Source organism: Carettochelys insculpta, chromosome 3, assembly GCF_033958435.1.
Source record: "Carettochelys insculpta isolate YL-2023 chromosome 3, ASM3395843v1, whole genome shotgun sequence".
Lineage (NCBI taxonomy): Eukaryota > Metazoa > Chordata > Testudines > Carettochelyidae > Carettochelys > Carettochelys insculpta.
In genome coordinates this window covers 186,310,008-186,598,365 of record NC_134139.1, presented here as the reverse complement: position 1 = coordinate 186,598,365, position 288,358 = coordinate 186,310,008, and the positions used below count along the sequence as shown (strand labels likewise).

General features: G+C 43.2%; 4 protein-coding genes across 13 annotated transcripts in view; 2 read left to right on the top strand and 2 right to left on the bottom strand.

Moving 5' to 3' along the window:
- GEN1 (GEN1 Holliday junction 5' flap endonuclease) overlaps positions 1-6,462 on the bottom strand; it is a 35,483-nt gene extending 29,021 nt beyond the window's left edge. Inside the window, exon 1 of the mRNA XM_074988976.1 lies at positions 6,414-6,462. The gene's annotated coding sequence lies outside the window, so the exon portion shown is untranslated. The remainder of the gene's footprint in view (positions 1-6,413) is intronic.
- Positions 6,463-6,588: 126 nt separating this feature from the next.
- Positions 6,589-89,768, top strand: SMC6 (structural maintenance of chromosomes 6). 9 transcript variants are annotated; one of them, XM_074991292.1, is made up of 27 exons: positions 6,589-6,695; positions 10,312-10,460; positions 13,392-13,509; positions 14,923-15,028; positions 15,221-15,357; positions 17,729-17,790; positions 19,958-20,038; positions 20,546-20,647; positions 20,750-20,869; positions 20,978-21,076; positions 25,813-25,959; positions 26,956-27,044; positions 33,019-33,183; positions 36,432-36,610; positions 40,750-40,951; positions 41,119-41,233; positions 43,672-43,832; positions 44,788-44,923; positions 46,684-46,764; positions 49,226-49,396; positions 60,894-61,031; positions 66,972-67,117; positions 72,268-72,393; positions 75,547-75,652; positions 78,529-78,681; positions 81,143-81,240; positions 87,879-89,768. In XM_074991292.1, the coding sequence occupies exons 2-27, from the start codon at positions 10,317-10,319 to the stop codon at positions 87,985-87,987; spliced, it is 3,291 nt and encodes a 1,096-aa protein (XP_074847393.1). In that variant the 5' UTR covers positions 6,589-6,695; positions 10,312-10,316; the 3' UTR covers positions 87,988-89,768. The 9 variants fall into 9 exon arrangements, 7 of the variants coding, with proteins under 7 accessions (XP_074847393.1, XP_074847394.1, XP_074847396.1 ...); XM_074991293.1 differs by having other exon boundaries at positions 6,597-6,702; positions 10,315-10,460; XM_074991295.1 differs by having other exon boundaries at positions 6,609-6,702; positions 20,750-20,812.
- Positions 89,769-93,620: 3,852 nt separating this feature from the next.
- On the bottom strand, positions 93,621-238,717 carry VSNL1 (visinin like 1). 2 transcript variants are annotated; one of them, XM_074991298.1, is made up of 4 exons: positions 238,521-238,717; positions 173,132-173,298; positions 101,284-101,499; positions 93,621-98,406 (listed from the first exon to the last, which is right to left on the bottom strand). In XM_074991298.1, the coding sequence occupies exons 2-4, from the start codon at positions 173,291-173,293 to the stop codon at positions 98,209-98,211; spliced, it is 576 nt and encodes a 191-aa protein (XP_074847399.1). In that variant the 5' UTR covers positions 173,294-173,298; positions 238,521-238,717; the 3' UTR covers positions 93,621-98,208. The 2 variants fall into 2 exon arrangements, with proteins under 2 accessions (XP_074847399.1, XP_074847400.1); XM_074991299.1 differs by having other exon boundaries at positions 173,132-173,294.
- Positions 238,718-283,900: 45,183 nt separating this feature from the next.
- RAD51AP2 (RAD51 associated protein 2) overlaps positions 283,901-288,358 on the top strand; it is a 9,667-nt gene continuing 5,209 nt past the window's right edge. The window contains exons 1-2 of the mRNA XM_074989145.1: positions 283,901-285,944; positions 286,617-287,921. Of these exons, the coding sequence (XP_074845246.1) occupies positions 283,901-285,944; positions 286,617-287,921 (3,349 nt within the window). The remainder of the gene's footprint in view (positions 285,945-286,616; positions 287,922-288,358) is intronic.

Sequence of the window (288,358 nt, the reverse complement as noted above, 5' to 3'; positions counted from 1 at the left end):
TAATACTGAGGCGCTGAATTGAATATTCAGTGTCTCATTAGCATTTGCATGCTTCCGGCTGCGGCGCTTCAAAAGTGCCGCTTTCAAACACGCGCAGCTCGGCGCAGCTACATGGGGGTCCTTTTCAAAAGGACCCTGCACATTTTGAAATCCCCTTATTCCCCTCAGGTGTTCTCACCTATATTTCTTGTTACTTCTAAAATATCAACCTTTTATTCAGAACTTGCTTCCTTACTAGTGTCAATTTTTTTCACCTCAATACCAACCTATTCTTCTTGAGAGGAGAAGGAACACATTTTCCTTATGTTTATTTCTCTACATTTCAGTAGGAAGTAGACTTTAACAGAAATAGAATAGTTAATATTTTACAAATGTGTCTATTTTACTTCTGCAATAAAGAAAATCTCTCATAGAAATGACACAGTAATCAGTATATTGTCACATTACAAAAAGCATTGTTTGTGCTTACAGTTTTGCGCTACTTTTGAGAACAAATCTGATCCTAATCAAAATCGTATCAAACAGGAAGAAAATGTGGAGAAATGTGGATATAGATGCTGTCATCTAGTGGCCTACTCAGTGTGTGGCTTTCACAGAAAAAGCTAATGCAACTTTAACATCAGAATATAAAGCCCTGCACTGGTATGGTTCAGCTAACTGGTCAGTCATTTTTCTTGCTTTCATTGCATGAATTACAAGTTGCTCTAACTTAAGGACTCACTATTGGTTTCCAGGGGTTACACTCTTCAAGTAGAGGCCATGCCTCTGGGATTTGTAGTATCTAAATCTGTATTAATTCACTCAAGTTAGTGGCTGGATTTTCAGAAATGCAGAGCACCCGCATTCCTTTAAATGGAAGCTGACACCTTATTTTCATGTGACTTAATTAGGCTCCTACCTTTAAGTATCCAAGCTTTGAAATGCTACTGTGTTTGAACTTTGAAAGATTTATGCTTTAGTTTATTACTGAAATATAGACACTTTTGCTGTTACAGAAAGGTTTTCTCTCTTGGCTTTTTAAGTGAAAAGGCTGCCTTTTTTTTTTTTTGAGATAAATCATAAGGTGCCATCTTATTTGCTGGGACAGCCAATATAATTTTTCAGATAGGTAAATTTAAAAAGGAAAAAGCACAAGTCTGATAAACAGTATTATTGAATCTGGCAAGAAAACTATCCCCTCCTCCCAGCAATGATTTCAACAAAAGGGACTTTAAAACTTCAGGGGACAAGTTCCTAAATGCTGGCAAATTCCAGAAGTAAGTTAATTGGTTTGTAAAGAGATGATGACTAATATTGACCATTTTTGTGACTATGGATATTAGGAGAGTATCTAGAAATAGAAGTCAACTACAATGATACAGTTATGTTTCTGAAGTTTTGTAAACCAGAATGGGCACTGCAAGAAGGTAAATGGTGCCATTTGAGTGCAAAGCTGGAAAATGTGTTGTGTTGGACTACGTTTTGTACTGTAAGAAAACTGATATTATGAACAGCAGAGGGCAGGCAATGGAAATGGGAAGCTGAGATATTCTGCCAGTCATGGTAAACAAAGTAACTAGACATTCAGGGCTGGCTTGTGCCAGGCAACTGGGGCTCTGAATTGCTGTTTTATTGCCATGTTGACTCCAAGGCTTGGGCAGGGACACAAGATCTGGCACCCTCCCAACTTGTAAGGTCCGGGCACCAGATTCCAGACCCAGCCCAGAAGCCTACACAACAATGAAACAATCATGCAGCCCAAAACCAAAGGGATGGTCCAGGGCAGTTGTGGGTGTCGAGTTGCGTTGTAGACATGACCTCAGAGACAAACATTTGTTAAGGAGTACAGGTTTAACCTCTCTCGTCCAGCACCCTCGGGATGTATCATGGGAGGTCAATATTTTCTAGTACATTATCAACTCTTGCACTGTTTACTGGGCTCTTAGAACACACTTAGTGGTAAACTACAGCCAAGTAACAGCACAGAACACTAAAATCTAGGACTGGTGGCTGGAAACAAATTTTACAGGACCACATGAAACTTGGCCACACCCATGACAAGTGGACATCTGGCTAACTAAAATCATGTCGGATTATGGAGTTTGCCAGACAAGAGAGTTCTGGATTAGAGAAGTTCAACCTGTCATTTCAAGAGTATATACTTACTCAGACTGAAGATTCTCTAAAACTATACAAACATCAATATTATGGTGGCAAAAAGAATATTTCCAATGGCTACTTTTAAAGATAGAAAGTCGTGAATACAACATTTTGTAGGAGGAAAATGAACCTTCTTACCACCTAACTGGGATTTCCAGGTTTTGGGAGGTGAACGAGACAACACTTAGCAAAAAGGCCTTTTGATGTTACCATTTGGTACCTATAAATCAGTCTACCTTTCTTATATAGCTTCCTATAAACTGTGTGTTAATTGGTTTATTAGTACCATGATGACATAGCACATCAGTATTAACACCACACAGGGATGTAAATTCATCCAAAATATTTCTAATTCCACACACATGCAAAAGTAGCTGAATCAACAAAAATGTGGCCAAAGGCAATTTACAAAATGAAAAATAAAATAAGTCAGTGCTTTTCAGGGCCATAGTAAAATCTTAATGTATAACTAAGAAATTGATTTTTCCATGGTTCAAACAAAGTATATTTGTTGCTAAAGTTGGTAAACATGCCATAATGAATGTTTGAGGTTATTTTATTTCTGTCATTTAAATGATTTAAGGGCTGATCTAGCTGGCAGAAAACTATCTGTTTTGACTGCAGCTCTTTGCAAAGACACACTGGAACAAGTTTTGTTTTGGGGTTGAACTTATCCCAAATCTCCCATCCCACCCTCTGTAATATCTTAGCTAAGGTAAAAATATTCATAGCTAGACTGTATTTCTTTCTATTTTTGTAATTCACCCCAAACCACTGTTGGTGTTATAACAAAAACAACACAGAATTTAAGGAGTTGATCTGGCTTCTACAGAAGTTAATTGCAATTCAATCACCGACACCAAATCCAGGATCTATACTTGTAAACCAGCTTTAAAGTTTAGAGCCAGTAAGTATACAAACAACGGACACATTACATAATTAGAATTAACTCAAAGTAATACAAATGAAGTGTTTGGAGTTTGTGGATTAATGCAGCAAATTAAAGTTGATGAGAGTTAATGGTTTTCTTCAGATGGGTCATCTAACTATGCAAATTTATCCAAAAAGCATTGGTAAATGTGCCTCAGTCCTGCCTGACAATTCCACAGCTCTTTCCATACTGAGATCTCCCCACGCAGCAGAGTTTTGCAATAATCCATTTTGAACTACACCTCTCATTGGCATTCCAAGTCCTGAGATCACATCGCACAATTTGGACAATCCACCCAAGTTCCCAAAGTACATCACTCAGGTCATGTCCACACTAGCCAAAAACTTCGAAATGGCCATGCAAATGGCCATTTCAAAGTTTACTAATAAAGCGCTGAAATACATATTCAGCACCTCATTAGCATGTGGGAGGCCCTGGCACTTCGAAATTAATGCGGCTCGTCCAGACGGGGTTCCTTTTCGAAACGATCTTGGCTACTTTGAAGTCCCGTTATTCCTATGAGCAGATAGGAATAAGGGGACGTCGAAGTAGCTGGGGTCCTTTCGAAAAGGAGCCTGGTTTGGATGAGCCGCGCGGCGGCGAGCTGCTTCAATTTTCAAGTGCCGCAGCTGCCTGCATGCTAATGAGGCGCTATATATGTATTTCAGCGCTTCATTAGTAAATTTAGAAATGGCCATTTGCATGGCAATTTCGAAGTTTTTGGCTAGTGTAGACGTTGTCTCACTGTTTTTCCATTTGATAGATACCTCCTTGTTTTCACTGGGAAAAAAAGGAGTGAAAAAGTTTTATGAAATTAAACAGGAAACACATCTTGTGCAATTTATTCTTACTCTACAACCATAAAACAGACATGTTGCATGACACTATTTATTTACACAAAGAAAGAATTGTAAGTAGAACAAGAATGAAACTATGAGATCCCCATGCTACTACCTCGGTAGCCCCCTTGCTGTGCTGCATCTGCCCTTGAGTTTTACCAATCTATATATTTTCTCAGCACTAGTGGTTTTGTGGAGGTGAGAGGGGGAAGAGAGAACCACTAAAACCCCACACCCATTGTGGGCACTGGGAGAGCCCAAAGTCCATCCACTCAGGAAACAAGAAGCAACTGAAGTCTTGGGAAACAAACAAATAATAATGGAGAAAGGGTCAAAGGCTAAAAAGCAGGGAACCTGAACAAGAAGTAGAACAGAAAACCCTCCACAGTGCACAATGCCCCTCTAAGGTGTCTAGGGAGCCAGTGAACAATGCTCAGAGGGACTTTGCTCAGAAATAAGCCCCACTGTTACAGAGCAATTGCTTATAGCTCTGTAGATGATAGTTGGTCCTCCTGGTACAACAGGTCCTCCTATTTCAAGAGGAGGGTGGTGAAACACTGGAATGCAGTTACCTAGAGAGGTGGTGGAATCTCTACCACTAGAGGTTTTTAAATCCTGGCTTGACAAAGTCCTGGCTGGGATGATTTAGTTAGAGTTAGTCCTGCTTTGGATAGTGGGCTGGACATGATGACCCCCTGAGGTCTCTTTGAGCCCTAGGGATTCTGATTCTATGACAGGCATCTTGACCAACACCAGAAGGTTACCAACAAAGTCCTATGCTTTGTGGGAACAGGGATGGGGTGCATGCTGGGGCAATGCAGCCTTTCCAAAATAGGGAGGATAGGGGCCCTATCCCCTCTGTTGCCCCCCCCATCCTTCCCCTGAAGCGGTGATGCACCACCTGTGGCCAAGTCAGACAGCCAGGAGCTACAAACTCTTTAGTTGCCTGGGAAAGGGATGGGAGACATTGACAAATATGTGCCAGTTGGGTCTCAAAGAGCAAGGCTGCCTGCTCCTTGCTGTAGCAAGCAGGGAATGAGCATGTTGGAGCTGGGACACGGCTCCAATAGGCTGGCAGTGAAGGGCAATGTTTATGAGCAACTGATTCAGCTGAAAAGTGGGCATGTGATTATTCCTCTTTATTTAGCATTAGTGAGGCCACATCTGGGCTATGTCAACATGAGAAGCATCTGCTGACAGAAATGACTGTCGGATTTCCCAGCAAAACTTGTCTACAGGTTTCGTCTGCACATAAAAAGCAGATCAAAAGAGCAAGCCGCTTTGTCGACAGAGAGCAGCCAGACTGCCCAGCCCTCTCTCAGAAGAACAGCTGCCAGATGCTCTGCAAACTGGGCTGCCCAGTGAACCAGAAGTCCTGTGTGTTGACAAAAGGCTCAGAGCGTCTACATGGTTGATTTGTCAACAGGAAACTGTCAAGAAAGGTGTTATACCCAAACATGAAGCAGTATAATGCTGCGGATGTGCCAAGTTTTGTTGACACACTTGTCCACAAAGCACATTCTGCATGGAGACACTCCGTAGGTTTTTCCAACAAAAGCCCAGTTTTGCCAAAAAAAAAAGAAAAGAAAAGAAAAGAAAATCTCTCATATAAATGTAGCCCTGGAGTATTGCGTCCAATTCTGGGCCCCACACTACACAAAAAATGTGAACACATAAAGAGGATCCAGTGGAGGGCAATGTAAATGATTAGGGGGATGAAGCCCATGACTTATGAGAAGACACAGAAGGATTTGGGCTTGTTTAGTCTGCAGAGAGAATAAGGGGATGGAATTTGATAGCAGCCTTCACCTACCTGAAGGGGAATTACAAAGAGGATGGAGAGAGGCTTTTCTCAGTGGTGACAGATGACAAACTGAGCAATGGTCTCAAGTTGTACTGGGGGAGGTCTAGGTTGGATATTAGGAAAAAAAACCTACTTCGCCAGGAGGGTGGTGAAGCACTGGGATGCATTACCTAGAGAGCTGGTGGAATCTCCATCCCAAGAGGTTTATAAGTCCTGGGTTGACAACCCTGACTGGGATGATTTAGGCGGGACTGGTTCTGCTTTGGACAGGGGGCTGCACTCCGTGGTCTCCTGAGGTCCTTTCCAACTCTATGATTTTGTGAGTGTGGGAAGGCAGCTGGGGTCACGGAAAGGGGGCAGTGGGCATAGGGGCCTCATAGAGGTGGGACGGGGAAGACAGGAGCAGCCCAGGCACGGAGAGGCCTGGCTGCCGCATCGGACGGCAGAGGGTTGGAAAGAACAGCCAGGCGGGGAGGGGGCTGGGATCCGAAACTGGGTCGCCAGGAGGAGGGGAGGGGAGGGGAGGGGAGGGGAGGAGGGAAGAGCCCAGAAGGGGAGTGGGCTGGGATCCGACTCCAGGTCTCCGCGGGGGGAGGGAGAAGAGAGGAGGAAACAGCCTAGAAGGGGGTGGGCTGGGATCCGAATCTGGCCCCGGGACAGAAGGCGGGGAATCCGAAGCAGTCTTAGGTATACTACCTACCCGGCCCGCGGCGCACGACGTCCAGCTGCGCAGCGCCTATCACTCAGCGCCCGCCTCGGGTTCGTATTTGGCGCGGGAGCCGCCCCCTCGCCTTTCCTCCCGGAAGAGGCTCCGCACGATGGCGGGCCGCGCATGCGTACGCGGGGAGGGGGGCTCGTGCCGTTTTCCTCTTCCGGTCGCGGCGTGTTGGTGCTTTGGAGTTCGGCAGTTGGGGGTCTCCTGCTCTCAGCGGTTCCTAACGGTAGCGGCTGTTCCGTCTTCGCCACCCCACCCTCCTGCCAAGTAAGGGGTAAGGGGGCAGCTGGGAGCTTGTGTGGCGCTTCCCAGGGACTGGGGCTGTATCAACACCCGGTGCGTTTTCCCCCCGGTTTTCCTGTGTTTTCGGGGTCAGGCACCTCATTGCACTCGGGGCTGTCCAACCAAAAGAGCCCGCTCCGGAGCACTGCCTAGGCACATGGTGGAGGGCTGCAGGCTCCCAAGGGCAGACGCGACCACCACGCAAGCCTGCCATAGGACCTCCGAGACTACAGCGTATTGCCATGGCAATCCCCCGCTGTAGGAAAAACCTGCGCTCTTATTTCAGAAATGTCATTGACAGCGAGCTCTGATGCACCGCGACCCCAGCCAGATTGTGCCAATGGTTAATTTCCGTGTGAGAGCAATGTTTATACTGAATATCCAGCTTAATTTGTTTGATTTCGGTTTCCGTTTGATTTTGTTCTCTTTTTCTGTGCTAGACTGAAGAGTCCATTCTTGTGTATTTCTTCAATGCTGGGAGCTTAGCAGTTCCTAAACACACAACCTCTTAAAATTCTGTTTTGCTGAGCTAAACACAAGTATACATAAACAATGAGCTGGTATGGACCAGCATGATAAACTGGGAGTGCAGAATCTGGAAACCCAAATTCTGTAATTGGACAAAACATGGTAGCTTGCAACAGCGAATTTCTTAGTGTAAGAGCATAAGAATGGCCATACTGGGTCAGAACAAAGGTCCATTTAGTCCAGTATCCTGTCTTTCAACAATGATCAATGCAAGGTGACCTAGAGGGAATGAAGAGAACAGGTAGTCATCAAGTGATCTATCCCCTGTTGCCTATTCCCATCTTCTGACAAACTAATAGTGATACTATTCCTGCCCGTTCTGGCTAATAGCCATTGATGGACCTAGCTTCATTAATATATCTAGTTCTATTTTGAACCCTGTTATAGCGTCAGACTTGATGCTCTTTGGCAAGGAGTTCCACAGGTTGAGTGTATGTTGTGTGAAGTGTGTGTTTGTTTTAAACCTGCTATCTATTAATTTTGGTGACTCTTAGTTTTTGTGTTATGGGAGGGTGTAAAAAACACTTACTCATCCACTTTTTCCATGTCAGTCATGATTTTATAGATTCCTATCCTATTCCCCCCACTTAGTTGTGTCTTTTCCAAGCTTAAAAGTCCCAGTCTTATTAATATGGCAGTTATTACATACCCTTAATCGAATTGGGAGTAAGGGAATTTCAAAGTTGGGCGTGTAATTTGAAGTGCCTGCAGCTAGCCTGCCAGTCACCACTTTGAAGTTAGCAGCTTTGAAATTTGGGTGGCTGCCATTATGCTAATGAGGCATCTCATCTGCATGGCAGTGCTTCATTTGCATTTTTGAACAGCTGTAATTTACATGCCCCCTTCTGAAAGGGGAGTGTATTGTGGCCACAGCCGGATTGTTAGGTCACCTGTGGGTAATCTGGTGTGTGGGCAGCATGAGGCCCTCCTTCATTTCAGTGAGCCACAAGATTGCTTTAACCAAGATTATCTCCTGGGATAGGATAGTTTAACTGCGCTTGCATACGTAGAATTTGTGGTGTGTGTCATCTGAATTTTAGTAGTGCTTTGATAAGATGCAGAGGGAGCACACAGTTCTTACAGTAAATCTGAGATCACAATTAACTCACTTCACGTGCCCTTGCTTTATGAACAGTCCCTTTTATTAATGTAGGTAGGGAAAAAAAAAACTATGCAGAAGGAAACCAGTGGAATCTGTCAATCCTGTGTGTGGGCAACAGTGTTCCCTCTGATTTTTTTCCACCTCCTGAGTAGAATGAATTTTCTTATGTGTACCAGTGTGTGACACATCACCATCATATTGGTATAGATAACAAAATTCAGGCAGCAGGAATGAGGCCAAGGGATTCTGACTTTGGGAGGGGGCTTACGCCTGGGACGGAGGTTTGGAGTGCAAGAGTGGGAGGATTGCAGCTGGGGGTGCAGGCTCTTGGGTAGGACTAGAAATGACGGATTTGGAGTGTGGTGGGGCTCTGGACTAGGCTCTGGGGTGCAGGAGAGGGTACAGACTCTGGGCTGGGTATATGGGCTTTGGGGTGCAGGAGGGTTTTCAGGGCTAGGGGCCTTGGGTAGGACAGGGAGTAGGGTTTGGGCTGATGAGGAGGGCCTCCTCTCCGTTGGTTGCAGCAGCTCCAAGCTAGGGCTGGTGGGGAGGGGAGCCCCTCTGCCAGCCATGACAGCTCTGTGCTAGACTGGCGATTAGGAGCCCTTCCCTGGTGCCCCTGCAACTTCAGGAGACACATCTCTCTTCACTGCAGCCCTGTGTCCCTGTGCAGGGCTTAATGGGAAACTGCACAGTTTGGGGGGAAATTAGGTGAACAAGGGTAAACAAAATGTCCTGTAGGCCAGAGCGGTCCATTGAATTCTGGTTTCCCACCAGTGTGTTGGGTGGTTTCCAGAAAGACAATATACAACAGTTTTAAGCTTGATAATTACAAAAGGTTAGGAGGAATGGAAGGTTCTTCCAAGTGCAGGTAGGGTGAGGTTGCACAAGTGATGTGGGGTTTTTATGGCATTTTGACAAAGGATAGTTATTTCTTTTTGCTGCTTAATTTATAACTTTCCTTCAGGTGAATTACTTGTAAAATCACTAGAAAAGGGTGGCATAAGGGTGAAACCACTCAAATCTGGGAGTTGCCAATAAGTGTGAATAGTGTATTATTTATACGTGGTATAAGAAATATATGGGAAGGAAAAGATAAGAGAGCTTTGTAAGACAGCTATTGAATGTCCTGAACCACAGAACAGATGATTCTGAAAATAAAAGGGTGTGTTAGGAGAATTTTCTCTTTTTCCTCATCAGTGTCTCCCTACCCCTACCAACCACCCAGGAAAACCCATTCTAAATTGCTAGTCATCAATTATAGTGGCAGAAATGAACTGTGCTCTTGCTGTATGCTTATGGAAGGTATTTTTCAGTTAATCCTGTGTCATACAAAGTTGTGATCTTGAGTAGTAGAATTTAACCGTTTAGAGAAATTTTAAGCATTGAATTATTATTTTGAAACTGTTGATGTTTTTGGCCCTATTAAAACCTGGATTGTGCAGGGACTTCTGTAGAGAGTTATTTTTACTTACTGGGTAGACCAACTGAAGTTAGTGGAAATGCTTAAAGCCATACATTTAAATGTGTGCAAGAGTGTTTGCATGATAAATAATTATTGCTTCTTGATCCTGAGTGTTCTTCCCCCCACATACTTTGTGTAGTGCTAATCATACTGTGGTATTCTAGAAATAAAAGTCCAGTACATTGTGTGCTTTGTTAGTGTCATATCCAAATCTCTTTGTTGAATAGGAGCTTTCAGCTATAGTACCGTTTTCGTCATTACCACAATTGTGGCAGCTTCCAAGGCACTCTTTTTGGTTTGCTCCGTTTTAGGTTTTCTATAATTTTTCTTTTTCTCTAATTTCACTTTTTTGTTTACTGAGACTTGTTTCAAGTGTGGGATGGTTCTTTCAGATTTCACTATTGTGATCATCAGCATTTTACAATAGATATAAACCTGTTTGTTACTATCTGTTTATAGTTTTCGTTGATCTAACTCAAACTTACAATTTGTCTTATCTTTTTCAGTAGTTATGGGTAAGAGAAAAGTGGAAAGTTTTTCAATACCTGGCTACCACAAAAGGCCAAGACAAGAATATACAGATGAATCTGACGATGAGCTTGATGAAGAAGAATGTTCACAGTTTCATTCTGACAGTAATTCCAGTTCTCAGTCGGTAAGATGTGTGTCTTGTTAGAAATGACAGTTTTTAAAAAGAGGAAAGAGGAGAACTGGTATAAATATAGTACTGTTCATGACAAGCTGATATTTAAGCAAGAGTCTTGCATATGTAACCTCCGGATGCACTAAGACCACTTGCCAGGGAGAATGAAGTCTCTGCTCTTCAACCTTACCTGAGAGGTGGTTGGTTTTTAGATCATGCAGTAGAGCACATGGCTTTATCCCCTAAGTTATCATTTACTTCTGCTGACAGTCTGAATTTGTTGTCCTTACACATGTTAGCTGCAGAAGGAACAATATGGAAGTAAAGTTACCAGTGATGCTTCTGCCATGCCGCCTTCTGTTGAACTCTGCAACATTTGAGGGGAATTTTTTTTTCTTCTGGAATGATTTTTTTCGTGCGCTGTAAACCTCAATGATCTGTTCCTTGGATTCATACACACGTGTTAAGCACTTTCTTTGAGCATTTGGTTTTGAGCCTTTTATAAGTTCCACAGCCTGTTTCTCCAATTGTCTTTCAGAATACAGTAAAGATTGCTATTTTTAAATGTAACTATAATAATTTGTCTAATACATACTCGTGCCAACTAAGCACAATTTAAAATTAAAATCATAATTTTTACTGGCAACCACAATCAGTTGAATTATATAGAATGACTACTTCTGAGAGTAAAATCCACAGGCATTATATAGAATGACTACTTCTGAGAGTAAGACCCACAGGCCATCAGTTAAAGAAAATAAATCCCAGCTAAACCAACTATGTTGTGAAAGCTGTGATTTTTAAGTTGCACAAAAGTGGTGGTGGTGGAAAGATGGCTGACCTGGAAGGAACAGTTGGAGCCACTGTAGCTTGTTAAACATATCCCAAATTATTTGTGATACAGTGAAAATAGAATCAGATTTTTGAAATATATTTTTCTGTGTAAGTGGTGATGTGAAATAATATAATGAAAAGCAGAAATGTTATCTGTATTGCTCTCTAGAATAGTTGACTCATAATAAGATACATATATTTTTTCATAAAGCAACAGAAGTGCCCTTCAAATGCAAATGTTGTGTTGTCTGATGTGAGAACTCAAGTTACGGGTTGTTTTCATACATGCTTAAAACCATTACTTGTTTCTAAGAAACAAAGTGCAGCGTAATGAATATCGTACTCACAAAGCTTTAGCTTTGCCCTAAGCTTTCTAACAAAATATGTTTCAAAGTTTTGCCACTGATTTATCCCTTCTTTGAAATTCAGCTCCTTCTTCACAACTTTATGTAGGAAGTTGTTTAAGAAGAGCAAAGATTCTATGGTTCTTCTAGCCCTAGGAATCCATAATTCTATGATTATTCTAAAACAAAATTCTATATGGTATTTACATTATGCCACATAGAAACTACATAAAAAAAGCATGCTGTATAAGATGTTTGACTGGCTAACTTAAAGGGGAAAAACTAAGGCTATCTGTACTACATTCCTCTAGTGTACCTACAAGCCACAGTGAAAAACAGTCTGTGTCCACACGGCTGTGTGTAGCTACATGTGTCCCTGGTAGTGGGAAGCTGCTGAAGTCTTTCTCCACTGCTGCCCTGCTCTGAGAACTTTTCCCTACTGTGGAAAAAGACTCCCAACAGCAGGACCCTGCAACTACTAAATCTGGTGGTGTACTTGAGGAGGCTCTGCTTGGACAAATGGGCTGTGTCTACATGTGCCCCAAACTTCGAAATGGCCATGCAAATGGCCATTTCGAAGTTTACTAATGAAGCGCTGAAATGCATATTCAGCGCTTCATTAGCATGCGGGCGGCAGCCGCGCTTCGAAATTGATGCTCCTTGCTGCCGCGCGGCGCGTCCAGACGGGGCTCCTTTTCGAAAGGACGCTGCCTACTTTGAAGTCCGGAATAAGGGGACTTCGAAGTAGGCGGCGTCCTTTCGAAAAGGAGCCCCGTCTGGACGCGCCGCGCGGCGGCAAGGAGCGTCAATTTCGAAGCGCGGCTGCCGCCCGCATGCTAATGAAGCGCTGAATATGCATTTCAGCGCTTCATTAGTAAACTTCGAAATGGCCATTTGCATGGCCATTTCGAAGTTTGGGGCACATGTAGACACAGCCATGGAGAGCTGTTTAGGGTGCATACTCACAGGCCATGTGTATACTACAAGTTCTTTTGGAAAATCAGGCACTTTTTCAAAAGAACCCATGGAATGTCCACACACAAATGTCCTCTTCTCATCTGAAATCAAAAGAATGTGGCTCTTCTGGAAGTTGTCTTCTGCCCAAGGATCAGGAAGAGTGCATCCTTTTGAAAGAAAGTGGATGTAGATGCTCTGTGGGCCCTTTTTTTCAGAAGCGCAGTCCTCATGGTGCTGGATTTTTCTGTCCCTGACGCATTCTTTCAAAACAGAGAGAGCTGTATGATGGATCAATCTTTTGATCTGCTTTTTCAAAAGAAGTTTTTTTTCAGAAGAGTTCTTCTAAAAGAACTTATTTTGAGAGATTGCTGTAAACATAGCCACAGAGTTTAGGATTATTTTTGTTCACCTGCAGAGGCACTCACTGTCAACACGTCTCTTTATACCCTTGCTGTTGGGGTTTCTGTGCAGTATGTATTCTACCTGCCATGGAAAGGAACGTGCAGGGTATATGTGCGCTAAACTTATCTGTGATAAATGATGCACTTTGGCAACTATTTGCATTTAATGCTGCATTATGACTGAATTATGCTGCCAACTATAAATTTCCATATTGTTACGTAATTCGTTCGCAACATAACCCCCAACCTTTCTACCAGTTTGTCCCACTTTGACTACGAAAGTAACATACTTCTGCTACCATTGCCATTTTGTCACTGTGCTCTCATTTTAATTTCTCGTTCTACATGACTCGCTTGTTTTTAATTAATTTTTGTGTGTTTGATTTAATTTTCATAATATTTCTTAGACTTCCGGGGAAGTTGGGATAATTGAAAGCATCCAGTTGAAGAACTTTATGTGCCACTCAATGTTGGGACCCTTTCAGTTTGGATCCAATGTAAACTTTGTGGTTGGAAACAATGGAAGTAAGTATTAATTCACTCATTTTTCTTTACACTTTTGGGGACTTATTCAAAAACTAAACCAAATTTGTTTCTTAATATTTAGAGAGAAAGTTTAAGTCTTTTCCACTGCAGAAAAAGAAAATCATTAGTTATACAAGCTTCTGCTTTTTCATTATCCTGTTTAGCAGTAAGACAAATGTTAGAGAGAGGTGTCTGTGAATTTAGTGATACAGTACAGCATGATTAATGGTGACCTGTTAATGTAGTGGTCTCGAAACAACTCAAATTTCATTTTGGTTAACATTCTTTGTTGAACATGTGCTTCTTAAAACCGGCAGCCAAATTTCACTACAGTATTGTAGTATTCCACTTGTTTATAAAGAAATAACATTATCTTTACAGCGGAAGGACTAAGCAATAACAAAACGGTAGTGAGTAGCGTTCCCTCTAATTTTTTCCATCCAGGGGCAGAATAAATTTTACATGCGTCGAGTAATGTGCACTACTAGTAGAAACATAGGCTGCCTACTATGGTGGCTGCGGGCCTTCTGCTAATCAGTTGGCAGCATCTCATACTCTCCTGGGTGGCCATCCAAGTGCTCAGCTTACAGGGAACACTGGTAGTGGCATACCTCCTGTTTGTATTTGTTCAGTAATACTTGTGTAGTACCCAGAGGCACTGAGACCTCATCTGGGGTGAGTGAAGTCTCTGCTCTACAGCCTTGGCTCAGACCCAGCTGGCCTTTAGCTCACATGGTAGAGTGCAGGGCTTTAGCCTCTATGCTCGCAGGCTCTATCCCTGGTGCTGGCAACCCAGGTCTGTTGGTGTTACACTTGCATTATTTACCAGTTCAATATGTTGTCAATGTGCAAGAAAGAGATGGAATCCTTCTGTGTTAGAGATTAGTGTGTTCTGGTGTAGATCAGGACTCATAGCCTGTTTTGGAGGTTTGTCATGCGTTCTGGATGTCCTGCAAAGTTTTGTCTAGTGACAGAGATAGCTGTGTTAGTCTGTATTCTATCGAAACAAAAAACCAGTCAAGTTTAAAGACTTTAAAGACTAACAAAATAATTTATTAGGTGATGAGCTTTCGTGGGACAGACCCTCTTCTTGTTCTGACTGCTTTTTTGTTTTTGATAAAGTTTTCTCTAGTGTGATTATCTCTGCACTTCTTTCACCCACGGTTAGTTTGCTGCTTATTCTCCATCACCTTTTCATACAAAGCCTTATCTTTTCTGGTAATTTGTGGAAATATCTTATTTTCTGTTGCAGTGTCCCTTCCCTGTGGGTTTGAGCTGTCATTTATCTCCCAGTTATTGAATTCTAATGTATGGTCACTGATTCTTCTATGTTACTTAAATATCTTTCCTAACTTTGCACTCTGTACAGTTGTGGGATAGCTTGTTAGTGTGATAAATGTTTGCTTTTTTCAGGTGGGAAGAGTGCTGTACTAACTGCTCTTATAGTTGGTCTTGGTGGAAAAGCAACCACAACTAACAGAGGATCCTCTTTGAAAGTATTTGTGAAAGATGGTCAGACGTAAGTAAAACTGTGTATTTCTCAGTTTGGTCCACCAACCATGGTGGTTCTGTGTTGGCTTAAATTTGGAATGAAACAAATGCAACTGATTTTTTTGCTTGTGGTCTAAATAGGAGTTTACTTTACACCCATAGATTCTTATATTCTTTATCTTGAATGCTTCAAACTCAAATATTTTAATGTTTATTTTAGTTCTGCAGATGTTTCAGTAACGTTGAGAAACAGAGGAAAAGATGCTTATAAACCAGACATATATGGGAGTTCTATTATTGTGAATCAACACATTAGCATGGATGGAAGCCGTAGTTATAAATTGAAAAGCAAAACAGGTTTGGCAATGCTTTTTTTATTTTCTGTTTTAAAGCAGTTCTTTACTGTCTTCTGTATGTTTCACAGATTAACAAGCAGTCACGTGACACCTTAGAGCCTAACAAATTTATTAGTTCATATGCTTTGGTGGATTACACCTATCTGAAGGAAATGGGTTTTACCCACGAAAGATCATGACTCCATAAATCTGTTAATCTCTAAGGTGCCACAGAACTGCTTGTTCATAAAGCTACCAACTACCATTGCTAGTGCTCTAACATGTCTTGTATATTTGTGAAAGATCAGGTACTTCCTGTGAGCCAGTGAAAATTCAAAAGATAACGACAGCTAGTTTTTCTTTTCTGGTTCTGGGGGAGAGCTGATTAAACAATAAAATTTAATACATTTAACTTCCACTATTTTAAAGAGTAAAATGTATCTTTCTTGTAGCATATTTACTGTTCTGTATTCTGACTATAACAGTACTGTAAGGTTATTAGCCACTTTGTTACATTAACCACGTGCTACATACTAGGTAGTATGCCTCCCATTCTGACTAGTGATGGGATGTGTAACCACCTGCCTTGAAATCTTGTACCTCACAATGCTTTGCTGCTCTCCCAACATGAGCCCCTTCACAGACAGATAGCATGTGGGTCACATCCCGATTGTCTGTACAGCTGTAGCCTAATGGCAGGACTCCAATCACATTCTAGCTTTCTCTAGCTTTGGTTACCATTAGTGGTGACCCTAGCACGTTCCCAGTCCTGAATTTTCACACAAAAAAGCATTCTGCATTGTCTGTCCCTCTCCTTGACAGTTCAGATGTTAAGTTTGTTGCTCTTGCTTTTAAACTGTTACCCAAACAGTTCACTTTAAACATACTAGGTTGGTTCTGATTAAAGAATGAAACATGTTTGTTTAATTGTAAAGTTATTTGGAGACAGTACAAATGTAAAATGTTAGAAATAATTACAAGCCATAGAAAGATAAAACACTTTTCTAGCAACTAAAAAAAAAAAGAGAATTGTTCTACGTAAAATCCTTACTATAGGCTCTCAGCAGAATAGATGATTTAAATTCTCAGCTCTGAACCATTCTCAAAAACTGGGTCCTTTTGTCATCTTAAGTGAAAGAGTGGGAGAGAAGGGGGAAAAGACAAAATCCCTGGGAGGGCAGCAGTGAGGGTTTGAACTTCATTTTTATAATCTATTCACCTTACGAAATACATTTTTCTGAGCATTGCCCTAGGTAAAGTGTCTTCCCACTGTGAAAATAGAGATGTGGAGGCTCATGGTAAAAGAGGTTCCATATGATTGTTTGTTGAAATGTATGTTGATCTATTCCTGCTCTCCTGCATTGCGAAAAAATGGCCTCTTGACAGGTTATTGCTGATCAACTTTGACACCTGGCCAAAGGTGTCAGCTTGCCCTTTGTCTTTGACAAACTGTTTTTAGCTACTCCTCTGACCTGTTTGGAAAATACATTTCAGTCATAATTTCAGTTTAATAACTTTACATACAGTAAACCTTAAAAATGTGCGAGTTTGAGTTGCGCTTAACTCACGTTAATGTGAGTTAAGCGCAGCTCAAATCTTGCTCCTCTGGCCTGCATGCCCCTAGTTCAAACCTGCCCCGCTCACCGCCCGTGCATGCCTCTGGCTCTGGCTCAACCCCACCCTGTGCTTTGCTCTGGCTCTGGCTCCAGCTCACCACCCCTCAAGTGTGGCTCCAGCTCAACCCCTCCCGCACCCCTGGTCCTAGTTCAAACCTTCCAGGGCCTGGCTCATCACCGAAGCGTGGCTCTGTTTCAACACCCCCATGTGAGGCTCAGTCTCCGCCCCCTTGCCCTGGTTCAACTGTTCCCCCTATGCATAACTCTGGCTCAACTCCATCCCCACTCCCCACAGCCCTAACCTACCCCAGGCTTAACTCCCCTGTCCTCCTACCGTGGCTCCAACCCGCTGCCAGGCTTAACCTTCCCCAACTCTCCCGCCCCACTCCCCTGCCAACCTTGGACGTACCTTTCAAAGGAACTCCAGGTGCTTCTGCTGCTTCTCCAGCTGCAGAATGTACGTTCTGCTGGGGGAGAAAAAGCCACTCCTCCACTTAGGAAAAATTCAAATTATGCAAGGGTGCATGGGAATGTAACCCTCATGTAAATGGAGGCACTATTGTATACATTTCATTGTAATGTTATTGAGCAGTGAGCTATTAGTTTTCGAGTGATACCTCACAAGGCACATTGTGTACAGAGATGATTAGAGTAATGTGTAGGTTGTGACTACCATGATTCATTTGGTCACTGTTTAGCAGGCGAGAAATTTTTTGTACTTATCTATAATTCTTGGATATAAGCTGTGATACAAGTTTTTCTTTTTTGTATCTCCAGGCTCATTAATTTCTTCTAAGAAAGAAGAACTTATAGCAATATTGGATCACTTTAATATACAGGTAATTGCTGAATGAGTTCAATGTTATTTAAGACTGTTTTACTTGCAGAGGCAAACTGGACATTATTGATAAAATGTGTTCTGTTTTGATGAATGAGCTCATTAATTCTTTCATAGTAATACAGTGCTGCATCAGTTCACTTTCACAAGGTTATCTTCACAAATAGTAGGTTGAAACTTGCATTTGAAAAAAAGAGAAACAGAACACTTGCATTCTGCAGAGTATGAATTTGCAATGGAGCTTAGATATACAATATAAACAAAAGATACAGTATTTTTCAATTCACCTCATACGTACTGTAATGCAATCTCTTTATCATGAAAATTCAACTTAAAAATTTTAAGTTGTGTGGAAGAGTATTCAAAAATAAAACAATGCCAAACTCGAGAGCCAACAAGTCCACAAGTTCTACTTCTTGTTCAGCAAGTTACTTAGACAAACAAGTTCGTTATATATTTGCAGGAGAATTCTATCCACTTCTTGTTTAGTGTCACCTGAAAATGTGAACAGGCATTCATATGGGACTGGTGATGCTGGCATTGCAAGGTATTTACGTGCTAGATGTACTAATGTTTCATATATCTCTTCATACTTCAACCACTATTCCAGAGGACATTGTCCATGCTGAGTTCTGCTCAGTGACAAATCAAAGCAGTGCAGATTGATGCATGTCCATTTTTATTATTTCAGTCAGATGCCACCAAGAGAGAGTTGATTTTTTTTGTTGTGGTGGTGGTGGTGGTGGTGGTGGTTTAGGTTCTGTAGTTTCCACATCAGTGTGTTGCTCTTCTAAGACTTCTAAAAGTATGCTCCATACCTTGTCCTGCTCAGATTTTGGAAGGCGCTTGAGATTCTTGAATTTTGGGGTTGAGTGCTGGATCTATTTTTAGCAATCTCATATTGGTATCTTTTTTGCATTTTTGAATTCTGTGGAGAAAGTTTTCTTAATATGACCAGTATGTATTGGGTCATTATCTGTGATTGCGCTAACAGGGAAATTTTGGCACAATGTGGGTAAAATAGAGCAGTAGAGATACAAATCTTCTCCAAAGGAATTACATCAAAATTTAGTTAACACTTTTTTTTTTGAAATGAGCTCCATCATCATGAAAGTATGTCATTTGGAACGATAGCCAAATTACAAAGGGGCGTATGGGTGTTTAGCATATCTGGCATGTAAATACCTTGCAATACTGGCTGCAAAAGTCCCATGTTGACTATCTGTTCTCAGTTTCAGGTGACATTGTAAATAAGAAGCTAACAGCATTATCTCTTGTAAATGTACACTTCGTTGTCTTAGGGATTGGTTGAATTAAAAAATAGGGCTGAATGGAATTGTAGGCTTTAATGTTTGTTGTTTGGATACTGAGTACAGTTATGTAACAAAAATCTACGTTTGTAAGATGTACTTTCACAATAGAGACAGTATTATGGTACTTGTACGAGGCAAGTTAAACGCTATATTTTTACAGTGCAAATATTAGTAATAAAAACCATATAAAGTGAGAACTGTACACCTCACATGCTATGTTGTAATTGAAATCAGTATTCTGGAAACTGTAGAAAAAGCATCCAAAATATTTATTAAATTGAGTTGGTATTGTGTTGTGTAACAGTGCAGTTAAAACTGCAACTAATTTTTGAGTTAATTGTGTGAGTTACCTGTGGTTAACAACATCCTAAATTTAATGTAGTAACTATTGTACTGGTTTTGTTGGAATTTTTGTGCAAAGTATAATTTTTTTGGGATATGCTGTGTGGAAGATGGGGTTTTGTCATATCGGTTTGGTTCCAGAGAGAGAGAGTGGAAAAAAAATCATGAAAATCTATTGCTGTTTAGTGTTGTATTTAATCATACCAAACCATATCTCCTCCATACCACACCCCACATATTTTTGTTTGTTTTATTTTCTAATAGCCAAACATCATGTCGCAAATGCTACTACCTTAGAATACTTCTTTTGCCTTAATGTTTGCCTTCTTGAAAGATTCAGCAATCAGCAATGTCCCTCATTTAGACCTTTGTTCTCTAGGTTATGATCTAGTCAATTTGACAGAAATGAAGGAAAAATGGAGGCTTCATTTCATTTCCCATTTCTGTTGACGTGCTTCATTAATATTAATTCAGTGTAAAATACTTTTGTTTCTGAGTTATTTATTGTTACAGGTAGATAATCCTGTGTCTGTTTTAACCCAAGAGATGAGCAAGCACTTCTTACAGTCTAAAAATGAAGGTGACAAATACAAGGTAAGCTAAACAGGATCTGTGGCACTTAAATAAAACATTGTAAAATACCATTCCTGTCCAGTCATTTTAATTTTTAAAATGTGTGAGGTTCAATTCATGCAATTGAATGAAAGCAGAGTTTTATTCAGAAAAAAAATTAAGTGGGAATATATTGGTTTCAAACTTGTATAAAGGATGTAAAAATTGTACTTGAAAAATAATTTGGAGAAGAAAGTTTTGTCTGAATTTGCTAGCCTTCAAAAGATATTGCAAAGGTTAATTTTTTTTTCTGTGCCTGTGGTACTTCTGGAACTATGTTTATTATGTTACTGCTGGATTATAGACTTGATGTAATCTTTCACATCTAATGCATTGGTTTAATGGTTTTTTTAGACTGCTTAGGGTACTCAGAATATTGGATAAGTGCACACTTTATTAAAGTTTATAAAAATCCAAATAAAGAGCGCTTAGTCTACAAAAAAGTCTTATCAAAGCTGATATTGGGATCACTCTCTTCTTTGGTTTTAGTTCTTTATGAAAGCAACTCAGCTGGAGCAGATGAAAGCTGATTATTCGTACATTATGGAAACTAAGTCAAGAACTCATGACCAGATAGAACAAGGAGAAGGGGTATCTGAGTCAATTTAAACCTTAAAAAAAAATTCTTCTAAAATTCCAAATTAGACCACTAGCCTTTTATTTAACATTTGAATCTTTTTTTCCACCCCTTAGCTTCTTCAAGAGCTTAAGCAGCATTACCTTGAGAAAGAGGAACGTTACAAAAGTATTGCGTTCGTGAGTGAAATGCAAAACATTCTAGAGAAGTTGAAACACAAAATGGCGTGGGCAGTGGTAACTTTCTTGTTAAAATATGTGTTTCTTGAACTAAAGTTCACTTAATTTATTTTCAAGTTATCTTGAATGGTGTCATATATACTTTAATTTTTTTAAACATTTTAGGTGAATGAAACTGAAAAAGAAATGAAACCAATCAAAGATAGTATTGATATTGAGGAAGGACGTACAGATAAGTATGACCAAAAGCTGAAGGAATGGCAGGTAGAGTTGTCATGATGTTAATTCTGAATTACGTCTGAGAGTATATTACAGTAAAATGTCATAATAAATTTAACAATGAAAACCACTTAACTGCTTCTTTTTTGCTGCTGATAGAAAATCAGCTTGAAGCATTCCTTCTATTTATAATAATTTGTAACATTCAAAGAGTTAATGATGTATCATTCTTAGCATTAACTGATGACAGTACAGTCACTCAAGGGCCACAATTTAACTTTGTGAGGGCAGCATATCTGACTTTGATGTGTTACTTAGAATTTTCTTGAATATATATCAGTACAGTTTGTTCTGCATTTATTGTGTTTGGTACCATTCTGTTTAGGGGGTAAAGGGCTTTTCAGTGCCACTGCTGTCAGTCAATTTCTTGATGATTTTTTTTTCTCAAAATTTTCAGCAACATGACACCAAAAGTTGAGAGGTGGGTGCGTGGACAGTAAGTCTCCCCTGTCATGTCATGGAAGGTGACATAATTGAAATTCTGATTGTGTATGTTTTTACTGGTCAGAAGATTCTTTCCTTTGCTGTCATTAGCTTGCCCTCGAAATTAGTCCTAGGCTATTTAGCTTCTTTGTTCTAATGGGGCAATGTAGTTAATGGAAATTTATAATTTTCCATTATTAAATAAATTATCGGAGCCATCAACTCAATTTCTTCAAGTTATAGCTTATAGTTTTATGTAGCAGTCTTTATTTATATATTATTGATTAGCAGTCTGAACCTTAATAGTCAAATGAATGCTCATTCATCCTTGGATAGTGCCTCAGACAAGTGCAACAATGCCAGGATGAGAAGGTGTTTTTTTTTCTCTGCTTGAGTCGCTAGTTTTTCTTTTATTGGTTCACTCAAAATCCCTCTGTGATTGTTATATGGAATCATTGACTTAGAACCCGATCACTGAGAGAACCAATTTTGTGTAGGCCAGTGACTAGTGTTTGAATGTTACCTATAATTCTGTTCTGTATAGGTACTTATTATGGCTGTCAAGCAATTAAAAAATAATCACAATTTAATTGAAAGATTTAAAAATTAATCAGTATTAATCACACTGTTAAAACAATGTGGACTAAAGTAGTGGTCAGAGAGAAATAGTATTGGCAATAAAAAAACTACTCGGGGCTCCGTATGTAACTAGCTGTACAACTACAGCAGTTCAACAGCACAATATTTTAGTGTTTAAAAACTAGATTGTTTTTGAGTAGTGTTCCAGCAAGTATGGATATGAAAAGGAGATGTTAGATCAGTTTTTTTTAATGGTAATATATTTAGCCCCCCCAAAAAAATATCTGCTCAGAAAAAAATAATGAACATTGTCTACCCTTCAAGCAGTTTTCTGAGCCAGCATGCACTGGTTCAGAATTGCCCTGGTGCCTTGTGAAGAAGTATCTACCCCCAGGCTGAGCACCTCCCTGGGCCCCAGTCCAGGCCCCACACTATGCAAATGCCTGAAGCTTTCGGCAGGAATCTGCCTATCTTAAAGAGGTGGGTGATTGCTGGGATGCAGATTCAGTTCTCCTATTGAAATATTATAAAGGGAGTCTGTGGAATATGAAATTCAGTGCCCCTGTTCCCCACCAATAAGGGAGTATAGGCCTTTTTTCCCATAACTCCTTCCCTGCCCCAGGGATTGAGTCAGCCTCCAGCAGTGGTGCAACCCCTTCCTGGCACAGCCTTGAGGTGGCCCTCTTGCATGTTTCCCAGCATTTCCATAGTGACACATCCCCATTCGCCAGTGGGGAGCAGGATTTTTGTGACTCTGCCATGAGCCTGAGGAGCTAATCGTGGCATCCAGCTGGGGTGATAGGCATGCTGAATCACCCAATAGGGGAGCTTTAGGCAGCATCCCAGAAGAAGACCTGGAAGCTCAGTGGCAGGTCCTGCTGCTACTGCTGCTTGTTGTGCCCCAGCCCCCTACCCCAGCCCCTTTTGCCCTGGCCCTGGGCTGTCCATGGCATCATCATCATCAGCTTTTCATATGCTTCAGTGAGCGAATCGATTTGTGGAAGATGCCTGTGCTCTGCTCAGATAGCTTGACTGATTCATCCCTCTCGTACAACGCCTGCTTGCTACTGCTTCGATGCCAAGGGGACTATCCTGCTTGCATGTCCAACCCCTGGCCGACTTTCCTATTGCTTTACCTTTTGGAAAGCTGCCAGAAATGTTAGTATGGCTGAAATTTGACACAGCAATTGCAGCCCGGAGTGCTTTTTCCACCCCATCCCTTTCACCTCTCAGACTGATGTCTTAAGTTAACTTTAAGCTACTTTGTTTGTTTTTCCATTTAAAAAGAAAGGGAAAGTGCAGGTCATTGCAGCTTGCTGGCAATAGGTGCGTTTTCTAATTGGAAAAGACAGCTGTTGGGGCTGGAAAAGCTTTTGTTGCACCATGCACTAGGCTGCTTTCCCACCGCTAATCATTATTTCTCTGAGCTGTATACTTGTTTATGTACACTTTAAAGTTGGGCTGTCAACTAAAGTGTGTTAACACCTGTGATTGTGTTAATTGTTTTAACAGGTTAATTCTGCCCTGCCTTAATTGCAGGTGTTAATATGCATTCTTATACAACATTGATTAAGTTATGCAGCCCTAATTCTTATACACTGTTTATTGGAATAGTATCTGAGTGCCTTCCAATAGTTTGTTAAACAATGTAATTACCATTTATCATATGTCATGCAAATCATCATTAGCCACTTGAGAGTGGGAGACCACTGGTTAAAAGCATGTTTATTTCATAGATAGATAATTCCCTGAACCATATAGAGACTAAGGGCTTGTCTCTGCTACATGGTGGATCAATGTTGCAGTTATCTGTCCACCAGCAGTTCATTAATTGCCTGTGTAAATGCAATAAATTGACCTCTAAGTGCTTGCATGTTGACTCCGGTATTCCAACAAGATGAGAATAGTTGGTGGAGATAATAGGAGAGCATCAGTCATTGATCTTACTTCATAGAAGACATTGGGATAAGTAGATCTAAGTACGTTGATTTCAGCTATGCTATTCATGTACTTGGAGTTGCATATGTTAGATCAGTGGAGAGTGGGGCCTAGCGTGGACCAGGCCTTATTGATGATTCCTGGCACTGGAACTTTTAGATATGTTGAGAGGGATCTAATGTATCAGATATTCAGGTGATATTCACAGGAAATCTGTTGCACACTCGCGACAGAAAATATCGCTGTTGTGTGTGTGGTGCTTTGGTTCTATTAAAATCCCTTGGTGTTTGTGGTGTTTTTTATTTTTTCTCCTCCTCTCCAAACATAGCCAGGCACTTGTCCATCACTGAAGATTACATATGAGCCAAATACACATTTTTAGATGATCAAAACAAAAAGCAGTCAAGTGACACTTCAAAGACTAGCAAAATAGTTTATTAGGTGAGCTTTCGTGGGAATAAACTATTTTGCTAGTCTTTGAAGTGCTACTTGACTGCTTTTTGTTTTGATAGTGTATAGACTAGCACGGCTTCCTCTTTGTTACTATTTTTAGATGATGGTTTTAGTTACTTTTTTCAGTTGGAGGCCTTTAGCTTAATTTCACTTCTGTCTGAAATATTTTGACTGCTTGGCATGGTAACTGGTAGTTTACTTTTTGCCTTTGCCAGTGTTTCTTGTGTGGTCAGTTTCACGGACTTTTCCATTGATAGGGTCTTCTGTTCCACAAAGATGAGAACATATTCCAAAAAAAAAAATAAAACCACAAGAATGAAGGAGAGAGAAATAAATGTACTTGAAAACTACTTTTAATAAGACAGCCCTCACCTGTGGCTCCTCATACTGTAGGCTGCAGCACAGGCAGTGTACTTGTATCAGTTTCCCTTCTGTCTAGCCATATAAAGAGAGTGACCAGTCTTATGATTCTTCTGTCTAAAATACAGTCCCAACACCGGATCTCCAGCTTAGGAAGGTCAGCAGGCTAGTTTTTTTTCTGACTCAGGGAGCTGTCATCAGTACCTCTCCTAGCATTTTCAATTTGTGTTCACAAGCAGCTCTCCTCTTCGTTTTCTCGCTTTTTCCAGGATGTTATCACATGCTCCTTTCTATCTTTCCTTTATTTGGCCCTTGTGCCTTCTTTTGCCTCCAGTTGGGAGGCAGCTAATCAGCCACAGGTGGTCTAAAGCCTGCTCTTTCATAAAGGAATTAAAAGTGGTGTGGCACCTTAAAGGCTAACAGATTTGTTTGGGGAGAAGCTTTTGTGGGTAAAAAACACATGCATCTGACCAAGTAATTTTTATCTACAGAAGCTTATGCCCGAATAAATCCATTAGTCTTTAAGGTGCCACAGCCCTCCTCAAGGTTTTTGCAAGCACAGATCAACCCTTTGAAACTAAAAGCACTTACTCGCCTTGTGACACTTTTTTTCAAAGTTTCTGATTTATGATGTTAAAATGTGCAGACCCAAATATCTCTTCATCTTAACCATAAACCAAATAGATGAAATTGACAGACTTAATCAAATATAAATGTTTTGCATTAATATTTTTCAGCTCAAAGAATTCCTTTTATATGTTCCTTAAATCATTGAGTGATTTACTCCTATCTTCTAATGTCACTATAGGTTTTTTTTTTTTTTTTTTTTTTTGGGTGGGTGTGGGTAATCGTCTCAAATACCTGACTTTCAAGTTTGTCTCAAAGATTTTCGTAGTTCAAAGAGTTGTGTAAGTAAACTGTTCTGTTTCACTATGTCAGTCCATATGTTCTCTCTGTTTTGTTGAAAGGCCAAACTAAATGAAGCAGAAGAAAAGTACAAGGCCATCCAAGATAAGTTAGAGAAGATAAGCGAAGAAGCACAAGCATTGCAGCCCCAGTGTGTGCATTTGAAAGCCGACGTACAAACAAAAAGGATAGCATACAATGAAGCTGAGGTTAGTGGAAAAATGCATTTTATAGCAATAGTGTTCTAAAAACAGGTATGCCGTAGTTCAGATTACTTTGCGGATGTCCCATAGCCTGTGTATGTGGGAGGTCAGGTTTGATGACCACATCAATCCCTGTTATGAAGAAGGCCCCAGTTGTGCGCTTTGCTCTGCCCATGTGGACTCCATGTATTTAGAGGCCCAGTGAAATCCTAGGGATGCAAAGCAAGTGCAGTGTGAGGGAGCTAGCTGCCTGTAAGAGACTTCAACCCTGGAACAGGCTTGCTTAACGAACTGTCTAGATAAACCAGGCACAGAGAGGGAACTGCAAGCAGCTGGTTTGTAATAAGAGAGATGAAGCAGTTGTTTGAGGGAGCAGATTCTAAGCTGTTAGCTTTGAGCTGCACAGCAACAAGCCAAGCTACAGGTTGGTGATCAATAAGAAGTCATTAATAAAATCAACAACAAAAACCCTTAAGGGAAAGAACCTTTATTCTCAGTAGCCTCTGAGGTAAGAGCCTTGCTTTGGGACAGATTTTTGGGATTCTGCATTTTACTTTCCAGTTTTTTCCTGAATAAACCTATATCCCTATAGCAGTGATGAATGGATAAGGAAATGTGTAGAATCACTGTAAAAAGCCTAAAAGTGGCAGAACAAAGGGCAGAGTAGAGATACCACTGCTAAAAGGAGGAGTTCAGGGGTGAGTCACTCATCCACCAACAGCTTCCACCTGAAATGAGTCAGTTGTGGAATCAGGACTATAGTGTGCATATCCCTTTATAACAGTACTAAAGATTGAATAGCTATTGGGGCACCATAAACATAGTTAGAAAAGAAACTCGTAAAATGATTAGTGTGAAATGCAAGCTCTCCTTTCTGTGGTATTTCAAAATGGTAAATTGGGTGACAATGTTTCCCTTCAGAAAAATAGATATTAATTTATTCTTTTGTGAAGACCAAGCACACCAATAGAAATAAGAGTGAATATGTAATTTTCTTGATAGGCACATCATAATCGTTCTAGAACAGAATTAAAACAACTAGAAAAAGATGATGAACAGCTACGGAAGCGAATTGAAGAACTGAAGAATAGGTAAGTGCCCCAAGAGTATTTGTGATGCGAATTTGTGATGTTCAGAGAATGAGCTGTTCAGAATTGGATAAGCCAATATCTCTATTTATTAAATAATCTATCATCAAAGAGAACTTGGTTTTTCACTACAGTATAATTTTTCTTAAAATACAAAAAAGTTAAAGTCTCTCTTATGACTTACATATGCACTCAGGCTACAATTACGCTATAGGGATCTGTTGACAGAATTCTCTGTCTGAAAAGATTTCCTAATAAAACTTCTGTCAGAGTGCGGCCACACACAAAAGCCAACGGGAGAAGCACACTTCTCTGTCGACATAGTAGCTAGATTGCCCAGCCGCACTCTTGAGAAAACAGGCACCAAGAAGCACAGCAGACAGGGCTTCCCGGGGAATGTCCACACAGCTTTTTTGTCAACAGATTCTGTTGAGAAAGGTGTTCTGCCTTGTGGGGGAGAGGCAGAAATCTATTGATGAATGTGCCACTTTCTGTGGAGTTCATGTCAACAGAATATATTTTGTGTGTGGATGCTCTGGGGGTTTTGTCAACAAAATGCCAATTTAGTTGACAAAAGCTTATAGTGTAGACATAGCCTTAGTGAACTGAAGCTGAGTTAAAATTGTTACTCTCTAGATGTTATACTTCTGAGTTACTTGTCTCAAAAACTGATGCGCCTACATTTTGAGTGTTCATTTAAATATATAAAACTAGGTAACATCTTGTCTTTTGTTTTCAATTGTAATCTTCTGTGAGTCACCCTCTATCCTCCTGTGGCTCTGAACTCTGGCTATGTCCATTGACTATTTTCATCTTCTTGTAGGAGTTAGCTGCTCTTTTCTTACTACTTGCCTTTCATCTTCATTTTGTCATTTGCTAGTCATTTTTTTCCTGCCTTTTGCTCGTAGTTAACATGCTTTCATTGACTGCCTTTCTCATCTAGTAAGATACCTTCAAAGTTCTGTGGTCCAACTTTGCATCTCCAAATTTTTGAGTTTTTCCTTCAGCCTCCATCCTGTGCTGAAATTGCCTTTGAAACTCAACTGTGGTGTCTAGCTTCCTCTCTAGACCTTGGGTCTTCTCTTCCATTAGACCTGTCAGACAGTACTTGATATGAATGAAGCAAAGTTCAGGTATCCTCTGCAGAATAATGGTAATTTTGAAGCTTTATTGTTCATTCCTCATGCTGCTACAAGTGCTGCTTCTGTAGCTGTAATAGCCTTCCCTTCCTAAGGTCCTGTTCCAAAAAGTTGTTTAAACCCAGAACATCACAGTCAAAGTCCCCTGTTTTCAGCTCTGGTGTTTCCTGTGCTGCTTGCTGACATCTTTGCTACTTTGAGAGGCGTGCTGATTGAGAAGCTGTCTACGCTGCTGCGTTTGGTGACAGTGTGGTGATAGCAACTGTGCTGGGAGAATCTTTTTCCAGTGCTCTAGGTAGACCACCTCCATTGGCAGGGTAGCTAAGAGTGCTAGGAGCCTGTTTATATTAGCACTTTACAAATCTGCAACTTGTTGCACTTGGGGGATGTTTTTTCACACCCCTGAGTGAGAAAGCTAAGAGCACAGTAAAGTGGCAGTATAGACAAGCCCTATGGAACACTGAGCCCTAAAGAAGGCACAGCTGTGACCACAGGCTGGTTCTTTCACAACAGACCTCCCATCTACCAGTCTAAAGCATTTTCATCACATTCATTTTTTTTTTCTGTAGCTTGCTTATTTTTAGTAAAATTATTAAGATCCAGATTTTCTGGATCCTCTCACACTTCATTGGGCTCTCCTCAGTAAATGGATGACAGAAGTTCTTGTTTTTATGATTCTGTGTTTCAGATTAAAGTTCTCTAAAGCTCATTGTTTTGATTGCAGACACCAGATAACTGTGTGACATTGACCTCCGGTACTGACTAGTTCTCTCTCCTCGTCATTCAATACTCTATTTTTGACTCTAGCTGCCTGTAGCTGGTTCAGGCTCTTGGAGGGGTCATTGGGTGGCCACTCCGCCCCATTGCCACGGGTACCACACTAACCTCCAAGTCAATAGTTCTTGATTCCCACTTTGCCTCTGGTGGGTGAGAGGTGACAGTTTGTGGGGCTGGCCTTCAGGCAGGCCCTGTGGAAGTCAACCCAAGTCAGGGCCTGGCCAGGGCAGCTGCCATGTGCTCTTGATGTGGCCAGGCCCTAGCTCAGGGCAGGGCAACACAACACCAAGTCTCGGGAGGGCCCCAAGCCCTTGTTCAGGGCAGGACAGTGCACAGACAGTCTCAATTTGGGGAAATTAGCTCAAGTCTGACTGAAGAAGCCCAAGCCTTAACTCAGGGCAGGGCAACAAACAAGCAGTTTCAGGTGGCTCAGGCCCTAGTTCAGGTTGGGATCACCAACACACAGTTTACACAGTACAAGGAGAGCCCAAGACCTACTGCAGGGCACGGCAGTAAACACAGTTCCAGAAGTGCCCAAGCCCTGTTGCAGGGCTGGGCAGCACACAACCAGTTCACTGAAGGCCCAGGTTCTAGTTCAGAGTTGGGCAGCCATCAGCCAAAGGGAGCCCAAGCCCTGGTGTGAGGCAGGGCAGCAAGCAGTTTGCAGAAGGCCCAGGCCCTAACTCAGGGTAGGGTAGCAAAACAACGCAGAGAGCCCCAGCCCTGGTGCAAGGTGGGGTGGCAAAACAACCAGTCTTAGAAAGCCCAGGCCCTGGTGAAGGATGGGGCAACAAACACACAGTTCACAAAAGGCCAGGCCCTAGTTCAGGGTGGGGTGACAAACAAACCCCGTCTTAAAAAGGTCAAGCCTGAGCTCAGGGCAGGGCAGCAAACATGCAATTCAGAGTTCAAGAAGGGCACAGTCACCTAGCCTGTGCTGGCAGCCAGTGGGGAGACTGCCACCCAGGTGGCGGGAGCGGGGGACCCGGGGAACACACACAGGCCCACTCACTCCACTGTGTCCCAGCCCAGGGGACCTGGTTGTAGCAGCACAGTCTGCTGTGCAGGTCATCGGCGAATCCACACTGCAACATACTGACCCATGGACGTTTAATGGTCCTCTTACCCCCTGGGCCACTCTGTCTCCCCTCCCCCTTTCTGTCCCCCAGCGCATACCTGCTGTCCAGTCATTCTCTCAGGGCTCACGGAGTTCCAGGTCCAGCTGGCATAATCCAGGCCTGCACGGCCTGTTGGTTCCGCTGCTTCAGGCTGGTTCCAGGTGCAGGCTGAGGCCGGTACTCGGGTTGGTCCTCAGGGTCCATCTGGTGTTCTGCGGCAGGCAGGTTCTGCTGGGGTCCATAGGGTGTCGGGACCAACAAGGGCCCAGGCGGCCCAATCCAGGCCTCCGCCTCACTCAGGCTGGGAGCACAGAGTTGTCCTCTGGAGGGTCAGCCCAGACTGAGTCCTCAAGCTAGACTTTGAGTCCTGACCCTGTCTCCTGATTTCTGGTTAGGTGACTGGGAGGGGCCAGACTCAGTACAAAATAGCTCCTGGAATGCTTCCTCCCCTTCCAAGTAGTGGGGTGGCCGCTTTGCCCCACTACACTGCCTTTTGAAAGCAGAGAGGTAAGTGTAAAAACTGTTATCCCTGCTTTGTTAATTTTTAGTACAGATATCTAATTTGTTTTGTGATATTCCCATCCCCTCTCAAGGCTTCTGATGACCAGTATGTCATAAGCTTTTGACACGGTATACAACTTCTTTTTTTTTTTATAGATCAATTCTGAGATAGCAACATTAGGTATAGTGCATTTGTCAGACTTGAAAGGAATTGCTGTTACAGGGCTGGAAACAATTACTGGCTGCCATCAAGAGGTTCTTTAGGGTCATAGGCAAAGTGTTGATTTCATGATCAGTCTGTGGCAGAGCTTCCTACAAGTACAGCAGGGCATTAAGAATGCAAAAGGGGAACACTATATTTATTTGGTGCAACCCCACCTTGCAGTGAGGCACAACCTTGCTTTAGCAAATGATTGTGTCATGAGCAAATTGATAACATTTTGTTTTTGTATCATAAGGAACTGGTTATTTGAACAATGCTGGGGAGAATAGGTAGTCCATAATTAGCATTCATTCTTAGACATAAATTCTACAGTGACAAGATGGAACCCTTTGGGATGTCATCTAATCTGCTAAGGATACATTGTCAGCCTTTTTCTCCCACCCTGGATCCCCTTTACTGGGTCTTGCGGGACTAGGCTAACAAACCTCCTACAGCCAAGTTTACGGGCAAGACCACATCCAGCTGCATAACAAAACAGACATTGAGATCAGCTCTGGGATGGCTCAACTTGTGGGACTTGTCACGGCACCAGATGTTTGCCTTCCTTAGAGTAGAAACCCAAAATTATATGAAAATGGCTTCCTCAGTGTGGTGAGAGGTAGGTAGAACTTCCTGTCTCCCCAGTTAGAAATTACATAAACTGGATTATATTACAAATGAGGTAAGTTTATTAACTATAAAAAGTAGATTGTAAGTGGTTAAAATCAGTTACAAATCAATTTTATTGGAGTACAGGCTAACATGGCTACCTCTCTGCTACCAGTTACAAATAATAATTTCTCACCCTAGATATTATTTCAGATATTTTTTTTTCCTCATGCCAGAGGTATCTTGCTAGCCTGGATCCAGCAGTTCTCTCCCTGTTCCCGCTCAGTTTGAGATCTTTGTTTATAGGTGTTGTCAAATATCATCTGTCTGGATGGGGAGGAGAAGCAAACTGAAGACCTTGATTGTTCTTTTCACTCCACCTCATAATTCCATAAAGCAGGAATCCTTTGTTTGATTCCCCCACTGCCTCCTGGAAAAGTTCCGAAGTCCAAGATCAGTTTGCCAGATCATCTGACATCTGTGTCCATAAGTCAGTAACAGTATGGTACATTCACAGGAAGGCCAAGTCTTTTCTCATGTTTTAGTCCTCAAAGATGGGCCATCAGCCCTGTCTGGCTTTTTAATTTTTACTGGAAGCATTAGCAGTGGGGAGCTCCCGAAGTAACGTATTTGAAATACAAAAATGATGCATGTATACAAATAGGATAAGCATATTCAGTAAATCTTCCCAATACCTTACTTTATGTAATTTATCTTGCCTAAAGTACATCTTTTGTCATTCATCTTATATAAGCATATTTTCATAAAGAATATGAAGTGTAATGTCACATCTTTCAAGTTATTACACCTCCATATAGAACTGCCTTTTTTTAGTTTATTTTTTTAGTTTATTTTGGAAATATTTAATTTTTGTCTTAGCTAAGGGAAATTCATTATCAGACAGATTGTATGTAGTCATAATCCCAAATGTATCTTGCATTTAATTAGAAAGTATCACATGCAGGCAAAAAGACAGGCTTTTCTGCTGTTTGAATAACGTTGGATGTGCTTACTTAATAAATACTGTTAAATGCTAAAATGTGGGACACCTCCACATTAGTCGCTGATAGTGGGCCACATCCTCCTTGACTTAACTGACCACCTCATCTCTGGCCTTCCTCTTCATTGGGACTCCCTCGTTTTTATGAGCCTGTGTAATTAGATGGTCTGGAATCTCCACTACATTGCATCTGATGAAGCAGGTCTTTGTGCCTGGAAGCTTATACTCCAAAATTCTTGGCTTCTCCCCCTGCCCTGACCTTTGCACCTCTACTCTCTGATTTGCTCACCTTGATGACTTTTTTTTCTGATTTGTCCACCTTGATTGCTGTTTTTGGTTCTCTGTGCCTTAAATATTGAGTCTGTTCTGTTATGGCTATGGCCTGAAGAAGTGGGTCTGTCCCACGAAAGCTCACCTAATAAATTATTTTGCTAGTCTTTAAAGTGCTACTGGACTGGTTTTTTGTTCCAAAATATCCATTTGTCCATAAGGTGCCCCAGGACTTCTCGTTTTTTCGGATACAGACTAGCATGGCTACCTCTCTGATATAGTTTTAGTAATTTTGTTCTTTTCAAGCCCTATATTTTTTGTAACTTCTAAACATTGAATTGGGGTCTCTGTACTGTTACAGTGCTGATCAAGTTTCAGAGTCTGAAAAGTTGGAACGACAGAAAAAAATTGCCCATTTGAAAGAGCAGTTGAAAATGGTCCGTGATCAAGAGGATATGATGGTTCAAGAAATGGAACAGTTTCAACAGGCTATCTACAAATGCAAGGAAGAACATGCTAGACTAAAGTAAGTTTAACTTTGTATTTAATTGTCTAAGTGGCAATAGGTTTGGCTTCATCACTTCTGTTTCAGAGTATTCCATGCAACCCTAGACTTAATTTAGTTTTTAGTCCTAATTCTCCCAAAGCACCTTTATGATTTGGTACTTTTGTCCATCATCCATAGTTAGACTCAATTTGAAAATTCTGAGAACAAAATACATGGTATGCTGACATTAAAGGTAAAATGTAGTACTAAAATTAAAATCTGATTTACTCCAAGACAGGGTATGTGAAAACCAGTGTATTTGAAAAAAAATCATTTTTTTTAAAACCTAATTTTAAATCATGACATTGTTTAAGGCTTGCACTTACCATAATTTACTAAAATCCTGTAGTTTCATTCAAAAAAGGGAAACTACAATGTTGCTGCTTATGTTTTAGCGAAAGGCAAACCATTGAATGGGGGGAAGTTTACTGGCATGCTTAAACCACCGTGTGTGTGTGTGTGTGTGTGTGTGTGTGTGTGCGCGCGCTTTAGTTTATACTTAAATTCAGTTCAGTGACCAGTTCTTTCAGAGAAATCAAGTTAGAGTGGAAAATGCAAGAAAACTCATTTTCCTCTTCCTGCTTATGAAAAAAGGATGTAACAGGATATGGTCAACTAGTTCTAAAATCTTGGTGGACAATGGTGATGGGAGACAATCAGTTCTGTTCTTTGTATGTAATATTTTTGTTTTACACATCAGTTTTAAAAGTAAAACAGATTTTAATAAACATTTTAAAACTCTTTTAGGACACCTGGCATACTTGTATTTAAAAAGTTTTAAAAATTCTAATTTTGTATGTTTTAATGTAATTTTAAGTTTCCGTCTAGATCAATGGTTCCCAAACTCTTCAGCATCAGGCCCCTCTTTTGATTTTCGAGTAACCCTCACCCCCCCACTTCTTTACCATCATCCAATCCCTCTTTTAACAAAACATTCAATTCAGAATTTAAAATAACACAAAAACTTGATATAAAAATGTTATTAAAGATAAGCACAAATTATTTTTCTTGGCCCCTTCTGGGTGCCTGGTGTAGCCCCAGCTGACCAGCTGCCTGAGCCGCATGCCAGCCGCCAGAGCTGACCATGTCAGTCACCTGCATCCCTGAGATCTGCACTGCCAGAGCTGCCCACCTGAGCCTCATGCTGCCAAGGGCCGGCCAGCCTCCCACCCCCCGGCCAGCCGCCTGACCACTTGCTAGTGGCCTGAGCCCTGCACTGCTGGGACCAGGTGCTTGTCTACAGCTGTCTGTCCCAGCCACAGCCCAGCTGCCTGAGCTGCCCACCCAAGCCCCATGCTACCAGGGCCAGCCTCCCTCCTGCTATCCCAAGCTGCCTAAGCCCCACATTGCTGGGGCTTGCCAGCCTGAGATACCTGAGCACCGTACTGCTGGGGCCAGCTGCCAGCCCAAGCCTCCTGAACCCTGTGGTGCTAGTGCCAGCTGCCTAAGTACTGCGAGTCCCACAAGCTGGCCGCCTGAGCCCCGTAAGCCTCATGAGCTGCCCACCTGAGCCCCTCCCATCCCACAAAGGCACGCACCACCAGTCCCCCACTCTTACCCTGCCCCCATCCCTCTTGCCTGAGCCAGGTATCCCCAGACTCCAATGTAATCCCATCCTCCTCCTCCTCCTCCTCCTCTCACCACCGCTGCCCCCCATCCGCCCACCCACACTCACTTTTGCAGGAGGCAGCTAGCTCCACATAGGCCTTCAGCTGCCTGCTTTTTACAGCAGCTGTACCAGCTTACCCATGTAAAATGGCAGGGGCTGAGAGCCAGAAGCAAAGTCTGGCTTTTTCTTCAGGTGGGTGGAATGACTAGGGAGGAGCTGGATCACCTCATGCCCCCTCCCCCCACATCCCTGAATTTCTTCATGTCCCGCAGTTTGACACAAATAAGAGAATAGAATAGTAAGAAATAACTGCACCATTCACTATTTTTAATATAAAATATAAAACTGACTCTCAACAAAATCATGTTAAGCGATATCATTTCTTAAATAAATGCATATAGACAGACTTACCTTCCAGGTTAGCAAAAAGAAACACCAAATTTATTGTTTAGTATAAGTTGTTAATTAAGTGTTTTAATTGTTACCAGCAAATTAAATTCAAGCTTTCTTAAGGAAAGTAAGAAAAGTACAGTTGTAAAACAAGATTAAAACATGTTTAAAATACTTCCGGATTTAAATTATCATAACATCAATCTTATTTTAAATCAGCCTACTCTGATCTGAGACCTGTATGTTTGCCTCACAAAAGAGACTAAGACATTTTAAATAATGAGCATGCTTGACTGAATTTTCAGAAGTAATTTTTTTTGTATTCTGTGCAAACCATTGGTTTGGTAATAGTTTTGTAAAATATCGCATTCTGCTAATGGAGATTTTATCCCAGGTTAATTTGATGAACTCAGTTTTAAGTTGTTTTTGTGTTTTGCATTTGTCAATGGAGATAACAGACTTCAAAGAATTAATGATAAATATTGTTTCTCTGAACAGTAGAAATGTACAGTAATTTGTAAAATACAAATATCTAACTTTTTCACTGAGTGCTGTAAAATTGAGTGTTTGTATGTGTTTAGCTAATTTTAATGAATAATATCAACTTACATATCATACATGTTAATGTTTTTTCTGAAGGTCTACAAATTACTATAAAGGATATGAAAAGAGAGCCTTCCACCCCCACCTGCCATTTAGTCTGCTGTGTACCCTTGCACTTGTGTGTAATCACCTTTCCTGTTCACCTGTCTTTCGCACAGCAATAGGAAGAGGAATATTTTTTTAAAATAATCTGGTTTGGCAGGAGGGCTTCAAGGCAGATAATGGTGGTTGTGCCTCTGTAATATAATAGGGAATTTGGTGTATGTTGTTTGTTCTTGTTATAGTAATCCTGTTAATCATGCTTAATTTCTGCTATCTTATTTGAAAGTTCAATTAAAACTGTTTCTTATTGTTGTGTGTATCTAGATGAACATTTCTGGAAGCTATGGGAGTTCGAATTAACTTCTTAAAATTATTTTGAGTTGAATTATACAGTAAATCCTAGAGATACTCACAACCAAGTTGCATGTGTCTCAGGTTAATGTGACTGCTACCCCAGCAGGAAACTGCTGTTATGGCAACAAGAAAATTTGACCCTACTAAATTTGACAACAGATGAGTTGTTCTGTTAAGTAAAGTCTGTAAATTTATTACAGAATGTTTCAGTAGTCTTTCATTTTCTCAGGAGAGAAGAACTTGATGTGAAACAAGCATTGGATTACAATCAAAGACAGCTGAGGGAACTGACAGACAGTAAAACAAATAGATTGAAACGATTTGGACAACATGTGCCAGTCCTTCTGGAAGCGATTGAAGATGCGTGCAGAAAAAGACAGTTTAAGCATAAGCCTGTTGGACCTCTAGGTAAGAGAGCCCTTGGATAAGGAAACACAGAAAGATTGTCTCTGTAGAGTCCCACTGTAAATAGTCACAGAAACACACTGAACCTTTTTGAAAAGGACGTGTCTCTTAGTGAGCATGATGTCCAGTTTTCTTAAGGTGTGCAAGTTCTAGATCGAATGTATAAACACCGTGACTCACTAACGTTTCTTGTAGTTTTGCTGTTGTATTGGATTCTTGCTGTCTTAGGGTCACCCCAGTCCTTGCTGAAGATAGCAATTATTTTTAAAAAATTATGTTGTTCCCCTCTATTCTGCATATAGGTCTTCATACCATACATATCACCCTAATATCATCTGAGAATCTTGTAGTACTGCATTTAACAACATATAACGTGTCGTTTCTTTGTTCTAATTCCCTTTCTGGAGGGAGATGCATATACAATGTTTTTGGTTTTTTGTAATGTCATTTTAAAATTTTTAATATAACTATAGCTGTTACTATGTGCTTTAGGAAAGACGGGGTCAAAGAAATGTGGTTTGCATTTGAAGTAGACCATTGGGAGGTTTCTGATTAGTCCTTTGGTTTTGGAGGATTTCATGCCATATTCCCAAGGTGGCACATAGAGAAAGTTCTGTCTCTTTCACAGACAAGCCTTTTCTTTTGTTATGAGTTACCTTATGCTGAGGAGCAAGGTTTGTAGACCATCCTGGAGCTTTAGACTATCTCTTAGGTGTCTTGGCTATGTGTCATGAGTGCTCTGAAGAGAGAGATTGAGACCTTGATGTTGTTCTGTGGTATGGCTTTGTAAAGAGCAGAGGACAGGTTCTTTGCCAAAGGATAAACGGACACAGAGCAGACATCAAGAAACTCAATACACATAATCCAGTCAATGAACAATTCAATGGAGTGGGCCATTCTGTTAAAGACTTGAGAATTTGTGTCCTGGAGAAAAAATAATTTAGAAACAGTTTAGAGCGAGAAACCTGACAAAGCGGGTCTTTGCCCACGAAACCTTATGTTCCAAAATATGTTAGTCTGTAAGGTGCCACAGGACTTCTAGTTGTTTTTGAAGGTACAGACTAACTTGGCTACCTCTCTGAAATTTGTGAGTTGGAATTCATATTCAAATTTGACACTAACACATGGTATGAACAGAGACACCAATAACCTCACACATTACAAGGACTGCTTCCCTTCCCTTGATGCTCCTAATTAGCTCAGGCAGAATGATTTAAAAAACCCCCCTTCCCCCCCTCCCCGCAGCTCTCATCTCCCTCCTATGTATTTGATTTGTCAGTTTTTATTGCAATTTTTTTGGTCCTCTGTACTTATAAATGTCAGTCTGTATTGGAAATGAGATTTGATCTGAAGAAGTGGGTCTGTCCCACAAAAGCTCAAAATCGAATGTCATTTTGTTAGTCTTTAAAGTGCTACATTTTCTCTGTTTTGCTTTATCTGAATCGAGTTGTCTTTGCCCCTCTGGGTTCTAGGACTCCAGGAAGCAGTCATTAATGGTGTATAGATATTTTCTTTCTGCATCCCTTCCTGAGGTTATGTGCAATGCTGTCTATGAATACTTGAAATCCATTGTTATTGAGTTTTCTGTTCTGTATCTTATTTAATCTCCCTTTGTATGTCACAGTCCCAGTGGCCCTCCTGGTTAGGTGGCCAATAGTATACTCCTACTGCAGTATTCTTATTTAAGTTTGGAATTTCTGGCCCTGGTGATTTTAAAGTACAGTTGGATTCATTTAAGATCTTTATTCTCTTTGACTCTGCTTTCCTCCCACTCCCCACACAATGGCCGCACCCTCACCAGCACAAGTTACTCTGTCATTCCTTTATTTTGTTCCCTAGTACTGCTGTGTCTCCTAGATTTTCACCAGGTTTGGTGGTGCCTTTTTAATATCAATGTCCTCATTGATTACTAGGTACTGTAGTTCATCTAAGTATTTAGACTTCAAGCATGTGTGTAGAAGCACTTAGAAAAAAATTGTCAATATTTAGTTGCCTGTCTGTGATGTCATTTAATCATAGAATCATAGAACAACAGAGTTGGAAGAGACCTAAAAAAGCCATTGAGTCCAGCCCCCTGCTCTAAGCAGGGCCAAACCCATCAGATCAGCCCAGCCAGGGCTTTGTCAAGGCAAGGCATTAACACCTCCAGGGATGGAGACTCCACCTCTTCCCTTGGTAGACCAGTCCAATGCTTCACCACCCTCCTAGTGAAGAAGTTTTTCCTAATGTTCAACCTGGACCTTTCCAACCGCAACCTGAGACCATTGTTCCGTGTTCTGCCATCTGTGACCACTGTGAACAGCGTCTCTCCAGCCTCTTTGCAGCCTCCCTTCAGTAAGCTGAAGGCTATCGTTTTCCCTCAGTCTTCTCTGTTGCAGACTAACCAGTCCCAATTCCCTTAACCTTTCTTCATAAGTCATATGCTCCAGCCCCCTAATTATTTTGTTCGCCCTCCGCTGGACCCTCTCCAGTGTATCCACATCCTTCCTATAATTGGGGGCCCAGAACTGGACACAGTACTCCAGATCCGGCCTCACCAAAGCCGAATAAAGAGGAATAATCACTTCTCTGGATCTACTGGCAGCGCTCCTCTTGATGCAACTTAATATGCCATTAGCTTTCTTGGCTACAACAGCACACTGTTGACTCATGTCTAGCTTCTCATCCACTACAACTCCCAGGTCCTTTTCTGCAAAACTACTACCAAGCCAGTCGGACCCCAGCCTGTTACAATGCTTGGGATTCTTCCATCCCAAGTCCAGGACTCTGCACTTGTCCTTATTGAACCTCATCAGGCACTTTATTTGATTGTTTCTCTTCAGTTTTTACTTGTGTTTTATATCATATTAAAAGATGTCTAGCGTTGTGTGGGGCCTTCAGGGCAGGGCTCTGGTGTGTATGGAGATTGCAAGGAGTCATGGCAGGGGCTTGGGATGGTTCGGGGGAGGGATTAGGATATGGGGTTGGAGGTGTGTGTGGGGGTGCTGGAGTCTGAGTTGTGGCAAGAGGGGAGCCAGGAGCAGGGCATACAGGAGTCTGGGCAGGGGGTGGGGGGTGTTGGGCATCTCAGGGCAGGGCTGGGGGTGCAGGAATTATGGCAGAGGGTTGGGAGGCATTGGGGGGGTTCAGGGTAGAGTTGAGGATGCAGGAGTCAGGGTTCCCCAACCTATCCAGGGTTTGGGAGGTATGACGGGGGTCTCCCCAGGGTGGGGAGTGATACTTGGCTGGTGGCTGCTGCCAGGGCTGGAGCACTTGCTGCCCTCCTGTGATCATTCTGAAGTATAACTGTCCCTGATATCAGAGCCCTCTTTCCATTTGATGAGAAACAATCTGATTCCAGATATGTCCTATTATCCTAGAACAACCAAACCCTTGTCTTGCTTTGTTAGAAGAGGTAACTGCATACCAAATTTGCTGGTGCTAGCTCTTACTGTTTAGGAGGAGTTCTGAAATCCATAGCCTCGTGGACAGATACACAACTGCTTAATAAATATATAGTAGATTAATTAAGAAGGAGGGGCTAGACACTGAGAGTATCCCTTTTAATAAACCTTCCTCTAAGGATGCATCTGTTCAAACTGTGTGCTTCTCTGCACCTGTTAGTATTCTCCAGCTTTTAACTTAAAAATTTTTCTAAGATTTGTTTAACTTTACATTACAGCAGTCTGATTCTCTTTCTGTATAGCCTCTTCCTTTCCTAGTAGGTTTCCTGCTTCCTAATAAATCTAAATCCCTCCTCTAAACACTATAATTTTCCACAAATTTATCTCTTGTAGTTCTAGCTTTCTGATTGGTGCTGCTCATGGAAATGGAACATTTAAGAGAATACTACTGTGGAGCACTCATGGAGTTAGCCATGAAGTGTGTCCAGAGATTTCAGAGGAAAGGATCCAACCTCTATGAAAATCTCCTTCTCAAAAATTTGTGAGAAGATAAACTTGCATAAAGAGAGAGAATCCATTTATATTTACATTATTACTTAGAAAAAGCTAACTTGCGCTGTAAAAATTATGTATGTTCTCAAATGTTAGATTTTTTTAAAAACTAAAATAAAGAATAAGGTAGTTACATTTTAATTGCATTTTCATATCAAAATACATTTGACACTGTACCTTGATGTCTTTCCTTTTGTCTATATTTAGGTGCTTTCATTTGTCTCAAAGATGCTGAACTAACCTTGGCTGTTGAAACTTGTTTAAAAAGCCTTCTGCAGGCATTTTGCTGTGATAATCATCAAGATGAGAGAACACTTCAGACACTTATGTCAAAGTTCTATCCATCTGGACATCGGCCCCAAATAATTGTCAGCAGGTTTCGAAATGATATTTATGATGTTAGACACAGGTGAGCTCCAAGTTTTGAATAAAATTGCTGCTTCATGATCTTGACCCAAATAGCTTAATAGTAACTCCAATATAGAAAGAATTTTCTAAGGTATGGTTAGGTGAATTTGTAAAGCAGGTTGCACTATTTAAATATGTACATTTTCAGTTTTGTTTCTTTTCTCATAGGGCAGTTAACCATCCAAAATTCCCATCAGTCCTTACAGCTTTAGAAATAGATAATGCGGTGGTTGCTAATTGTTTGATTGACATGAGGAGTATAGAAACAATACTGCTAATCAAGGTAGGACATGACTGCCATATTTATTTTTGTTATAACTTTTAATAGGGATTCTTATGCAAATGAGGATTTTGTAATTAAAAAAGGCAACCTAATTGCTTCTTGCTACCCAAGATGCATTAAGGCTAGAACTATATTTACACCATTAGCGTAGTTAGAGTTTATATATCAGAATCTACTTTCTTACCTAGTGTAGTCCAGGGCTCTCCAGGCTCACCCTAATGTCTCTTACTCCATGTGATAACGTAGAGTACAGGCGTTGATGGCCGAGCCCAGAGAGGTCAATTTTTGTTGTATGACAAAATTGAACTCTCGAAGGTTGACCACAGCATGGTCGATATTCCAGTAAGTGTAGATTTACCTATAGAAACCCGGCATTCTTTGGTTGGTTGGAGATGTGTATTCCACTCAGTACAGTCACAAGCGTGCACACAAGTGGGTGCATGACAGCCAGAGAATTTTGCTTAGCAGTACTCGTGGGGTGGACTTCCTGCCTTTTGGTCTGCAGCCCCGTCCATGGCTACATAAAGATGATGCCTCACCCCTGCTTGCTTAAGTCCAGGAAGACTTCAGTGCTGAGCTATTCAACTCCTCCTGGTTCCATCTGAGCTCCTGGATCATCAGGCTTACAGGTGCTGCCAATCGTTAGGCATACATAAGCATTTTCAGCCAGCCCCAATTTATCTCCCTTGATTGGAGCTGGTGTGGCTATAGCTAGCTAGGTGTGTTTGCAGCAGCACTCTGCCACAACCTCCAGCCAAGTGTATTAAAGTAGATGACACTTAAAAAATCATCACGAATGGGCTTGCAGTTTCATGACTCAGTAAGCTTTGGGGTTATATCCTCTGACCAGAGAAATACAGATATAGTACTTATATTTAAGGAAACGGGTGAGGAGGGAGAGAAATTCCAGAAGCTACTGTATGCAACTTAAGTTAACCTAAGGGGTCAAGATATTAGAGTAACTTTTGAAAAAAAGTAAAGGGCAACTGGTAATGTAATTAGGATAAAGTACAACATGATTTTAGAAAAGGTAGATTGTGCTAGACCAGCTTGGTCTGTCTTTGAAAAGATAACTGATTTTTTTTCTAGATTAGATTAGATTTATCACATTTCATTTACCTGTATTTTAATAAAGCATTTATTATAATTCCTCATGGAAAATTTTAATTAAATTGGAGAATTCTTATAGTACCAGAAAAATGATCAATGTTCAAGGAAGTGGTTATATGGGGACTGCAATGGGTCATGCAGAAAGGTTAATAGTATGGCAGATGGAAGGCTGCTAATGGCGTTCCCATGGGTTTTCAGACTTATCTTATGTAAAAGTTTCATTTATGACCTTGGCACAAAAATTGAGACTGTTGATTAAACTTGTGGATGACACAGAGTTTGCCTGATATTGCCAGTATAGAGGAAGGCTGGAATATCACATGAGGAAATTTGAGTGAACTTGGAAATTGGAGTAATAGAAGTGGGATGAAATCTAAAAGTGCGGTATGCAAGGTTAATGACTGATTTAAAAGAATTTTTGCTAGAAGCTGAGGATTTAGCAGTTACAAGCAGGAGGAGGAGAAAGATCTGTGTGCATTGGTAAATTGCAGGATGGCTCTGGGCTGTCAATATGATGCAGTTGTGGAAAAAGGCAAGTAACCCTAAGTGCTCTAGCTGGCTGCCTTCTGAGGGGCTTCCAGGGTCCCCTGCTCCCTGGCTCGGGTATCCCACCCCCTGGCAGGGGTTCCTGTGACTAGGACTGCTGGCGGGGTCCTTGTCACCCATGAAAAATAATGCTGGTATGGCATATGGGCACAAAAAAAGCACTGGATTTGTTCATGTAAGTCCCCAATGTAACCCTAAGAGAAATGGGATGCAAGGTATCCCAGACTTGTCCTAAGCAAAGTTGCATCAGTGTTACTGAAGATGTGAATGTTAAGGTGTTTTGATGTAAACCTTGCAACTTTTGCATGTAGACAATCCCATAGGTTGTGGAGTACTTTTCCAAAGGAAGTAGAAAAAAAGACATCAATTGAGAGATTTAAAATGAAGCTGTATGAAGAACACTGCCAGATGGAAGCAGTAGATAATGTGTATAGTCTATCTTGCATATTAGTCTTTTTATGATCTTAAGTATGTTAGAAGTTTCCGGCAAAATAGATGTAAGTTTACAATGTAATATGGTAGGTCCTGGTAACTCTAAAGCATGGAGTTCTTGTTAGTTTTTATTCGGTATGTAAGAGACTTAAACTTCTTAAAGCTTCAAATATTTTTTTTTTTTTAAATCTTCAATTCTGTTTTCTTATTGTGTTGCAAGCAAGAAATACCAGTCCCAAGGTTCATAGAAGACAGATTTTTGGGTGCTCTAGGGGTCAGGCGCAAGGATGCCATTTCAGCTTGCTAGCCATTGTGAGTACTTTTATAAGATAATACACTGTGTTTTTCAGAGTAACCAAGAGGCTCGTCTAGTAATGCAGAAAAACAGGCCTCCACAAAATTGTAGAGAAGCTTTTACTGCTGAGGGTGATCAAGTGTTTGAACGACGTTATTATTCATCTGATAATACCAGGCCCAAATTCCTAAGTAAAGATGTGGAAGCAGAAATAAGGTCAGTGTTGTGTATTGCTGAAGTGTAATGTTCGTTCTCTCTCTCTCTCTCTCTCTCTCTCTCTCTCTCTCTAAGATGTTAAAAGTAAGGTCTTTTGCTCTTTGTCTTTTACTAGTAGATTGTAAGTTTCAGGAGAGTTTTATAGCATAAATCTTAAAAACAAAAACGCCCTCCCTTTGCATTGTAGAAAAAGGTACTCTTCTTTTTAGTTGACCTTTATGTTCCTATGGGCTTGACTCCTTGACAGTACCTGCTTCACAATTTTTTCTTAATAAAATGAGTCATCTGGATTTATTAAAATCAATTGTATGTTTTCCAGAAGTACAGTATGTTCTTTAGTTCCTTCTTAATTGTTTGGGCTTGTGGCATGTGGATATGGCCCAAAGACGTGGGATTGGCTGTGGCAGCATACTCTGAAAAATTCAGTTATCTACCTTACGTTTGGTACTCTTGGTTAAACAGCAAACTTGAAATGAAGGGTTTCTAAAACACTCTGGAATGGAGTAACACTTAGTTAACTTACCCCTCTCTGTCCCAAGTCAGGATCCTCTCCTGCACCCTCGCCAAGCCCCCATCCCACTCCAGGTGACAGTCCCCTCTTTCACTCAAACTTGCTTCTTGGACCCCACACCCTTTTCTCAGCTCCAGTTCCCTGCCCCAAATTTCCTTCTGCACACAACTTCCATCCCAGACCCTATATCCCCTACATAGAAAAGTGTAGCTCTTGACCACTTAACCAAAATCTTGGAGTGGACCCTCATGAAAAATTATTGCGCACTCCTGCACTAAGGGCTGAACCAAGACTGCTGAATAGCTATCTGATAACCAATTAAGAACTCAATCACCCTAGCCTTCTCTAGAAAGAGTATCAAAATTGTTTTGTGGCCATTGTTCAGCCTGTTTGATAGAATTTGTAGTTGAAGAGCATAGCTTATGATAAATTGTATATTTTAAGTCATTTACAGAAAGAAATTGAAAATAAAATGGCTCAATTGTCAGCATCTCAAGAGTGTTTACATTCCATTGAAAAGGAGATAAGACAGAATGAAGATTATCTTAATCATCATCGCAGAAAACAAAAAGAATTTCAGGTAGAAATATTTAATAGTAGATTCTAGCATACTCCCTTTGTTCCATAAAATGTTCACATTTGTATTTCCTCTATGCAAAATATTATTAAAAATAGGGTTTTCGCTTTTCTAGGCAGACCAATATAAAATACTGTTTTCTAGGGTGCGTATTCCTAATCTTGAATCTAATTTCTTTTTTTTCGAATTTAATCACATTAATTCTTTATGCTTTTTTCAAACATTCTGAAGTTTGCTTTTTGTTTAGCATTTTCATCCTCCAACTGTGTAATAATGTTCTAAGACTTGCTAGGATTATTCATTTTTGAGGTACCTTGCTAACTCCCATTTCTGATGTGAGGAAGCCTTGTCTGTACCTGATGCTGTTTGCTCCTTGACTCTCAAAATCAGAGGCCAGACAAACACCCAGGCTTTTTCAGCTAGTTGTAGGCGTTCTCCAAGAACCTTGCAATGTTGAGCCTTTTATCTGTTGGACATTTTTATATAATTACTAGACCAACAGACTGGGGTTACAAAGGCTACCGACACCCTGTCTCTGCAGGTTCAAGGCATGGAGGCAGGCTGCAGTTTTGGTTTATCAGAGCAGAGGTCCCCACAGTCAGGACTACTGCCTTGCTGCAGTTTGCACCTCTAGGCAAACTCTGGAGACCCCACCTCTGTTGGGTGTCACCAGCACAAGGAGCCCTTGCTTGTTTACTTCCATGAAGTAGCCTTGGAAAGGACTCCCTATGCAGAGGGACTTCTTCAGCAGCCGAGTGGCCTTCCCTGCTGCCGTGGACTTGTTCTCTCATTTCTGGCCAGGGCTGTCTGCTCTCTGGCCTTCCTTGTTCCCTAGCAGGATAAGTGAAACATGCTTCAGGACAGGAAGGAATTCACATAATGTGACAGGTCAGATAATAAGGTAAATGTGAGTGTATATACTGTAAGCAAGGGGGTACAAATAAAAAAAAAAAAAGTGCCACACATACTGGTGCCTAAACTCACTGAATCAAATGCCTCCTTGTCTAATTAAGAACAGCTTGTCCCAAAAGCTGTTTTATAGCTGTCTTCAACCAGGATCACTGAGACCCACTTTTCATGTGACCAAGCCTACTAGCAGCCTATCTTCCCCCATGTGAAGGATGCCAGAGCACCTTTTTTCACCACTAGATATTGTAAGACCAATTTTTTGGTTCTTCACCATTAAAAGACTCTTTACATTTCCTTTTATCTACATTCTCTTAGCTATTGCTTAAATGAGCTGGGCTTATTTTTACCTTTCCTTATGACTCTTTCCAAACAATTTTTTTTTCTTGTTCCAAGTCTGCCTCTTTCAAGTTATAGACTAGCATCTACGGTTCAGTTATATTGGCCTATGGGGGTGAAATTACAAGGTAAACAATTGCCTAGTGTTCGAGTTATGGAAGTATGTGTATATGAAGCGCATGTAAGCAGTTGTGCAATATGAGAGCATGGAACACAAACTATTGCATTTTTTTAAAATATATGTAAGTTTTACTATAATTTTTTTTTTAAATATAATTAGACCTCAGTTTTTTAAAATGCACATAGTTTTCAGGGTCAAGATAGAGCATGATATCGTTGTATGAAGTTTCATGATAAGTTCTATGAAGGTTCCATTGCATCGGAATTTTATAGGACTTTTTCTTAAAATCACTGTCTTCTCTTTGGAATGCCTGCACTTCTGGATCAAAATGTCTTTGTTCTAATATGGATTTTGTGTTACCTGTAGCTTGCTAATAAAGAATTGTTTACTTTTTCAGATCAAAATAAGAAGAATAAACATAGAAATAGCTGATCTTGAGAATGTAGAAGAACACCAGTCAGTAGACATCTCTACATTAGTAAGAACGATTACTGTATTTTTTTAATCATCTTGATATATAATTCTATTTTTTAAATGCTAGTAGTAATTTGTGTTTAGTTAAAGCATGTTGTAAAGAAGGGCATTCAGTCTTGATCTGGAACCAGAATCCATCCTTTCTCTTTATTCCAATAATTAATCACTCTCATTTAAAAATAATAGTAAATATTTTAAAATGGTGCCTCACTTCCACATTGTTTGTCTGGTTCATTTTCCAGCCATTGATTGTTGTTGTTCTTTGGGTGCTAGATTTAAAAAGCCTTTTAGTTCCTAACATTTTCTTTGTATTATAATCATCACCTCTCAATCATATTTGTGATTAAACTAAAAATACTGAGCTCTCCTAGGCCTCAAACTATATAAGAATTTTTCTCTGAGCCTTGAATCATCTTTGTGACACTTTTTTGTACGTGCTCCAAGTTTTCAATAGACTTTTAAAAAAGGTGGACACTAGAATTAAGATAGCATTGCAGTTTTATAAATAAATATGCATTTCTCTTCTGTGGTCTTCCAAGGATCCATTTTAGACTTTCACCTCCTCGCTACCACGTCTCCTGACCAAAGATGAACATCTCACTCTCTGCTGACCAGGGATTTTAAGGCTGCACTACCCCCTTATTTAATACTGTGATGTCCCCAGTAAGCCAGACTGTCTAGAAGGCCTAAATGTATGTTAGAAAGCTAACCAGGTGTCACTCCCCACTCCCATCTACAGGTTTGATAAATTTTAGTCCTGCAGAACCACAGCTGGGTTTTCCCTGTGATTACAAGTTTGTTTATCCCAGAACCAAGCCTGGACAGATCACCTACTTGTTTATATAGCTTGGGACTTTGATCTGAGCCTTCTCTATCGGGTATTTGACAACAGTAACTTCTCCTTCGAGTGCTCCCTGCAGGTGCTCCACATAGGTGTTGGTGTGTCCCTGCGCTGTAGTTGGTGATCTTTGCAGAGCAGTGCCCTTGACCCCCTCCCACTGCATGCATGGAAGCCAGCAGGTAACATCACCACACTGAGGAGAAAATGCACAGCCCCATGTGGGAATGGGTGTTGTGGCACAATGTCCAAGTAGATTATAGATTCTTTTCGCACTGCATACCAACTTGGAGGCAAACAGCCACCACAGACTAATCAAGCCCACTTGACACAAGCAATGGCTGCAACAATTGCCTTCCTTGGCAATGTCCCTCTGGTAGACCTCTGTAGAGTGGCACCTGGTCCTCACATCATACGTTTGCAAAGAATTATGCACTGCAGAAAGGGCCAATACCTGTCACTGCCTTGGCAGATGCCATTTTTCATCATTCCACTTCAAAGACTCCACTACCCACCTCCGGCAAGTGAGTACTGCTACGGCGTCACCTACGTGGAGCACCTTCAGGGAGCACTCAGAGGAGAAGGAGAATTTACTCGCCTTGGTGCAGTAACGATAGTTCTCTGAGATGTGTCCCTGTGGGTGCTCCATGACCCACCCTCACACCCCTCTACTTGGGGCCTGTAAGAACTTCAGGTGAAAAAGGAAGAGAGGAAAGCTGTGCCGCACGCTGTCTCCTCAGTGCAGTGATGTCCCCTGCTGGCTCCTATGTACGTGTGGCATTCAGGGCGTGAAGGGGTGCTGCTCTACAAAGCTTCCGATCTGCAGCGCAGGGGCGCACTGACGCCTCCTTGGAGCAGCTGCAGGGACACATCTCAGAGAATTTCATTACTGCACCACGGTGAGTAACTTCTCCTTTCTCTACAGTGTACAGCTTCAAAATGCTGGGTTTTTTCCATAACCAGAGTGGGGGAATTTTATCTTATCTTCTCCCTAGAGATTTCTCAAGAAATCTACTTCAACATATCGTCCCACAAGTCTGTATTTTGTCTGGCACATTTTCAGTATAGTTTTTTAAAATGCTAAGCATCCCATTTGTCATATACACACCCTGTCTCCAAGAGAGTACATACAGTCTCACCCCAGAAGAATACACAAACCATTCAAACAATGCAGTATGGTCTTCCAAAGATATGTCACGTGTGGCGTTTCTACTCTGGTCTCACCAGTAACAAAACTCTCTCCACACCTTCCAGACAGCTACCTGAGAAGTAATTCATCCAATTCTCAGCTTTTGTTTGGTGGTCTTTATAACTCCCCTCGTAGGCTTGTTAGTAGGCTCATTGATCCATAGCAGCAGAAATGTAACACTTTAAAGACTAACAAAATTATTTTTTGTTAGTCTTTAAAGTGCTACATTTCTGCTGCTTCATTTTATTGGAGTACAGACTAATATGGCTATCTCTCTGTTACTATTCATTGACCCATGCTCATTTTTATTAGAGAATTGAATATATTGTTGCATGTAATCTTACACCCATAAAAGCAACTCTAAAATGAAAATATTGTAAAATAATCAAGGATGGATTGTTTTCCTTAGTTTTTAAGCCTATGTTTGTATGCTAACAGGAAGATGAAGTTCAAGAAAACAGGCATAAGATGGAATGTGTTAAGCAGGATATGCAAAAGCAAAGGGGAAAAATGGAAGAACTGAGAAATATTCTACGAGTGGCTGAACATAAACTTGAAGAAATTAAAGAAAAACTTCACCAAGTAGAAGAAATAGCCAGTCCAGTGAAGGTAAAAATTATACAAATATACAGCTTTTAAAATCATACTTGAGTTCCATTTGCTATTAACAGTAGTACTAAATAAAGTAGAAAACAAAGGACCTAGGGAATTATTCCAGTCAGTCTAATTGTGGTATATGGAAGGATACCAGAACAAACTATTAATGAATTTGAAATCACCTGGAGAATAATAGGGAGATAAATAAAAGCTGGCATGTCAAGAAAAAAAATCATGCCAAACCCATTTTCTTCTTTGACAGGTTACTGGCCTATTGTGACTCGTTATAGAATCACAGAATCCTAGGTCTAGAAGGGACCTCGGGAGGTCCTCTAGTCCAGCCCCCCTGCCTGAAGCAGGATCAAGCCTAACTAAATCATCCCAGGAAGGAGTTTGTCAAGGCAGAGATCTTGACAAACCTTTAGGGGTGGAGATTCTACCACCTCTCTAGCTAAAGCATTCCACAACTCTCCTGATGAAATATCCAATCTACACCTCTCCCTCTGTAACTTCAGATCATTGCTCCCTTTTCTGCCATCCATCACTACTGAGAAAAGTGTCTCCATCCTCTTTAGAGCCCCCCTTCAGGAAATTGAAGACTGCTATCAGATCTCCCCTCACTCTTCTCTTCTGTAAACTAAACAAACCCAAGTTTCTCAACCTTTCCTCGTAGGCCATGTGCTCCAACCCGCTAATCATTTTCGTTTCCCTCTGCTGGACCTGCTCTGGTGTATCCACATCCTTTCTGTACTGGGGGGCCCAGAATTGGATGGAATACTCCAGATGAGGCCTCCCCAGTGCTGAATAGAGGGGCATAATAACTTCTTTAGATTTGCTGGAAATGTTTCTGCTAATGTACCCCAATATGCCATCAGCCTTCTTGGCTACAAGGGCACACTGTTGGCTCATATCTTGCCTCTCATCCGCCATAATCCCCGGGTCTTTTTCTCCTGTACCGCTGCTTAGCCAGTCGGTGCCCAGTGTGTAACAATACTTAAGATTCTTCCATCCCAGCTGCAGGACTGTGCGCTTGTCCTTGTTGAACCCATCAGATTTCTTTTGGCCTAATCCTCCAATTTATCTAGGTCACTCTAGAACCTGTTCCTACCCTCCAACGTTATCTACCTGTCCCCATAGCTTAGTGTCATTTGCATATTTGCTCAGGATGCAGTCCATCCCCTCATCCAGGTCATTAATAAAGACATTGAGAAATATCGGCCCTAGAACTGATCCTTGGGGCACCTCCCTTGAAACAACCACCAACCGTATATTGAGCTTTGATCACTGCCTATTGGGCCTGATCATCTAGCCAGCTTTCTATCCATCTTACAGTCCCTGTATCCAATCCATACTTCCTTAACTTATGGGCAAGTAAGTTGTGGGAGATGGTGTCAAAAGCTTTGCTAGAGTCCAGGTATAGCTCATCCATTGACTTCCCCATATCCACAGAGCCAGTTACCTCATCACAGAAGCTAATCAGATTGGTCAGGCATGGCCTGCCCTTGGTGAATTCATGCTGATTACTCTTGATTACTTTCCCCTCTTCCAAGTGCTTCAAAATAGATTATGGGAGGTTCCCTTCCATGGTTTTTCCAGAGACTGAGGTAAGACTGACCAGTCTATAGTTCCCCAGATTGTCCTTTTTCCCTTTTTAAAGATGTGCACTACATTAGCCTTTTTCCATTCATCTGGGACCTCTCCCCATCTCCATGGGTTTTCAAAGATAATAGCCAAAGGCTCTGCAGTGACATCTGCCAATTCACCCAGCACCTTTGGATGCATTAAATCCAGACTCATGGCTTTGTGCGTGTCTAGCTTTTCTAAATACAGTAAACCTGTCAGTTGCATGTATCTTGGGTTAACGCGACTGCCATCTCTGACAGGAGCGGGAAAGGCTTCCTGGTCCTGTCAGGGATGGCAGCTGTGAGTCAGGCTACTATCCCTGCAGGAGTGGTTTCCCAGTCCATGGAGTGTCAGGGAGCTGGGATCCAGGTGGCAGCCTGGCTTACCAGCTCCCCTCACCTTGCAGAGCTGGGAAACTGAGCAGAGCAGCAGCCTTGGTTAGTTTCCTGGCTCCAAGGAGTGGAGGGGAGCCCAGAGCCATTGCTGCCCCTGGTTCTTGTCTCCCCTTGACTTGCACGATAATTCGAGTTACGTGGGGGTTGTAGAAACACAGCCTTCACATAACTCAAGGCTAATTTTCCCCTGTGGGAACTTCAAAGTGTCAAAACTTTGAGCAGTAAAGGGACTTCGAAGTAGCACAGGCACTTTGAAGTGCCCATGGCTACACGCGTGCCGGCACTTTGAAGTTTGACTCTTTGAAGTTGCCGCGGGGGAAAATTAGCCTTATGAAGTGCTGTGTATTCACTGCAGCAATTCATTAGTAATCTCCCGTTGCCTTGATTACCATGCCCCCTTCAAAGTTGGGCGCAAGTGTAGACCCAGCCTTAGTTATCTGAAGAAATCCTTGTCTACCTCATCTATCTGATCTGGTGGCCTATAGCAGCCACCACTCAAACCATCACCTCTGTTGCTTCTGCTTCAAAGTTTAACTCAGACTCTCAACTAGCTTTTCTCCCTCCATTTACTGGAGCTCTGGGCAATCATACTGCTGTCTCACATACATCACAGCTCCTCCTCCTCTTCTCCCCTGCCTGTCCTTACTGTACAGTTTATTCCCTTCCATGACAGTGCTCCAGTTATGTGAGTCATCTCACCAAGTCTCCATTATTCCGGTCACTTCATACTACCTTATATGTGCCGGTGGTTTTAGTGAGGCACTTGATGCAGTCCTGTATGTCATTTTCATAAGCAAACTAGGGAAATGCAACTCTTAAGTTAAGTTATTGTCTGAACAATCATACTCAGAATAAGTTGCTGTGAAGCCTGGAGGAAGTATTTAGTGGGCTCTTGCAGGGGAGTGCTGGATCTAGTACTATTCAGTATTTTTGTTAAGGACCTCAATGTAATAGAGAGTATTTTCATAAAATGTTGAGGATAATTCTAAGCTGGGAGGGTTTACAAATGCTTTAGAGGTCAGTGAACTTAAATTCTCCCATTGATTTGAGCAGGGTGAAATTCAGTAACAGTAAGTTCTTCTTCGAGTGTCCCCGTGGGTGCTCCACAATAGGTGTCGGGCTTGCCCGGCGCCGCAGATTGGATCTTCCAAGCAGTTTCTGCCGGACCGCGCATGCGCCGGCGCGCGCCGCTCCCTTGCGCGCTCCTGGCCATGTGCGCGATCCGGTCCCCGCCAGTTCCTCTTAACCGCCGTCGGCTGCAGACGGAATCCGACTAGGCTAAGGCCAAGTTAGCATATTCAATAGGCTTTAACTGTTTTTCTTTAAAGTTTTCAAGTTCTTAGGCTACTGCAAGTTAGCCGGTTGTTATTTTTCAAAAAACAAACAAACAAACAAACAAACAAACAGCAAGCGGGACAGCTTTCAGTCCAGTCCCAGTAACAAGCGCCGGAGGCCAGGAGCATAGGGCCATCAGCCCTCCTGCTGCGGCAGGCTATCAGAAGGGGAAAACAGCACAGAGAAGGTGCTAAGTACCCGTTTAACAACTGAAAGACTCACCAACAATGTCCTCTTCAGGATTTAAGAAATGTGAGTCCTGCCAAGAGGCAATGCCAGCGTCTGATGGGCACAGTCTATGCATAAGGTGCCTTGGGGAGTCCCATGTTGCACAGAAATGCTCCTTCTGTGCAAAACTAACAGCCAGAGCAAGGAGGGACAGGGAGATGCGGCTTAAAATGCTGCTCTTCGACAAGGCCCTCCAGCCAGACGTGCCGGAGCGGCCGCAGCAGGAGGGACCCTCTGGGGCCCATAAAAGGAAAGCTGCCTCCCTCACCCCATCAGCGCAAAAACGGAGGAAAGCCTCCCCAGCCCGATCCCTGCCGGCAGCAACAGCGAGCGGGACGGGAGGAGCGAGCAGCCCCCAGCCGCAGCAACAGCTGATCAGCGGCGGCACGGAGAGCCACGTGGCAGCGGCTCAGCCTCCGATAATCAAGCAGCCGCCCCGCACCGCAGGCAGGGCGGCGGCTAAGCAAGCGCCAGTACTGGTGGCACCGCAAGCAGCAGCACCGACCCCCGGGGAACCAGTGGTGCAGAGCGCGCAGGCACGCAGCCTGCAGGCACCGGAGGACACCGCACGTGCGGCACCGCCCTCGAGCGTGCCGAGCACGGCGCGGACAGGGCAGAGATCCCCTACACATCAAGGGGCGGAGTTACCTCCTCCAGGGAGGGGGAAGGCTGCACACAAGACGAGGCATCGCAGCCCCTCTCCAGACAGGGCTGTGGAGTTGCTTTCCCACAGCCCTCCGCTTATGTTGTAGACTCCAACTAGAAGGCAGGGGTCCCCCCTAGCCTACCTGGAGCCCCCGTCTCCATTTTTGCAACCAGCCTCACCCTGGCTGGGACCACCTTCACCCTTCCTGGGGTTTGAACCGCTGGAATACTATTCAAAATCGCTCTCTCCAGCGTCCCAGATCTCTCGACGATCTCGCTCCCCCAGACGCAGAGGGTATGCACCAAGGGAGTGGTCTAGGTCACCTTCCCAAGAACAGCGCCTATACTGCCATGGGCGCCCCTATCACGCGGGGCATAGACACCATCGGCAATCTACTAGGGAAAGATCCCCACAGACGATCGCGTATCCCCGAGGGCAATTGCGACTGGGGACAGAGACTCAAGCATCTCAGGGGGGACTGGTTATGGAACCCCGAGATTTTCCCTCGCAAACCTCTAGTGAGAGGGTGTACCATCACCAACAGGAACCGGAAGGGTCCAGAGAGACGTACCCCAGCGGTTCCTCGCTCTCCTCCCCAGACGAGGCTACGGCCCCGGGGGACGTCCATCCCCCGGACGATCTCAAACAGTTTCAAGAGCTTTTTAAGAGGGTGGCCTTCACGCAAGGCATCCAGACAGCAGAGGTGCAAGAGAAACACCATAAGCTCCTCAAAAATCTGAGACCTCCGGCCTCCTCCAAAGTAGCAATACCGCTTGATGAAGCAATCTTGGAGTCCGCCACTATGATATGGCAGACCCCTGCGACTATTCCGCCTGTCCACAAGAGAGCGGATAAGAAATACTTCGTGCCGGCGAAGGGCATGGAGTTCCTGTTCAGCCACCCACAGCCAAATTCCTTGGTGGTGGAGTCGTCGCAACAAAGATCAAAGACATCTCAATTCAGGACAGGGGGAACAGACAAAGATGCCAAGAAGCTAGAGCTGTTCGGCAGAAAGGTCTACTCCTCCTCCACTCTAATGTTGTGAATGGCAAATTACGCAGCGCACTTAGCGAACCATAATTTCAACAACTATTCTAGGTTAACCTCCCTCATGGACTCGCTTCCAGAGGACAAAAAGCCGGTGCTCAAGGCCATCGTGCAAGAAGGCTACGCGGCCTCGAGGACGGGAGTTCAGATCGCCCTGGACGTTGCGGACACAGCAGCACGTTCCACAGCTATGGCAGTGGTGATGCGAAGGGAGTCCTGGCTCCAGACTTCGGGTATACCGAGGGATCTGCAGGTGAAGATAGTTGACCTTCCCTTCGACTCGCAGAAGCTGTTTGCTGAATCAACTGACTCGGTCCTTCATTCCAGTAAAGATTCAAGAGCCACACTCGGGACCCTGGGGATTTACACCCCTCCATACAAAAAGAAAAAGTACTACCCTCAACAAAGACGGTGCCAGTACCAGCAACAGCGTCCCCAGTACCACAGGGGTTACGAGCAAGGGCGACAGCAACAGCACCAGCAGTACAGAACTCCCAGGCGACGTTCCCAACAGAGCCGTGCGTCCTCGGGGCAGGGCCAAAGGCCACAAGTTTGACACACAGATCCAGGGCTGCGCCATCACTACCATCGCACAAGGTCATCCGAAGCGGCTATTCCACCATCGCCTCCGACCATTCTACGACCGGTGGCAAAGGATCACCACAGACAAATGGGTGCTGGAGATCATAGCCACGGGGTACACCATCCCCTTCCAGTCGCTCCCACCGCCACGACCTCCACCCAGGCCCCGCCTCCAGGAGGCCTCCCAAGTAGCGAGGCTCAAGCAGGAGGTAGACCATCTCATGCTCATAGGGGCAGTGGAAAGAGTGCCGGAGCAACTGCAAGGAAAAGGGTTCTACTCGAGGTACTTCCTCACGGAGAAAAAGACAGGAGGCTGGAGGCCCATCTTAGATCTTCGCGGCCTCAACCGGTACCTGCGCAAGCAACGCTTTCGGATGATCACAATCGCCTTCATCCTTACAGCACTGGACGATGGAGACTGGTTCGCAGCCCTCGATTTACAAGACGCGTACTTCCACATAACTATCCATCCGGCTCACCGGCGATTCCTCCGGTTCATGGTAGGCAACGAACACTTCCAGTACAAGGTCCTACCGTTTGGCCTCTCCTCGGCCCCCAGAGTCTTCACCAAGACCTTGGCGGTGGTGTCAGCCTACCTGCACAGACAGGGGGTATTTATATTCCCGTATCTGGACGACTGCCTGTTCAAAGGGGCCTCGAAGGGGGAGGTACTACGCATGATACGCGTCACAGCAAACACGTTCTCTTCACTCGGCCTGGTTATCAATCTGGCAAAATCAAAAATAGACCCCACACAGGACATAGCGTTCATAGGGGCTCGCATAAACTCTGTTACAGCGAGAGTATATCTACCAGAGGCTCGCTTTCGGGCCATCGGCTCCCTCGTGCAGGTCATCACCTTGAGCCCTCCGGTGCCGGTCTTGATGTGCTTACAGCTGCTGGGCCACATGGCAGCGGCGACGTTTGTAGTACAGAACGCCAGGTTGCACATGCGCAGCATGCAGCACTGGCTGGCGAGCGTATACAAACCGGCAGTACACGCCGTTCACAGGGTGGTGTCGCCCACACCGGAGGTGCGCAAATCCCTCCAATGGTGGGTAAACCCCAGGAACTTGCTAACAGGGGTACCCTTCCACCAGCCACAAATATCGGTTTTTCTCACTACAGATGCCTCTCCTCATAGGGTGGGGAGCGCACATGGGCAAAGAGGTGACTCAAGGACTGTGGTCATCCACGGAGCAGTCACTACACATAAATATACTGGAGCTCAGAGCAGTGTTCAACGCCTGCAGACTCTTTCGAGACCATATACAAGGCAAAGTCGTCGGGATCAGTACAGACAATACCTCCACCATGTTTTATATAAACAGGCAAGGAGGAGCTCGATCCCGTGCCTTATGTGCGGAAGCAGTCCGCTTATGGAACTGGTGCATCGCCAACAACATAATCTTGAAAGCCTCATACTTGCCAGGTGCGCACAATGTGAAGGCAGACCTGCTGAGCAGGCATTTTGCACTCACACACGAGTGGCAGATCCGTCCCGATCTGCTACGGCCGATTTTCCACGTATGGGGTTTTCCCCAGATAGACCTGTTTGCCACTCAGCACAACAAGAGGTGCCCATGATTCTGCGCCAGGGCAGGACTGGGATGGGGGTCCCTGGGGGACGCGTTCGCGATCCCGTGGAGGGGCCCCCTGCTTTATGCTTTTCCTCCCACAGTGCTGATCCACAAAGTCTTGCAGAAAGCCAGGAGGGAAGGGGCCCGGATGATCCTGATAGTCCCAACGTGGGATCGACAACAGTGGTTCCCCCTACTCCTGCGCATGTCGGACCGTCCACCGATGCCTCTTCCGGTGGCGCCGGATCTGCTCACGCAAGCCCAGGGGTCCATAGTGCACCCATACCCCCAAAGCCTGCGACTACAAGCGTGGTTAATCCATGGCTCAGCTCCCTAGAGAGCACATGCACAGAGGAAGTGCAGCAAGTCCTAGAAAGTAGCAGGAGGACTTCCACCAGGAAGACCTACAAGCAGAAATGGACTCGCTTCACGGCTTGGTGTTCTACCAAACAGCTGGCCCCCCTTTTGGTGCCTATACCTACAATACTAGAGTATTTACTGGACCTCAAGAGAGGAGGACTCTCGCTATCCTCGTTGAAGGTCCACCTTGCCGCCATCTCGGCGTTCAGGCACGAGGAGGAAGGGCACACGGTGTTCGCCCATCCTATGGTTACCAGGTTCCTCAAAGGGTTGGTAAACCTATACCCCCCTCGGAAACCGATTCCACCTTCGTGGAACTTGGACCTGGTGCTTACCACGCTAATGGGACCACCGTTCGAGCCCTTGGCCACGGTCCCCCTCCGCCTCCTTACAATAAAGACGACCTTTCTTCTTGCAATTACGTCAGCTCGTAGGGTGAGCGAGCTTGCGGCAGTCATGGCAACGCCACGCTGCACTGTTTTTTCCAAGGAGGCGGTAACCATACGGCTGCATCCAGCCTTTGTTCCCAAAGTTTCTTCTGAGTTTCACATTAACGAACCTATTGTTCTACCCTCGTTTTATCCAAAGCCTCATAACTCCAACGAAGAGGCGCGCCTATACCTCCTGGACGTGAGGAGGGCGCTAGCCTTCTACGTAGACAGGACCGAGTCATTCTGGGAAATGGATAGACTCCTAGTCTCCCTCGCTCCCAAATCAAAAGGAGAAGGTCTCTCCTCGCAGAGAATCTCAAAGCACATTGTATCCTGCATAAAAATGTCCTACGAACTCAAAGACTCCTTTACTGGCCACGCCCAGGGCTCATTCCACTAGGGCGGTGGCAGCATCAACAGCCTTTTTCAAGGGCGTTGCATTAAAAGACATTTGCAGAGCGGCGACCTGGTCATCCTATGACACCTTCGCCAAACATTACGCCCTTCACAGGGTATTCCAAGAGGATACCCGTCTCTCTACAGCGGTCCTCTTGGGGACAAGCTGCACATAATCCGATTGCCCACCTCCTATCTTGGGTTACTGCTGGGTAGTCACCTACTGTGGAGCACCCACGGGGACACTCGAAGAAGAAAGACAGGTTACTCACCGTAGTAATGGTGGTTCTTCAAGATGTGTCCCCGTGGGTGCTCCACTACCCGCCCATTCTCCCCGCTTCGGATCTCTGTTAGTGTTTTGCAGGGGCATCCGAGGCCGTTGGTCGAGGAACTGGCGGGGACCGGATCGCGCGCAAGGGAGCGGCATGCGCCGGCGCATGCGCGGTCCGGCAGAAACTGCTTGGAAGATCCGATCTGCGGCGCCGGGCAAGCCCGACACCTATTGTGGAGCACCCACAGGGACACATCTCGAAGAACCACCGTTACTACGGTGAGTAACCTGTCTTTTAAAATCCTACCATTAGGAAAGAAAAATTGAATTCAGCATTTCAAAATGGGATAGAGGAGGCTAAGTAACAACGCTGCTGAAAAAGGCCAAAGTGCTAGGTGTCACAGATTGAATAGGATCCAACAATACAATGATGTCAAAATGACTAATACTGTGGTTTTTAACAGGAGCATTGTAAGAAAATAAAGGTTATTGTTTTGCCTTACTTGGAGTTTGGTAAGGTTTCATTTTGGGGTATTGTTTTCACCTTCTGACAATTTAAGAAATGTGAGGACAAATTGGAGACAGTCCCAGGATACACAGCAAAAAATGATGCAAGGTTTAGAAAAGTTTGCCTGTGAGGAAATGCAAAAAAAACTGGTTATTTGAATGTTTGTTTGAAAATTGATTCCTTAATTATTTGTTCCATTTATTTTTCCAAGTATAGCAGTTAAACTGACTGGTGTAATTCCCTAGGTTGTGTTTACTTCCCTCTTTATACATTTATTGTTTTCCAGTCTTCTGAAATATTTCCAATCTTTGACTTTTTAAACTTTATCGCTAATGGCTCAGATATATCCTTAATCAGGCTCTGGTGACTTTGACATCTCATTTGTCTAAGTATTCTTTAATTTGTTCTTTTCCTATTTTACCCTTTCAACCTAGCTCAGTTTTACTGGCATTCACTGTGTTAGGTGTCCACTCACTATCAGCCTTCTTGGTGAAAATCAAAAACATGAAGTCATTAAGCTTTTTCTGCCATTTTCTGTTTTTTTTTTTCTCCCTTTATGTAATAATGGTCTTATCCTGAGCATGCCTCCTCAAACTCTGATGTTTATAGTTTATACTGCAAAAAGGAGCTCAAGGTGAAGTGGTGGAATTTACATACACAGTTTTGGTTACTCAAGACTACAGATGAATACTAGAAATTTCAAAGGGAAACTTGAAGCTAGAAGATTGTGGCCAGCTGAATGATGGATGAAATTCAGTACAGGTTAAACCTCTCCTAATCTGGAACTCTGTCATCCAGCAACATTGGTAATCCAGCATGATTTCAGTTAGAGGGATGACCACTTACGATGGGTGTGGCCAAGTTTCCTATGGTCCCCTGAAATTGGTTTATAGACACCAGTCCTGGCTTTCAGTGTTCTGTGCTGTTGTTTAGATATAATTTATCCCTAAATGTCTTCTAAGAGATGTGATGAAATGGGGGGAGTGCATGTGAGAGTCAGGCTGGATGTGTGTGAGACAGGCAGAGCAGCTCCCAGCGGCTAAGGATGACCCCCTGGGGCTGTAACCTAAGCTGGCAGGTTACACCTCTGCCCTGAACAAAGAGCAGGGAGGAGCTGAGAGGGTTTTGAATTTGGGGCAGCAGTGAGAAGGTGGGGGTAGAGGGAGCCTGCCTGGCGAGGGGGGAAGCTACACCCTAGAGGGGTACCCCTTGGGCTCCTCTCCCCCAGGATGGGTTGGAATGACTGTCTCTGATTGCTGCACTGACTCTTCTGTGAGAAAGTATTCCTCTGTCACCTAATAAACTTCCTGTTCTACCTGCTGAGTGAGAGTCGCTAATGGCTGCAGACGGGGTGCAGTGCTTGGGGACCTCTGAACCCCATCACACTCAAGAGCCCAGTAAACAATGGAAGTGTTGGTAATGTGCTAGAAAATATTGACCTTCCATGGTCCAGCAAATTCTCTTGTGTGCCTGCAGCTGGGCCCACCTCTGGGGCCAGAGGAGCCACTGCTCAGGCCGCTCTGTGCTTGTCCCACCAAGGGTGGTGTGCATACATGTGGGCAGGTGGCACTTGTGTACACACCCTACTCCTGGTGGGAGGAGCATGCAGCTTCTCCATTGCACCCCGCTGTGGAGGCAGCCCCTCTGACCTTAGTGGTTTCAGTGGTGGCAATGGCTCTGGCAGCTCTCTGAGTTGCCGGCATTTATTTGGAGAGAGGAAGGAGAGTTGGGGAGCCTGTGGGTGGAGGATAGTTGCAAATATACAGACTGTTCCAATTTAACAGACTTCTGTACTTAACAGACATCCCTCTCCCCATTAGTCTATTAAAATGGAGGGATTACTGTATTCCTTTAGAGACCATATGCAGCCCCTAAATGTTACCGGTGGGGCAGTGGAGCAATATGAGGCATTCTATTATTCTTTTCCCAGAACTGAGTCTGTTCCTGCCACTGGAGTTCAGAGAGAGTGACATTATTAAATGTGAAAATCTACAAACTATTAGCAAAGTGATTAAACTACCCCATTTTAAGTTGGTACATTTCGGGGAGTTGCTCACAAATCTCCTACAATCAGTTTAAATGTGACTTTTTAATTTGCTCCCCACAGGATGAATTAAACCAAGCAGACCTGGAAGTGGAAAAGAGTAAACACCACTGGCAGCACTATGAAGAGAAACACAAAGAGCATTTGGCATCCATAAAAAAACTTAAAGAACAGCTAGCTGCTAAAGAAAAGGAATTAAAGGTATGAGGGTTTTTGACAATTTATAGGGAATAGAAGTTGTGCATTTATTACTTGGACAATCACGTGTCCCTGCTGGTAAGTGACACCTTTGTTATCTTAGAACTAGTCTTATAGTCCCTTGCTCTGACCCCAAGTACCCAAGAAATCTGTCTTGAGTACTGTTATCTGTATTTTAGTTATCTTTAAGCATTGATAGCTAGGTGAAGTAAAAAAGAACTTGTAAGTGTATGGGGTCTGGTTTGCTGCTGTTGTGTGTCTCAATGAAACATTATTGTGCTTTTAAGCCTACCAATTAACTTAAGTCTTTCTGCAGCTTGCCATCTCTCACAGTTCTGGACATTGGGGCTGTTCCCTTGTCTCTGCTACTCACAGCTACTCCACTCTCGCACACTGCCACCGCAGACAGTTGTGGTTTCTTTTGCTTCTGTCTTCCCTCCTCCAATTTTAACTTTTCTGAACTGAAACTTTTATCCTTGGCAGAAGGAGCAATATTCTCCCTCATATCTGTTAATCTTTCTGGATTTAACACTCTTTCTCTCTCCACTCTCTGTCTCTAAGCTTTCCCTAATACATCTCCCTTTGGGCTCTGCTGCTCTTTAGAGGCATGACAGAGCAGCAAAGAAAGCACCAGATTAAATTAAAAAGCAAAGGTAAAAATAAAAATTGAGTACTTCAGAAGCATGAAATCTACTATATAGCTAGGCATCTGCATGATCAAGACAGTAAAGGAGCACTCAAGGATGATAAGGCTATTGCAGAGAAACTAAGGGCAGGTCTACGCTAGACCTGACAGTCTATTTCAGATGTGCAATTTTAGCTCTGGCAATTGTGTAGCTAGAATTAATTTATCAGAAATCAACTTATTTGACTGCCTTCGCTAAGAAAGGTCAATGAGAACATTTCTCCCGTCGACATCCTTTACTCCTTGCTATACAGAGGAGTACAGGAGTTGACTGCTGACCCCAGAGAGGTCGATTTTGTGCATCTTTACCAGACACCCAAAATTGAACACTGGAAGATCAACCCTGACTAGGCTGATCTTTGTGGAAGTGTAGACAAACCCTTAATGAATTCTTTTCTTTGGTCTTCATGGCTGAGGATGTAAAATAGATTCCCAAATATGAGTGGTTCTTTTTAGATAACAGATCTAAGGACATGTTCCAGTTGAGTGTCATTAAAGGAAATTTTGGAACAAACTGCTAAATTAAACAGTAATAAGTCACCAGGACCACATGGTAGTCACTGAAGAAATCTGACAAATCAAAAATGAAATTGCAGGACTGCTAACTGCAGTGTGTAACCTATCATTTTAATCAATGTCTCTACCAGAAAATTGAAGGATAGCTCCTATGACACCAATTTCTGTATTTAAATAAATGTTAATAAAGCTCCAGAGGTAATCCTGTCAAAGGCTTGTAAGCCTATCTTCAGTACAGGACAAATTGGTTGAAACTGTAATAAAGAACAGAAGCGTCAGACAGATCAACATGATTTGTTGGGGAGGGAATCAACATGCGTTTTGTAAAGGGAAATCATGCCCCGCTAATCTACTGCAGGTTGCACCTCTCAAATCTGGTACCCTCTCATACGGCAATATCCGTGGTCTGACAGGTGCCTTCCTATGTACAACTTTCTTAAATTTAAGCCCTACAGTGACTAGCAAATGGTGATGGGAGCACGATTTGGAAATCTGGAAGCTTTTAGTCATGGACCAGCATGTAGACAGTGGATGTGTTTATCAGTTGTTCCGTTTTAGGGGCTGAAGTCATAGAACAGTCCATGACTGAGCATCCCTATTTAGGATCTGCTCTACTCACCCACGAAGGGAGGGGATTAGAAAAGGTTCCATGAGTGTAGTCAACCTCAGCCCTCCTGACTGGATAACCGCATCCAGTGGGTTCGCCTCTGTGCAGTCAAAATTAAATGGTGAATTTTGAAACATGGAAAATTTGGACTCTAATGGACAACCCAGCCAATGGGCAACCCAGAGGATGCACAGCGATTATTGCCCACGAGCTGTGACAAGTTGACATTGATATTGCAGCCTTGACAGAAACACACAAACCAGAAGAACTAAGAGAAGAAGATAGAGGGTACACCTTTTTGTGGAAAGGACCCCCAAAGGAAGAAAAATGAATTCATTGAGTAGGATTTGCCATCAAGAATGAGCTGACAAAGATGCTATCTGAAGTTCTGGTAGGTCCAGAAGAGATGTGGACCTCTGGCAGACTACCATCGGCAAAAGAGTCATCAATAGCAACTCCAATGGAGTGCTCCTTCTCACGACGTGCAGAACACAAGTCTGTCATCATGAACAGCCCTCTTCCACCAGAAAAACAAATTAAGACCTCATGGCAGTATCCTCCATCGAAGCATTGGCACCTATATCATCTACTCTTGGAACTGGTGTGATCTCCTTCTCACATGTGTAATTACTAGTGCTGGTGACTGCTGGACTGATCACTGCCTTATTTGATCCACAGTGATAAATAGGACTATCACAAAATGGAGAACTCAGAGGAAACTAATCCAACACAAGATCAACATAAAAAGCTTGAAGCACTGCATCAGATGAAATAACTTCCAGATAGTGCTCCAAAGGAAGCTGCCGACAGTACATCCTGAAGATGTGGAAGAACGCTGGTGTCAGTTAAAAAAAATACCATCACTGGAGCTTGTGGAGAAACCATTGGCTACCAGTCCAGGAAGCATCAGGACTAGTTTGAGAATGATCTGGAAATTGAATGCCTGGTTGAGGTGAAAAGGAAAGCCTTTAGGACTTAGCAAACTAACGTCAACTGCACAACAAAGAAGCGCTTGCCAAGGCAAAAGTCCAGTATAAAACAAGGAGTCTGAAAAACCAGTGGTGGGCTGAGAAGGCACAAGAATGCCAACATCTTGCAGGCATCAACAATACAAGAAGATTTTTCAGTGTCACCAAAACTGTTTATGGACTGAAAAACCATGGAATCTGTGGAATCTGTCCCCTGAGATCAAAGGATGGTACCCCGCTCTTGAAAGACAGTGGAGCCATTGCTTCTCTCTGGAAGAAGCACCATAATGAGCTCTTGAACCACACCTGCACCATGGTCCTAGAAGCCCTAGATCATCTTCCTCAGCAGCTGCCTAGGGGTGATTTTGTAACACTTCCTCTCCTGAATGAGGTTCAAAGTGATCAAGTGCAACAAGGCACCAGGACTAGAATCCTCGCCAGAGTCTTCAAAGAAAGTGGGCCAGACCTCGACAAACAAGTCCACCTCCTGCTTCTCCAGATCTGTGAAAGAGAGCAGATGTCATGAGAGTTCAGAGACTTCTCTTCAAGAAGAATGAGAGGTCAGACTGTGGAAACTATCATGGCATCTCCCTCCTGGCAACAGCAGGGAAAACCTTAGCTTGAATCCTTGCATACCTACTCCTACCCCCCTCAGAAGAAATTTTCCCAGAATCTGTGTGGCTTCCAACCATTTTGAGGAACAGCGGACATGATCTTCGCTGTCCAGCAACTGCATAAAAAGTGTTTGTGAACAAAATCAAGACTTTTATATGAGTTTCATTGATTAACCAAAGCATTCAACTTAATTAGTCATAGTGTCCCGTGGGCCATCTGTTCAATGATCAGCTGCCCCCAAAGATTCACTAGCATCTATAGGGTGTTTAATTACAACATGACTGCCACAGTATTGAGCAGCAGTGGAGCCCAAAGTGACCCCTTTGAGGTCAAAAGGGGAGCAAAAAAGGCTGCATCATTATGCCATCATTGTTCTGCCTCTTTGTCTGCATGACCCTTCACCTCGTTGATAGCAAGCTTCCAGATGGTGTGAAGTTTGTCTGCAAAATGAATGGGAAGCTTTTCAGTCTCAAGAGACTGGAGGCTAAAGTCAAGATCCTCATGACCTTGACCATGAAGCTCCAATAACGGATGACAACATGGTCACTGCTCTTTGTCCCGGAGCCCTTCAGACCATCTTTGGTGCTTTCACCAAAGCACATGAGAATCTCTGCATCAAACTGAATGTCAAAAAGACCAAGGTGCTCCACCAACCGTCGCCAGTGGGATAATCTGCTGTACCTTCTATTGAAGTCAACTGAGAACTGCTGGAAAACGTGGAGCATTTCCTGTACCCTGGAAGTAATCTTTCCACTAAAGTCGACATTAGCACAGAAATCTGGCATTGTCTAAGCTGTGCAGGCTCTGCTTTTGCCAAACTGAGACAAAGGGAGCTGGAAAACTGGCACAAATCTCCTTATATACCATACAGTGGTTATTCCAGTGCTACTGTAGGTGTGTGAAACCTGGGCAATGTACAATCATCATTTTGAAGGCACTTGATCAATATTGTCAATGCTGCCTCAGGAGAATCCTAAATATCTCTTGGGAGGATAGGCATGCGAACAGTAGCATCCTGGAAGAGTCAAACAGGACCAGCATTGAAGCTATTGCCATTCACCAACAACTTTGTTGGAATAGTCCATGTGGTTTGGATGTCTGATCAGTGCCCCCCAAAACAGATTCTGTTTTCAGAGTTGAAGGAAGGATAGAGTTGCTTTGGAGGCCAGAGGAAGTGACATAAGTACATGCTGAATACAGAAATGAAAGGGTGGCATTGGTGTCAACACTTGAGAGAACCTTGCCCAGGACCGTCCCCAGTGGCGAGCAGTAATCTGTGAGTGGGTTGCGCAATTTGAGGTGTCCTGCTGCAGTGCCGATGAGGAAAGATGGTGAGAAGAAAAGACCATCAAAAACTGCCCCGCATCTCTCCAACAGCTACCAACACCTGTCCCTTCTGTGATAAGACCTGTGGCACCAGAATCAGACTGATCAGCCATTAATGGACTTGCAAATAGAAGGGTGACATGAAGACATTCTACTCATTATCGAATGACTGCCAAAAAGAGAAGGAATGCATATAGCATCAGAAACTTTTCAGTTCACCATAAATTCCCTTTTATGCAATTATTGGGAAATAGTTCTCCCACCATTTTATTCTAACCTGTAGAAGGTGTGGCATAAATTGGCATTCCTTGACTACCAAAGCTGTATCTCAAGTATTTGAAGTTCATATGTATCTTTTCATCCTATTCTGTCCAAATGCCAAGACCTTACACTTCTGCCTGAAACAATCTTGAAATTGTAGTAGCTGGCCTGCTAGGCATCTCAGATAGCTGTCCACATACGATCCTAGAAACAGGGGTGAGGGAGGCTGTAAGTTCCTTTTGGGGAAGATTTGTGAATTTTTCCATTTCTCTGCAGAGACATTCTTTAGAAAGAAGGTGTTCCATGGGTTGATTTTTCACATAGCCCCTTAGCTCATAGAGTTCTTGGTTTGTATGAGGGGAACTTCTATCTAAATTATTCTGCTATAATAGTCTCAGAGGGTTTGCTGTGTTAGTCTGTGGCTTCACAAACACCCAGTAATCCTGTAGCACCTTAAGGGCTAAGTTGCTACATGTCTGCTTTAATAATTAAATTTATTCTTTCCTTCCCTATCTTAATACTTCCCATGAATAATTAAAGGCTAGAGAAGCTTTGCAACAAAAGGATAAATTTATTATTTGATCATTTTCTTTCTTTTAGCTGCTTCTCTCTGAAATCCATCCATGTTGGTAGTCTGGCAAATGACTAGAATATAACTTGAAATTTTTTTCTGAAAGGAGTTTTAGACATAGACAGTTTTAATAAATTGGATCAGGTTGTTTTAATACTAATAATTGGTTGCTGGAGTGTTCCTACACCTGTGGACATTTTTTTTTCTGGTGGCCTGAAATGAAAAACAGAGTTTAGTCCTGTAACGTCCTGCTATAACAGTGTCTGAAGTCCAGAATGGAAAAGTCATGAACTCCAGAATTTTTCTCTTACTACTTTTCACATATTAACAACAGAAGGGAAGATGTAAATAAACAAATGTGTAGTATTTTTCAACATTTTAAACTTCTCCTTAGGAAAGGATTGCACAGGCCACACAAATCTACCCGGAACGGATAGAAGTCAACAGAACCGTCAAGAGTCTTGATACAGAAATGAATCGCTTAAGGGACAAGATAAATTCAGAAAGAGATCATCATGGAAACAGAGAAGAAATATTAAAGTAAACAATGTCTGCATATTTGGGGGGCGGTGGGTAGAATGATTGTTTCATTTTAATTAGCAGCAAACTTTTTAATAAGTCTAATATGACAGGCACTTTTCTTAAAATATGGAGTAGTCATAGACTTAAATATATTTGGCTGCTTATTGCATTATTTCAGCAGCTGCCAAATGTAGTGCTGTGTCTTCCAGAGAAGCTTAATAAAACGTGACCCCTATCACAGAACAGTTATGCAATTTCTAATTTTATATGCAATGGGATAAAAACAGGAAGAGTGGTGTAAGGAACTATTTGCTTTGTTTGTTGCTCTGGTAGGGACTTGGCCACTTCACTTTGCATGGCTTTTATCTAGACAGGATCCATCATACTCACTGAATTAAGTGGTGCCAGCTGCTGTGGATATTTGTATATTTGGCATTGGGGAATTCCTAGATTCAGGTAGTCAGGTGATTATCTAGTCCAGTGGTTCTCAGACTTATTTGATTGGTCCCCCTTCTTTGTGTCTGTAGTGGTTTGCAGATCAACCCTGCTCCACCACCTTCCCCCCCCGCTCCCGCCCACACCCCAAGTACATGTACTACTACCCTGCTCTGAAGGCAGAGTGGAGCGCAGCGACTGTTGTCTGGGTGGCTTACTCTGAAGCCAGCATTAGCAGCAGCACAGAAGTAAGTGGCAATATGAGAAGTGATAGAGTATTTATCAATATCACATTTCACAGCAGACTTAGAACTCTGTTACCACCCTCACTTCTGCTGCCACCGTAAGGTTGATAGCTGGAGCCCTGCTGTCTTCTGGTAAGCAATTTGGGCAGTGGGGAAGGTGTCTTCCACTCCTTGCTTATCCCGATCTCCTGAATGGGGTATGTGCAGAAGGCCATGCACAGCCACCTGGGGTTGACAGCCAGACCTTTTAAATAAATAAAGGCACCTACCACTCGCACTTACCTTGACATGTTCTCAGAATTCCTTTGTGAGGTTTGCCCCATAGTTTGAGAATTGCTGATCTAATGTGATCTCCTGCATGACACTCAACTTGGCTCACTAATTCTTAAATCAAGTCCAATAATTTATAATTGAACTAGAACTCTTCTAGAAAAAGAAATTTAATCTCGATTTCATAGGTAGCTAGAAGGCACTATTTTGATAATCTAATCTGTATAACACAAGCCATAGGATTTACTGAAAATAATTCTTAGACCATATTAGAAAATGGATTTAAATCGACCTTGACCATTGGTCAAATGTTCCCATGGTTAATTGCTTTTTTAGTTAAAATTTTATATTTATGTTTGTCTAGCTTCAGCTTTTGGCCAATGGACCATACTATTGGATTGAAGAGACAATTAAGTATTTGTTCCCCACATAGGTACTCTTAGACTATGTTCAAGTGATCCTTTAATCTTTTCTTTAAAATTGAACTTGAAACTGTCATTATAAGGCAGGTTTTCTAAACCTTTAATCATTTTGATGGCTCTTCTCTGAATCTTCTCCAATTTATCAACATCCTTTGTGAGCACCAAAACTGGATAGAGTATTTCAGCAGTGGTCAAACAAATGCCATATGCGGATGCAAAATACCTTCTTTATTCTTACTCCAGCAGATTCCACTGTTCAAAACACTGAAGAGCAAGAAAAGGTACAAGGTCATCTGACTCAGGAAGCTCCTCCTCTGCTGAGGAAGGGGAGCTCTGAGGTTTTAGTTATGAACAGGACAAGTTAAAAATGCAGCCAGGGTTTTCTCCTTGATGTATTAATCACATGTGAGAGGTTGTGTCCATAAACCAGATCCAGTCTGAAAAGAAAACCGAGTACAAGCCTAAAAGCAAATATTTGCTTTCCAAATCCTCATCTGAGAAGCCGTTTTCCTCTATCCATCCTTTGAGTTTGATCCGAGGCCAAGAAACTTCAGACAAGGCTGAATGTGCAAATAGGCATGTACCTAAAATACTATGAGCTTCAAGTGCTCCTAAAGTGTTTTTCTGATATTCCTAAGATAGATGCTGCAGTGATATTTAGAAAAGATAGTGCTTTCATCTGAAAGGGATTTCTTTTCCAAAGATCCAACCAACAGAAAGGTGGATACCAGCCTTAGAAGGGACTTCAAAGATTCTTCGGCTTCCCATAGAGCCTCCTTGACAGATATAATACTTAGCAAGTGAATTACAGTATCCTGTCTGGATTATCTGAAGAATGGAGCCTACCCTGACTTCTGGCCTTCTATTAAGAAAATTTTCCTAACGACCTTAATGGCAGATAACCCAATGAAAGTAATTTTCAGGTAGCACCATGGAATTCAGGTCCCTATCCAGATACAGTGTATGGCTTGTTCCCTGGAACAAAACAAAGAAATCCCAAATGTGGCTCTCTTTCCTCTTGGGTAAGATAGTGGCAGAAAGTGCTGCCAAATTGAAATAGTCCCTCTCCTTTCTATTTAATCCTCCTGCAGCAAAGGTCCATCTATCCATATGATATCTGTGCCAATCAAGTGTATGAGGCCAGCCATAAGACACTGTCTCCCAAATATCTGTTCTCTTGGTATTATGTATAGCAATCACCCCAGGATCAAGGTTTTTTTATCAGATATCTTCAGGCCTTTCTACTAAAAATATGGCACTGTTCTCTCGAACACATGCAGGATTGGATTCTGAGCCAAATATTGTTTTTTCTCAGATGGACAGTCCTAGAGAATATCCACGGGGGACTTCCCATATGCCTTACAGACCTGCAGGAACTCAATCAGTGTCAGTCAGCTGGGGTGGGAAGTGCATCTAAGCCACAGACCAACACATGATGCCTCAGACTCCAGGAAAAGGATCTACACAATCAAACTAGCTCTGCTAAGGTTCCAGAGCTATTCAGAGTATGACCTTGTTCTGTTCCAGTTTAATAGTATAAATCTTTGGCCTATCTGAACAACCAGGGAGAGGAAGGTGTTCAAATATCAGTATGGCATTGGGCAGAAAGGACCCTTTCTTCCTGAAGAGTGATGTGTATAACTGAACCAAGAGATGGGCTGGCTCAGCAGACACTTGTCTAATTATAGTGGTGCCTGTTTCAGAAAGTTTTCACTCTAATCTTGCAGATGTTTGACCTTGCTACAGTCAACCTATTTGCCAGTTACAAGAACGCATTGCAGGGAAGTTGATCCAGTGCCCATGGGGGCATATGCTCTTTCACACAGATATGGTTACAGCATCTGCTGTATTCATTCATGTCCTTTCCAATTGTAGTAAAGGCAATTCAGGATATCAGTTGAGAAGACACAAAGGTGACAATGCCAACTTCTCAACAGCACAGGAGATCGCATTTCTTTGATCTAATAGAATTGAAATTGGGAGCACCAATGCAACTACTAATGATCAGACATTCTTCTCCAAAGTCCATTCTTCCACCCAAGCCATCTATACAACTGACTGCATGGCTATTGAGGGGGAAGTATTGCTCTGTCTTTGAAAGTGATTGGATCTCTGCTGTCCTCCAGAACAACTTCTACACTAAAGGTTTACTCCTCCCTCTGAATCAGATTTCATGGCATTCTGGACTTCTTTGAAGAGTTGTCAGCCATAAGGAGCATGCAGATTGTAGGATTCCCTCTTTCTTTGGTGGATAATCCTCAGGTATTTGGATTTCTCAGAGCAAAATCTGTCTTTAAGTAGGATCTGGAACTGTGCCAGAAGATGGTGAGCTGCTCAACAAGGTGGACTTGCCCTCACTGTTACCTTTTGTGCTGTCCGTGATCTCATCCAGACAAGACTGTGAACAGGTGGCTTTATCCATTCAGAGACCACACTGTGGGTTCAGTGATGACCAGGTGGTGGTAAGAAATCCAGCATTGTTCTTGCCTAAGATGAATTCATCTTTTCATGCCTCACAAGAGACTGTTCTTATATTCTGTCCAAAGCCACAGCACCAGAGTGTGAAGATGTGGCATGCCATAGATGAGCAAAGAAAGCTAAAGACCTCTCAAGTGTACAGAATGAACAAGAAGTTTGGGCTTGTTGTTTATTGCCTTTCATCTGGAGTTCCAAGGGCTTAGAGTTTACAAACTATCCTTAGATGGGTAAGTATCTGTATCTCAGAGGCATACAAGGCATGAGGGTCTCCTGTTCCAGACGGAATCAGGTCACATTCGACAAGATCAGTGGCAGCCTCATGGGCAGAAGAGTTGTGCTTCCACCACAGACACCTGCAGGACAGCCAGTTGATCTCTGGCCAGCTAACACGTTTTAAACACTCTAAATGTATTTTCTATCCTCAGCAGAAGCCTTCTGGATCTAGAAGATGCTGCAGGTCCACTAATCCTGCCATTAAAATGATCAGTAATGCACTTAATCCATTTTGTTTTTCTTTATCCATCCTTACTTCATTGTTCATTGCTGTCTGCTGTCTCTATCTATGAGAACTGTGAAAAATGATGGGCTGCAGAATGGTAACTCTGTCACCCAGATACTTCATTTCTGCTAGTTATATCTCTCTCAATTCTACCCTTCTTGGATGTTTTCAATGGACAAAAATTTATTTTGATGGTTACTTTTGTAGACTGTAGCCTGCTGTACACAATTAACTGGTTGGCACTGAAGTTATAATATTCTATAACACCCACTTAATTGTATAACATATAACAACATTCTTTTGAGTTTTTACTTTTAAATTAATCATCTGGCTAGCATAAGCTGTGCTATAGCTTTGTGCTAGAAACTGAAGACAGGAAGGGAATAGCCCACATGTATCGGAATGGAAGGAAACTAGAAGGAAAGAACACATATGTATCAGAATTATGGGAGATATTATTAGCAGAGAAGTATCAGGTAAGAAATTTTACCTTTTTCTTCTAACCACCAAGGCTGTTTCTACACAGGCCACTTCCTTCGAAAGTGGTGTGGTAATACACAGCCCGAAATATAGAAATGGCCCAATAGTTTATTTTTATTAAAAATTTTCCCTTTTCCAGAGAAAACTTAGCTTATGTGCACATGTTAGTTTGAAAGAGATGGCTTAATAGATTGTAAGCTTGTTTATTTTTTGTTTTCTGAAAAGAGAATTTTGGTTTTCTGTGGGGTTTTAAATTAAACATTGAAAATTTGCTTGAGTTCTAACAGCATCTTTGGAGTTTAACTAGACATTTATTAAATCTTTTTGCTGATAAAATAGGCAGCTGCTTGAAGCAAAGGACAAATATCTAGATGCAGAAGGTAAAGTGAAGAATTTGAACAAGTTTATTAAATTGCTGGATCAAATAATGACGCAGAGGTACAAAATGTATCAGCAGTTCAGAAGGTGAGCATGATCTTCATTGCTGTATTAGTAGTGCAGATACCTGTGATGGAGCAGATGGAAGAACACTTGGCATAAAATTCTGTGTACTGGGGAAATTTAAAGATTTCTTAGGGCCACTCTGAACAAATTCTGTATTCAACACATTTAAAAAATCCTGTGTTAGCTCCTTATACCATATGTGATTTTTTTCCAGTTGTTTTAATTAACCATTCTCCTATTCTTGCCCCTCTAAGTACCCAGACAAATTAAATTGGGAATGGTATAACATAAATATTTTAAGAGTTGTATTTAATTACATCCTTTTTAAAAAAATCAAATTTTTGCAATACTTAAGTCCAAGAAAGAGTTCTATTTAATGGATGTTAACAGAAGGCTTTGCATATATGTTGTTCACCTTGCAAGTGGTATCTTTATTGCTGAAAGTTTAAAATATGCTAAATAGAAATAAAAATGCTATTAAATTCACACCTGAGGTTAGAATAATAGCTTCTAATTTTAAAGCCATATTTTCTAGCAAACCTTTCCAAGATGGTTGGGACATCAACTCATTGTTATCTAAGTGATTAGCCACATGGATTCCACTTTGGATGTGCTTATGCCCCATGAATGAGAGATTGTATCTTTTTGGTCTGCTGTATCAGTTGGGGATAAGACTGTGGATTAGATTCCCTAATGGCATAAAGGGCAGAACAAGCTCAGATATTCCTCAGTTCCTTTTTACCAACCAGTGCATTAAGGTAGAACCTCTGCAGCATTCATCTTCTTTACTGTGGCCTGCATTAGAGTAATTAATGGTCTTACTACTAGTTGTCAATTACTTTTTTATATAGAATGCCAGAGTTTTAAGGTTTTCTACAATTTTCACTTCCCTCTTGCTTTTCTTTGAGGGCACCCTCTTAAGAATTTTAGGCTTCCTGCCATCATTTCTTTTCAGGCAGAGATACATGTCTTGTTTCAGGGCAGGGATGGAGAGTTGCAGTTCCTCTGCAAGACTGGTTCATGGCTGTCATCCTTCAAGATGTATATTTACACACATCCATTCATCCAACTCTCAGCAAATAACTGTATAACCAATAAGGCATTCTACTCTTTGGACTTTCCACAGCACTATAGTAGTCACTAAGTGTGTGTTGTATGTGGCAGCTCACCTAAGGCATCAAGAACACCAGTCTGCTGCTAACTTAATGGCTGGCTGATTTCAGGCTGATCACTGTAATAAATGACCACTCAGTGCAATTACATCCTGTATATCTGCAGCTTCCCAGCTTTCTGAACACGTTTGCAGGTCAGTTTAGATGACTGTTCGCAGACAGTTATGAGAGGTCAGTTAAAGTACACCATCTTGTTTTGCAAGTGTAGAATTCCCAGTTGTAAAGCTGTTTGCCACCAAACCAAAACAAGTACCAAATTTTTTCCCAAAAAGATCATGATCCTGAGCGTTCTGTGAAAAATGAAGCAAGATGGAAGGATCGTAATGATAATTTTAGCATGGGCCTAGACTCTTCTGGTATTTGGATCTCTAGAATCTTTCTGCAATCTCCAATTACCTTTCCTCTTTAGTCTGACCGAACAATAATTAAATGCTGCACCTGAACCTAGCATTGCTTCATCTGACAGCTGAAATGCAGGGTGGTGCCAAAATATCTGCATATTGCTCTCCAAACTAGAGAATGTTTTCCCCTCATCTTTGGAAAGTTTTTCACATTATCACAGGTCTTGAACCAGGTCCTGCAAGGTTCATGGGAACAGCCTCTCTCCATGTATCAGCCTGCTGGCAGTAGTTTGTCTGGAACCCAAAAAACTTAGCCCTAGTGTGAGGCTCTACCCCAAGGTCTCATTGGCAGAGTTCCAGGGAGGCTGATTGGCCTGCAAGCACTATGAAAATATGGCAGCAGGAACAGGAAACTGTATAAATAATGGTCCTCAGTCCTGTTCTGTAGCTTGTGCCTTTTACTCCCTGCTGCTTCTGTAGCTTGATTTCTTGACCCTTGAATTGTGGTTTCTGATCTCCTGTTTGTCTGCTGCTACTGAACCTCTGGTGTCTTCCTGACCTTACTCTGGTTCCAGACTTCTGGTTCTGATTTTTGGGCTCTCTGGAAATGTAAAAATGTTTGTTTTTAATTAGCCAAAAAGAATTAGTGGTGTCTTTTCATAATTGAATCCTTATAAGCAAAAGTTAGCTGATGGGGAGATTTATAATCATATAACTGCTGGTTTCTCCAAGAAGTGACCTCTTGTGACATACTTGTGGATGAACAGTTTTCACTATAACCAAAATCCTCACTGGAGTATTTGTTGGCTTATTGAAAATGAGGGGCTCCATAAAACTGTTGTAGCAACTTTGATAAAACAGTTGGTACTGTGTCAAGGATCTTGTTCTTTGTGAAATCATTCAGCCAGCTGGGCCTCATGAGAGCTATCACTACTAATTGCAAAGATCCTATTCTTTGTTAAATTGTTCAGCTGGCTTTAAGAGGTCCTCTCCTGAAGCAAGAGGAGTGTTTTGCAGAAAATAGGATCTATGGCGAAGCAACTGAAAAGTTAATACACAAAAGCACTATTGAGTGTGAGAGTTTACATCCAATGCAAAACCACTAAAGTCAGCAATGAAATGTTAAAACCTCCAGCAGTTCATACTTTTTTCTTCTCTAGCCAAACTTCACTAGACAAAGTATTTCAACTTGAACTGTTCCCCAATAGCAATGTCAACATTCCAGCAAACCCTTTTCCAAATATTGAATGAATGTGTTTTCCCCAGAACTATGAACAATGGATAGTAGTAAGGTAAATCTGGAAAGTTGGTGCTGGATGGCTTGCATCCGTACTAAAGTAAAAATTAAATTATCGAGAATTTTAGTAATATGATGTATGTGTGTCTGTATAGAGGTGTTGAAGTGGGTATGTCCTTTTTGGTGTTTTAATTTATTTCTTGCTTTTGTGGTTCTATTGGATATATAATATGTGCAACTCTAATACATAGACTAAAGCTTTTATGTGTCAATATTACATTAAAATGAAGCAGTAAATGTTGATTTAAGATTTCATTCTTTCATTTTTTTAATGGAGATCTTGGGCTGTAAATCTCTTTACCATTTTGTGTATATTGTTTTTAATGATCATTGATCTGTTTGTTTGCAAAATTTATCTGAAAAGGTGTCTTACTTTACGTTGCAAGTGGTATTTTAACGTCCTACTACATCAGCGATCTTACTCGGGAAAAATGTGTTTTGACCACAAGAATGAAACACTTTCAATAACAGTAAGTTGCTTTGTATTTTCTTTAATACCTTCCCATAAACTGTGTTTGATATTAAACTTGTGTCACACACTTAGAAATTCTATTAAATTGCCTTTCTGTATTTCAGTTACTTGGAATTTACTAAAGCAGATTTTTGCATGGAAACAAAACACCTGGTTTCTCTCAACTTACTGTACTATTTCCTGTTCTCCATCTGAAGTCAATATCGTCTTTTGATGTCAAAGTTAGTGTGACTTGATTAACCTGTGAATGGATTAGGACAGTACAAGGGACTGAAGTAGATGACTTTTTCAGCTCCTGTCCAGTCCTACGATCCTATGACTTCAGATGCAGAAAAGGAGGGGAGAAGCAGATGAGCTATTACAGAAATAGATTTGTATGGTTAAATGTACATTTAATACAAAATTAAAATGTGAAATATGAAGATGTAGTAAATGTACAGTTAGTCAGCATTATTTCAGGTCTTCTAACTTTTCAAATTATGACTTGGAAAATGAAAACGAGAAGTCATGGTATATTAATTACAGGAGTATTCAATAAATGTCATCTGATATTTATAATTAGTAATTTTTCACTTGATATTATTTCACCTTAGTGTGGTTAGACTACCTAATTAGACTTCCATAAATTTTAGACCCTTGAACAGTTGAAGACCAATTATATTTAAAAAAAAACAAAAAACAAAAAAACAAAACGTGATCAGAAAGTTTTTCTCCAGGTGGGAGAAATAAGAGACAAGATACAAAACTTATAGCATTTCACACTCCTACAGCATACAATGTTACCTTAAAAATAAAGAGAAGAAAATATTATTGCTGCAGCTCAGATGCATCAAGTACCTCTTTTGGGTCCTTGTTTTGATTTCAGTACTGTTGACATGTTGTGGAGAGTGACTTGACTTCTAAATTGCCTTAAAAAGTAAAAACAAACAAATTTTAAAATATATTTTTGTTTAAAAAAGGTTGCCAGCAAACACACACATTTTGTTAATTATTTTTAATCAAAACAACTTTTTTTCTCCTGCACTTCAGAATACCAGTAAAAGGAAAACAGAGCCTACCACAAGGTGTCACTGTAATCCAAGTGACAAAGGAGTCTTTACCTTGTGTCATGTATTCATACAGATGGTCAATTCCTTGTTACGACACCACTAGTGATGTACAGATTGCACCTCTCAAATACATGGACCATGGATGTTGCTAGATGAGAGAGTACTGGGCTGGGGCTGTGTCTGCTGCAGGAACCCTGCCTGCTCTGCTGCAGCAGAGCCAGGAGCTGGAGCCCCTGCCTGCCTGGCAGCAAAGCGGGGCTGGGAGCAGGTAGCCCCCACCTTCCCTGTGGGCCCATGGGACTGAGCCAGGGGCAGTGGCTTGGTATCCCGTGGTAGCTGCAGGAAGCCTGGGTTGATATGGAATCCCAGTGGGAAGGAGGCTGGGGCCGCGGCAGCCTTAGTATCACAGAGGCTGGCTGGGTCCAGAAGCTCTGGATCTCCCCTCGGCTGTCAAGTTCTCTTCTTTGGGACTTATCAGGTCCTGACATGTTGGACAAGAGAGGTGCAACCTGTAGTTAGCTACTCTTAGAATCAAAGAGTATTAGGACTGGAAGGGACCTCGAGAGATCATCAAGTCCAGTTCCCTGCCCTCTTGGCAGGACCTTGCACTGTCTAGATCATCCCTGATAGGTGTCTGTCTAACCTGCCCTTAAAAATGCCCAAGAATGGAGACTCCACAACCTCCCTAGGTAATTTTATTCTATGTTTAACCACCCTGACAGGAAGTTTTTCTTAATGTCTAATCTAAAACTCCCTTGCTCTAGTTTAAGCCATTGCTCTTACTCCTGACCTCAGAGGCTAAGAAGAGCAATTTTTCTCCCTCGTGCTTGTAACCCTCTTTGAGATACTTGAAAACTGCTATCATGTTCCCTCTTAGTATTCTCTTTTCTAAACTAAATAACCCCAGTGCTTTCAGTCTTCCCTCATAGCTAATGTTCTCCAGACCTTTAATCATTCTTATTGCTCTTCTCTAGACCTCCAAATCTTTCTTGAAAAGTGGTGCCCAGAACTGGACACCGTACTCCAACTGAGGTCTAATCAGCACTGAGTAGAGTGGAAGAATGACTTCTTGTGTCTTGCTCACAACACTCCTGTTAATGCATCCCAGAATCACGTTTGCTTAATTTGAAACAGCATCACACTGACTCGTATTTAGGATGTTGTCCACTTCTGGGATCATTGATGTTTGACAGAAGCATAAGCACACTTATTGATGAGCTTAATTGTTATAAAGGTAGACAAACAACAAATCACAGGCTGAGTTACTCATTCCAATGAGGGTTGGTGAGCATTGGGCAGGTAAGTTTTTAATGGTTTTGCGCAGCTAGAATCTAGTTATCTGCGGTCATCTTACCTTGCTGTCCTCACTAAGGAAGGTCAACAGGAGAGTTTCTCTCATCAGCCTTCTTTACTTGTGCAATATCAAGGAGTATAAGGGTCAACGGCCAAACTCTGACAGTTGATTTTGTGCATCTCCACCAGGCGCATGAAATCAAAGCCCAGAATATTGACCCTGAGAGGGTTGTACTTCTGTGCAATGTAGACATGGCCTTAAATCTGTTTTTATGTTTGGGTGAAGCAGGGACAGTTGATTTAGAACTACTCCTTAAAAATTTCATTGAGATACATACATATTGAAATATACAAAATTAGTGTGTTTCTACAGGGTATATAAGATATAGTGGTTTTCATGTTAATGTTTAATATTTGAAAACTTAAATCTTCTATTAAAATTGGCACTTGTAATTTTGCAAGATTAGTTTGCTTCTTTTCCAGGTATTCATCATGAGCTACTAATTATATGAATGTCTTAAATTCATTTGAGGTCCAGCCTGGAGATATCAACAAGGCTGCTCTAAATGACATGAGATCTCTATCAGGAGGTGAACGTTCCTTTTCAACAGTTTGTTTCATTCTTTCTCTGTGGTCCATTGCTGAATCGCCTTTCAGATGCTTGGATGAATTTGATGTCTACATGGTAAGTATAAATTGAAAACACATCTTCCAATGTTGGTGAATAAACTGCCAACGTAATTAAGCAGAGCTCATTGGAAAGTTAAGATTATAGTAATTTATTTTGATTGGGAACTTACATTTTTCTTCCATGATGGTATTTAGAGAATACATTAACTTAGTCTCTCTGGTTTTCTAAGTTGGTAATTGGAAATAAGGAACATGTCTATGTAAGTCTGACTACTTCAAAATATAAGTTGAATTCATGAACAATCTCAGAAATATAAATTCCGTATAACTTGCTTTTCTGGATCTTAACATTTTTCCTGGTCCGTAACTGTCTGATAACATCACTGAGTTTTTTCTCAGTGATTTGCCAAGAGAAACTTCTAGCTCATCCCCTTGGTTCATCAGGGTACAATTTTGCCTTTGCTGGTCGAACAAGTATAGTAGTTTAGCTCAGTGTCAGGTAGGTTGACATCTCTCTCCATACTTATACACCAGAATTCTTCCAAAACTAAAAAACACAGATGATTTAATATCAAAATACTAATATAAATGCCTACCTTTTAACTAAACTTGATTTTATAGAACATATAATTAGGAAAACCCTATACAGCACCTTCATATTAAATGATTCTTTTGTGGAAATAAAGCAGTCTGCTTTATAGTGTGTTCAGCTTGACAGTGGAGAACCAAATGGTTACTATTCATATTTCCTTTGTTGTAGCTGATGACCTCTGTGCTCAGTTTATGATCATGGATGTTTGTGGTTTCAGGGCCTTGTATGCTAGATGCATTGTATGCATTTGTTTTACAAAATATAAATCTGCACAGGGAAGGTATGGATACTCTGGGCTATGTTCACCTCAGACATAAATGCCAACTTCCTACTTGGTTTGGGTTTATTGTCATATAACTCATATGTTCTTTGAACCTTGTTCTTATTCCACAGTCTCGCTTGGGATTATTCAGAGGCTTAAAAACAAATCTAGAAAATTCTAGTGAGAAACTTATATTGAGAGAACTTGCATGGTGAAGTGATATGGATAACGAATACCACAGTGTGTGCCTTACAATACAGTCTTTAATTTCACTGTCCTATTCTGGTTTTCAAATACAGTATATATGCACATTTTTCAATAAGTTTCTGTAGTCCACTAGTGTAATTGACAGCAATGAGACAGGTTTTGTTGGCGTTTTAAAATAGAATCATAGAACACAAGACCTGGAAGGGACTTTGAGAGTCCATTGGGTCCTGTTACCTGCCCTCATGCCAAAAAGCACTGTTCAGATCAGTGGTTCTCAACCTTTACTGCAGCCTGCACCGCTTTGGTTCTCAAAACATGTTTTTGCACCCCTTATCGAAAATCAAATATGTTCTCATACCCCTTATCAAAAGTCAAAAATGGAGATAGAGGGGGCCTGTACACTCTTAAATCATATTAAATATATGCAAAATAGTTTTGTTATTACTTACGACAAATAGTACAGCAGGCATGCAAAAGTAAGGAAGCACTACCCAGAGATGTTGCAGAGTTTTGCTGTGGAAGTAAACTGTAACTGATGCGCTGTTAGTGGCTAACTGAATTCATACAGAGGTTTGATGAAACAAAGTAGTTGTACTTATGTGCCTGTGCTTAATTTGTGTTTTTGATAATTTACCTTCTTAAAAATTTCTGGCATGTCTCTCATCCCCAGAAAGGGCATCATGCACCCCCAGTGGTGTGTGCACCCCAGGTTAAGAACCAGTGATCTAGACCATTCCTTATAGATGTCGTGTGTCTGTCTTGCTTTTAAATATCTCCAGTGATAGAGATTCCACAACACCCCCCACTAGGTAATTTATTCAAGTGTTTAACCACCCTAACAGTTAAGAAGCTTTTTCTAATATCCAACCTAAACCTCCCTTGCTGAAGTTTAAGCCCATTGCTCCTTGTCCTATCCTCAGAGACCAAGGATAGCTTATAGCTCATGTTCTCTAGATCTTAAATCATTCTTGTTGTTCTTCTCTGGAACTTCTCCAGTTTCTTCATCTTTTTTTGAAATCTGGTACCTAGAACGTTATTCATTGTACGCCTTGTCTATAAGTGACTGCCAAGCAAACATACGTTGAGTAGTGCATGATAGCATAGGGTGCTATGCATGCATCCAAAATGGTAGAATAAGGTATGAGATATTAAGATAGATACAGGATTGTCTACTTGAAGGTGGTATCATAATACGCATATGCAAAGAGAGAGTGTTTATGACAGGTGCACAATCTCTGTTCACTTCCTGAATTTTAGTGCTTTCTGTAACCTTCATGTTCTCTTGATGTAGATTTTTTAAATGGAATTTCAGTGTTTTAGTTATTTAACTAATAGTGCTAGCAAAATTATCTCAATTTAGTTTGTATGGATGTTTATATTAATTGTCTATACAGCAGTGCTAGACAACAAAAATATATTGTAAATATCAGTAACTGATCGATTGTCTGTTCTTAGGACATGGTTAATAGAAGAATTTCAATGGACATGATGCTCAAGATGGCAGATTCTCAGCGTCATCGACAATTTATTTTGCTCACACCTCAAAGCATGAGGTAATCTTTTTTTATTCAAGTTTTTAGCTTAATAAGTGTGCTAGAAATGTTTGATATGTAAGAAAGAGGGCAGTACACTATTTACAGTATATACGCCTAGAATATCAGCATCAAAAGTATTCTTAAATGGCCACCCTGATGATTTGGGGATTTTAAGTAACAGTTCATAACCCTTCCCTACTCTGCTTTCCTTCAAAGATTTCAAGATACTATGGTCTTTCTTATTTATGGTGTATCTTCACTATGAGATAGGGTGTGGTTCCCAGCTCAGATTGGCATACATGAACCTTAACCTGAGCCAGTACTCTAAAAATAGCTGTATAGCTATGGAGATATGAATAGCCGTAGTGGTGACACTAGCTGCTCTCAGTACAAACACTACCTGAACCTCAAGGGTATGTAGTTGAGCTGTCTGTACTACTGCAGCTATACTACTACTTTAGCATGCAAGCCCAAATGAGACCTAGCACTTGTATGTCTACACACGCTGGAATCAACCCCCCTACCCCATTCCCAGTGCTTGTAATGTAGATGTCGCTTTAGTGCAGGAGTCTGCAACTGAAATAGCGAGAACAGATTTTTTTTTTCAAATTGAGTTACAAAATCAGTACTTGAAGAGCTGCATTGCACGTGAATGAGACAGTCCTTCATAAATAACTTCAAACTGTTATTTTTGTCACCCCTGTTTTAAGAACAGCACACACAATTGTTTATCAGTTAGAAAGTTGTTATGCCCATCTCCAGGCTTTAACTTCCTCAACCCCCAGATCTGTTCTCCTATCCCCAAGCTTTACCCCACTTCCCACAAGCCTCCCCCTGACCTCAGGCTTAACTCCTTCAGCCCCAGGATTTACCTGCCTCAGCTGACAAGCTGCATGCTGCTGCTCGTCAATGGTCCCCACCTTCCCTATGCTGCTCCCCCACCCCCGCTCCCTCTTTCTGCGTGCGGCTGCGCAGGTCCAGCAGGGCAGGCTCGGCTCCCTCTCCCTCTAGCTCTCCTGCAGGCTGACTTCCCCCCCATGTGGGGCAGCTTCCTGCCCTTCCAGCTTCCTCTTCTGGGGCTCCCTCACCCAGCTGCAGCTGACTGCTGAGCAGCTTTGGAGGTGGCGGCGGCTGCTGCTGCTGGTGCTTAAGCGGAATTTAGATTTTTTGTTTAAGCAGCAGCCGCCTCCAGAGCCACAAGAGGAGTCAGCGACAGCACATTCAGAGCAGCACGTGGCTTCTTGAATAGCTGCATGTGGCTTCGGAGCTGCAGGTTGCTGACCCACGCCTAGTGTCTTGGCTATGCTGCATCTCTGATTTATTTCCTGTGTTACACTCTCCTCTGTATGCTCCAGAACAAACTGTTTCAAGAGGTTATTTGCTTAACATAGCAAGCTTTCTGCAAACTATTTTACAGGAAACCATTTCATCTGGAGTACTCTATTGGTCTTTAATTTTTAGTAGGTTCTGTTGCTTTTCTAATCTCTCACAACATACTGACTTGCTCACTGATTCAGAAGCAGCTATTGCATCCCTACTAATATTGATATTAGGGACTGGGTTTTGTAGGTACATTGTGTTCTTAGAAATTGTCCTTTGATAGCCAGTACAAGTATAGTATTTTTCCACTTTAGTAACCAGCTTCTTCCCTATAGTTTGATGCCTGATTATTATTACATAAGAACATAAGAATGGCCATACTGGGTCAGACCAAAGGTCCATCCAGCCCAGCATCCCATCTGCTGACGGTGGCCAATGCCAGGTGCCCCAGAGAAGGAGAACAGAAGACAATGATCAAGTGATTTATCTCCTGCCATCCATCTCCTGCCCTTGTTCTGAAGGCTAGGGCACCATACTTTATCCCTGGCTAATAGCCATTTATGGACCTAACCTGCAAAAATTTATCAAGCTCTTTTTTAAACCCTAATAGAGTCCTGGCCTTCACAGCCTCCTCGGGCAAGGAGTTGCACGGGTTGACTGTGCGCTGTGTGAAGAAAAATTTCCTTTTATTAGTTTTGAACCTACTACTCATCAATTTCATTTGGTGTCCCCTAGTTCTTGTATTATGGGAAAAGGTAAATAATTTTTCTATATTCACTTTCTCCACACCATTCATGATTTTATATACCTCTATCATATCGCCCCTCAATCGCCTCTTTTCCAAACTGAAAAGTCCCAGTCTCTCTAGCCTCTCCCCATATGGGACCCGTTCCAAGCCCCTAATCATCTTAGTCGCCCTTTTCCGAACCTTTTCTAATGCCAATATATCTTTTTTGAGGTGAGGAGACCACATCTGCACGCAGTACTCAAGGTGTGGGCGTACCATAGTTTTATATAGGGGAAGTATGATATCTTTTGTCTTATTATCGATCCCTTTTTTAAGAATTCCTAACATCCTATTTGCCTTACTAACTGCCGCTGCACACTGCGTGGATGTCTTCAGAGAACTATCCACTATAACTCCAAGATCCCTTTCCTGATCTGTCGTAGCTGAATTTGACCCCATCATGTAGTACGTGTAATTTGGGTTATTTTTTCCAACATGCATTACCTTACACTTACCCACATTAAATTTCATTTGCCATTTTGCTGCCCAATCACTCAGTTTGCTGAGATCTTTTTGTAGTTCTTCACAATCCCTTTTGGTTTTGACTGTCCTGAACAACTTGGTGTCATCTGCAAACTTTGCCACCTCATTGCTTACCTCATTTTCTAGATCATTGATGAACAAGTTGAACAGGATCGGTCCCAGGACTGACCCCTGGGGAACACCACTAGTTACCCTCCTCCATTGTGAAAATTTCCCATTTATTCCCACCCTTTGTTTTCTGTCTTTTAACCAATTCCCGATCCATGAAAGGATCTTTCCTCCTATCCCATGACCACCTAATTTACATAAAAGCCTTTGGTGTGGGACCGTGTCAAAGGCTTTCTGGAAATCTAGGTATATTATGTCCACTGGGTGCCCCTTGTCCGCATGTTTATTAAACCCTTCAAAGAATTCTAATAGATTAGTTAGACACAACTTCCCTCTGCAGAAACCATGCTGACTTTTGCCCAACAATTCGTGCTCTTCTACATGCCTTGCAATTTTATTCTTTACTAGTGTTTCTACTAATTTGCCTGGTACTGATGTTAAACTTATCGGTCTATAATTGCCAGGGTCTCCTCTAGAGCCTTTTTTAAATATTGGCGTTATATTGGCCGTCTTCCAGTCATTTGGTACCAAAGTGGATTTAAAGGATAGGTTACAAACCACTGTTAATAACTCCGCAATTTCACATTTGAGTTCTTTCAGAACCCTTGGGTGAATGCCGTCTGGTCCTGGAGACTTGTTACTATTCAGCTTATCAATTAACTCCAAAACCTCCTCTAATGTCACTTCAATCTGAGTGAGTTCCTCAGATTTGTCACCTAAAAAGGCTGGCTCAGATTTAGGAACCTCTGTAACATCCTCAGCCGTGAAGACTGAAGCAAAGAAATCATTTAATCGCTCCGCAATGGCACTGTCTTCCTTGATCGCTCCTTTTATATCTTTATCGTCCAAGGGCCCCACTGCTTTTTTAGCAGGCTTCCTGCTTCTAATGTATTTAAAAAACATTCTACTATCGTTTTTTGAATTTTTGGCTAGCTGTTCCTCAAAATCTTTTTTGGCTTTTCTTATTACATTATGACACTTAATTTGGGAGTGTTTATGTTCCTTTCTATTTTCCTCACTGGGATTTGACTTCCACTTTTTAAAAGCTGCCCTTTTCTCTCTCACTGCCTTTTTAACATGGCTGTTTAGCCATGGTGGTTCTTTGTTAGGTCTCTTACTGTGTTTTTTTTATTTGGGGTATACATTTAAGTTGGGCCTCTAGTATGGTGTCTTTAAACAGTTTCCATGCAGCTTCCAGGGATTTTAGTTTAATTACTCTACCTTTTAGTTTCTGTTTAACTAGCTTCCTCATTTTAGTGTAATTCCCCTTTTTGAAATTAAATGCCAGAGTGTTTGACCGCTGCGGTGTTCTTCCCAACACAGGAATATTAAAAGTTATTATATTGTGGTCACTATTTCCAAGCAGTCCAGTAACAGTTACCTCTTGGACCAGATCCTGCGTTCCAGTCAAGACTAGATCGAGAATTGACTCTCCCCTTGTGGGTTCCTGTACTAGCTGCTCCAAGAAGCAGTCATTTAAGGCATCAAGAAATTCAATCTCTGACTCCCGTCCTGAGGTGACATGCACCCAATCAATATGGGGATAATTGAAATCTCCTATTATTACTGTGTTTTTTATTTTGGTAGCCTCTCTAATCTCCCTTAACATTTCAGCATCACTATCACTGTCCTGGTTAGGTGGTCGGTAATATATTCCTAATGCCATATTCATATTAGAGGAATGAATTGTTATCCATAATGATTCTATGGAACATTTTGATTCCTTTAGGATTTTTGCTTCATTTGATTCTATATTATCCTTCACATATAGTACCACTCCGCCACCCGCACGACCTGTTCTGTCTTTCCGATATAATTTATATCCCGGTATGATAGTGTCCCACTGATTGTCCTCATTCCACCATGTTTCTGAGATGCCTGTTATGTCAACTTCCTCCTTTGATATGAGGTACTCCAGTTCACCCATCTTATTAGACAGACTCCTAGCATTAGTGTAAAAGCACGTTAAAAAACTACCACTATTTATATGTCCGCCTTTCACAGACGCGTTGGATTTTTTATATGCGATTGTTTCACATCTGATCTTGCCCATATATTATTTCCCCCGTTCCCTATCTGACTAACTTCTAGGGAATCCCTATCTATGGAGCCTCGTGTAAGAGAAGTCTCCGTCCGATCCAGGTGCTCCCCCGCACCAATCGGCTTTCCCCCACCTCTTAGTTTAAAAACTGCTCTACGACCTTTTTCATGTTTAATGCCAGCAGTCTAGATCCACCTTGATTTAGGTGGAGCCCATCATTCCTGTATAGGCTCCCCCTACCCCAAAAGTGTCCCCAGTTTCTAATAAATTAATAATTATAAAATAAAATATTAATATTAATATATTAGTGTGCCACCAAGTCTCAGAAATGCTGTTATGCCTAAGTGAATCAATAGGGTGGCTTTTCAGTGGCTGTTGTATCTCTGCCTCTGAGGATCCATAGGTTTGAGCTTGATTTTTCCTTAAACACCTTGTAGTTCTTTTTGAACTATTAGAGCATCCTCCTGGCTTCTTCCTAATGAGGGTAGGTTGATTACAAGCTCCTTCTCCTTTGGTGGTTACTACTCACACTGGTGTGAGTAAACATGTCTGAACCAAGAGGACCTGTCTTGGTGCTTAGCTCTTTTGCAAGGACCCAAGATGGGTGCAGAATGCTGCTTGCACCATCTCCCCTTAATATATATGTATCAATGTGAGGCAACACACAGTCTGTCCCTAAAGATGAGGATAATATACTTGGGTCATCAGAAAATTAGTCATTAAATATATACTAGACATGGTTACTTTTTTTCCAAAGCAGGATTTTTTTTTTTTAAACAGAGAATAGGCTATCATGAAATACAATTGACATCAGTCTTAGTGTCTGTCACTCTGAATTATGTGAGCAGAAATAAACGTTAAGTAGCTGTGGGGGGGTGGGGGGAAGGAATGTTTTTTATCATAAGAATGTGCTGAGGTGGAATATAGATCAGGTTTGTTATAGATGTATTAAGATAATCTGTTAAGTATTTGGTTAGGGTTTGTGTGGGAGGGTGGTTAAAAGATGTGTAGTATGTAAGAAGGCAGTTTAAGTTCCCAACAAACTCAGGTCAAGATAATAAAAAGGCACTGACACTAATAACTTTTTTGGAATATGGAATGTAAACATGCATTTCTAATATACATTAATTCTGATGCTAAAATATTCAGTGATATAGTGTACAATAGTTTTATTTGAATTTAGTGACAAACTATTTAATACACTGCCTTCAAGAAGTCACCAGAAGATACAGATGGTATTAAAGCCTTTGCATTGACCCTTACCTCTTACAAATGCTTTGATATTAATCTAGAAGCAGAATACAATCATATTCTGTCACAATATTTTTAAAAAGCTGGTGTCTTTCCATATAATTTATGGAGCCGTGTTTAGTTAGGAATGTAGGAATGTGTCATTTGAGTCTATTATTCTAGGTATATGGTTTCATGTATTTAACAAAATGTAAAATTAGACTTCATAATACTTCACTTGATATATATGCATTTAATTGCAGCATTAATATGGATGAACACTAATATAATGGAAACCAAAGTACAAAGAAAGTACAATAAGGTATTTTGTAGAACAAGCTCTTGCCCACAGTTTAAATCTTGTATCCTGCATGCGCGCATGACTGCACTTAGGTTAAGTGTGAGTGGCTGCAACATCAGGGTCTAAAGTAAATTTAAACAGTAAACAGAATTTGACAAGTAATTCTACTTCTCTTAGCATTTATACTTTCACTTTTAAAATTCCATTTGCATAATTTATGCAATCTGGTGTTTAAAGATTTTGGTCTGGAATAAAAATATGAGTTCTGGCATAAAATATGTTTTATGTGAACCAAGTACTGGTGTGTCAAATTGGCAGAAACATTAACTCATTCATAAAGGGAATTATTTAGGCTGTGAGTTTTGTTTTGTTTTTTTTTCCCCCAGTTCTCTTCCTACAAGTAGCCTTATTCGGATCCTCCGAATGCAAGACCCTGAAAGAGGACAAACTACACTAAATTTTCAACATGGAGATCAAGAAGAGGAAGAAGATTAAATTAATAAATACCTTTGACACGTTTAAATGCTATCTTAAATATTCAGGGCTTTATAGTGTAAATATACATAATTTATATGTCTGTAAGCTTACTAATTCATGGTGTGGCAGTGTGCGTTGTGTGGGTAGGATTTCTACAGCATACTATGTTGCATGCTAATTGGGCTGCATATACCCTGCTGGTGCACTAAAATTGTTCTAATGAGCTTCATTCCGCAGCCTGTGTACATAAACCCTTAGTTCCTTCTTAATGCGGATGAACAGAATTTAATTACAGGATATTTCTGGTAGAGGAGAAAGCTCCTTTATATTTTTAGCGAGACTGAGTTTTTTGTAAAGAAAATGTAAATGAAGTGTATAATTCTGGTAAAACTACAGTTTAGCTTATAAAAATCCAGTTTGGGTCACTGGAAAAAATTAAATGTTTGTTTTGATTAACTTTCCTTTTTAACTGCCACATACTGGAGATTAAGACATAAAATATGCACTTTTGGCTTTTCTGAAAATTGAAATGTATTTTATAGAATTATGCTGGAGAAATATCAGTTTTGAAGGAGCTTTTTAAAATTATTTAAGTAGTAATTTGTTTATATATATGTTTCAAAATAAAAATTGTCCAAGTACATTTAAATTCTGCTGGGCTTATATTTTTCAACACTGTTCAAGAAGATTTTAAGATGTTATGTAAAATACACTCAATTTTCAAGAATGGATTTTACTACTCTGTGTGGCTAGGGAAAGATCACTGTGCTATCATGCAGTATCTGATTTGTGTTTAATATATTAGCAGTGTTTACACATTTAACTGTAGAAATATTTTTGCCTTGATATTTTTAAGAACAGAGCCATTTAACAAAACAAAAGATTTTGAAATTTGTGCGCAGTTCCTTTAAAAGTTGTCTTCCCTCCCGCTGTTATATAATGTTAGTGCTATTATTAGGTAATATGTTCAAATGTAAACTTTGCATTGCATAATGTCAGAAATATCCATTCCAAAAAATCTACTATTATAGGTGCTAGCTTTTGCCTGCCAATAGAGGTGTGGGAGAACTGAGGTGAGAGGGTGAGAGAACAGAGTGAGGGTCGCTGGCTGAGCATGCACAGAGTAAGCATACTCTGTACGAGCATACTCTGTACAAGCTAAGAAGCAAATTGAGGTAGTGTGTCATGACCTTTTATGAACCCCGATGTGTTACCTCTGACTACATAAGTATTTATCATCCTTTTAATCTTAGCGAGTTTTGTGCTACTATTTACATACTTTGTTGTTACTAAAGAAAGGGAGAAAAAGTTAAATTAATTGATCTGAGGTCTGAGTTTTCTGAACCAAGCAACTTGTTGCCCGCGTGGGAGAAAACAAGCTGCTCCTAACTTCCAGTATGTGTTAACACTTTTACTGTATTTGTCAATCAGTTTAAACATGCATGTTCAGTTTTCCAATGGAACTAGAGTTGCTATAACAAGATTCTTAACTAAAGATTCTCATGACTAAGATGTGCAGAATTTGTTGGTAAAATGATCTTTGACTAGAAAACTACCTTCTCACTCTTTCCAAGTGGTTTTTTTATACACCATTTGAAACTCTTGGGGTATCAAAATAATAAAGCTAGCAACTGTTGCCTTTTAGGAAGTTAGATCCATGATCTTATTTAAATAAAAGAATGTACAGGTTGAACTTTGGTAATATAGACTTCCCTGATTCAGGACCATCTGTGACCCCATGGATGCTGTAGGGCTGGGGCACTTGCATGGAAAAAAACAGTGGGCTGGGGCCTAGGAACATTGCAAGACTAAGAAAGAACAGAGCTGCAGCAGCCAGGGCAGCAGAGCCCTGGTACACCAGGGGCCAGAGGACAGAGCAGTGATGTCCCAGGGCCAAAAGGGGCTGTCAGTGGGAACTGGGTAACCCCACCGCCCTAGGGGCTGACAGTCAGAGCATGAAATCTCGGGCACCCCAGGAGCCAGAGCAGGGGACCACCGGTGCCCTGGGGGCTGGAGCAGTGTACCCTCAATGGTCTGGCATTGTTCTCCCTGGTTTGGCAAACTCCCTGGTTCAGGACTGTTTGGGTCATGAGGGTTCTGGGCTGGAAAGTTCAGCCTGTGAAATGTCTCGTTCAGGCACAAGCATATCTAACAATTTAGAGCTTTAGTAAAACGGAACAGAAAAGAAACAAGCATCTTTGCTCCCGCTCCTACCCGTTGCCAGTACAAGAATAGGAAACACTTGAAGGCATAGCACACTGATAGGTTGGTGATGGTCACCAGTACAAAACCCTGGGGTAGGAGACATGATGAGATGTTTTTAAATGATATTTGCTATGTAATGTGCAAAAATCTGTAAACTAAATACATGTATAACATGTTTACTCAAATGGATATCCGGATTAAGATACATGTACAATAGTATGTATAGTGAATGTCAGTTTATTTCTGTCTGCTTTTGTACAGTAGTTCTAACCTTGCATGCAGATATGTTATACAATGATCTTACTGCTTCACTTTTGCTATTGTACAATGTAGACTGAGGTGCTGATTTAAAAATAAGAAAGTTTTAATAGCTTTTGATCACAGATAATAGGGGGAAGACTGCTTTTCTTTATCTAATTGGATTTTTTAGTTTATTCCAGGTAAACACTCTGATTCCTTGAAAATTTAAAGCTGTTAAGAGCTTTCCTGCAACTCAGTTTTAAAATTCATCCATACAGCCTGCATATTTTTGAAATTATTCTTGAGCCATAGAAACTCTTTCAAAGAAGCACCTGTTTTAATGCTGTTTTATTTCTTTTCAAGACAAGTTTTAAATTTGTCTATAAAAAGCTTCCTTTTTATTTTACTTCTTAAATTACTTCAACAGTCAACATTTTCTTCTGCTTCTGGAAGGTTAGAGTTTCCCTTTGGACTTAAGAACATAAGAACGGCCATACCGGGTCAGACCAAAGGTCTATCTAGCCCAGTATCCTGTCTGCCGACAGTAGCCAATGCCTGGTGCCTCAGAGGAGGTGAACCAAAGACAATGATCAAGAGATTTGTCTCCTGCCATCCACCTCCCGCCTTCGACAAAAGGCTCGGCACCATACCTTACCCCTTGCTAATAGCCATCTATGGACCTGACCTCCAAATATTTATCGAGCTCTTTTTTAAACTCTGTTAGAGTCCTGGCCTTCATAGTGTCCTCTGGTAAAGAGTCACAGGTTGACTGTGCGCTGTGTGAAGAAAACTTTATTTTATTAGTTTTGAACCTGCTACCCATTAATTTCATTTGGTGTCCTCTAGTTCTTATATTATGGGAACAAGTAAATAACTTTTCTGTATTCACTTTCTCCGCACTATTCATGATTTTATATACCTCTATTATATCGCCCCTCAGTCTCCTCTTTTCTAGACTGAAAAGTCCCAGTCTCTCTAGCCTCTCCTCATGTGGGACCCGTTCCAAGCCCTTAATCATTTTAGTTGCCCTTCTCTGAACCTTTTCTAATGCCAATATGTCTGTTTTGAGGTGAGGAGACCACATCTGCATGCAGTACTCAAGATGTGGGCGTACCATAGTTTATATAGGGTAAGTAAGATATTCTTTGTCTTATTTTGTATCCCTTTTTAAATTATTCCTAACATCCTATTTGCTTTACTGACTGCCGCTGCACACTGCATGGATGTTTTCAGAGAACTATCCACTATAATTCCAAGATCCCTTTCCTGATCTGTTGTAGCTAAATTTGCCCCCATCATATTATATGTATAATTGGGGTTATTTTTCCCGATGTGCATTACCTTACACTTACCCACATTAAATTTCATTTGTCATTTTGCTGCCCAATCACTCAGTTTGCTGAGATCTTTTTGAAGTTCTTCACAGTCTGCTTTGGTTTAGACTATCCTGAACAGTTTGGTGTCATCCGCAAACTTTGCCACCTCACTGTTTACCCCTTCTTTAGATCATTGACGAATAAGTTGAACAAGATTTGTCCCAGGACTGACCCCTGGGCAACGCAACTAGTTACCCCCTTCCATTGTGAAAATTTACCATTTATTCCTACCCTTTGTTTCCTGTCTTTTAACCAGTTCCCAATCCATGAAAGGATCTTTCCTCCTATCCCATGACCACCTAATTTACATAAGAGCCTTTGGTGAGGGACCGTGTCAAAGGCTTTCTGGAAATCTAAGTATACTATGTCTACTGGATCCCCCTGGTCCTCATGCTTGTTAACCCCTTCAAAGAACTCTAATAGATTAATAAGGCGTGACTTCCCTTTACAGAAACCATGTTGACTTTTGCTCAACAAATCATGTTCCTCTACGTGTCTGACAATTTTATTCTTTACTATTGTTTCTACTGATTTGCCCGGTACTGACGTTAGACTTACCAGTCTATAATTGCTAGGGTCTTCTTTAGAGCCTTTTTAAATATTGGTGTTATATTAGCTGTCTTCCAATCATTGGGTACCGAAGCTGATTTAAAGGATAGGTTACAAACCACCGTTAATAGTTCCGCAATTTCACATTTGAGTTCTTTCAGAATCCTTGGGTGAATACCATCCGGTCCCGGAAACTTGTGACTTTCTAGCCTATCAATTAGTTCCAAAACCACCTCTAATGATACTTCAATCTGGGACAGTTCCTCAGATTTGTCACCCATAAAGGACGGCTCAGATTTGAGAATCTCTCTAACATCCTCAGCCATGAAGACTGAAGCAAAGAAATCATTTAGTTTTTCTGCAATGGCATTATCTTCCTTGATTGCTCCTTTTATGTCTCTATTGTCCAGGGGCCCCACTGCTTTGTTAGCAGGCTTCCTGTTTCTAATGTACTTAAAAAACATTTTACTATTGTTTTTTGAATTTGTTGCCAACTGTTCCTCAAAATCTTTTTTGGCTTTTCTTATAACATTTTTACATTTAATTTGGCAGTGTTTATGTTCCTTTCTATTTTGATTGCTAGGATTTGACTTCCACTTTTTAAAAGATGCCTTTTTATCTCTCACTGCCTCTTCTACATGGTTGTTAAGCCATGGTGGCTCTTTTTTAGGTCTCTTACTGTGTTTTTTAATTTGGGGTATACATTTAAGTTGGGCCTCTAATATGGTATCTTTGAAAAGTTTCCACGCAGCTTGCAGGGATTTTACTCTAGTTACTCTACCTTTTAATTTCTGCTTAACTAACCTCCTCATTTTTGTGTAATTCCCCTTTTTGAAATGAAATACCAGAGTGTTGGACTGATGCGGTGTTCTTCCCAACACAGGAATATTAAATGGTGTTATGTTATGGTCACTATTTCCAAGCGGTCCTGTAACCTCTTGGACCAGATCCTGTGTTCCACTCAGTACTAAATCAAGAATTGCCTCTCCCCTTGTGGGTTCCTGTACCAGCTGATCCAAGAAGCAGTCATTTAAGGCATCAAGAAATTTTCTGTCTGAATCCCTTCCTGAGGTGACATGTACTCAGTCGATATGAGGATAACTGAACTCCCCCATTATTACTGAGTTTTTTATTTTGATAGCCTCTTTAATCTCCCTTAGCATTTCAGCATCACGATCATTGTCCTGGTCATATGGTCGATAATATATCCCTAGTGCTATATTCCCATCAGAGGAAGGAATTGCTATCCATAGTGATTCTATGGAACATTTTGATTTATTTTGGATTTTTATTTCATTTGATTCTATATTATCTTTCACATACAGTACCACTCTGCCACCCGCTCGACCCATTCTGTCCTTCCGATATATTTTATGTCCTGGTATGATAGTGTCCCACTGGTTGTCCTTATTCCACCAGGTTTCTGTGATGCCTATTATGTCAATCTCCTCCTTTGATATGAGGTACTCTAATTCACCCATCTTATTAGACAGACTTCTAGCATTTGTGTAAAAGCACTTTAAAAAACTACCACTCTTCATATGCCTGCCCTTCCCTGACATGTTGGATTCTTTTACATGTGATTTTTTTTTTCTCATCTGATCTGGCCCATACTCTATCCATCTCCCTTCTTCTGACTGAATTCTAGAGAATCTCTATCAATGGACAGCAAGGAAGGGTCCTGTGGCACCTTATAGACTATCAGTCACCTTATAGACTAACAGAAAAGTTTTGAGCATGAGCTTTCGTGAGCACAGACTCACTTCATCAGGTGCTGGTCAGAGTCTTGCCTAAGAGAAGTCTCCATCCGATCCACATGCTTCTCTGCACCAATTGGCTTTCCCCCATCTCTTAGTTTAAATACTGCTCTATGACCTTTTTAATGTTTAATGCCCGCAGCCTGGATCCACCTTGCTTTAGGTGGAGCCCATCCTTCCTGTATAGGCTCCCCCTACCCCAAAAGTGTCCGCAGTTCCTAATAAATCTAAACCCTTCTTCCCTACACCATCGTCTCATCCATGCATTGAGACTCTGAAGTTCTGCCTGCCTCCCTGGCCCTGCGCGTGGAACTGGAAGCATTTCTGAGAATGCCACCATAGAGGTCCTGGATTTCAGTCTCCTTCCTAGCAACCTAAATTTGGCCTCCAGGACATCTCTCCTACCCTTCCCTATGTCATTGGTACTTACATGTACCACGACTTCTGTTTCTGCAAACACTGAGCATATAGATAACAAAGTGTAGTTGTTTTAGGAATACTGAAACTAGCTAGCTAGTTGCTATTAAATGGAAATGTGAGAGGGAGATATGCTGGCACTGTATTTAGATCTCTACTGGGGCCATGGCTCAAAATCTGATTTTACATCAGTGTTGATGTATCTAAATTCATATGAAGTGGGACAAGACAAGCTGCATACTTGATGCCGAGGACTATAGTTTTCCTGGAATGAAAAGGCCAGTTGTCTATATTACACTTGGCTCTTGGCTGTCACAAACTAACCAGTAGCTTGATTTTTAGATTGATGTGGAACCCTGGCCTCACTGTTTGCTTTTCAAGTGTAAATTTATTCAGATTTATTATCATTTGGTGCCCCCAGGAAGAAGTCATCTAAGGCTAGCAAAATGTGAACCAAATGAATGACATGTCATTTATTCCCACTGACTGCAAGATCCAAGAGAATGAAGTACATAGAAAGTGTGTCGAGGTAAAAGGGGGCAGGGGGCAAGCCCTGAATATTAAATATGTGCATCCTTTACTAGTGCCGTTTTAGATAACTGCTAGGAGAGGGGGAATGAATTACTGCAGGTCTCACTAAATTCCTTTGCTTTTATTCTTAATCCCAGAGTTTCTGTAATGGGTGAATTTAGACTATTTAATGTGATGGCAAACATTACTTCAGGCTTTTTATTCAATTTCTTCTAAATCCATCAGTTCCTGAAAGTATAAAAATGTGGGACTGACAGGACTTCATAGGCATCTGTTTTCTAAATCAGCTCGTGCAATTGCTGAATCACCTTGCTGTTGAGCGAGCCCTCTTTGTTCTCATGTTCTTCTATTTTTGGTACTTTTTATTTAGATACAAATTTATTTATGCCCAATATAGCTCTTGGATTACAAGAAGACAATCTTGATGCTGCCATTATTACCTTTGATATTTATGTTTGAGCCTGTGGCCATTTTGTACAGCAGAGGTATCATGTCTTGAGCTAACTCCCACTGGAATCTGTTGGAGATTTTTATTTATTTTTAATCTGAGGATCTGAATGAAATGTAGAAGACCCATTGCAAGTCATAGTAAATAAATGAATGATTGAAATGAGCATTAGTTCAGGAAAGTACCCAATTTATAATTGTTAGCTTAGTGTTTCATAAGCATTCAATTATTTTTAAGTGAACATGAGAGAAACCACTTTATAAATTTAGTGAGGATCTTATCGTCTTAGTGAAATTATGGTGCAAAGTTGTTGTTGAAATTTCCAACTTTGTAACCAGGAAAATTAAATGACAGCATGTCTGTAGACATGATGGGCTGGACAAGCTGAGCTAATTTTGAACAAAGAAGATGAAACCAATAGTGCTTCATGGGAAGTTTTTCTGGGGAAGAATCTGCACCATATTTATCCATGTAAAACCACTGCTTCCTATCTTGCTGCTTATTTATTGACTTGTTTGAAGATGTTTACTCTGATTTCAAGTTTAGAGCCCAGCTTACATATTCAGTCTAGAAATGCAGAGATGATCTGGTTTTTAAGGCATTATTTTCAGGTTGATAGAACTGTTCGGCATCTTCAAAAGATAATGTGTAATTTTAAAGTACTGGGGCTTTGCTGTCTTCCCCCAACAGGCAGACCTGGCTACAGTGCGTGCATTGTATTTTCTGCCATTTCTGTAATCCTGTAGAGCATTTTAAAGTAAGTCAGAAGCTAATAAATTTAAGGGCTTTAGTGAGCTGGACAAATGAGATGTTATCTGCAGTTCCTCTAGTCATCCCAGGAAGTTTCAGCCATGTAATGGGTGCATAGTATATGACTGAGCTTCTTACCTATTTTAGCATAGGTTTTCTGCTATCCTCTTTGCTTTATTTTTATCCTACTGATATTACAGCCCTGTGTGGGATAAGCAAAGGAGAGTTATGCCGGCTTTTGGACAAGGGAATGAGTACTGCTTTGATTTAGAGGTTGCTGAGAAAGCTCTATAAGTAAAAGTATTGTAGCTGGTCAGAAATCTAAAATGATGCTTTCAGTTTCTAGGCAAAAAATGATTCAGTACTTTTTAAAATGTTCAGAAAGCTAACAATCCCTTTTCTTCCTGTTTGAGTTTTGAATTAGTGGCCTTGAAAATATTCACCTAACAGTGCATATAGCCACTGAATCTTAAACACCTCTCTGTTGTTACTGCTGTCTGAAGAGTTAGTATGTCAGTCATGGCAATTTTCTCCCCCATCATCAAGACTTCTAAGGAACTTATTTTTAAACTGTATGAAAAGAATCTTGACTTGAATCTCTGAATATCAGACTCTCTCTTTAATAGGCCTATATGTAGTAACAACAGTGGTAAAAAAAATCTGAAGCATTGAATATGGAAACATTACATGCCTGGAATCAAGGTCCTTTTGTGGATGGGACATGAACTCTAATATTCAAGTGATTTGTCTGAACGAGGTACAAGGGGAGCAGATCTGTAAGTTTGCACACTATTACAGCTGTTCTAAGCAGTCCCTCTGTCCTATCCGTTCACTGCTTTTTCTTTGAATTACACTGTGACTACTTCAGCAAAAGTGGGATTTGCTGCTAGTGACATTATTAGGGAGAACAGATACTAGACTACCACTGGATAAGGAAGAATGTTGAGAGTGAGCTCCTTTGTATTGTTACTGGCTATTTTCTTTGATATATGGAGTTGAGAATCTGTCCCTACTGATATATATGAGAGCCATAGCATTTGATTTCTTGTAACGTGATTCATCAAATAAGGCAGCTTGGACAGGAATTATGTTCTACTTCCCAATTCCATTCATGCTGTTTTCTGGTTTTCTTCTAGTGACTGAAGCATATTTTATTTGTCAGTAGCAGCATACAAATAGGTGAAATAAGAATGAGGGGGGAAAAAGTCAAATATTATAAATTTATTTTGGGACATATATTGCAACCTCTTTGGAAGCTTTTGAAAATTCAGGCAGCAATCAATATACTTCCAATAAAACTTTTTAAACTTCCAGTAAAACAATATTTAAATGTATATATACTTTTTAATTAAGGGAACAATTTAGCACGATTTACTTAACTTTTGTTTATACTGCATTCCTCTGACATAGCTCTTTCCAGATTGAAAGGATGCAAATGAGGTAAGAATTAAGGCAAACCTAAAAGGCATGCAAATGAATTACATTTATATTCACTGACAATACAAGCACATGTGTGGATCAGACTCCTGAACTGAGGAACTTTCGCCTCTGTCTGTCCAGTACTACTTTACAGCAGAATGGTGACATGGTTTATAATCAACATTTACATTACCATGGGAAGTCAGTGTCAATAACATTACTTAGGCTAGAAGACACATAGCTAGCATCAGTATAACGAACAATCAATAGTATAATTTCACCGCAGCACGGTACTGCTGCACAGGCTTCAGAGGAATAGGACTGTTATGAAATGACATTGCACACATCACATTGTGGCAGTTTATTTTTATAATATATACTTTTAAAATTCTTTAGCAAATGACATTCTCATGCACACAAGTGTTTCAAACACAAGAAGCAAGTCCATTTATAGGTAGTCCAAGCAATTTTTGTGTGTGTGGAAATAGCTGCAAACTGAATGGAACATCTAAACTTCTGTGCAGTCCATAATGCATTTTACATTAGCTCATTTTTGAATGTCACACTGCAGGAGTAATACAATGGAAGGATCACTCTTTGCAGCTTCTTTGAATTCATCCAGTGTTATCTGGTCATCTTTGTTCTTGTCCATCTTGCTGAAAATCTTGTCTACTCGTTGCTCTGGCGTGAGACCATCCTCATTCATTTTCATCATTATCACAGTACCCACCATCTTGTAAATGGCCTTTGGAAAGAAATCAAAAGGAACGTTATAATTTTTTAAAAATCAAAACTTGAAGTAAATTATGTGTAGTTAGCAAAGAGTTCTGGGGGTCATGATTACACACAGACATAATTTTCTAAGTTAAGAATGCAATTACGCCCTAAATTTAGTTTTTAAAAATGTCAGACCTATTTGCTTCTGACAGGGAACAACCTCTTAAATATTTTATTTTAAATTCATTAATATATGTACAGCCTTCTTTAAAATGCTTATTTGATTTGGCATGTTAGAACTAATTTGATACTTCAAGCACTTGAAACCTTTACTTACCAGTAAAATTATGATTTTCTTTGTAAGTGAGTTTACAGTTACAAGTAGCAGCATAGTTTTATTTATGATAATTCAGTAAAAGTGTGGTCATATATTAAAATAAACTAGACCAGCACTACAGCTCAAATCCCCGTATGCACTTCTGGAGTCTGAGGTTTTTAACAGCCTTCAGCTCTGTGGCTGATTAGTTTCCTAAGGGTCATATGCTTCAAATGTTTGGCTTTTGTTTGCTTTAGTTTGTTTTTTCTTATTACAAGATCCTCTTGGTCTGATAGGAAGTAAAACTTCCTCAAGAATGAAAAGAGTTTTCTATCAGGTAAAGATTTATGTTTGTTTTAGAAGTGAATTTGAGAATTGCTATTTGATATCCAAGAAGTGTTCATTTGTACTGTTCCATGCACAAATAATTAAATATACCTCTGTTAAAATCTTAGTATATACATAGCCATCAGACATTATGGAAACCATTATTTTAAAATGTGCTAGCCACTTTAAAAACACTGAATGATGGCTTAGATTACATCATCATTATTAAATTGTGGGTCAACCGAAGAAGTCTGAAGAAATTTCTAATATTTAGTAAACATTGGAATATTCTGTTTTAGATAATGGAATGTTTTTTGTTTGACTGGAAATATTACTGTTTGAGGAATCCAGCTAAGCTATTGTATGTACTGATAATATTAAAATTGATATTCTGCACCTCAGCAATCACTATTTAGCAACATTTTTAGAACTTCCTTCCATTGGACGTTTGTATGCTGGAACAGTCTAGTTTCTAATAGAATTGGCACTCAATGTTGGACAAATAATTTCTAAATATCTTAGGCTATGTGTACATTATGAAATTAGGTAGTTTAAGGCCAGTTTTCTAGCACTTGATTGCACGTCCACAGTGGTACATAAAGTAGATGGAGTGTGTCACCGATAGCATTACCAGATTCAAATTTCTTAGTGGTGCACTGTGGATACCTATCCCACCGGCATTGTGGGTTTCTGTCCTAGTGTGAAACGGGACAAAAATGTGCCATCGGTGGTTGTGGGTGTGTGTCATCAGCATCCCATAGTGCACTTCTCCCCCTCCTTTTGCAAAGAAGTGGCAAAATGTGCTTTCACGCCCTCTTTCCACATCCACACAGATGCCATTCCAAGGCTAGCATGGAATCTGTATGGCTTAAAACTCTTGTGGCAAGTATTATGAGCGTGTCATATATTGTGCTGCAGTATGTGCAAAGCCTTAAGCAGAAGTGGGAGCACCAAATGCTGCAAGGAAGATGCTGACATATACAAATGTGAAACACTGGAGAGGAGGAATCGGGCAATGTTGGCTGCACTCGATGCTTTGTACACAGTGGAGTGCTGGTTCTGGTGCTGTGAAACAAGCTCAGACTGGTGGGACCACATTGTTCTGCAGGTCTGGGATGATCAGCAGTGGCTACAAAACTTCTGCATGTGTGAGACCATTTTCTTTTGCTGCCTTGCTTTGTAGTTTTTCCAGCACAGATTCATCCCCCTCCCACAGCAACAAGGTCCTGGATCTCCTGCATGCTCTAGGCTGGAGCTTATCTGGAACCCTGGGTATTGATGCCAAATGTGCACCTGAGGTGTGCTGCCTGCTCCGCTTACCAAACTGGCCAAACAAGACATGAAATTAAAATTTTCATGGGCTGCTTCCTGCACATCTGGAGAACAACAGAGCAGAAAGTGTTGGCCAGAGCGGTCATATTGGGGCACTGTGGGACACCTCCAGGAGGCCAAGAATGTCAAATTTCACAACACTCCATCTGCACTGACCCAAGGTCAAATTTGGCATTATTCCTTGTGAAAAGCAGGAGTACAAAAGTCAATCTTATGAGCCCTTAAAGTCGATGGAATGGTCTCCATAGTGCGGACTGATTTCTTAGAAATTCAACTTAAGGCACCTAAACTTGACCTAATCTCCTAGGCTGAGTCTACACTACAGCCACTTGTCAACAGAAGTTACTGTTTGAAGATATCGTCTGACAAAACTGTCAATAGATCACAGCCACACATGAGCACTCTGTCAATCTGCTGTGTCAACAGAACGACCAACTGGAAGCACAGCAGACAGGACTGCCCAGTGACCCAGAAGCTGTGTGTGTCGCCAGAGGGCCCCCTGGAGTGTCCACACAGCTTTTTTGTTGACAGATTCTGTCATGAAAGGCAGAAGGCTGTTGACAAAAGTGCCACATTCTGTCAATTTATGGTCAACAGAATGCATTTTTAGTGTGGACACTCAGAGTTGTTGACAAAACTCTTTTGTGTAATTGTAGCTCTAGTGTAGACCAAGTCATAATGTATTGTGAGATGCAGACTTTTTGATGAAACTATGCTTTCTGTAAACCCCTATGTCTTGGTTAAATTTCAGTATTATCCACGCACCTAATATAAAAATTGAATTTGCATACATACTGTGTGTTTTTATGCACTAACACCCTTGCTTGCTTATGAGTGTTAGTATCAGGAAGTTTACGTGTACTGAAATGTGGTGCACTTGCCTGGAAAATGTTCACACAAATTGTTTGTACAGTGTGTAATATTTCTTACCTCTATAATTTCTAGCATCTCCACTCTTGTAATTTTACCATCACCATCTAAATCATACATATTAAAGGCCCAGTTTAGTTTCTGTTCAAAACTGCCCCTTGAGGTGATGGACAATGCGCAAATGAACTCTCTGAAGTCAATGGTTCCATCGCCGTTCTTATCAAAGGTTCTGAAAGCATGTTGGGCAAATTTTGAAGCATCTCCATATGGAAAAAACTGCAAAATGAAATAAAAAATATGGTTATGGATGTTTAGGGAAAAATACACACACAGAAATATTAACATTAATCTAGTTTGAAAACTTACTGTGCTCTTAAACTGAGAATGTACAATAAAAAATATCAGTAATAATCCAGTATAGTTTCAGTGCCTAATATTTAGAAAATGACTCACTGCAAAGATGTGAACAATATACCATTGTTAGCCAGTGGCCGGGTAATGTGCGGTGAGGTACCAACTATGCCCTTGTTATCATCCAAGTTTAAAACTACAAGAGCAGAGAGCTCGTCGCTGCAAGCAGCCAAGACAGGCTGACGGATTCCCCTGGGTCCTAAGCAACCCAGTTTTTTACTGTTAGAGCAGGCAGCTCCTAGCACTCTGACCTACGGCCAGGCTGTTGTAACCAAATGGTTAAAGTTCTTTTGTTGTGCCAGCTGTGTTGCAGTGACAAAAGGGTTAACAAAATAGTTAGGCTTGGATCTTAACTAGTTACAAGTTTATTAAGCTACAGTAATAAGCGTGTGGTTACAAAAGGTTATTGTTTACTTCTTATATGCTAGCAAAGTACAGGTGTTAACAAGTTATGTTACAATCCAATACAAAGATATCTGTTACCATCTAACACAATGATATCTTGATACTAGTTACAGAGCTCTAATTCTTTAGCTGTGCACAAAAAAAAAGTCAGAGACCTAGCATGGGTGTGTCTTACCCTCTCTGCGTCTCTCGATACCAGCGTAGCCAAGCCAGATCGGTCACTCAATTCCGCGGAAAGACGAATACGAGGTTGGGCGTCCCCAGCTGTGGACCTCGGGAGGCAATCACCTGACCCGACCAGCAGGTAGTTGGTGGAGATGCACTCAAAGTTAGAGTTCTGCTGGACCCATCTTTTATACCCCTTTTGGGTTACGTATTCTCTTTCTTATCTATGGTGCCAGATCGTACTGGTCTGTCTTTTGTGACTCCAGTTTGTTACAAGGGCATTTCTACTGAGTTTGCACTTGTAAGACAAGAGATAAGCAATTTAGGAGTACAGGACATTCTTTTGTGCGGGCGGGGCACGTCCCCTTCTGGGTGATTGTGTGTGTGCATCATCTTGATCAATGCCAGCTGGGGTGATTTCTGAGGGTCCCCCCCCCTCATGTTGACAGTCTGGCCTGTTAGCCTTTTAGCTGTACTTTCTGCTTCTCAGGGTCACGATAAGTTAGCATATCTGGGCCTCAATGAGGGCATCAAAGACTGTGCTGTCAGCAGCCGTTTCCGTGCCCTGTGTGCTTCTCGGTTGGTGGGGGCAATGAGCAAGCTGGCTTGTAAGGGGGAGACTCTGTCTGGCTACAACCATACAGTAAAGCACTAGGGGCATGTTTCCAAAAAAAAAACCAAAACAAAACAAAAAAACAAAAAGCACACCCTTCCGTCAAGGAAATTTTACACAAACACACTACCCAATTTTCAGAGCTAACATTTAACCAGTTCATTCCTAAAGTGCAGTTGTACACTGAGAATTGATTGTAAATAGAAACAATTGCACAAAGGGAGCTGGCATCCTGTGTTTGTTTATGGCAGTCACTTAGAGGAAATTTGCTTAGTTCACATGCAGAGAGATGTTTTCTGTCTTCCAGCCTTGCAAATTTAATTTGTCATCTGAAACTAAAGCTGAGTTCTTTCTGGCTCAAGTGTCTTTCTCAGGAGTAATCTGCAATTGAATAACGTACCCTAATCTGATTCCAAATGAAGAGAACAAAGTTTTTGCCATCAAATGCAGGGTTTAGCAGTTAGTTAACAATTCTGTTGTTGGTAGATTCTGTTTTAGCGTGAACAATTCCAATTCTCATGGCTGTTTAGCGCTGCAGTATGAATAGCAATGAAAAGCTGACATTTCTCAGAAAGGTAAGTAAACATTTCTGACTTGAATAAAATACGATAGTGTGATATTTTAGACACATTTTCTGATCATAATTGCCTTTTTACCATGGGTGCCTTTAAAAGGGGTTTGGTTCCTCAGAAGTTAAAATTTATAACTGCATTTGCAGTGAGGTCTTTTGTAAGTATAGAAATCATTGCGCTAACTGTTGCAATAAATGCCACAAGTTCAGATGAACCACAGTCTATTTTTAAATTGAGTATTTTTGCTGTTTAAAAGCTGTTTTTATACAGTCAAGTACCATTGCAGCTATTTTTTATTATAACCAGTTCCACATGGTACAAAATCGGGAACACGTTTACATGGCTTTACATAACAAGTAAATGGGAAAGAAGATGAGATTGAACTGAATAGTACATTATGATACTTGTGTTCATTTATCACGTAAAATGCTGCAGATTCTAGTTCAGTCAAAATATTTAAAGGACTATTGTTGCAAGCGTGTCTGGGGCAATGACTCTAGTAATTTTAATGTCTTACTGCCAGGGATTGTCCCCCATGGGCTTATTCATGAAGGATGTTTTCAAACCTGTTGAAATCCTATTGACAAAAAAGGGACTTAAGTGCTTCCTCGCTCTGGAAATGCATTCATACAACTGAAGCACAATGGGATTCATCTGAGATCTTTGGGTACAACCATGATACTATGCTACAAGGGGGAAGGGAAGAAGACACTTTCAATGCTTCATCTGACTGGGGGGATCATTTTGGAACCAGGACTGCTGTGGCAGCTTGGGAATAACCTTAGCTTCCAGTTGTGAGCCTTAACTGCAAGACCAACTGCCACTGCAGTACGTGCAGTTTGGTACAAGTGGTACAGGGATATACACTGATGGTGCCCTGTAATTCAGAGCTGCCCAGAAACACTGCACTCAAAGGCACGAAGGGACAGAGGGTCGGAGTAGGGCAGGCCTGGGATTTAGAGGTCTGCAGCATCCCACTATTCACATCCCGTCAGCCATTTCCCCCTTGTCAGAGTTACTGCAGTCCTAAGGGTCCAGTAGGAAAGGTGAAGTAGCTCTGGCAAAACAACACTGCTCCTGTCTCCTCCAACTGTGGCTGTAGCCAGACAGCCCATATGACCGTGGATGCCTCTACCCAGACCCAGGTGTGGTTTTACAGAGATTGGCTCACATTTCCCACTGACAGAAATCCAGACTGAGGGGAGCATACAATGTGAAAGGGGCATGCTGGAGGGTAAAATTAAATCACTATGTTGGCTGTACACAAATGCAAAAAGTATGGGGAATAAGCAGGAAGAACTTGAAATGCTAGTAAATGAAAACAAGTATGATGGAGTTGGCTTCAGAAGTACTTGGGATAAAACTCATGACTGGAATATTGGTATAGAAGGATATAACTTGGACAGGAAGGATAGTTGGGGAAAAAAGGGAGGTGGTGTTGCCATATATATTAAAAATGCATATACTCAGACTGAGATTGAGGTGGATATAGGAGACAGGCTTGTTGAGAGTCTCTGGGTAAGGTTAAAAAGGGTAAAAAGCAGGGGTGATGTCATGGTATGGGTCTACTACAGAACCCCTAATCAGGAAGATGTGGACAAGGCTTTTTTTTAAACTAACAAAATCATCCAAAGCACAGAACTTGGTGGTGATGTGGGACTTCAAATATCCAGACAACTGTTGGGAAAAGAACACAGTAAGTCACAGATTATCCAGCAAATTCCTGGAATGCAATGGAAACAGTCTTTTTTTTACTTCAGAAGGCGGAGAATACTGGGGGGGGGGTAGATGTTTTAGATTTGACTCTAATAAATAGGGAGGCACAAACTGTCGTCAAAGCACGTTTTGCTTGTGGATGTTCCACCAGTTTTGTCGACAAAACTGGGGTTTTGTTGGCAAAACTCGGTAGTGTAACCATAGCCTTTGATTTGTGTTCAGTTCTGGGCACCACATTTTATGGAGAAATGGGAGAGGGTCCAGAGAAGAGCAGCTAAAATGACTGAAGGTATAGAAAATATGACCTATGAGAGAAGACTAAAAATATTGGATTTATTTAGTTTGGAAAAGAGAAGGCTGAGATGGGACATGATAGCAGCTTTAAAGTACCTTTAAAAGGGTGTTACAAGGGGAGGGAGAAAAATGGTTCTCCTTACCCTCTGATAAAACAAGAAGCCAGGGGCTTAAATTGCAGCATGGTAGTTTTAGGTTGGACATTAGGAAAAATTTCCTTTCAGGGTGGTTAAGTACTAGAATAAATTGCCTATGGTGGTTGTAGAATCTCTATCATTTGAGATTTTACAAACAGGTTGGATAAATATCAAACAGAGATGATACAGACGGTGCTATGGAGGCAGGGCCCTGGACTTGACCTCTTGAAGTCCCGTCCACTTCCAGTATTCTATGATTCTACGAACACCAGTTTTTATCAGTGAAGAGTTGGCCTTTACCTGGGAGAGTACATCATGCAACTTTGGACTTGAGTAGGTAACGCTCCCCTTGCAAAGTACAACACACATTAACCATTCACATTTGACTATGTCTATGGTGAGTCTCCCAGCCAGAGACCACAGGCGCACAGGTTCACCCTAAAACCAGCTGTGCAGAGACTGCTTTGACATTGTGACTGGGCTGGAGTTTATGGCCTTGAGAACCAGGGCACCATCTCCAGTTGCCACATCCATGCAGCTAGTGTGAGTACCGTGTCACGTGTCTGTGGACCTGGGCTGGGAGCCTCTCACTCAGATGCAGGGTAGACATCTCTGCAAAAGTCCTGTTCTCTAGAGTTTTCCAAATGCAGTAAACTCTTTCATATCCACTTTTTATTATCTGGAACTCTCAAGAATTTAACTGTAAGCAAATTTTAGTTACATTTTCATAAGAACTGTATAGTGAAAGAAAATATAAATAAAAACTAAGTTTACAGTGTAAAATGCTACTGTTGGTAGATAAAGTACTCTGCATACATTTTTGTTTCTTAATATCTAGTCTTGTTTTTCTTTAGTGTTTTTCATTGCTAGGTATACCTCTCTATTATCCAGAATATTTGAATATCCAGCAACCTCCTGTTCCCAGGGCTGCTGGATATGAGAGTTTTACTGTGCTTGTATTTTACAACCACTTTAAACAGGTGAAAATGGCTACACAAGGTGCAAGTGGGGATTGAGCTTAAAATCATTAGCCACATATGCAGTTATTCCTCAAGCAGGCGTCTTGTCGGAGTTGGGTAAAAATGCAGTGTGGCTGTCTGCTTGATCTGTCTTCATGCCCTTCTTTTATTCTGACCTCTACACGTACTTTGCTGTAGGGCCAAGCAAGCTGATGAACAATGTTCCTTTCCTTGTGTTTGCCTAAAGGATATTTGTATATCAGGCTGTTTTTCAGCTTGTCAGATATTTATGTTCCCTGGCACTACAATGATGACAACAGGAAAAGTGAACTCAAACAACAAATCTCCATGGATGGGTTGCCATGGAATCACGTAGTGGTCCCCAAACTACCGTCATACCTCAAGATACACCCATTCGAGTTTCGAGAATTTGACTTTGAGGAACTTCATTTAATACCCTACTTCAGCTTATGAGACATTTCTTCGCATTTACGAGGACCGATTTGCAGGCTGGCCGCTCTGGTAGGCAAGCACCGAGAGGATGGAGTCGGCTGCATTGGTCCTGACAAAGAGACCATGTGGCGGGGGGACACAGCGCCCTGCAAGAGGGCGGCAGTCTAGTGCGGGGAAGTAGACTTGTCCGAGTCCCAGCAGCAGATCACGCCGCTCTGCGAGACGTGTATGCTGGGTGCGCAGCCCATCCCAGCCCTGCTGCTGCTCACCCCCTGGGCGGCTAGGGGGCGGCCACCGCCCGCCCCGCGCAGCTGTGCCTTGGGCACCACTTGCCCTCTGTGGCGCTCCCTCCCATTTAGTACCTGGCTTGCCTGCCGCTGCCGCCAGTGGCGCCTCTCCACTGTGCAGCCCTGCACGAGAGAGGCATCGCCCCTTGCCAGCCAGGGGCCCCTGTGCCTGCCTAGCTCCCCACGCAGCCAGCCCCTGGCAGCGCCCCTCCCCACTTAACCTAAGCTGCACTCAGGCCGGGCTTCCTCCCCATGCCCTGCTCTGGGATTTGGTGGTGTTTTAGCATAAATGGGTGTACATTTGGGGCCTCAGGAATGCATAAATTTTTTCCCATTGAAATTAATAGTAATTACATTTTCAATTTATGAGAATTCGCCCTAAGAGGGATTTTTCAGAACGAATTACCCTCGTAAAGCAGGGGAAGACTGCATGCAGATTTGTCCCTTGCCCCTGGCTGTGGTTCAGGCAGTCAGCGGTATTGGGCTAGGACCCTGGACCAGGAGGAGAAGCAGAGCTAGGCGGTGCTCCCTTCCGATGCTCTAGGGCACCTGGCCCAGGCCCCAGCCATGCCCACGGAATGGTTCTCCCTGATCACATTGGGGAACATGTCTCAAATTTTGGGGATCTCTGGAGCAGAGACTTCAGAAATGTTGTGGTTGTTTGGGAGATTGGAGAATAGAAAGTAGCTTTAGCCATTCTATATTGGAATAGTTTTAATGCTCATTAAAAGGAAATAGCACTATAAGACCTTTAAAATAAACACATGCTTATTGTACTCCTTGGAAAAATCTAGTTGTTGCCTGAATGGGCTTCTGCGTATTCCCATTTGTGCGGTGCACCCCTGTGGCCATGGCAACAGCAGGTTTTACAAACCTTCCAGAAGAGCAGTACAGACCAGGGGTGTTCTTTCATGCATCACTTACAGTTTCTAGTTCCCAAACCCCTCACTTCCTGACTATTTTGGATCTTGTACCGTCTATGTCATCATCTACCTCATTGACGAAGAGACTCAACAGAACACAACTCATAACTGAAGCTTGTTGGTCCCTACTTTTCAGTGTGTCTGCAAACCAGTGATACCTACTGTATTGGAATAGTTTTTTCCAACTAGTTACGCATACATCCAGCAAAAACTAAGAGTTTGATGAGGTTTAGTTTTGTTTTAAAGCCCTTTTATTTTCTTGGCCTTCAGAAAACATTCTTGTCTTCTCTCTGAAGCTACAGGGGCTAGAGCTTTTTCTTTTAAAAAAGAAAAGAAAAATAAAAAAAGAGGCTATATTCTCACAGGTTTCCAGCATCTGCAGCTTTAAGAAAAACACTAGCTATTGAGACTCACAATAACAGTGTACAATTTCCCAGGTCTGTGCTTTTGTATTTATACAAGGGGGTCTATCAGCAGTAAAACTCAGAACTAGCTCTGACGACAGTTCCACAGAAGTTCTGCAAATCTTTTCAGTACAAACATTCTACTGTTAAATGCTGTTCCAAGATGCTTGTTCCTACAAATGCTGGGTGATGAGTCAATCCCTGAAGGCAATTAGAATGAACCTAATTCTGCTTCTGCTGGGGTCTCTGCTGGCAAAGTTAGTCAAACATTAAATGCTTCTGAAAGCCCCACCCACCTGCCTGTAGCAAGAGGCTGGCCTATTGCACAGTGAATCAGATATGTTGTCAGGGCTACCATGTTGTGGGGGTTTGCAAGTTGGCATATATTTGTGTATATGTGTCTGATTTTTTTTTTTTTTTTTTTTAAGGATGTGAAACCTCAAGTCTTGTGTCTTACGAAGTTTGTGTCAGTGGAGTAGCTTGTCACTGTTGAGGAGGCAGCACTTACTGCTTCAGGGGACTGATAACCAGTTGGCAGCTCTCAGCTTTTCCCCTGTAGTGTTTATAGTGACCACCCGTGAAAGTCACAAAGAGATAAAGGGAATTGGGAATTTTACTTTATTTCTCTCATAACTAGAGAACATCACTAAAGTGTTTCACAATTCTACTCCCAGTGAACATCCTAGGGTTAAAGTACAAGCCCCTGGGCTCCCAGGCATTCCTTAGGGACAAAGTGCAGATGTCATCGAGGTCTTCTGGATTGTCTCCACCTGAATAAAAAATGCTGTTTTATCAGTCACTTGAGTGTGCCAGAAATGGAGTAGTCCTGGGACCACAGCATCCCTTTAGTCCATTAGAATGCTGCAAAGTGAGTGATGTAGCTGGTAGGAAATGGCTCAGGAAGGTAGTAAGTGTATGAACTGCGGTGAATCAAGGAAAAAAGTTAAGAAGAAGGAAGACCAGCTGCTCCTGCAAAGGACCCTACCAAATTCACAGTCCAGGATGGTCAATTTCACAGCCGCAGAATTTAAAAATTGGTGAATTTCAAGTTTTCAGATACTTAATTCTGGAATTTCATGGTATTGTAACACTGGGGTTCCAAACCCAAAAAGGGAATGTGGGGGTAGCTGGTGGCCCAGTGTAAGGAGGTTATGGAAGCATCCCCCTCTTCTGTGTTGCCTTCACAGCTGGGCTGTCGCTGCCCTGCCAGGGTAGAAGCCCCCTTTGCTGGGGCACTCCCAGTAGTACAGAGAAGATCAAACACAACTCCACAAGACTCCTCCAGCTGTAGGACAGTCTTGGGCTGCTGCCCAGTCCCAGAGCATGTCCTGCAGCAGAGGGAGACACCAAGAAATGGGTGTAGCCTGCCCCGCAGGGCAACTCTGCAGGAGATAGTCAAGTCCTGTCCCACCCCTGCCTAGGAGCCCCCTTTCTGAACTCCTAAGAACAAAGGGACATTAGATTTCATGGACAAGGGCTTTTTCATGCTCTTTGGTGCATTTTTTGTAACCATAAAATTGGTAGGGCCTTACTAATGAGACTAAGAATCTACCCTCCTATCAGAAACATTCTGCAGTCAAACACCTAGTCTCAGAAGCCTAGATGGGTAAGTTAGAGTGGATCCTTTGGGGAATCTCACTGAGCAAAGAATAAAGAGGGGTCTTTCTAAATTTGTTCTTGGTGACCCATCTGTGCATCAATACATCTCTAGTTGAGATGAGTGTGTAAGGACAGAATGCCTGTTAATCTGGGTTATGCCTGTACCTGACATGATGGCATTTAAGATGTTCCAAATCAGAGTATTGAGATGAATGGGTAAGACCCAGGCTGGCTGGCTGGCTGTTTTTCTAACTGGCAGCAAATGCAACAGCAGGTCTTTGAATCATTGAAAAGGAGGTCTCCTCACTAGAAACTGGAACTTGTAACTGATGCCTGAAAATCCTGGAGGAAACCCTAAAACCTGCATCTGCAGATTTCTTGCTTCAGACAAACCAAAACTCATTGTCAAAAAATTTAAAGAATAAAATACATGAATATTTCCTCTGTGCAGCTTCCTCCGCTGAGAAAATTTTCATGTAAGAAGTGGAGCCAAGCACCTATTTCAGAGAAAACTGGCCCTGGGCCCATCCTGAGATTATTTTTAAAAGTATTCTTTTGTTCTCTTTGCTTCCAACCTAAGGTGCATTTAAAATGTTTTGTTACAATTGGCTTAGAGCTGAAGAAAAGACAAGAACACGCCCAGAGAGCATCTTATTCCTAGCTAGGAGCTGGAACTGAAATAACCTCCTTGATCTGCTCCCAGGAAGCAGAGCTTGAAATTACTAAATAGGGACGTTACTTGTTTTTTATGAAAAGAAAGTGTGCTGAGGTGGCTGAAGGGGGAGAGAGTTTATTCACATCCACCCAGTAAAAGGCAAAGCTGCTGAATCCACCTTTTCCTAATTTCTAGAAATAAATTCTTAATGGCTATTGCTTTCAGTATATCAGGAGAACCTGTCTGAATACACAATGGGGCCAGTGTCATTGGAAATTAAAGGAATTACGCTTAATCACTATTGAAATCACTGGGTAAGGGAATAGCAAAACAAACCTTTTTATTTTCGAAAAGTCTTCTATGACTGAAACTGTCAGGGTTGCGCAGAACCTACAGTATTTTGCAGTGGGTTTACAAACTACAAAAAGCTAACTGTTCTCTCTCAAATGTTATGGGATGTTTTCATAGTGTGTACCATGTGTTACTTACCTAAAAATAGTTGTAAAAATAATGTCCAAATGAAAAGGAAATGATTCCTAGAGAGGAGGAAATGGAATTTACCAGTCAGGCAACCTACCATAGAATTAGGCAACAGGAAGACCAAGAAATTCTGCAGATTTCCAAGACCAGCATCTGATGAAGTGAGTCGGTGCTCACGAAAGCTCATGCTCAAAACTTCTCTGTTCGTCTATAAGGTGCCACAGGACCCTTCGTTGCTGTTAAACTTCTCACTGGTTTATATTTGTGCATGAACTCCCCTCCCTCCCCCACAGGTGCCATGCAGTTGGGGTGTTTCCCGTGCTGAGCCACATCACGTGGGTAGCTCCCAACCCAGTAATATGCCATGCCTGCTGTTTGGTGCAGACCATGCTGCCAGGCACTACCATGTCCTACCTTGTGCATGTTTAGGGCTCCAAGGGCAGGAAAGAATTTTGGGGGGTTGCAGCTGTCAGGGGGAGGTCTCCCCCAGTGACTAAAATATCAGGGGGCTTGCAGCCATTGGGGGAGGTCTTCCCCCAGTGGATAAGACAGTCATGGGGAGACCACTTCAACTGGTTCCCACTGAACCTCCCTCCCCGCCATGTCCCTAGCAAGGGACCAGTGGTGCTTGCAGCTGCTGGGGTGAAGTCTCCTCCCATGGCTAAGATAATCGGAGGCTTGCTGATGCTGGAGAAAAGTCTTCCCCAGCAGCTAAGATACTCCAGAGGCTTGCTGCAGCTGTGGGGAAGGCCTTTCATGGCAGCTAGAAAGTTGGGGGGACTACTTCAGCTCTTTCAACATTCCAAGTGGCTCTGCAGCCGCAGACCACAGCACCCCCCCCCACACACACAACCCAACAAAAATCTTTTCAGGAGCTTGCTGTGCATTGCAGACACCTGCTGGTTTGATACTGAGGTTATAAAATCTTTTTGCTAATATCTCCTCTCTGGCTTCAAGCTTTGACGCCCTCAGAAACACAGGGGCCGAGGCTATTTGAGATTCCTGTTTCCATTGTAAGTTCAGTGTATGAGATTTTACAGCCATCACCTGTGTTGGCAATGTCTGTAGTGAAGAGGAAAGTCAAAAATCTTTTTTTCTAGCCTTTCCTATCCTCTTTCTTCTCACTTTGAGATTACAGTCAGGGTGCACAGGTTCTCCCTTCGGCTCTTCTCCTTCCAAAACTTTCTTGTCTTCTCTGTATTACTTTCAGGGATTAGCTCCACCCACAGGAGGGGAGACACTTAGCGGATGGGCAGTTGAGAATTCAGCTGCAGAAGACATTTCTGTAAGCTTTTGTGCCATCTCTGTGGGTTCCCTACTTTTCCTTCTTTTCTAAGGGAAAAATGGACGTTTGCTTAGCATGGAAGGTGAATGATGAAAATGCAATGTATGAAGGTGATCCCAAAGACCAGCGAGCATACCCAGAATGCTACAGGGATGAGGGAACTGTGGGATAGGTTCCCACAATGCACTACTGCAACAGTCGGTTTACCTATTGAGTATGGCAGCCATAGGTCAACTTTGTGAGGAGCATGTGGGGAGATGAGGATGGTCACATTTGAACTTATAAATTCCAGAATTACAAAATCATTATTAATAAATTTGAATTTATCTCATAGTGTAGACACAGCCTAAGGGAGTTGTGGACCCATTCCCATTGAAATTCCTAATGCCCTTAGACTCCTTTGAAAAACTAACTCAATCCCTGGCCAATTTACAATGCATTATATCAAAAAGAACAAAAATCTTCCTGGATGCCATCACCATATGCCAGGAAGGATGAGACTAATTAACTTTAATTAGTATTGGAGCTTGCCTTTGCTATGCATGTTTGTGACTGTAAAATCAGCCATTTATAAAATCAAACTAAAGTGTGTCTTTGGCTACGTCTACACGTGCACCCAACTTCGAAATAGCTTATTTCGATGTTGCGACATCGAAATAGGCTATTTCGATGAATAACGTCTACACGTCCTCCAGGGCTGGCAACGTCGATGTTCAACTTCGACGTTGCTCAGCCCAACATCGAAATAGGCACAGCGAGGGAACGTCTACATGCCAAAGTAGCACACATCGAAATAAGGGAGCCAGGCACAGCTGCAGACAGGGTCACGGGGCGGACTCAACAGCAAGTCGCTCCCTTAAAGGGCCCCTCCCAGACACACTTTCATTAAACAGTGCAAGATACACAGAGCCAACAACGAGTTGCAGACCCTGTATATGCAGCACGGACCCCCAGCTGCAGCAGCAGCAGCCAGAAGCCCTGGGCTAAGGGCTGCTGCCCACGGTGACCACAGAGCCCCGCAAGGGCTGGAGAGAGAGTATCTCTCAACCCCCCAGCTGATGGCCGCCATGGAGGACCCCGCTATTTCGATGTTGCGGGACGCGGATCGTCTACACGTCCCTACTTCGATGTTGAACGTCGAAGTAGGGCGCTATTCCCATCCGCTCATGGGGTTAGCGACTTCGACGTCTCGCCGCCTAACGTCGATTTCAACTTCGAAATAGCGCCCAACACGTGTAGACGTGACGGGCGCTATTTCGAAGTTACTGCCGCTACTTCGAAGTAGCGTGCACGTGTAGACGCAGCCTTTGTGACCTTGGGCAGCATTGAACTCTATGGCTGATCAGCCACAGGTTATTGAAAGGGCAGGTAGGAAGTTAGATTTAGCATTTCTTGTATTGCTGCTTGTCTAGTCTCATCTTTTTTCTTACTCATGCTTTGTCTGGAGTAAAGTGACTACTTAAGAGCCACATTGCTTCTTTGCAGTGCTAGGGATGTGTTAACCATTAGAATGATTTGGTGATTTAAATGGGGGAGGGGAATTTTTTTATTCCTCTCCTAATGCTGGTACCCAGTCTATGAAAGGAACACTAAATTAGAGGATTCTTGTATCCTGGAAGATTTTCTGACAAGCCTCTTTGGCTCTCTCTGGTTTGTTCAATTGAATCAGGAAATAGTTTTAACAGTACTTTTAACAAAACTTTAGTAATGACTGCACCTTCATAGTTCCAGGAAGAGATGTTTGAAAAAGTATTGTCAGCTGCAGCTCTTACTATATAAACATGAACAATCATATCATTCTAGGAAGGTTATTTTAACTCATTTTACACACTGGCAAAACTGAGGCTGAGAATTTAAATACTTGCCAAAGATCACCGCATGAGCTAGTAGCAAGACTAAGAATAAAACCTGTAATCCTTTAGGCCATTCCCTGATCTTGCCACTCACCAAAACCCCTCTAGTAAATAGCCATCTTATAATAGTAAATTGTCCAAAGCATTGTAACAGCACAGCTTGCCAGTACAGGAAAATAAAATAAACCACAAGCTTGACCATCCTGTTTCAAAATTGTAATTAAATTGCATTTTAACGTGGCATTGCATTTTTGGTTCAGCAATAGTTATAGTTTTATACATAGTCAAAATTTGTTTTTCATCTGGAAAGTGGGATGTCAGCCTAGATCAAAAAATGAAAATATACAGAGCTCAGAGATAGGGACATCAATTCATAATAGCTTTCTCTCCCAACCTAACATGGAGCCAGCGTCTTTGTCTACGTGGGGAAATTTAACAGCAGAATTGTATCACTGTAAGTAAACAACTATGGTTATATTAGTATGACATGCTAAGGGAGCGCACTTTTTCCAAAATAAGCATATATAGTTCCAGGTGAATCTATGCCCAAGCTATTGACCAGTTTAGCATGCATCAAAAGAAGTTGAGACAGTTGTCATAAGAGCCTGATGCCTATTTTTCAAAAATAATTTAGAATATAGGCTCCTAAATCCATCGAAAGTTAAAGGGTGAAGTCCTGACTGCATTAAAAAAAAGTCTTAAATTCAAATATATAACCTTTGCAGCAACAGAAAGGATTAAAAAGAAATAGTCTCATTTCATTGATTTTAAATATGAAATAGCTGGTATATGAAATATAAAATGATAATTACAATGTATAATCTAGCTATGCAGACCAAATTTTATTGCTTAAATTTACTGTCAGTATAATATAGTTAATTGAAGCACACTTTGAAAGCTTTCACAACATCTGATTTGAATAATTTTAGAACCATAAAACCCAACATTCTGATCCCAATGTGACAAGACCTCATCATAACAAGACCATTTAAAATGAAATGTTTTAGTTTATTGACAATTTTTATATTTAGACTTAAATTGGTATGGAATACTTTCAAAGCTCAAAGAAACTCTCATCAGACCACAATAAATGTAATAGGGATAGAAAGGACTGTTTGACTACTGAGGAAAATAGTAGTCTTTTAAATGCCTTGATTTGTTGGCAAATTAACATTGCAGTGTTTATGTTTTGAATGTACTAATGATCACCCAAGTCCTATAGTCACAAACCTATTGTAGATACATGACTGTCATGTTGAAAAAATAAGCATAATTTACTCCATACAGTAAACCCTCAAATTATGTGGCTTTAAGTTGCACATGACTCACTTTAACTCCAGTTAAGCACACTTTGAAGCTGCCCTGGTGGTGGGCTGGTCAATTACTATGCTCCAAGGAGTGGAGGGGAGCTGTGAGTCAGTTTCCCGGCTCTGCAAGAGTCAGTTTCCTGGGTCCCCCCATGCGTCAGGGAGCTGGGAATCAAAGGGCAGCCTGGTTCCCGGCTGGCCTACACTGGCAGGAACCGGGAAATTAACCAGCCATGAGCTGGTCATTTTCCCAGGTCCCATAAGCAGCGGGGAGCTGGAAACTAGGCTGCTGCTTGGTTCCCATCTCCCTGCTGCACACGTGGCTGGTCAGTTTCCCAGGCCCCGCAAGTGGCAGGGAGATGGAAACCAGGCTGCCTGCCCCCGCCCCCCCACCCCGCCAATTCCCAGCTCCCTGACACTTTGGGAGCCAGGAAACTGACCAGCCCATAGGTATGGTCAGTTTCCCAGCTCCTGCAAGCCCAGGGGAGCCAGGAAACAGGTTGCACCCTGGTTCCTGTCTCCCCACCCCAACTTGTGCAAAAATTTTGAGTATTGCAGGTGTTGCAAAAAGGCAACCCCTGCGTAACTCGAGGGTCTACTGTATATATAAAATATATATTTTCTGGAGAGAGACAGTATTTGCACCGCAACAGTTAATCCCTAACCTCAGATACTAATGCTGATGGATTGATCTGAATTAGATAAACAGTATGACTTGGTACTCTGCATACACAAGTAGTTCAAACTGGTTTGAGCCTGCAGCGCAGTAACACTATGGATATTTTTTTATCCAGGAAGCACTGGTACAAGGACTACACAGAATGCTCCAAATGTTGCTGTAATACAGGCTTGTAAGTAGTTCTTTCAAAGCCAAAGCATCAGACATGAAGTCAGATGTATTGTTCTTGCTAACCCTTCCATGTGCAAAATTTTGCACAGGAAATTAAAAGAAAAATTACCCATCTGCAAGCTCTGAAGAAAGTTTTTATCATAAGAGGTTAGATATGCTTTCAGCCATTCAGGAATGAGAATTGGAAGCTGACTAGCAAGCTCCTTTAACATGGAGATATGCATACCTCATACAGCTGGAAAGGGATCTCAAGCGGCATCAAGTCCTGTCTCCTGCACTCACAGGAGGATCTATCACCATCCCTGACAGATTTTTTTATATCTATTTGCCCCAGACCCCTAATGGCACCCTTAAGATTGGGCTCTCACCCTGGATTTACAAGACTAATGCTCTGCCCACTGAGTTATCCCTCTCCTAAAATGTAGGCCTCCTTGGAAAGTCATATATGATGTGACATGGGGGTGACATAGCTCGCTATAGCTTCCAACTGTCAGGAGGAGATGGGACGACAAATACGGAGGATCAATAATCCCTGCAAGTCATGCTCCTCTTTCTCAAGAAGGTGATCTGTAATAGACTCGTACACCTGAAGACCACATAGCTCAAGGGATGTTACCATAACAGATCCACAATTTGCAAATAAGAAACAGCATTATGAAAAACTCCATTAGGCAACATGAACCAAAAGTGTATGAAATGGATTGTGCCGACTCCTGTTGAGTGTGGCTTTTCTCCTTGAGTAGTGTCAGTAGAGACCAAGAAAGCAGTCAGGCAGCATGCAGCAGACCAGACAAGAATAAGAGGTCAGTTTGAACGTTTCTCAACCATGAGCACATGTACCTTTGTGGGTACACTGAGGTCTCCCAGGGGGTATATCAACTCAGCTAGATATTTGCCTAGTTTTACAGCAGGCTACATAAAAAACACTAGTAAAATCAGTACACTCAACATTCAGACAGTGATTCATTTCTAGTGCATAGGCAGTGAATGGACACTTCAGAATTTGGCTTAATGTAAGAAGTATTACAGAAGCCATTGTCCATTAATACTTAAATTGTTAAGTGATTTAGATCTTCCACAGGCACAGGTTTCTCTAATGTTCTCAGTCTTCATCCAGTTTGTGCCATACCACAATGGACAGTCACAAATATGCAGTTTGAATACACCTGAAACAGTCAGAGCTATTGTGTGCACCTATATGGAAAATCAAATCGTAGTTACCCTGGTTTAATTTTATTACTGCAGTTCCAGGGGGTTGATTTTTAACAGCTAGATTGGAACCTGTTCTAAATTTTTACATCCAAATGAGATTTCAGCATAATTCAATATGAGAGAGAAGCTGTGCTCAGTAGTGATGGATGGCAGAACAAGGAAAAATGTTACAAAGGGGGAGGTGTAGGTTGGATATTAGGAAAAACAACTTCACCAGGGCTGTGTCTACACGTGCCCCAAACTTCGAAATGGCCACGCAAATGGCCATTTCGAAGTTTACTAATGAAGCGCTGAAATGCATATTCAGCGCTTCATTAGCATGCGGGCTTACGCGGCGCTTCGAAATTGACGCACCTTGCCGCCGCGCGGCGCGTCCAGACGTGGCTCCTTTTCGAAAGGACGCCGCCTACTTCGAAGTCCCCTTATTCCCATGAGCCCCGTCTGGACGCGCGGCGCGGTGGCAAGGCGCGTCAATTTCGAAGCGCCGTGGCAGCCCGCATGCTAATGAAGCGCTGAATATGCTTTTCAGTGCTTCATTAGTAAACTTCGAAATGGCCATTTGCGTGGCCATTTCGAAGTTTGGGGCACGTGTAGACGTAGCCCAGGAGGGTGGTGAAGTTCTGGAATGCGTTACCTGGAGAAGTTATTGCATCTCCATCCCTAGAGGTTTTAAGTCCTGGTTTGGCAAAGCCCTGGCTGGGATGACATAGTTAGAAATGGGTCCTGCTTTGGGCGGGGGGGGCTGGACTTGAAGACCTTCTGAGGTCTCTTCCAGCCCTAGGATTCTATGACTAGGCAACGCTGCACACAGGTCTGTGTAGTAAGTGCTGTTCACAGTTCAGCTTTGCATTTCGTGCCCCACTAATTGTACTGGAAATTCTCATTTGCTGGGCTTCTAACCCTTGTAAAAATCTCTGGACCTCAACAACACTACAGCTCAGGCACTGGCTTCTATCTCACTGCGTGAGCTTCACATCTGTAACCACAGGCACAGTAACCTTATCAAAGTCTACTGATGACATTTACATTGGCTCACCTAGGGAACTTCAGCAGGAGATGACAGAATACTCAGTACAGAAACAAACACAGATGAAATTCTCAGCAATCTTAATGCTGTTTGTTCATTTGTGAATTAGGGGCCTGCTCCTTGTCCCGCTGACTACATTGGTCACAGAATCAGGAACTGTGCCCCTTCCTTTACTGCTATCATTCTAGCTTTGCAGAAACCAGCTTTGCAAGCCTCATGATTCGTTACTTCCCAGGGCTAGCTCACTGAGTCTGCATTGGATAACTTGGAGAAAAAAAAGGCCGAATTATGATCGCATGCCAACACCTCTGTGGTGCAAAGCTGGCCCTTGAAGCTGCATAAAGGAGCAAATGAAGAGACCTAGCCTGAGTACACTGTACTGCAACAGTCCTCGGCTATTGAAAAAGCCCCTTGATGACCACTGCAAAAGGTGCAAACTAGAGCTGCCCTCAGATGCATAGCCACCTTCTCCACACTTCAGGCCTTCCTAAATCCTGTACTAAGCACAGCTCACCCAGGCTCAAAGATCTGGTTTTATGTTCATTGGTTAAATCTGAAAACTGGCACTCACTATGAATGCAATGTGACTGCATAAATGGGGCTTGGTTTCAAGTAGCAGGATGCCTAATAAGGAATCAGAATTACCATCACTTTGTATTGGAATAGGCTGTTGGTATCATTGCCATGTGGCATTGCAGAAGATAGATTATTGGCTGCTATAAAGCTAATGCACATAAATCACAGAAATAAAATGTTTACACTGATGCAAGAAAATTTGCTACTATTGAGAAATGGCCTAGGAAAAAGGCACAAGAAATGGTTAGTATTAAATGTGCCCTGTATTAGAAAGGTGGCAAAGAGATTTTATTAAATCTTTCCCTACTACCCCACCCCAGCTGTTTTTGGCTTAAGGGCTATTTCACACACAAACTTCCAATGATCTGTGTAAACTGGCTTCATAAACTTGATCGTTATTTCAGTGCAATTCTTTGTGTGGTGACTCTTGTTCTCTCACAGCCTAGCTAAATAATCTTTAACCTGCACCATTTGTTCTTATCGCACATGTTTGTGTGGAGCTCAGTCTTTAGACAGACTGAATAAAATACTGGCTCTAATGAAGTCATTGTGAGTTTTGTCATTAACTTCAGTGATGACTTTACTTGTCAGGTCTCCTCTTCCCTGCTTTTGCTGGAGGGCTCTTTGGAAGACCGAGGACCTGGAACAGTAATGCTCTTAGGGGAGGTCTATGCAGCAAAGTTACTTTGAAATCACAGCCATTATTTGGAAATGGTTATCTTAGTGGCTACCCATGCAACCCTAATTTTGAAATAGCAGCTGGTTTATTTTGAAATTGGTAAACCTCGTTCTGGCTGTGGCCACACTTCCTCTCCCTTTCAGAAGGGGCATGTTAATGAGGAAGTTCAGAAAATGCTAATGAGGCACTGATATGACTGTGCACTGCCTCATTAGCATAATGTCAGCCACATGCGGTTTGAAAATGCACTTTCACAATGTATACCACCTGTGTGGCTGGGGAGGCCTTTTGAAAGGACACCCTGACTTCGAAAGCTCCTTCTTCCTGAAACCAAATAAGAAAAAGGGGCTTTTGAAGCTGGGGGAGGTGGGTCATTTAGAAAAGCCCCCAGCTATATGGGTTTCCGAAAGGAGCACGTTCGACTTATGTGTGACCATTATGCTAATGAGGCACTGCATATTCATGTCAGCACCTTATTAACATCATCTGAACTCCCTCATTAACACACCCCTTCCAAAAGGGAGTGGTAATGTGGCCGCAGCCTTTATGAAGAATTGCACTTATGTCAAAATAGGTGCTGATAAGACAGGGAATAGAGCCTATTTTGAAATAAGACATAGGGTATGTCTACACTAGTCCCAGAACTTGGAAAGGGGCATGATAATGAACCTAATCAAAATATGCTAATGAGGGGCTTCCATGAATGTGCAGTGCCTCATTAGCACACTGGTGGTCACGGCACTTTCGAAGTGCCACTTTCAATCGCGTGCGGCTTGTCTACATGGGGTCCTTTTTGAAAGGATCCCCCACACTTCGAAATCCCCTTATTCCTATTTGGTTATTGGAATAAGGGGATTTCGAAGTGTGTGGGGGGGGTCCTTTCGAAAAGGACACCGTTTGATGAGCAGCACACGAGCAAAAGTGGCACTTTCAAGATGCTTCGACTACCATTTTGCTAATGAGGCACTGCATATTCATACCCATATGCATATCATATCAGCAGACAGAAATAAGGGGATTTCAAAGTTCCTGGGGTCCTTTTGAAAAGGACTCATGTCTGGACAAGTCACGCAGGGGCAAAACATGGCAATTTAGAAGAGCCACAGCCAGCAGCATGCTAATGAGGCGCTGAATATGCAGTTCAGCACCTCATTAGTAATCTTTGAAATGGCCATTTGCATGGCCATTTTGAAGATTTGTGCTAGTGTAGACACGGCCTAGGTGTGTAGATGCTGTATTTGAAAGAGCTAGGTGCTATTTCAAAATGCAGTTTTGTGTGTACCAGTGTTATTTCCAAATAAGCCCTTCTGGAATAGCTCTTCCAGAACAGCTTATTTCACAATAAGGCTGCTGTGTAGACATACCCTTAGTCTTTGATAAGACAGACTTTTGAAAATTAAAGTAAATAAATAAGTATAAAAAGTTTTCCCTTCTGACGTTCTCTCTTCTATATTTGAGTTGAAAAATACAACAAACATTTACTGACTCCCACAGGAGCCATGGATGCTTATCGCCTCTGAAAATCAGCCCAAACAAATACTACACTGCCTGACTAAAGATTTTTCCTGAGCCAGGAGGTGTTTGGGAGAGATGCTAGAGAATCATCTTCTTTGAATTATTTGCTGCGTGGATCTGTTTGATTTCAGTACACCACTCACTGCTGTAGTGCTAGTGGACGTCACTGCTTGTTTTTTAAGGAAAGTTTGGTTTTACTGCACGTGGACATTGCTTATTACGTTTATCATAGAAACAGCAGATGGAGCAGGTGTAGTAGGTAGGTAATCCGTCTATACTTCTGCACATTTAGAACTGAAATATGCGGACATATCCCTGCAAAAAGGTTCCTGCGTTGGGCCCCCAATGGACTTCTGTTCCCCTCACACTGATGTAAACTGGTACAACTACACTGACTTTAATCAAGATATTCCAGATTTACATCAGTGGACGTGGTATCAGAATCAGGCCTATTCAATTTGTAGAATAGATTTTGTGTTAGTGGCACAGAAGCTGAACACACCCCTTTTAGAAGCTCAATAGGCGCCACAGTAGATTAGCTGCAGAAATTGAAATCCAAATGTGAAATATCTGGAGAAGTCATTTACATATTGCAACAGGGAGATGTCAAGTCACCTATTGTTTATCGTGTATCCCCTGGATCTCATGTGCAGGGTGTAGCAGTTAAAAGCTCTCAACTTGCAGGCTTAATCTCTTCATTCACATTGGTGGAGAATTAGTCATTAACTGGGAGGAAATTAATTGCTTTTCAGTTGCTGCTTTTCTGTAATTAGATTTAAACAATAAGAAACCAATTGCAGCCTCAGTAGTGCTACAAACCAATGTGCTTTCAAATCAGTTATTGCCTGCTGCAACCAATCTCAGAGAATGATTGCCAAAACAATTAGTATTACTAATACCTTGTGCCAGAGCTGGGACTGATTAAATGCTATGTCTTTTTATTCTTCCCCATGTGAGTGACAGCACAGGAGCATTTCATTTTTTAATTTTAATTTTGGCCTGGTTTACACAATCCACGGTCAGTCATAATACAGCAATTCAACAATGGCGGACTCCAGCTATGCTGTAGCGGCACCCCAGGATAACAACTGTATCCTTTTGTTTGGCTTATCTGTTTAGGAATTTGGGAATGTATGCTCCTATAGAATGTACCAATCTGGAGCAGATTTGCCCCTAAATGAATGCCTCTGACTTTCTCCCTTCTGAAAATGATTTTACTTTCCCAGTGAGCCTTAGTCCTGAAAGAGCAGAGCATTAAAATGTCACGCATGCTGCCTCATGCAACTTTTTGAATATCAGTGTGTAGCTCCCGGAGAAGCAGGATTAAAAGCACCAGTTTGTGCTGTTTGAAAAACAAGGGGAGATTTGGAATGGAGATCATCAAACTGAGAGATAATCAAGGGAAGGAGCTGCAAAATAACGAGAAAACACTCTCCAAGCACTTCGGTTCATATTGCCTAGCTACCTTGATACTGTGAGGTATGATGCTGAGCAGGTCAAGAGTGACTTCAAGGCTCTGGGGGCACGGGTGAAGGAGTCTGGGGCACAGGTGGTATTCTCCTCAATCCTGCCTATCAGTGCTAGGGGCCCAGGCAGAGACAGGTGCATCCTAGAGGTGAATGCCTGGCTTCAAAGATGGTGTCGCCAGGAAGGCTTTGGCTTCCTTGACCACGGGATGCTGTTCCAGGAAGGACTGCTGGGCAGAGATAGTGTTCACCTTTCGAGGAGGGGAAAGACTGTATTTGGACACAGACTGGCTAACCGAGTGAGGAGGGCTTTAAACTAGGTTCGACGGGAGCAGCGGAGCAAAGCCCACAGGTAAGTGGAGAACAAGGAAACCTGGGTGATGGGTCAGAAATGGGAGTCAGCATGGGCAACGTCAGAGTAAAAAGAGGGTCAGGGCAAAACAGGGAGGCAAGATCAACCAATATCTGAGATGCCGATATACAAATGCAAGAAGTATGGGTAATAAGCTGGAAGAATTGGAAGTGCTAATAAATAAATATAACTATGACATCGTTGGCATCACAGAAACTTGGTGGTATAATACACATGACTGGAATGTTGGTATTGAAGGGTACAGCCTGCTTAGGAAGGACAGACAGGGAAGAAAGTGGGGAGGTGTTTCCTTATTTATTAAAAATGTACACACTTGGACTGAGGTGGAGATGGACGTAGGAGATGGACATGTTGAGAGTCTCTGGGTTAGACTAAGAGGGGTAAAAAACAAGGGTGATGTCCTGCTAGGCGTCTACTACAGGCCGCCTAGCTAGGTGGAAGAGGTGGATGAGGCTTTTTTTAAACAACTAACGAAGTCAAGCAGGGCCCCAGATTTGATGGTGATGGGGGACTTCAACTATCCAGATATATGTTGGGAAACTAATACAGCAGGGCACAGACTATCCAGTAAGTTCTTGGATTGTATTGGAGACAATTTTTTATTCCAAAAGGTTGAAAAAGCTACCGGGGGGAAGCTGTTTGAGATTTGATTTTTAACAAATAGGGAGGAATTGGTAGAGAACTTGAAGGTGGAAGGCAGCTTGGGTGAAAGTGATCACGAAATCATAGAGTTCACAATCCTAAGGAAGGGTAGAACAGAAAACAGCAAAACAGAGATAATGGATTTCAGGAGGGTAGATTTTGGTAAACTCAGAGAGCTGGTAGGTAAGGTCCCATAGGAAGCAAAACTGAGGGGAAAAACAGCTGAGGAGGGTTGGCAGTTTTTCAAAGGGACATTATTAAGGGCCCAAAAGCAAGCTATCCCACTGTGTAGGAAAGATAGAAAATATGGCAAAAGACCACCTTGGCTTAACCAGGAGATCTTGCATGATCTCAAAATAAAAAAGGAACTGTATAAAAAATGGAAACAAGGAAAAATTACAAAGGATAAATATAGGCAAACAACACAAGAATGCAGGAGAAAGATTAGGAAGGCTAAGGCACAAAATGAGCTCAAACTAGCTACAAGCATAAAGGGAAACAAGAAGGCTTTTTATAAATATATTAGAAACAAGAGGAAGACCAGGGACAGGGTAGGGCCATTGCTCAGTGAGGAGGGAGAAACAGTAACAGGGAACTTGGAAATGGCAGAGATGCTTAATGACTTCTTTGTTTCGGTCTTCACTGAGAAGTCTGATGAAGGAATGCCCAATATAGTGAATGCTAGTGGGAAAGGGGTAGGGTTAGAAGCTGAAATAAAAAAAGAACAAGTTAAAAATCACTTAGGAAAATTAGATGTCTGCAAGTCACCAGGGCCTGATGAAATGCACCTGGAAAAGGGCAAATATAGTGCCCCATCTATAAAAAGGGGAATAAGAATAACCCAGGAAACTACAGGCCAGTCAGCTTAACTTCAGTGCTAGGAAAGATAATGGAGCAGGTAATTAAAGAAATCATCTGCAAGCACTTGGAAGGTGGTAAGGTGATAGGAAACAGCCAGCATGGGTTTGTAAAGAATAAATCTTGTCAAACTAATCTGATAGCTTTCTTTGATAGGATAACGAGCCTTGTGGATAGGGAGAAGCGGTAGATGTGGTATACCTAGACTTTAGTAAAGCATTTGATACGGTCTCTCATGATATTCTTATAAAAAAACTAGGCAAATACAATTTAGATGAGGCTACTATAAGGTAGGTGCATAACTGGCTGGATAACCATACCCAGAGAGTAGTTCTTAATGGTTCTCAATCCTACTGGAAAAGTATAACAAGTGGGGTTCCGAAGGGGTCTGTGTTAGGACAGGTTCTGTTCAATGTCTTCATCAACGATTTAGATATTGGCACAGAAAGTACGCTTATTAAGTTTGCAGATGATACCAAGTTGGGAGGGGTTTCAACTGCTTTGGACAATAGGGTCATAATTCAAAATGATCTGGATAAATTGGAGAAATGGTCTGAGGTAAACAGGATGAAGATTAATAAGGACAAAGGCAAAGTGCTCCACTTGGGAAGGAACAATCAGTTTCACACATACAGAATGGGGAGAGACTATCTAGGAATGACTACAGCAGAAGGGGATCTAGGGATTATAGTGGACCATAAGCTAAATAGGAGTCAACAGTGTGATCCTGTTGCAAAAAAAGCAAACATGATTCTGGGATGCATTAACAGATGTGCTGTGAACAAGACACGAGAAGTCATTCTTCCGCTCTACTCAGCGCTGGTTAGGCCTCAGCTGGAGTACTATGTCCAGTTCTGGGCACCACAGTTCAAAAAAGATGTGGAGAAACTGGAGAGGGTCCAGAAAAGAGCGACAAGAATGATTAAAGGTCTAGAGAATGTGGCCTATGAAAAAAGGTGAAAGAACTGGGCTTGTTTAGTTTGGAAAAGAGAAGATTGAGGGGAGACATGATAGTGGTTTTCAGGTATCTAAAAGGGAGTCATAAGGAGGAAGGAGAAAACTTGTTCTTCTTGGCCTCTGAGGATAGAAGAAGAGGCAACAGGCTTAAACTGCAGCAAGGGAGGTTTAGGTTGGACATTAGGAAAAAGTTCCTAACTGTCAGGGCAGTCAAACAGTGGAATAAATTACCAAGGGAGGTTGTGGAATCTCCATCGCTGGAGATATTTAAGAACAGGTTAGATAGATGTCTATCAGGGATGGTTGAGATAGTACTTGGTCCTGCCATTGGGGCAGGGGGCTGGACTCGATGGCCTCTCGAGGTCCCTTCCAGTCCTAGTGTTCTATGATTCTACCTGAGTGCCCCATTTACACGAGTAAATCTATTATTATGGCTTTCCCACAGATCACTCATTCCTGCACCTCTGTATACCGGGGCCCTAAAGAGGCCACACCTGACCCAAAGTGTACTAAACCACCATCTGTGCCCAACTATGAGTTGCACAATGGAGAACCTGTAACTACAGGATGAGCACAATGGCCAAGGCTTGATATTGAACACAGAGCACCCTACTTTCAGTGATCACCAGGAGCTTCCCACATGCAGACTGTATTACAAGTCACTCAGAAATAATTCTACCACCACCACACCTTGACCCTATTTTATACCCTTGGTGTGGGTCACCAGCAGTTCTTTTAAAGGCATAGTCTACTACCAGGATAACGAAGTTGGTTGGTTGGTTGGTGAACTCAAAGACTGAATATAATAAAAATGCAGGAGTATAATTGGGTAGTGATTTTACCCTCCAGTTAACATCCAAACCTGGCAGGATTCTTCAACCCCCTGTAATGCTGACAGGCCAGATGCCAGCTCTTGCCCAGGCTACAGGTCTTAGCTAAGAACTAACAGTCTGGTAGCTGCAACCCAGACTAGATCACCTGTATGTGACTTTTGCTTAAAAGAGGTAGTAGCAGTAGTAGTAAGCCTCTTCCACTTCTACATCTTGGAGCGTGGGCCACTGATGACCATTCATCAGCCTCCCCTGTCCTGGGAGATCTTTTCCAGTTCTGACCAGGTGTATCCTTTCTTTTTAGTTTCTCCCTTCAGGTCTCTACTCCAGGCGTTTCTTGGGCACCCTCTTTTCCTTTCTCCTTGTGGGTTCCAACTTAAGGTTTGCCTTTTGATGTTGGTGGTTGGTTTTCTGAGCATGTGTCCAATCCATCACCATCTTTTCTTCCCAATTCTTCTTTGGCAGGAAGTTGGTGAGTCAATTGCCACAGGTGTTGGTTGTTGATCGTGTATGGCCAGTGGATCTTGAGGATTTTACAAAGGCAGTTATTGATAAATGTCTGGATTTTTTTGACAGTCCTCTTTGTTGTTCTCCAAGTTTCTGCTCCATACAGTAGGACTGATTTGACATTGGAATCGAATAACCTGATCTTAGTATGAGTTCTGATCTGCTTAGAATTCCAGATGTTCTTCATGAGAAGAAAGGCTGTTCTTGCTTCCCCAATCTGCTTTCTCACATCATCATCAGTGTCCCCCTCTTTATTACCAGGAGAAAGAAGAGTGCTGATGACAAGCAATCTTATCAGACTCCAGTCTTCACTTCAAAGCTCTTTGTGAACTATTACCTATGGTAAACTTTGCAGGTCATTAATTCGTAAGGGTTCTTAATGAGGATGACTTGGTTGGTTTGCTATGCCATAGTGCCAGAGCAACTATCAGAGGGTTTCCATGTGTACTCTGTCAAAGGCTTTCTCACAGTCAATGAAGTTGGTGTAGTGAATTCCATTCTATAGATTGCTCCAATATGATTTGTAATGTTGTGATCTGATTAATGCATGACCTATTCTGCTGAAAACCAGTTCGCTGGTCTCTCAGTTCTGGATTCACCGTGTTTTTCATTTTTTCCAGGATGATTCTGTTGAAAATCTTTCCTGACATTGACAGATGTGTGATTCCTCTATAATTCTCGTACCTGTTTAGCTTGCCCTTCTTTGGGATCTTGATGAGGTAGCCTGCATTCCAATCTGTTGTTATATCCTCTTCTTCCCAGATCCCCGTTATCTTCCAGGAAAAGCCTGATTATTGGAACATGGAACATCAGAACAATGTATGAACCGGGAAAGACAGCACAAGTGGCCATAGAAATATGATGCTATAAGCTCACAGTGCTTGGGCTCAGTGAGACCAGATGGCTACAGTCAGGACAACTAAGCCTCTTAACAGGAGAGATGCTACTGTACTCAGGACATGAAGATGACAGTGCTGCACACACAGGAAGTGTGGCACTTATGTTATTAAATGAAGCACAGAAGGCATTGATTGGATGGAGAGTCCATGGACCAAGAATAACAGCCTCATTCAGAACTAAAAAGAAAGTCAAGACGGGTATCGTACAGTGCTATGCACCACCAAATGATCACAGTGAAGAAGCAAATGCTGACTTCTGCAGTAGACTACAAGATGTATTTGACAAGCTACATGACAGAGAAGTGAACATCATGATGGGAGCAGGCAACACTAATTATGAAGAGGTGATGGGCACCCATGGGTTGGGAGAGATGAACGAAAATGGTGTAAAATTTGCAGACCTCTGTGCCCTTAACAATCTTGTCATCGGAGGCAGTGTGTTCCCTCACAAAAGAATTCACAAAGCAACATGGGTCTCTCCAGATCACTTTAGAGAGGATGAAATCAACTGCCTTTGTATATCAAAAAATTCAGAAGATCACTACAAGATGTTCGAGTGAAGAAAGCAGCCGATGTAGCATCGGACCACTATCTATTGGTTTCCAAACTGAAACCGAAGCTGAAGAAGAACTTGCCAGAAACAGTAACCAGAAGACAGAAATTTAACATTAGCCTCTTGAAAGATACAAATATGCAGAAATAGTATTGACTTAGGTTAACCAACAAGTTCAGGTTTTACAATAGCTGTGTGAGGAAGACACAGATGTACACACTTGGTGGAAAAAAGTGAAAGAAACAATAATAGGAACCTGCCAAGAAGTAGTGAGACCACAAAAATGCCAATGAAAGGAAGGATCTTAACAGAAACAATGTGTAGGATATATGAGAGGAAGCAGCTAGTTAACAGCAGCCACACCAGATCAGCAAAGGCTGCAGCACAGGAAGAATATACAAAAGTCAACAGGGAGGTGAAAAACAGCGTGAATATGGACAAGCGGAATTTCATAGAGAATCTGGTGGAAGAAGCATAAGCTGCAGCATCAAGTGGAAACGACTATACCACACTACAAAGAAGCTTTTGGGAAAATACAGCAGACTTGAACGACCAGTCAAGACAAGGAAGGACAGGTGATGATGGAGATAGAGCAGCAACTGAACCAACGGGCAGAATACTTCAAAGAGCTTCTCAACAGACCAGCCCCAAATAATCCACCAGACATCCAAGCAGCAGAAATTGATCTTCCACTGTAGTAGTAGTAGTAGGCATCCTTCCGTCTGCATAGACTATGGATCGCGCCCTTTATAGTTTCAATTGAGGACTTCATTTACAGCGTCTACTGTGACTATGAAGACCCACACGAGAGTGACAGTCCTTGCTGCATCTCTTGCAGATGTGGTGGGTGTCTGACAAGTCCTTAGTGTGCTTTCTGTGTGCTCGCTTCTCCTCTGCTAGCTGTCTGATCCTCATCTCGCCCTTCTGAAGGCCCTTGTGTAACCCCTGCCTCCATCTGCTGTGGTCGTCTGCTAGTTCTTCCCAGTTCCACTAGAATGTGGCAAGCCGACTAGAGAGGAGATGAGGAAGGCCATCTTGAAAGCAAAAAGCCACAGGCACAGATGACGTTCCTGCAGAAGCCATCAAAGCAGACATTGATACCACAGTAGAGATGCTCTTCCCCTGTTTTGCTTAAAATAGGTATTAGTTGCATAACAACGTATTTCATGTTTAGACTCTATAAACAGCTTCCAAGTTGCTGACTCCAGTAATCTCATTTGTGAAGTATGTTTTTCCCTACGGCATGGCATACAGATGTTTTACTTTATAACTTTGAAAATCTTTGCTATAAACTTGTGAACTTAGCCAGGGATATCTGCCCCTCTGCCTCACTACCCATCCAACATGGCTATGAAAATCATAAGGGCCATCAAAGATCATCACACAGCTGGCCTTAGCACACTCAGAGAATGCTACATTCAAGGAAGCTCATCTTATGGATTTGGAAGATGACTGAAGAAATAACTTAAAGACCCAGGAAAAATTTCCATCTTATCTGGCTGTTTGAATTTGAAGGCCCTCATCTGCCCTGAAAGACACCCCTCACCTGAAAGCTCTCTACAACTGTCATTCTTAGGTTTTAGATAACTCATCTGTGTATATATGTTTCTCCACTTTAACCTGTACGTAACTCCCCTGTTTCTTTTTCCTTTTTCTTGTTTATTAGAGGTTTTGTTTAGTGTAAGATCTGGGGTGATGATTGATCCGGGGTAAGTGCCTGGCTCCATGGTGAGACTGTTTCAGTGATCCAGGTCACATTTGTTTCTGGCTAACTGAAATCTGATTGTAAACTACACCACCACTTTGGGGTGTTGGTCTGCTCTGAGGTAGACACTCACATCTGTGAGCGGTCCAGACAGCATGACACTCCACAACATCAGACATGGAAGTGCAACCTGCAATCAGGGGGAACAGGGCCTGGGAGGGAGGCAGAAGCTGCATTAAGTTGGAGGGGAGCTGTACCGAAACAGGCTTGCAGCAGGCAATCTGGGAGGTAGGATGGAAAGGCTGAGTGCCAAAGCATGGACCAAAACCTAACATCCCAATGCAAGAGCCTAACTGGTGTCTGCAGTGCATTTTAACTGGCCTGACCAGTTCACTGTCTCTCAACTCATTAATGTCATAAGTTGTAACCAAATGGGGTCATCTTAGCTATCAATAGAAAACGAACAACACAGTGATCATTAGTATTACTGTGTAGTTCACGTACACATAACAAACTCAAAATTACAAACATATTGGGAATTATGTTCTTAAAGTGTATCTGTCAGCAAGGGCTAAAGTTACTCCATCCTAGACAAAGGAATGAGGTTCTTCCATGTTGAAACTACTTCCAAGGTACACTTAGATAACTGGAATACCATTTGTAGAGAAGGCAATCAGCACCATCAAGGCAACGAGGTAAGGAGAAAACTGATCATCATAACAGCAGGGAAGGGATTGCAAGAAACAGACCAATTAGAAGTTTAGCTAACACCAGTGGGGGAAAAAAAACATCAACACATTTAATTCTTGTTTAAACTCCAAAGCTTCCAGGGTTACAAGGCAGGTGGGCACACACCCCTCACTAGCCTGAACTGCACCAGACAACATGACAGACACATGCCCTGATCTTTGGGGTGGGAGTGTTGGAAGGCAGTAGTAGCCATAACAAGCAGATTCTGAGCTGTATCTGCAGGCAGGAGGATCATGTGGCCAGGTGCCAATAAGACCATAAGTAATGGATAAAATAACTGGATTCTGACCAGAGAATCTACAGGCCTCCATGAGAGGGATGGGCTGTAGGGAGTACCTTCTGATACTACGGCCTGCATCCATTGGTAATGCAACAATTGCTGGGTTGATCTTTGTCTTGCAACCATTAAAGTTGTGCTGAGAGTATTTGCTTTCCAGGAGTTTCAGCGAAGGAATCCTCAGTGACTAGGATTGGGCAAGGATTTGTAGACCTGCACCAAGAGGTGGAGTCCAAAGAGCTGGGTACCTGTTGCCCCAAGATCAAGGCACACAGTAATAATTCCAGAACTCTGAGGGACTGGTGTGCCAGTACAAATATAAATATTAGCACGTATTAGAGGTTGGGTTGGAACACAGAGTGGACAGGGACATGGTAAAGGCCAGGAGGCTGCTGAGGAGAAGCCCAACCCCTGAGAGGGAGGGAGGATGGAAGTTACTGTCATGGAGACTGGTGGGGAGGGATTCTGAAACAGGCTTGCACAGTTTTTCATGATTGCCCTTTAGCCTGGGTTTGCCCTATTGTCTTTAGCTTTCAGTGATGGGTCTGCATTAATCCAAAACACAGAAAAAAGGCTAATGGAGAATTTCCAACAGAATCCCACTAAAAATGGGCCTACATTCTCAGAATGGTACCTCACAGCTGGCAATCCTGTCTCATAGTCAGACTTTGTAATGAAACCACAAATTGCAGGTTTTCAGGTTTCCTCCTGAGGGAAGGTTCATCCACCTGCACACACACACCAGTGACAACAGTAATTAAAATGAGACAGCTTTTCAAAATACGCATGGGTCAATAACATCTATACCTTTTCCTTAATATCTCAGGATGTTAGGGGGCATTATCAAGGTTTGCAGGCCTGAAGTTATACAAGCTTTTCAAACTACAGCTATGAATTAAAGACACAAAACAAAGTAATGAACCAAATCAGTCATTTAAAGGTACAGATTTTAAGCTTTATTGACAGGGACAGAGTTTTATAAGCATAACAGAGTGTTGGGCACACTCATGTTTTTTTTTTATGCCAAACCAATTTAATTTCTTTCTTTGATAGGGTTACTGGTTTAGCGGATGGAGAGGAAACAGCAGAAGTGATATATCTTTATTTTCATAAGGTTTTTAACACAGTCCTGCATGGCGTCCTGATAAGCAAAGCCAAGTGCACATCCACAAAATGGGGAAGGAACTAGATGAGTGGTAGTATTGCTGAAAAGATCTGGGCATTATAGTGACTCACAAATCCAAGTTAAGAGCATGATGCAGATACAAAAAAAGGCCAGCATAAATCTATACTTTTGTTGTTACTTGATTTATTTCAGTTGCACAAATAGGTAAAACCAGTGAGGCATCATAATCTTGGGAATAGGGCATGAGAGAGGGAGTTAGAAACCCTAGATTTTCTGGTACTGGCTGGCTGTGTCACCTTAGGCAACTCACTCCCTGGGTTTCATTTTTTCCTTCTATAAAAGTGGAGGTGACATTTCCCTGCATTTGTAAATTGCTTTGAGTTCTACAGAGGAAAAGGGTTGTGTTATTATTTAAAGGCACAGATACATAAGTGTACAGAAAACAGCACAACATAAATAGAATGAGGTTTTTAAAAAGAAACCCTGGCTCTAGATTGTACACTAATTACCCATGAACTTGAGATAATGAACTACAGCCCCAAGCCAGTTAATCCATAGAACTGCATCCGCAGAGCTTTGTCCCTATTTATGCATCTGCCTCTGGCTACTGTTTCTGTGGCACTTCTCAGTGATGACCCAAAAGCAAGTCCTGGGGGTCCAGAAACCTGAGCTTGGGGTGGGCCAGCAGAGTGAGGGGAAGATGACAGCTGGGCGGTAGTCAGAAGGCGCATACAGTCAGATGAGCTCTCACCCAGCTGCAGCAGTAAATCTGTCACAGAGCATGCATAGGATGCATTAACTTTTGCAAGAAGCTCCCTCTGTGTCAGACAACCCCACTGATAAAGAAGGATTCCAGGGGGAACCATGTGCATGGTGGAGCAAGGCAGGAGTGTTTCACTAGAATCACCATGCTTGAAAATGAAAAAGGAAGGCAGAAGGCTCTGGGGTTAGGTGGAAGCCAAAGATCTTGGAATGGCCATTCCTGTGTATCTCAAATACCCATGAGCCATTTGAACACAGGCAGAGCCCTCTACTCTGTCCAAGGAAAAGCAAATCCCTGTCCTATATAATGATCTGGGAAAACTTAGTGAAGGGAACCCATGCAAGTCCTTAGAATTCTAGATACCCTTTTTAATTTCATTAGCATATAAGTAACACTGATTTTCTCCCTAATCCAAATCCATGTTGTGAATTTTTCCCCTCCCCGTAAAAATTGTCTAAGTGCCTGAAGCTCCAACTGGGCATCTAATTTCTATTTGTCAGAAGGAAACTACAGGGACGGGGGGGGGTGGGGGGTGTCTATTTATAGGCAAAGCAAAACACAGAGCGATTCTTCAAGATCATTGTTTTCCTTTAATAAGCACTACCTAAGAAATGGACTGGAAAATTCAGTCTGACGCAATTCAAGCTGCCCCACAGTATAATTAGCATGCACTGGAGGGAACTATTGATGCTTTTCCACACTGAATGATGAATATGAGCAATTGGTTGAACTTTGTTCCCCAAATATTCGGGCAAACATGTTAAATATATCAGCTTCTACTTAGACTTGTATAAATGACAGCAGTTACTTAGTACTTAATGTGCAGACATGAAAAAAAAGGGGGCGAGGTGCAGGAGTGCACTCACTATTAGTGGGTATGAACTGAAAGGCAGGCCTGGGCCTGCTAGCTTGGACAGAAAAGATCCCCTAGAGCAGTAGTTCTCAACCTCTTCCAGATGGGGACCCATTTTGACAATTCAGGAAGTCTTGGGGACCCAGGCAATTCAAAAATGCATGGGGGAAGCAGTGCCATAACTAGCTAATTTTGCCCTGAAGCAAGAATATAAAATTGTGCCCCCTCATGTTTAGATATTCATAGTAGTTATTAAATAGAAAAAGGGGAAACAAACAAACAAATAAATAAATAAATACATTTATTATAGTTTATTATTTTACTATACTTGATCTGAGTTGTGGTGGGGGAAAGACTCTCATCCCCAAAACACTCCCTCACTGCTCTCACAGCTTAAACCCCACACTTAGAGGCTGGAGGGGCTGTGGGGGTAGGGAGTCACACCCAGGTGCTGGGGAGAGATACAAACAAAAAATGAAAACTGACATATTAGCTACATAAAAGAGAAATGGAGGCACAAGGGGGAAAGGGTGTGGGGGGGTCCAAAAAGTACTTACTGCAAGAGTCTAGTAAGCGGCTTGTCTGACGTGTCTGGGAATATCAAAGGTGGAGAAGCTGTCTTTGTAATGCGTCATAGCTTCTCTATTGATAGGGAGAGCTGCTAGATGTGGCAGCATTAAGGAGCTGCAAATGGCTTCTTTAAGAGCCACATGCGGCTCTGAGTTGCTGGCGGCCCTTAGCAAATCTAAATGCAACCCATGTTTGGGTCCCAACCCATAGGTTGGGGATCCCAGCCCTCGGCACTAGAGCATTAAACACAAAATCTGAGATGCTTGAAAGGAATTCAGAAAAAAACAACAACAGTTATTTAAGAGAGTTTCTCGTTCATAAGCTGATTTTGAACTAGTGTGTAAATAACTCAGGCAGAATGTTTGTTTTCAGATGACTGGAACAAAGTGTCAGTGTCCTCAATAAAAGCTATCTGTGTAATTTGCTCAAGAGGAAGCTGGGACCACTTTTGAAAAGGAAACAATACAGGGGTAAAAAGCCTTTGAATGCCTCAGCACAGCCTGATAAGACACATTTTCTAAGAATTCCCTTGCAGACAATATCATCTTTGCTGTTAGTGTTTCAAACTCAGTGACAATAAATACCATGCATTATAGGCAGGCAGGACTGAACTATAAAATACACTAATTATGGCAGCCTAGTTATGCCAGCACTTGGCTCTTGGTAAGTAAACAAAGCAAATGTAAAATGTAAAGCTATAAGAAATTATGAAGAATGTACAACCCTCATCAAGTTTACAAGCAGCTTCCCTTATAAAAGCTACATCCTGGAGGGAATATGCTAAGGGGAATATTATCCTTCTCCTTTCTCCACTAGCTGCCCCAAATCCTTCACTGTTCCAAATGTGCAGCTCATCCCATAGGAAGTGGTAAGTGTGTGATGTGTGTGTTTGAGGAGAGAGGTAGAGGAAAAATGAATAGAGAATTCATGTTAAAAGGAGAAGAGAAACCTCTAATATGCCTCAAGCAGAACACAGATCAAGAGAGAAAAATCCTAATGGACTGGAGAATTCTAGTTATCACCACAAAACATGAAGACACTACAGAGATCTTTTGAAAGAAGCCCTTCTGGAAGATCTTTTCCAAAAGAATATCTTTCAAAAGAGTGTGTCCACTCACAAAAAAAGTGGCTCAAAAGCGTGAGCTGTACTTTTGAAAGTAAGTGCACACACAGTCCCCACTCTTTCGAAAGAACAGGCCAGGGATCGAAAAATCAGGTGCCACGAAGACTGCTTTCGAAGGAAGGGCCCTGTGGAGCATCCACACACATTTTCTTTTGAAAGAAGCTTTCAATAGCAGGCGCTCTTTCTGAAATGGGAGTGAAAGAGCGCTCTCAAAAGGAGCGCCACATTCTTTCTATTTACTTTTGAGAAAACGCTTTTTGTGTGTAGACACTCCACGAGATCTTTCGAAAAAGCCCCCTTCTTTCGAAAAGTCTTTCGAAAGAACTTGCTAATTTAGACACAACTTGGTAGTCTGGGCCACACGGTGCTGGGACACAAACAGAAAACAGTCTGTTGGTGTCTCATCCTATCATGAAAGGACCCGCATGAGCTGCAGGCCCTCTGCATTGGTGGAAGTGGCATCTCTACCTGAGATGCCTTGCTAGCAATCAACCCAGTGAGAAGCTTGAGAGAGACTATGTGTTTCTCAGCTGCTGTACCATCACTCTCAAGTTTTAATTCAGTGAGCGCTAAACCCAACAAATTCTATTATACTTCCTGATATTATATGACAGGAGGGAAGTGGGTTATAAATGCAGCACAAACTATAACAAGTCAAGAGATATTGTTTTTCTCTGATATGAGTTCTGTCATGGACATGTCAGAGTTTATCCCTCTCAGGTGTGGGTTATCCTACAGGCGATTAAAATGTACACGTTCCCAATGGCCCGCCAGGAGGTAAGAGAGCACAGGGTTCTTAAGCCGTTACCTTTGAAAGACGTGGATCATAAAGCCATTGATTTCAGCCAGGGATTCCCCCATGTCTGGCATTCTTCAGCTGTTTGGGGGACCTTTCCGTGGTGGACTGTTGCAAAAGGGATGTGGCTCAGCACATGAAACAACAGGGGTGGAAAGAACTATAATTTCCCAACAATATTCCAAGTTATCTCCAGAAGAAAAAGAAAAGTAAAGAAAACTACATCCAAGTCCCCTTAGCTCTGCTGGGGGGAAAATCTTAGTGGATAGTTCAAGCTCTTTATAGGTCTCAGGAAAAGAAGACTAATTGTTGTCCCACCCTTTCAAAGAACGTTTGGCTTCCCATTCTTTTATTTGGCAGGTTCCTTACTGTTGATCAGCTATGGATGATTTGCTGCCTATTCTGAACTGCAGTGACATTCTTTTTGTAACTTTCATATTTTCAGTGTTCTTTAGCTAGCATTGCACCTAGTGGAAAGCACAAGCACTAACTTCCAGCTTTTCCCAGGGTGATCCATATTGAGGCCCCACCTCTACTTTGCTCCTTCTCACAAGGGCCCACATCCATTCCACTTCTCCCATCAGCTCCTTTCTCTCCTCCCAGACTCTCCTGCTCACCATTCAAATACCAATCAGTGGCCAGCAGGAGGTGACGGAGGAGTGGGACAGACCTGATTGGCAGCTGGGTGCTGACCATCCACTATTTTTTACCATGAGTGCTTCCCATCTCCAGAGCACCTGCAGAATTGGCACCTATGATTGGAAGAACTTCTGTGGGTCACAATATTTAATATTTAATTACCTATTTCACTTCGGATAATAGCTCTCTTTCTGGGCAAAAAAATAAATCTTACCAGTTACTTACGTAACAAGAATTTTGTGACTGGACCCTGTATTCCACTTTCACACCCAGTGTAATATGTTGACTTTCCTTTCCTTAAAAGTAATAAAATACAATTTGAAACCCCCAAAATAAATCCCCATGTTCCACAAAAGCCAATTGCTGTATCCCTAGACATGCAGTCTTCTTAAGACAAGGTTGAGGGGTTGAAAAATGCATAGAAACACCTTTTAACTGACCAGTTAACTGATTTAATACTTTAGGTGAAGTTCACCACTAGTTGCACAACATCAGGCGCAAGGCCTGGTAGAAGGCGTATGCAATGCCATTGCCTTGTGTTGACCTTCCACGCAAGGGTGAATTTCACCCACAGCAAACATGTCAACATTTTTTCCAAGCAGCTGAATCTGATTGACTGAAAAAGTAATGGCTCATATCAACACAATGTATGAAAGCCCTCTTCTGCTAGCATCATCTCCATTTACCTCTCTCCTGAAATAACAGGCGCTATCATGGTTATGTTGGTTATCTGATTTGTTACGGAGAACCTGCATTACCCAAGTGAATAATATAAACTGAACAGATGAGCTGTAGTCCAATGACCAGGATTCTAACAATCAGGAAAAATCTGAGGTGTTACTTCTCATATTAAGTCTTCTTTCATATTATCTTTAATAACTGTCACGTTTTCTGCAATACTTCCAGGAAACTTACAAATGAACTGGAAAGCCCTGCTGAATTCCCAGTAAAATCCACAGCACCTGGCAAATAATTCTAAAGATTAATGTTAGATTATGGCAGGAGGTGGTGATGTAATGTGACTGACGTTTGAACATGATGCAAGTTTGAGGTCACAATATCATGTGGCTGAGACTTGTCGTTAAGCTGAAATGTAAACAAAACTGTCACAGCAATCCTACGCTATACATTTAGTGTGATGATGAATTGACCAAAATCCAGAACAACTGCAACATTAAAGAAAAGAAGCCAGGTTTTTCCTATCACCAGCACATAACCAGAAAGGGTCCAGAACCCTACTGTCATATAATCACACTGCCTTTGAGATGTTGGCCTGAAATCAGACTAGACCTATGCTATGTTTATGTAACAATGGATTTAGAGTGGCAGAATGTAATTTCTGGAGAAGAACATATGGAGGATCTTTCTCTTGTTGCATTGGCTTCATATAAGGAAATAAATGTTCTCCAGTCCCAGCAAACTGTTTTGTGTTTTTCCTTTCCACAGACTAAGCTGTCACTGGCTCAGGAGAGGTGACAAATTGTGTATTTAGCCAGCCTTGGTAATTTACAACACGTGGGGGTAATAAAAGCTTTTCTATTTTCACAATATTTTTCCCACATATTTTCTGACAGAAGTTGCTCTAAGGGCTTTACCAACTGTCTTCTCAATTCCACATGGCTGGACGGCTGCACCTGTGCAGAGCTCCACTGCTTTTGCTGAAGCTCTGCGTTTGCATGGATGTGTGTGGGGGGGTCCAGCCTCTAGAGTAATTTGCAGGATCAGGGACTGGCTATGTTCATACATCACCACTGGCATCAATTACATCTGGTGCAGTGCCAAGGGACAACCAGAGCCCAGTATTGCATACAACAAGGGAGGAAAATGGCAAAGGGCAGACGCCTGTTCTTCAGAAAATGCCCAGGCATTCTAGTTTCCATGTAAAACAGACGGAACCTCAGGTTTTGGGCAGAATCCTGTCTTGGACCGACTTCTTTGTGAAAGGCTCCTCCACACTTAAAAACATTCAAAACCAAGTGCAATGGTCAACAAAGGAGCTTTCCGGAGACTCTAAGAAGCTCGCCTCAAATTATGTTTTTGAGTGATTTCCAGCGTAGCCCAAGCCTTACAGAGTAAGGTCTGTAAGTTCCTCGCTTTACTGCTTTAATATAATAAGGCCCAGTTTACACCAGCGATCAAAGTCAGTCCCAAATATGCAATTCTAGCCACACGATTGGCATAGTTAGAATCGCTGTATCGGACCCAACTTGTTCCCTGGGGTAGATCACGGATCTTTGGGCTCACGCCGATGTCCCTTACACCACACATCAGTGTGGAGTACCAGGGTCAACAGCCAAGCCCAGCAATTGATTTTTCTGCATCTTCACAAATGCAGCAAAATCAATCCCCAGAAGATCAATCTTGGCACACTGACCCTCCTGTACGTCTAGACATACCCTCAGACAGACTATAATGAAGGCAAGGCAGTGAATACAATAAAGGCAAGTTAGCTTGTGACCTAATCAGCTGTTCAACCTGTCAGTGATGACTGAGCACTACTGACTTAGGCTGGATTATAACTAGTGTAACTTCCATACATGTCCAGTGTCATACCACTACTAGTCTACTCACCTCCTAGATTTGAAGGCGAACAAAAATGTGTCTAATAAGTGAAGACTAGGTAAAAACTATGCAATAAGAACGAGGCCCGTAACGCTGTGACCCTGGTTATTTCACTGAATTAGGCAGACCCACAAGAACAGACTGTTTAATAAATGTCTGTTGAAAATAGCATTGCATTTTCAAGGACAGTGAGGAATGGGATTGAACAGAGGTAATGAAATGAAGAGCTTTCTGTGTCTTAGTTACTAATTGCAATCCAGTCCTGGTCAACAGTGAGCATCACTTACCAATGTGTCACAGCTATCTAAAGTAGTTTATAGGCAAAGAGTCTGTGGTTTCAGTTTCATTCCTAGCGAATAGGAACCCACAAATTAAAAAACAAGAGCCTCACAACGGGCATTTCTGTTAACAGCCTAAGCAGAAAGAAAAAGGACTGAATGGGCCTTGAAAGAGGACCTCTTCTGCTAGAGGAGAAAGCTCCTTTTTCCTTTAATGCCAGTTGGACACTTTTTCAGAGCTATCACCCTTCTTACACAGAAATAGAGACAGGCAAGCAGTCTGAGAGCGGTAGAAGTCAAGCTGCCTTGAGTAGCAAGTTAGGATCAGAGCCTCAGCTGGTGTAAACTGCAGGAGCTTCAGCGAAATTAACAGGGCTGTGCTGATTTAGGCCAGCCCAGCCCAGCCCTTGGAACTAAGATTTTGACAAGAGTAATGGAGAAAGGGGAAAATGCCTTAGCACAAGTGCCAACGTGGCTGCTGAGCTGTGGGAAAGGATGCAGTGCACACAGCTGAAGGAACAGAAAAGAGACTCGAAAGGGAAGAGGAGGATTCCTATTCTAAATAATGGTAAGACTTCAGATGACAGCACAGGAGCAGAGCTTAACTGAGCTCTTTTCTCCCCAGGGGGTTCAGCTTTCTGCACATTGGTAAACGGAAGTCTGCTCCACTAAGATGACCCAGTGGGACTGCAGTTACTGAAGTGGATAACTTTCCATTTGAGAGCTAGAAGTGCCTGTGCAGCAGCATCCTACCAACCCCGAGACATTACTGAGTCAGCATGCCAGCTTTCAATTCCCTGCAGCAGCTCAGATGTCTGCCACTTGTAAGAGACATGAAAGTGCATTACTATGGAATGGAAGTGGAAGAGTGAGGGTTCTGAATGGGCTTTTCCTTCTGCCTATTAAATTGTGGTTACAGTCCAAACCTGGTGAATTTCATTTGGACACTGCAGAGAGGAAATACATGTACAGTCCCCCCGTGTTGTCTTTACAGACAATTTTCTGTTTAAAAAGACAGTTAGTTGCATGAGAGTTGATTAATCTGACCACTGGTGTGAAATAACAAAAAGTCCTGTGTCACCTTATGGACTAACAGATATTTTGGAGCATAAGTTGTCGTGGGCAAGGACCTGCTTCATCAGATGCATGAGTGGTGTGAAATAGTTGTTATTTCTGTGCAGGAAAGTGGGAGTTGGCGGAAGTAGTGGAAGGTTGAAAGGTGGGGTTTTACAGCCACGGAGCAGAACCAGGGTGGCAGGCTTTGCTTTGTGGATCAGCTGTTTGTAAAGAAAGACGTGAAATAGTTTTAGGAGTTCACATTGCAAATTCAAGCCAGGTTATGAAAACCATGCTGGGCTCAGTCTGCCTCCCCCCAGTTTCTCCAGTAAATACCTTTTCTAAAGTTGTGACTTAGGGCTCAGACCTGGGAGATGCTGAACAAGAGCCTGATGCAACTCCCATGGATGCCACTTGAAGTTTTCAGTCTGTAAGCTCGTTGGGTCAGGAATCAGGTCATCCTATTGTGGTTCAACACCCTGCATTAGAGGGTACCCTAATAAGTTATATGTTGCTAGTATCATAATGGTTATACTGGGAGTTGGATTACACACCCAGAGAGCGGAAGCTGAGAGCACTAAGCATCTCCAAGGAGCCACTCCTCCTCATGCAGAATCTGGCTCCTTTTGATTATCCACGAGACAGAACAAATTCAACTCCATCGTCTACTGATTTGCATGACAACACGATTAAATTATTATTTTGTCAGTGCAATAAACAGACATAGTTAGCAGACAAACTTAATAAGCTGGAGACATTTTTATCTAATGCAGCGTTTCCCAAACTGTGTTCTGCGAAACGCAGGTGCTCCATGCACTGTGAACAGGTGTTTCGTGAAAAAAACGTTGATGCTAGTGATATTTTATTTCTAGAATGTTAAATAAGAAATTATGTGTGTGTCAAAATACTAAGGTATTTGAGTAGTATTTAGATTGTAGGTATATTAATACTTACACTGAATTCATAATAATATAGTTATGCAATGTGTCCCGGAACAGAGATCCAAAAACACTCTTCCAATTAAAAAACCCATCAAATGTTAGATTTTTTATTTTCCAGTAGTTCTTTGTAAAAATAACAAATTCATAAGAACAAAATTTGAAAATATTTTCCATACCTAATTTGGTTTGTGTTTCTTTTTCATAAAAATGTTTAAACTTTAATGAAGGCCAGTTCTTTTTTGAACAATATTCTCCTTTCAATTTTTGTGCCAAAGAATGACACTAAGCATCCTTCTTTTGGCTATTACATTGATGTTGTGTTTTGGGACTGCACTTAACTTTTTAATTTTTATACTTAATTATAGGATTGCGAACCGCTCTCGTATCAGAAGGACATTAGTTGTTCATTCAGATGATTTTCTCTTGTTATTTTTGTTCTGTAATAGACATCTAAAAGGCACAACTCTTAATTCGACTTTTCAGCATTATGTGTGGCAATTTTTTGGTATAAAACTCTTCCACTTCAGAGAAACATGCATGTGTTCCATCAATATAGTCCAAGCCCAAAAGTGTTCCGTGGCCCAATCAGTTTCGAAAAGGCTGACTTACTGGTTTGGCACCCATAGCTACACTTGTAACTGCTTTGCAGAGGTCTACTTGAAGTTTGTGCCACTCATTATTTTATTATATAAGGTCATCAAATAGTCCTTTTAGAATTTGTATGCATATGCTGATTTTTCAAAAATGACAAACAGAACACTTGCCTCAAACATCAATTCACAAGGCTGGAAATTATAGCTGTATGTTGCATTACTACTGTCATTCTTCACAAAACATCTTTGTTTATTTCATCGGCTGAATAACAATGACATGTAAAGCACAATAATAAACATGCAAAAAGTAGTTCCATTTGTTTTCCAAAATAATTTCTTCTTAAATCTCTTCCACTTATACAGGTGGAACCTCTTTCATCCAGCACCCTAGGGACCTGACCGGTGCCAAGCGAGAGGATTTGCTGGACCACAAGAGTTCAATACTGTCTAGCAGCATTACCAACATTTCAGCTGCTTACTGGGCTCTTAGAAGACATTTAAGGGTAAATTACAGCTAAATATCAGCACAGAACACTGACAGCCAGGACTGGAGGCTGTAAACAGACTGAGAATTTTAGGACAACACCACCATTTCTATATATTTGGTTAGCAGCATGAGCAGGCACGGGGAGCAGAAGGTGCATGTAATGCCTAAATGGCTATTGCTACGGGAAAAATTGTCCTGCTTCAATTCACTGGTGCATGGACACTGGAAATGGAAGAGACATGTGCAAGCTCTCCAAGAAGAATGAAGCTTACTTGAGGGAAACAAAGTTAACATCCTCAGAGACTCTTCAACCAACCAGTTAGAAAGAACACCTTATAAACAGTAAAATTTTAGGGTCAAAAGGTAGATTGCTGGTATGGGTAAACAAGGGTGTAAAGTGGGTACAAGGAAATAAGTAACCCGTCCAGTTCCTATAACTTCCACAAAGGTCACCTGCAATATTAGTTCTTGCACTTGTGGCGTGGAAGGACTGAGGAGGTCACAGAACCACAGCAATGTTAGGCACTCAATGTGGTATTCACTAAACTATAGGATTTAGTGTTCACTGAACTATAAGATATCCTTGCATCTGCTCCCATGGCACTGCCAAAGGGATCTGTGCTGAGTCATCCAGAATTCTTACAGGGACTGCATGGATGCAGGGCACCCCCAGAACTCGGATCCTGTGCTTACCTATTCCCCAGTGTGGGGTTTGACTGTAGCCATCTCAATGTCCCTTAACATTAACTATGGAACCATTCTCTAACTGCGCATATGTGCAATGCTTTTTATTAACTGAAAACCCAGGATTTGAATAGATCAATAATCAAGAGGTTCAAGATCTCATCAGTTCGCTGGCAAGGCAGATCCATTTGCACATCATAATCTATCATTCCTTTGTGTCAGCAGATTAACACCAGAGACACATAATTTCAGCCCAATGGATCAGAACACCAGGCAAAAGGAAAATACTAACCCCCAACCCCATTTTTAGCTGATCAACCAAGATTAGAAAGAAAAGAGGATTATTGCAACGATCTAACATAAGACAAGATGATTTGGGAAGGTTTACAAATGGGACGGTATGTTTAAGACAGGGCATTGATTGGCAAATGCTGCCTAAAGCACAGACAACTCTCCTCTGGGAAATACCTCAGTCACATTAATTTAAGGGGGTCTAACAGATTTGATAATTAGCGACAAAATTGTTGGGCTCTTTGCGCTAATAAAGCCTTGCTATATTCCAGCTAGGCACTTATTGCCCTCAGCCCTAATTTTACCAAAAGTAATTTTAAAATGTCATGGTCATAATGATTAATATATTGCCTTGCATCATAGCAATTATATTCTAACACAAATTGTGCAGTTCACAGGCACTGACTTAGTTATAATGTTTGCAATGGGGATTATCACAGAGTGAGGTCACAGGATTTCATTCTATTGATTCATGATTGGAAGACATGCACACATTAAATGATATTTGAAAGCTCACACTATTCATTCCCCCAGACAGAGGAATAAATTAGAGGGGAGAATACATAAATTACTTTTAAAAATGTCCCCAGTATTTGAGGACATTTCAGTAAACTCTGGTGGCTGAGAATGCCTTTACTTTTCTTAATAAAGTCCTCCCTACTCCCATTCCACACGTCCAAGAGGATGAGGGATGCTTCACAGTTAACTGGGTTTGAAAAAATTCTGCTGCACCTAATTGCTTGTAGACCACATCAACAAACTGAGGGAGGTCAGCAAAGGTTATCCAGCTGCCTGTCACAGCAGCTAAAACAAGGTATTTAAATACTAACTCTATTGCGCATTGCACAGTGAATAAGGAACAAAACCAAGTACAACACATATTACAATCTAGTCATCAGAGGGATGAGCCCAGGGCTGGGAACCAAGAACTCCTGGGATTTCAGCTCTTCTACAGACTTTACACCACAGCATTAAATGTATTAATAAAACAGTCATTAAGCTTTTGTGGGACAGACAGATCTGAAGAAGTGGGTCTGTCCCATAAAAGCACATCACCTAATATATTATTTTGTAAGTCTTTAAAGTGCTACACGACCGCTGGTTTGTTTTGTCAGAATACAGACTGAAATGGCTACCTCTCCCTTACTAGTCATTACCTGTGAAAAATACATTTAAAAAAAGTCTTTTGGAACAGACATGACATAGTCCCAAGATAGGCTAAGAAGACTATTCATAGGTCAGGGTATACACTACCTTCTGCCTCAGGGCCCAATCCTGCCTGTTGCTGCATTCATCCTAAGGGGTGCTGAGCACCCAGATTTCCCATTCAAAGCTGTTTGTGGCAAGGAGCACATCTATCAAGCAGCATGCACAGCAGTGATGCTAGCTGCATAAATAAAGAAATAGCTAACACTCTGATTCACCTAGAAATAATAAGAGTTTCTGAGGTTATGGTCTACACTAAAGCATAAAGTCGATTTTAAGGGAGTTACATCAATTTTATAATGTACCTCTCTTCACTACAAATATAATTAAGTTGATTTTAAGGGGTTCTAAGGTCAACTTTTCTACTCCAGCTTTTTCATGAGGAGTAACAACAAGTTAGAATTTACAAGGTTGACTTAATGCTAGTGCAGACCCAGCGTTATTTAATTTGCTTTTTATTGGCCTCCAGAAGTATCTCACAATGCCTGCAATGTGGCTGTTCTGACCATTGCTTTCACCTATGCTGCTCTCCAGAGCCGTGTCTACACGTGCACGCTACTTCGAAGTAGCGGCACTAACTTCGAAATAGCGCCCGTCATGGCTACACGTGTCGGGCGCTATATCGAAGTTAACATCGACGTTAGGCGGCGAGATGTCGAAGCCGCTAACCCCATGAGGGGATGGGAATAGCGCCCTACTTCGACGTTCAACGTCGAAGTAGGGACCGTGTAGTCGTTGTGCGTCCCGCAACATCGAAATTGCGGGGTCCTCCATGGCAGCCATCAGCTGAGGGGTTGAGAGACGCTCTCTCCAGCCCCTCAGCTCAATGGTGGCCGCGTGGAGCAGCCCCTTAAAGGTCCCCTCCCCCTCCCTTCCTGTGTAGGAAGCTGAGGGAACGTGCAGGCGGCAGCCCAGACACGCGGCCAGCCTGCATGTCCCTCAGCCACCCAGAACAGGGCCAGCACCTGCCATGGCTGCCCGGCAGCCCCACCAGAGGACCCCCCGGAAGGGGAGCCAGAGCAGCCAGCCCAGCCAGAGGGCCAGCCAGGCTGGGAAGCGGCAGCGGGGCCCCTCCTGGACGGAGGCCGAGCTGCGGGACCTGCTGGGGCTCTGGAGCGAGGAGGAGGTGCTCCAGGTAATGGGGAGCAAGAGGCAGAACGCGGATGCATTCGCTTGGCTGGCCGAGGGCCTGGCCGCCCAGGGTCACCCTGCCCGCACTCCTGACCACGTCAGGACTAAGGTTAAGGAGCTGCGGCAGGGTTACGCCCGGGCCCGGGATGCGGCCGGCCGATCTGGGGCCGCCCCTGTCACTTGCACCTTTTACAGGGAGCTCAGGGACATCCTGGGCCCCTGGCACACCTCCTCCCCTCCGGCCACCCTTGATACCTTGGCCGACGAGCCCCAGCAGGCCCTGCAGCCAGAGTCCGCCCCAGAGGTAAGCCCTGCACCCCGGGGGCCCCCCCTGGAGCCCACCCCCGGGCCATCGCGGCAGGAGGAGTAGGAGTAGGGCTACTCCTCTGCAGAGTCCGGGCTGCAGATCCTCCTCCCGCCCTCCCGGAGCAGCAGCTGGGCGTCCACCCCCTGGGGATCTCCGGACCGTGGGAGTGGACCGATAGGTATGTACCCCCCTCTGGAGTACACCCCCGGGGTTGACGGGCGGGGGTAACAGATATGTGCCCAGGGCCCCCCACATGCCCACATGGCCATGGCCCCAAGGACAGCAGGGCCATGTCCCTCACAGGAGTGCATCAGCCCCTGCCCCCCCCCCAGCACAACAGTGCCATGCCCCATCCCCGGGGCAGGGGGGAGCGGAACCTCGAGGGTCCCCCGGGAGGAGGGGGTGGGACACCCTGCAGCAGCAGCAGCAGCAGCATGTGATGGAGTGGGGGGAGTGCAAAAGGGAGACTCAGGCTGGATATGAGCAACAAGCTGAATAGCTCCCAGGGGCAAAGGAGGATCCTGGGGCTACAGCTGGCAGGTGACACCTCTGCCCTGAACAAAGAGGAGGGAGGAGCCGAGCTGGCTTTGAATCGTGGCGGAGGCCGCAGGTAGAGGCTAGGGGAAGGCAGAGCTGGAAGGCAGCCAGCCTGAGGACGGGGAAAGCTACACCCCAGAGGGGCACCCCTTGGGGTCTTCTCCCCATGACGGGTTGGAAGGACTGTCTCTGACTGCTGTGCTGTCACTCCTGGGAGAAACTGGGCATCTGTGGCCTAAGAAACCTCTCCTGTCAGACCCTGCTGAGTGAAGTGAGAGTCACTCCTGCCAGGGGACGGGGTGCAGTGCAGGGGGACCCCTGAACCCCATCCATCACAGCAGCATCTCCCGGGGACGGGGATGGGGAACCTGCAGCACAGGGGTGGGGGGACAAGGGCCACGGCTCGGGGCCCACACTAACGCCTGTCTCCATTCTTCTTCCCCCCATCCTCCTGTGTTCCGCAGCTGCACCATCGGAAGGACTGGAAGAGAGCGCCAGCGAGGCATCAGCGGTCCCGGAGACCCCTCCGGGGCCATTGCTCCAGGCAAGCCCCTCGGCGGAGGACCGACCAGCTCCACGGCGGGCTAGACGACGGACCCCGCAACAACACCCGACGGCAACGGACCCCCAGCTGCTGGCCATCCATCGTCGGCAGCTGGAGGTCACGGAGCAGCACCTGCGGGTGGAGCAACGCCGCCTGGACCTGCAGAAGCGGGTGCTGGCCTGGCGCCAAGAGGCATGGGGGGCCTACATGGACACATTCAACCGCCTGGTGGACTACCTGGCCCCCCATGCCGCGCCGGCCGCCTCAGCGCCCGCCCTGCCTGCTCCACCCGCCACACCACCTGCTGCTCCGCACGTCGCCGTCCCGTCCGCCGTCGCCCCACCACCGAGGGCCGGACCGCCGAGGGACACCTGGGGCCAGCTGAGACTCGCCGGACATATCTTCCGGTCCGCCCAGCCCCCAGCCAGCCCCAGACAGGGCTGCGGCCGAGGCGGGGCTCCCGGCCGCCCACCCCCAGTGCCGGACTTTAGGGGCGTGGGGCCCAGGACGTGGCCCCCCCCTTGTATATAGTTAATTTCCACAAAAGGACTATGATGGACAGTTTCATTTATATTTGTGCCCCCCTTTGCCCCGTCCCCCTCCCATGTAAATAGTTCTCCCCTTCCTTATCATCCCTGGTTTTCTTTTTATTGAACAACAGACCCATATTATTATATGCAAACTTTTTTATTATTATTGTTTTATTTGTATAGATTACTTTTGTTAAAGACGTCTTGTATATAGTTTGTTCTTGTTTTAATTATAGTTACCAAAAAACAGTTCTAAAAGAAAAACCAGTTTAATTTTAGCCACAAGTGCGTGCTGTCATTTGTACAGGAGAAGTTGTGGGGGTGTGCTGTTGGGAGCTCCGTGGTGTGGGCGTAGGGGCAGGGAGTGTTGTGGAGGAAGGAGGGGGTCGCAGTGGGGGGCCTTGCAGAGTTCACCCCGCAGCCTCCTCGAAGTGGGCCCGCAGGGCCTCCCGGACCTGGGTCCCTTCGGGATCCACCTGGCGACTGGGGGCAGCGGGTGGCTGCACGTCGCCCCTTCCAGCTTCCACAGCCCAGCCCTGGAAAAAGGCCTCCCCCTTGCTCTCCACCAAATTGTGCAGGGCGCAGCAGGCACCCACAATCTGGGGGATGTTGGTGGGGCCCGCATCCAGGCGGGTCAGGAGACATCTCCAGCACCCTTTGAGGCAGCCAAATGAGCGCTCCACCACCTGGCGCACGTGGTTCAGGCACTGGTTGAAGCGCTCCTGGCTGGCAGAGAGATGCCCCGTGTACGGGTGTATGAGCCAGGGCCGGAGGGGGTAGGCCGCATCTGCGATGACGTAGAGGGGCATGGTGGTGTCCCCGACAGGGATCTCCCGCTCGGGGATGCAGGTCCCCCCCTCCAGCCGGCGGCACAGGCCCGAGTTCCGGAAAACCCGGGCGTCGTGGGTGCTGCCAGGCCAGCCCACATAAACGTCCTGGAAACGGCCCCAGCTGTCCACCAAGGCCTGGAGGACCACTGAGTGGTAGCCCTTGCGGTTGATGTACCGTCCTCCACTGTGTTGCGGGGCGCAGATGGGGATGTGAGTCCCATCCAGAGCCCCGAAGCAATTGGGGAAGCCCAGCATGGCAAAGCCTGCGATGGTGGCATCGGGGTCCCCCAGCCTCATGAGCCTGTGGAGGAGCATGGCGTTGATGGCACGCACGACCTAGAGGGAAAGCACATGGGAGAGCACCAATGAGGGGTGAGCAGCGTGTGTGTGGCCCAGCCCTGCCCTGCCCTGCCCTCCCCTCCCCTCCCCTGCCCTGCCCTGCCCTGCCAGGGCCCCCCTGCCCTCCCCCGCCCCCGTGGGTCCTCTTACCTCCATAAGGACAGCCCCGACGGTGGCCTTGCCGACACCAAACTGCTGTCCCATGTATCGGTAGCTGTCTGGAGTGGCCAGCTTCCAGACAGCGATGCCGACCCATTTCTCCACTGGGAGGGCACGCCGCATGGCAGTGTCCTGGTGCCTGAGTGCGGGGGTGAGCCACTGGCACAGCTCCATAAATGTCTGCCGGCTCATCCTGAAGTTCCTGAGCCAGTGGTCGTCGTCCCACTCCTCAAGCACCAGCCGCTCCCACCAGTCGGTGCTGGTGGGGTAGCTCCACAGGCAGCAGCGTGTGAGGCGGGGGGGGGAGGTCGGGGTGCTGCAGGGTTGGGGTTGAGCCCTGCTCCCCTGGGGGCCGCTCCTCCTCCGGTGTGGCAAGGACGTGCTCAGCTGCCTCCCACATGGCATGGATCAGGGCGAGCCCTGCTCCTGCCGGGAGGGCTGGGTGGACCTCTGGCTGCTGCTGCTGCTGCTGCTGCTGCTGCTGGGGGTCCATGCCTGCGTCGCCCGAGGTCTGTGTGCCTATGGCTCCTCAGACCGCGTGCTGTGCAGGATGAGTGTGTCTGGGAGGGGCCCTTTAAGGGAGTGGCTAGCTGTTGCCCCGGAAGCGCTAGTCCGCCCTGTGACCCTGTCTGCAGCTGTGCCTGGCATCCCTATTTCGATGTGTGCTACTTTGGTGTGTAGACGTTCCCTCGCTGCGCCTATTTCGATGTGGTGCTGCGCAACGTCGAAGTTGAACAGACATTGCCAGCCCTGGAGGACGTGTAGACGTTATTCATCGAAATAGCCTATTTCGATGTCGCTACATCGAAATAGGCTCCTTCGAAGTAGGCTTCACGTGTAGACGTAGCCCAGGGCTGTTTCTACCCATGCCACTTTTTCTGAAAGTGGCATGCTAATAAATGGCCCAAAATATGTTAATGAGGCACAGATGTAAATTTTCAGTGCCTCATTAGCATCAGGTCACATGATTGGAGTCCAGAAGAAGCTCTTCCAGACTCCAAAACAGCATGTAAAAGCGTGGCCCCTGGGGGATCTTCCAGAAGGAAGTTCTCCTACCGGAGGCCCCTTCTTCCCGAAAATTTTCAGCAGATCAGAATAAGGGGATTTCAAAGTTGGTGGGGTCCTTTTGAAAAGGACCCCCATCTGGACGAACTGCGTGGCAGCGAAATGCAGCAATTTCAAAGAGCTGCAGACAGTGGCATGCTAATGAGGTGCTGAATATGCATTTCAGCGCCTCATTAGTAATCTTTGAAAGGGCCATTTGCATAGCCATTTCGAAGTTTTATTTCAGTATAGACGTAGCCCTAGTGGTATACAGCTGACAGTAATAAATGCATCTTTATTTCCTAGTGCAGACACAGCCTGAATCTCTTTCAAAGGGGGTTTAGTAAGGATAAATTAATTAATGGCTAATATTTTCAGACCTCAGTGGGCAAATTTAGGCTCCTAAACTGATAATGTTGGCCCCTAACTTAAAGAGGGCTGATTTTCCATTCCCACAGAAGTCAATCAGAGATGTGGCTGCTCAGAACCTTAATAATAATTTTAATAATATTTAATAGCTGAAAGCAGTGACAGTTGTGTCTAGTAATTCACCATCTGTTCTGACCAATTAAGTTGTGGCATGCAAATTGATTGGTAAGTAAGGCTGGCGACTGGTTGAGTTACCTCTGCTACAACAGTGGTCTAGGACTCTTGGGCTATGGCTACACTGTAGCCAAAACTGCCTTATTTGTGTAAGGTATTTCGAGTTACCTTATTTCAAATTTGATGCCATCCAAACGGCACTAAATTTCAAAATAAGGAGCTATTTCAAGGCTTCCGGTACCCTTCCCATGACAAGGGGTAGTGGAAACAGAATACCATGCTCAAAATAGCACTGCTATTTCAAACACAGTGTTTAGACTTTGATTTGCTATTTCAGGATACATTTGTATCCCAAAATAGTGACAACAGTCTAGTGATAGCCTTAGGGTGTTTCTACACAGCAAAGTTATTTTGGAATACTAGCTGTTACTGCAAAATAACTTTGCGAGCATCTATACAGCAAAACCACTATTTCAAAATAATTTCAAAACAGTGGATGGCTTATTTCAAATTCTGTGAACCTCATTCTATGAGGGATAGTGCCTATTCCAAAATAGATATTCTGGAATAGGGGCTGTGTAGACAGGGAATAGGGGCTATTTTGAAATAAGCTATAGTTCTTCCAGGGGCTCTAATCCAAAATAGGCTCTGTTGTGTGTGGGCGCTCCATTTTGAAACTGCTGAGTGCTATTTCCATGTGCATTTTGTGTGCAGATGTGTTATTTCAAAATAAACTATTCCAGCATATCTCTTCCAGAATAGCTTATTCTGAAGTAACACTGCTGTGCAGACACAGCCTTTGCGAGACAGATATGTATAAGGCATGTAATTAATAAAGTCAGAATGGCTGAGAACTTAAAAAACTGAATGATAACAATTTAGGAATCCCAGTTTTGACTCAACCTGAACCACACTGGAAGCTCTTTTCATCACTTCATACTGACTCAAATGCTTCAGAACAGCACACACAGGGACAATCCTAGAGCTATAATAATTACAAAAACGTTTCCTACTGAAACAATCTGGATGAACTAGGCCTAAATCAAAGCCTTATTCTCTGTTTAATATTTAATTAGAGTAGTACAAACATGTCCCAACCAGAACTGTGTTAAGTACTGTACTGTACTGTGTTCTCAAGAGCTTGCAATATACAAGATGTGGTCCTGTGGGTTTTCCAAACTGGTCAGTTGGTGAACAATTGTTATTTCTTGTGGGAAAGTTTATTTACTTAATACCAAATAGCTGAGCCTGAATTTCATTTCCAAAACCACAGATGATGTGATAAAGACAGAGCTTGTCTTCATCCATTTGTTCCAGACACTTTTTTGTAGCCAAAGAGACAGAATATGATTTTCTCACGCTTATTAAGAGGAGAATAATTTCCCCCTGCACCCATGCCCCACCCCTGCATCATTCATGATCCACCCTCTGCTCTGCCCCCACTCACCTCTTCCTGCAGAAGCACAGTGCTGCCTTCGCTGAGTACAGTAGCTGTCCTCCCCACTCCTGCAGCTGTGTGACCCTAGAGCAGCATGAACTAGGAACTGAGTGTGGTGAGTGCTGGGGAGGGGAAGTGATGGAGAGGTGCATGTGACTCCCTGTGCACCCACCCACAAGTCACTCCTGCCACCCAGGGAAAATGTCTCTTCAAACATGCTTTGATGTGCCTCATATAGGTTCTGGGGCAAGGGAGGAGGCGGTACCTGCTATTCAGCTTCCTGGGTTCTTCAGTAATCTTCTGGATTCCAGGGAAAAGATGGGTCAGATACTATAAGCTCATCCCCATGCCCACCCTTCACTGCAGAATCCCTGATGTGTATGGCCAGCATAGGTCCAGCTATCAGAAGAGAGCCATTACTAAAAACAGCTCCATGCTGTCACAGCAGTAGTGGGGAGGGGAGCACACACAGCAGATCCTCTGGCTTCTGTGGACCCTCCAAGATCTTTGGAGCCTGAGGTTGCAACCACATTCAATTGTGAGAGGGGTAACTACCCCTGCCTCCCACATGCACATCCCCTCAATGGGACTATAAAGATGAAAGAGAAATTTGCTGAGTTACCCTGGCAAGGCTCTTCTCACATGAGGTGACAGGGTCTTTCATATGTGGCACATGCTGTTATGTAAATGCTTACTCTTATCATGTACATAAAGTTCTCTCAGGATATGTTAACTCAATTTCGATCCAGTAGACTACAAACACTACACCAGGGGAGTTCAATAATAATTCAAGGATTGCCACAAGTGTAGACACAGGCTAACTGAAAAACATTCTTAGTACTGATGATGTTGACAAGGAAAACATTCATAGTGAACGTTGTGACTTTGCTAATGAGGGAAAAATAGATGGAACAATTGCTTTAATCTGGCTATCACATTCTGTTCCTTTCACAAATACTTGTCAAACTGCTTTCTAACAAATATTTGACTGGAAATTAATTATTCAAAGATAAAAAATGCAAATTCTCCTTGTTTCTGTTGTGCATGTCACACCATACTTTTTATCCTTCCTCCCATCTTTTTCTTCAAATGCAAATCTGGTGCTGACAGACCCTCTTGATCCTCCCCTCACACAAATGTACCCCCATGGTGATCATATCAATTTGTGAGAGGGAAAGCTCAGACAGTAAATTAATTCCTCAATCAATCAGCCTGAGAGCAGCAATGCAACTGAGGTGTTTTACTATTTTACTTATTCCCTACTTTAATTGTTTTAGCCAAAATGTCATAATCATATAACATCAACTACATTCACAGTCATTAGCAAAACAAAGCATCTGACTCACAGATAATTAATGTGTGAAAGTGGTTTGTATCTTATAACTCAAATTCTGCATTATATTATTTCTGTGAAAAACCATGACTACAAAAAAGAACAGTGCAGATCCATTTTGACATGCCATATATTTAGACTGACCTTGTGATGGTAGAGTAGGCCCTGTGGCTGCCTGCTGGAGGTCTTGTAGCCCTGTCACACCCCAACCCAGAAAATGGCACGGAGAGGTCTTAAAGACAGGCTAAAGAGACCGCAGGGGAAACAGCTAGTCAGGGGACAGGAAGACTGTACAAAAGGAGCTGCAGAACAGAACTACAGTTAGTTGCTTTGAGGAGCTGAAGGAGTGAATTCTGTGTGACTGGCTGGCTGGAAGAGTGGTAGTTCTATGGGGAGCTCAGTGGGGAGAACTTGCTGCAAACAAGACAAAGCCCTGATGTAAGGGCAAAGACAGCACAGGACCCTGGGAGGGGGCACAGGCAATTAGAGCAGCAGCAGAATGGATATAGCAGATGGCTGCTATTTACAGAATCCCTAGGATGGAACCCAGATTAGAGGGCAGGATGGTGTCCACCCTCCAACCCCCTATTAGCCACTGAGAGAAGTGGCTTGGATATTGAGGCATCCAAGATGGGGGAATTGGACTATAGTGACCCAGCCAAGGGGCTGGAACCAGAAAGGTCCTGAGAGAGTAAAAGATGCTGCCTCCAGGAAGAAAGCCTTGGGACAACACTCTACTCCAGAGTGGGAACAAACTGAGTGACGTTAAAGAGGGCAATGAGAGAGGCCCTGTTGTACTTGTACTCTGAAAAAGGTTTGTTTTATTTTGCACTCAGAGGGCCGACTCACCAAAGAGCCTCCATAAACAAAGAGAAAATGCAGGCACATACACTCAGCCAGGGGGCGCTCATGAGAGGTGAGTGCAACCCTGTTCTAAGCCTTTTAGGATCTTGTGTTCCCATGAGGGTGGGTGTGATGGAGTTCAGGAAATAGTAGCAATTTACTATGAATCTTCCCTGAAAAGTACAAGGAGTAGCTAAAATTGCCATTTGCCATACTGACTTACTACCCCAAGAAGAGAGTATATTAAAGAGCTGAAGAAGGTCTGCAAAAAAAGAAAGAAAAGCGTGGGAGAAATCAATGAGAAATAAATTACTATGTAAAAAAGGTCCTGAGTTTGGATCATCCCTCTCACTAGATCCAAACAAGCCTTGCTGCATCTCGTACAATGTCACTATGATCAGGTCTTTCTTCTCTGTACCAACAGCTTAAAGTCTCATCTCCCAGCATTTTTTTTATTTTTACAGTTTCCTTCTTCTCTGATCTTTTTTTAATTCCATCTTGCCCCATTATCTGCCATTTAAAATATGGCTGCAAACTTTATCTCCCTGGCCTGTCACTTCAACCGCATTCACCCACTCCCTTTCTGCAGTCTCACTGATATCCATTTTTCCACCACTAACTACGTGCCTTCACTTCAAGGGCCTTTCTGGCCTATCTCCTACTCTCCTATAATTTCTTGGAGAGTATCAAGATGTAGACTTCCACCTCTATCAGCCAACAATGCATAAGAAACACCCTCCCCCAAAACATAAGATTTCCTGCAAACATAACAACAAATCTATGTCATGTTAATGCTGATTTTGGAGATAAATGCATTTTTACTGTTACATCTTTTAAAAAGGCATCAGCATAGTTGCAGATCTCCAACTCATGTGCAAACAGCAGAGAATGGAGGACTCATGTCAGATAGGCCTGGAAATAATTCATGCCCTGTCCCTCAAGTTCACATCATAATATGTAAAAGGAGCCCAAGTTACACGTGAATGAGCTCAGCATTACCTAGGGCTGCCAGGTGTCTGATGACTCTGGCCAGCAGTACTAACTGGCCTGCTACAAGTCTGGTTGTCAGCACAGCAGCGCTGAGGCACGCTTCCTTCCTTCCCTGGCTCTGCATGGCTCACAAAAGTCCTGGCATGTTCAAATACTAGGCGCAGGGATGGCCATAGGTCTCCCCACAACTGCTCCCACCCCAACTGTTGACTCCACAGCTCGTGTTGCTCCGGAAACATAGCCAATGAGAGCTGTGTGGGCGACACCTGTAAATGCAGGCAACACACAGAACTCCCCGGACCTCCAACAAAGAGTTGGACATGCCAGCTGCTTCTGGGACCTGAATGAAGTAAATAGCCCATGGCCACAGCTCACACCCCAAGCCCCATCCCATATCCCAAACCCCGCCCCAGTTTAAAACCCCTCCTGTACCCTAATTCCCTCCCAAAACTCAAACTCCAAATCATCCCCCAGCCCTGATTCCCCTCCCACACCCAAGTTCTCTCCCACCCCGCACCCACCCCTGTACCCCAACCCCCTGCCTCAGCCCTGAGCCTGCACCCACTCCTCCAACCCCTCATCCCCAGCCTCATCCCTAAGTTCACATCCCCAGTTGGAGTTCTCATCCACTTCTGTACCCTAACCCTGGCCCCAACCCTGAGCCCCTCCTTACACCCCAAACCCCTCATCACCAGCCCCACCCCAGAGCCCACACCCCTGCCTTTTCCTGAGCCCCCTTCAAGCCCCTCACCCCCAGCTCAGAGACCCAGTCTACACCCCACACCCCTCATCCCTGTCTCCACCTCAGAGTCCAGACCCTGCTGCTGGAGCCTCCACCCCCTCTTACACCTACACTCCCTGCCTCAGATGGGTGAAAGTGAATGAGAGTGGAGGAGAGCAAGAAACAGAGGGTGAGGAGATGGAGTGAGAAGGGTGTGGGCCCACTGATGGGGGAAGGGGAGAGCAGGCAGTTGCCCCAGGGCCCAGAGCTACTGCCACTGCTGCCGCTGCTGCTTTGACCGCAGTGTAGCTGAAGCCCTGAGCCCCTTTAAAGTGCCATGGTAGCACTGCTCCACCGATCTGCACAGCTGTGAGTGAGGGAGCCCAGTGCTGCAGTCCAAGTGGTGCTAGGCGCATACTCCCCTAGGTCCTGCCCTTTTCACCCTTGGCCCCCACCCCTCCCTAGGGCACAGAGCTGGGCCGCACCTGCTACCTTGCCCCCAGGCTCACAACAGCTGTCGGTCCAGCTGGCAGCACGTGATACTTCAGAGAAGGGGAGGATTATGAGCGAGGTGTTGCAGGAGTGGCAGGGCAAGGGTGTTTGATTTTGCACTACTAGAAAGTTGGAGTCCCTAAGATCACCATCACTCCTAGCAGGAAGTCTGTGATTGTCAGTTATACACAATGGATTTCAAAGCTATTTGTTACCTGAAGTCTCTCTGACTAAACCATCTAAGGGCAAAACATTTCAAAGATGAATCCCACATTAAAAAAACCTCCCCCAATTTAAAAAGCAGAGAAGAAAAATTATATTATCTGATCATATGGAAATTGACCAAGTCTTTGTAAAGTAGCTGACACAAACTAACTCTTTCTGCACTCAAAACCAAACACTCCTTCCTCTGCAAAGCCAAAAATCTCTCTCTCTCTTTCTCTCTCTCTGAACATTATGAACATTTCAGAATATGTTTGATTCATATATATATATGCATATATATGCATATATATATGCATCATGAATATTCTGACATTTCTTTGTTGTTCATTACATATGTAATTTATTCCTCGATGCTTCTTGGAATACTGGTACCTAACACTGTATGTGGACCAGCAGTTTGTAACACAACTATGCAGTAGCATTTATCAATTCAAATAACTGTCTGAATACAATTTCATTTTATTTCCACCATGAATAGCCGAAACAGAAGCCATCTCAATTTTTTCAAATCATTGTTTTACCTTTAAAAATCTCTGTATCACAATAATATTCTCTTTATCTGCTGTCAGAAACAGGCATTCTTATTCTAACCCATCCATCCACCCACCCTCTTTTTTCCAGCCCTGCGATTTAAATCCTGGATTTGACAGGTAACTCAGTTTGTTGCTAAGCAGCTAGTTAGTCCACATGTAAGTGCAAGAATGGAAATTGTTACAGATGCAAAACTGGAAAGCTCTTGTCTTTAAAAGCAGATGTTTATAAATGAGCTTGAAACTGAGTCAGTTTCAATATTAGACTGGAAAAAAATCCTTTCCAACCAAAATGCAATCTTTAATCCTCAGTCTGCTACCCATAAAACGTAGAAAACTAGGATATGGAGACAATAATCAGTAGATATAATTATGACCATTTTAATCCACTCATTATGGTAGTAACTAGGCCCCCAAATAGTTACCAATAAAATAGATGATCTCCCATCTCATTGAAGTGGTGTGTGATGCAGGCAGACCAGTTGCTAGCTTGCCAAAACAGCAGGCATGAGCTAAGAACTGACAAATTCACACTCCAGGTCACCTGTCTGTTAGTTTTGCTCAAAACAGGTATTTATCTTTTAAGAATGTAGTCAGTGTTTAGCCTCTACAACATGCTCACAATTTGCTGCCTGCAGCATCTGACTCCATGGATCTTCCTGGGGTCATCCACTAGGCTCAGCTGGGTATACCCCTTCCCAAGAACTGCCTGGGGCTGCTTCAAGAGTGGAGCACCTTGACCTCTTCCAGGCTCCTCCATGCAGGTTCCCATGGGCCACACACCCTGGGGTGTCCAGCAGCAAGTGTGTCACTGTTCAGGTTCTGTACAGCTTTCATGGGACAAGTTCCTTCCTGGGGCAGCTCTCTCAGATGAAAGCCCACAATTCACCCACTAAAGAGCTGCATCTCTCTGCCCTGCAGGCACGCAGCCATGAGGGGCACAGGCTTTCAGCAAGAGTTGTCTTCCTCCTCTTATTACTGTAACACATCAGCCGTGTCTACACATGCACGCTACTTCGAAGTAGTGGCGCCAACTTCGAAATAGCGCCCGTCACGGCTACACGTGTTGGGCGCTATTTCGAAGTTGAAATCGACGTTAGGTGGAGAGACGTCGAAGTCACTAACCCCATGAGGGGATGGGAATAGCGCCCTACTTCGAAGTTGAACGTCGAAGTAGGGCACGTGTAGACGATCTGCGTCCCGCACCATCGAAATAGCGGGGTCCGCCATGGCGGCCATCAGCTGAGGGGTTGAGAGACGCTCTCTCTCCAGCCCCTGTGGGGCTCTATGGTCATCGTGTGCAGCAGCCCTTAGCCCAGGGCTTCTGGCCGCTGCTGCGGCAGCTGGGGATCCATGCTGCATGCACAGGGTCTGCAACCAGTTGTCGGCTCTGTGGATCTTGTGCTGTTTAGTGCAACTGTGTCTGGGAGGGGGCCCTTTAAGAGAGTGGCTTGCTGTTGAGTCCGCCCTGTGACCTTGTCTGCAGCTGTTCCTGGCACCCTTATTTTGATGTGTGCTACTTGGGCGTGTAGACGTTCCCTCGCAGCGCCTATTTCGATGTGGTGCTGCCCAACGTCGAAGTTGAACGTCGACATTGCCAGCCCTGGAGGACGTGTAGACATTATTCATCAAAATAGACTATTTTGATGTAGAGTGCACGTGTAGATGTAGCCATCATTTGTTAAAACCTGTGTTAAACTTAGTCTTGCAGTAACTCGCTTGTTTAACATGTATACTGTTTCTGTTCATAGTGCCTTTTGCCTGGAAAAAAAAATCTCCACCCCTCCCCCATTTTCAATAATTCATATGGGACAATTGGATTCATTGAATATTTTAACACCGTTTCACTTAAAGTTACATTTTTGAGGCGAATCAATGAGGAGTTACTGTATAGATGAACTCAGAGCCAACTGTTCTGTCACTAAGCCTCTGTTTCCAGCCAGATCTCTGTTTCAGTTTATACTCATGGTGTCCAACAGGCTTTCCATTCGACACATGTGGCGAACTGGATATCATGGTGTGGCGAAGTGACTCATTAGAGCCGCACATGTGGAGCACCCTCTGCCCACTCTGCACACGCACCCCACCACTTGGTGGGACAAGTGCTTGGTGGCAGCGGCGGAGGTGGCTCCAGAGGCTTTGCGTCGCTTGTGGCATAGCTCTAGGCATGGCAGCGGCTGCCGCCACAGGGCAGCTTGCACGGCGGTGGGACCAGTCACCGGGCAGGTCATGTGGCACGGCTCCAGTGGCAGCTCCAGTGAGTCACCAGCAGTTTGCGCTGAGGTGGGTGGGTGCCTGGCTGGGGGTGTGGGGGTGGCTTTGGTGATTATTAAATTTCTTTTGGATGCCATTGATCTCTACTGTGATAATTCCAGTTGCACCATATAGCAGCATGAATTACACCTGAAGTGCATACATCTAGGCTATGCCTATATTTGCCCTGTACTTTGAAGGGGGCATGGTAATCAGGGAGATGGGAGATTACTAATGAAGTGTTGCGCTGAATATACAGCACTTCATTGGGCTAATTCTCCCCAACTTCAAAGTGTCAAACTTCAAAGTGCCGGCATGCGTGTAGCAAAATTTTGGGGCATAAAGGCACTTTGAAGTGCCTGTGGCTACGTTTCATGCTGGCACATCAAAGTTTGACGCTTTGAAGTTGCCGCGGGGGAGAATTAGCCTAATGAAGTGCTGCATATTCGCTGCAGCACTTCATTAGTAATCTCCCATCACCCTGATTACCATGCCCCCTTCGAAGTACGGGGCAAGTGTAGACATAGCCATAGTATCTTATTTTTAAGGTATCTTTCATTCAGAAGGTCCTCTAAGGTCCACCCCAAAGTCCTCTAATGTGTTTTGAGTGATCCAAGTCAGAGAGGAAGGATGTGATTTCAAGGGACAACTCACAAGTTGAATGTAAAGTACACAAGTAAACGTTGGTTTCATGGGAGATTCGTGGGAGTTCAGCCTGTTGGAGGACCGGGCCCAAATTCAGCATTGTAGACTTTAGCCCCACTCCTGCATTCTTCACACAGGAAAAAGGAGTGTGTCTTTGGGGTGTTCAAAACTGCAGCAGCACCCTCTGCATTACTGAAACATTCTACCAATGAGTCAAATTCACCCCTGATGTCACTTGACTGATTTATGCCAGAGATTCATATGGCCTTTTTTGGATATCCCTGTGGCGTCTGGGCCTAATGCACTATATAAAACAAATGTGGATTTAGCACGCTTTGAAGTTAAAGTATACCAGCTACAAAAGACAGGGCTAGCATACTGCCTGGCTGCTTTGGTTATATATTATCTTTTCACTGCACTGCATCTTTTCGCTGTACCTGTGGCATGGACTGTTTCTTAGCATGTGTTTGTGCAATGCCTTGCACATTGGGCCTCTCTAGGATCTAACGTACCAGAAATAATTTTTAAAATTTTCAGGAGCACCAAATCTATTCATCAGCTATTTATATAGACTTGCTTAACCACATGTTGCTAACACTAACAAACTTTTACTCAACTCAAAAGCAGATGACTGCAGAAGGGCAGAAGTATTACCTACTCCCAACATTTTATCAGGTTTTATTTTTTATAATTAGACAACTTTTTTTCTAAACTTAATGTTTTGTCAGCTTGAGTTGCTCTTTCTCTAGACTCATTGCATCAGCAATATCACCTAATCGCATCAAAGTATCTCCTTTTGGTAGCAACCAGTGTGACGATGAAGCAAATATATCAGGCTGAAATTTTCTACTAGTGCAAGTAGGAGCTTGCCAACTGACTTAAATGATATTTCATACCTTTGCTCTGCAGCCATCACCAGATCACCTGGATGCCCACAATATTACACTTGAACCACACCCTCTCCCAATCCTCGCTTTCAGCAGACAAATATTCTTTACACAAACAAATCTGTTTGAAAACCGTCTAATTTTTAAGGATTATATACAAGATGATCAGTCACATTACATCCTATAGCAACTAGAAAATACAATGCTTTCTATTTACATAGTGTTTTTCATCTTAAAGTGCTGAACAAACATTAAGTAATCAAGCTTCAGAATAACAAAAAGTGGGGAATGTAAGGAAGCATTATTTTGACTACGTATGGTAGTAATTATAGTCTGATTAAGAGCTTCCTGGTTTGTGCCTTGAAAAGTAATTATTGTAATTATAATAAAAGCTAATAAAATGTCACATTCAGTTTTTTTCCTGTATGAATCAACATTAAGCCCAGGAACTGATTTACAACCTATTATGTGCACACATTTTTCACGTACCTCAGTTCTTCTCTTCTTAGCTACTGATTTGGGGCTTGACCTTCTGTTGAACTTAATGGGCAAATTGCCCACCAAACACCAATGGAAACTAGACTGGGCCCTTCATGTTTCATACACAAACTTAAGAATATAGGGTAAGCAGGGGGTTGCTTCAGAAGTCTTTACTGAACTTTAACCAAGTGTTGTTATGAATCTTTGAAGCAATGTCCTACCTAGGTTCAGAGCAACGTAACATGATCGCTCATGCATTCTTTCACTGGGAAGGAAAAAAATCTGTAAAATATTTTTCTCTGAAATACTTCCAGTAACCATAAAACCTGGAGGTTCAGTACTATGGTAATGAAGGACAGGGAAAATAGTATTGCTCATCTGAATTGCACTTGACAATAATTTATCTTTATATTGGCCGTCCTTTCAGGAAAAAAAATCTTCCCCTTTCCCACTTGAATCTCCATTGTATTCTTAAACTTCTTTCCAACAAACTGATAGAACACATGAGTTGGAAGTTGTTAGGCAAACCCACTTTTAGCAATTGTTTGTATTATGACAATGCCAAGAAATTTACAATGATAAACTAGAAAAACCTGCAGTGTCTGTGAAAACAGAAGCCACTGTGACTGCTGGTTCCAGCCTCTTCTGACCCAGCAGTTACAAAACTCCGCTGAGAGGTGAGATATCTGGGTTCAATACCCTCCTCTGCCAATGAGGAGAAAGGATATGAAAAAGGATTTCTCAATTCTCTGTAAGCCTGTAGGATATACTGGTGTGGATCTCTCCAAGTAAGTTACAGTTGCCTCCTGGGGCTGCCCTAAAATCTGTGCAACACTAGGTACAGAGGCCCCACTTTCATGTGTCCCTCCCAGGCCTACCTCTGGCGTGCCCCAATGCCAGGGCTTCAGAGGTGATCTATGGAAAGAAGCTGCATGGCTGCCCCCCTTAGTTCTTGACCCATGGAAATACTTCCCTCAGCAGACACAGATTTTAGAGTACTTTTATACCACTTCAGCCTTACTTGACACAAAAGGGCCAGACCAGAGGTGACAATTTCACCGCTTATTGCAAACTTTTATTCACTTGAATACCCCTTGTTCCCTAGAGCCATTCCCATTGAAATTAGTGATCCTTACAAGATTAAGCCTTTCTCCAGCTCACAGTGCAGTAAGTAGAATAATGACATTCTACCAAGCTGGATTATGAAATGCAGCCCAAGATACTCTTGAAGTGTTTGATGTGTGGGTGCATAAGAAAAAGTCTGGGAGGAACCATTCCATGGAAACAAAGAACAATGACTCAAGTATAGAAAACTGGAACACATAAACTTGCCAAAGTGAAAGACACCCTCAGGCAAACCCAACCCATGGCAGTAATACAGGAGAAATATTTTCACAAGGATGACCTGTTTATGAATATTTTTTCCCATATATAATGCACAAATATACTTTTGTTCAAACACAGCTATTGGGCAACCTCTTTATTTCTGTAATCAATACATTCATTGTGCTCTGGCAAGAAAAATTCTTCTCTGCACTGAACTCAGAATGATCTACTGGATCGAGTTTAGGATCTTATTTCTAAGCTACTGTGAGCAATAATACTTTAGTCTTATTTCAGCTGTTAGCCGCACTAAGTGGTGTCAGCAGCTTTGGAAACACAGAAGGTCAAACTAGATGATCTGGTGGTCCCTGCTGGTTTCAAACTGTAGCTACATCTACACTACGGCGATCTGTCAATGGATGTTACTGTCTGTTACAAAACTTCTGTTGAAGATCGCTGCTCTACACAAAGCAGATCGCTTTGTCTCGATCCACTCTGTCAACAGACAGCAGCCAGACTGCCCAGCCGCTCTCTTGAAAGAGCAGCCAACCAGAAGTACAGCAGACAGGGCTGCCCAATGACCCAGAAGCCCCGTCTGTCGACAGAGGGCCCCCCCAAGAACATCCATATGGTTTTTTGTAGGCAGATTCTGTCGAAAAAGGTGTTGCCATATGGGGGAGAGACAGAAGGCTGTCAACAAGAGTGCTGACTTCTGTTGACAGTATATCAATAGAACACATTTTAGTTGGACACTGCAAGTTTTTTTTATCAAATTTAAAGTTTCTCAATTGCAGGAAATTACGGGGGGATCAAGCAATGGGTGTGTGTGTGTCAGACAATAGTTTTTATTGACAGTAAGTAAGGAGATTCAAAAAGTTAAAGCTTTACAACCATCTAACCATCACATTATGGCTACGTCTACATGAGCCCCAAACTTCGAAATGGCCACGCAAATGGCCATTTTGAAGTTTACTAATGAAGCGCTGAAATGCATATTCAGCACTTCATTAGCATGTGGGCGGCTGCGGCACTTCGAAATTGACGCGCCTCGCTGCTGCGTGTCTCGTTCCAATGGGGCTCCTTTTCGAAAGGACCCTGCCTACTTCGAAGTCCCCTTATTCCCATCAGCTCATGGGAATAAGGGGACTTCGAAGTAGGCGGGGTCCATGCTACGAAGTAGGCGGGGTCCATGCTACATCTACACTAGCCCAAATGCAAATGGCCATTTCGAAGTTTACTAATGAAGTGCTGAAATACATATTCAGTGCCTCATTAGCATGCGGGCGGCCGCGGCACTTCGAAATTGATGCGCCTCGCCGCCACGCGGCTTGTCCAGACAGGGGTCCTTTTTGAAAGGACCCCAGCTACTTCGAAGTCCCCTTATTCCCATCTGCTCACAGGTTGATATCCACAGGTGCCGGGACTGTTTAGACTATGATTAGTAGAAACCTGGTTTGAATCTCAACTACAGCCTACCTAATAAGAAAAGGCGTCAAAACTGATTCCTAATTCAGCATCCAATTATTGTACAATGCCACAGACGTTCCTAAATAGCCATAACTGTTCATTATTAACCTACCGTACCCTCCCACAATAATGCCCATTTTGTTGAAATGGAAGCTACTGCCCTTGTAGTATTCTCCTGCAAACAGTGGCATAAGTAACAGAGAATGGGGAGGTAGAACCTTTAAATGCAGAATAGATGGTGACACAGGCACAAGGATTGGCACCACGGATGCAAGATCCTCACAAGATTCAGAAATCAAGTAAGTGTTAACACCTTGATGTTTGCCAAGTGCCTGATCCACAGCCAAGTGAAATTAATAAGAATGCACTGAATAATTTCACTGACTTTTGATACAGGCACTCAAAACTGAAGGGAATAATCCAAACCTTGTGGACAAGAGAAACTGGGCTGGTAACAGATTATTTCACACAGTTTCTGACATTTTTATTTCCAGGCTTGGCAAAAAATTATGGAAGTACAAGTCTCCATGTAGTATTTTAACATTTCTGGTTATAGTCATAGCTGAAGGCAGTAAGAGGTCAGAGGAAAAAAAAATAATCCACAGCCATTAAAAAGATTCAGGTTAAGCTTAGTTCTAAAAAAGGAGAAAGGTTTATGGAGATTCATGTTCTGTCCAAATTAGTTCATCCTTCTCTAACAAGAGGCTATTTGAGACATTGTTCATACTTTACTACACAAAACTATCAATATTTGATCGTTACTGTACAGCTGAAATGGTTGTCTTTGTTGCTGAATAAAAATAGTATTATTGTTAAGGATCCCCAACTGAGGGACTTGCATTGCATTACATGCTGTGTAAACAGTCCTTGTCCCCAACAAACTTACTGTCCAAAAATAAAACATCGGATAAAGAAAGGAAATATTTGTATTCCCAGTTTAAAGATACACAATTGAGGCACTGAGATAGTAAGTGCCTTACAAGATTATGCAGGGACCTATCTCAGGCAAAATGAGGAATAGACCCTAGATCTTTAGAGTGCCTTCACCCCACTGAGAAACATCCTTCCTCCCTTTGCAAGCTACCCGGTCTCCAAGATGGACAACTTCTCTCAATGCAGTTTCCCCCACTTTTTGTCCAAACTACAACAGTCCCTTTGTTTACACTTGAGTGTCTTACTCCAAGGATCTTACAAATATGCGAGTAGGTGGACAAGTATTTTTAATTACTATTTTGAGGAGCTATATACTTCCTATGATGCATTGTGGCATATACTGGAATTTGAGGTGGGGGCAATGGGCTGGAATGCACCAGCCTACCTAATCTTTAGTAAATACCTTTGAATAGAGCCTATTTTGGTCCATAGGCTATGTCTGCACTAGAGGGTTTTGTTGGCAAAACAACCATTTTACCGACAAAACACATGGAGCATCCAGATTCCCAAGACGTTCTATTGACAGTAAGTCAGTAGAACACAGAACTTTTGTCGACAGCTGTACCCTGCTCCCCATGAGGAATAAAGCCTCTGTCAACAGAGATCTGTCAACAGAAAGCCAATTTGTACATTCTGGTGGCCCCTCTGTCAACAGACTGGGCTTCCGGGATGCCAGGCAGCCCTGTCTGTGGTGCTTCCGGTTGGCCATTTTGCTGATAGTGCAGCCGGGCAGTCCATCCACTCTCTGTCAACAGAGCAGATCACTCTTGAGAGCCGCTTGGCAGTTTAGCCACAATCTGTTGACAAAAACTACTGTCAACAAATCCCTGTGATCTAGACACAGCCTTAAAATGAGGGAATAGAACTCAGTTGGATCTCCCGCACGAAATGCGAGGGAGGAGCCCCAAACATGACAAATTATTTGACTAATTAATTAAACAGTATTATATTTTTCAGAGCAATTTAAAATTTAAACTGAATAATATCGACTAATAAAATATGCAAGATACATTTATAAAACTTTACACCCAATTTATTATTTAATACTAGCGTAATGTACATTATACCATAATGGCTCTGAATATTTCCTTTCCATTCGATTGGCCTTTGCTTTCACTGTTAACCCAGAGGACATGCTTGCCATGTTCAGTAATCTGGAATTCCATGTTGTATGATATTGTAGGAGTCTATTTTCCACTTTGTACACACATTAATTTCTGTTATCATTAATGCTCATTATGCCCACTTGCACAGTGTGGGGCACATTCATCCTGGATGTAATCCCACTGAACGTAAAGCACAATGAATTTGGTCTTTTAAATCAAAATAAGATGTGTGGACTCACAGCATGAATTCAGAATGCCCATGCTTTGGTTGATTTTAACTCAGGTCCCCAGTTTTACTTTAATGTATTTTTTGTAAATTAATTCCTTATGATGAATATACTAGAAACATGATATAAATACAACCTTCCAATAAAACTGCTGCTAAAACTATTCATTATTGTTTAGCTTTTCAATTAGTGGGTACAAAGGCTGGAGTCTAATCTTGATGGCTATGACACCAATTGAACCAAAATCTCAACAGCAATTTTACACCTACAGATCTCCTAAAAGCTGCACGCTGCCAGTCAGTTCTATTGCATAAAACTTCACTGAACTACAACTTTACAGATAAACTGAAATATTTTATATGCCAGTGCAAAGCGTTTAGACATAACACTTTTATCCAGCACTCCCAAAGCCAGTTCAGTAAACAAACAAAGAGTCTATACAAATAATCTAGTTGTGGGAGTGCTATTTGTTTTATGTGTTTCACAGTCAGGTTCGTAAACAAATAAAAAATCCCAGCCGCAATGAATTCAGAGCTGATCCTAATCAATATGCAGGCAAAGAATAACACAGAACTATTGGTGCCACCTCAAGCAAAGCAACAAACACTCTACTACAAAGCACTCAAATAGCAAAACCTAAAATCAAATAAAAACAAGTCACTCACAGGCAGTGTTCCTCTTAATTTGCTCCTCCAAGTACAGAACAAATGTTATTTGTAGGAAGACGTGTGGATGTGCACCCTCAGTAGAAACACATGTTGCTGGCTGTGGGTGCTCTACTTATCAGCTGGGCAGCATTTGAACATCTCCTGGGTGGCCACCAAAACCCTCAGTTTATGAAGAACACTATTCACAGGTCTCTGCACAACCACTGAAGCCTCCTGCATAGGCAACTATAACCTATGGGTGCCTGTGGAAGGAGAGGGTGCAGCGAGGGACATGCAGAGGAATGGTGGGATATTTGTGGTGGCACCCACTCAGCAGTGAATATTTTGGTGGGGACACTAAGGGGGCAGTGCACCTCTGTGCAGAGTCACCTATGTGCTTAAGTAACAATTACTACATTTTTTAATGTATTGTAAAAAAAAAAAAAGAGAATGAAGTCACCAGACTACAAAACTCTGCAAAATGGACAATTTATATTAGCATCACAACATCATATTTCTTCTGACAGTAAAAGATATGGATGTTTTCCGCTGGCTGTGTGTGGAAGGACTCTTTCCTTAGATCAGTGCATTATCACTTATGTTCTAATATCACCCCTTCCTCAGAACATGTCCAAGTATACAATACAAATCTTCTGAGCAACAGATGCTGACTTCTAAGAGAAAACGTAACACTGAAGTGGATGCAAAACTTGTAAATCACCTTCCCAATAAAATAATTATGGAAACCTTCTAGGCTAAAATCCAGAGAATATAACTCAGGAACTTCTTCTCTTCTAACTGGAGGCTCATACTCAAGACAGAAAACTCAATGTAGAAATCCTCATAAATATGAGTATGCATTTCAGAGAACTGGAATGCTGAAAATCCAACAACAATGCTCCGTGACCTACTGTGGTGACCTCTGCTGCAAAAACCAATTTTCAAATATGATTTTTTTTAGTAAGAAACTAATAGCAAATGTGTTTTCCACGCACCAAAATTCAACCTCAGTAAGAATAGGGAATATAAGTGTCTCAGAGAGTCAGGAAATGACCTGTTAGAACCACCAATAGTGGAAACTCACGGTTACAAACAACCCAGGAATGGAGTTTGTTCGTAACTATGAAATGTTCATAAGTATGGGCAAAACATTATAGTTGTTCTTGCAAAAGATTACAACTGAGCGTTAACTTAATACACCTTTGAATCAACATATTTTAATATACCTTTCCTATGCAGAAGAAAAATGATGTTTAGCCATCTTAATTTAAATGGAATAAGCACAGAAATACTTTATTTTTTTAAGATTATGCTTTACATTGTCACAAGTTTACATTTAACACAGTATAGTACTGCATTTGCTTCTTCTATCTTTTTTTCTTTGATTACCTTCTATGAGGAAGTAACCAGTTCTATGGGGACAGAAATGGTTGTAATGTAATTGGAATTTAGAAAAACTTTTGATATGGTCTCCCACAGTATCCTTGCCAGAAAGTTAAAGAAGTGTGCCTTGGATAACTCATCCGTAAGGTGGATAGTAAGCTGGCTAGATTGTCAGGATTAACAGGTAGTTATCAATGGCTCTATGTACGGTTGAAGGCTGGTATCAAGAGGGGTACCCCAAGGGTTGGTTCTGGTGCCAGTTTTTTCAACATCTTTATTAATGACCTGGGTGAGGGGATGGATTGCACCCTCAGCAAATGTGTGAATGACACTAAACTAGTGGGAGAGGTTGATGTGCTGAAAGTTAGGGACAGGTCCAGGAATACCTGAACAAACTGGAGGATTTGGCCAAAAAGAATCTGACGAGGTTCAGCAAGGACAAGTGCAAAGTCCTGCACTTAGGACAGATGAATCCCAAGCACCACTGCAGACTGGAAACTGACTCACTAAACAGCAGTTCTGCAGAAAAGGGGATTACAGTGGATGAATAGTTCCATATGAGCCAACAGTGTGCCTTGTAGCCAAGAAGGCTAAACACATACTGGGGACTATTAGCAGGAGCATTGCCAGCAGATCTGGGGAAGTGATTAATCCCCTTTATTCAGCGCTGGTAAGGCCACATCTGGAGTACTGCATCCAGTTCTGTGCACCGCATTACAGAAAGGATGTGGACGCACTGGAGAGTCCAGCTGAGGGTGACTAAAATGATTAGAGGGCTGGAGCACATGACTTATGAGGAGAGGCTGAGGGATTTGGGCTTATTTAGTCTACAGAAGAGAAGAATGAGGGGGGATTTGATAGCAAACCTCAACTACCTGAAGGGGGTTTCCAAAGAGGATAGAGAGAGGTAATTCTTATTGGTGACAGATGACAGAACAAGGAGCAGTGGCCTCAAGTTGTGGTGGGGGGATGTCTGGGTGGGATATTAGGAAAAACTATTTCACTAGGAGAGTGGTGAAACTCTGGAATAGGTTACCCATGGAGGTCGTAAAATCTCCTTTCCTAGAGGTCTTTAAGTACCAGCATGACAAAGCCGTGGCTGGGATGATTTAGTTGCGATTGGTCCTGCTTTCAGCAGAAGGAGTGTGTGTGTGGAGGCGGAGGGAGGGTTCAACTTGACTACCTCCCAAGGTTTCTTCCAATCCTATGATTCTAGGTTTGTATGACATTTTAGTTTGTACTGACTTTGCTATTGCTTTTAATGTAGTCTGTGATCAAACCAGGCAGATAGCTAGATATGCTGATGTATGCTGAGATGCTGATGGAGGGCCTCTGCATACCTGTCAGGGCTCACAAACATTAGTTTAAGAACCACTGTTCCGTATGCACGTGCAGGAGGAAGACTATGAAGTCAAAGTGAGTTTTGCCACTAACTTCAGCAGAACTGGGAATTTGCCCTGCATATGTGTGTGTGTGTGTGTGTGTATATATATATATATATATAATTTTAAGCCTATAACAAACTAGACTAATCACAGGAGAATATTAGAAGCACTTATTAACAAAAGCAAGACTTCCAAACACTGGGGAATCTAGGGTGACCTCTACACTTCGAGTGATATCGAAGTTGCCACAGTCAGTCTTCCAGAGTTCAATTTAGTGCTTCTGGCAGGGATGCACTAAATTGAACTTACAGGGTGCCTGTATAGATTCCTGCCCCTTGTTAAGAGTAAGGAAATGCCCTTAGTGGAGACTGGGTGGAAGCCTGAATTAAGATATCTTGATTCTAGCTATGTAATTTACATAGCTGGAATTGCACACCTTAATTCGACCTTCCACTGTAATTTAGACTTGCCCGTACTTAGCCTGTACTTCTAAACATAACTGTAACATACAGGCCTAAGTCTAGTAGCCAGGTTTTCCTTCTCTCTGGCTGTGTCTACACTACAAAAACAACTTTGAAGTTGCTTACTTCCAAGTACAACTTTGAAGTAAACAACTTTGAAGTTGAACATCTATACACACCATACTTTGAAGTTTAACTTTGAAGTAGGGAACTACTCCATTCCCAGGAATGGAGTAAGGACTTCGAAGTTGGACTCCCTACTCCCTAAGTTAACTTCGAAGTAAGGGAAAATATGTGTTGACTCTCTGCTGGCTACTTCGAAGTTAGTTCCTAGTGCAGACATACCCTCTGTGCCGTCAAAGTTTTCATCCTTTAAGCAGCAATAAATACTCATGCTGTGTGATTTACATTTTTCATCACCAGTAAATGACAATGGAACTAAATTTCATTTGTGGATTATTTCCCTGTAGGGTAAAGCACCTTATGCGAATCCACAATGATCTTTAGGGATGACTCAAAACATTTTTGAAAAGGAGACTTCTTCATGGCTTGTAGATAATACAATTAAACAATCCCTCCCATGCACCTTTCTCCCCAAATATTTATTTAAACTTTATTTTCCCCGTTTTTATTTGCAGTTTATCAAACAAGAAGCATTGGTGCCACAACAGTTAAACACCTTATACATTTTACTACCCATACATATTTTACAAACACTTATTTACTTTTACTACAAACGCGTGAGAAATAAGATGCAAGTCAATGTAGGACACACATGCCAAACATCATATATAAAGAGCTGATCAATAATCACTCAATACAAAACACAGCACTCAAAAGCAGCAATAGCAGGGCTATCACAAAATACCAACTATGGCGTCACAGTCTTCTGGAAGATATGACTTTTCAAGATGCTGTTTCAATGCACTGCTTAATTCATATACACTGCAGATGGCAGTGTTTGTACAGTAACCTTCGCTGGGAGTAGGAAGGGGGCTGTTTATAATATTTATGGTGATGGTGTGGTCCAGGGCTCGGGAAATACAGGAGGATGGACAGCAGCTTCCAATACAGATAGTTCTTGCCTGTAGAGATCTTTATTGAGCTCCAGGCCATCAAAGCACCTATAAAATTGACTACTGGCATTTTTATTGTTCCTCAGCCTAACCCTGCAATTTTCTCAACTAACCAGTTCATCACCCCACCCAACACTTTTCTTCCTTACAATTACTTTGAAGCCTCTGACCCTCAGGCAGTTGTTCCACTTTGAATGAAAATGCATTTATTTTTGTAAGAGGAACGTAGATCTCACACTGTCCTCAGCGCTCCTCCCGTTACAGAGCAAATGGACAGCAAAAAATAAGAAGGTGTGGATCGCGCTAACTTAGTGATTAATAAAAGGAAGATAGCCAGGTGTCCTATGTATTCTCTCTCATACCCGAAGAACAAGGGGAAACTCAATAAAAAGGAAAGGCTATACATTTAAAACAGACAAAAAGAAACTTTTTTTTACACAAGGCATAATTAATCTGTAAAACCCACTGCCCCAGGACTTCACCAGGACTAAGAAATGATTGGGTATCAAAGGAGGAAAAGACTTTTGGATGATAATTAAAACATCCTTTGAATACACATTTTATAAACCAATGGCACTGCCTGAGGCACTGGATCTGCTAACATGGATCATCTTGCAAGAGTGGATCATAACCCCTCCACCTTTAGAGTATAAAATAATCTCCTTAGTTGACAAGGCAGAGGATGAATTTCCCCCTTGGGAAAATTATATCTTCCCTCTGAATCACTTGGTACTGGTCACTCTTGGAGACCGGATACTGATCTATATGGACCACTTGTCTGAATGTTATAGTAATTCCTACGTACATACCTGGATGCTCCATGTCAGTAGAGACTTCAACAGGAATTCAAGATGAATATTTTTGCTCTACATATATTGAAGTATCACTCTGATACCCTTCTGGTGCCCATGCAATAGAAAGCTAATAAACAACATACCTTTACATAAAGCTGCTGAAATTCCTCAAGGTTCAGTCTACCACTAGGACAGTCCTTTAGAAATCCTTTGTACCACTGTTTGAGTTCATGTTCGTTAAACTCCGTGCTCTTCACCAGATCCTCCATCACTTCAGGGGCCAGTTTGCTATTCTGTTTCCCCATTCTGCCTTAAGAAAAGCAAATTAATACAATTAGCCAAGTTGCTGTAATCGTTTTAAAACCTGATTAGCAACCAAGCTGTAATATGCTACCAACAACTTTGTTTTGTGCTCACAAATGCTTTCAGCCATGCCCTACCCCATGCATTCACTGATCATTTGAAAGCCAAACTATACTTACGTGAGAGTTAGGCCGAATTCTAGAAAAACTACAAAAGTCGTCTTTCAGTTAAAGCTGTGAAGTCTTGCAGAGAGAATGATGAGTTAACTTTCAAATTAAGTGAGAATTTGCTTACTCTTCTGATCTTAAATAATCATTTAATACAAAGATTCTTTTCTTTACTTTTCTTTTCAGGACTAACAGGTTCTCCCTACCAGTAATTACCATCAGATTAAAAGGTGACCTTTCTTTTAGTAATTTTTAAAAAGTGGTTCCTAATTATCCCTTGTATGTTCAATTATGAGAATATGTTAGGCTGACACTGTTATTCATCAGTATTAAGCTGTGATAAAAAGGATCTTGTGATTCATCTTTTCTATGCATTTTAATTCATACATTTCACAGATTCGTAATTCTAATCCTATTCACAAATTTCTCTTTAACCTTATCTTGAACCCCTCCTCCTAAGCCAATTCAGTGATTGAAAGACTCTTTACAATTTATGGCCCCAGTCTTGCAAAGGCTCTCACATATAATCAATGTTATGTTTGTAAGCAGTCCCATTGATATACATGGGACTTCTCACATGCAATTTAATCATATGTGGAAATCTTTGTAGGATCAGGGCCTGTAGTAGACATCACCCTTGAACTATGAAGTGTTCTACAGTGTATTGGTAGAACTACAGTTTGCTTTTGATAACTGTAGATCTTTCTGGTTATAGCCAAAATAATTCCCCCTCCCTCACCTCATTCAATTTTTCACTCCCTTACTAATATTTTAGATAGTTGCATTTTATCCTAATGTGTATTTTTACAATAATCAAGACAGTTGATGAATGACAATGTTGCCATTTCTTGTCCTAGACACTTAAGGACAGCTCACATAAGCAATCAATCCTCAATCGTATACGTATTCCCATTGTACGAAAGGATGAATCCTTTACAGAATGAGGAGGCTGGCAAACAGCTTGTTAGCTACCCAAATTGTCAGAGATAGGGGAAGGGCTTTTCATCTTTGCAAAAGGGTTCTGGCTAGGGAAGGGTTTTATAAAACTCCTGGCTCCCTCCCAGCTAGTGAGTCAGACTTGAAGCGCTGATGAAGAAGCGTCACTCTGGGGGACCTGGACCATCACTGGACTATGGCAGTGATGGGTAACTCGCAGCCTGTGGAAACCCCGTCTGCCCACCACCCCATGCCTCTCTCACACACTGGAGCTCCCCTCCCGCATGTGCCTCTTGGACACTGGGGCACTGGAGCCCAACACTTCTTATTCCTCCCCCTCCCCCCGCAACACTTCCGGAGTGCACAAATCACCTGATTCATACTCTGTCCCTGCTCCTTCCCCTTCCGCTCCCAGATTGAATGCCACAGATCAGCTGTTCCTTGCATTCCAGCTCTGATAGGGAGGAGGAGGAGGAGGAACGGGGACAAACATGAATCAATGGATTCACGGCACACCTAAAGTTCTGTGAGGGAGGGGGAGGTGTCAGAAGCACAGGTCTCTGGTGTCCAGGAGCACAAGAGGCACATGGGGGAGGAGGACAGGCAGTGGGGGAAGTGACCTGCAGGACTTCAGGTGAAACTCCCATGGGCTGCAGGCTGCTGTAGCCCACTGTGATGAAGGAGGACAACTCATATGGCCCACTCACTACTGGTGGTTCCCCATCCCTGGCCTATGGAATATTTTGAAAGGGTAAATGGACTGATACATAAGACATTGTTTGTTGTTCTTTTGAGTTTCTTATTTCAAATATTTGCTCGGTATTTTACTAACAGCCCTTGAACTGTGTCATGTGGATTTTAGAAACCTTCCCTTGCCCTGTTAATTCTGCCATTCCAACCATGTGTGAGCTCATCACACACTGCATCTAGGGCTCTTTCTACATGGTGTCCTAAACATCCCTGGCAGCACATCTGAGTCACCTCTCAACCTCTGGTTGGGTTCTTCACAAGCCAGTCAGGAACACCCCAGCCTAAACACCAACTGTAGCAGAAAGACTGTCCAAACAGCAGGATGCAGTCCAGAGACATTTAGAAAACAAAATACCAAACATTCTCTTTTCAAGGGATACTTTTCCAGAACAAAATGTCAGTCCATCTACCCTCCTAAAGTACTCCCTGTCTCATAACTGGCCGAGATGACCTCTCCTCACCAGGTCTTTAACACAGACTTTCTAGCTGAGAGAGAAAAACAACCATTTTCTAGAGGGCTCCTGCACCTGGTCTCCTTTACAGAGAAGTCCTTACCTTTCCTCTGCGTAATGAGCTTTCATGGGACAGACCCACTTCCTCAGATCCATCAGATCATCACTTAATAAATCATTTTGTTAGTTTTTAAAGTGCTACATGACGGTCGTTTTGTTTTGTCAGAATACAGACAGACTAACGCAGCTACCTCTTTGTTAATTATCTCTGGATGATTGACAGTTTGACTGCTTGGCTGACTCTTTTTCTCATTCCTGGGTCTATAAGGGATTCACTCCATCACACATAACGAATTCACACTAACCCGGCAAGCGGAAACCCAGTCTGACAAAATGCTGAGCACCTCCCGGACAGTGCTGAATGCCTTCAGCCTCCACTGACTTTTACGGGTGTTGAAATGCAGCATGCAAAATTAAGTTCATATTGTCTTTCATTCACAATTTGTCCCCATCTGAGTCAGTAACAAAACTTCCATTTATCTGAGAAAAAAAAAATGGAAAATACAGGGCCTGCTTTTCCACACCCCAGGCTCACCCCTGTGCCTCTTGTAGTTATTTACATCTGTGCAACACAGGATTAAAACACTACAGTTCTGCTTTGACAGCCTTTAACACCTCGCTGCACAGGTGTGAATGACAACACCAAATACAAGGCCCTGGAGAATCGAACACTAATGCACAACATTGAAAATACAATTTGAAGAAATAATCTTGAACTGGTAGAAGCATAGACAAGCATTTTTCATTTCTACTGCCCATGTGCCCAAGTTAATCTGAAATCCAGAGACTAATACAAATCTTACAGAGGAATAGAACAGAAAGGAAAGAAGAATGGAAGTGGAGAAATATAATCATTATTTGCTATGTAGTGAACACTCACTAGATGGTTTACATACAGTTATTGTCAGCATTTGAGGTATGACCTGTATTTATAAATAAATATGTCAGTTCTTCCAGTAATTTTCATATGGGCCCCTTTGTCATCCTTTACCTAAAATGCATAACATCATTTCCCTTAATCTCTCCTTGTGGGCCACATATTCTCAATAGCTATACCTTGGTTTTGTTTCATATGATATTGTTTCCATTATTTTGCTGACTGGTTGCTCAAAATTTCATGTGGTACTTAATGGTGTCCTATGCACAGAAAGGTTTCCCCTGGACCAAGAGTTAGCAGGGGTGTTCTTATATTCCAGTGTAGCACTCCTTTTCCTGCCTGCTTGACCTTTCACACCCATACTCAGTATACACTCACCTACTTCTCTCCCACCCCATCTCAAAAGCTTTGTTTCATGCAGTATTGCTTTTAAATGCATTTTCCCCAATTTTTTACACGGAGTCTCTCTCTCCTTAGGTAACTACTCCTTATTGTGCCCATTGTCTTCATTTGCCCAAAGCCTGCTGTGTGGGTTTTACCCATGCAAGCTCATGACTTAATAAATTTGTTAGTCTCTCACGTGCTACAGGACTGCTTGTTATTTGTGAATCTATAGACTAACTCAGCTCCCCCTTTGAGGCTCCCATAGGGTTAGCTGTCCCCTCCTAGGTTTGCATCCCTGGAGACTGTGATAGGTATATCCCTTTGTGCAATAGCAATAGGTGATGCTCAGCCTGGCACTAAAGCCTGTAGGTCTCTGCTCAGTATTTCTTCCCAAATTCTATTAATAATCTTTGTTTACAGCTCCTTCCATTCTGTCATGCAGCCATCCCATAATAATCCTACCCAAGCCAGCTTCTCCCAGGGGCAAGTCATAACTGGTAAGTCACTTTGCCAAACCAGCACATGTGTCACAAGGACATTTTGGACACCCAGAAAACGGGGCACATTTTCAAGGGATTGCTGGGTAGGAAACGAATGCTGCAAGTATGAGCATGTAAAGTAGTACAACCAATAGATCTAATGTATTATTAACCAGGAGTATCCCAAAGCCTTAGGGACAAAGTCTGTCTTCTGTTACACAGCCACATTGTGGTGCTGCACAGCTGTAACTGAAGGCACAACTAGGCTCATAATTTCTTTAGGTATTTCCAACGTCTAGCAGGCAGACCCGGTAACACATTCTCTGCCTTTGCTTCCTAAATAAAAGTAATTAGCACACCACAGAAGCCCATTTCTGTTACTTATGTTCTGTGCGAATGGAAATAATCCTCAAGTGGAACAACAATCAGTTTTTTTACTATAACCTACAAATGTGTGGACAAAACAAAACAAAAACCAAAAAAACCCCAATGTTTTCACCTCAACTCTCATTCAAACCAGGCTCAATCCTTGAGCTCAGCACATTAATTTAAATATGAGCAAGGGAGAGACAGTAGCTCTAAATATTTGTCACAGTCAGACATATGCTTTTAGATACAGTACACAATAGAAACACGGAGATACGAACAACTCTCCTCCATGCCTCCAGCTTCCATCTGGGACACATCATATGATCCATCATTTATAGTCAAGCCCTTAGACACAACCACATCTGCTCCAATCCTACAGAACATAAGAACATAAGAATGGCCATACTGGGTCAGACCAAAGGTCCATTCAGCCCAGTATCCCGTCCGCTGACAGTGGCCAATGCCAGGTGCCCCAGAGAAGGAGAACAGAAGACAATGATCAAGTGATTTATCTCCTGCCATCCATCTCCTGCCCTTGTACTGAAGGCTAGGGCACCATACTTACCCCTGGCTAATAGCCATTTATGGACCTAACCTGCAAAAATTTATCGAGCTCTTTTTTAAACCCTAATAGAGTCCTGGCCTTCACAGCCTCCTCCGGCAAGGAGTTCCACAGGTTGACTATGCAAGGGGTGGGAGAGTATGTTTTGAACCCAGTAGTTGAGTGCCTTGGCCTTGCCTATGCTTTGGCCCTATAGCTGTAAGTTTAGTTTGAGTAGCCCTCTCCTGTGTTAAAAGATAGGGCTGGATACCAGTGTTTTTATGAGACTCCACTTTGGTGGCTACCAAGTGTTGAAACTACAGGGGTGCAGCTGACGCCACCAAGAGCTGAAATTACAGAGAGAAACTAAAACTTCAGGATATCTACCAGGCATTCATACAACTTAACTACCCACCGGAAGAAGTTAAAAAAAAATCAGATTTACAGGCCCAGATGAATACCCAGAAACAGCTACTGCTAGACAGGCACAAGAATGTTAATAACAGAACACCACTTCTATATAGCCCCCAGCTCAAACCCCTTCTGCTCATTATCAACAACCTACAGCCCACCCTGGAACATGATGCTGCACACTCCCAGGCCCTAGGTGACAGACCTGTACTTTCCTAAAGACAGCCACCCAAGTTCAGGAAAATTCTCTCTAGCAACCACATGCCAGACTACAGAAATACTGATCCTGGAATCTTTCCTTGCAATAAATCCCATTGCCATCTCTGTCCACATATTTACACCGAAGACACCATCACCAGACCTAACCGCTTCAGTTACATGATCTGGGGCTCATAGTCCTGCACTTCCACTAATGTGATGTACAGTAAACCCTCGTTTTACGTGTCTTCAGATTGCATGAAACTCGTGAGTTTCTCACAACTTTAAGATGCGTGGCTCTCAGCTTCCCTAGCTTCCCACAGCTGCAGGCAGCTAGGCAGGGGAGCAGTCCTTTCCCCTGCCTTCTCAGCCTAGCACTGCTCTGGGAAGGTAGAGAGAACGCTTCTAGCTCATCTACCTTCCTGCCACCATGGGCAGCCAGGCAACTAAAACCCCCTTCCCAGAGAGGTGCTGCTGTCAAACTGACAAGCTGACACTAGCTGCCTGCAACAGGGGGCTAAAATCCCTTTGCCCCTCCATCAGCCCCCCTGTCCACAGCCCCAGCTCAGCCCCAAGCCACACATGGCTCCCAGCTGCCAGCTCACTAAAGCCCTGCACGGGGCTTGGGATCCAGCCCCTGGCATGGCACACATGGCTTGGGTTCCACCCCCCTACCGACCACCCCCTGGACCATGGTCCAACCTCCATAGACACAGCTCCAACACCCACATGCCCCGGCTCAACTCCACCCTCCCTGCAGCCCAAATCCACTCCAGGCTTAACCCCTCAGACCCAACCCACCACCCAAGCTTCTCCCCTGATTTACCCAAGGGACTACTGTATGCCATCATGTGCCAGCAATGCCCCTCTGCCACATATATTGGACTAACCGGACAATCACTTCACCAAAGAATGAATAGACACAAATCAGACATTAGGAATCTGAATACACATAAACCTATAAGTAAGCATTTAATTTAGTAAGTCATAGTATACAACACTTAATGGTGTGCATTTTAAAACAAAGAGACTTTGACACCAGATTACAAAGGAAGGCATCTGAATTGGAATTTATTTTCAAGTTTGATACCTATCACCTTGGATTCAACAATGACATCAATTACCTTACACATTACAAAGACAGTTTCTCCACCTTTGATATTCACAGTGATTCCAGGCATCTCACTTAATTTAATAACACTTGCAGAATATTTTTCTCACCCCACTGCATACTTCCTTCTGTCTAATCTAGCTGATTCATCAGTTTTTAATTAACTTTTTCCTACCTTTCTTTTAAATTCCCTTTGTCTCAGTTACCAGGGTTCCCCAAATCTGAAGAAGTAGGTCTGTCCCTTGAAAGCTCATCACCTAAATAAATAATAGTTAGTCTTTAAAGTTCAACAGGACTGCATTTCAGGAATGGAGGTTGGTTTTAACTCTGAATTGTTCATAACTGTGAACAAAACGTTACGATTGTTGTTTCAGAAGTTTACAACTGAGCATTAACTTCACATAGTTCTGAAATATTATTACACAGAAAAAATGTTGCCTTTAACCATCTTAATTTAAATTTTAAAACCAAAGAAACAGTTTCCGTGCCTTGGCAAATCTCACTGGGTGTTTTTTCACTTTGTTTTGTTTTTGTTTGGTTGTTTCTTTGTTTGGGGGTTTTGTTTGTTAATTTGCTTGTTCGTTTGTTGTCTGTTTGTCAATGCTGATACCTGATTGCTTTCATCTGGTTCCCAAGGAGGCATGTTGTTGACTGGTCAGTTTGTAACTCTGGTGTTCATAACTGTGAAGTTTCATTTTATATAACAAAGTTATTATACACACTTGCTTTGTGGTAGGCTGATAATGTAGCTATACCATACGCTTTAGCAGGGTAGGGTTGAGAATTTTGGTCAGAAAGTTATATATTCCTCAGAACTTCTGACCCAGTACTGCCTTTGAATGCCCCTCTTACCACAGAGCTTGTGACCTTATATTGAAAAATCTATGTTGGGTTAATTTGACACAGTGTATATTTAAAACCCCATATCAGCTACCTAGTAGGAATACATTTTTCTCCTTGTTCTCTAATCCCAATTGCATTCAGACTGGTTGATATTTTACTTGTTTTAGGCTGCATCTACACTATAGTCCCCTTTTAAAAGGGGAATTCATGCAAGGCAAATCAGAAATGCAAATTAATTGCTCATTTACCTATTGCATGCTTAATTTCCATAATCACATTTGTGAAAGAGAGTCTTTCGAAAGCAAAACAGCAGTGTAGACAGGGTTCTTCACAAATAAAACCCCGTTTTCAAAAGCACCCTTCTTCCTGAAAAAAATTAAGAAGAAAGATTCTTTCAAAAACTATTTTTTTCCCGAAAGAACCCCATCTACACAGCCGTTCTGCATTTCGAAAACAGCACTTCCGGAACAGCAAATGGCTGCCAGTATGCAAATGAGGTGCAGAATATCCAAATTAGTGCCTCATTTGCATTTTCAATCCGCTGCATTTGCATGGCCCTTTTGAAAGGGAGGGGCCAGTGTAGACATAGCCTTAGTGTTTTAACTGGCCTGTTGATTTCCTTTGTTTGTTGCTTTTTTTACCTTTTTTAAAATAATGCTGCATTTTTCAGTCCCCAAGTACATTACTTGTTTTCTGAGAGCTCTCAAAAATGACTACTGACATGTACAATGCCTTCTTTTGCACTACTCCTATGAGACTGAGATGAATGCCATTTGGTGCCTTTCATTTATCTGTCTCTTTTACTTGATTTATTAATTTGGATTCTTGATATTTCCATATCTTCATTTTTGACTTATATTATTTCTAAATGTATCCATTTATTTATAGTCCCATTGGTTTACATGGCACTTCAGATATGTAAAGCAGTCAAAATGCCTTTACGAAATAGCATTCATCTGTGAATCTCAACTCCATTTGCCAAGAAAAATTATTTCCTCAGTTAGGTGAATGTAAATCATTGAAGTCAGTGGAGTAACTCTGAGTTTACCGCAAACTGGCCCAACGTATCTCAAATCTCTTCCATCATGATATTCAGAGAAACGAGACACTTCTTTGCTGTGTTTCTCTGTGATACATGATCCTAGTATTTGCTCACCTACGTGTTGCACTACAGGTTGTCTGATCTGCCTCAAACACCTTTTATCAACCTTTGATGAGTCTTGCCAAACATATAATGTGAATCTCTCTGTGTATTGTATTAGTGCTAATTGCAATGAGCAATTCAACAGAAACCTCCATAACTGATATTTTCTGCAAAACATGACCAATAGATAAGAAAAAGGGATAATTTGGAACTGAAATCTTATGTATTCTCATTTATTTGTTCATCCAGTTAAACATAGTTCATTATCTGCCTTGCTCTGTTTGATGTAGGGAATTGAACTAGTTGATCAGTCCTATAAGGCATAGTGTTCTACTGTAATTATAGCAATTCATTTTTTCTATCTCCTTTTCAACCTCCAGTTCTTTTGTTAGCAAAATACATCTGAATTACAATTTGCAGTAAAGCTAAATAGTATTATATGACTATCAGGTGAGTGCTCAGGCTTCTGGTTGCTGCAGATCAAATTATTTTTGGTAAGAAACAAGTAGTTTATGCACTTTTTTAGTTAAACATGAAATTTAGTTCAATTTTCTAGGGTTTCTTTTCATCTCTTACTATTATCGAAGAGGTATATAATTCATCTTTAGTAATGAATGTACAAGCTGACAACACATATTTAATTTTCTAAAATTAAAACATTTTCACATTAAGCCATAATAATTGTGGTTTACAAAACATGTTTTTTCTCTCTGAAAATCCATTAATATGTATTAGGCAGAAACAGGGTAGCACAGCTGCATAACTTCTAAGTTCTTCAAGTAGGCAGAAGGTCACTTGCTAACTGTTAGAATCTTTTTGAGGAGCAATATTTTGTTTAATCTATTCATTTGCTTCCAAATCATTTTGGTATATGAATGTCCAAGCTCTGTTGTGCAAGTATTGAAAATTCTAAAGCATAGCACGTTGGCCTAAAAACTGTTATGTTTCTAAGCAACATGCCTTGAACAAATATTTTTGAAACTTCTGCGTCATCAAAATAAAAAGTCCATTAAAAAGTCAATTTAATACAGCCAGGACAAAATTAAGGCCATAACTTAGACACTGACTTTAAAAATCAGAAATATACATTGAAATATGCCATGCTGAAACCTCTATGAAAGTAATTGTAATTTCAGTCAAGATTTACTACTGTAAATATAGAGCTTTACCATGCAAACCTTGCTCGCATTAGAGAATAGCTACTTAATAGCTATTTGTGAGTTTAAACATATGAATGTGCCAGATTCTGATACCCTTGCACACATAAGGTAAGATGAATAGAACCTTACTTATGTGAATATCAGAGGACTAGATCGGCTTGTCCACATTGAGGCGCAAGGAGGATACTCAAAGTCTGCAATATGGCACAAAGGCACTGCTCAAAGAGTAAGGTGCTACTCAGGAGGTGTAAAGGGATCAACATCTGTCCTAATGGGATTCCTCAAGTAATAGTGTGCTCACCCCTCCTGCCCACTTGTTCTAGCCTGTGTCAACATGTAGCCAAAGTCACAATCCAGCATCAAACACCGTGCGGAATTTCCTTACTTGCAACAGATTTTAGAAGATCTGTGTGTCTGTCAGTCCGTTTGTCCATCTGTGAGTCCATTTGTTCAAGAATGACTCTTAATTGGTAAGCCAGGACCACCAAATTCAGTATGCAACTTTCCTCTTATCATAACTTAAAGCAAGGTAAGGGATTGATTGTGCCAGGACAATGGGATGTGCTTGGATTGTTCCTCATAAAATGAAAAGGGAGGGCCTGCCAAGCCTTGTAATCCAGCCTGCAGCCATTTCCCATGGCTACAGAGAGGGGGGAAACTAGCCAAAAGGAGTTAAGCAATTTTGCAGAGGGTTTGGGCAATGTACGAAACTGGCCAATGGGAGATGAGAGGTTTTGTTGGCGGGGCAGTGCAGCATAATTTCTTATCACCCATTAAGCAGTTTCCAGTCAATAGGAGCTGAAAGATTTTGCTGGGGGCAGGGGAAGCTCCCAGACCGGCTAATAGGAGCTGAAAAATTTTGCTGGGGGTGGGGGCAGCGCAGGACAAGTCCAGAGAGCTAAAGAGAACAGCCGTTGGGCTGGGGCTGCTGGCAGGAAGGGAAGCCTGCCTCAGAGTACTGCTGGCTACAAGCCACTTAAGAAAACACCTCCTGGCCACAGCTGCTTCTGGCACCCCCTCCTACACTCATCTCCAGGGACAGAATCCTCTTCTGCACCCATAGCCCTCCTTGGCCCTGCACCCAATTCCCTGCGCCAGGTCACAATTCACTCCACCACACAAACTCCCTCTCAGACTCCACACCCTCTCCTGCACCCCGTCCCTCACCCCAAGCTCCCTTCTGCACCCAGTCTCTATTCCAGAGGCCACACCTTCTCCACAGATAGAAAAGTGTGGCTCCTGGCCACTTACAAAAATCTCGGTTTGGTCTCTCATCAACAATTATTTCCCACCCCGGTCTATACTGTGCAGTCCTTCTTGTGTTGGTGAGCACTTTCCTGCGTGAGGAATGTCATTAAGAAAGACACTGGAGTCTTTACTGCTCCTGAGTAGTACCTTTGTCCTTAAGCAGTGCTTTGTGCCATATTGTGAACCTCTACCAGGCACTCAAATGGATAATCCCATTGCTCCTCAACATGAATGATGCAGTCACAGTCTAGCCCTTTGATATTCATGTAAGTAAGGACCTAGTCATCTCACTCTTCCACACGTACCACATCATATTTCATGGAAAAATACAGAAAGCAAAAACCCTGAGCAAAGCACAGAACTACAGGTATAATCTGAAATAACAGACTAATTTTCTTGTTATTTTTTCACTAGGCTGTTTAACAAATTCCCTGCCATGCCCTAGTAATAAGTGTGACTCCTAACCAATCTCAGCATTATTCCTTTCTCCTCAGGCTACTTCCGACACTGCCTTTCCTCTTACTAATGTCAGCATGCAGAATAGTTGGAAGCAGGACAAGGCCGTAAAACCAGCCCAGTGATTCATCCTTTCAAGTTTTCAATATGTCATGTTCCATAGAAAAATAGAAATCTAGAGCCAGAACCTCCCATTCACCCATAAGGTTAAACATCTTCTCCAAAGAAGCTAGCTTCAGTAAGCAGCTGGCGGGAAGGGCTGTTCTCTGAATAGTATTCTCCCACCCAAACAAAAGAGCAGGACTCTGACTAGAGTGGCTTGCTCTGGCCACAACTCTCTCCTCTAAGCACCTCTGCACAATACTTTCAGGGATGCACTCAGACCCGCTGATGGGGGGGGCAGCGGAGGAGGGAGGCAATGGGGCAATTGCCCCAGGTCTGACATTTCAGTGGCCTAGAGCTCTGTCTGCTATTGCTGCTACTTTGGCAGCAGCAGCAGCTAGAGCTCTGGGCCCCTTTGAAGTGCCAGCAGTGCCTGGGGGCTCCATGTGGTAGGAGGGGGTAGTGCCCCTGACCGTTCTAGGCCCTGCCCCTTCCATCCTTGGCCTTGCCCCTCTGGGGTGTGGGGCTGGGCCCCCCTCCCATCTTGCCCGGGGGCTTGTAGTAGCTGTCGGCCCTGCTGAATGCACTGCTGAGCTAGGTTACACCAAAGGGATGTGAAACTCCTGAATGGCCTCCCCAAGCTCTTTCTCATGCCTTGTACAGCAAAGTGGCTCTGCTCCCCAAAGGTCCTCTGCACCCGCAGGAGAGGAGCCAGGATTTGCACCATCATGGCCCAGAACAGGAAGATTTATTGGAACTGTGTGACTTCGCGGAGTGCAGGAATTTGCTGTATTCTTGCGGTTGGAAATAGTGGCTAGTGGGGGTGCATCTGAATCATGAGCTTTTCCTTTCACAGAGTTCTGGACACAACTGTATGACTTTAACCACACTTTTCCTGCCATTTGTGGCATATAGTGAAACAGAGGCAATAGCCCTTAAAGGAAATGTTCAGTGGAATGCTACGTTGAAGTTAATGGCAACTAGGCACCATTTACTGCTAACAAAAACACACTCCACACACTAAGTGGTGAAAACAGGACAGCTGCTGATCTCTATAACACAAGAGCAAATCCAGTGCAACTCCACTGACTGTATGCAGTTATTCTGGATTGTTGTAAATGTTACCTGAGATCAGATCCCAGCTGGCTCAGTATCTTACTCTACAGAGAATGGAAACAGTCTCTTTACTTGGAGAGGGAAAACGGAGAATACTGACCTTATACCATATAGTCACACAAATGTACTCCTAACTCCTTAAAGAGTTAAACAATACAATTACTACGTTGTTAAACAATAAACATAGATAGAGAAAGTACGAGGTTTAGGCAAGAGGAAAGAGATGTTTCAGATACAATTTTAAATGAGACGTACAATTGACTAGGCTCTGACATGTAAAAGTGGGTATTCCAAAGGACAAGAGTGGCAACAGAGAAAGCTCTAACACGGGGTCAGCAACCCCTGGCACAGGTGGCTTTTCATAGGCACATGAAGTGGGAGCTCAGCCCCACCTCTCTTCCCACATTCAGCTGGGAGCTTGCTCAAAGCCCGTGGATTAACAAAAGACCAGCCAATGCTACCAACCACCATCTAAACAGAAAATCTCTGCATCGTAATTTATTTATTAACGAAGCTGCTGTAAGTAGGACCCTTAGTGGCTTTAAAAAATATCACCGGCACTCAGACGGGCACTTGGATCATACACAGAGGCCAAAAGGTCAGATTTCAGCACTCCACTTTGGAAAGGTTGCTGACCCCTACTCTAACACAGAAGCAGATTGTGTGCACAGATGCCTTTTTAAATCAACCATGTGCCTGTACTTAACTAGTCCTTGTCCCCACTTGTGGTTATTCTGTTTCCTGTCCTCTTCTGGACAGAGGCTGGCCCTTGTGAAAGTTTAGGAACATGAAGCTGGATGTCTGAAAGGAATAATTGGTAAAATGTGTTTTGTTTTGCCAGTGTTGAAAGAAAATAATCATCCCAGTACAGGACACATACCAGGAGAGGACACACTAGTGGCCTCATTTCTCCACATGCCAACCCATTATCATCTGCAGTGCTCTGTAGGTGTTGGGTTGAGGTGAATTTTAAGGAGAAAGAGATTTTATCAGAATAAATATTATTATATTCCATATTTGAACTATTCTCTTCATCTCTGTCCTCATACATAATAAGTGAAAAGAGAACTTCAAAACATTTCCATCACCTATTGCTGTAATATAGGATTTATTCATACGCTAAAAACCATTCAGCAATCATTAATCTGATTATTCAGAATGCTTCACCCTCTCTGCGTTCATTCAGTTTGATCATGGTAACATGCTGGCAATATGTTTCATTGGCAAACTTGTCAGTTCCCAGCAGATTTCTCTGAGGTTTTGGATTGCAAGAGTTGCCTGCAGCAGAACACACTATTTTCCCCTACTCTAGCTCCCTATGGTCACTGAAAAGCAAGTCCACAAGCCCCTGGATAGACCAAATTCAACTTGAGCACCTAAGCAAGTTGGGTGGCTGTAATACCAGTATTCACAGGCATTTCAAAGACCTGCTTTCCAAGGGCACAGCCTGCACCACTTTGAAACAGATTCATCTCGTTCAAAATATCATTTGTGGATGCTGAAACATTGCCCAGGTGCAAACTCCTACTGGGAGAAGATGAGCAGCCGTACTTGAATATCAGTGCCAAGCTCTGTGGGTTCCACTCTGTATTCCAGCCTTCCCTTGGAAGTGAGAAAGTATTTGTCAGGGTTATAAGCACTTACTCTTGTCTTTAGATCCTGGTCACCTGTGCATTTTGGCTATATCAGGAATCTCAGTGGTTTTTGATACAACCGTAACAGTTCCGTGGTGCAAGCTGCGCCTGGATAATCATGTTCATCTGATCTTGATGCACATTTGTGTAATCACGGAGAGACTGAGCATGTGATAGCTTTCAAAGTTCCCTAACCTGTCTTCTGTGTTCAGACCATGAGTAAGATTATTTTCCAACATGGGTAGAATACCATCAGCCTATTGGTTTCTCACAACTATATCGCTCTTGCTATGGAATGCCTGCAATGTTTAGTCTTTACTCTGAAGAAATGTTTGGTTTCATCAAAACCACTTTTCTGCCTGTGGTAAGGCTAACCTCATTCCTGGGCTCCAGGACTCTGTTTAGTCCACTGGCCCCATGGCCAGGATGCTGTTGCCCTTCTTGAGATGGTGAGGGGGGATGGTGGTCTGGGGAGAACCCAGGCCCCACCCACTCATTCCAGGTTCCAGCCCAGGGACCCTGTGTGGCTGCTACTGGTGAGGAAGGGCTCCCCTCGCCATAAATACCACAGCTTTTCTCCCTGGGCCTCTTCCCCAGATGATTCCCCCCACCGTACCTCCTCCAGGTAGTGGCAGCAGCAGCATGTTCCCCTTCCTGGATTGGCTCTCCCCATGTGATCAGTCCTTTCCGGGCTCACACCGAATCTCAGACTGCCTAGTTAGGGGCCTTAGCCCCTCGCTGCTAAGAACTCCTCCCCTCCTCTGCTGTTCCTAGAAAACTCCCCTTGCTTCTCTCCACTCACCTCCTTTGAGCTCCTCAATCACCTTCCCTCCCACTGGGCAAAGGGCTTTTTTTAAAGGCAATCGTAAGTGGGTCCAGCTGGCCCAACTGACCCAAGGCAGCCTCCTCCCCAGCTGCTCCCACTCCATTTGTTTGCCAGCCCCACACAGCCCTGCTGTTCCCGCATGGACTCACTCCCCTGGCCTTACCCTGTCACACTTCCCACAGGACATCCAATTCTTGTCAGCAGTTAGAGGTCATGGTTAAGAAGATGCTCCTTTTTGCAAGTGACCTGCATGTTGAGGTACATGCTTGGAGATAGTGAGCCCGATTTAAAAATTTGGCATCGCTTCTATGGAAAGTGTATGTGTCAGAAAGTTATTTGTTTTCTCCACATGAGCTGTGTAATTCACAATGGCTGCTCTATTTTTTAATCTGTGGAACTTCACAGATGCCATCACAACCACCAGGTTTGATTGTTGCAATTTCCTCTAAACAGGAATTCCAGCAGCTCATCTGAATGGCTTGCATCACACTTACTCACTAGTCTGAACAATCATGATTATTCCTTTGCTCCTTATACTTGATACACACAAAATAGCTAAATTACCTTCAATTGGCACTGTTGGTATTAACAATTTAGATCTTGGCCACATTCAAGACTTCCTCTTTTAGCCTAATCTTGGCAGGTGCCTACACTCAAACACCATATGACTTCTTATGACTATGCCTTTGAGTCTTCAATGTGTGGGTTCCACTATGATGAGCCCCATGGTGCAGATTTCACTCCTTTTTTACATCCATCTCGGGCCATTAATCATGACTTTTAAGCAGTACTACCCCCCTTTGCTGTAAGTGTTTAAAGCACTCGTCTGGCCTCACACTTATTACCTTCCTCTTCGGGGTTTTGTTCTGCTTTTTGGTAGAAAATCTAAAAGAGGGGGCTTTATTAATCAAACAGTTTATTGTGTTAATAATGCACAGCGCCTTTGCACTTTCTCTCATTCTGCCTTTCATGAATGACAGGAGCTCCCCATAAATATTGTCAAAGCCACCTTATTGTCCTCCCTTCAAATTCCTTCTAAAAACTCTTCTCTGCCATGATGTCTCCAAAAACAAACAAACAAACAAACAAAACAGCCCTTAACAGTAGGCAGCTGGTTTGCTGAGACCACTGGTGATGATTGCCAGTATCATCTCATTATTTGCCTGGGCTCCCCAGTCTGTTTTGCCCACATACAGCCTTATATGTTGGGTGGAAGCTCTGTGGGGACAGGGACTGTCTCTTTTGTTTGTAGAGTGCCTAGCACAATGGGACTCCGGTCTCTAATGGCAACAACAATAATACTGATTATTAACATTCCACCAAAACATTCATTGTGAGCACTCTTATTATAATAGAAAAGGTTATAATGACATGTAGATACACAACTCATAGAGCATGAAGAGACCTTGGGAGGTCATTGAGTCCAGTCCCTTACCCTCTTGGAAAGAAAAAGCATCACCCTTGACAGTTTCCCCCATCTCCAAACCTATTTGTCCCTGACACCTAAATGGCCTTCTCCAGGACTGAAGTCAGAACCCTGGCTTTAGGGCACCAGTGAACAAACCACTGAGCTACCCCTTCCTCCTTAATCCTAAAACAGATTCTTCATCAGGTGCAGCATCAGGGTCTCTCTTCATTCACTGCAGCAACAAAGGAAAGGTGCTAGGGGTCGTGACCATTGGTTCAATGTAGTCTTTGCTAGGCAGTATCAGAAGGCACAGTGCAAAGCAGGTGTTGCAGGACAAGTCCAGCTCCCCTCCATTTTCTGCTGGAAGCAGCTGCACCAAGATTAGGAGCAGGTATTTGCTCTGACCCTCACTGCCACTCACAGGATACTGACAGCTTCTCTTCACCCCCTCCTTGTCTGCTTTATGATGAGACCTTTGCCTGAAAGAGGAGTGAGTAAACAATTGAGTGAGGATGTCAGGATTTGGCTTCTTTAGTTAAGAACATAAGAATGGCCATACTGGGTCAGACCAAAGGTCCATCCAGCCCAGTATCCTGTCTGCCAACAGTGGCCAATACCAGGTTCCCCAGAGGAAGTGAACCAAACAGGTAATAATCAAGCAACCTCTCCCGTATCATCCATCTCCAGCTTCTGACAAACAGAGGCTAGGGACACCAGTCCTACACGTCCTGGCTAATAGCCATTGATGGACCTAACCTCCATGGATTTATCTAGCTCTTTTTAAAACCCTGTTAAAGTCCTCGCCTTCACAGCCTCCTCTGGCAAGGAGTTCCACAGGTCGACTGCTTGCAGAAGAGAAGAGTGAGGGGCGATTTGATAGCAGCCTTCAGTTTCCAGAAGGGGAGCTCTAATGAGGATAGAGAGAGACTGTTCTCAGCAGTAAGGAATGACAGAACAAGGAGCAATGGTCTCAAGTTACGGAGGTGGCTGGTGGGGAGAGGAAGAGAAGTTGGCTATTAGGAAAAACTATTTCACCAGAAGGGTGATGAAGCTCTGGAATACATTACCTAGGGAGGTGGTGGAATCTCCATCCCTAGAGGTGTTTAAGTTCCGCCTTGACAAAGCCCTGGCTGGGATGATTTAGTTAGAGTTGATCCTGCTTTAGGCAGGGGGCTGAACTTGATGACCTTCTGAGGTCTCTTCAGGCCCTAGGAGTCTATGTTCTCTCAGTGTTATTGTCTCAATAAACAGTTTCCCCATAACTGAAATAATTATAAACAGGTTCCACTAGTTGGTCTTGTATTTATATTTAATTATTGCATAAAAGAAAGAAAAATAAGATACACCCTTGTGGGCTTAGCTGGCATTGGTCAAATTTATCTTTGGTGTAACTGAGTGGATCTCAAGTGATGATTTTGACCCTTTGTGCTGAACAACCACCCCAGTGAAAACCACATGAATGTAAATGCAGCAGCTGCTAATGGAAATGGCTAGTGTGAATATAGATGAAGGCTTTTTTTTTCCTACTAAAACCATTTAAATCTGAACACAGCATCTGTGTTACTATAGCTAGTGCTCCCTCAGTACAAAACCCCACCCCACTCTCATTATAACTCAGTCATCAGAAATTTCCCCTACGGCTACTTTTGATGGTACTCAATTAAATGCAGAGAAAACACATTATTGAGACAACGAATCCTAATTCTGCAGGATGAAATGAGGGCTTTATGCTTTCAAGTCAGACACAGAGTGATGATCAACATTATTAATGCAGCTAAGCCAACAACCGAATCATTCTGCACTACCTAACTCAAGAGAGAGAGAGAGAGAAAAAAAAAACCTGAAGATTTAACTTGTGACATTAAAAACCAAAGAAAGACCTGAAAACTTGTCTTTTTCTTGAAGAAAGATGGTCAGAAAATATGAATCTTGGGGAATGGATAGATCTTAGACTGGTAATAAAACAGAAAGCCTTTCAGTCCTTCCAAGCTGGCAGTGGCTGTAATTTATGATCATTTGTCAGCTCTTTGATGGCCTATGTGGTATAAGGTTTTTTTTTCATCCAATTCTAAATTGGAAAATAGGTAACCATTTCACATCAGAGTGAAAGTGTGAGTTGTGGCTAAGAAACTAGATGGAAACCTGGGTTATTGAAATCTTTGCCAGAGATTTACTGTGCTAACTTAAGCAAGTCAATTAATTTTTTTTTCTGGATTCAGTTCCTCATCTGCAAAATGGAGGTTAATAATAGTTATTTTGTCTGTCTTGCTTGTCTATTTAGCTTTTAAGGACAGGGATGTCTTGTTGTTTGAATAAGCATGGAAACTTGATGAGCCTTTCACTGGTTCCCTCTACTTCAGAACTGAGGAACATTGCTGGGGAAGCTTTACAAGCTGTGTCCATGCTATACCTTTTACATAGATTCTGAGATTATTTCAGTTTCTAGAACAGTGGTTCTCAAACTGTGGTCCCCAGACCACTAGTGGTTCATGACTGCCTTGCAGGTGGGCCACAGGCATAGGGCTTCCTCTGCTGTAGTGAGGAGCCCATGCTGGTGCTCCAGCCCCATACCCCTCACCCTCCATGAGGTTAGAGCACCAATGCTGGCTTCCCATTACAGGGAGAACGCAGCAAAGTAAGTGCCCCATCTCCCTCCTGCCCAAATCTCTGGCCTGTCCCCTTCCCATGCCCCTACCACAGATCCCCAGCCACAGCCCCCTTCTGCACCCACCTCCCCACTGAGACCCTGCACTCCCATCTCTACCCTGCTCCCCTGTGCCCCCTCCCATTCACTGAACCTGTGATTTTGGCCCCTCCCCAGAGCCTAGGAGGGGTCCACAAAATCTACTATCCCCAGGACCCCAGAATATTAATCAGGCTTATGGAAAGGCCTGAACCTCAGTGTGAGGTGGGTGAGGTGTCTCAGGGAGGGGCCACATCACTAAGAATTGGTGGGTTTGTTTGTTTGTTTGTTTTGCTGCTCACCTCTGTGTGCTCCCGACTGATTATTTTGCGGGTCCATGACCCCAACCCCAAAAAAATGATTCCCCACCCCTGCCATAAATAACAACCATATTGAAATCCTTAGTTTTGAACATAAAATTAAGATTTTACTTTATTTATAATGAAGTTGGTAAACTAACAAGATTTACATAATAATATCTAAATATACACCTGTTAAGTTATAGCTTTTTAGTTACGTTTTTATGCTCCAGTAGGCCAATATGAATAATTTATCTTTTTAGGTATTTAGAAATAAGCAAATGAATTTTGTCATCGTGGGTGGTTGGCTGCTTGTCCATGGAAAGGTTTGTGTTGAGCAGGGTGGGCCCCAGGCCAAAATGTTTGAGAATTGTTGTTCTAGAATTACAGTGTGGGTAAGATGATATCTTTGACTGGACCGTCTTCTGCTGGTGAGACAGATAAGCTTTAGAGATACACAGAGCTCTTCCTCAGGACCATAAAAGTTACGTATGTCTGATTTACACTCCAGTGTTATGTTGACATAAGCTGCCTTCCGTTGACAGCTTAAGACAGGTTACGTCAACCTAACTCTGTAAGCGCTTACAATAAACTATAGCTCCCACCAATGTAATTTGCCAACACCATGGATTTGATAACCCCGTCTCCAAGAAAGGCATAAGGCCTAAGTCAGGAGCGGGCAAAATACAATACACGGGCCAGATCTGGCCCACCCAGCATTTCAGTCTGGCCCATCCAGCTGATTAGCAGAGTATGCATAATTTGCAGCCCTCAGCATGCTTTCAGCTGCCCCTTCCCATCTGCCCTGCTCCATCCTGCAGCTGAGCTGCACCTAGGACCTTTCTGCTCGTTGTATAAAGTGGGGGCGTGGGGTAGGGAGGAGAGTGGGTCTGGGGAGAGAGGGGAGTGCTGAAGTCAGGGTATCACCAGATCCTGTACCCCGTCTCTGCAAAGCCTGGGTCAGGGAGAGGGGGACACACAGGCACAGCCGAGCTGCTCCTCTCTGAAGTACGGTGATTGAGATGACTGTCTGCCTCCAGAGGCAATGCACTATTTCTAAGGTTTCTCCAGCAGCAGCTCTCTCTGTTTCTGTTTCTCTCTCACTCACACAAACACCCCCCACTGTAAACCCCATCTCTGCAGAGAGGTGGAGGTGGAAGACAACGGAGCAGGATGGCCTTCCCTATCTTAAAGGGACAGCACATAGGCCATGGCCACACTAGCTCCTCCTTGCAGAAGGGCTACGGTAATATGGCACTTCCTAATATGCTAATGAGGCACTTCCATGAATACGCAGTGCCTCATTAGCTTAATGGCAGCCACACGCACTTTGAAACTGCCAGTTTTGAAATGTATGCAGCCTGTGTAGCCGGGGGCCTTTCAAAACAACCCCCCATGTGGTTTTGAGAAGAAGGGGCTTTCAAAACCAGGGGGCCATTTCAAACGTCCCCCAGCTACACGGGCAGTATGCATGTCGAAAATGGCAGTTTCAAAGCACGTGCAGCCAGCATGGCGGCACCTCATTAGAATATTCAGAAGTACCACATTACCATAGCCCTTCCAAAAGGACAGCTAGTGTGGCCACAGCCATGACGTCTCTGAAGCTTGGTCTTTACTAGTCAGATAAGTCAATTATAGATATGCAATTTTAGCTTCTGCAATTGCATAGCTAAAATCGACTTACGTGGCTGCCCAGCCCTCAGAAACTTACCCAGCAGCAGCAAGCACACACTCCCCGTGTCACACTCCCCACTCACAATGTTACACACCTCATCTGTGCCACACTCCATCTCTATGCCACCCATATACACAGTCACTGTCTCACACATGCTCACAGATTTTCACACACACGCAGTATGCCACACACAATCTTCCAGTTTCTGTGCCACAGACACAAACGATCTGCATCATAAAAACGTCTCACACACAGAGTCTCTCTTTCATCCCCAGTCTCGCTCCTTCTGCCCGAGGCCCTGCCTCTTCAGGGTGACCTGAGCTGGCTGCTGGTGACTTACCAAAACTCATGGCATGGACCGCATGCAAAGCTTATTGCTCACCTTTGGCCAACTCAATGTAGTTAGGTCAATGCAGTGTCAGTGCACACATTACATTGCTTATATGAACTGTTGTTGCCTCCCAGAAACCCTCCCACTTTGCCCCACACTGACAGTTCAATTGGAGCGAGCACTTCTGGTGAGGACGTGCACCTCTGGCACAAGGAGAGTAACAAACGGCAGAAGCTACATTGGTGGGAGAAGCTCTCAGCTGTCTACACCAGTACTCACGTCAGTGTCACTTATGTTACTCAAGGAGGTAATTTATTCATCCCCTGAGCACAGTGGGTCCAACAGCTGCCATAGGCTCTGGAGCAAGGTGGAATAGGGCCCAGCTCCATGCCCCAGAAGGGGTGTGGCCTAGGGCAGAAGGGGAGGGGCCTAAGGCATTTGTCCCTAGGAGACAACCCACAAGAGATTCAAATACCACCCAGCTGATTAGTAGGTGACAGCATGAGTTTCTACTGGTGGTGAACATCTACACATGCCTCGGTGCACATAACATTTATTCCACAAGTGGATGTAAAAAATAGAGGGAACACTGATTAAGACCATGATTTTTATTGTAGAGCAAGATTATGAATATAAGCTCCCAGACTTGTCAAGGATGAACACAACCAGAACTCATTGACCAGATACAGAGTGATCACTCTGTGAAAAGTGTTCACACACAGGTGATGTGGTCTTTCTGTCTTTTATCAATTTCCTCTATGAGTTCATTCACGAATATAGCAATTGTCTGTTTCCACCCACGTTATTTGTTGGAGCATTTAATGCATTTGACGAAGTACACAACATATTGGCTACATCTACATGTGCCCCAAACTTCGAAATGGCCATGCAAATGGCCATTTCAAAGTTTACTAATGAAGCGCTGAAATGCATATTCAGCGCTTCATTAGCATGCGGGCGGCAGCAGCGCTTTGAAATTGATGCGCCTTGCCGCCGCGCGGCGCGTCCAAACGGGGCTCCTTTTCGAAAGGAAGCCACCTACTTCGAAGTCCCCTTATTCCCATGAGCTCATGGGAATAAGGGGACTTCGAAGTAGGCGGGGCCCTTTCGAAAAGGAGCCCCGTCTGGACGCGCCGCGCGGCGGCAAGGCGCATCAATTTCGAAGCGCTGCTGCCGCCCGCATGCTAATGAAGCGCTGAATATGCATTTCAGCGCTTCATTAGTAAACTTTGAAATGGCCATTTGCATGGCCATTTCGAAGTTTGGGGCACGTGTAGACACGGCCATTGTGACAGGCATGTGTAAGCCCCATGGATCTTGAAAAATGTGCTGGGAGGGGTATTGATCGCTGTAGCAATAGAGCCGTCTGTAGGTTTTGCATTTGCTGTTTTGGCAGGGTCTAGTGCCACTTTAAGCTGGAGTGTCCTGAAGAAGACACACAGGAAGACGATAAAAGACAAAAGCACTGTATCATCTTGTGGTTAGCATCAACATTTGCTGAACTGTTTGATCTTGTATTTAGCTGTGACACTGAGAGAATTATTCCCAGTGCTGAGAAAGAGCTCTATGTAGCTTGAAAGGTTGTCCCTCTCATCAACAAAAATTGGCCCAATAAAATACATTCCTTCATCCATCTTGTCTCTAATATACTGGGACCGAGTCGGTTACAGCATCACTACATATGACAAAAGAGGACTTATTGGGGCTGTCACACCAACATTTTCAGAAACCACTTAATTAACTCTTTTTTTCTAAAAGAAATTGCTTCTATACAGGTGGAAAAATTATAGGTTCAGTAATCCAGAAGAACTTTTTAACTGTAACAGATGCTTATACTATCTCAGCAAAAATAGTAATGTACGTAATAACTTCTTTTCTTTTGTATCTCACTTGCCTTACTATAAGTTAACAATACTGGTATTTAAAATCTGAGTGACAAATAACATGGATGAGTCTCCCAAATCCTTTTGCTTGAAACAATAAAAAGTGTTGATAAAGGAGAGAGCAAAGGAAAAGAAAAATAGTTTCTTAGCAAGGATATTCACTGGAACAATAACAGAATGTATTTAGATTAATATTGATAAGAAGAGAAGAAAGAAGCCAAGGCAAAAGAAGAGCTCTCTCTGGAAGGAGGTTTTGGTCACAAAAAAGGAACTTCATCATTGTTTCATGCCCTTCACAGCAGGTCCTTACGTCCTGGCTGTGTCCTTCATAGCCTACTTACTGGAAGGATTGATGGTCCAGAAGTCAGTTTTCAGGGGTTCAATTTAGCACATGTAGTAGGGATACACTGATTGAACATTGAGGGCGCTGCTGTGGACTCCAGTGTGCCTCACAGTTGTGATCAGTAAGGGAAGTCAATGAGACAGTTAATGAAACTCTCTCATTGACTTCCTGCAGGGGGCCATGCTGGAAACTTGACAACGTATTCTTGCAGCTGGAGTTGTGCATTTTACATCAGATTTCTTTTGTAGCGTAGACCTTGCCAAAGACTCAAAGAGAAAACTGAGATGCTGGGATAGTCAAGAACTGCAAACTGTTAGGTATATCCAATATTAATGCAATAATTTTAAAACTAACTCTGGATGAGGAGGATGTGGTAAATATACATTTTCTCAAAATACAAAAAGTGCAAGTCTTTTGGACAATCAGTAAATAAACAAAATTCCCAGATGCTGTCAGAAAGATTTTGTTTTATCCTGTAAGATTCTATGTTACAACTTAAATACCTGACAAGTAACTGGCAAATTGTTCCTCCTATGAGAGTTGCTGGTATAATTTTTCATCACCATAGGGTTTTCATCTTCAGCAAGTTTGCTAATACATTCGAACCTCTTTAATCCAGCAAACTTTGAAATCAGGATATACCAGACTACAGCTTTTGCTGGGCAGGGGAGGGTTTGCAGGGTCTGGGTTTGAAGGCACAAGAGGGATGGGGGACCAAGCACTTACCTGGCATCCCACACCCAGGGACATGTGGCTTTGTGCCCTCTGCCTCTCCCAGGCACTCCTCCTCACTGCTCCCATAGTAGCAGAGGAAACACCACAGGGGAAGTGAATTTGCATGGTATTGCTCCCCATAATAGGGTAGCAGGGGAGTGGCAACATGCAGAGCTGTTTCCTCCTCCACACCATAGGAGGTCCCAAATTAGGGACACCCTGGCTGTGATAATGAGCTCTCCAGAAGATGCTAATAAGGCACATATGTATATTTCCCATGCCTCATTATCATATGGGCATGTGATTCACAGTCCAGAAGAAGTTCTTTCGGACTCCAAAATACATGTGCAGAAGAGCAGCCAGTGGGGATCTTCTGGAAGGAACCCCTCCTTCTGAAAGCCCCCTTCTTCCTCAAAATTTTGAAGAAGAGGGGGGCTTCCAGAAGGAGGGTTTCCTTCTGGAAGATCCCCGCAGGCCGCGTATCTGTACATGTATTTTGTAGTCCGAAAGAGCTTCTTCCAGACTCCGAATCACATGCCCATATGCTAATGAGGCATGGGAAATTTACATCCGTGCCTCATTAGCATCTTCCAGATGGCTCATTACCATGCTGTTTCCAGAAGAAGTGGCTCATTACCATGTCACTTCCAGAAGAAGTGGCATGTGTAGGCACAGCCGCTGAGTGTGGAGTATGACAACTGCACACCGCATCTAGGAGTCTGTGCTCAGATGGGTTAGTAGATTCTACAACTGCCAAAAATGGTTCAACCTATGATAGTAGGCATGGGAGCAGGAATAGCTCAGTGGTTTGAGCCTTGACCTTGTAAATGTGGGGTTGTGAGCTCAATCTTTGAGGAAGGCTATTTAGGGGTCTTAGGCAAATAGGCTTGAAAAAAAACCTGCCACGGATGGTGCTTGGCCCTTCCAAGAGGGCTGGGTACTGGATTTGATGACCTCTTGAGGTCCCTTCCACCTTTATGAGATCTGTATGTACAAGAGGGCAAGACAAAACACAGAAATCATCCAGTACCACAAACCTGCAGTTACTACCACATCAAAATTATGTGCCTCAGCCTGCAAGGATGAAAAGCAGGGCCACTATTGGCAAAACTGAGATAGACTTGTTTCTTAAATGCTGAATTTCCAGAACTGGGCAGTGCAGCAGCCACCTTTGTTTTCATCATCAGTGTATGGACAGAGTGTAGCAACAAACTACTGGAATCAGTTCAAGAGGAGCAGCTCAGAGAGTGTGTCAAATGAGATGGGGGGCTAAAAAGCAGCAATAATGTAGATAAAGAAAAAAAACTTATTGTCACAAGAAGGAAATTATGTTAGGATGATAAAAATAACCCCAAAATAGAAAAATTACATTTACTTTGTCTGAATTTCCAGCATTTGCACCCATGAGGATGGAGCAGTTAATCAGCTGTGGCAGAAATGGATGAACAGTTTTAGAAATCTGTTGAATGCTCTTTACATTCAGTATCTAAAATGCAGGTTGCTTGTCTGCTAGACTACAGCAGAAAAAGTAAAATACCTTTATGAGTCATTGCCCTACAAAACTCCTGCTGGCAGAGGTGGAGCTCCTTGAGAAAGCTGCCAGAGGCACCACTTATGAAGGTAGCAACACAGACTACGCTTTCTGAACAGTGGGACTTTCAATATCCTTCACCCTCATGGGGGCATGATATCCCTCCACAACTCAGAACAGGCTGATATTTGTTGATGCAGAACATGCACACTTTCATTCCCAGAGGCTCAAGGATGGGAATTCCAAAAGATCTTTCACAATTAGACATGAACCTGGTACACAAAGGTATTGGTGAGAGTATGGTTTCAGAGCACACAAATGCTCTCATTGAAAGGTCTGTAAAGATTTGCCAGTTAGGGCAGTTAGTGTCTTTTTAAGCCAAAAAGAAATCATGGGCGATTACATAAAATTAATAAGTGCATCCAAAAAGCAGTCAGCATTGAGCGTGCTTTATCATAATATCTTTTGGTATTTAGAACAGGCATTCTTATTCCCCACTGTGGGTTTTTCAGAATGCAAATTCTTTGGGGCTGGGGCTATTTTTCCCACATCATTATGCAATGTTTACTGCACAATGGGAGCTACAGCACTATAAATAATAGAAGATATGATTCACAACACGGTGTAGGATCAGCTTGAGACATATTATTATTCATTTACAGAACAGAAATCTCAAACCAGAGTTTATACACCCAAGTATTTTAAATTCAGAAGACACTTTTGTGATAATCTAATCTGGCCTCTCATCTAACAGAGATCATAGAACTTCATTTAGTAATTCCTGCATCAATCCCAAAAAACCTTGTGGTTGAACTAGAGCATATTTTCAGCAGAGATGACTAGTGTGAGAATTTCAGGGGGGGCACCAGCCATGTGCCCATGCTTAGCCCCTCCCTACCCTTGCCCTGCCCAGGCTCAACCCCCACTCTGTCCATGCCTCCCTCCTCCAGGTTCCCTGCCCACCTCTTCCTACAGCAGCACTGCACCGTTTCTGGGATGTATGGCTGTTGTCCCCTCTCTTCTAGGAAGCTCATTCTGCTCTTGGGCCGCACCACTTCAGGGGCAGGGTGAGACTGCCCCTGTACTCCTTGGAAGCAGTCAAGCACTGATGGTTAGTACAGAGCGGGGTTGGTAGTGCTGGAGGTGATGTGGCTCCCTGTGCACCCCCACACGTCACCCATCATTTGTCATAATGGCTGTGTCTACACTAGCCAAAAACTTTGAAATGGCCATTTCAAAGTTTACTAATGAAGCGCTGAAATACATATTCAGCGCTTCATTAGCATGTGGGTGGCCACGGCACTTCGAAATTGACGCGGCTCGCCGCTGCGCGGCTCGTCCAGATGGGGCTCCTTTGCGAGAGGACCCCAGCTACTTTGAAGTCCCCTTATTCCTATGAGCAAATGGGAATAAGGGGACTTTGAAGTAGCCGAGGTCTTTTTGAAAAGGAGCCCCGTCTGGACGAGCCGCGCGGCGGCGAGCCGCGTCAATTTCGAAGTGCTGCGGCCGCCCGCATGCTAATGAAGTGCTGAATATGTATTTCAGCGCTTCATTAGTAAACTTTGAAATGGCCATTTGCATGGCCATTTCAAAGTTTTTGGCTAGTGTAGACACAGCCAATGTATTGAGAGTTCACAAGGTATCTTAGTAGGTTGGACCAGGGCTTTATTGTGCTAGGAACCATACTGATAATGACACCTAGGCATGAAGGCATGGGGAAAAATGTTAGAGGAACTCAAACAGACAAGATGGACAAAATTTTAAAGCAGACTACAAAAACTGCAGCAAAAACACAATAATTGTAGGAGCTATTATGGCATTGGATAGGAGATTAGAACTACAGGTAAAACAAATAAGAAACTATGGGGTGCCAGCAGCAAGGAGCTATTTGACCTGATTATATTTGTATTACTATTTTTGTTAAAATTACTCACAGAAGTCTCTGTGTGTACAGAGCCCAGCTACAGAATATCCTCCAGAGAGGAACATGGAAAGACTCCAGCTGATGATTCTTTGATTTCCTCACTTTCCAGTCTCAAGGACAAATAGACAGTATTAAAATAAATGAAATCTAGAAAAGCTGTTTGTTGTTTGAAAGTGGGGGTGGGTGGGGAACCTTATCTCCCCTGACCTGAGCAGACTGGTCACTTGGACCAAACAAAGAATTTTCAGGAGTCAAGAAACAGTCAAGAAATCGTTCAAGAAAGAACACAAGTCTTATTTCATCAGTTTTTAAATTTTACGTTATCCTCCCAAGACCATGTAAACACCAACCCATCTATGCACTGACAGGGATTCAGTAACTAAAAAAAATGTGTGTGTATATATACATATATTAAAACATACATGCAGAAGAGCCAAATTAAATTTGCACAGGTAACCCTAATATGACATTTCCTAACTTTTCAGTTAGGCTACATCTACACTAGCCCCACACTTCGAAATGGCCACGCAAATGGCTATTTCGAAGTTTACTAATGAAGCGCTGAAATGCATATTCCGCGCTTCATTAGCATGCGGGCGGCCGTGGTGCTTCGAGATTGAAACGGCTCGCCACCACACAGCTCGTCCAGACGGGGCTCCTTTTCGAAAGGACCCTGCCTACTTCGAAGTCCCCTTATTCCCATCTGCTCATGGGAATAAGGGGACTTCGAAGTAGGCAGGGTCCTTTCGAAAAGGAGCCCTGTCTGGACGAGCCGCGCGGCGAGGAACCGCGTCAATTTCGAAGCACCACGGCCGCCCGCATGCTAATAAAGCGCTGAATATGCATTTCAGCGCTTCATTAGTAAACTTTGAAATGGCCATTTGTGTGGCCATTTCAAAGTTTGGGGCTAGTGTAGACATGGCCTTAGTGTTTGACTTTGCCACCTTAATCATGTTCTTTTAGCATAGGTTTTTGTGAGTAACTCTGTAATTTTAAAATAAAAGCAAACTGTCATGAATGTCATCTTGAGTTATCATGACACCATCAGAAGGGACAAAACCTTTAGCTCCACACTGAGCTTTCAGATTAACTGAGCAGAATTAGATTCTCATCCCATATATGCACTAGCAGTGGAGGGGTATGGTAAAAACTGACAGTGGGGTTCACAGACACCCACTGATAGCACTGCTGTGCTGTGACTCAGGACTCTTGGGTTCCAATCCAAACTCTGGAAGGGATTGTGTTCTAGTGGGCACAAATTCTTCTACCCATTTGACTGCAGACTTAACCCTTTCTATCCATTCCCATCCCAGCTGTCTTTGAACCAGTCACATTTTCCTCAGCTACACAATCCAAGTCTCTACTCCTCAGGCTTTTCATCCTACTCCCAGTCCTTCTCCCCCTCTGTTCTCCGTGCTCAACTATTCCCAGTCCCTTCTCCCCAAATCTTTGTCTAGCCATTCCGTCTTTCACCTTCCCCATTCCTGGTCTCCTCTTGCCAATCCCAGTTTTCCCAGCCTCGGGACTCTTCATCCAATATGTCTCTTGCCCCCTCTCCATGCTAGTCCACAGTTAACCCTCTCATTCCCTGCCGCAGTCTCTGCCCCATTAGCTCCAAGTCTTCTGCTCCAAGCTATTAATCCAGTCTCCAACTCAGCACTAGAATCTCAACCTTGGCTCCTTGTCCCAGTCTCTTCCCCCATGCACTGTACATTCTCCCCTCTTAATCAGAGCTTTCTCCCTTCCTTTCGGTGACTGACTTGGCAGGACTAGTAAGACGGGCTGACTTCATAATGCTTGAGGCAGAATCCTATGCATCTCCCAGGAAGAAAACAAATAGGAGGTGGACTTGCTTAAACTACAGAGAAATGCACATTGACAAACCTCTGGAGATCTGTACAATTTTGTCTGCAAATTTAATTTGGAAACCAATAGACAGAGATGGAATATGTACAGAGGTAAAAAGACTGTCTGCCTGTTTTACCTGTACTTGATCTATTTGTACATGATCTATTTGTTTACAAAAACTAACTGCACTTGTGAAGAATTCACACCTACTCAATAGCTTTTTTACATGCCAATCTATATTTAGTCATCTTGGTCTATCTGTCTCTTTCCAAGTAAACAGAAATGTTCAAACTTAAAGGCTGGAAAGGCCAAGAGGAGCTGAAAACTAAAATACAGTCAAATGGTGATTAGTTTAAGGTTCCTCTTAGGGGTAATCACCTATGTTACTGACTAATTGTTCTGTTCCCCTTTCATCTATTATTCTTTCATACAACTCTTAGACCAGGTCTACACTTCCACTGACATTGATATAGCTATGTCACTTAGGGGTGTGAAAAAGCCACATGACAGAAGAGCTCTCTTCTGTCAGCATAGAGTGTCTTCATCAAAGCAGCACAGATGCATCAGCGTAGCTGCATCAATCTCACCTTTGTAATGCAAACAATCCCTTCATTTTTGCATGTCAGTCTTTTCCATATACATTCCACATTCACTTCAGAGGCACTACACTGATTTACACCATCTGAGTATATGACCCCTGTTCCACAAAAGGAAACACATTGTCTGTCTGTAACTTAATCTGCTCTTTTCTCAAATGAAGAAAGAAGTTTGTATTGATAACAACACTGAATAATAAAAATCAGTTACAATAATTAACTGGTTCATCTGATACAGAATAACATGAAAGCTGAATAACTGCACCATTAAGACTTTTCTGAACTCTGTGAAACACTTGTGCAGGAGACCAAAAACTACCACTGCACCACACAATAAACTGCTCTGAAACCTCGAGCTTAATTCCACTGACAGTTATAATGTAATTAAACATTGATTTGACTGGAGTTTTGATCTTTATTTACACCAAATTATTCAAGATCAGAATCTGAAGCAAGGTCTCCAGATTCATAATTGTTGTCATCTCATGTCTCAGGATACATTTCTTACGTTTCTTTAGATTCTTTCTTTTCTTAGACAGTTTTCATATCAAAATGGAAGTGACATGCATAGGATTTTAACTTCAGATTTATTTAAACTTAGTCCTTTGATTTGTCTTCAGCCATGAGTTATGCTTATCCTGTCCTTGTATTTGCTCTCCAAAATAGTTTGTCATGCAAGAAAGAGGAACTGGTTTGTATTGTGTGTGTGTGCGTGTGTGTAAAAGCCAATCACGCACAACACTGAACAGGACAATACCAAGGTTGCATGACTAAAATTAGACTTTTGAGCTCTGTTTTCATTGGCAGTGGGGTGTGTGTGTATGCATCATACCAGCCCTTTGTTCTGTCTCTCCCATTGTGGTGAAAAAGCCTGTTATTTTACCAAATACAGCAAGTTCAAGTTAGTAAGTGTGTCTAATACTAGGCTTCGCTGGCTTAGGTTAATATCTTCCCCCTCTGAAAACCATCCTGTCCACAGTGCTTCCAGTGCACAAGCAAACTGATGCTCTTTCATAAGCTGTAAAGAAGCACATGGTGGAAACTGCACAAGAACTATAAATCGTGTGCTTTTAATACACATACTAAAAACAAGTAAAACTCTTCTAACATAGTGTCTGAAGCAATTCTGCAGTTTACAAATCCCCTCTCCACCTCAAAGGACATTTGTTTCAAGATTTCTGGTTTTTCTGTGTAGAAAACAAGCTAATGAGCATCCATAGATCACACGGAAGAAATAACAATAGATGGTACTTCGTAATAGTAAAGTGAATAGAGATACTCTTGTGTCCTCCAAGTGACTGAGTGTGCTACTGTAGTACTTGGTGGGTCTTCAGCAGCTTATCCTTCCACCTGATTAACAATGTCTAAATGAACCCTCTCAAGGAAAGTAAAGAGTTCTACACTGTCTGCCCTCATCAGGGTCTTCAGTCCTAGCTCTTGGGGCTTTAAATTCACCCCTTCACTTAGGCTTCTAAGGAACTCTTGTGACCTTCCCACAGTCACTTTTCCAGTGTGGGAACTGAGATCTACCCACTACTCCAGGTTCGAGTCCAAGAACCCTAAAAAATAGCAACCCATTTATTCACAGAATCATAGAATTCTAGGGCTGGAAGGAACCTCAGGAAGTCATCTAGTCCAGCCCCCTGCCTAAAGCAGGATCAACCCCATCCAAGTCATCCCAGACATGACAATGTCAACCCAGGACTTAAAAACCTCTAGGGATGGAGATTCTACCACTTCTCTTGGTAATGCATTCCAGTCCTTCACCACCCTCCTGGTGAAATAGTTTTTTCCTAATATCCAACCTACACCTCTCTCTCTGCAACTTCAGACCATTGCTCTTTTCTCTGCCATCTGTCACCATTGAGAACAGTCTCTCTCCATCCTCTTTAGAACCCCCTTTTCAGAAAGTTGAAGACTGCTATCAAATCACCCCTCAGTCTTCTCTTCAGCAAACTAAATAAGCCCAAATGTCTCAGGACCTCCTCATAGGACATGTGCTACAGACCCCTAATCATTTTTGTTGCTCTCTGCTGAACCTTTTCCAATGCATCCACATCCTTTCTATACTGGGGAGCTCAGAACTGGATGCAATACTACAGATAAGATGAGATGCTCCCTTCAATTCGTTGTTATTTTGCTGGGCATCTTCCCACATCACACCTCTAGCTTCACCTCTGGTTGAAGTTTTCAGGTCCTTTCTCACCTCATCTCACACCACCCTATCCAGCCCAACCTGACCAGGCTCTGACCTGCTGAAGCCCTGCCATGCCTTTCATCCAAGCTAGGTGGCTCCAACTGGCTGCATCCACACAGCCTCCCTAGGGAGTCTAAAGGACCCACCATTGCTGTTCCTTTTCTGAGCGTAGGAGGAGTGCAGGCCTCAAGCTGGGACATGAAGGTACAAGGTACACCCCATCACATGAAGTAATAGGGACAATTTCATCATAGTTGGGCTCTGTGACAAATATTGCAATCACATTTAATATCATTGAGGAACATATTTTATTAAATGTATGTATCACTGAAGGCCAGGGATTATGTGCAACTCCAAGGGGAAGAATTGCCACAGGTCCTCCAATAGGTTGATTATAGCAAAACACTTAGTTCCCAGGTCCCTAAACTGTGCGGAAGACCCCTGAAGAGGGATACAGAGAAAGAGGTACAGACGGGGATGTTGCAGGCTGCAGATAGGGTGAGGTGAAGCAGCAGCATCCAACTCCACCCTGCCTCCAGCTTTGCTCCAGGCTCATCCACAGCTGCATCCCCAGCTCCTGGCCCCACGGGCCACAGTTCCATTCCTGTCTCAGAACCATGGCTGGGGGTTAGGGTGAGACTGGGAGAAGAGCCACATCTGGCCACAGGACAGAGTGCTACCCTCCTCCACAGCCTGGCTGCAGCTGCAGCTCCGCTCCTGTTCAAGCCCCAACCCCACAGCCTCAGCTCTTCGCTGGTGCTCCATCTCTGCCCCTGCTCCTGACCCTAGACTCACTCCCAGCTGCAGCCCCAGCTTCAGCAACTGTACCCCTGTCCACATATCCCCCACAAGAGCAGCCCCTCTCCTGGCCTTAGCTCCCAGTGGCAAGAACAGAAGTAAAGGGGGATGTGACCCACAAAAGTTTGGGGAAAAGCCTGAATTTAGCCCATGATGGCCGTGTCTACACGTGCCCCAAACTTCGAAATGGCCATGCAAATGGCCATTTCGAAGTTTACTAATGAAGCGCTGAAATGCATATTCAGCGCTTCATTAGCATGCGGGCGGCAGCAGCGCTTCGAAATTGACACGCCTTGCCGCTGCACGGCGCGTCCAGACGGGGCTCCTTTTCGAAAGGATGCCACCTACTTCGAAGTCCCCTTATTCCTATGAGCTCATGGGAATAAGGGGACTTCGAAGTAGTCGGGGCCCTTTCGAAAAGGAGCCCCGTCTGGACGCGCCGCACGGCTGCATGGCGCGTCAATTTCGAAGCGCCGCTGCCGCCCGCATGCTAATGAAGCACTGAATATGCATTTCAGCGCTTCATTAGAAAACTTCAAAATGGCCATTTGCATGGCCGTTTCGAAGTTTGGGGCACGTGTAGACGTAGCCGATGTGTGATTATTTACACAGCACATACTAACGTGAGAGGGACGTTTTACTAGTAGTGAACTTTGTTGGAGCTCAAAGGCAAAAACAGGTAGGGCTGACCACCACCGGCTGAAATCTTCCCCTCCTGTTAGAACGAAGACCACTCTCTAGCTCTCTGTGCTACATGAACTGCAAAGAAACATTTGGAATTTTATAGGGTGTCTGCTCGCTTGCAGTGCGATAGAGAAGCCATTGTGTTTGGTTTCCATGAATCCTGTCAGAGTTTTTTTAACTGTGCAGTAATTTTCAGTAAATCTATAATGCCTGTTGTTTAGAGAGCTCAGGTAATTGTAACACTAGCTGCTGCCTTAAAGAAAACACTTCTTGTTTGTGTACGATTCATTCTAAGTGTTGCCTTTCATAGGGCTGCCAACCCTCTCAGTCTTTCTGGGAATCACGCTCTACTTCCTGGAGATTATGCAGCCAACCCAGGACCTTTTTGGCTACAAAAAGTCCAGCTCTGCAGCAGGGCTAAGATAGCTCCCTGCCTGCCCTTCCTCCCCAGGTTCCAATTCCACAGCTCCTACTGGCCAGGAACTGAGGCTAATGGAAGCTGTGGGGGTGGTGCCTGCAGGCATGGGCAGTGCACAGAACTTCTCTTCTCCCCTGCTCCCAGGGACAAGCTGCTCACTTCTGGAAATAGTGCCAGGCCAGGGCCAGCAGGGGGCCTGCCTTAGCCCCACTGCACCGCCAACAGGGAGCTGTCTAAGGTAAGCATCACTCAGCCACAGCCTAAACCTCACACCCACTTCGTGCACTCTGCCCAGACCTGACTCCCCACCAGCACCCAAACTACCTCCCTGCACTTCCCTCCTGCACCCCAGGCCTTCCCCCAGCTAGGTGGTGAGATCAAGCGACGAGGGGAGGGTGGAGGGAGCAGATTGGGGTCTTGGTGAAGGGGTGGGGCACGGAGTAGGGCAAAGGTGTTTGGTTTTGTGTGGCTAGGTAGTTGATAGACACCACCTTTTGCTGTTTCAGGAGAACACATGAAATTGGAAGTGAGCTCTGGAAGTGAATAGTCAGGGGTTCCAGATTCAACCAATGTTCAAGCCCAACCACTGAGAGTTACTTCTTGGATGTCAAGGATGCAAATTTAGGCTATCTGTAGATCAGCTACTTAATGTCGGTATAGCACTATGATATAAATGCTAAATGCTATATCTAGGACCTGGGCACCATGGCAACCAAGTGCTTTTTAAATACTTGGCTCACTAAAATTAGATTAGCTAAAAATGCTCAGTAGCATTTTCTCACCATGCTTACATTACAATATAAGGAACAGGCATAAGTAATACAGGAATTATTTACCTACCCTAAAATATCAGACTGGATCTCCAGTGTATTACTTCCACTGCTGCTGAAGACCTTGCTCTGGCTTTGATTTTTTAGTGATTTTTTTTCTCTCACAGGCCTGTGGCATAATACATTACTAGTTCTATTAGACTATGCAAGGAGATGAATAGCTGTTAGTGGCCATAGCAAGTAGGTACCAATGGAAGTTTGGAAAAGGCTGGTCCCAACTTGATTCAAGGCACATCAGTGGACAGCCTGTAGCCAATTCTCTGTATTACAAACACCTTTCCTGGTCCAACATCTAGAAGCAATGTGGATACTTCATTTGACCACTACTCAATATCTTCAATTTCTCCTAACTTTCTGTCACGCAACAGGAAGAAGTAAGTGTTCCTATCTCATATGCCATGCATATATGCTTCATCAAGCAGCAACAAACTCAGGTCATACAGTGCACATTAGTTTGTAACTTCGAGAGAAAGAACTCAGGGAGGGGGAATAGTTCATCTTAATATAACCCAAATATAACAATGGATCTTTCCTGATTCATGTCAGGTCTGAGTGTACAAAATCATCCCCCTTAAGCAGCATCTGAGGAGACTTTCAAAGCCAGCATGCAGTATTTTACAAAGGAGTGCACGGATAGTAAGGAGGCTGACTTGCAGATTTTTTCTTAAGTATTGTATTGCTTCACTCAACGTGTTGCTACCACTCTTAAGGAATCAGGCTCAAGTGCAGAAGGGGAAGACAACACAGGTGACTGGGAGGGAGTGTGCCCCAGTGCACCACTCTGGTAAGAGCTGGCTGGGGGACTCCGCTGAAGCTGAGGGCACATGACGCAGCTTGTAGTGGGCTCTCACAGCTGGGCTCCCACTGTAGGAGGTGTGCATGCTCCCAGAAGGCTCCTGGTGCGTTTGTCCCTGTACTGCTGCCCTTCTTGTACTGGATGCCAGGAAAAAGCTAATGGTACACAGAGGCAGGCCGAAGGATCACACACCAGCACTGAATGTTTGCCTGCAATAGTGCCTCCATGCAGCTGGCCCCCAGCTCGCTTGTGGCAGTGAACAAGAGCTGCAGGGCAGGGACCCATTCATCAGACACCTAAGGTAACCCAGCTCCCAGCCTCCTCCACACACACACGCACACACACAGCTCCCTACTCTGAATCCCCCACACCCAACCTCCTGCCCTGACTCCTGATTCCTGACACATCCAGAAACAATGCGTTTTATCTCCTCTATGCTTTATACTGTCTAGCTACAGACAGGAGGAATAGCAAAACTGTGCCTGGGAGTTCCAAATGGAGATGAGCAGCTGTTTGAGATCTAGATAAATTGCATCACCATTTAAGTGTTCTGCTGGACCTTTCACTCTTTGTCTTCCTTCAGTGTCCTTGCACTTGAAGACAATGGACCCATTGTTGGATCTCAGCTCACCTGTAGTGACTGTGGTAGGTTGAATGGGCTTGATAGCACTGACATTTTGCTTGGGAAAAAAACTGCCCTTGGACTGCTGCTTCACCAGTTCTTTGCAACAGCAGAACAAAGGTGGTACTTGCCGCTTGCCTGTTGGAACTCCCTTTCTCTCATGACCTGGTCTGGATATCTATAGGCCCAGGGAAGCAAAGGCTTCAGAAATACCTTCCTGAGCAGCACAGTGAAGGGTCATCCCAGACAACAAATGTAGCAGAGCTCTGTCCAGGACAAGTTGCCAAAGGAGCAAGTTTTCTTTTTAGTCTTCTCTGTTTATCTGCTATGCTTGGGTCAATCACAGACTGTACGGTGCGCAAAGGCATGTCCTGCTTCAGTGCCTTGGGAAGAAACAGAAGTTAAGAGTCAAAGGACTCAGCCCCTTTAGACAGCCTAAAGGGCTGATTCAGGTCCAGCCACATTAAAACCCATTTACACCAGGAATATAACTTTTAGGCTTTTATTTAGTTTAGAGCAGTCTGAGATCCAAAGAACCTACAAACTGCTTTGGGAAGGCCTGTGACTGAGTCAAAAAGAACAAAGCAGGCAGGCACTTCTTAGCTGTGTCTACACGTGCACGCTACTTCGAAGTAGCGGCACTAACTTCGAAATAGCGCCCGTCGCGGCTACACGCGTCGGGCGCTATTTCGAAGTTAACTTCGACGTTAGGCGGTGAGACGTCGAAGTCGCTAACCTCATGAGGGGATTGGAATAGCGCCCTAGTTCGACGTTCAACGTCAAAGTAGGGACCGTGTAGACGATCCGCGTCCCGCAACGTCGAAATTGCTGGGTCCTCCATGGCGGCCATCAGCTGGGGGGTTGAGAGATGCTCTCTCTCCAGCCCCTGCGGGGCTCTATGGTCACCGTGGGCAGCAGCCCTTAGCCCAGGGCTTCTGGCTGCTTCTGCAGCAGCTGGGGATCCATGCTGCAGGCACAGGGTCTGCAACCAGTTGTCAGCTCTGTGTATCTTGTGTTGTTTAGTGCAACTGTGTCTGGGAGGGGCCCTTTAAGGGAGCGGCTTGCTGTTGAGTCCGCCCTGTGACCGTGTCTGCAGCTGTGCCTGGCACCCTTATTTCGATGTGTGCTACTTTGGCGTGTAGACGTACCCTCGCAGCGCCTATTTCGATGTGGTGCCGCGCAACGTTGAAGTTGAACATCGACGTTGCCAGACCTGGAGGACATGTAGACGTTATTCATCGAAATAGCCTATTTCGATGTTGGCTTCACGTGTAGACGTAGCCCTTGTCAGGAAAATCTGTACATTCTATTGATGAGCTGCAGTAACTTATTTGTTAAAACATCTTTTAAATGATTCAGCCATCCTTCCAGAGTCGTACCCACTCCCTCCTGAAATGAGCAGTAACAGATAATAGCACCTACTGCCAACTATTTTATTACAGTGACAAATGTCAGGCACTCCCCGTAGATTAGACAGAAGGTGACCAAATATACCTGCTTATTGAACTGCACTCTGAAATGTCCCTTCCTTATGATTTCCCTTTCCTTTATTCATGCTCAAACAAATCTCTTGATAAATCTTTTATGCTACCCACAGGGAGAACTATTTGGAAAGCGTGTCTTGTTGCAAAGCCTAACTGGCAGGAGAGTTCTGCCACATATGTATTCTGACATGAAGAACACAAATGGGAGCAGATTTGTTGCTCCTTTTTTCCACAAAGGGCCACTGTGTTCAAACGTAAATGAGAAAATAACCTGGAACCTCACTGTTCCTCTGCTGTACTTCAAGAACCATTGGTGTATGGACATTTTTCATCCAGAGATAAATTGGCTGAGATAATCTTCTCTATTGGACCAATGTCTGTTGATGAGATAAGCTTCCAAGACTGAAGAAGTACTCTGCGTAGGGCTGCCAAGCTTCTAGGTTCCTCCTGATGTTTCCAGGAATCAAAGATTAATCTTTAATTGAAGCTTATGTCATGTGATGAAGCCTCTAGGGCCCTCCAACCAAAACTTAGCTCTGTGTAAGCACAAAAGCTTGTTTTTTCTCACCAACAGACTTTGCTACACTGAAAGATATTATCTTATCCAAATTTGTTCAATGTTCTGACACCAACACTGAGCACAGTTTTCAGCCAGTCATTTGTGAGTGACAAACTGTGTTTGTTGTGTCATTGTACTATAGACCTAACTAGGAAAGAAAACCCCAAGGAATTCCAAAACAAAAAGCAGCAAAAAGAATCTTCAGACAGACTAGTGTTTGAGCCTACATAGAATGGCCAGCTGTAAAATTAATTGATAATGAGGACATCTACCTCAGAGCTGTCAACAGACTTCACTGGGACTTGGTCAAGGATGGAGGGACTCTTGGCCCCAGAAGGGGCAGGGCCGCGGGCAGAATCAGCAGGGCTAGGGACCAGCCTCTTTCAGTGCTGCCTGGGACTCTGGCAGCTGCCATTGCCACTGTAAAAGCTGCCTTTAAAATCAACAGGCCTCGTGGCAGCTGCCTCCTTTCTTCCCCCACTCTCCTTTTGGTCAGTGGACCTGATCTACCTTCCATTCTGTTAACAGGCCAACTGCTATCCCAGTAGCTCATTTCTGCACAAGTTCTTTATGAGTAAACCATTATTATCAACAAATGATAAATAAGTACAGGGGGAGGGATAACTCAGTGGTTTGAGCATTGGCCTGCTAAACTCAGAATTATGAGCTCAGTCCTTAAGGAGGCCATTTAGGAGTCTGGAATAAATAGGTTTTTTTTTAAAAATGTCAGGGATGGTGATAAGTCCTGCTGAGAGAGGAGAAGAAGTGATGACAAAAGCAAGAGAAGGATAGCCCAACAGTTTGAGTACTGGCCTGCTAAACCCAGAACTGTGAGCTCAGCCCTTGAGGGGGTCATTTAGGGGTCTGGGACAAATAGATTAAAAAAAATCTGTAAATCTGTCAGGGATGGTGCCTGGTCCTGCCAAGAGAGTAGGGGGCTGGACTCAGTGACCTCCCAAGGTCCCTTCCACCTCTGTGAGATGTGTACCTATATATATATTCTAACAATTCCCATTGTGAGAGCTCAGTGGATACAGCACAGAATCTTGTGTGAGACGTGGAAATCCCAGCTGATTTTTGTATTTTATAGAGTAATGGCCCTAGTATTTTGTCATGTCTTTAGAACATGCTTTATACCAGTGTTTCATAAAATATGGTCTGTGGAACTCTAGTGTTCCATAAACAACTGGCAGGTGAAGCATGTGCATTTTGAACATTAATTCAAAGTATGTATTTTCTGCTATTAAAACAAGATACACTGTTATCTGTATTATACCTCATGGAGTGGGAACAGACTTGGCTAGGTCATCAAGTCCAGTTCCCTGTACTCCAACCAGCAACCCATCACCATCCCTGACAGGTTTTTTTTTTTTTTTTAAACATCTAACCTGTCCCAAACCCTTGAAAAGCCCCATCAAGGACTGAATTTATAACCTTAGGTTTACAAGGCCAATGCTGTAATCAGTAAGCTATTCCTCACTTCATTGCTATGGTACCTGACAAAATTTTGTTTTTGCTGTATATGTTGCTATTTGTTGTTGGTTTTGGTCTGACGATGTTTAAAGAAAATTTTCATATGTGTTCCACATAAAAAAATTATTGTTTGATGTTCTGTGGTCTCATAAAATTTAAGAAACACCAATTTAAACAACTTCTTTGTCCTGAACAAGTAGGATTTTAACAGGAATTTTTGAGATGGTTTTCTTGAATTCTATAAAAAAAGTTCTGTTGTGTTTATATTTTGAAATACGTGATAGGATAATAAGACCCAGTACCCATGAAACATTGACTTAAAAATGCAGGGTGTGTGGGTGAAAATATTAATATCTACTTTGAGATACCGTACACCAAAGGAGCATGTGCTTAATGTGGTATGAAATGAAACGATACAATTCTTCCTGTGCCAATACTCTGACAGGTAAACAAGAAGAGGTTTCCTAAAAGTACAAAATAGGATATAGTAAAAGGCTAAAAAACAGCTTAACTGAATCACCTTTTTTGAACTCCAGATTTCATTCTAAAAATTCTCTTTTCAGATACCATCCTTTTTATTGTATTATATTTGAGATGTGTTTTTGCAAGGTACACAGGCTACCAAAATATATAAAGGGACAATGTGAATGACACATTCACTCAATTTCAAAATGGAGTTAAATATAATAATTCCCTTGCTTCCTCCCTAGCACCATCAGGCCTTGTCTGAGGTCCTGTAGCCTGGGGTTTGCCTGGCCAGAGCACCCCTGGCTCACCCTGTCTTTCCCCAACACCACTCTGTCTGTGGTACATACCACTATCTGCAAGCTAGGTCACTCTTCCTCCAGGTCTGGAGCAAGTGTCTGCTCACCCTGACCAAGCCCTCTCCTTTATACAGCCCTTCTGGGCTCTGATTGGCTGCTTCAATCCTCCCCCAGCTCGGCTCCTTGGACAACCCTCTACACAGCTAGTTTTCAATTCAAAAGCAGCACTTTTGATGCCTGGGTGGCTGCCATTATGCAAATTAAGTGCTGAATATTCATATCAACACCTCATCAGCATTTCTGATCCACAGTGTTTAAATACCCCTTCCGAAAGGGTCTTCTGTGTTTTTCTCTTCAGTATGAGCTAAAAAAGTAACCACAATTACTGTTTTCTCCTCAAAAAAGAAAACTAAAAGCACAACAATCCTAATCATTTAAACTCCAAGATGCTTATAATTTCCCACATTTTTTTCATTTATATGAGCTACCCTCAGGGTTTGTCCCATGGGACTAGTTTCTTCTCTAAGAATTTGCAGGATTAGGCCCCTTGTAGCTAACAAATGAAACAGTGTTCAAATTCCAATTTATGAAATGTTTTGATTTCAAATAAATAGATTCATGTTTTAAAGCATGTTGCGATCCTCCCACAGAAGTTAGTATACAGTGGTTGTCACAGTTTCAGGATATCTGCACCTGCAGTTATTCTTCCTTACCTGCTACACTCAAGGAAATGCACCATCAGGTATCAGGACTCCAGTTGTCCCCAGCCTCTGGGGGACAGAACCTTCTACCTTCTGACCATGGGTGGGGAACCTCCTGCTTTACACTGTGATATCCACAGGAAGGGCATCCATCCAAAGACCAGCACCTGTGATTAACTTTTCCCGCAGAGCCGTAGCAGCACTAACCTGTTCTCATGCAGCTCTTTCTAAGCCCACACATGTATTCTTAAGCATTACACTAAAGCATTAACTAAAGCATTACTCTAAAAAGAATAAATGTTCCGACACACATGCTACAAGCTTACCAGTGCTCACCCACCAGTCTTATGTGGCCCTAGTAGCCCAAAGTCCTTCCGACCATTGCAGGTACTCAAGCCCTTGGACAGACTGTCCTGTCTGCTGCATCAGGGAAGAATGCCACAAGACAATTCAAACTCATCCATTTATACCAACAGCCCTTTCATTGTTTCCTGATCTCAGGAAAACCTACCCTGGACTAATATATGGAAACCACCTCACACATCAGAACATCTCTGGAGATTTTTCTGTCTCAGTTACTCATCCTAATCATCCCGCCCCACCATTTTATAGTTCCTGGAAGAGCTGTGGCAATCCTCTCCCCTAGGCTGTGGCCACACTAGCCCTTCCTTTTGGAGGGGCTATGGTAATGTGGCACTTCAAGGTACGCTAATGAGGCACTGCGATGAATATGAAGCACCTCATTAGCATAATGGCAGCCACACATGCTTTAAAACTGCCAGTTTCCAAACGCAGCTGCCCGAGTAGCCAGGGCGCCCCCTGATTTCAAAAGCCAAAAGCAGATGGGAGGAAGGGGCTTTCAAAATCAGGGGTCCGTTTCGAAAGGCCCCCGGCTAAATGAGAGGCTGCATTTCAAAACTGGCAGTTTTGAAGTGCGCACAGCTGCCATTATGCTAATGAGGTGATGCATATGCATAGCAGCGCCTCATTAGGATATCTCGAAGTGCCACATTACCATAGCCCCTCCAAAAGGAAGGGCTAGTGCGGCCACAGCCCTAGAGTAAGCACAGTCATATGTGAACTATTCATTAATTTAAACAAGAATGCCCAAAGACACTGCATGAGGCTGTAACGCTTGTCATAGTGGTTATGTGATCTACTGGGAGGGCACTCGTTTGGGAGTCAAGAGACTTAGATTCAGTGCTCAAACTTTACCACGGACTTGGGTCAGTGCCTTTGCTGCTCTGTGAGTCAGTTTTCCTATGGCTAAAATGGGACTACTACTCCTCACTCTCATTTACAAAGATGTTTTACCCACAGGCCTCAAAGCTTCATGTAAGATTGAGCTATAAATGCAAAATTTCATTACGAAGATCTAAAATTTATAATTGTATTTCCATGTTCACCCTAAAATATGACTAACTAGAAGATTTACCCCACATTGCTCTGACCCTTTATTAATATTTAAATAAAATAAAAATGTACATGCTTTATTTAAAAGATTGTATTTTTCAAATACACAGTGTTATGTTTATGGAGTTAATTTTGATTTTGATTTTCTTCTAAAAAAAGGATTTTTAAAATTTGTCCATTTAATTTTTAGTACGTATTTTTTTAAAATGGAAATTCCTTCAAGTGTGTTTTTCATCCATATAAGCACTTGTCATTCACTATGTCTTAACAAAAAAGAGCTACGTCTACAGCTGCATTACCAGATAAATTCGATTTCATTAAATTCAATTTTATAGCACTTGGTTTTATAAATTCAATTTTGAGCATCTGCACTTCCCCACAATATCCGCACAAAGTTGAGTTAGTGCTGCCATACTGAATGGACAAACATCGACTGTTGAAGCAGTGCACTGTCCATTGTGCTGCCTGGTTCATAGGTCCCCACTGCTTGAGGGAGCCGGGAAATGGACCAGCACTACTGCACCTTGCTCGCAGGAGACAGGAGACAGGCATATCAGGGAGCCTGGTGCAGCAGCGTCAGTCAGCCTCTGGAGGCTAATGAATTCGATTCAGAGACATGGCTCCTCCACACTAGCCTTCATTCAAACTTTTAAATGAGAACTTGACGCTACGCCCAACCAGTTTCAATGATGTTATGCTATCAATATTAGTGCTCCCTAAATCAAGCTAAGGGTATTTACAGTGAAGTCAGTCACTTGGTACAATCGAGCTAACTGCCTTATATTTGCATTCATGTGGTAGTATAGATGTAGCCCTACAGTCAATTTGGTTTCAAATAACATTTTTTTCTCATTTTCAAACCTTAAGGATTGATTTAGCTGGGCTAAAACAGAGCACTACTCCAAATTTCTCCTTTTTATCTCTTTTCTGTAAAGTTTACTGAGAAGTAATTCTACTCCAGGTTCATCCCATTTTTGTGACTCATCTTGGTTCAGTCTCTTTGGGGATTTGGCGATTGTCTCTTTTCTGTTTGGTTTTAGGAGAAGAAATGCCATTCCAGGCACACCCCATTTTCCTGGCATAGCCAAACCCTTACCTGGCTTTAATTAGGATAAGAGGAAACTGTATACTGAATTTGGAGGTGATCAAATAGACACGTTCCCTAAAGTATAAAATAGATTAGGACTACTGTCCTTAGTCTATACTGGATAAAATCACCGATATATTCAAATATTTTCATGGATATGGAAACCTGGGAATAATGATATGAAAATGAAAACCAACTTATTTTTCTAAGTATTTCCTGAGCTACACTTGTTCATTTGCTATAACCCTCTTAGTTTCCAACCTAACCACATATACTACATGTCAACTGCCACAACTGCTTTCTCCTTCTTTACTTGTTCCCCAACCCACTCAACACCCAACAAGAGACCACTACTTATGGAAAATGGCCTTTCTCTTAGGCACCTTGGTTCTTCTTTTAAAATAAAGCCTTGGGAAATAGGAAGGAAAGAAACTCAGAAAAAAATATGTTTTTTTAATGCTGATTCTTCTTTTACCTCAAATTGGATGGGAGTTTTTTCATTCCTGTGATAGGCCAAAGGTTTTAATCTTCATTTTCTCATTTTGCCTGAATTACTTGAGATACTTGAAACATCTGGAAATTGAAATTCAAATACAGTCCAAGGTAAGAAAGTCAAGCTGGGTTTGCTGTTATTTGCTTATACACAGCACTGTCAGCTTGTATTTTATGTCAAGATGGTGATGCTATAAATAAGGTCATGTCAAGTTCTAGAAATTTGCTAGCAATATTATTGGTGTATTATCCCACGCATACCTGACAGGAGGAACGAAGCATAAACAACAGAAAGTGCATTCAAATGCAACAGGGTCAGAAATGTGTTATTTAAATTCTTCAGAATTAGAACCCCATCTCAAAGGTGTTGTACAGCTATAAAAGCAAGACTGTAGCAATAGAAACAGACATAAGACCAAGGAATAATGGAACTTACTGATGACAAAGACCCATAAAGACTAGACAATGCAGTGTTGTTCTCCACAGAATATTCTTCATCTAATTTCCAAGTCTAAGTTCAAACATTTCATGCAGGGCCATCCCATTCACGCAGGACACCCCCTCCCACCACTCTGGGCCTGCCCCTGCCCTGCCTCTTTCCACCTCTGCTTTGACCCCATCCCACTCCATTCCTTCCCTAAGCCCCACCCTACTCCACCCCACCCCGCCTGTTCTCACCCTTCTCCTGCCCTTCTCCCACCTCTTGTACCCCTTTCCCAAAGTTCCCTCTGTGGAAAAATGCACCCCAGGGGATTACTGGAGGCCTGGCTTGGGGCAGCAGCAGGGGTCATGGCCCCCACTTGCTGAAGCAGCAGGAAGTGGAGTGCAGTAGGCTGGGGCTGGGCCAGTGTGTTACACTTCCTGCCACCGGGGTGAAGTGGATCAACCCTGCTTGGAGAGGGTGGTGGAGCAGGGTAGGTTGCTGCACACATCGCTGTGTTTCCCAGGCTCCCTCCACTGCAGTGAGTGCATGGAGGGAGGGAACCTTCTGCTGCCCCAGACCAGCCCTTGCAGGTAATCCCCCAGTTTGTCCTTGGTGCTGCAAGCTCCCATCAGTATGACCATCCCATCCACAGAACAGCTGAGTCAGCTGCCATGTGCCCCCCCCCGCCAACAAAGTCTGGGGCTCAAGGTGGTGGTAGCTCCGAACCATTCTACGGACAAGACAGCGCTGGTCTCACAGTTTAATACATGGCTACGGATCTAATCCTGTAAGGAGCTTCAGATAAAGATCCCCTGGATGCACACAGAGCTCAGTTGCTAAACTAGAGCCTCAGTATGGAAATATGCCCTACATTCAGGCATAACAGTCCTCAGCTCACGTTCATATAATTATTTCTGGAACATCTGCATCACCTTCACTGCCCTCCATCCACTTGGGTCTACATTCTTCATCTGTTTGTGAGTGTCCATATCATTGACACACAGACACACACACACACGTTTGTCCATGATTTGCACAAGTGGTTACTGGAATCTTTCCACCTCAGTCGGTTAACACTCTCAGTCCCTTAATCAATTAATTTATCTCCTCTCTTAAAGCCTGGCAGTAATTTGACATTTAAAAACATCAAGTCAATGGGGAGAGAGAAACTGTTCTGCTGGAAATGGCAAGAATCAGCTGCACCTTGACTAATGTTCCAGTTCCTCACACTTATTTTGAGACTCCTTAGAGTTCATCTTCTTCAGCTCTAACAGTTATTTTCTCTATAACATCCATAACATTCATCTTTTCATCTCTGTCTCTCTGGGGTAAAATGTATTTCTACACTCTGGTAACTCCCCACCTCAAACTAGTCTCACCTTCACCTTTTTAGCTTTCCTATCTGCCTGCTCTCTCCTTTGTTCTGTTCAGAATGCTACAACCCAAAGGATCTTCCTTTTCTGTCAGCCTCACTCCAGGTTCCTGTTGCACTGTGTGCTTCCAAGCAGCACCCTGGAAACCCTGCATTCACCGCTCCCATATCATTACGATACGTTTTGTGTGAAGTACATTTTCTGAGGTATCGTTTTAAAAGTCTTGGTCCTGTTAATCAGATGTGCTAGAATCTGCAGGTGACTGGTGAGGAGGGTTCTGGGAGAGGCACCAGCCACGTGCCCCCCACAGCCCAGGGAAGAGACAGAACAACTCCCTCTACCCCAAACCCCACCCCCTGCCAGCCCTTGCTCCATCCCTCCCCACTCTTGCTCCACCTTGCCTGCCTATTCCTCCAGAAGCACTGTTTCCGGTGAGTGTGGGGATGGTCACCCTCCCCCAGCACATCCCTAAGCAGTAAGGTCCTAGAGAAGCACAAGCTAGATCAAAGCTCACGCTGATCTCAGGCCAGGCTGCTCTGGGAGAAAAGTAGCCCACCCCCACCTCCCGACTCACTGGAAGTAGCACACCACTGCCAGAGGAAGAGGCAGGGCACTCTACAGCAAGGCAGCTCTAGCATAAATTTAACATGTAAACATGAGAAATGGCAGAGCACTGAACTGCACAATGAGTGGTTTTCTGCTTAATTACCAACACATGATAATAACACAAAATAACTGTTTAAATACAGTGCATTAAGGATTTATTTTACGACATTATACATGTACAGTAGTCTATAATGGTTTGTACACACAAAAGCTTCAGTAATAGACTTTGTTTACCCTTCATTACAGCAAACACCCACACTACTGCTACACTACAGAGATCTCTCAAAAGAAGCCCTTCCAGAAGATCTCTTCCCAAAGAACTTCTTTCAAAAGAGCGCGTCCACACACAAAAAAACAGATCAAAAGAGTGAGCTGCTCTCTCAAAAGCGAGCGTACAAACAGCCCCTGCTCTTTCAAAAGAACAGGCCAGGGATCAAAAAAATCAGGTGCCATGAGGACTGTTTTTTCACAAGAAGGGCCCTGTGGAGCATCTACACGTTTTCTTTCTAAAGAAGCTGTCGAAAGAAGGCACTCTTCCTGAAACAGGAGCGGAAGAGCACTTTCAAAAGGAGTGCCGTGTTCTTTCGATTTACTTTCAAAAGAAGACTTTGGCTGTGTCTACACTTGCATTCCTCTTTCGAAAGAAGCATGCAAATGAGGGAAATTGAAAAAGCAAATGAGGTGCAGCTTTACATATCTGGCACCTCATTTGCATATTCTCCTTTTGAAAGAACTTCTTTTGAAAGAAAAAAAGCAGTGGAGATGTGGCTCTTTTGAAAGTAAACCCCATCTTCGAAAGAACCCTCCTTCCTATTTTGTTTCAGAAAGAAGGGTTCTTTCAAATATGAGCTTTACTTTCAAAAGAGTCATGTCTACAATGCTTTTTTTTCTTTCGAAAGAAGTTCTTTTGAAATGAGAATATGCAAATGAGGTACCAGATTTGTAAATCTGGCACCTCATTTGCATTTTCAAGTTCTTCCTTTGCATGCCTCTTTCAAAAGTGCAATGCGAGTGTAGACACAGCCTTTCTGTGCATAGACACTACATGGGATATTTCGAAAGAGCACCCTTCTTTCAAAAACTCTTTCAAAAGAACTTGCTAGTGTAGATGCAGCCCCATGGTCTGGAAAATTCCATAATCCAACAGAACCTGTTTCCCAAAATTGTCAGATTAAAGACTTTACAGTGTATTAATACAGATACAATAATATTGTGTACATAATAAACATTTTGCTTAATCTCTAACTTAATTTGGCTAGATATTAAGAACAGGGAAGGCAGAAGGATTTTTTAAATAGAGACCAAGTTGTACAGCAATAAGGGACACCATCACTTTTGTTTGCCCAACAGAAAAGAAAACCTGCCTACTTCTATAGCTCCTGTATCTCATGAGGATATGCTGAATGCCTTAATGTAGTAGCTGTCAATCTGTGGTCAGCAGATCCCTGGGGCTCCACAAGCTATATTTAAGGAGTCCAGGAAAGATTGTTGTTATCCAAGAACGGGTGTTCCAACTTGTGGTCTGAAGACCTTGGGGGAGGAGGCGGGGTCTGAAAACTACATTTAAGATTTTCAAAGGTGTCTACACCTCCATTAAAAATGTTTTAAAGGTCTGCAAATGATAAAAAGTACCTCTATTTGTTCTAAATCATCTTCCCAACTCCCCGCACATTCTCACCGCTGCCTCTACATTGGCACTGATATCCTTCAAGAAACGGATCAGTCTGCTACCCACTCCATACGACTCCAACCCTGGACAAACTCACTTTCTGATCTATATTGTCAAAGTATGTTAAATTGCATGTATCTTAGAGCCTGATGCCAGGCCCACTGAAGTCAACAGGAGACTTTGACTTCAACAGTCCCTGGATCATGTCCAAGGACACCAATACCTCCAGACAGATTCCAAAGCATACGTGCAGTTTAGGTAATGTGCATTTGACAATTTTGCCCCATCTATCCAAAAATGTTTTGCTACAAATGAAAAAAAAAATTAAATAAATTTTATCCCTTTCGTTCTACTTGTGCTTAATCAATCATTAATCAATTATGATTGATTTTTAATCAATCAGCAAATCAAAATCTTAAACTTTAGTGCTCATACTAGATTCTATTTCCAGGCATCCATGGTTTTGTGTTTAACTGAGACTTGTAGAAGTCTTTTCAAAGAGTGGGGAATAAAACTCCAAAGATTTCCTTAATGTCTCTGCTCCTATACATAATTTGAAGAATATGCAATTAATTTTGGTATCACTTATCAAAAACACAGAATGTTTTCTGCTGTAATGAAAAAAAAGAAACCATAATCCAATCAGATACATGCTGGTTAGTTAATAATACTTATAAAAATAAGTTTGGGCCAATGTTAGCTACTAAATATTCATTATGGCTATTAATACTAGTGACTAGCCTTGAAGATTTGAAATAATCTCATGTTATATTTTTATTAATTCCTACAATTACATCATGAAGAAATTAGTCTCCTTTCACTTATTTGCCATATTCCATCAAAAACCACGTGCATTTTTTTCTAAAAATCTCCTATGTTAAACAGCATCTCCTATTTCTTTCTTTATAAGCCTTTCAGTAGCTTAATATTTCATCTAAACTATAACCAATACAAAGAATACAAACATACTTCTTGTGTTCTGAACTATCAACTTTTAGAAGCAAGATTTCTAACTTTAAATTATTCTGTTCCAGGTTAAATACACAGATATTATCAACTTCCACAAAGAAGATATTATATTCAATGATATGGAATGATTTAACTTTTCTTTTGGATCAAATATATTTTATTAAGTATGTGGAACTGATCCTTTATTAAATTATTCATTTCCAGTAACATATTATCATATTGTAATTACTTAAAATATTGAAGTCAAGTTAGAGATGCTTTACAGAGACTGTGTTAAATAAGTGGCCTGGTTAAGTTTAATTTAAAAAAAAATTACTTTGGGGACTGTCTGGCTTAAGGACTGGTAATAGAATACAGAACCTGGAAATGAGACATACATTTTTAAAGGTGAGGGTAATTAAGCACTGGCAAAGGGATGTGGTAAATTCTTCATCATTTGGAGTCTTTAAATAAAGACTAGATTTTTCTTTCTAAAGTATATGCTATAATTCCACCACAATAAATATAGGAATCATTGAATGAAATTCTATTTTACTGTGTAGCTAGTCTGATTAAATGATCTTATTGGGCCATTCTAAGTTTAACAATCTTATGACTCAAATGTTTTCTCTCTAACTCACTATTTAAAATCCTGCCATAAATCAGCAATGGTCGAAAATTATTATTATCAAAAAGATAAATAGTGCCCTTATATAAACTAATTTAAAAATTATGAAGGTCACCATTATTACTGGCAGTTTAATGGAACAACTGCACATCATCTTAAACTGATGCCACAGCATAGATCACCCTCTCAAGTTAAAACATTCAGGTTAATTCCACTGATTGATATTGCACTGAATGATTTATCTAATGCTGACAGGGCCTACACTTACAGTCACAGAGTCTGGCTTTGACTACACTACAGAGTTTTGTCAATGTGAGTTATACCAACAATCAAAAACTGGTATAATGACATCGCTTGGGCATGTTTACACAGCATTCCTGTCAGCAAAGCATGTCCACAGTTGGTGCTCTAGCATTGACAAAGAGCAGTGCACTGTGGCTACGTATCTCACTGTGCGCCTCGCCACCTTACACAGCTAAGGGTGTGTCTATACTTGCACCCCTCTTTCGAAAGAGGTATGCAAATGAGGTAAATTAAAATGCAAACAGGGCATAAATTTGAATATTTACACCTAATTTGCATATTCTAATATCAAAAGAGCTTCTTTCGAAATAAGAAAGCCAGTGTAGATGCTGCTCTTTCGAAAGTAAATCCCATCTTCGAAATAATCCTTCCTCCCATTAAACAAAGGGAAGAAGGATTCTTTCGAAGATGGGTTTACTTTCGAAAGAGTAGTGTCTACACTGGCTTTCTTCTTTAAAAGAAGCTCTTCTGAAATTAGAATATGCAAATGAGCTACCAAATATGCAAATGTATACCTCATTAGCATTTTCAATTTACCGTATTTGCATACCTCTTTCGAAAGAGGAATGCAAGTGTAGATGCACCCTAAGAGTTGTGGGATGGCAGAATGGATTACAGTGCATGACTGGCATGGGCTCAACAGTCTATGATACAGTTTTTTCCCCCAATCCCATCATTCCAGGGGCCTTCAACTGAGTATTGTGGCATTTTATAACAACTCCTGTTTACAATACATCCACCATTTCTTTCTGAAAGTATGGATTCTGCACTGCTCTTTACTATTCTGTTAATTGTTCTGAACAAATCATAGCTGCTCATGCAATGTATCATGAGCGCCCCATCTGAATAGGAACGAGAGGTGACTGACCTGTTGTGTGCCCTGAAGCGAGAACACATCTGAGCAGCTGTACATAGTGAACCATAGCTTTTGGGCTTAGAAAACAAGCACCAAGTGATGGGACCACATCATTCTGCAGGTTTGGGATGATGAGCAGTGGCTGTAGAACTTTCAGCTTTGGAGACCCACCTTCCTAGAACTGTGTGCAGAGTTTGCCCCAGCACCGTGGTGCAAGGTAACCAAAATGAGAGCTGCCTTCCTGGTGGTAAAGCATGTAACAATTGCAGTGCAAAAGCTGGCAACTTCAGACTCCTCCCAGATTGTCACCAATCAGCGTGGAGTTGAGAAGTCCACCACTGGGGTTACATTAACACAAATGTGCAGGGCCATTAATTGCATCCTGCTACGGAAGACTGTGCCTCTTGGCAATGTGCATGAAACAATAGTTGGCTTTGCACTGATACAATATCCCTAACTGAGGCAAAGCAATAGCTGGCATACATATCCCAATTTTGGCTCCAGACCACCTTGTCACTGACACGGAACATCAACAGCAGGTAATTCTCAAGGGTATTGTGGATGCTTGTGGATCACCATGGTCATTTCAACCGACACCAAGGCACAGTAGTCCAAGAAAGTGCATGACACACACCTTTGTGAACATATGTCTGTACAGAAAACTGAAAGTATGCACTTTTTTCCAGACCAAAAAATTCCAATGGTGAATACTGAAATGCTCGTCATAATCCTGGGAGTCCCAGAATACCCCTTATTCCCATGGTTCATGAAGATTCAGATAGGAAACCGGGACAGCAGCAAAGAGCACTAAGCAATAGGATTAGCAGGTGCAGAATGGCTGTAAAGAAGGTCAAGCAATATGTCTTTCTATACAGCACTCTGCCATGCTTGAACTTGCCATGTTACATTAAATTTTTGATGATTCCTGACCATGATTTTTATTTGTCAAATGGTCAAATTGTCACTAGTTGTGACTACACTTACATTCCTCTTCCGAAACAGAAATGCAAATGAGGGACATTGAAAATGTAAATGAGGCACTGACATACATATCACACTTCATTTGCATAATCTCATTTTGGAAGAGATTCTTTCAAAGGAAAAAAAAAGCAATATAGACAGGGCTCTTTCAAAAATAAACCCCATCTTCAAAAGAACCCTTCTTCCTATTTTGTTAGGTGAATAGTGGAACATGAAGCACACACAAACACAGCCAGTCTTGTACACTGTAGAGTCACAGAATCTTAGAATCATAGAGTTAGACAAGACCTCAGGAGGTAATCAAGACCTACTCCCCGCTAAAAGCTAAAAGACCTACTCCCCATCCCAAATAAATTATCCCAGCCAGGACTTTGTCAAGGCAGGATTAAAAGATTTCTAGGAAATGAGATTCTACCACCTCCCTAGGTAACCCACTCCCGATCTGCACTACTCTCCTAGTGAAATAGTCTTTCCTAACATCTTTTTCCTTGTTTTGCCATCTGTCATCACTGAGAACAGCCTACCTCCAACCTCTTTGGAATCCCCTTCAGGTAGCTGAAGGCTGCTATCAAAGCCCCCCACACTCTCCTCTTCTGTGGACTAAGTAAGTCCTAACCCCTCAGCCCCATCTTGTAAGTCATGTGTTCCAGCCCCCTAATAATTTTTGTTGCCCTCCACTGGACTCTCTCCAGGGCAGCCACTTCTTTTCTGTAATGGGGGACCCAGAACTGGAAGCAATAATCCCAGTACAGCACCACCAGTGGTGAACAGAGGTGAATATTCCCTTCTGCAGATCTACTTCCTCATGGTCCATTCCTTGTCATGGTGAGGTGGCTTGTGCTTCTCAAGGACCCAGAGAGCTATGCCAGTGGGAGCTACAGCTCCTAGAAGGGTCACCCAAAACTGGACAGGTCAAAGGGTAGAGACCAGACAAATTTGGATCACCTCTCCCCAGGGTAAAAGATTAACAACCCTACCCATAAAAAAAAAAACAAAAGTTACAGAAACATCTACAAAGAACCCTACAACTACACAAGTCTTGGGAGGAGTTGGCAATCTGCATGGATTGAGTATGAAGCTTGATAGTGAAAGCCAAAAGGAAGCTGCCCTACAGATGACACTCTTCTCATCCAGGACAAATATTCAGTTTGGTGTGTGGATCATTCGGACCATGTATCAAGCGGGGAAGACAGCACAGATTGCAGTGGAGATGAAACAATACCAACTTGCAGTTCTGGGCTTGTGTGAGACAAGATGAACACAATCTGGGCAGCTATGCCTGGCAACAGCTGAAACTCTCATCTACTCAGAACATGAAGAAGAGCGCACACCACACACAGAAGGCATGGACTTGATGATATCAATAGAGGCATCTGGTGCTTTAATGGAGTGGACAGCAGTATCATCACGCACCATTACATCCAGATTCTACACCAAAGTGCAGAAGATATTAACTGTGCAATGTTATGCACCAATCAACAAAGCAGCTGAGGACTGTAAAACAGACTTCTATTTTAATATTAATCAAGAGAAGAAAGTGGGGATGGCTAAGCTACACTCTCCAAAAACCATCATCTAACATTGTCTAGTCTGTCAAGATCTCAAATGGAACCCACAAGGAAAACAGAAGAGAGGAATTCCACAGACAACGTGGAAAAGATCTACTGCAACTGAAGGACAACAACTGGGGTACTCTGGGAGTCAGCTAGAAGTTTTGTTCCAAAACAGAGTGAAATGGAAGAGACTTGTAGATGACCTATCCTCCACTCAGAGTACAAGGGTTTAAGTAGTAAGTAGTACTAGTAGGTCTGCTGGCAATACTCCTACTAATGCACCCCAATATTCCATTAGTCTTGGTTACAAGGACACTGTTGGCTCATATCCAGCTTCTCAACCACTGTAATCCCCAGGTCCTTTTCTGCAGAACTCCTACTGAGCCAGTCAGTTCCCAGACTGTAGCAGTGCTTGGGATTAAAGCGGCCACAACTCCATCCAGACTCAGCAGGAGAGTGTGGAATAACAACAAGCTGTACACACACACCAAAATGCAAGTCTACAGAGCCTGCATCCTCAGCACCCTCCTTTATGGCAGCGAGACTTGGACCCTGTATGCCCGCCAGGAAAAGAGGCTGAACGTCTTCCACTTGCGCTGCCTCAGGCGCATCCTTGGAACATCATGGAAGGACAGAGTGACCAACACCGTCATCCTCGAGCAAGCTGGAATCCCAACCATGCACACCCTCCTCAGGCAGCGTCGGCTCCGCTGGCTTGGCCACGTCCACAGGATGAATGATGGAAGGATTCCAAAAGACATCCTGTATGGTGAGCTAGCCTCTGGCAAAAGACCTCCCGGACGCCCCCAGTTGCGCTACAAAGATGTCTGCAAGAGAAACCTCAGAGAGGTAGACATTGAGCTGGACAACTGGGAAGAACTAGCAGACGACCGCAGCAGATGGAGGCAGGGGTTACACGAGGGCCTTCAAAAGGGCAAGATGAGAATCAGACAGCTAGCAGAGGAGAAGCGAGCGCACAGAAAGCACAATAAGGACTTGCCAGACACCCAACACATCTGCAAGAGATGCAGCAAGGACTGCCACTCTTGTGTGGGTCTTCATAGTCACAGTAGACGCTGTAAATGAAGTCCTCAATTGAAACTATAAAGGGCACGATCCATAGTCTATGCAGACAGAAGGATGCCTACTACTACTAAGTACAGTTTCCTTGCTGAACCTCAATAGATTTCTTTTGGTCCCATCCTCCAGTTTTTTTAGGTCTCTCTGGACCCTAACCCTACCCTCCAGCATAGCAACTGGTTTCCCTAGATTAGTGCCATCTGCAGATTTGCAGAGGGGCAATCCATCCCCTCATTCAGCTCATTAGTAAAGACGTTGAACAACACAGGTCCTGGAACTGGTCCTTGGGGTACTCCAGTTGATACCAACCTTCAGCCAGATATAGAGCTGTTGACTACTACCTTCTGAGCCTGATGATCGAGCTAGATTTCTATCCACCTTACAGTCCATTTATCCAAGCCATACTTCCTTAACTTGTTAGCAAGGATACCGTGGGAGACCATATCAAAAGGTTTGTTAAAGTCAAGGTATATTATGTCCACCACCTCCCTGATACCCAAAGAGACAAGCTATCAGATTGATCAGGCATGACTTGCCCTTGGTGAATCCATGCTGACTATTCCTGATCACTTTCCTCTCCTCCAAGTGGTTCAAAATGGATTCTTTGAGGATCACCTCCATGATTTTTCTGAGGACTGAGGTGAGCCTGACTAGTCTGCAGTTCCCTGAATTCTCCTTCTTCCCTTTTCTAAAAGATGAACACTACATTTGCCTTTTTTCCAGTCACCTGTGATCTCCCAATTGCCACATTTTTGTATAAGCCAACTCCCTCATCACTCTCAGAATCATTAGACCTAGCTCCATGCATTTGTGTATGTCCAGCTTTTCTAAATAGTTCTTAACCTGTTTTCTTTCCACTGAGGGTTGACCACCTCCTTCCCATACTCAACTGCCTAGTGCAGCACTCTGGGAACTGACCTTGTCTGTGAAGACAGAAAGCAAATAAATGCATTGAGTACTTCAGCTTTTTCCATATCACCCACCACTAAGTTACCTTCCTCAAACAGTAAGGGTCCCACACCTTCCCTGACCACCCTTCTATTAATAACAAGCCTGTAGAAATCTTTCTTTCATATTCCTTGCTAGCTACAACTCCAGTTACACTTTGGCCCCCCTGATTACTTTCTGTATATACATCCCTTCAACAACTTCTAGAATATGTAAAGCAAGGGACAGCACCACCTCATATTAGTGAGCAGCATGAGCTCAAAAAGATTACTCACCAAAGCTCTCATTTCCTGCGTCTTGAATACCAGAGATGGACTGCTGGGACTGGCCAGACCCCCCCAGTCTGCCCTATCCCACCGCAGGATAACCCTGCTATGTGCTCCACATCATTTTCCAACTCACCCTCCTTGCACACAACTTTGTCCTCTGGGTTGAATCTGCAGGCTGCTGTCTCCAGCCTGCTAGAGCATTCACTGTCCTCTTGGAGGTAGAGGGGTGTTGCTACCAAGGATGACGTCCAGCAGTTAGCAGAAGTGGTGGGCCTTTGGTACAGTACCAGAGCAACAACTTGACTCCCTTGCCTTCTGGTACACGTGCCTCATCTCCTTGATCTTCTCATGGCACTGATGCGGATCCCATTCACAGCCCTTATCAAAATACTACAAGGCATCTGATTGTAGGTTTTGAAGCTCATATAGCTGGAGAGAAGCTGGGATTCTACAGCCTCCTCTCCCTTCAGTACAAGCAGCTCCAACAGCTCAGGTATGCACCAAGTTGGAGACCACTTACTACACTGAGTCGCCATGGTCAGCTGAAAAGATGCAATGCGAATTGTCCACATGAAGTCAGCAGGAAGTAGAATTTCACAAACTCCCAGATCTTTGAAAGAGGAGGGACAGAAGCCTGTGTACCTGGGTGCAGGGTAGCCAAATTCTAACTGCAGAGCAGATTGGTTTGGATGCATAATGTGAGACACTTTCTGGAGGCCATTTACAGTGACATAACCAAGCTCAGTGTTCACACTAACACTCTTGATATAAATCTGCTGCAAAAAAACTTGCACAGCTCCTGTTTAAGTGGCTTTACTTCATCAGCAAAGCAGGAGCCTTTTGTTGGTAGACGGAACACTGCGTACTGGAATAAGTTGCCAAGGGAGGTTGTGGAATCTCCCTCGCTGGAGATATTTAAGAACAGATTAGATAGATGTCTATCAGGGATGGTGTAGATAGTGGTCGCTCCTGCCATCGGGGCAGGGGACTGGGCTCGATGGCCTCTCGAGGCCCCTTCCAGTCCTAGTGTTCTATGATTCTATGATTCTATGCAGTGTGTACATCTCCACCGTTTCGTCAATGAAAGCTGTCTGTTGTCTACAAAACTCTGTAGTGTAGGCAAAGCCTCTAATACTCTCTAACACCTACCAGCATGGAAGCATGTTGCTGGTGTATTATTAGAGCTTTGCAGTGCCACTGATCATGTTTCACAATGGCTGTATAGAAGGCATCCATTTCAAGGGCTATCTAATAAATATCTGTTAAAAAGCACTAAATTCATGTAAAGGGAAAATGTAAAACTGTTTTTTTGGTTTTTGTGAATGTTGGGGTGAAGGAGAGAGGAAAGATATTTCTAACTACAACTGTCCAACAAATAAAAGAACAGTTATACTTAGGTAAGCCTAGGCGTCAAATAAGGTGTAGGTTCTCCTAACAAGCCACACACTATAGTTCTCTGTGCTTCAGTCTTTTTGCCACAAGAGAACAAAACCTCTGCTATTTAAATGGGAATGACATGTACACATGAGATGCAAACCTAACCCTGCTCCCATTAAAATAAACGGGAAAACTCCCACTGAGTTTAATGGGAGCAGAAGGGAGAGCATGAAGAGATTATCAGTGAATCTGTCATGGGATCCTGGGGTATTCAGTGAACTATAAAATGCATTTCTGTGAAAACACCGATATTGTTTTGAATTAATCATCCATTAAAAAGCACAGTAACACTAATCACAGAAACTACTTTCAGAAGAGACAGATGTTTTAAAATGCATTTTTTTCTTGAAGGAAATTATTCAAATATCATTATCGCAATAAATTACATCAGCTAAACTGTAACACTCTTGTTCCTGCAAATCTCTGAAGGTAGCAAACTTAGCACAAATTCTTTTGTTTGTTCAGTAAAATCTTGGCTCCAAAAGTAACTTACAAGGGGGTCTCTGTTGTGGGCAGAATTTCTTAATTTACGGTGAAACACATTCAGACAACATATGACTGCCTCCAATATTTCTGGTGCCATGATTTGAGACAGTATTATTTTTAGGACAATAGATTTACTTATTTCTAATTAGCCATGTGAAAATTATTTACCTGAGGTCAATTGTGAATTTCTGTTTTAACCAGAATAATCTGTTCCCTAGCCTACTCAGAAAAGTAACCACCAGAAAGATTGCTGGGTATTCATATACTTATTTGTAAATAAGTATGCAAAATGCAAAAGAGCATCATTGCACCCCTACCCTTGCCACAACTATCCACTTCCCTGTCAGCAAAACATATCTCTTCTCTTCCATCTCCCTCCTTAAACATCATTTATTTTATTAAATCTTTCAATTTTAAGAGCACCACTGACAATCTGCCTCACTTCTCACATTTCTATTATTAGCCCCTGGATCATACTGATGTGAAACAGATTGAAATGTCCTCTGGATTGTCTGGATTACAAAACTTTTAAATCATAATTATTAGCATGTGCCAATTTAAAACAAATAACATCAACTAGCAACCCTAATCATATGGATTTGGAAAGCTGTCTGGAGGATTTAGCTCCAATAAACAAGAACAATGATTTCAGCAGTGGGTGACAGCCATATTCTTGCTCCCATATGTTTCATTCTCTTTAAAGGGCACTGCACTCATTTTTTCTCAGACTCTGACATTTTTCAGCATTCTGAATTTCAAAAGATAATAAGCACCCTTCTACATGAATGAGATCAAGACTTTGAACTAAGATGACAATGTGAGTGTTTTTACCTTACCGGTGGTAGCATCCTACCCAGATCCTTATCGTTGCAGCTCTTCCTATACACACAATTTCTCCAGCTTACAATCTCTTTTCCCCTTTGCTGCTCTAGTCAGTACTCTTGTGCTGACTACTAATACCATGTGCAGAAGTCAAAGCACAGAGCATGGATTTTCAGCAAAATGAAGGAAAACAAACAGTGAAGCAGGCAGGAGAGAATGAATGTGGAGAAGCAAATAGAACTGATGCATGGAAAATGTGGAAGGGAAGGAACCAAGCTACCATAGAAAGCGTGAAAAGAAACAAACAGAATGTGAAGTGGTGTGAATGCAGGAGTAACAGACACACATGAAAGGTGCAGATGTGATAATCGGATGGCACCATAACAAAATTGCAGATCAAAATCTGAGTAGGTGATGGTTGGCATTAAGAAGCTCTGCAGAGGGATCACTAGAGTACGAGTCATCATGATGAAAGACCTCTACAAGAGGAATCCTCTATAAAGAGGAAAGTAGACATTTGGTCACATCCATGCTGACAAAACAATGAAGTACCAAAGGTGAGTTTAAAAAACATGCTCAAGTTCTTTTAAATCATCATAGGCAAGAGACAGAACAAGATGTAAAGAAGAGGATTGCAACCTTTCTTATTATGTGGCAGATATTTACAATTCTAATTATGTTTAAAACAAGCTTACCCATTAAATTTAATTTCTAATTGCCCAGCTTCCTTAATTAAATCAAAGATAATGTATGTTGTTATTTCAATCATAGTTATAGCCTGATTTTGCATTCTTTGCACAACCAAAACACCTGTTAAAATCAATGGGCATTTCAGCTGCTTACGGCATATAGAAGTGGGTTCATTATGAGGAATGTGAGAAAAAGATACATACTGCACAGTGTATCTATATAACTATCTTTGTCCTCTCTTTGTAAAATTATTTTAATAAGGAATTAAAATAACAACATTAGAATCCCAAAATAAAAAATAACCAACTGAAAATTTGATAAATGGAGCTAGAAGATCAAAAATAGTAAGATACAAAAAATGAAAAGGCAAAATTTGGAGACAAAGTAGTTAAAAATAATAATATTATTGGTCAGAAATATTCTCTATGAAAGTAATTTAATTTAATATTATTTAGGTTTACTGACCTAAAATGATACAGAAGTAAAATTTCTGTACATAGAGAGCATATGGGCTTAAATCCAGGTCCTGATCACTGCTATGGTGGTGGGGGGTGAAGCTGTTACAATAAACAAGCAGCAGGGAAATTTCGCTCCAAAGTACTAAGAAAACAAAAGTAAGAAAGGTGAGGTGTCACAGCTGAAGGTGATGCAGTTTATACAGCCAGATGCGATCTGCTAGAGTGTACATCTAGTGCTCCAGCCAGCTCCTGTGTATGCTACAGATGTCAGATGTTGAATTCAGGGGCACTTCCAGTTCCTTTCAGCAAACCTCTGGTTATTCCGCTATGCCTACTGATAGGAATTCCACCCTGGCCAGCACGATTCCAACACAACAAATTCAGTCTGCTGCTTTCTGTATGTATCCGCCTAGGGAGCTTGCTTAGAGTTTTCGGCCAGGGTAGGATTTGTCTTCTTGGTTGGATTATAAAATGTCAAGTTGTGTGGTTTTTTTTCTTGTGCAGATTTACACACACAGTCTGGGGGGTGGGGAGAGGGAATGAAAATATTTTTGACATTTGCTTTTTCAGTACTGCGCTTATGTAACAGTGTGACAAACTAAACACCAGAGAGGCTAAGTACTGTGACAAATTACCACAGTTTCAGGCTTTGAATCTGCTTATCAAACTTAAGAACATTGTAATAGAGTCATAAGCAACATACCAGTAAAGTGTCAAGACATTTTGATATATACTCTATGATTAATTATTCCATTCATTAAATATATTTTTGACGCATACGTAGGATTCATGTGTATCAACTTACTTCTGCACACATAAAATCCAAACAGTCCAAATCTATTTGATTTACCTCAATACTCCCTTTTCCCGAGACACACATATACTCCGATTACTTCTAAAAACAACAGGAAAAATGAAAGGTGCAGTTAGATGTCATGGCATATATCTGTGTATGTTTAAAAGATAAAACCATTCAAAAGGACAATTATGTAGTCCTTTTCCTAGTCAGAGCACCTTTTTAAAAATTTTGAGTATACTACAACAAAAATTAAGGGCATTTTTTCCAGATAGCGACAACAACTCCGACTACTTTATGAATTTATTTATTTACTGGGAGCATTGGGGATAGTAGGAGAAATTTAATGAAAATATTAATTAAATTACTCTCAGTCCCCAAACTTAAAAAGAATAAAACACAAGGCTTTTCAATGGAACTAATGTTGCTAATTGTGCTCTTTACAAACATATAATGTTAAAAAAGCCATAGTATGAACATCTTTATATACCCAAGAGCTTCTGTAAACAATATATTTTGAGGAGACAGGTGGAAATAAACGTTACAAAAATCAAGGTTGTTTTCACACCTTTCCATTTCTCTGGTTTGTGAAGACTTTGCTGTATACCATATTTTGCCTAATAAATCAATTGCTTTTACCACCTTATCTTCTGCATAAATGACCACTGAAGATCCTTCTAGATCAGTAACATGACTAGAGCAAAAGTCATAACTGCAAAATTGTTTAAACAAAGTGTTACTACTGTGGCTACTGAAATCATTAGGAAAGGGCCTCTTTCAATATATCTGCGTTGCAAACATCTTGGCAAGAGCATAGCATCCATGCATCAATTCAACATTTCACTAACTGGTACAAAAAGAATTATGTTTCATATTTAATTAAAAGCAGGTAGATAATTCGGAATGTGATACCTTTAATTCATCTCCTTATAGCAGGTGGGATCTTGAGGCCCCCTTGGAGAGGGGAGAAGTTGTTAACTAAGGGAGGGATGGACAGGCAGCCGCAGGAAGCTGCTGGAGCAGTGCTCTGTGTGTTTACATGCTGCTGCTCTGCAGTTGCTGCCAAAAGTACAGATCTGCTGCGGCTGCTGCTGCGGGATGCTTCACTGGCAGGCTGCTGCTCGCGGGGGCAGGACAACAGCTTTCTGGCCCGTGAAAGGGCTTTAGAGAAGGGCCAGGAGAGCAGCGCGACCGGTGAGAATTCCAGGCAGGGCTAAGATTCGCGACCCTGCCTCTGGGGCAGCGCCGAGCACCTGGCCTGGGTGGGGCCGGGCCGGTATGTTCTGCAGGTGTAAAAGGAAGGTCGCTTTCCACACACACCCAGCGGAGCGGCGCACAGGTGACACACACCCCCCGCCGCCCCTTCTGACTTTCCTCAAACTCGGAAGAAGGCGCAGGGCTGCTCCGCTTCTGGCGCCTTTGCTCTGAATCCCCTCCCCTGGTGCCGCCAGCTCCTGGCCGGAGGGACCCAGCGGAGTTGGCTCCAGCCTCCCGGCCCAGGCTTGTCTCCCGTTCGCTCAGCCGTGCCCAGTACCGCCGCGGATCCGGTGCAGTGGCATAATGCTGGGGGGGGGGGCTGCACCCCTCCCCGATGCTCCCCTCCCCCCAGCCCCGGGATCCGCAGAGAGACTTTGGGGGGAAGAGGAGGACTCCGCGGGGCGCATTGAGCGGCAAAGGGTCTAATTCCCGCAGCGCCGGAAGGTGCGGGACCGGGGTCTGCCTGGCGTGTGCCAAAGGGGCGCGGGGAGACCTGGTGGGGAAAGGCTGCGGGGCGCTCCGGTGTCTGCCAGGGGATCGGTGTGCGCGGAGTGAGCTAGGCTGCGCCCGGCAGTGTGAGTGCAGCACGGTCGGGGTTGCGGGCGGGGGGCTGCAGGGGGTCAGAGAGGAGAAGAGAGGGAGCCGCATGGCACAGCTGTGCGAAGAGATGGGGTGGGAGCCCCCTATGGGAGAGGAGGCGGCGGTGGGAGCTGCCCGGGTGGTGGTAAAGGGATGCTCGTGGCCAGGAGGTGCAGAGTGGAGCGGGCGGTACCGCAGAGTGGAGGAGGGGGACGCAGCGAGGCGGCGCGCGCAGAGGCGATAAAAGGAAGGTCAAGTTGAAGGGCTCGTGGGGGGATTTTCTGAAGAGGCTGCAGGGGGCCCTGCGGAGCAGCGAGGCGCCGGGGCACCCCAGGAAGGGCTCGGCCGTGGTTTTCCAGCTGCAAAGCCCCTTGCTCGGAAATGCGCGGGTCCCGGGAGTGCTCACTGCCTTCCCTCGCCTACCAGCCCGCCCGGGGACCCACTGCACGGCGCGCGCACACACACACACACACACACACACACACAGAGAGAGAGAGAGAGAGAGAGAGAGAGAGAGAAGTGGTCTGGCGCTAACAAACTCCGTTTGCGAGGCCAGAAATCTGCTGCACCGCTTGCGGGCTCCCCGCGAGCTCTGCCGGGAGGGGAGAAGGGAACAGGCCACTTCTAAGGTCCCCCCAACACGCCTCCTCCCTCGTTACCCGATCCATTATTGTCAAGGTGCTGCACTTAGGCTGCACCTTCTTAGCACTCCCCTCGCTCGGAGCCAGCCTCGCTGCCATTGACCTGTCCCTGCGAGGTCTCTTCGCAACACAGCTGGCTCCAGTTTATATGAACCAGCCTTTCCGGCTGGCCTGGCTTCCCACCCCAGTGCGCTGGGCTCAGCTGCCTCAACTTGCTTCTCTTTGTTTGGATCCCTGGAGATGAAACCCTCCTCCCGTCTCTTCTCCCTCCGGCTCACGCCTTCCCCGGGAGACGGCTTGGATTGCACACCAGCTTCTCCTATCTCCACCCACCTCCATTTTCACCTCTTCCCGAGCAAACAGGAGCGCAGCGCGTCCACCGCCTCGCGGGAGCAAAACGAGCGCGCTTATTCCAAAGGTGGTGTCTCGTCTGTGCAGTCGGCTCAGGGAAAGGGCTGTCACACAAGCCCAAGGAAATCACAGTAAGGGTCTCTTGCAATTTGCTTTTCACACTTGGCGCGATGCCTCCTCTTCAATTCCGCACGGGCTGTTGCACGGGAACCCATGACCCCTTCTCTATTGCTTTACAAGTAATGAGAGATACACACATCTCATAGAGCTGGAAGGGACCTCAGGAGGTCATTGAGTCTAGTCCCCTGCCCTCTTGGCAGGACCAAGCACCACCTTTTTTTTTTTTAACCCCAGATTCGCAACTGGCTTCCTCAAGGATTGAGCTCACAACCCTAGGTCTAGCAGGCCAAAGCCCATACAACTGATGTCAAAGGCTTCCAGCTAGCGGCAGCGGATCCCACACGCAGCGTTGAGCGAGCGAGCGATCAATGCCTGCTTTGGATGTTGGCATTTGCATCCCAATCAATGCAGCGTTCAGCCTCTCAAGTCAAAACAGGTCAAGGCAGATTGTTGTGGACGCAGTTTCTCCCCATTTGGCCCATAAAAACACCACACACAGCCTCACGAAAAACAGCCTTATTCACTTTACTCGCTAGGCTTGTGTGTACGCGCTACAGAGGCAGAGCTAACCATACTGCTGTAAGCTTGTAAGCACCAGCATCTGGCACACAAGTCTCCATCTATTTCCATCCTCTCCAGTCCGTCCACTTTCACGAGCAAACACCCCTGCCACTTTTCCCCGTGGGAAAGAAATGTGCATTTACAGGACGTGAGACGGTTTGACACTTTACCGCCTTCTCATTTACCATCCCCAACGCGCACAATTTTGCCAGTAACACAACTTCGCCCTCTGCATCGAGAGGGATGCGTGCAAGAAAAGGTTTCTATTTATAGATTTGAAAATCATATGCACTTCTGCTCACCCTGCCCTCCCCCCCCCCCACTGATTTAACAGTAATCCTAATCCTTAAATAGTGTGCAGGCGAACACCTCCCCATTCACTTTCTCCCTTCTCCACCACCAGACGCTCGCCCCCTCATCCTGTATTGCAAGCGAATAACAGGCTGATGCAAAGCCAACAGCACTTCACTGTCACCCCGCAGTCCGCCTCATCCAGGCAGAAGAGACACTGGTGCAAGAAATCCCAACCCCATCGCGAGCCCTCAAGGAGCACCCGAGAGCGAAGGGCGCACTTACAGTTCGCGCCGTGTGCTGTCACCCGATGCAAAGGCTCAGGCTCCAAAGGGAAGGGGTTTTGAGGGAGAATTTAATTCTCAGCGGAGAATCGGTCCCCGGCTCTCTGCGGCTTAAATCCCCTTTGGAGAGCGCCTGCGAGCCCGGCAGCTGCTGCCACACGTTCCTCCGCTCCGCTCTGCAGTGCAGATCGGGAATCCCGGAGAAATTCAAGGCTCCCTTCCTGGAGGGAGCTGCCTGCGCACGCGCTGCCCCTTCCCCGCGCCGACGGAGTGTCGGATTTGGTTCGCCCGGAGAGAGGAGCATGCGCACTCACCACAGCGAGGCCGCTGCCCTTGCTGCTCCTCCCACCTGCCCACGGAGGTCGGATCCTGGAACCAGACCGAGTGTGGGGGCAGGGGGAGAAGAGCAAAGAAGTGTATGTGGCGGGGAGGGGACTGAGAGGTACAACAGGGAAGGGAGAGTGGAGGAGCGAAAACGGGGGTTCAGGAAAACAGGGAGGGAGGAAAAAAAGGAAGGAGAAAAAAAATATTGTCCTTAGCCTCTGGTAGGACAAGGGGCAGTGGGTGTCAACGGCAGCAAGGGAGCAGTAGACTGGACATTAGAACAAAATTGGAGGGATGGGTCATGAGCTCAATCCTTGAGGAGGCCATTTAGGGATTAGGACAAATAGATGTCAGGGATGGTGCTTGGTCCTGCCAAGAGGGCAGGGGACTGGACTAGATGACCTCCGGAGGTCCCTTCCAGTTCTAGGAGGTGTGCATGTGCATCTTTCTAAAGGTCAGGGTGATCAAACAGTGGCATGCGTTGCTGAGGGTGATGTGTAGGTGTTCCATCAATGGAGATACAAGTTGGATAAATATCTAACAAGGATGATGTAGATGGCGCTTGGTCCTGCCATGAGTCAGGTTACTGGATTGAAGACCTCTTGAGGTCCAGTGCAGTTCTGGTATTCTATGTTTCAGAGGGGAAGAAGCAGGGAAGCTAAACCACTGTGGAGTTAAAAGAGGGACACACACACACACAACACCATGAAAAAAGAGGAAAAATATCTATATTAGTGGTTCTTAACCTGTGGTGCATAGTGTGTGATGCTCTTTCTGGGTGTGTGAGACATGCCAGTTTTTTTAGACGGTAAATCATCGAAAACACAAATTAAGCACAGGCATGTAAGTACAATTATTTTGTTTCATCAAACCTACGTATTAACATTATACATTTTGCATATTAACAGAGAGGTAGCTGTGTTCATCTGTACTCCAACAAACAAAACAAGAGAAATGTAGCACTATAAAGACTAACAAAATGATTTATTTGTTGATGAGCTTTTGTGGCACAGACCTGCTTCATGGATCTGATGAAGTGGGTCTGTCCCATGTAAGCTCATCACTGAATAAATCATTTTGTTAGTCTTTAAAGTGCTACATTTTACACATATTTAATATGCATGGAAAAGTGTATAGGCCCCCATCTCCATTTTTGATTTTTGATAAAGGATGTGAGAACATATTTGATTTTCTATAAAGTGTGCAAGAACATATTTTGAGAACCAAAGGGGTACAGGCTGTAGTAAAGGTTAAGAACCACTGGTCTACATAGAACAAAACAACAATATGGAGTGCAGCAAAATATGTTGCAGAAAAGCAAAAATTCAGAAGCTGGGGACAGGTAAGCAAAAGGATGGTGAGAGTGTAAAGGAGAAAAAAAGAGGAGGGTACTAGAGAAGATATCTGGAGAGAGGGCAGAGGAATGGAATCAGGAAAGGCAGGAATGAAAGGAGGCTTTTTCATGTTGGAACATCATCTTTTCAGACCTTCTGTAAACTCAGTTTTTCCTTCATTTTAGAATTATATACTTATAGAGCATTAGAATCGGAAGGGACCTTGAAGGTCATCGAGTCCAGTCCCCTGCCATTATGGCAGGACCGAGCACCATATACACCACCTCTGACAGATGTCTATCTAACCTGCTCTTAAATATCTCCAGAGATGGAGATTCTACAACCTCTCTAGGTAACTTACTCCAGTGTTTAACCACCCTGACCATTAGGAAGGTTTTCCTAATGTCCAGCCTAAACTTCCCTTGCTGCAATTTAAGCCCATTCCTCCTTGTCCTATCCTGGGAGGCCAATGAGAACAATTTTCCCCCTCTTCCTTGTAACCATCTTTTAGGTACTTGGCAACCACTATCATGTCCCCTTTAAGTCTTCTCTTTTCTAAACTAAACAAGCTCAGTTCCTTCTGTCTTCCCTTATAGCTCAAGTTCTCTAGATCTTTAATCATTCATGTTACTCTTCTCTGGACCTTCTCCAGTTTCTCCAGGTTGTTCTTGAAATGTGATGCTCAGAACTGGACACAATACTCCAATCGAGGCCTAATTGGCAAAAGATACGCTTCTCATGTCTTGATCATGACACTCCTGTTAATGCATCCCAGAATCATGTTTTCTTTTTTTGCAACAGCATGCAACTGTGGATTCATATTTAGCTTATGGTCCACAATGACCCCTAGATCCCTTTCTGCAATACTCCTTCCTAGACAGTCACTTCCATATTGTATGTATAAAGCTGATTGTTCCTTACTAAGTGGCGTACTTTGCATTTGTCGTTATTAAACTTCTTCCTATTTACCCCAGACCATTTTATTATTATGCCCATCTTAATGGTCATCTTTAAGAAATTGTCAAATACTACACAGTTCAGCTGTCCATCAATGAACATTAAAATGGATGGGGAACATAGTTCTGTTTCGTCCCTGATTTATTTGAGTGGTCAGAGAAAAAAAACACATAGGGACTTGCACAAAATTGCTCCCTACATCCTTTGCACACATACTGGGCTGTTTAATGGCTTGTAGAGAGTGCCTTTTCACTGACAATTTATTTCCACAACAATTTCAAATTTTCTTTAAGAAAATGGATGTTAGCTGCTGGCTACTTTTAGCTTAGCTAGTCATGCTCACTCATTTATTGTTGTAAACATGAGACTGACCCCTTCTTTATATTATTATTATTAATATTAAAAAAAATTATTGTGTTAGCATGTAGACGCCAGAGCCTCTTTGTGCTAGGCACCGTACAAATGTATAACGGAAAGACAGTCCCTGCCCTGAAGATTATATAATCTGTAGTTAATAATAATCATTACTTATTAGTGCTAATTGATTCATATTGCTGAAGTTCCCAAAAGCCCAACCCAAGTTCAAGGCTGAATTCTGGTGCACATTGTAGGGTTTCCAATGGATCTCACTTACTTAACATTTTTAAAAAAAACCCTGTATCTTAATTTACTTTGACAGTTTAAAAAAAAGATGCAGGGAGGGGGGAAAAGCTAGGAAAATTCCAACACATAAAACTTGATTTCAAAGCTGCTTAAAATGACAAAGTTTACTTAAATAGCAAGATTTCTTACCACATAATTTACAAAATAAAAACAAATAAAATAATCATAAGAAGTAATGTTTGCAATATTGTTATAGCCATGTGGATCAAAGGATGTGAACGTGCTCTGCAACCTGATCTACCTTGTATTTAGCTTGGATGCTCTGATTATCTTCTCCAGATCTGAGAAAGAGCAATGTCAAGTTCAAAAATTTAACCTTTCCACCAATAGATAATGGTCTTATAAAATATACTGTCTCACCTACTTCGTATTTTCTCAATAAAAAGCAGCAGAATTTCATCCACTACTGTGTTTTCATTCAACTGCCACAGTTAGATTTCTGAGAAATTTCAGGCATTTTTCCTTAGTTTTGACTATTTGTTAGCCGGTGGCTGGGTAATGTGCGGTGAGGTACCAACTATGCCCTTGTTACCATCCAAGTCTTTAACTGCTAGAACACAGGGCTCCTTTGCAGCGGGCAGCCTGGGCCAGGCTGATGGATGCCCCAGGGTCCTAAACACCCGAGTCTTTTACTGCTAGAGCAGGGAGCTCTGTCGCAGCGGGCAACCAAGATTGGCTGACGGGTGCCCCAATGGTAGCACTAAGAGCCTTTCCACACCTGAGACTTTAACTGCTAGGACGTACTGTCCCATCGCAGCGGGCAACCAGGATTGGTTGACGGGCGCCCCAGGAGTCTGCCCCGTGGAGGCGGCACGACTCTACGCTAGGCTCTTAGCACTCTCACCTACGGCCAGGCTGTGGTAACCAAACAGTTAAAGTTCTTTTATTCTGCTGGCTGTGTTGCAGTGATAGAGAGTAACAGCAGTCAGACTTAGATCTTAACTAGTTGCAAGTTTATTAAGCTACAGTTTATAAGCGTGCGATTACAAAAGGCTATTGTCTACTTCTTATATGCTAGCAGAGTACAGTTGTTAACAGGTTACGTTACAATCCAATACAATGACATCTTAATACAACAACTTCTATCTATAGAGCTCTAATTTCTTTAACTGTGCGCACCAAAAGGAGACCTTAATGCGGGTACATCTTACCCTCCTTGCATCTCTCGATACCCGCGTAGCCAAGCCAGGATCAGTCACTCAATTCCGCGGAAAGACGAATACGAGGTTGGGTGTCCCCAGTTGCGGACCTCGGGAGGCAATCACCTGACCTGACCAGCAGTTAGTTGGTGAAGATGCACTCAGAGTCAGAGTGCTGCTGGGTCCATCTTTATACCCCTTTGGTCACGTATCCTCTTTCTTATCTATGGCGCCAGATCATACTGGTCTGTCTTTTGTGACGCCAGTTTTTACAAGGGCAATTCTTACTTAATTCGCACTTGTAAGACAGGAGATTAGCAATTTTGGGAGTACAGGACAGTCTTTTACAAGGGTGAAGGTTTCTCTTCTGGGATGGCTGTGTGGGCGCATCAATCCATCAATGCCAGCCAGGGTAATTTCCTGAGGCCCTCTTATTGACAGTTGGCCTGTTAGCCTTTTATCTGTACTTTCTCTTTCTCGGGATCACGATGAGCTAGCACATGTGGGCCTCTGTGGGAGACATCAAAGACTGTACTGTCAGAAGCTGTTCCGTTCCCTGCATGCTTGTGAGGCACCTCAGGAGGGGCAGCAACCTGGCTTGTAAGGGGGAGACCTTTGTCTGGCTACATTCCATCCCCTGATGCACCACACTACATCCCAGAACACAAGGTGGTGGTGATGCCAGCACCTCTTGCCCTCCTCGGAGAAATCTAAAAGTACCCAGTGATCCGATCAGTATATGGGGAATCGCGGAACGGGCTAGGATCACTTTTCCGCTACATGTATTGGATTTGCGTGGAGGAGATAGGCACTTCAATTAGTCACCTAACAATACACAGCATTATACAAAACACAACTACTATGATAAGGACGATCAAAATAGTGGTTACAATAGAATGTAGGAATGGAGTAAGAGAAAATCCTAACTGTTGGACTAAGCATTCTAACCATGAGATTTTTCCAGTCTCAGATACAGCTTACAGGATTTGGACTGCATTTTTGACAGCAGAGACATCTTGCTCAATTTGTCCTGAATGATTAACATAAAAGTCGCAAGATTGATTTATTACAGCACAGACACCTCCTTGTTGGGCTAAAATGTCATCCAAAGCAATTCTATTTTGCAGAGCAAAGTGAGCTACTGATTGGATTTGGTTGTTTAAAAGATTTAAGGCATCTGCGGTGTGATTAAGAGCTATTTCCAGTTGGCCCAAGATGTTAACTAAGGCTTGCTCAAGTTCAGCGACTCCCAACTGAGGAAAAAGTGCACAGGTAAATTTGTGGAAGCCTGTGGGTCATTCAACGAGGGGATTAAGGGTGAACATTCTTTTGGACCGATGCAAGAAGCTTCCCAGGTTGGTTATGCCAGGAGCAGTGATGTGGGGGTGGTACAATTAATCCCCCGGGTACTATGTGCCTGAGCGAGCATTGTCCAGTCCAGTTTGTTGGTAAATATTTATAGGCTTTTTTCCCACAGATAAAAAACAATCCAGGCTCTTCACGGAGGATAGGAGAAAAGGGTCCCTTATACCATCCTTCCCCATCTGGATCAAGCCTGGGGGCGTGTTATGGGGCACAATAGCGATCACTGGTAGTGGAACAGTGTAGGGCAAGCAGTAGATCTTGCAGAATTTGGTCTGGCTGGAAAAGGTTAGTTTTAGCACACTGATTTGGTAACAGAGTGCTAGAGTTTACAAGGGTGGGGTTATATATATATCCTGTGTTAGGGAGGATGAAAAGGGAGTTGTTATACCAGGCTTGACTTTCAGGGTATACATCAAACTTTAAAGGGACAATTGCAGCTTCCCCAATACCAAACAAAACCCTGTGGCCCAAGGAGACATTAATGACATTTCCCCAGCAATTTAACTGTACTCCCTCTTTTTGTTGTGAGTAAACATCCCAGATCCCCAACTTCTTATTGAATGAGACCAGGTGGGTGCGCTGGTGGTCACCCAAGCTTCCCAGCTGGGGCTCAGCATCCCCCCTGTTCTCAAACAAATGGGATACATTTCTTTAGATGACCCTATTACATATTCCATTGGTTGCCCCCATATAATATGCTGCCATTGTCTCGGCTCCCCCCCAGAGTTATTATGAGAGCTGCCGCTGGACCATTCTGGTCCCCACCAGAAGATGTCGCTTTTATTCCACCAGTCATTTAAACTGGGCTGCACAAACTCAATTCCAGGTCCAGCAGGGGAGTTGAGCAGTGTGCACATCCAGCAGTTGGTGGCTTCGGCAATGGAGGCAATAGTCTGAACGGCACCCCGGAGTGGGTGGTCGGGTATGGCGATGGCAGCTGGAGCTAGGAGGAGGACCACGATGACTTGGAGGAGTGCGTCTCTCGTCAGTCGGGGCTTTCCTAGATAGCTCATTTTATAACTAAATACAACAATTAAAGAAGCTATAACAGCAAGCGATAAACATATACAAAGTTCATAGTGTAGCTCGGCATCTGGGCAGGTCTTGGGAGACGTCCACTCCGCCGAGAAGTTGTTTGGAGCCATTGGACTGTTTCTGGAACAAATCACAAGGTCAGCCAGTCTTGGATACGATCCAAGCCTCAGTAATAGTTAGCGGTGCCTGGTCAGGGCCAGCAGTAGTCCAAACTTCCTTCCCTTTGTATGAGTGCAGTACATGAGTTTGTGTTCCCAGGCTAGGGTGTTTAATTACAACAGTATCTCCAGGATTATATTTGGAGTCCTTGAGTGGTGCAGCCGAGGTTGAGGAATTCTTCCCTGTAGAGAAGAATCCTCTGCTGATTGGACTGCCCGTAGGGGTCTGCCGGTTGTTTAGTCACTGCACCACCTCATCTAGCCTGTCTCCCCAAATGCCATCCGTGGGCTTCAAGTGGCTTTTTAACAGCCCATCCCAGCACTCGACTATGCCATTGGACTGGGGTCAGTAAGGGAGGTGGTAAGTCCACTGAATTCCATGCTTAATAGCCCACTCTTGTACTACTTTGTTTTTAAAGTGTGAGGCGTTGTCAGACTGGACTTCCTGGGGTGTAGGGACTATTATGATTACACGATTTAGTCCCGTGATGGTGGAAAGTCCTGTTGCCCCCGGGGTGGGGTATGCAAACCCTATTCCTGAAACAACCTGCACTCCAGTTAAAATATACTTCCACCATTGCCTGGTAGCAGGAAGTGGGCCAATGTAATCGACCTGCCAGGTTGCCCATAGTGTTTTTCCATCTTTCAGTCTGGCAAATCGCTGCCCTTCGGCTACATGTTTCTGGGTTTCTGCACAGGTAGCACAGGCTTGCACCAGGTCTCTAGCCTGTCAGTGGGTGATAGGCCACCCCCGATATGTGCTTGCCGCATTAATTCCTTGCTTCCCATGTGTCCCAAAGTGTCATGTAGCCATAGGTACAAACGTTCCCAATCTACTTGGGCGGCAGAGATTTGGGCTGCTGCATCTGCCAGGTTATTTAGCTGTGCAGCTGGAGTGTTATTCTTTTGGTAGGCTGACACATGGCCTAGGCTTAAGGCATTCTGGGCTTCATGATGGTATATCCATTTCCAGTATTCCAATCCCCATACAGGCTTTCCTCTGATTTCCCAGCTGTTATTTTTCCAGTTAGTTATCCACTGAGTAGCCCCTGCCCATACTGCATAGGAGTCGGTGTATACAGTATTGGCTCCTGCTTTACAGGCTGATAAAATGGAGGCTAGTTGGGCTGATCCCTCCATCTCTGCAGTTAGGGGTGCAGCTGATGCGTCCACTGGGACCACTGCAGTTCTTCCCTTCCATTTCCCCTTTACCAGGTTCGCGCTGCCATCTGTGAACCATACTCCCTCAGGTTGAGACGGGTTAAACGGAGGAGCATCCTTAATGGGAGGTGGTTGTGGGGGTAGGTGGTGTTTGGTAGGCATTCCCACTCTCCACAGGGACTCCTTAACCATAGTGGGATTTTGTGCAGTGTCTGCCCCACTGACCCTGTGATGTATGTAGAGCGCCCACCTTTGTACAGTCATCTTTTGGGCTACCCCAGGTGGCAACTCTTTTCCCTCCAATATAGGCTTAATGATTGGGAGAGGAGTGTGGAATGTTACAGGTTGGCCTTGGGTTAACTCCTCTGTCTCCCTTAGAGCTGTGTAAGCTGACAGGAGTACCTTTTCATAGGTGGTATAATTGGTCTGTGACCCCTGCCATGACTTTGAGCCAAATTGAATAGGGTGATGAGGTACAGTTTCACTCTCCTGCCATAGAGCGCAGAAGGACCCAGTATTCTCCACCATAAGGTACAAGTGAAAAGGGGTGTTGGGGTGTATTGGACCCAGAGTTTGATAGGTATGAATCTCACCTATTAGCTGTCTGAGGGCTTCCTCATGCATTGAGGTCCATTCCCATGTAGCACTCTTTTTAAGTAAGTTGTAAAGGGGTCGGGCTATGATAGCAAAACCCAGTACATGCTTCCTCCAAAATCCCAAAACCCCTAGTATCTGTCTTAGTTGGGCTTTATCTTCCGGGGACGATGCCTGACTTAATTCATTTACAGTCTCATCAAGTATTGATCTTCATCCTCCCATCTAAACGGTACCCAGGAATTTCACCCCATGAGAGGGACCTTGGCATTTATCAGGCGGTAGATCTAAGCCAAGACCTTCCAGGGCTGCCTTTACCTTAGTTATGGCTTCCTGTACCTCCTCAGAGGTGTCCCCTCCTATCAAGATGTCATCAATGTACTGTAAGATCTGGGTATTAGAGGGCAGGCTTAGGCCATCTAAGACCTTTGCTAGCATGGCATGGCAGATGGTGGGTGAGTGCTTATAGCCTTGGGGCATGCGAGTGAATGTGTATTGGACCCCTTTCCAGGTAAAAGCGAACTTTTCCTGGTCCTGAGGTTGCAGGGGGACCATGAAGAACATATCTTTTACATCCGGTACAGCTATCCACTCCTTGTTCCAAATCTGTATGGTGTTTACAATGTCAATAATGTTGGGGACTGCTGCTGTCAGGGGCCCCGTGTTGCTGTTAACCTTTCGGTAATCTATGGTGAGCCTCCATTTTCCACTGGGCTTCTTTACAGGCCAGACAGGTGAGTTATATGGAGAACTGGTATGGATTAGACTACCCCGTTCCTTCAGGTCTTTTACAAGTTCAGAAATTGGGTCTATAGCTTCCGCTGGGACATTATACTGCTTTACGTTGGTTAATGTAGAGGGTGGGAGAGCAGGGGTACTACTGAGCAGGTTGATTGTATATGTGGAGGTATTTTCTTCCTCCAGAACAGTGGTATGAGACTTAAAGCCTGCTCCAAAAGCCCATCTGTCTCCGTTTATTGTTCCCTCCTTTCCTCTCAGCATGTTCATGCCCAGTATATTGGCATTACCGAGGATTACCTCGTGCTTTTGGGGCTGTCTGTAAGGTTGTAAAGGGATGTCTAGTTTAACTTTGACCAAGGGGTTTGTAATAGTGGTGCCATTAACTCCTGTGACCAGTACCTGTTTTCGGCCAGTAGGTGGTGGGACATGAAAGCTTTCTCTCTTAATCATGGATATTTGGGCTCCGGTGTCTACTAGAAAGGATATTATGTGCCTGTCATTTACTGTTACTTGGATCTGGGGGTCATTAGCTGACCTACTCTCCCCTTTTAACTGATTTACTTGGAGGGGAGCCTGACCCCTGCTACCTAGTTTCCCTGATCGAGATCGACCAGGGACGGCAGCTCGCGTAATTGCTGTCGCAGTGGCGTGTAGAGGGTACCTGGGATAGGAGGAGCACTAGGAGTCACTCCTGTTTTCTCCTTGCCAGCCCTTCTAAAGGCAGTTAGGAGCTTTAGCCTTTCAGTCGGCAACCCGTGAATTACATCTCTGGGGTAACCTAAAGCCAGGCACCTGTTTCCACAGTTTTGTTCGGAGCTCCTTCTCCTCTGGAGTTACTTCACATCTGGGCTTGAAGCCCCCCTGTTTCTTGGATTGGGAGTTTTCTCATTTACCCTTTTGCTCCTCTTTTAACTGTCGCACTTTAACCTTGTTTAGTGGGGCCTTACTTTCCCCAAACTCTCTGAAATATTGTATTAGGCGACGAAGTAAATCTTGAAAGGTGAGATTAGTATTACCTTGTGCCTCCATTCGGAGGGACAATGCAATTGCCTTATGGGCACCGGCAGCTCCCTTTAATAAAGGTCTCAAATCATTTACTTGGACGGACCATTCCCACGGGCTCCTTTCATCTCTACTGTCATTTTGATGCACGTGGCCAAGCAAATTAATGGTGGCTATAGTTTGTTGGGCTTTCTTAGCTTCCTCTGCACTAGCCCATGGTATGACCGTGGGTTCATCTGCTGGATGTATTTCCGCTGCCCATCTAGTGACTAGGGTCCATAGTGTTTTAGGGTTTTACTGTTTGGGGTAACTGAGGGATATCTCTGCTCCCCAGTTAAGTTGGTCACATTCACGGGCAGCAAGGCATATATACCCCGCCCTGGAGTTCCATAGGCGTACTAGCCATTCTATTATCCCCTCTTCTGGCCTTTTAGCAAAATCTTGTTGGAGTTCTTTTAATTCAGAGGGCTTGTACATTCGGGAGGTGATTTTTCGTGACACTGCGGTTTTCTTTCTACCTTTTCCTGGTTTCTTTCTCCTTTCTCTGACTGAGGTCCCACCATTTGCATCATCTATACTACCCAGGTCTTCCCCTACACTAGATTCTCCTCCCTCCTCATCTTCTGACTTATGGTAGGTGATAACTGGCCGCAACCGGACTGGGGGTACCTCCTCATCGGAGGAGAGGGAGGACTCATCAGGTGAAGAGTCCCAAATATCCCTGTCCCATTCCTCAGGGTCTAACCGCAGAGCAGTTTCTACCTTAGTTTGATTAATGCTCTGTGGCTTGGCTTCTAGCTTCTGCCTTCGCTCCACACCTTCCTTTTCAATCAGGGGGAGCAACCTTCCTTGAAGGTGCTCTATGTCTGTGTTTAGTGTGCGTACTCAGGTGTCTAAATTCTGGCATTCTTTGCGAAACATGTCCCTTTCTGCTTGTATTTTAAGGAACTCGGTTTCTAAGTTTCGGTAACTCTTACTGGCTGCCTGCCATATGTTAGTTAAAAGCCAAATGTAAGCGCCTTTGCCTTTCCCTCTTTTCATTTTACAGGCAGTTCTCCAGTTACAGTAGTGTTCCCAGATTTCCTTTGGTTTTCCCCAGTCTTTCTCTATCACATCTCTACTCCAGTGTGGGTTACCCCATCCTTCCTGAGTTAGATTCTTTTCTATGTCAGGGAAGTCCAAGTTGTTTATCGTGACTGGTTTCATTTTGTCACTGCAGTGCAGCCTGTGTCACAATCCTGCCGACTACGCCAGTTCTGTTAGTCGGTGGCCTGGTAATGTGCGGTGAGGTACCAGCTATGCCCTTGTTACCATCCAAGTCTTTAACTGTTAGAGCGCAGGGCTCCTGTGCAGCAGGCAGCCTGGGCCAGGCTGACGGATGCCCCAGGGTCCTAAACACCCGAGTCTTTTACTGCTAGAGCAGGGAGCTCCGTCGCAGTGGGCAACGAAGATTGGCTGACGGGTGCCCCAGTGGTAGCACTAAGAGCCTTTCCACACCCGAGACTTTAACTGCTAGGACATACTGCCCCGTCGCAGTGGGCAACCAGGATTGGTTGACGGGCGCCCCAGGAGTCTGCCCCGTGGAGGCGGCACGACTCTACGCTAGGCTCTTAGCACTCTCACCTATGGCCAGGCTGTGGTAACCAAACGGTTAAAGTTCTTTTATTGTGCCGGCTGTGTTGCAGTGACAAAGAGCGACAGCAGTCAGGCTTAGATCTTAACTAGTTGCAAGTTTATTAAGCTACAGTTTATAAGCATGCGGTTTCAAAAGGCTATTTTCTACTTCTTATATGCTAGCAGAATACAGGTGTTAACAGGTTACGTTACAATCCAGTACAATGAAATCTTAATACAACAACTTCTATCTATAGAGCTCTAATTTCTTTAACTGTGTGCACCAAAAGGAGACCTTAATGTGGGTACATCTTACCCTCCTTGCATCTCTCGATACCCGCGTAGCCAAGCCAGGATCGGTCACTCAATTCCACGGAAAGACGAATACAAGGTTGGGCGTCCCCAGTTGCGGACCTCGGGAGGCAATCGCCTGACCCGACCAGCAGTTAGTTGGTGAAGATGCACTCAGAGTCAGAGTGCTGCTGGGCCCATCTTTATACCCCTTTGGTCACGTATCCTCTTTCTTATCTATGGCACCAGATCATACTGGTCTGTCTTTTGTGATGCCAGTTTTTACAAGGGCAATTCTTACTTAATTCGCACTTGTAAGACAGGAGATAAGCAATTTTGGGAGTACAGGACATTCTTTTACAAGGGTGAAGGTTTCTCTTCTGGGATGGCTGTGTGGGCTCATCAATCCATCAATGCCAGCCAGGGTAATTTCCTGAGGCCTTCTTATTGGCAGTTGGCCTGTTAGCCTTTTATCTGTACTTTCTGTTTCTTGGGGTCACGATGAGCTAGCACATGTGGGCCTCTGTGGGAGACATCAAAGACTGTGCTGTCAGCAGCTGTTCTGTGCCCTGTGTGCTTGTGAGGCACCTCAGGAGAGGCAGCAAGCTGGCTTCTAAGGGGGAGACCTTTGTCTGGCTACACTACTGTAACCTAAATAATTTTTAATAAAGTGTGCATTTTGCTATCTCATTGCTCACCCTATTTTCCATATCCTGATAACACTATGGAATCTTGTGGCACCCAACTGTAACTTTTAGCCATGATGAAAAATGACCTTTTTAACTAATATTTGCTACAGTTTATCTAGTTTCTTAGTCATAATACTACTTTGCCTCTCATTGGTATAACCAAGTTATTATTTTGAGTGTCTAACCTATACATACCAAAGGGGTGCAATGCCAAACACTCATCTTCTGAAAAGTCAGGTCTGTTTTATCATGAGTAGTGCAGACAAATAGCTAGTATGTTGTAAACACAACCTAACATATTCTAGCTAAAACAATTTTGAACTAGATTTTCCTATAGGGTCCATAGAAGAAAATGGCAGCACACGTAGTCTATGGTTACACTACAGCACTCTGTCAACAGAAGTCACTGTCTGAAAAGATTTCCAAACAAAGCTTCTGTACACAGAGTGTGGCCACACTAAAAAGCCAAACGGACTGCCCGGCTGCTATATGAACAAAACAGGCACCTGGAAGCACAGCAGACAGCTCCGGCCATTGTTCTGGATGCCCTGTCTGTCAACAGTTTTGCCAGAAGATCTCTTATGACAGTAACTTCTATCAACTGATCAATGTAGTGTAGATGTAGCCTACCAGATCAAAATGTTAATGTTTGCATTCACTGTAAATGGATGCAAATAACTACACAACATGTAAGATTAGGGAGAATCAGACACAGCATGGACAATGTACATTTTTTTATTTACTACATGCTATTCCTTCATGTTGAGACCTTCAATATTGTAAATAATGTAAACCACCCTATCCCCACTGCACCCTGGGCCCCTCAGATCCCCCTAAAATGCAGGGCCTGGGACAGCTGCCCTAAGCCATCCAACATTGAAGGAGCTAACTTCAAATGTTGAGCCCCATCACCCTAGGTGTTAACAGATTTGCCCCCTGCTTTGGGGTATACTTGTTTATTAGGGTTACTCATATGTGGGAGAGGGGATTATTCTATCTGCACGCTGCTTGTGTTACTTATGTTCTCATATAGAGCTCTACTTCTCCTTTGTACCAGTTCCCCCTCAATGGAGCTATCCTGCAGGACCTAACATCCCTAGGGTTGGGTTCTTGTCACTCTAGAATCAGATGAACACACACACACACACACACACATACACACACACCTTTTACCAGAGCATGTCTGAGAGGACTGGTTACTCAGCTCTCACAGGCTGACCCCTTAGATGCCCTGGACTCAGCAGGCTGTGTTGCACAGCAATGAAAAGCTGTGACCCTCATGTGCCCTTGGACTCAGTGGGCTGGTTTTAGCGGCCCTTTGATCTGCCACCCTCATATACCCCTAGATTCAGCACCTCTTATCCCCACTTTCACACGAGAACCATTCTGCTAGTAACCCATTTGATGAGTAAACCCCACTGGCTTTTTTGGTGCTACAGGGATCTTTAGCTTAGGTACAAGGAGCGTTGTTGCACAGTGAATGGGGAAGCCAAAACAAGCTCCCTCCCCCCGAGTCTCGAAAGAAGCAACCAGCTTAACCGTGAAAGTTTTTTTTTCATTTCCAGGTATTAGCCATACAAGGGGAGTCAAACAAACAAAACAGTTTAAATATTAAATCTAACTTAAATGTGATTACGAATGTTAGGGCTAGCAAACCATAACTGATCACATAAGGCGGAGACAGGAGACTACACCTAAAGAGAGAGAGAGAGAGAGATAGAGAGAGAGATTAACACTTCATGAAGTTTGAACTTGTTGGGTTTTCCAGATGGTCATAGTAGCTGGGATCTAGAGTCTTGGAGACAGGCAAAGTAGCGCTCACAACCCAATCAGTGAGGAGAAGATGAAGTCCCAGTGGGATGTATGCAGAGTTTAGATCCAGGCATCAGAACACTTTACTTGAGCATGAATAGGGGGTTTTGTAGGGAAAAAAAGCAATGGTTCAAGGAATATTGAATTTGTTTATGGATAGACAAATGGTTCAAAGGACTATTCTAAAGTTGTTCTGTTCCAGCTGGACAATAGTAGCTGATCATTGCTGGGTATGGATGTTGTTCCTTTGAGAAAGCTCATAGCGCAAATAGGCATTTTCAACATTTTATATTCCAGTAGAGGATTTATTACTAAAACTGGTCTGATAATTACTGAATGGGTGTGAGTAGGCATGGGTTAATTTCTGTCCATAGCTAGGGGTATTTGCTTAATCCTATCGTCCTTTTCCAGAGGGCTTAGGTGCATGTTTCGTATTGCCTTTGGTTCAATCAGAGACCAGGTTTATGAGTGTAGGGGGATGAGGTCTAGGCGGAGGTCTTCTATGAGTACTATGCCCTGGTTTCCCGAGAACACACTGTTGCTAGGTAACATGGGCAGGGGCCAAAGTCAAAGCTCAAGGGCATCCTGAATCCTGGCACCCAGGCTGAAACTCGATAAATACAGGTCACACCTGGCAACCCAATTAAAACAAAGTCCTAACCCACCGTTTGAGAACTGCTGCTTTAGATTCTCTAAATAAGGTGTAAAATATAACATATTCGATTATTATGACTTTAAAACTAAATAATTGAGACCAAACTGTCAAACTGTCTCTTCATTTGGAAGAAGGTAACGTTTCCTGATTGTCAAAAATTCGTTCATCCTGGAACAAGAAGAAGAAGAAGAAGGAGAAGACTGGTGTAGGAAGCCATATCGAGGTCCCTTCCAGTCCTAGTGTTCTATGATACTATGAGTGTTCTATGAAGCATGACAGAAATTGCATTCCTCTCATCTATCCTATATGCCACACCAGAAGATGAAAGAGCTGACATTGTTCTCTGACTTAAGTAATAAATTGCATCTATTTCACCACTGCTGGGAGCAGGTGAGGAGATTCGCCTTCTGGCAGAGCTCTGTATTATTATTATTATTATTATTATTATTACTATTATTATTGTTACTGCAGAGCACAGGTCAGAAAAGGGCCCCATTATACAAGGTTCTGTGCACACAAAGAATACTAGGCAGTCACTGTCCTCTATTTGCTGTCAGAAACTGTGCCTTTGGACTTTGGAGGAGGATGGAAAAAAAAGGTGCATAATGTCAGAATCTTCAAAGGAATGAAGTCTGACACTAATATATCCTCTCCTCTTTGTTCTTCTTCCCCATCTCAAGTCAGTGCAATCCCAAGGAACTGAGACTTCAGCCATTAAAAGCTCACAAGTCTTCCAAGAGGATCTTTAGGTAGTCAGTCTCTCAGCAGGTAGCTTGTGGTTAATGAGGTGCTTTGCTTTATTTTGTTTTCACTCAATCTTCCTGTTTTAACACACACATATAATTGCAGAACACTTTGAAAGGGTTGCATTGCCCCTCTCAATTGTGTGTTGAATATTGGCAAACCCATCTGCACATATGTACTGTATAGAAAGTAATAAAAGATTAACTATAACTAGAGGGAACACACATGCTAGAAGGTTTGCCTAGTGTTGCTCAGATCCTTCAGTGTAGGCTATGTGGTGAGTGGGGTGCAGGAGTCAGGGCAGGAGATGTGTGTGGGGGGGATCAGGGCAGGTGACTGGTGGTGCAGAAGATGTATGTCGGGGGGTGGGGAGAGGGAGGGGCTCAAGCAAGGTGGTTAGGAGTGCAGGAGTTAGGGCAGAGGGTGAGCACTCAGGGCAGAGGGTTGGGGGTGCAGGAGTCATGGCAGGGGGTTGGAAGGTGTGTGTGGGGGGCTCCGGGCAGTGGGTGGAGGTGGCCAGTGGCTGCTCCTCATGGCTGGCCCTCCTCATGGCATAGCAGGGGGTGCCCTGCCTGGCTGCCAGTTGCTCTGTGCCTCTCTGGGGCTGTTGGGGGCATGCTTGCTCACTGCCCCCTGTAGTCATTCTGGATTATAACTGTCCCTGCTACCAGACCCTTCCCTTTCCATTTGATAATAATCATATTCCATGCACATCCCAATGTCTGGGCACAGCCAATCCCTGAATGTGCTTCAAGTTATCATAAGAAGAAGCTCCATATCAAATTTGGTGGTCTTAGCTCTTACTGTTTAGGAGTTCTTGAATAAACAGGTTCACAGGTGGATGGACGGACAAACAGAAGGATGCCACTCTCAAATATGTAGTAGATTTCCAAATATCCTCCACTGCATGTGATGTATTCTTAATCGTGATTTCCCTTACATTTTTACTCCTTTCCCCTCTTTCTTGGCAGTAGTTTCATAAGGACAAAATTATCTTATACGTTGTGCAGCAAAGTGCAAGCGGTAATGCAGCTGGGCTGATTGCCAGCAAGATGCAGCTTCAGGGCTTCTTAACTAATTAAAGAGGGTGCCCACTTCAAGGGGTGAAATCCTCGATGCTCCAGAGGAGAAAAAAGTGTGTGACCAGAGTTCTCAATTTCACTATGATTAAAGGTTATATATAGCACAATCAAGAATCAACACAAATTGCATTTGATTACCTAAGTGCATTTTACGTACATCCAGGCATTTATTATTACACACATATAATTATGGAATGTTTGTATTCAAATCCATCCTGATGATTTGTTTTTTTCTCAATGGCTGGGTCTACACAAGTCCCTTCCTATCGGAAGGGGCATGTTAATGAGCAGGTTCGAAAGATAATAATGAGGTGTTGCCATGAATATGCAGCACCTCATTAGCACAATGGTGGCTACAGCGATTGGAAGTGTGGCTTTTGAATCATGCGCCGCCCTTGGAGATGGGGACCTTCCAAAAGGACCCCTCAGTTTTCAAAAGCCCTTTCTTCCTAACACCAGATAGGAAGAAGGGGCTTTCGAAAACTGGGGGGTCCTTTTGGAAGGTCCCCATCTCCACGGGCAGTGCATGATTCGAAAGCTGCACTTTCGAATCGCCAGGGCCACCATTATGCTAATGAGGTGCTGTGTATTCATGGCAGCACCTCATTAGCACCTTTCAAAACTGCTCATTAATATGGGTAGACACAGGGAATGACTGTAAGAACTGAGGAAAAAACAACATTAATACTAATCATCTAAATTCTTCCCACTTCTGGGCCATTCTCAGCAGGCTCCCCCTAGCCTCCTTGCATAGTTTTGATCAGGTCACATAACCTTTCTATGTCTGCATTTTCCTGTCTGTAAATTAGGGATAATAATACCTGTCTTACCTATTACACAAGTATTTTACAAGGCTTCATTAAAAGTGTGGGTGGTGTTCTTTCCTACTTTTTTTCTGATGGCATGGAGATACCAATTGCCTTCACTTCATAAACACTCGCTATGCCTGAGAAAAACTACACACAAACAGAGCAAGTAGCTCTCAGCATGATTGCTGGAATTCAGAAGTTCTATACCCAGGAGTGAAAGTAACTTATATTTATTACAGGTGCTATCTTATTCCAACTCCCCACTTTTGGTAGGGGGAGGATCAGGGCAGGAGATGTAGGAGTTGCAATACAGCAGTGTCTGTAAGAAATTTAAGTGTGGGGTGGAGTGTGGGGAATGCAGGGCAGAGAGATGGGGGGAGTTAGTTAGAGCAGAGGGCTGGGATGTGTGTACAGGAGTTCAGGAAGCAGGCTAGGGAGCTGGAGACATGAAGGGTGCAGGATTCAGCTTTGGGGAGCACTGGGGGGCAATCAAAGCTGAGGTTTCAGAGGTGTATGGGTGTACAGGAGTCAGGACATCTGGCTGAGAGTGCAGGGAGAGGTGCAGGACAGGAGGTCATGAATGTAGGGGGAAATGCAGGGCTGGCGGGTGTATCCTTCTCAGGGCTGGGGCAGTCCTCTCTCAGCCAGGTTACCCTATTGCTTCCGTTCACTGGGCTGCTACAAGGGAGCTATGGGTCAGCTGTGTGTGCACACTGCTGCAGGAAAACCAGTGGAGAAACCAGAGAGTAAGTTAAGTGGAATGGAAGCATAGCAGACAGGGCTGCCCATTGTCCTGCATGCCCAATCTGTCGAGAGAAGGCCCCTCAGAGTGTTCACACAGCTTTTTTGTCAAGTGAACCTGTTGACAAAAGGTGCTCTTCTTCATCTGGGAGAGGCAGAAGTTTGTTGGTGAAAGTGCTGACTTTTGTCAACACACAGTCAAAAAAGTGCATTTTGTATGCGAACACCAGTTTTGTCGACAAAACTGGGCTTTCAGGGACAAAACTCACTAGTGTAACCATAGCCTATGCCTGGGTCTACATGGTGCTTTGCCCAGCACTGCTGCCAGCAGAGCTATGCAAAATGAGCTTTTTGGGATTGCAACTGGTGTGTCATTTGCATGCTACCAAAGCTCATTACCATAGCTCCACGAGAGTTTGGCATTGGCCAAAGGGGGTGCCAGCGCTGCAGAAGCTGTGTGGTTGTGCGTCTGCCAGCCAACCCCCCACATCTGTTGCCAGTCCCTTATGTCTCAAACCATAGGCTATGGTTACACTAGCAAGTTTTGTCAGCAAAAGCCCAGTTTTGTCGACAAAACTAGTGGAGTCCACACACAAAATGCGTTTTTTTTGACAGTATGTTGACAAAAGTCAGCACTTCCACCAACAGCCTTCTGCCTCTCCCAGATGCCACTATAATTTGAAAGTGTTCCTTAGGGAATCAGTAGCAATATGAGTGCAGTGCATTTGAAATGGTTAAGGGAGCAACCAGATAGGTCATTCTGGAGCTCTACACCACACCTATGATGTCTGCCTAAGAATTTTTGCTGGGTTATAAAGTTTAAAGCTGGGAAATGTAAAATCACCTTTTTGCTATTCTTTCCTATTTTCTGAGTTTGTTACCAGCAGCCCACAAGAAAAATCTGAACGTTGTCTATTTTGGTAAATATAAAAGGGAGGACTATGGACAGGGAAGGAATTCACAATATAAAGTACACCAAGGAGATTTATTTTAAGTATATTTATAATTATATTTATTTTTCCTCCAAGGGAGAAAGGTAATGCCTATCATCTGTTTAAATTTTTAGCTAACTACATGATTAATGGGGCTAGATTAAGCATGTCTGTTCTTAATTTCTTTAGGGAACAGGATGCCGAGACATGTGAGGGTTGTCAGTTACTATCTAAATGTCCCTCTAGGAAAGTCACTTCTAGCTAAGCCAATGAGATTTTAGTGCTGCCAACTTATGGCAATGTATCTCGTAGCCAGAGAATTTACCATACAAAAATAGATAACTTTAATATTTAGAATATATTGATCCAGATTTTTAAAAACAGGAGCATGTTGTCTGCATAGAGAAGGATTATTGCCTACTGAGTCTCTGATGTGATCCTTGAATACCTTGGTGTCCCCTTGCATGTGGCTCTAATGCAAAAGGAAAGAAGAAATATCTCTTTCTAGTTCCCTGAAACAGATGGGGCTTTCTCTGAATCATGTGAAATGACTGAATAGGAATTTCTAGTGTGTTGATAGAATGCCATAGCTTTAACTAACAAGCATGTTGCAGGAGGGATAGCTCAGTGGTTTGAGTATTGCCTTGCTAAATGTGGGGTTGAGAGCTCAATCACTGAGCACGCCGTTCAGGGAACTGGGGCAATAGATTGAAAAAAAACCGTTAGGGGATGGTGAGGGGTCCTGCTGTGAGGCCAGGGGACTGGACTCAATGACCTCTGAAGGTTGCTTCCAGTTGCACGAGATAGGCATATCTCCATATTGTTGTTATTACTATCTAAACCATGCCTTTTAAAATAAATCCCACCTGACTGGGATGGACCACTTTACTTAACATACTACTATGATATATTACTTTATTAAACCTCTAAACCAATACTTTTTAAAAGTATTTTGATCAATATTGATTAAAAAGATGGATTCATAGCAGCTACACTTTTTTGTATCCTTACTTGGTTTTAGTAGTGCAATAGTTAGGGCTTCCCTCATAGTAGGAAGTAATGTACTTTTCTTTAGGGCATTATCATAAATGTCTAACAATTAAGAGGCCAGAATTTTTTAGAATTTTATGAACATTGCAATTGGTAGGCTATCGGGAAATGGAGGAAATGAGTCTATTCATACTAAAGGATAATTAATTTTAAAAGATTCTCTTCAGATAAGTAGTTTCAACATTTTAAATCCATGTCTAGATGTTGTTCAGTTAATTCCAGAAGCCAGACCTGGCTACCTGGCTAAAGACTGAATAGGAAATGATCCTATCCCAAACGAAAATCCATTAGCCTAATTCACTGTATGGCACAGGTGACTAGTGCCCATTGGGAGGAGGGGATACAGGGAGGGCTAACCTGAGGAGCAGGGGGCGATATTGGGGCATATCATTTAGCAATTAAAATTTTGGCAGGGACATAGGGAGGCAGCACACCTCTCAAGGGCTGACAAGAATCACCTGTCTAATAGGATATACTATCTTACTTGCGTCACTTTTTTAGAAGAAAAAAAAAGAGGATCTCTTCTGTGACATAGTTCTGAAACTGTTTATCTTTCAGGAGACAGGAGCTCTCCATTTTCATGAATTCAAGAAATCTATCAGATTTGTAGAAATTGGGAAGTAATCTATCCATGAATGTGGAATGTGGGGAGAGAAAAAGTAAAATCCTTTACTGTAGGGTTCTGCAAACACCATACGTCTTTTAACCCCAATCCTTCCTTCTCTTATTCATTTCAATGGAATATAAAACAAATTGGAAAATACATTTCAAAAATCTTGTATAAACTTCAATGGGCCCATATTGATTAATTAGACTACATAGAGTTAGATCTTCCTCATCTTGGTTTACATGTAGCTTCTTCATCTTGATTTACATCTCGAATTTGTAAATTCCATCTTTTATGAAATCATATTGCTACATCATTGGTGGTGGAAGAGAAACTGTTAAACGCCCCCCAAAACACCCTTTCCAAAATTTGCATCCAGGTCATTAATATGGATGGACTCATTGCTTGGTCCACTGTTGATTCCAGACCTAGAAAAGCTGTATCTTGTTCCCCATCCCTGCCCTGGGGGAACATGATGGAGAGGGGACAAGGCAGATGGGAAAAAGGGAAAAATAGGAAAAGTAAGAAAAAGAAATAAGTGATCAAAGTCCAAAAGGTTTAAAAAGGAATGTTTTGACACTCTCTTCACTTCTCAAAACACCCAGTTGTTGGGAGGTATAACTGGATTCGTTTGAACTTTATAAAATAGAAATAGTCTTATATCAAGGGAGTACAAGTTTTCTGTACTGTTCACAACACAAACAGAAAAAGGGGAAGAAAGTCAGCATATCAACTTGAGAACAAATCTACAGTGGAAATTTAAAAAACAAACAAGCAAACAAACAAAAGAGAAACTATGCAATTGGTTTAAGTAACTTTATCCCAAAAACCAGAACATATGCAGGTAAATTATCATTAACATATCATGGACTGAAACACTGAGATTTACTATAATCCCAGGAACTAGGAAATCAGATGAAGATGAAACAAAATAAAATCATTGAGGGGCAGAATGGGGAGAGATTTTTTGTTTTTGCACTTTTTTCTTTTAAAAGACAGGGAGGAAGTTTAAAAAAGATACAAGGAAGACAGATGACCTAGAGAGAAAACAAAAATTGCACTTCTCTGCTTAACCCTTCTGATCCATGGATGTGGATAATCTTCAGATCACAGGGGAGTGATTTTCTTCATCTTGAAGGTGGATGTGATCCTGGTACACTGTAATGATGAGAGAGGCAGTGCAGAGTAGATAGAAGCAAAGCAGGTTTGTTCATATTGTAACCCTCTAATCTAACAACAAAATCTAGAGCCCTTTGCTGCTTTCTGACTCCAACCAGAAGGCCAGAAGGATCAGCATTCAATCAAAGAAAAGAGCCTTATCTCCCACCAACTCACTCCCCAACCAGCTTCCTCTGCTGATAAAACCAGGGAAGTTCAAGAAATAAACATGGGAATGGAGAAAACAAAATGGGATGTTTACCTTGCACAGTTTGTGGTTAGTCTGAGAACATACATTTTAAGTGAGATGACAGCATCTTACAAATGTATGTTAAAGTCTAAACGCTATACACATTCTTATAAGACAAACATCTATTTAAGAATGAATGCACAGGGGAGCCTGGACAGGTTTCTAGCTACATTATGGTCAGTGTTCAGGTGAGCCCTGGGGACCTTGGCATGTACTGGCAATTGATCCACCAGCATGACATCATCCTGTGTGTGTCTTTGGATGGGGTTGTGGGAAGATTTTTTTGCCTTCCCTTCTAACTTTAAACGTAGCAGAAAAGGAAATACAGTAGTCCAAATCCAGTTCTTTGACTAAGGCTCTTGACCTATAGAAGTTAGCCTGTTTTTCACTGCATCACTGGTTTAATTCGAGAAAAATCATCAGACTGGATCCCTTTCATGTTAGATTTTTAAGTTCATAGGTTTTGTTTTTAGGAAGGAGCTCCTTAATATTGGATTTTTTAAAAAATCTTAAAATTATGGCCCAGTGCTTTACATTTGGAGGGAATCTTGATGCAAGGAAGTAGTATGCTCGCTCAATATCTAATTCTGACCAGCCCAGAAAGACAAGAGTTCTGGCAGCATGTGGAATAAAAATTCCTCGGGCCACCCTTTTCCCAACTCATCTCATAAACCCACATTTCTCAGATTTTTTTCCAATTGAATATTTTCCTGAGATCATTAACCTTCTCCTGCAGTGTATTATTAGTCATTTCCTGTTGTTGTAAGGTTATATACAAAATATTCATGGGCTGTGGCCACAGTAGCCCCTCCTTTTGGAGGTGCTATGGTAATGTGGCACTTCGAGATATGCTGATGAAGCTCTACCATGAGTATGCAGCACCTCATCAGCATAATGGCGGCCACACGTGCTTTGAAACTGCTGGTTTTGAAATGAACACTTCCTGCACAGCCAGTGGGCCTTTAGAAACAGACCCTTGACTTCAAAAGCCCCTTATTCCCAAAGCCAGATGGGAATAAGGGGCTTTTGAAGTCAGGGGTCCATTTCAAAAGGTCCCTTGGCTACATGAGTGGCGTGTGTTTCAAAACTGGCAGTTTCGAAGCGTGTGTGGCCACAGTTATGCTAATGAGGCAGTGCATATTTATGGTAGCACCTCATTAGCATATCTGAAGTGCCACATAACCATAGCCCCTCCAAAAGGAGGGGCTAGTGTGGACACAGCCATGGTGTTGTCTAGTGAGGAAATTGTTCTTAGCTTCTTCTAGTTTTAATGCCAAGACTTGTAAATTAGTCTTAGAATCATAGAATCATAGAACAATAGAGCTGGAAGAGACCTAAAAAAGCCATCAAGTCCAGCCCCCTGCCCTAGGCAGGACCAAACCCATCAGATCAGCCCAGCCAGGGCTTTGTCGTGGTGAGACTTAAACACCTCCAGGGATGGAGACTCACTGCTTCCCTGGGTAGACCGTTCCAATGCTTCACCACCCTCCTCGTGAAAAAATTTTTGCTAATGTTCAACCTAGACATTCCCAACCGCCACTTGAGACCATTGTTCCATGTTCTGCCATCCATGACCACTGTGAACAGCATCTTTCCAGCCTCTTTGCAACCTCCCTTCAGTAAGTTGAAGGCTGTTATCAAGTCCCCCCTCAGTCTTCTCTTCTGCAGACTAAACAGTCCTAATTCCTTCAGCCTTTCTTCATAGGTCATATGCTCCAGTCCCCTAATTATTTTGGTCGCCTTCCACTGGACCCTCTCCAGTGTATCCACATCCTTCCTATAATTGGGGGCCCTGAACTGGACATAGTACACCAGATGCGGCCTCACCAACCCGAATAAAGAGGAACAATCACTTCTCTGGATCTACTGGCAACGCTCCTCTTGATGCAACCTAATATGCCATTAGCCTTCTTGGTTACACTGTTGACTCATGTCCAGCTTCTTGTCCACTACAACTCCCAGGTCCTTTTCTGCAGAACTACTACTGAGCCAGTTGGACCCTAGCCTGTAACAATGCTTGGGATTCTTCCGGCCCAAGTCTGCACTTGTCCTTATTGAACCTGCTCAGATTTCTTGCAGCTCAGTCTTCCAATTTGTCTAAGTCACTCTGGACCCTATCCCTACCCTTCAGCATATCTACCTCTCCCCCTAGCTTAGTGTCATTCGCAAACTTGCTGAGGGTGCAATCCAACCCCTCATCCAGGTCATTGATAAATGTGTTGAACAGAACAGGATCCAGAAGCGAACCTAGGGGCACTCCACTAGAAACCGACAGCCATCCCAACATCAAGCCGTTGATCACTACTTGCTGGGGCCCACCTTCTAGCCAGCTTTCTATCCATCTTACTGTCCATTTATCCAATCCACATTCCTTTATCTTGCCAACAAGAATATTGTGGGAGACAGTATCAAAAGCTTTGCTAAAGTCAAGATAAATCACATCCATTGATTTTCCCCTATCCACAGAGCCAGTTATCTCATCGTAGAAACTAATCAGATTGGTCAGGCATGACTTGCCCTTCATGAATTCATGCTGACTATTTCTTATCACTTCCCCTCCTCCAAGTGCCTCAAAATCAGTTCCTTGAGGAACCCCTCCATGATTTTTCCAGGGACTGATGTAAGACTGACCAGCCTATAGTTCCCTGGATCATCCTTCTTCCCCTTTTTAAAGATGGGCACTACATTTGCCTTTTTCTTTTTTCTTAGTCTGATGGCTACTGGTAACATTTTTAATTCAGTGTGATCTTTAGATATTTTTCTCAAGATGATCTGCTCATTTGAGATTTGTATTAGCCAGTGCATAATTTTATCTTGTCTCAGAGAGGCAATCTTTCTTTCTCAGCCACCTTGGTTGTAAGAGGATTGTCTGACAAATTCTGCTTTTTAGGATTTTGTAGAAAGTCTGGAGATGTAGCATCTATAATGCTGTTAAATCAAAAGAAAAAAAGTTGTATAATAACAACTAATTAATATTAGCCAAAAAAAGGATTCAGTTGCTGATGTTTGTAGAGATGGTGAAAGGAGCTGTAACGCTACGTCTCCATCATCTTCCCTTGTGGCTCCTGGAAGCAGATGTAAGTCTTAATTGACTGGATTTAATTACAAGACATAGTCAAGTTAATCAAAAGGAAAGCTTAATTACCAGCTACCATAGTTAGAATCTTTGTGTGGTCTGAAGAAGAGAAGTACATCCACATTAATCTCAAAATATCACCACTTTTCATAGATAATGGAAGATATCCTTGACTCTGTCGGGTACACTGACAGTTACCCTGCAATAGTTTGAGAAAATAATAAGTCATAGCCAAAGTTTAGGGGTCTGTGGACTGAGTTAATTATTTTGTAATCATAGAAAGAAGAATGCTACATTCTTAGTGGCTATGTCTATGCTAGCCCTCTTCTTTGAAGGGGGCATGGTAAGCAGCCTGAGCAGAGAATACTAATGATGTGCTGCAAAGAATGTGTAGCCCCTCTTTAGGCTAATTCTCCCTGTGGCAACTTTGAAGTGTAGCCATGGGCACTTGGACATACCTGCGATGAACATGCAGCACCTCATTAGGCTAATTCTCCCTATGGCAACTTTGCTGACATGCCATGTAACCACTTCAAAGTACCCACACAACTTCTAAGTGCCCTTACTCCAAAAATTGTTGGGAGTACGGGCACTTCGAAAGTGCACAGGTACTTTGAAGTGCCTGTGGCTACATGGCATGCCTGTGCTTTGAAGTTTGCAACTTTAAGGTTACCACAGGGCGAATTAGCCTAATGAGGTGCTGCATATTCATCACAGCACTTCATTAGCATTCTCCGCTCAGGATGATTACCATGCCCCTGTCGAAGAAGAGGGCTAATGTAGACACAGCCAGTGTCTCTGGATGCATGTTAGTTGAATATAACGGCATTGCATACATACAAAACAAAGAAGCTTTGAATTGTGTGGCAAGCAATACTATCTTTACCATTTATTGTGAAAAAGATGGCTAAAGGCAGATAAAATTAGACAAGGAGTCCTTGAATCTGTTCATACTAAGCACACTGCAGAAATTACAGTTTCTTTCCTTTGCTCATCATCCAATCTATAAACAAGGCGTCTCAGCATAAAAAATAAGGTATCTTTCAGCACATACATACAGGCTGTGTCTAAACTACCAAGTTCTTTCAAAAGAGTTTTCGAAAGAAGAGGGATCTTTCGAAAGATCTTGTGGAATGTCTACACACAAAGTACGTTCTTTAGAAAGTAAATCAAAATAATGCAGCACTCCTTTCAAAATCGCTTTTCCCTTCCTGTTTCAGGAAGACCTTCCCCTCTTTTGAAAACTTCTTCAGAAAGAACACATGTGTAGACTCCCCCCACCCGGCCCTTGTTTTCAAATGAGCAGTCCTCATGGGGCATGATTTTTGGATCTGTATCCTATTCTTTCAAAAGAGCAGGGGCTGTATAGACTCTCTCATTCGAAAGAGTAGATAAGTCTTTTGATCCACTTTTTTGTGTGTGGACTTACTTTTTTGAAAGAAGTTCTTTCGGAAGAGATCTTCCAGGAGGCCTTCCTTTGAAAAATTTCTGTAGTGTAGACAGAGCCACAGAGAAGTCATATAAAAGCTGAGGATATGATAATAGCAGAAGAGACAGCAGCAGAGCATGATCAGTTCTGCATTAGGTGACAGGAACAGTACGTGCCAAAAATGTCAAATTCAATAAAGAACATATTTGATTCACAATGACAACTGTCAAATACATAGGGGGCACATGGCAATGGTGTAAGGCAGTCATCCTGATGGAAAAAGATAAGGGTCAGAGAAGAGTATGAGTCACTTAGAATTTAAAGAAGTTTGTCTTAAGTTCTGAAGTGTAGTCCAGCATTTGTCTACTGTATCTCTAAAGAAGCAAAACTAACTCAGAGAGTGGCATTGGGAAAAAGCTATTGGTATCTTTGGATGCCAGAGCACCAAACCATCCTCACTGACCTCAGATCAGTACTGTGCCAGGCAGCAATGGTGGACAAGAGCAGTGGGATGGAGTTAGGGTGGGATATATACTTCACTTTTTCAAAGAATGTAACAAGGGACAACTTTGGCTCATATTTCCTCAGTAGTGCTGATATGATATATGCCAAAGGCATACTACCTCTGATCTCCACTAGGACAGTACAACTCTATATACTTTTTCCCCTTTTGGGACTAGAAGGGCACTCCTGAGTCATCATGTCCAGCCCACTGTTATTGCAGTCAACCTGTTCATACATTTATCAAACTCCACTGTTCCTAAATGGGTTTCAGGTAAGCAGACACCGTGTAACCCCCATACCTACTCCTGTTGGGAGCAAGGGAAGCCCGTGGGAGAACTGATCTCAGTCACACTCATTTATCTCCTGTGCACTTAACTGCCTCACTTTGAGGAGGCAGGAGCAGACCCCCCGGGACCAAGTGAGCGAAGGCCCTGAGCTAGGGGAGCAGGGAGGACAGGATCTTCAGCTGCTGATGGGAGGGATAAAATTTAAAGGTTCCCTCCCTCAGCTCTAGTGTCATATGCTCCCATTCCCAGCTGGCAGCTCAGCCCTCCTGCTTGTCTTCAGTTTCCTTATGGAACAATAACTATTCCTTTCTATCCTACCTAATCTCTCTCTGCAGAACTGAAGTAGCAGCAACAGCAGCAGCACTTCATTCCTCCCTACTTCAACGGCTATTTGGTGCACATGCTTTTTGTTTACATCTGTTCTGGCCCCAGGATGCCCTACCAAGCAGGGGAGGGAAGGAGAGAAAGCTGGGCAAGCAAACCCTGGCAGACATCTGGAGGGCAGGGGAAAAGTGACCCGGTGCATATCCACCCATGTGTCACCTCTGCAGGGGAGGGATGGCATGGGAGCAGGCAGGCTGCAGCAGTGCCTAGGGTTCCCAACTGCTGAAAATGATTTTTATGGACAGTATAGAAAAAATTACAGACAACCAAAAGTGTACACAGCCACATTCTTACATAACATAAAGCTCACTGAAAAGGACAAAAATAAGCAGTATTCAGTGTTTTTATTCATGTAGCACAACACTCCTGAGAACAGTTTTCTATGAGGTATTTCATCAGGCCCTGCGGAACTGAAGATATCTATTTTGTCTAAGTAATATCTAAATTGTAACATTAGTAAGTGTTTCCAGAATTGGCCTTAAAAAGACACTTTTTTGTTGTTTTGGATGGTCTTACAGTCATAATTTGGTTTAGAGCAAATCTCAAAAATCAACATTATTCTAAATCTCTTTTTCAATGAAGTTCAGCAAAGAGTTAAAGGAACATTTGCTTCTAAAGTTGCTGTTTTATTGCACCAATATGTGTTATTTTTCGAATAAAGTTCTTTGTGGCTAAAGTTGGTCTTGGAACTGAACCAACAGTTACCACTTTAAAAAGATATGGGAGGAGGTCTTTTCTCTTATGGGTTATTCAGTAGATGAAATCTGAAAGGTGAACAAGCATATGAAAGTTTGCCTATGTAGAGTCTTACACTAGTCCTTTGTGGGGTTATGCAATTTATAAAAATATCTAGAGACAAGATACTCTGAATATTGTTCAATTTCTGTCAGCAGCACTGAGATATTGTGCACTGCGTCTTTTCATTATGACCATCTTTTTTCAAAATTCATTGCTCGTTTGGGATTTTCTATTTGCAATGCTCAACTTAAGATATGTTGGTTTGAATTTCCACGTCTTTGGCACACCTGCTAAAATTCCAGATTGAGTCAGTGGATGCTACAGGTATTTACCATCTCTGAATTTTGGGTCCTCAGCATCTGGGATTGCACACCTGAATATTGAGGCATCCAAAAATTAATGGCTATTTCTTGAAAATCTGGACCTTAATAATGTGTAATAAACTTTATGCTGTAAATGTCAGACTGATGCTTCTTCCAAAGTGCCTCGTTCATTATTTCTTACCACTGAATTATGTATGCAAATAATCAGCCTATTCTTCAAATCTGTTAATTTTTTCTTAACTAGAAATTTTTAAAATATTTGTTAATGGGATTGTTTGTTTTGTTTAGTAAACTCCATTGCAAACAATTGTTCATACTATAAAACTTAAAACTATAAAAGTGTGTCTGGAGGGGTGCAGTAGGAGGAACTGCTTGTCAGTGAAGAAAGGCATTTTTTCAAATTTGTAGTAGGCATTTTGAAAATCTTTATGATGATTCTGTTTAGCAGTTTTTACCTGTAAGCAGACTTCAAACATGTCATATCAGAGAACATTGTTTTTAACCCACTCTGTTTGTTGGAAAGAGAAGCAGCCTGATTCCCTATCCCCCCTGACTTGCATGAAAATTCAAGTTACATGGGGGTTGCAAGAACACAACCCCTGTATAACTAGAGGGTTTCCTGTACAGCAAAATGGCATGGAAGAAATTGTATGGGATGGAAGAAGTGAGAGGACAATGCATGTACTAGTACTGAATGTTATTAGCTTTAGGTGGACTTTTTAGATAGTGGTTTGTGAGAATGAATATACTGAACTATCATAAGATCATAAAAGAACATATAATAGCCTGTAGTAATTCTCTCTTAACTCATCAAAAGAATCAGCACACTTTCAGTTAAAGTTCTCATGTTATCCATCCTACTAACAGCAGAGTGTGAATTTACTCAGTAACTTTTACTTCTTTATAGGCCTCATCTACACTACAGTGATCTTCTGAAAGATGGTGGTCCAGAAGATCTCTTCTGGTACATCATCTTCTGGAAGATCGTGACTACACACAAAAAAGCAGATTGAAAGCATTCCACTCTTTTGAAACAGAGCGTCCACCCAGCCCCTGGCTCTTTTGCAATAAAAGGCCAAATATAGAAAAATCCAGCACTGTGAGGACTGCTCTTTTGAAAAAAGGGCCCGCAGAGCATCTACACATGCTTTTTTCTGATAGAAGCTTTTTTTATGAAAGAATACGATAAGTGTGGAGAACAATAAGGAAAACACTTTGCTACCTGTAACTTTCCCTACATGTGATTAAAATGATTCTGAACTCATGTTTTTTGAAGTTGACAATTATTATTAATAATAAAGATTTTATTAAGGCATTTCTATTTTAAAAATGAAAAAAAAAAGAATATTAGCTATAACAACTAATTTCCCTTTGTATATCACTACCAAGAGCAGTGCTCTATGGAACTTTTTATAAAAGTTGAACAGTGAACTGATGCCAAATTAATCTTTCATGTCAAGTTTATTAACTTTGTTATTCTGACTGCTTAGATTTTGTCTTACTCAACAAAAATTAAAATACGTTTATCTAAAAATATTTCAATTATCAAGCTCCACTTGATTTACATTAACCATAGGAGGCTGTTTTATGGTAATACGATTTCTTACTTGTGTGTCTGGGATTTAACTTGAGTACTTGTTGAAATTATGTGCCTACTCTATTATTCAAGTACTTTTATAGAGAACTACAAGAGATTATATGCCAGTTATATTAAGTATAATTCAATCCCATCAACATATTTTGTAAACATAACTAATAAACATAAAGTTTATTTGATAAACATATGGAGAGGATTACAAAAATATCAAAAGCTATGCCTATGCAACACGGTCTATGTCTACCCTACATGATAAAGTTGAATTTATGGCAGTTAGCTTGATTTTACAATGTCGCTGTCTTCACTGTAAATACTACTAGGTCAATTTGAAGCAGCACTAAGATCAATATTATAACACCATGGAAAGCTACTTGACATAGTGTCATGTTCAAATTTAAAAGTTCAAATTAAGGCTAGTGTGCAAACGCCATGTCTTTTAATAGACTTTATTAGCCTCCAGAGGTATCCCATATATATCTCACAACTCCCCACAGGCCTCTGCTCTGGCCATTTCCATCTCTGTTGCTCTCCAGGGCTACGTCTACACGTGAAGCCTACATCAAAGTAGCCTATTTTGATGTGGCGACATCGAAATAGGCTATTTCGATGAATAGCGTCTACACGTCCTCCAGGGCCGGCAACGTCGATGTTCAACTTCGACGTTGCGCAGCCCAACATTGAAATAGGCGCAGCGAGGGAACGTCTACACGCCCAAGTAGCACACATCGAAATAGGGATGCCAGGCACAGCTGCAGACAGGGTCACAGGGCGGACTAGCGCTTCCGGGGCAACAGCTAGCCGCTCCCTTAAAGGGCCCCTCCCAGACACACTCAGCCTGCACAGCACGCGGTCTGAGGAGCCATAGGCACACAGACCCCGGGCGCCGCAGTCATGGACCCCCAGCAGCAGCAGCAGCAGCAGCAGCAGCAGCAGCAGCAGCAGCAGCAGCTAGAGGTCCATCCAGCCCTCCCGGCAGGAGCAGGGCTTGCCCTGCTCCGTGCCATGTGGGAGGCAGCTGAGCACCTCCTTGCCCCGGGGGAGGAGATGCCCCCAGGGCAGCAGGGCTCAACCCCTAACCCTGCAGCACCCCGCCCCCCCCCCCGCCTCACACACCGGCGGCTGTGGAGCTACCCCACCAGCACCGACTGGTGGGAGCGGCTGGTGCTTGGGGAGTGGGACGACAACCAGTGGCTCAGGAACTTCAGGATGACCCGGCAGACATTCCTGGAGCTGTGCCAGTGGCTCACCCCCCGCACTCAGGCACCAGGACACTGCCATGTGGCGTGCCCTCCCTGTGGAGAAACAGGTCGGCATCGCTGTCTGGAAGCTGGCCACTCCAGACAGCTACCAATCCATGGGGCAGCAGTTTGGTGTCGGAAAGGTCACCGTCGGGGCTGTCTTCATGGAGGTAAGCGAACCCACAGGGGGAGGGCAGGGCAGGGGAGGGGAGGCCAGGGCAGGGCAGGGCAGGGGGGCCAGAGCAGGGCAGGGCAGGGCAGGGCAGGGCCACGCACACCCTGCTCACCCCTCATTGGTGCTGTCCCATGTGCTTTCTCTGCAGGTTGTGCGTGCCATCAACGCCATGCTCCTGCACAGGCTCGTGAGGCTGGGGGACCCAGATGCCACCATCGCGGCCTTTGCCACCCTGGGCTTCCCCAACTGCTTCGGGGCTCTGGATGGGACTCACATCCCCATCCGCGCCCCGCATCACAGTGGAGGATGCTACATCAATCACAAGGGCTACCATTCTGTGGTCCTCCAGGCCTTGGTGAACAGCCGGGGACATTTCCAGGACATTTACGTGGGCTGGCCTGGCAGCACCCACGACGCCCGGGTTTTCCGGAACTCGGGCCTGTGCCGCCGGCTGGAGGCGGGGACCTACATCCCCCAGCGGGAGATCCCTCTAGGGGACACCACCATGCCCTTCTGCGTCATCGCAGATGCGGCCTACCCCCTCCGGCCGTGGCTCATTCACCCCTACACGGGCCATCTCTCCGCTAGCCAGGAGCGCTTCAACGAGCGCCTGAACCACGTGCGCCAGGTGGTGGAGCGCTCATTTGGCCGCCTGAAGGGATGCTGGAGATGTCTCCTGACCCGCCTGGATGCGGGCCCCAACAACATCCCCCAGATTGTGGGTGCCTGCTGCGCCCTGCACAATTTGGTCGAGAGCAAGGGGGAGACCTTTTTCCAGGGCTGGGCTGCGGAGGCCGGCAGGGCACACATCCAGCCACCTGCTGCCCCCAGTCGACAGGTGGACCCCGAGGGGACCCAGGTCCGGGAGGCCCTGCGGGCCCACTTCAACGAACAGGCTGCGCGGTGAACTCTGCCCAGGCCCCCTACTGCCCGCCCCTTCCTCCCCCACACTCCTGCCCCAACGCCCACACCATGGAGCACCCCACCGCCCCCCCCCCACTTGTCCTGGACAAATGACAGAACGCACTTGTGGCTGAACGTAAATTTTTTTTTTCTTTCCGAAGCTTTTTTTTTTCTGACTGTAAATAAATATGTGAACCACAAACCAAAAAGTAGGTACAAACGTTGAACAAAAGCAATATGTACAAAAATAAAACAATCCAAAGAAACAACTGTCCGCAATAATAAAAAGAAAACCAGGGAGGATAAAGGGGAGAACTATTTACATGGGGGGGATGGGGCAAACTGGGGGCCGAAACCAACAGTGTCCAACTATATACAAGGGGGGGGGCCACGTCCTGGGCCCCTCACCCCTATAGCCCGGCACTGGGTGTTGGCGGCCGGGAGCCCCACCGCGCTCGCAGCCTGGTCCGTGGCTGGGTGGGAGCGGGCTGGACCGGAAGGTACGGTGGCCGGCGAGTGTCAGGTGGCTCCAGGGGTCCCTCAGCACTCTGGCCCTCGCCGGTGGGTGGCGGGCGACAGTGGACGGGACGGCGACGGGCGGAGCAGCTGGTGGTGGGGCTGCAGGAGCAGGCAGGGCGGGCGAGGTTGCGGCCGGCGCGGCATGGGGGGCCAGGTAGTCCACTAGCTGGTTAAATGTGTCCATGTAGGCCCCCCATGCCTCCTGGCGCCAGGCCAGCGCCCGCTCCTGCAGCTGGAGGTGCTGCTCCGCGACCTCCAGCTGCCGACGGTGGATGGCCAGCAGCTGGGGGTCCGTCGCCGTCGGCGGTTGGAGGCGCGGGGTCCGCCGTCTAGCCCGCCGTGGGGCCGGTCGGTCCTCGGCCGAGGGGCTGCCCTGGAGTGATGGTCCCGGAGGGCTCTCCGGGACGACTGACGCCTCGCCGGCGCTCTCTTCCGGTCCTTCTGATGGTGCAGGTGCAGGACACAGGAGAGGAGGTGGGGAAGAAGAATGGAGACAGGCGTTAGTGTGGGCCCCGAGCTGTGGCCTTTGTCCCCCCAGCCCTGTGCTGCAGGTTCCCCATCCCCGTCCCTGGGAGATGCTGCTGTGATGGATGGGGTTCAGGGGTCCCCCTGCCCTGCACCCCGTCCCCTGGTGGGAGCGACTCTCACTTCACCCCGCAGGGTCTGAGAGCAGAAGAGGTTTCTTAGGCCACAGATGCCCAGTTTCTGCCAGGAGTGACAGTACCAGCTGTTGGAAGAGACAGTCCTTCCAACCCGTCATGGGGAGAAGACCCGAAGGGGTGCCCCTCGGGGATGCAGCTTTCCCCCTCCTCAGGCTGGCTGCCTTCCAGCTCTCCCTTCCCCTAGCCTCTACCTGTGGCCCCCGCCCTCGCCCCCCAAGTCCAAGCCAGCTCGGCTCCTCCCTCCTCTTTGTTCAGGGCAGAGGTGTCACCTGCCAGCTGTAGCCCCAGGATCCTCCTTTGCCCCTGGGAGCTATTCGGCTCTTGTGGCTTATATGTAGCCTGAGTCTCCCTTTTGCACTCCCCCCACTCCATCACATGCTGCTGCTGCGGGGTGTCCCACCCCCTCCTCCCGGGGGCCCCTCGAGGTTCCGCTCCCCCCTGGCCCGGGGATGGGGCATGGCACTGTCATGCGGGGTGGGGGGGGCAGGGGCTGATGGATGCAGTGCTGTGAGGGCCCTGGCCCTGGTGTCCTTGGGGCCATGGCCATGTGAGCATGTGGGGGGCCCTGGACACATATCTCTTACCCCCGCCCCTCAAGCCCAGGGCTGTCCACCAGAGTGGGGTACCTACCTGTCGGTCAGCTCCCACGGTCTGGCGATCCCCGGAGGGCGGAGGCCCTGCTGCTGCTCCGGGATGGCAGGAGGAGGATCTGCAGGCTGGATTCTGCGGAGGAGGAGCCCCCCTCCTCCTCCCCCTCCTCCCGCGATGTCCCGGGGGTGGCCTCCGGGGGGGGGCTCCCGGGGTGCGGGGCTTGCCTCCGGGGCGGACTCCATCTGCAGGGCCTGCTGGGGCTCGTCAGCCTAGGTGTCAAGGGTGGCCGGAGGGGAGGAGGTGTGCCGGGAGCCCAGGATGTCCCTGAGCTCCCTGTAAAAGGGGCAAGTGATGGGGGCGGCCCCAGATCGGTTGGCCGCATCCCGGGCCCGGGAGTAACCCTGCCGCAGCTCCTTGACCTTACTCCTGACGTGGTCAGGAGTGCGGGCAGGGTGACCCCGGGCAGCCAGGCCGTCGGCCAGCCGAGCGAATGCATCCGCGTTCCGCCTCTTGCTCCCCATTACCTGGAGCACCTCCTCCTCGCTCCAGAGCCCCAGCAGGTCCCACAGCTCGGCCTCCGTCCAGGAGGGGCCCCGCTGCTGCTTGCCAGCCTGGCTGCCCCTCTGGCTGGGCTGGCTGCCCTGGCTCCCCTTGGGGGGGTCCCCTGTGGGCGCTGGGGGGGCTGCCGGGCAGCCATCACAGCTCTGTGGGGCTGAGGGTGGTGCAGGCTGGCCGCGTGTGCAGGCTGCAGCCTGCACGTTCCCTCAGCTTCCTGCAGAGGAAGGGAGAGGGAGGGGACCTTTAAAGGGCCGCTCCACGCGGCCACCAGTGAGCTGAGGGGCTGGAGAGAGCGTCTCTCAACCCCCCAGCTGATGGCCACCATGGAGGACCCGGCAATTTTGACGTTGCGGGATGCGGATCGTCTACACGGTCCCTACTTCGATGTTGAACGTCGAAGTAGGGTGCTATTCCGATCCGCTCATGAGGTTAGTGACTTTGACGTCTCGCTGCCTAACGTCGAAGTTAACTTCGAAATAGCGCCCGACGCGTGTAGCCGAGACGGGCGGTATTTTGAAATTAGTGCCGCTACTTCGAAGTAGCGTGCACGTGTAGACACAGCTCAGGTGTGCAGGAGTTTGGTAACAGGAAGCCTGTGAATTTGAGTTTGGCACCAGGAAGCCCATGACTGTGGGGTCATGCTTGTATGAGAGGATGAGAAACTTCTTTCTTTCTTTCCTATCAGCATGGTGAGCACATCTACACATCAAAAATAGCCCCAACATGGAGTTCATGGTTCTGTCTCTACATCTGCAAGCTGAGCACTTGGATTTTTTTTCTCATCAGTTATGGTACCAGTCCTTGCCTCACTGCACCATGTGGCAGCTAGGCTGTTGGGGGTGTCATGCTTGCATGAGAGGCTGAGAAACTTCTTTTCTGCCATTTACATTTATGCAGGGGCCCCATCTCCCTCCACCACAGATGCCACACAGTCGGGGTCTTTCCTGCACCCAACCACATCATGTGATTAGCCTCTGACCCAATAAAATTAGCCTGCTGTTCTGTGTGGACCAGGCTGCCAGGGAGCATTATGTCCTGGCTTGAGCACGGTCAGGGCTTCAAAGAAAGGAAATATTTTCAGGGGGTTGTTGCTGTTGGGGAGGAAGTGTCCCCCAGCAGCTAAAATTTTTGGGGGTTACTTGCCACCAGGGAGTAATTCTTCTCCTCTGGCAGCTAAGACTTTCAGGGGCTTGCACTGCTCTGGCCTGAACAACACTGAAGGGATAATTTCAGTTGGCCCTTCATCTTCTGATCCCCCAAAACCGCTGCCAATGGGATGAGGGGGACGGTTCCCTAACAGTCAATCAGGGCTAGCTCCTCCACCTGAGCAACACTGCTTTGTGAAATTTGGTGAGCCCCATCCCTCACGTTGGACAACTCTGTATAGAGTAGTGGGAAGCCAAACATCTTTTTCCTAACCTTTTCTATCCTTCTCTTTCTTCAAGCTTTGGCAGATTTCTTATCAACTGGTCCCCTTAAGACATGGACAAGTGGCTGGAGGGCCAGTTGAGAAGTCACAGACACCTGCTGCTTTTTGTAATCTCTTTGATATTTCAGCTATAAAAAAAACAAGAAATTTCAGTTAATTTGGTGATCTTTGTTGAAGTTTTCTTTCCAATCTTCATTTCTTTTGGCAAATTTCTTATCAAATGGCCTCCTTAAGGAAGGGAAAAGTGGCTGAGAAACCAGCTGAGAAGACACAGACATCTGCTGCTTTCAATTCAATTATAAAAAGCAATTCAGTTATAAAAGCAAGAAATTTCAGTTAATTTGGCAATCTTTGTTGATGCCCTACTTTTGATTCTTTCCCTCTGGAAAATATGGCCCTTTGCTTTCCACAGGATGGGAATGAGGGCAATGCAATGTAGGAAGATGACATCACACACCCACAACCTCTTGCAGGGCATTTTTTCCCATGCTGCACCAGCAAAAATATCCAGAATGCTACAGGGCAGAGGGACCTGTGGGATAGATTCCCACAATGCACTGGTACAACCATGAGTAATTGGTGACTGAGTGTGGCAGCAATAAGTTGACTTTGTGGGGAATTTGTGGGGAGGTGAGGATACTCCAGTTCAAATTTATAAAACACAGCATTACAAAATCAATTTTAATAAATTAGAATTTATCTCATAGTGTAGATGTAGCCACAGAAACACACACATAATCCTTTCGTACCTTACATATTTTCAGAGTTGCTTTTTACATGTTTCTGTTACTTTTCTGGTAAAATATAGAATTATATTGCACTGGGAATATGCCAATCCTCCAACTTTATCACAATAGTAAACAGGAAATAATAATATCCTTTGATTAAACCAGGTACGAAATGCAAGGTGAATAGTTAGAATACCAACTGTACCCCTTTTCTGGACAATATCAGATTCCCTAATCAGGAACCAATAAGAACTTCCCTTGTTAAATTCTAACTTTATCCCCATAAGAAAAAAAAAAAGAACAATCCCAGTTTCACAAAAACAACATGCAATCAAAAGAGGAATTAGTTTTAACCTTGCTAGAATGCAAAAGTATTTCTGCTTTTCACTAAGAGCACATCTACATAGAGCTGTTCTTCCAGCAGCTCCAGGCTAATGAGCAGTCTCACAATTGCAAATGGCTGCTCACTAGCATAATCATATGGCTAATGAACATAGCAGCACAAGAGCTCGCTGCCAGCAGAGGCTGCTGCTGCTGGCATTAAACAAGCAATGTGGACATACCTCTGCCAGCTAAAACTCCCCTGACACCAGTCTCTTATGCCTGAAAAAAAAATGGCTTCCCTTTCCACTACACAGGGTTGTCCAACAACACAGGGGATAGAGCTCGCCAAATTTCAACAAGCAGTGTTGCTCAGGCAGGGGAACCAGCCCCAATTGACTATAGGGGGAATGCCCCTCCATTCCCATTTGGTGGTGGTGATGGGGATCAGTGAATGACATGGTCTCTTCAGTATAGCTTAGGTGGCGGGGGACCAGCCCCACTTGACTGTGAGGGGGCTAATTCCCTCATCCCATTGGGGTGGGGATTTCAGGGGATCAGAGAATGAAGGGCCAGTTGAAATGAAAAAATTCAGGCATAAGTTGCTGGTGACAGAGGGGGGTTTTGCCAGCAGAGGGGTCTGCCAACAGCAAGATCTTGCACAGCAATGCTAATTAGTTGCATAATTATACTAATGAGCAGCCTTTTGCAATTGCAAGACTGCTCATTAGCATGGAGCTGCCAGGAGAACAGCTCTGTGTAGACATGCCATAAATGTACTACATATGCATTTCCTAATAATGGCTTCAATTCAGCAAGGCATCCCTCACTTAGTAACAGCACTTAAGCACATACTGAAATTTAAATATAAGCTTAAGTGCTTTCCTTATTTGGGATGGGTAAATAATACAATTTGCGCTTTAAATTTGGGCCTAATTTTGCCATCTTTATTCAAGTAAATATCAATGGGACTATTCATTGAACCACTAAATATTAGACAGCTGAAGAACTAAGCACTTAATGGCTACGTCTACCCGTGAAGCCTACATTGAAGTAGCCTATTTCGATGTGGCGACATTGAAATAGGCTATTTCGATGAATAATGTCTACACGTCCTCCAGGGCTGGCAACGTCGATGTTCAACATCGACGTTGCGCAGCACCACATCGAAATAGGCGCAGCGAGGGAACGTCTACACGCCACATTAGCACACATCGAAATAAGGGTGCCAGGCACAGCTGCAGACAGGGTCACAGGGCGGACTCAACAGCCAGCCGCTCCCTTAAAGGGCCCCTCCCAGACACACTTGCACTAAACAGTACAAGATCCACAGAGCCGACAACGAGTTGCAGACCCTGTGCATGCAGCATGAATCCCCCGCTGCAGCAGCAGCAGCCAGAAGCCCTGGGCTAAGGGCTGCTGCACACGGTGACCATAGAGCCCTGCACGGGCTGGAGAGACAGCGTCTCTCAACCCCCCAGCTGATGGCTGCCATGGAGGACCCCACAATTTCGACGTTGCGGGACGCGGATCGTCTACACGGTCCCTACTTTGACGTTGAACGTTGAAGTAGGGCGCTATTCCGATCCCCTCATGAGGTTAGCGACTTTGACATCTCACCGCCTAACGTCGAAGTTAACTTCGAAATAGCGCCCGACGCGTGTAGCCGCGATGGGTGCCATTTTGAAGTTAGTGCCGCTACTTCGAAGTAGCGTGCACGTGTAGACACAGCTAATAACTGGAAAAGTTAGCTGGTATTGAAAAAAACAAAACAAAACAAAACAACTAACAAAAGCATCCAGGGCCCAGGATTTGGTGGTCATGAGGGACTTCAGCTATCCAGATATATGTTGGGAAACTAACACTGTGACACACAGACTATCCAATAAGTTCTTGGACTGCATGGGAGACAACTTTTTATTTCAGAAGGTAGAAAAACCTACAGGGGGGAAAGCTGTCCTAGATTTGATTTTAACAAATAGTGAGAAACTGATTGAGAATCTGAAAGTGGAAGGCAGCTTGGGTGAAAGTTATCGTGAAATCGTAGAGTTCACAATTTTAAGGAAGGGTAGAAGGGAGAACAGCAAAATAGAGACAATGGATTTCAGGAAGGTGGATTTTGGTAAACTCAGAGAGCTGGTAGGTAGGATCCCATGGGAAGCAGCACTGAGGGAGAAACAATGGAGAGTTGACAGTTTTTCAAGGGACATTATTAAGGGCCCAAAAGCAAGCTATTCCTCTGTGTAGGAAAGATAGAAAATATGGCAAAAGACCACCTTGGCTTAACCAGGAGATCATGTGTGATCTCAAAATAAAAAAGGAATCATATAAAAAATGGAAACTAGGACAAATTACGAAGGATGAATATAGGCAAACAACACAAGAATGCAGGGGAAGATTAGAAAGGCAAAGGCACAAAATGAGCTCAAATTAGCTACGGGCATAAAGGGAAACAAGAAGAATTTGTATAAATATATTAAAAGCAAGAGGAAGACCAAGGATAGGGTAGGCCCATTGTTCAGTGAGGAGGGAGAAACAGTAACAGGAAACTTGGAAATGGCAGAGATGCTTAATGACTTCTTTATTTCAATCTTCACTGAGAAGGCTGAAGAAGGAATGCCTAACATAGTGAATGCTGGTGGGAAAGGGGTAGGTTTAGAAGATAAAATAAAAAAAGAACAAGTTAAAAATCACTTAGGAAAGTTAGATGTCTGCAAGTCACCAGGGCCTGATGAAATGCATCCTAGAATACTCAAGGAGCTGATGGAGAAGGTGTCTGAGCCATTAGATATCATCTTTGGAAAATCATGGGAGACAGGAGAGATTCCAGAAGACTGAAAAAAATGCATATATAGTGCCCATCTATAGAAAGGGGAATAAGAAAAATGCAGGAAACTACAGACCAGTCAGTTTAACTTCTGTTCCAGGAAAGATAATGGAACAAGTAATTAAGGAAATCATTTGTAAACACTTGGAAGGTGGTAAGCTGATAGGGAACAGCCAGCATGGATTTGCAAAGAACAAATCATGTCAAACCAATTTGATAGCTTTCCTCTGATAGGATAATGAGCCTTGTGGATATGGGAGAAGGGGTGGATGTGGTATACCTAGATTTTAGTAAAGCATTTGATATGGGCTCGCATGATATTCTTATCAATAAACTAGGCAAATACAACTTAGATGGGGCTACTATAAGGTGGGTGCAAAACTGGCTGGATACTCAGAGAGTAGTTTATAATGGTTCTTAACCCTGCTGGAAAAGTATGACAAGTGAGGTTCTGCAGAAGTCTGTATTGGGACTGGTTCTGTTCAATATCTTCATCAACAATTTAGATATTGGCATAGATTATTAAGTTTGCAGATGATGCCAAGCTAGGAGGGGTTGCAACTGCTTTGGAGGATAGTGTCAAAATTCAAACTGATCTGGACACATTGGAGACATGGTTTGAAGTAAGCAGGATGAAGTTTAATAAAGACAAATGCAAAGTGCTCCACTTAGGAAGAAACAATCAGTTTCACACATAGGCTGGGTCTACACAAGCCGTTTCCTTTTGGAAGGGGCGTGTTAATGAGTGGGTTCGAAAGATGCTAATAAGGCACTTCCATGAATATGCAGTGCCTCATTAGCATAATGGCAACCGTGGTGATTTGAAAGTGTGGCTTTTCGAATTGCGCACCACGGGTGGAGATGGGGACCTTCTGAAAGGACCCCCCCAGTTTTGGAAAACCCCTTCTTCCTAACACCAGATAGGAAGAAGGGGCTTCCGAAAACTGGAGGGTCCTTTTGGAAGGTCCCCGTCTCCACTGGTGGCACATGATTTGAAAAGCCGCACTTTAGAATCACCGTGGCCGCCATTATGCTAATGAGGCACTGTATATTCATGGAAGTGCCTCATTAGCATCTTTTGAACCTGCTCATTAACATGCCCCTTCCGAAAGGAAGGGACTCGTATAGACACAGGGATACAGAATGGGAAGCTACTGTCTAGAAAGGAGCATGGCAGAAAGGGATCTAGGGGTTATAGTGGATCACAAGTTAAATATGAGTCATCAGTGTGATGCTGTTACAAAAAAAGAAAACATGATTCTGGGACACATTAACAGGTGTGTTGTGAGCAAGACATGAGAAGTCATTCTACTCTGTGCTGGTTAGGACTCAGTTAGAGTATTGTGTCCGGTTCCAGAAGACCCCCTGGGGGCCGTGCTTCTAAACGCCATTTTGGAGCCTGGAATACCATCTTCTGGACTCCAAATCACGTGATCTTATGCTAATGAGGTGCCGGGAATTTATATATGTGCCACATTAACATATTTCGGGCTGCCCAGATGTTTTATACTACTATAGGCAAATAAAGCGATTATCTAACGATGACATCTCTGATATACTCCTGAGCAGTTCTCTTTCAAGGTGTATTTTCATGTACATTATTAACATTTATTTCATCTTCAGATCACAAAGAAAATGGTCTTTACTTCACTCTTCCTTTAATTATACAAACATAAATATATAAAGAACTAAAAGTGAAACTGTTTAAAATAAATATTTAAAATTGTTATATTATTGATATAGTAATCTCAAACATTATAACGTGATATTGTCACCAACTCAGTACATTTACCCTACAGCTCCATCTGGTAACAAGGAGAGGTGAATATGTAACTTTCAATTCCAAAGCTGATTTCATTGTAACTTTGAAAGCTGGGTGTATTTTAGGGTTTAATTTCCTATATTGAATTGTTAGAAGTTTTCAGTATATGAGGTTTACAATTGCTCACCATAAAAGCTGTGTTTAGACCTTTAAAAATTACATTCTATTTATCTGAATACTTTTCTTATTACTGTTATGTTTTGGAGCAGCACCCTGACAACCCAAATAGATGTGAGCCCTCACAACGTGGGCTATAAGATGCAATTTTCAAAGGAGAATAAGTAAGCTGCTCTCTGAGGTCTCAGACAAAGTTCCTTTGAATATTATAGCTAGGGGTTCTAGATCATGCCAATTGCTGACACACACAGCAAGTCTCCTGCCCAAAGCAGCCTATCTGATGGTCTGACATTAGGGCCCAAAGCACAGGAAAGGCAGGTGCTGCCTAAGAGAGGGACAAGCAGCCTCAGTGACAGAGAAACTGCCTCAGAGAGGGGAGAGAGGGACAGGCAGCTTCTGTGAGGCTATGTCTAGATTTCAGCAGTTTGTCAACAGAACTTTTTGTTGGAAGATATCTTCTGACAAAACTTCAGTCAACAGATTGCAGCCAACTTGCCAAACGGATCACAAGAGTGATCTGGTCTGTTGACAGAGAGTGGCAGGACTGCCTGACCACTCTCTCAACAAAATGGCCAGCCAGAAGCACAGCAGACCAGGCTGTCCAGTGTCCTGGAAGCCCTGTCTGTGGACAGAGGGCCCCCTGGAATGTCCAGACTGGCTTTCAGTTGACAGATCTCTGTTGAGAGAGGTATCATGGTTTGTGGGGAGCAGGGTACACAAAAGTGCTCCATTCTGTTGATTGATTGTCAACAGAATGCCTTGGAATCTGGATGCTCCCTGGGTTTTGTTGTCAAAATGCTAGCGTAGACATAGCCAGAAGGGAAACTACCTCAGAGAGTATAGACAGGCAGGCAGCCTCTGGGAGTAGGAAACTGCCTCAGAAGGGTGAGAGGGGTTGGGCAATATCTCTGAGGGGGAAACCACCTCAAAGAGAGAAGGGAGGGACAGGTACTGCTGTTAGGGGGAAGCCACCTCTGAGAGGGAGAGAAGGAAAGACAGCCTCTCGGGGGGGGGGGGGGGAAGCTGCCTGCGAGGGGGAGCTGCCTCAGAGAGTGGAGAGAAGGCAGGCAGCCTCTGTGAGGGGGAAACCACCTCAGAGAGGAGCAAGAAGAACAGGAAACCTCCCTCAAGGGGGAACCACGTTAGAAGGGTGGAAAGGGGCAGGCACCTTTCTGAAGTGGCGGGGGGACTGCCTCAGAGAGGGAAGAGAGGGGTGAGCAGCCTCAGGGAGTGGAGAGAGGTGGGCCGGCTCCATGAGGGGGAAGCTGCCTCAGGGAATTGGGAGAAAGGGGTGGGCACCTCTGTGAGGGGGAAGCTGCCTCAGAGAGGGGAGAGACAGGTGGTCGTCTCCATGAGGGGGGGAAGTTGCCTCAGGGAAGGGAGAGGTGGGTAGTCTCAATGAGGGGGAAGCTGCCTCAGGGGGGCTGGGAGAGCTGCCTCACACAGGAGGGAGAGAAAGGCGAACTGTGTCACTAAGGGGAACTACTACGTCATTGTATTACCCTCCTACCTCATGGCCATGGGGAACTATTCCATTCCTTAACAAGCCAGTGGCCTTATACCTCTTCCCATTGCCACTAAAGTAGGAGATCTGCCCTCCATGCTCTCCCCATGATCTTTGAATGAGGGGACATGACACATTCCACAAGGCACACTTTTAGCAACACTTCCACTGGTGTACTGAGGTCAAGCCCTGTGCACACAGTCTTCAAGTGACCCTGGATATTGGCAACGTGCTGGAAAGTTGTTCTCTAACATCTGAAGAACTCATTATTGACGAGTGTTTGTTTGAAAAAAAATAATGAATGCTCTGATTTTTGGCAAAATTCAGTGTGATAAATGATCTAATAATATGGTTAATATGTCAAACCTGATGTTCTTTTGACACACTGAAGGCAGCTCCCTCCATTTTAAGCTCATGCGCATCTGTTATTTGTAATGAATGGATAACTTCTGTCTAATTAGCATTAACTTAAACATATGGGGGATACAGAGCAAATAAGAATACAACAATGTTGCTGTGAATTCATTATAATATCAAGGTGGCAATATTATGAATAAATACTTCAGCTTTATAGAGAAATAGTTCTTAGTTACTTATTGTATTCTGTACATCTTAAAAACTATTTTAAAATATGGTTTATTTTTAATCACTGAGAATTTCTTTTAATTTCAGGACTGTCATATCAAACAAATACCAAATATTTGTGAGAATGAAAAGTTTATGGCACCAGGCCTTTTTATCCATGTCATCAGATGAAGTTGAAGGCTACCCATGTCCAAAACGAATTAAAATAGAAAATAATCATAGAAGTGTAGAGAAAGAGGAGCAACATGACTTAGAACAAAGCACATACTGTATGGATGCAAATAGGAAGTCACCAAATAAACCTATATATTTATTAAAAGGATCACTTAATTTCAGTGAAAATGCTTTGGGATTAGACATGGAAAACAATGGTAGAGAAAGGAAAAGTAACAAGTATGATCTTATGGATTTTAAACCATGGATTAAGGAAAAATTGGAATGCAAGCTATTAGCAAACGAACTATTGTCTAAAAAATGGAATATTGAAAATCTAGAGCACAATGTTATACGAGATGAATGTTTAATGAAAGTGAATGGGCATTCTTCTAAAGCAGGATTATGTGATATGAGGAATGTAAACAAAATGTCTGAATTAAAGCAAGTCCAAGAACAGCTGAACACAAATATAGAAGAAGATAATACAAATAAAAATCATAATGAACTTAAATTAAATGCTTCACTTTCATCCTTAAACACAGATTTATTTCAGATGAAAGCATCAAGTCAGAAAATTGGCACTGATGACAAGTGGAAAAAATACCAGCTTTTAGATGTTCCATTTTTATGTGGCATTAATTCTACATTTTGTGAAATAAAGAATAAGGACAGCAAATGTTTAAAAATATCACCTGCTGAAGAAAATAAAAATCATTACGATAATGACAATAAACCTATTGAACAGACAGGTAATAAAGACAAAAAGTCATTACATTCATTTCCTACATTAAATTTGGTTAAAAATATACAAGCATTCAAAATCCCCCAAAATGATTTTTTTGTGAAAGGGAACATAATTAAATGTTCTAATTCTTCAAATACACTAAATAGCAAAATGGTATCAACTATTTCACAGGAGATGGAACAGAAGAATTTTAAAAATCAAACGTATGTGATGCAATGTGAAAATACTGACTGTTCCCCAAACATATCTGCGATAGGGAAACGAAAGTTTCAAAATGATAAAAATATTGTGAATGTGGATAGTGTTTGTTTTGAATTTAATGAAAGTAACCATCAATCTGCTCACAAGCAAAAGACTTGGGCTTCAGCAGAAGGAGAAAAAATATCTGAGACTAATTTCAGGAATGTCATCAACAGCATCAAGTGTAATCAGATGTTTGCTAAAAAGAATATCAAGAAGAAGGAACTAGGAAATGTAGAAGGTGATGAAGACCGAGAATCAAAATTATACCTAAGTGTTCACACATATGTTGGTTCTAGAACAACTCAAAATGGTACATTTAGCAACTCTAGTAATATTTTGAAAAGAACACAGGGAAAAGTCCGCAATGAAGATGTGATGTTTAATATACAAGAAACATCTGTTGCCTTGATATCAGAAGTAGTAAGGAACAGGGACTTAAACATAAATTATGACATGCATTGTGTTAACTATAACAGGAATTTACATGAATCGGAATTAAAACCGCCTGCAGGAAAAATAGTTAAGATCAAAAGGTACTTATCTAAAAGCATTGTTACCAAAGGAAACTGCCCTTCTAGTACCACATGGGATTTGTCAGATCCAAGAGACATTGACTGTACATTGAAGCAGAAGATTCTGATTAAATTAAAAATCTTTCACGATGTGTTATTAGGAGGTCTGAGGACAAGATCTGGATTTTTAACTAAAGAGTTGCTTAAATATCAAGAGAATGACATTATCACAGGCTGGTTTCATTTGCATGAAAAGTTAAATTCAACAGAACAATATAGCATTACAGAGGTAATAACCAGTATTAATGACAACAGTCATATTTATTTGCAAGATACTATTTCAGAACAGCAAAATGTGAACAGGATAAAATCATACTTTGCTTCTTTTTCCTATATTATAAATCCTTCAGATCCAGCTGAAAAAGAATATATACCAGTGGAGAAAAATCTTTTATATTACAGAAAACAAATTCAGGTGAACTCACATATAAGTAATATCTTGAAAGGAAACACAGAACCTCAACAAAAATGCATAACTTATCCAGGTATAAGTCTGAAAGTAGTAAAAAATGTTGGTGTGCAATTACCTTATAATTACCATAAAATTCATTATTCTAGCAACATAGCTGAAAAGATGGAAGTCTCTTTTCTACACAAAAGCACTCTGTTACATAATCAACAAAAAGTGTCACCTGAAGAGAGTAGGGCCAAACAACAATGCCTCTTATCTAGAGGTAGTGCAGGAATGCATAGTATCATTTCAGTGTTTGACAGTAAAGAAAAAGATACTAAAAGGCAACTTGTAGTGGCTAATAGACTGATTTTACCAAGACATGATTTTGATAGTTCTTTTTTATGGAAGATAAATTCGTGCGGTGCTAATAAATTATTGACAGAAACAAACCTTAGGCTTCTGAAGTATTTGCCTTCAATTTCAAAAATGAAATTTAAAAAGTTAAATAACAAATATTCAAATCCACAAATTCAGGTAGCAAGACAAAAACAAAAGAAGAAACAAATCAAAACTTGTAATATTGCTTTTCCTAAAGAAAAGTTTAAAACTTTGCATTCTGTTTTAAATGAAAATAAAAAATACAGACACAGGAGAGTCACAAATAGTGTGAACTTTGCACATGAAGCCACACATTTTATTCCAAAATATCTGAGGACCTTTGACAAAGTAAACTTTGACAAAAATGAGCATGGCAATTATACAGAATTTCAGAAAAAATCCTGTAGCAGTCTTTCAAAAATACCTTTTTTTCCTATTTTTGACACATATGAAAAAATTCCTCTCAGTGCTTATTCTGAGGAAATGGACCAGGTTCCATTTGTAAAGCAAATTAATTCAAGTAATGAAAAATGCCTTGGAGGAAAAACAGTCACTATTAAGAAAAATGTTCATAATGCTCCTGCTACATCAAATATTTGTGTTCTACCTAAATTTTCAACATCTATTGTGAACTATAACTCTGAGTTACTACCAGGCAGTAGAAGAAATAAAGCCAAATATTCCCAGGAAATAAATACTTACAGTCAATATTTAGAAAATGAAAGCAAATATATAGACTTTCCAAATGCTGGTTCCAATTCTGGAAACATTATCTGCTGCATCTTAGATAATGATCAGTGTGCAACTTTACCATTCTATTGTGACTCTTTTAGAGATAAAGATGTTGAACGAAAAACTGAAGAGGGACACTGTGGGAGTTCCTTGAATGATGACACAAAAAAACCGTTTGGAGAAATGGACAAAATTTTGCAAGACGGAACTGTGAGAAGTTCTGAAGTGTCTAATAGCAATATATGTTCTAAGGTTCAGAGAGAAGAAATAATGGCTTTTTCTGTCTATGAAGACACTCAGACAGATAGAAATTTATGCACACCCAATTCAAAGCCAATGCTTATGAAACAAAGCCTTGAAGATTTACAAGAGGTGGGAGAAATAAGTTCTGGACAAAATCATGTAATTAACAAAAGTCATCATCCAATGATACTGTATGGAAGTAGGTCAACTAATTTAATTTTGTCATATTCAAAAGACGAATCTGTATTATGTGTTGCTTCACAAAACAAATTAGTACCATGTTTATCCATAATGGACAATGGATATTCTGAAAATATGACAGATCAGCATTTACCTTCAGAAAGTAAAAATATATCTGAATTTGAACTGAAAAGCACATTTGATTTAGTGTTAGAGGAGCTTTGTATGTTTCATGAAATTAGTAAGGAACATGAAAATAAGCTACCCAAAGTAGAAACAAACATCATACAAGAAAATCCTTCTACACTGACTGATTCTGGAAGGATAGGTGAAAATTTAAAAAGTATTTCACCAACAAGAGCATGCATTTCCTTTCCAATCTCTGCTTCTATGGCTGGGCAAAACATAAGTAAGAATAACCAAAGTTCATTTAAAAGAAAAATATTAAATAGAGATGTAAAGCAAGACACACCACATGAGTGCTGTCCTTCAATAGTGCCAGATCAAGAATTGCTCTATTCTCTTCCTGAAGAAGGTAAGCAAAAAGAATTATCTGAAAATATCATCTAATATGTTAAAGAACATTTAAATGAATATTTGGAATCAAATTTTGTGCTCTGCTCCAGGGGTGTGCTATGGAGGACATAGATGTCCTAGTGAGACATAATGCTTTATCCCCTGTGTAAACCCTAATTAATGAAAATTGTTTTTTGCTTATTGGACCTGTTCAAGGATTTGTAGGACTGAATCATTCCCCAACTTCAAACCTCCATCTATTTGTGAACTTCAGATGTGGCTCACTGTACACATTCTCTGAAGCTGTGTCTACATGAGCCCCTTCTTTTTGGAAGGGGCATGTTAATGAGCGAGTTCAAAAGATGTTAATGAGGCACTTCCATGAATATGCTGCACCTCATTAGCATAATGGCAGCCGTGGCAATTTGAAAGTGCGGCTTTTGAGTCACGTGCCTC

Excerpts from the sequence above, each read along its gene's own strand:
- SMC6 (XM_074991292.1), top strand. The coding sequence starts at position 10,317 with ATGGGTAAGAGAAAAGTGGAAAGTTTTTCAATACCTGGCTACCACAAA. Across the intron at positions 20,648-20,749 it reads AGATAGAACAAGGAGAAGGG|CTTCTTCAAGAGCTTAAGCA; the intron begins GTATCTGAGTCA and ends TCCACCCCTTAG. Across the intron at positions 67,118-72,267 it reads AACAGAGAAGAAATATTAAA|GCAGCTGCTTGAAGCAAAGG; the intron begins GTAAACAATGTC and ends CTGATAAAATAG.
- VSNL1 (XM_074991298.1), bottom strand. The coding sequence starts at position 173,293 with ATGGGGAAACAGAATAGCAAACTGGCCCCTGAAGTGATGGAGGATCTG. Across the intron at positions 101,500-173,131 it reads TTCAGCAGCTTTATGTAAAG|TTTTTTCCATATGGAGATGC; the intron begins GTATGTTGTTTA and ends TTCATTTTGCAG. Across the intron at positions 98,407-101,283 it reads AGATGCTAGAAATTATAGAG|GCCATTTACAAGATGGTGGG; the intron begins GTAAGAAATATT and ends TTCTTTCCAAAG.